The sequence below is a fragment of the Vanellus vanellus genome (assembly GCF_965231255.1).
Source record: "Vanellus vanellus genome assembly, chromosome: 2".
In the NCBI taxonomy this organism is placed as follows: domain Eukaryota; kingdom Metazoa; phylum Chordata; class Aves; order Charadriiformes; family Charadriidae; genus Vanellus; species Vanellus vanellus.
In genome coordinates this window covers 104,548,156-104,836,513 of record NC_138906.1, presented here as the reverse complement: position 1 = coordinate 104,836,513, position 288,358 = coordinate 104,548,156, and the positions used below count along the sequence as shown (strand labels likewise).

General features: G+C 41.8%; 5 protein-coding genes across 6 annotated transcripts; 2 read left to right on the top strand and 3 right to left on the bottom strand.

Moving 5' to 3' along the window:
* Positions 1-152,449: 152,449 nt before the first annotated feature.
* TDP2 (tyrosyl-DNA phosphodiesterase 2) lies at positions 152,450-159,727 on the bottom strand (the record flags this gene model as incomplete). The annotated part of the gene is made up of 8 exons (XM_082499208.1): positions 152,450-152,562; positions 153,067-153,256; positions 154,106-154,276; positions 154,653-154,771; positions 155,240-155,331; positions 156,663-156,830; positions 159,475-159,557; positions 159,644-159,727. 8 exons carry the CDS (start codon positions 159,725-159,727, stop codon positions 152,450-152,452), a joined length of 1,020 nt encoding a protein of 339 aa, XP_082355334.1.
* A 247-nt stretch (positions 159,728-159,974) lies between these two features.
* On the top strand, positions 159,975-166,365 carry ACOT13 (acyl-CoA thioesterase 13). The gene is made up of 3 exons (XM_082479197.1): positions 159,975-160,077; positions 163,243-163,427; positions 165,639-166,365. The coding sequence occupies exons 1-3, from the start codon at positions 159,997-159,999 to the stop codon at positions 165,793-165,795; spliced, it is 423 nt and encodes a 140-aa protein (XP_082335323.1). The 5' UTR covers positions 159,975-159,996; the 3' UTR covers positions 165,796-166,365.
* A 6,880-nt stretch (positions 166,366-173,245) lies between these two features.
* LOC309686787 (uncharacterized protein C6orf62 homolog) lies at positions 173,246-180,479 on the bottom strand. Of its 2 annotated transcripts, none has more exons than XM_082499555.1 (5): positions 179,085-180,479; positions 176,936-177,112; positions 176,230-176,352; positions 175,230-175,364; positions 173,246-174,635 (listed from the first exon to the last, which is right to left on the bottom strand). In XM_082499555.1, the coding sequence occupies exons 1-5, from the start codon at positions 179,211-179,213 to the stop codon at positions 174,510-174,512; spliced, it is 690 nt and encodes a 229-aa protein (XP_082355681.1). In that variant the 5' UTR covers positions 179,214-180,479; the 3' UTR covers positions 173,246-174,509. The 2 variants fall into 2 exon arrangements, with proteins under 2 accessions (XP_082355681.1, XP_082355682.1); XM_082499556.1 differs by having other exon boundaries at positions 176,230-176,331.
* A 13,584-nt stretch (positions 180,480-194,063) lies between these two features.
* Positions 194,064-200,192, top strand: GMNN (geminin DNA replication inhibitor). Its single transcript, XM_082479152.1, has 7 exons — positions 194,064-194,133; positions 194,696-194,759; positions 196,578-196,676; positions 197,036-197,174; positions 197,822-197,904; positions 197,983-198,093; positions 199,705-200,192. Exons 2-7 carry the CDS (start codon positions 194,703-194,705, stop codon positions 199,906-199,908), a joined length of 693 nt encoding a protein of 230 aa, XP_082335278.1. The 5' UTR covers positions 194,064-194,133; positions 194,696-194,702; the 3' UTR covers positions 199,909-200,192.
* A 7,628-nt stretch (positions 200,193-207,820) lies between these two features.
* RIPOR2 (RHO family interacting cell polarization regulator 2) lies at positions 207,821-279,044 on the bottom strand. Its single transcript, XM_082480000.1, has 22 exons — positions 278,906-279,044; positions 244,480-244,606; positions 243,116-243,271; positions 242,440-242,518; positions 242,198-242,221; positions 241,088-241,141; positions 238,145-238,294; positions 237,154-237,217; positions 232,486-232,529; positions 231,007-231,132; positions 228,898-229,046; positions 227,612-227,741; positions 224,878-225,567; positions 221,992-222,176; positions 219,939-220,107; positions 218,318-218,453; positions 217,216-217,377; positions 216,037-216,195; positions 214,782-214,984; positions 213,192-213,275; positions 210,971-211,061; positions 207,821-209,497 (listed from the first exon to the last, which is right to left on the bottom strand). The coding sequence occupies exons 1-22, from the start codon at positions 278,964-278,966 to the stop codon at positions 209,397-209,399; spliced, it is 3,144 nt and encodes a 1,047-aa protein (XP_082336126.1). The 5' UTR covers positions 278,967-279,044; the 3' UTR covers positions 207,821-209,396.
* Positions 279,045-288,358: the final 9,314 nt, after the last annotated feature.

The window sequence follows — 288,358 nt, the reverse complement described above, 5'->3', positions numbered from 1 at the left end:
AAGAAATGGCTCAAAAATCACATCAGAAAAGTCTGATTTCCTAAACACCCACGCTGTGCACTGTACAGCATTTTCCTGCTTTATACGATTTTCTACCGTGTTGCTGAAATTTTGCAGTATATTGTCTCTGTTACAATATCTACAGCAGTGTTTACAGAGCTGTTTTCTGATGCACTGAAGCACGTTTCACGAATTAGAGTGAACTCTTCTATAAAATTGGTTTCAGACAGCTCTTGAATAATGGCTCACAACAAAATCCTGCACTCAAAAACATCCTAACATAGTCCTAACACAGATAAACATCCAGATTTTATTTTTATATTATGACTAACCCTAGACATAGCAAAGATTTAGCTCTATAGTTCATATTAACACATTTGACAGTGTTAACCCGAACATATTCTGCTCTGCTCAAGGTCTGTTGGGGACCAGCTCCCACATAAAGCTTGCAACTTTCTAATGAATTCCAGATGTTATTTTAATGCCTTAGGTTTACAGGCTACATTGATTAAGAAGTCAGTCCCCAACTACAGTTAATAGAATATAACTATTGCTTAAATTTCAACTGAGAATGAAATAAAGTATTATGATCATAAATTTGCAAATCTCTTCATGCGATTGTTTAATCAGAGGGCTACTGGCATTTTTAATCAACTAACAAGCTGAAAATGCAAACTCTGCGGTGGGTCAATGAAATCAGTTTAGAAAAGAGAAAGGAGGCAATTGGACAGAAGAAAAATAAATACCTAATCATATTTTAAAACTTTTTCTTGTTCTGCAGACAATGAGACTCCTGTCACAGATTCTTAGCATAAGAATGGTCAAGCATTTAAAATTCCATTGTAATATTTGAAAAAGCAAATTCTTGGTCTCTGGAAATTATTCTTATATGAAGCTCCTAAGCAATGGTAACACTAGCTCTATCTGAATTTAATAGGGTACTGTGTGTTTCAGAAATGAAGAAAGCTATTTCTATTTTTTCTATTATTCTGTATACTTTGTGCATTTCAAAAAGTTACTGTCAATAATATGTTGCTAATAATATGAAGAAATTACTGAAAAATTCCTGTCTGAGTTTGAAGAAAAAAAAAAAGACTGTGTGATCAGATTTAAATAAAATATCTTAGAAAGGGGGAAAAGAGACATCCATTGACAAGCACTGTTCAAAAAAATCTAAAGACAAAATAAAAAAACCTCTTTATTTAGATACTTGATATTCAGCATTTCTAGAACTTTTTCTAAAGTCAAAAACCAGAGATTAATTAAAATGAAAATATTTTCTTACATGGGAGACAGGTTATTTTTGATTATTCAAAGTCATGTTGTTCCTGGGATATGTGATCTGTCATTTCAAACAACAGTATATTGCATTCCTGCCCATTCATAAGGTAGGTTTTAATTATATTTTTCTTTGTGTTTTTAAAAATAAATATTATAGGTACTAGAGCCATATCATGTGTTATAGCACACTGCAGAAATTTTCGAGTTTTTACACAATACAAATTGATTTATTTTCAGCAAGATTTTTTGCTTTTACGGGGTTACATATCTCTGAAAAATACAGCTATCCTTTTCTTCTTTCAATGTGAAGCAAGTGAAAAGTTTACATCTTAGACAATACTTGTTCTAATGAAAATACTGTATTTTATTTTTAATATATCAAAGTGAAAAATTACAAACAATTAACATCTGTTTTTTATGTGCAATTTGATATAGATCATTAAGGGTTCTGTTTCTGAACACAGTTCAGTTACTTCAGCTGTGTATTCTGCCTGCAGTTCAGACACTTAGACATATAAACATCCATGTAAAATTGTCTTTAGAGATTTGTGGGTGGAAAACATAAACCTAGCTGAGTGCGCAACCTCTTTTATCCCTTTTTGTGTTTCTAGGCCATTTTGTCTCATTTTGTCAGTTTACATAATGCAGCAGACATTGGCAAATATTTGTAATTCTTTTAACAAGTAGCTGTCGCACAGCGCATGAGATTATTCCTGTTGGTAAGGTAATATTGGCCCTAAATGCAGAAGACGTTCTGCTCTGATTCAATTTCCATTGATTTGGGTTGAGATTCTATTTGAGAATAACATAATTAGGATCAGCACATTCCCATCTTTTGCCAGAGGTACCCAAGTGCTTTATTTCAGGCAACGTAGCTATGCCAGTCTTGTATGCTTTGTATGTTTGATAGCTTTGGTGAGCATTTTATCCTTTTACATCAAACTTAATAACTTGGTTAACCCAAAGAAGAATGCTGCCGAGAATGCCTTCAGGATTCAACTGCTGTATCAAGCGAGATTTACTACAAGCAATTGCTGAACGCACATGGGCTACACCTCTGCAATCTGGACTTGTAACCGCTGTATTTTGTAACAACTTGTTGTAGCCTTGGCAACCAATGGTGTGGAAGAAAAATGTCAGCATCCCCTGAGTAACCATGGAAACCAAAACAATGTTTATGGGTAATTGGAAAATCTGACCTACCTATATGACATGAGAGATACTTTATGTTTAATACCTGGAGTTACTATCTTGATGTTAATCATTCGGAACAAGTGGTGTCTTATAACTACAAAGCATGAAGCAAAAAGCTACATAGAAAGCATACGAGAAAAAATAAACAAATTTAATAGAATTTTTATTAGCACTGGTGTGGGGAGATTTTTTATACTGTTTATTCATAGCCAGAGATACTTCCTTTGAGTAATATGGTGAGCTGAATTATCCTTACTGTTTTGCAATATCAGTATTTGGTCATCATATTGAGCAGCTGGAACTGAAGGTAGAGTACTCCAGTTCTAAATAAAACTACTCACAATACCGACATTTAACCTTAGAACTTTGTGGCTGCATCTTCAAATAACCAAAACCCCACCCCTCCTTTCTTTTCATTCTAATTGGCATAATGTTACTCTTTAGTAAAAAGTTCAGAGAATTGCTCAATTTTGATCTGGCCTTGATCTGGCTTCTAAAGAAACTATTTATTCTCTTTGAAATAAACTATTCCCTCTTATGTCGTTCAAGAAAAAAAGCCTCCTGAAGGACCAAGAGGCATCAAATCATGTAAAGTACTCTCATAATGAAAATTCGTGTCTGTTGCTGTTTTGAGCAAGGAGCTCAAGTCCAGAGTTTTGCCTGAGAAATGGGGGAGGAGAGTCTGAGAGCAGAAATGTGAATGTCCCCCAATCCCTCCGGTCTCGACCGCTTGCTCTCGCCAGTGGTCCTTTTCCATTGCTCTGCCGCAGCACTGTGATGTCCCAATACATCACACAGTTGAGAACTGTCTGAGGCTTCATAAGTCCTCGATCAGACGGCTCAGGGAGGATCTGTAAATACGTTTGGTTTTGTTAGAGTCTTCCTACAGTATGCGCCGGAGAAAATACTTTTCCTTTGCTGGGCAGTGGGATGCTCTGCATCTCTGTAATCCTACATAACTCACCCAGTTCTCATATTTTCCTCTGTCTGGAGTCTGGACACGCTGCTCGTCTACCTAGGGAGGGTCTCTGTACAGATGGGGAAGGACAACGCCGGGGTGTAATTTAATACGCTATCAACAGTAAACCATTTGTGAAAACAGGTGATCTTTTAGAAAAGCAAATGTAGTTTTCTTTATGAGTTTTTGCTGACAAGGCTGAAACAAGTAGTGTTCTTCTCAGTATCATTAGCATTTTTTTACCTTTTGCAGTATTACCCTGCTTCTTTGTACTCTGGTTGCTGTTGTACCTGAGAATTACATCCAAGAAGAGAAGCTGCAAATACCGACCTCTCCTGCTTTGTCTCATGTCATGTGAAAATGTTTTAATAGATCTTGAAAGAACCATGTCAAATATTAAACAGATTTTGTTTATAGCTCATTAAATCCGTGTTACATTGCATTGTCTAAGCAAAGCCTGTGCAAAGAGTTAGAATTTTTTATCTGTGCCTTGGAAAGAAAACCGTATTTATCATTTACCTCAGGCATAAAATGGATTTTGGTATGATAAAAGTATTAAAGGACATAATCAGCAGAAAATTCCAACTGTACTCAGGGAACTGCAATGGGAAACGAGTCAGTGAAGTCTCATGAAAGCACACCAGATGAAAGTACCCTATAAAACCAGGTGAAGTAGGAACAAAACCCCGTTTTGGGGGAGAAGCATTTTTCGGAGAAGAGATCTAAGATGTGGTGTGGGAGGCCTGATCCTTTGTTTCTTCACCTGAAATTCTCAGGCTGCATCTTTGTACGGGTCTGGAGCCCTTACTGCTGACCCTGCTGAGAGAACACGTCAAGGGCAAAGCCGAGGGGAGTAGGGGTACTGCAGTGAGATAACGAAATTTGCAAGCGAAGGCTTTGTTAAGGAAAACTGCCTTTGCCTCACGGTGGCCAGAGCTACTGCATCCAAACGGGAAGCGTAAAGTGAATTCATCCCAGTTTACTGCCACAGGCTCACCCAGCACCTCGAGAAGCAGCCCAGAGAGGGGATCTGATGAGGTTTTTTCTATAAATCAGGGAAATGAAAAGAATACAGATGGTATATATTCACTGAGGGAACGCTGGAAGTTAATTACAAGGAAAGAAGAAGGTGTTGGAATAAATGTCAATTATATTTGACATCATCAAGCACGCTACAGGAAAAGTCACCAGTAGAGTTTTAGGGTACAAACATAGCTGCTTTAAGACAAAGAATAGAAAGGTAATTACAGACAGGGACTTTTCCAACAAAATGTCAAATACTGAGATGTCTAAAGTCAAATTAACTGCTAAAAAAAAAAAAAGAGGTTTAATAAAATGGGAGACATTTCAGAAAGCAGCAGTGAAGGTTACTAGCAAGTTGAAAGAAACATCGGAAAAGTGGAAGATAAGAGAGAAATATAGTTTGTCTAAGTTATGATTCACTGAAGACAAAGAAAAGTTTAATTATGCTTAGGATGAGGGTGAGTTTTGTAGGATAGCCTAAGAAAATACATCTAGGAACTTAAAATGCCATTTGAAGACTGGAAAAGCTTAGCCATATGGAAGGATGGCTCTTGACAATGAATTGACTGCTTAGAGAAACAAAACATGTCAGTAGTGAAAGGAACAGAGGAAATAATGCAAGGAGGTAGATCTAAAAGAATTACCGCATCACAGAAGACTGAAACCTGACCTGCTAAGCTATTTAGGATATATTCACTGAGGCTGACATGAGTAAGGTATGGTACATAAACAAACTACTATTAGAAAAGAACGACTGTGAACAGCTGCTCTGCAGTCAGGGTTTGTATGTGACCTTGTAACTTGAGGAAAATGTAAGGTACATCACCTGTCCTTTCTTGGAGCCTTCTTTAATTTACATATATGATGAACTGCACCAAAAGTTATTTTGTGAAACATTCAACTGCTATTTCGTTAGTGATGATTTGAGAGATTTTCTAATTTGGTACTCTGTGGCACTAAAGAGACCTTAAAGTATATAAAAATACTAGAAAAGCTAAGTATTCTCTTCCAGTAAGAGTGAAAAGTAAAAATCTAAAACAACTGCCAGATTTACTTTTGCTTTCAAAGAATCTAAAAGGGTTTTTTAAATACATTCCAGAAGCACCTATGGATTTATGGGCTTTTTTCCCTTCTGTAGCTTTTGTATCATTACAGGTAGATGGAAACACTTACTTTTAAAGCTGGCAATCACTCTCCACTGTAAGACTGTGATTTTGGCAGACTTTGAACATTTGAGCTGCTCTTTTCTGCGCTCTTTCAGAGCTAAGTTACTTTGTAAAAATTATTTTAAAATGGGTCTACTGTTCCTTAGACCCTCTGGTCTTCTCTTGCTTTAAATGAAATGCGGAAGATCAGTCTAACAAACTTCTGCTTTTAGCTGCTCCAATTACCCCTTCCCAAATACTGCTAGCTGTAAATCTTTGGAAATTTTTCTAACACCTTAGAGTTTAGCAGCCGCTTTCTCTGGTCAGTTAATTCTCTGTACTTTCATGGACTTTTTCACTGTCTTTCCAGTGGCACCTCCGAACTGCAGCAGACTGTTCCACATCAAATATCTTATTTGAGAATGAGTTTGCTTTATTTGTGTCCCATGGCCTCGTTCTACATCAGGGCACTGACCAGTTCAAGGTAAGGGAAAAGGAGGCTGTGAAAAAGAGTAGGAAACCCGGGATAAACGAATACTGGACATAACTGTTGGCCGTTCCTGTACCTGTATGATATCTGTGTAAAGCGCTTCTGAATCCATTTGTGTTTGCAACGACAGTGTAAAGATACTGGCACTGTGTAAACATTAAAAATTAACAGTAGCTGAAGTAGCACCAGCTCCTACAGAGCAATCATGTTTTGGCATAGTCTGCAGGGAAAGGCAGCCAATTGGTTAGAAAGGTACATAGCAGTAAGATAGCTGTGGTTTCCTGGGTTCACGTGGTCATAATTACGATTAATCAAGCAGAATGCTCTGAAACACTGGTGAAAATATCTGCCGTGCTAAAACCAAGGGGTTTTAATATGGATGTCAATGGAGTTGGAAGAATGTCATTCATTATTCCTTCAATGAAAGTAATTCATTATTCCACCATTCTGTTTAATCATCAAAGAAGAAAATATTGGGTTTTGTACTTGACAAAGACTCTCCCTTCCTCCCACAAGTGGATATCAACAGATAATGGAAACAAATAATTTGAAATCAGTAGATGGAATGCATTAATTTGTCTATTTGAAAATCACGATCAGATTAGGATGAGATGTGAGGAAAATAACACAGGGAAACAAAACCGGGGTGGAAAGCACTCTTTTCCTGCAACTTCCCAGCTTATGGTAATAAGCTTAGTAATAAACTTTTTAGAAAAGTCCTGAAAACTGAACGTGAACTATTGTAGAGGAGAAAGAGTTATATAAAAGTAAATCTGGTTGTGACTGAGACATCTCACTGCATTTATGTATTTAAAGCAGAGAATAGGTACATTTTTTCCTTTTTTTTCCAGAAATCTCCTCAATTAGTCACAGACTCTTAATCATCCCGAGCATCCTTTGTCAGTCATGCTTTAACAGAACTGCTGAGGATCAGAAACTGTTTAGCAAGGTGAGAGAAATGCTAAAGCAAAAGTAGCAAATACCCTATATCTAATGAACATGGGGTGAAATGAACAGAAAATAACAATCATTTGCATATCACTATTTGTGTTTTTAATCATTAGGTTGTACAGTTTTAAGTAGCGCAGCCAGGGAAATATTCTGGAAACCGCTGAATGTATAATGAGTGTAGACAGACACATATTCCGCATAAGGGCCTTGACATTTGCATTCAGAGCACGACGATAACGAAAAATCTGCTTCTGTAGATCTGTCCCAGGATGACTTAAATATGAATTATTCATGCAGTGGCTTTACATTTTTCGCTACTTTTAAATAGAAAACTAGTGCCAAAAGAAAAAAAAGATGATGTTCTGCCTGAAAACCTCTTTTTTTTAGTTTTTCTATAGGCAAAGGTTGAAATTTACATGTACCATTGCCTGAAAATTTTAGTCTTAGGTCCTCACTTGTTGAAAACCTGGAGAAGAAACAGAATATAATGTTTTATTTGACAAATGCTAAACAATATAGTAAAATAGATCTTTTAAAAACCAAACTGAAAATGAAATTTCTGTACTGTAATGTTTTTTAACTCCCTAGTCACAAGCTGTTAAACCTTCATTCTGATATATTAAAAAATTGTTAAAAAATATGCTTATTTTTTCTAGCAAATATGTAAGAGTAAAGACCACCCCCAAAATGCTGAAAGAAACAGTGCAGAGTTCAAAACAGTTTTTATCATATGCAGTTTCAGTGAAAGAAAGTCGAGTTTATATATTTGCTTACTTTAACCAGGTACCATGAAAAGCTCTGCCTTGCATCACAGTGTGTGACTGTATATCACACACCTCTCAATATAGATGAAAGACGGAAATATTGATACGACCTTAGAGACATAGACCTAATCCTAAATGTGTTAGCCTGAACTATTGCCCTGGTTTGAGTGAAACAGGACTAATTTATCTTCTAATACTTGGGAAGACTGCATTTTTAGAAGACTCTAGTGTCTGAATTGCTGAAAATATTACTTTATAGCCAGCTATGGTGTGTTGGTTTCAAGGTCTCAATGTTTTTGAGCTCGCCAGGTGCAGGGATGAGGAGGAGCGAGACCCAGGCCAAACTGGCCAACAGGATTATTTCATACCATGAACATCACATGCAATACAAATTAGAAAGTTTGCTGAAGAGTTCTCTCTCTCTGCCTTGATGGCTGCCATCCTGAGAACTTCTTGTCCTGGTGCTGGGCCCTCGAGGCCTTCCCTTCCTCCTAAAGCTGTAGCACTCGCAGTGTCCCACATCTGCTGTCCACTGCTGGGAGCGCACAGCTTCCTACTCATATCATTGGCTGAGTATAATCTCTGTATATTTTCTGCTATTAATGTCAATTATCTAATCTTATCCTATTAAATCTATTTATATTTCAACCCCCCCAGGGTTTCCTTGTTTTTCCCAACTCCTCCTTTCTGGGGTGGGGACGGGTCATTGGGTGATAGAATAACTGTCTAGAACAACAATAAATTGTTGTGGGTTTCTCAAACCATAACAACTATGTTTCTGCCAGAACTGGCAAATCTTGTTCTTTTTCTTCTACTGGGCTGAAGTTCAAAAAAGAAAGAAAAAAAAAAAGCTAAGTGCTGCTTTGTGGATGAAGAAAGCATTCTGGACAAGGTTAGCAAAGCTGTCTGATCACCTAATTATTGGTTTAGAAGGCTATTAGTAACCGATGTGATAAGCTATTGCATGCTGTAGAACAATAATAACCCACCACTCAGAGGCTGCATCCCTGGAAGTGTCCAAGGCCAGGTTGGATGGGGCTTTGAGCAACCTGGTCTAGTGAGAGGTGTCCCTGCCTATGGCAGGGGGGTTGGAACTCGATGATCTTTAAGGTCCCCTCCAACTCTAACCATTCTATGATTCTATGATTCTATGTAACGGCTTGTCTGCATGGGAAATGACACGAATTGTTCACATGGAATAATCCTTCCCTGGCCATTTCTTGCAGCGTGCGCGGGCCATCTGAGGTGGCTCCTCACTGACGGGGAAGTTGTCTGAATTCCTTGGTCATTTCTTAGTGTCACAGCATCTGGCAGAGATTTCCTTTATCCAGTGTCTGACCCTGAGCTGCCACACAAGCTCTGTCATCTCCAGCTGTCTTCATGGCAGAAACACACGAAGCAGAGCCTAAATAGCTCTTGTTACCGCTTCTAGATGTACTGACTCACGAAATGTTCTTTTTCAGAAGTTATTAGAGGTAATTTTCCAGTGATGAATTCTTGTTCCTGGAAGGCAATCGGTATGGTTGTTTTGTTTTTTTCCAAAAGAAGCTGAAAAAATTATGTTAAATGAAATATGCCTGTCATTTCCATTGCCAAAATTATTCTTTACTCTTTATTGCTGGAGATGTTGTAAATGGCAGGAAGCTGGATGACCAGTAGGCTGCAATTTATCAAATATTTTGGGATATTTCAGTATGAAAAGCTCTATAAAAATGTGAGATATTAATAACAAACTTGACAGTTCTAGGCTGCTCATATTTAAGGACAAATTCCCATTAGAGGCAAAAATGAAATTCAGATCTGCTCTATTTTTCAGGCCAACATAATTCAAATAACTAATGTTTAAACAAAATTAAGCTCTATCTATTGTCGCAGGCAAAACAGACTCAACTTAAGGAATTTAACTTAATTCCTTGACAATAAATTTAATTACTGATTTGGGTACTGAGGAACAAAGAAGACAAATATTTAAGTACTTGGGAAAATCATCTTCAGAGACATGACCAGCTCCCCTCAACCATGTCCCGTGGTGGGTCCATTGGAGCCAGCTGGAACTGGCTCCGGGCTGCCCTGTCTTCTCCTTGCAGAGGCCACCCTGCAGGTCCCCGCTGCCAGCGCCTGGGCACCTGCATCCAGTACATCTATTTTGTATGTTTTCCTCATTTTCATATGCAGAGTTCATTTTTGTACTGTGTATGTAGACCAGCCCTAATATTTTTTTTTTTTCCCCTGAACATTTGTGACTTCCTAGCTTAACTACCAGCCTGGTGGGTTCCACACCTCAGACCTCTGAAGGTCCCCTCTGAAGTGCTTGTTTCCAAGCACTTCACTCTCTACATTATATCAAAATCAAGTGGCAGATTAAAAGGGATGAAAGTTTTACCTGAAACAAAATGAACCAAGTTTTTGGGGGATTTTTGTTTGTTTGTTTGTTTGTTTTTTCCTGGCGGTTTGTTTAAGTCCTTAAGTTATTTGTTTTGAGAGAGGTTTGCAAAATTAAGAGGTTTTATCCTGTTTTTGCTCTCTGGCGGTTTTGCAGTTCTGGCAGTGCAGCTGTAAAACCCATTTACTCCAGGATGTCTCCAGCTATCCTATTTTCCATTACCTACAGAAAATCTAAAAATTGTTTGCTATGACATTTCTTTTGATATGATATGTCAGAAACATAACCTGTACTAGTCACATAAGGTGAATCTATGTAAATTATGATCACAGAACAATAGAACATCCCAGATTGGAATGGACCTCGGGAGATCATCTAGTCCAAATTTCCGTGGGAAAGGGAGCCTGGAGGAGATGATCTAGCAGCCTGTCCAATTGCATCTTGTAAACCTCCAGTGATGGTGACTCTAGCATCGTCCCTGGGGAGGTTGTTCCATGGATCAATTGTTCTCGCTGTAAAAAAATGTCTGTCTTATGTCAAGATGAAACCTTTCCTGGTGCAATTTGTACCCATTGCCCCTTGTCTTCTCCATGTGGCTCCCTATGAAGAGAGACCCTCCATCCTCTTTGTAGCTGCTCTTTAAGTATTGGAATACTGTGATGAGGTCCCCACTGACCCTTCTTTTCTCAGATGAAAAGACCTAACTCCTCCAGTCTTTCCTCACAGGCCAGGTTCTCCAGCCCTTTGATCATCTCTGTGGCCCTCCTTTGGACCCTGTCCCATCAGTCCATGTCTTTTTTGGACTGTGGGGACCAGAAAAGGACACAGTACTCCGGGTGTGGCCTGACAAGCACTAAGTAGAGTGGGATGATTGCATCTCTATCTCTGCCGGTAATGCCTTTGCGGCTGCAGGCCAGGATCTGAAACAAATGCTGTGCTTTGAGTCAGGAACCAGAAGAAGGAAGTAAACTGATGTTTTCCAGAAAGCAAACAGTGAAAATAATCATTTTAGTATTTGCGTTAAATATTTTTAGATAAGGGCAAATAGTATATGTCAATAACTTTGCAGAACAAAAGGTGTTAACAGGATTGCACATTCTGATTGTAATTAGGTGGGTTCCCTACTGAGGTATAAAATTTCCAAACATTATATCTAATATTAACATTTAGAAAATATGACTTTTTATTTTAATGAGAACAAGCAAAATCTGTGTGAAGGAAACCCTAATCTACAGGGTGTGTAAAAGTAAGCTTCAGTGTATCAAAGTCTTTCCTTTAAACCAAACCACTTGCAACAGATGAAGAGGCATCTAAGTACCATCTTTTACCTATTTTGGTCACGCTTTTCCTTATTTTCACATATAAGCATGGAAGATCGCATGTCTATATTTTTGTGCTATTTTACAGAATAAGTGTTATTTTGAAAGATTGACATTTATTGCCACTTAGGCAATTGACAGTTAGGCAAGCCTTAACTTGTAAAACTTAAATAAACTTCTGGCTTCCACAGTAAATAAATTAATCAGCTTAGATTAAACTAGACATATTTTTTTGGACGGAGGTACATACCCCTCACAATAATATCCAGTATCTCACTTGCAACAGAAATATTTGGAAGTACAAACCAAAACATAGATCAGTGGACTTAAAAAAAAAAAAAAAAGTATGTCAAATCTGCTGCCTTGTTCTGTTGATGGGAAAGAAAATGCTTCAGTTTACATTTCTCACATTCTCTTAAGAGACTTGCTTTTTATGTCATTTCATTTGCTGGAGCATCACCCTTCTTCCTTGCTGTTCCTTCTCCAGCTGACAACGTCCAGAAGTGTTTGAGTCTCCCGTACCTTGTGTCAAAGGTCTAATAGAGACAGATGACATTTAAAAAAGCAGATGATCCATTTGTTGTGCATGGATCCTGAACAGCTTACATAAAATATGGGTTTGTTCCACCAGTACTACACTTAATCTCTGTTGTTCTTCTTGTGGAATGGTATTACGGCTGGGATGGTTTTTTTTCCTCCACCTTTAAAGCAACATTTTAAAATTGTCTTGGCAATCATACCATTTCCATTATATGCAGAAAGGACCATTTTCAAAGGGCTTCTGACAACTCATTGCTTTATGGAATATGGAATGGCATTTTCCCTAGCAGCGGGCTATTTCTCTCTCAGATTTAGAATATCTTACTCTTTCCTTCAAGGTATTCGAGCACCTCAATAATCACTGTACTTTTTTTTATAAAATCTCACTAAAATGCTTGACGTGACCATGTTAAAACCTGCCAGAGATCTTTTCTGAGTGCATATACCAAGACTGGTGTCCCATACTTCTGTCTTCAAAGGCTGGGAGATGACACACGAGAAAATTCTTAACATGATAGTGAAAACACTTAGGCAACATTAAATACCATAGACAGAGCTAAGCATCTGACTATAACAGTTTGTACAAAATCTTTAAAAGCTACCTATTTTTAGCTTTTAAAAATCCTCAGTAGTACTTACATTTGTGTGGAGATGTATGTGTAACCCACTCGACATTTGATCTCAGACGTCTCTTTCAACACAATCGATGTCTTTGGGTCCAATTGTAGAGTTTCCTGCACTTTAAAATAAAGATCCTTACTTAATCTTTAAGGAATTAGTATAAAGATGATTTGCTTCAAATTCAACCTATTTCAGACCTATAATAGAAGAGTGTCAGAGTGGGGTTCTTCTTTTCAAAGGATGTGTTATTACTGTTTAACAGGCACCTGTATTGTTCTTTATGCCTTGCAAGAGGTGTTAGCCAAGCTTTTCCTATAGGACCCAATTCATTAGCTCAGATCGTAGAGGATTTTGTTATAGCAAGTTCTGAGCCAAATATTTTACATATGCTAATTTGGCATCTAAGTTTTTCTTTCCTAACGATGTGATTGAGCCCATTTTGTCTGGACGTGAGTAATGTTCATTCAGCAAGAGAAAATTGTTGAATTCTTTCAGTGAAATACAATAGAAAATTGTTTCTTGCAGAATTATCTAAGTGACAGTCATCTATACCAGATTTCATAGAGTATGACTAATTTTTTTATCATCGTAGCAGCAAAACCATGATCATCATAATAATTCATAATTCATGAAATCATAATTCTTAAGTGGGGGTTAAATAGAGACAGATGATGTTTTACTTATAACATGTCAAGTCACTAGGAGCTCACTCAGTGATGAAAAAAATATTGTGGGTTTTGTTCCTTTCCCTTTGGAACTGGCTGGTGTAGTTAATAGTGTAACATCCACTGAAAGGGGAGTTTCTCAGATTTCTAGCAGGGTTTAGCTCTTCTCTCAGCCAGTGCATATCAGCTTTACCCCATAGATACTTCAGACTCTAAAGTACTTTTTTTTTACTCTGTAAAGGGTATTCTAAAATAAGGTATATTAATCTAGATAAAAGGAATTCAGTATTCCTAAGTATATATTTTCCTTCCCTTCCCCCCCCTTTTTTAACTCTTTAACCATTTCTTTACTCTAGTATTTCATTGTGAAATTCACTCTTAGCTTTGACAATTAGTTCATTGCTTTTCGTTTTTCCAGATGCATAGTGTGGGGAAATCTCGCAATCTGCATAAATGGAAAATTTCAGAGCTTTTAGTCATGAATTTTTAAAGAGTGAAACCAACCTATCTACATACACAAATTAATTCTTTTTGGTGGCCTTAAGTAGTGAAAAGGGATAATGAACTTCCAGCTCACAAAATGAATTTGCTGAGAAAGCATGTTCTACCATTGCAAATTAGAAGAAAAATTTCTCTCTGTCTCACATTCCTCATACAGAATATTTGGAAAGCATCCTATTACATTTAGCCATATATACCATGTGACAGGCTGTAAGTGCCAGAATAGTCCTGTAATAATTTATATAGCTAGTGGTGTTGTGTATAAATGCAGACATAGGCTGAAGATTTTTTTAGTTTAATTGTTTGTTCTAAGCTCATGAATTTTTTTTAGAAAGAGGAGCAATTAGAGTGTAAACATAATCTTTTCTTTTCCTTATAGTTGAATAAGGAAGAACTGGGAAGAAAAACATTAATTTCCATGCCAGTCCTTGTTTTTGGAGCCAGTAGCAGCTGAGTTTTTTCTGTACTGTTTTAAAACTGTCATGTCTTTTACTCTATGTTATAGTAAATGAAGAATAAATAGACTTCTTCTAAAGCAAAGGTACTGATTATGCACAGAAGTAATATCCCCTACAAAGTCATAACTTTTAGAGGGAGAACGTTGTGCTGAACGCAAGATGACAATTGTAATTTCTTTATTAAATCTTGTAATACCATTGATTGTTAAAAATAAATCATTTTACTGTCTGCTTTCTGGTGTTATGCATTCAACATCAGATTTTTTTTCTTGTACATTCACTGTTAGATGTATGAAACTGTAAATGAGTGATTGTGTTTATGAGAAGAACAATGATACGCATGCTGTGGATCATGAACCACTGTATGGATTTTAATCAGAAATTTATGAGCATATAACAGAAAACCCCAAACTAGCAATTTACTAGAGAATTCAATGCACATTAACTCCATTCAATATCATTATTCAAATTGAGGAAGAAAAACTTTTATGGAGAATATCAACAAAAGATTATCAGACCTGACACTGATGAACTATGAATTGCTGCCAAATAAGCAGGGATCTTCTTTTATCACTTCTTTTTATCCACTCAAGGAGTTGTGTATCTGTTATGCTTTCATAAGCATTTCCTACTTCCCCACAACATCCCTTGTGCCTGGAGTGTTTTACGTACCTAGAAGCAGGCGAACCCTTACTGGTGTTCCCCAACATGCTGAAGTAGGTTTTCTGTTTGATAGAAGCATTGCAATCTATTAAAGCAGTTGAGAAAACTATGCTATAAATCTGCCTGCATCTTTAAGCATTAAAAAGAATTATAAATCTGGTCCTGTAAGCCCATTTATCATACAATAAAGTATTGCCTAAAGCAGATGAGACGTAGAAACATTTCCTGATATCGCTGCCTTCTAACAGAGACCTGCCATCTATCTAAATCAGTCTGTAATCTCAGTTTGTAGTCTATTATACATTAAGTTGTATAGCAGAATGAAACGGCTGATATACTCTCATAGCTGACCTCGATAGGGAACTGCAGCCCGTTGGTGCTTGGCAGAGTCCCTTTCAAGACTCGAGAGAGCACATAGCCATAGGGTATGTATTTCCTCAGTATTTCCTTCTGACCATAATGACATAGTATGATGCAAAGTCCCCTCCCCATGCTGGGTCTCTTGGAGGCATACTCACACGAGGTCACTAGAAATGTCCATGCTTTTAACTATTTGCATAATGAGATTACAGATGTGACCAGGGTGGGAGCTGTGCAGATAAACGCACTGCCTGGCTTTAACCCTGATTGACTAAGACTGTAAACTCTGTCGGGTCACCAACCACAGAATGATACCAGAAATAAAAAGAGAAAAACAAAACCCCAGCACTGGTTAGAAGAATGGAGTTTAAATTTCCCTAGGCGTTAATTTCTCCAGAAAGCAAGATCACAGAATCACAGAATTATCAGAGTTGGAAGGGACCTCTAGAGATCATCTAGTCCAACTCCCCTGCCAAAGCAGGATTGCCTAGAGCACGTTACTCAGGACTGCATCCAGGTGGGTCTTGAAAATCTCCAGAGAAGGGGACTCCACAACCTCCCTGGGCAGCCTGTGCCAGTGCTCTGTCACCCTCACCGTAAAGAAGTTTTTCCGTGTATTTGAACAGAACTTCCTGTGTTCTAACTTGTGCCCATTGCCCCTCGTCCTGTTACTTGGAACCATTGAAAAGAGCCTGGCTCCATCCTCCTTCAACCCACCCTTTAGATACTTGTACGCCATAATAAGGTCTCCCCTCAGCCTTCTCTTCTCCAGGCTAAAGAGTCCCAGCTCTCTCAGCCTTTCCTCATAAGGCAGATGCTCCAAGCCCTTAATCATCTTAGTTGCCCTTCGCTGGACTCGCTCCAGCAGTTCCCTGTCCCTCTTGAACTGGGGAGCCCAAAACTGGACACAGTATTCCAGTTATGGCCTCACCAGTGCAGAGTAGAGGGGGAGAATGACCTCCCTCGACCTACTGGCCACACTCTTCCCTATGCAGCCCAGGATTCCATTGGCCTTTTTGGCGACAAGGGCACATTGCTGGGCCATGGATAATTTGCTGTCTACCACGACCCCCAGATCCTTCTCCTCCGAGCTACTTCCCAGCAGGTCCGCCCCTAACCTGTACTGGTGCCTAGCATTCTTCCTCATCCAGGTCATTAATGAATATATTAAACAAAATTGGACCGAGTATTGACCCCTGGGGGACACCACTGGTTACAGGCATCCAACTAGAGTCTGTGCCACTGATCACAACCCTCTGAGTTCTGTCCCGCAGCCAACTCTCAATCCACCTCACTGTCACCTCATCTAGCCCATACTTCCTCTGCTTCCTAATGAGGATGTCATGGGAGACAGTGTCAAAAGCCTTGTTAAAGTCAAGGTAGATGACATCCACGACTTTCCCCTCATCCAGCCAACCAGTTATAACATCATAGAAAGCTATCAGATTGGTCAAGCATGATTTACCCTTGGTAAATCCATGTTGACCACTTCCAATAACTTCCTGTTCCTCAAGGTGTTTGGAGATGACATCTCCAAGATGACTACTCAAATTGTAGCAAGATGACTACCTTCAAATTGTTCTTTATGCTGCATCTGAAACTGAAGAGTGCCAACAAAAAAAGGAAGATGGATTTACTCTACTCATTGATTTCTGTTAACTTGAGTGGACGAGGCTTACCATGAAGCACTACTCCACAGACTAAAGGACACATAACGCATAAGAAATCAATAACTAAAGGAGGCTGAGATAAATTTAATTCATATCAGTCTTCTCTAAGTCATTCTATTACACTTTATTGTCTCCTTCTTTCCCCATTCTGACATCAGTAAAAAGGTATGCACTGAGATCCAGTATTTGACTTATGTCACTTTTTATTTTCACAGAGATAAAATGAATAATGTAAGAAAATTATATTTCAATTCAGCAACGTAACCATGTGCATTTTTAAGCCTAATAACTAATTAAGCCTTAATGATTTTTTTTAAACGCAACCTGTTACGCTAAACTGAGGTCAGAATTTTCTTTGAAGTTAGATATTTATTTTTTACAATGGCATGTACTATGTTAACTAATATGTTAGTAAATTCTTATTATGTCAATCATTATTATTTTCCCCAAAAGTGGTACACCAGAGTAGCAGAAGGAGAACAAGTATTAGAAGCAGAAATGAGCAAAGTCTGTAATATTAAAGAATCCATTTATACAACGCATCATAATTACAGATGTTGTAAAACGAGCATTGCCGCTCACAGGCAACACGGTAGCCTACAACTTGTGGCAGTAAGAATTATAGCATCTGCTTTTATCACCTGTGATATATTTTTGCCATTAAGAAACATAAACAAACCTCATAAGGGCAACAACAGGTGAGATTTCATTCAACAGATTGTAAAGACTGTGAGGACATTTTAGCCTGTTTTTAAACAGCTACTTGATTTTACAAAAGGGATAATCTTAAATATTATTTGAAATTATTGTAGTAAGCAATGAATGGTAAGAAGTCTGTATATCTCTTTGAGTAACTCAGGTACAAATAAAGCAGAAAGAAATCTGGTGAAAGGTACAGTACTGCATCCTGTCCACCATTCTATACACCTATCCATCTTTTCACAACAGTTGCAATTCTCCTAATACCAAGATATCAGAGAATTGTTCTGTAAACGTCATTTTAGGATGTATTCTTTTTTTTCACATGCAGTAACTGGCCTTTTGTATTTGTGTGATTTGGTTGGAATTTGATAGAAAAGCAAGGTCTGGCCAGGTCTTCACTTTGTGTTGAAGTCACTAGAATTGAAAAGAGTGGGGCATCACCTGGAAATAAGACAAATATTTCATCAGTTATGAACAAAATTATCTCTGTCCCAAGATTCACTCGAGGGTAATGGTTTGACTGTTCCAGTGGGATGTAGCTGTCAGGGGAAGAGAAAATAGTTCATAGAAGTAATTGGCAAAATTCTGTGAAGGTATCAAAGACGAAGAGTGAAACATTGCAAGTCATTCGGAATTATTTGGGGAATTAGTAAAGATAATGAAACTCAGACTGGGCATTTCTGATCAGCAGAGCTATATAATTCCCTCATCAATTCTGAATTCTTTAGGAACATACAGATGAATCTTCAGTTTATCAGACAGGCAATTTATTGGACTTTAAACTAAAGTATTTGGTTGTGCCTTATTAGAATAAAGTAGATATTGATATAATTTAATGCTGTCAGTGTTAACTGATCATCCACTTCTGAAACCAACAGAATCGAATGGAGTCATGAAACAGATACCAATCCACTCCAAGCTGGCCTTATAACACACAACGTAGTGTGTTTTCGTACAATTTAAGATGCAACACATGCGGTACTACTTTGATGTTACCAAGCACATAGGGAATTCAGTTTATACTTTTCAGACTCCCATGTCATATCAAGGCAGAAAAGAGGGCATGGAATGTGAATTGGAGAGTAAGGAGCATTCAAAGGATTAACGATCTTGGAACTAAAGAAAACCAGAAAGCTGGTGGAACTTCTAAACTCTAAGGATAAGATGAAAAGAACAAGAGAGCTGGGTATTCTGTTAATGTAGCTTAATGTAACACTCTGCACCGAACAGGCATACACTATTTGTGTATATATGTGTGTGTGTATATATATATGTGTATAAATACACACAGATACACACAGTGGATTGTTCTAATGAATGGGATAGGTTTGCTGATAAACTGTCTTCAGAATATTTCTACAACTCTATTACATAATTCTTTAATATGTAATTTTGACAGTAACACTTCTTACAGCATTTATAATTCTCCCTACTGCTAATTTTCCCAAAGGCTGGACATTGCACAGGAGGGAATAGATTTGTCACAATTTAATAGAACTTCTGTGAAGAAAAGGTCCAAATCCCTTTCTTTGCGTGTATTTTTGTCTATAATTTCGAACATTGCGGTTCTGTTTAAAACCTGTGTAGAGTTGGAGGACCTTGAATCTGGAGGGGGTTGGTTGCTTTCAGAAAACATTTTGAGGCTTCTGTCCTAGTCAAAACCAAGAAGAGAGGGATAGCTCTGGAGGAATAAAACCCAATAAACTACTAACAATCTTATGGAAAATTAAGAAAAAGGACTTAAGATTGGGATGGAGGTTTTTGCTGCTGATTGCTTATCTGAATTAATTTTGCTGTAACTATTCCTATTTCTTGAAGGTTTTTCAACTTGCAAGACTACGTTAGGTAATTCATAGATATAAAGAAAAAAATGTGTCACTTTGTAGAGCTCGAGATCTCATTTTTACGTATAGACAGAGTTAATTACTTGTGAAAGATTGAATGTTTAGATGGTGATTGACTAATAGGTGCTCAGGCTGGATAGGCAACTGTTTGCGGTATTCACTTAATTGTTCCTTTCACAGTTTTGTTAGAAGGGTTTAGGCCAGCTGTGATGTTATGCTTGCATGGGTGGATGTTTATGCAAAGATCAGCCATTCAGGTAAAATGTTATCAGGCTTAGCAATTGCCTTGTGCTTTTCATTAGGTTTGTTGGCACGTAGTATTCTCATCACAGATTTTAGAGCAGATGTTTCTTATATAAATTGTATTCTTCAGTGTAAAAATATTGCATTGTCACATGCCAGTTATATTATTTTCTAGAACAAAATATAATGAAAATGAAAGGAGGAAGATGGTTATGAGGAAGATGCTATGAGCTAGCATTCAGATCAAAGCTTTCCAAAGCTCAGCCATATTAAATTAGGGCTTGGACTGAAGCCCAGATTTTGCTCTAACTTCACTCTGCTCATGAATTAGTGAAGTTTTCCATTCTCATCTAAGAAATTTGCTGCAGAGAAACACAGGCAGAGTCTCTTCCTTCAAGCTCCACTTTCTGTGATTCCTTCCCTGGTAAGCGACAAGAATTATCACCTGTCTTCAGCACTCTTGTTCTAGACAAACGGAGTAGTACCTCTTATTTCCCAGAAACCAAAGATAATCTTGGCCCAAGAGTACATGCCTCCAAAGCAATCCATCCCACCTGTAGTCCTGCTGATACCTGGGGAGCCCTTGAAGAAAAGGTACAGATCACAGGCTGGTCGAGTTGCTCTGGTAAACTACTAACAGTTCAAATTTGATTATTTGCTTCGGTAGACAGTGAGGATTTATACCAATGGTAGTATCTTTGAGTTAGCACAGCAGTGACTGTAAGATCGGGCTCTATATCTCCTTTGTGGGCTAAAAGGATCCCTTTAAGGATCTCTCTGCTTTCTTGGAATCCTAAACAACGACCCTATTTTAAGGGATTTTCTTAACAAAAGTGCAGTCTACAGTTCTGGTCAATGCACTGTTAATGATTTCTGAATCACTTATCAAACAGCCCTTTAATGTATTCTCTCTGATGAAGTAAACATACTCTTTCCCATAAGTGGCTTCAGGCCATTCATCCCTATAGTTCTTGTACAGACAAACATTAAAAAAGGTTGCGTAAGAGTTAATCAAACATAATGCTTGATTGCCAAAAGCACTGACCCATGTCTCACAACTTCACTTAACAAGGGCCTGTTTAGACAAACGAAATATGTGCTGCAATTCCAAACATCATGACACAGAAATTTTAGGCACAGCTAAAGGAAGTCTGAAAATAAGGATCTTTCCATTACCTAATTCTAAAGAACCTGAAGGAACAGAAGATTTCTTCCCAGGCTGTTCCTGCATGTCTATAGCCATCAGTAATTGTCTCTTGGGTGGGATGTGTTACCAGCTCAGTCCTCTTGCAGGCTGGGCTGCTACCCCAGGATTCATTCAGAGCTGGCTGCAAGCTGCCACCGCATTTCGATATGATTTGGACACGATGATTTAGTATTGTCTAGTACTTCATTAAAAGCTGTAACAAACTATAGCTGGCAAGGTTTCCTACAGCCAAAGAAATCTGGATGAGTTTAGACATAATCAATAAAAGCAGAGTAATCTGATTTTTGGTGGTTTTAGAATAAAGTTATCTTATGTTCCCTGATTTGAAAATAAATACCTGTTGACTTTTCATTTTATTTACTTGGATTTCTTGCTCCTTCATCTAGATTACAAGACAGGTCCAGGTGGTAGGCCTAGATAGAAAGCAGTTGCTCTTACGCAGTTCTACAGCATCATGTCCTATCTCCATCCAAACTTTGGTGAAAGCAGGTTACTTATTTTTTTCCCAAGGCTTTGAGTAGCTTAGCTGTATTACAATGATTCAGTTAACCCATTGGTTCTTACTTAATGCTGCCTACTACTTATTTTTTTGGGTTATTGCCTCTTTACTTGCTCCTCTATTTTTCCATCAGTCATTAGTTTCAGGTCTTCACACTCTAGTGTTCTGGGAAAAATGAAATTCTATCTTTTACTAAAACTCTCTCAACACTTTAATGCAAAATAAAAATATGCCGTTACACCTTGGGCGTTTTCTTGGGTATCTTCTATTTTGGCTCCATAATATCTTTCAAAACTTATTTCTCAGTTCAGTAGCAGGTATGAATTGGTTGAAACAATACATATTTCACATATATCCCTTGAAAGACAAATTAAATAAACAACCAAAAAGATGCTAAAGATGCTAGTAGTAGTACTGTTATTTGAGAAATTTTTTTTCATAGCCTCTGTTAAAATGTATTAAAGCCTTAAAGCCATAAATCCCTGTAGCATTTATACACAGCAGGCAAAAAAATATCAAGGTCCTGTGCAAGCCTTTGTCATTTTCTCTCTGTGCAAATCAATGGGGATGTTTCGAATCTAAACCAAACTTGAATGTGAAGGAAAAATGTAGGAAATCAACTACAGAGATGACAATAAAGAGAACAACTGCCTGAGGAAAATCCTGAGGAGGGCCTACAGCGGGTGATACCCTATCATTTTCAGAACTATAATTATTTCTGAGAAATTGATGATGCTTACGAAAAAGAATGTTTCGTCTTCTAAGATATGATACTTTATACTACTGGATCATCTTTATGCAGAAACAGACTTTAGAGCATTAATAACATCCTAGCAATTTTTTTCGTTAATACGTGAACACAGTGCAATTTGACTGCCTTCCAGTAAAACAGTTTCCCAGTAAGACTGTCTGCTAACACTGATGTAACACTTCCGTAGGTCTGTGTGGGTATTTTGATGGCAGAACTCAAAGAGATGATAGAATAAAATGTCATGGAGGGTCACTGATGGCTGTAATTCCAATCCTCGAGTGAAAGCCTTACAAACCTCAAACGCTAAATATTATAGCAAATTCAGTAGGTTTGTTTTTATTATTGCTGTTCCCTTTCATTTACTTTGTTAGGTGTTTAAAATACCTGTAGGTATAACTTTTGGGAAACATTCTGGTGAGAAACCTTGAAGATAATGGGATATTGAGACACTGAAGTAACTGCGTCTTACCTCCCTGAACTGATGGCAGTTATTATTAGATGGTAACTGAGGGTGGTGGTCCTTCGTTCTTCCATCCAGACATCTGATTTTTTGGGGTCAGCTGAAATCTGATCTGGAGAAGCTCAGTGCAGCAGAAACTGCTGTACGAGGTGGTGACCTCCTCGCTCGGTCCTCTGAAGTACAGGACTTTCTACGCCCTGCCTGTGGGAGGTGTGGGGATAACTCCCTCCCTCCCCACTCACACCTGGTTGCACCCCTCTTCCCCCCCCCATCACCGGGAGAGGAGGAGTCCTGCTTTCAGAGGTGGGAGGGACTGTGGCTCGCTTCCAACTCATCTTGTCGCTGTGGAGAACATCAGCTGTACAGGTAGTGTCACGAGCAAGACCCTGCTTTGGGAAGAGAGAGGTGCGGAGGCATACGCAGGGCTGGTGCAACGCAGTAGCGTGCAGGGCTGTTTGTAAACAGGCACAGGACTCGTGTTGCCCTTTTACACTGAGAACTTGGTAGCATGAGCATCCCATCATTTTGGTACCATCTACATTTGAAAGTCTGGTACTGCCATGGGTCTGTTGCTCATATTTACTGGGGTAATACACAAACAGTAAGAGGAACTGCAATATGTCTGCGAATATTTTTGCACAGTGATCATTTTTTATAACATATAATACTGAATTTTCATGCAATAGATATAATCAGCAAAAAATACGTCAAAACATCAAAGAAAGGTCCATGGTTTACTCAAATTCCTCCTAAACATTTCCATTAGAGTCTTGTTATACAGGTGCCTAAAAATTATCACAATGCCATTAAGTGGTGCAATAACAGTGACATTTTAGGCGAGTCATGAGTGACATTTTAGAGAGCACTTTGAGGAGGCAGGGAAGCAGCTACTTGTATGTATTATTATCTGCTATTAATAATATACCACTTTTGAAAGAGGAATATTCATTGCCATAGCAATAAGTGGATTACAATTTTCAAAAACACCCCACTAGCAAAGAAGGTCACAGAGGATTGGCCAGCTATCACCTATGTGCCTTTAAAAATACACTTCTCCAAGTTAAATTAATATAATGCAGCACATAGCAACCATGAGTGCAGCTTTTCAGTTTTGAATGTATCTCGTCAGTGTGACTTTATTTTGTTTTTATCATAGCTGCTCCTGATGAGACAGGAAATGAGGAGGAGATAGTTGTATCAAGGGTGCGCAGCTAAAAGCTATCCAGAAGCGAAGTGTGAGAAGAGAGGAAAATGGAGAGGAGGTTGCTTGCCTCGGTGAAAGAAGGAAAGATCCAAACATAAAGGTGGCTGTGGATAAAAGGGGAAGACCGGGGCAGGATGATGAGCAGTGCACACACCTCCGAAAGCAAAGCTGAGATGTGGCAATGAAGAGCCAAAACAGTGACAGTGCAGACGAGGTTTATAGATTAGAGGTAAGGTGGGGAAAAAAGGTATTTCTACAGCAGTGGTTTTGTTCTTCATCTTGACAATGTGTACGGTCTGCTCTGATGCCAAATTTGCACTTGTACTTGGTGTGTGAGAAGGTCTCAGATACATCAGGTGTATTGTAAGAGGAACCATATTTTAAATGAAAGGCAGTTCCTAACAGCAGAAAAGCAGCAGCTTCTCCAGCAGTAACTAACAGCGGGAGTGCTGTCATACCCCTTCATGCAGAATGCAGCTGATGATAAACCACTCGTGGGTGTGGCTTAACTGTCACCTTGCACATTCCTCCAAGACTCTTGGCCTAAAAAATCAATGTATTTTATTGATATCTGTAAGGAATGTTATTAAAAGGTAGTCATAGAGCTTTTCCCCTTACCTGAATTATTAGTACCGTTTAAAAAAAACGGACAAACAGACAAAAAAAGAAACAACAAAACCGAGTTCGTATTGGATTTTCTTTTTGCTCAAGTCCAAGCTGTGATGTGAAGTAAGCAATTTGACTCCACACTGAAAATGTTGGGAAGCCCTTATGGTCTGAACAATATCAGCCAGACACATACCCACAGGTGACGGGGAAGTAATATATTTTACAAAATGAACTCTTTCTGACTTTTAACTCCCAGCTCCTGCTCTTGTAAGTGAAATTAAAAGTTCTTTCCTGATTTTTGGGGGGGGCAGGCTTGAGTTGCTGCTTGCAGCAAAACTGGCTATAGATGTGCAACTCCAGGTTAACAATTAGATATGTCTTAAGTGTACAGGTGGAATTCTTCAACTTCACTTCTCGGAGTTTGTATCTAACTGCATGTTTAGGCTATTAAATGGTAAGCATGCCAAACAAACTACAAGTCTTTCTGCACATACCTTTTGAAATCTGTAGGTAGGCAGCTACTGGTCTGTCCTGGTGACTAGCTTTAGACGCCCAAATTCTCTGATATTTTGGGTTTCATGAACTTTTTGGACTTAAATGGATCTGTGCCTTTCAACATCCATGCTCTGGCATTCACCTCCCTATAACATCTACACATCACTGAACCCTAATCCTCTGAAGGTCTCAGAAAAATGTTCATGAAATTACTGCCGCTCCTGCTACTTGCCCAGGAGCACTGACATTCTTCTGATATTTTTGTGAAGACCTTCCTATGAAGCATATCACGTTTTCCACAGTGCTCTTCAGCGTATGCTGAGAATGTTCTTCAGACTGCTCTGTCCCCGAGAGCCCTCTGGGTCCGTTCAGTAACGTTTTGCAGCATCTGGGCCTACGGACAGAGTCTTCTCTCTGCCAGCCTTCGCTTTATCCTCTAACAAGTTGCTATGGGAACAGTCAAGCACTTATGATAACTCCTTACAGCAGCAACCGATCTTTTTTTTTAGGTCTACTAACTTGAAAAAGGCTTCAAAGGATTGTTTAGGTTGGGTTTTTTTTTGGTTGAAAAAATTAAAAACCATATATATCAAATACCAGCCACTGTTCTTTAGAACAAAGTACATAACCAGATGGTAACTTACATATATCTGTCGACATAACCTCTGTGAGAGACTGTAGCACAGGAGAACTTAATATAATATTTATCTATGGGAAAGCTCACTTTGTTCAGACAAAGTGTGCTCCGGGTTCCTGCGCACCGCTCTGATGTGTTAGGAAGGACACATTTTAAAGAGAAAGTTTGGCTTCATGGGAAGTCACCGGCAGCATTACTGTAAACAACCAGTTCAGTCACACCTTAGCACAGACAGGGTTCTAACACTGTAAAGAAGGCCAATTTTGTAGCCTCAAGAAAATGTGTGTGCGTGCAGGATAAAGAGTTTTTCCGGCATCTTGGCTGGGGTTTTCTTGGTGGGAGGGGAAGAGAATTTTTATGTGGAACATATTTTTTAGCTAGATTACACAATTTTCTTCTCAGTGAGGCTTTTGGCTGTGTTGATATAACTGGATAAAGCTGGCACACTTAAAACCAAACATTTTGTTTATTATGATACAATCTGTGCGTGATGTGGAGTCATATTGATATGTCTAAAGGAAACCTTTTTATTTGTCTTGATATTCTGTATTTTTAGTAGTCTAAAGAATTTTTATATTCAAAAAACACACAGTAACTGTGAGTTCTTTTCTAGTGCATCCCACTCCAACCTATTCTGAGAACAGAAACAATATTGAACACTAAGAACATAAAGAGTTTCCATTCGCATAAATAAATAAAGTGTATCAAAAAAAGTCAAGAAAAATACAATTAAATCCAATTTCTTACATGGCAACAAACTAAGATTAGCTAACTGAAGATGTAATTTGTAATACTATTACTGTGGGTCCAGTTCCCATCCTTGTAGTTAATTTGCATCAGTTTAGGTTTTGTTGTTGCTGTTCTTGCCACATAAAATTACCCATTCAGATTTGCTCTGGGCTGAAACATGGCTTACAGGCCATGGTTTAGTGCCAGCTATATTTTTTCCTTTTGTCAATAATGAAAGCTTCTTTTTCTCCAGTGTATTGTGTTGTGTGATTGGGGCACATGTAGGAGACAATTGTTTAATTTGCAGCCGACACTGAAAGAACCAACCATTCCAGAATCTTAAAGTAGAGTGCAACAGTGAAATAGTAAGCAAATGTGCCAGAATTGCATGCAACAACCCTTTGAAAAGTGATTTTACAAATCTAGAGTCACAACCATTAATGCTAATGACAAAAAAAATAAAAGTTTGCTGTCTGTTTGCTCTGCATAAGTCTTCTTTACAAGCATAGGAAAAGACACTTCTGTAAGTGAGCAAGAAATAGTCTGAGTAGGCGCTAGGTGCTTAATCCCACCTTTGTAGGTAGAGGCAGTGACAAGATGGAGATAGAAGCAGTAGCCCATATTTCAGCGTGAGTTAACACCAAGTGTGCAGCTGGATCCTCAGTAGATTTGTATTCTGTGCTGAAACCCCATCCATCTGGGTCTTCTTCACATGGCTACCTAGGCTTGCAGGAGGAGAGCTGGTAAGGGCATGGGTAATATGCCCGCGTCTGTAGTCATCATATGCAAACTGGATTCAACCAATAGCCCAGGCTCCCATACAAATGCAACTGGAAGCTCCCCAATTACAGACGCCAGCCAGCAGTGCCCAGAGGAGGTGAAGAGCTGGGTGGCATGGCATGATGAAGGCAATGGCCTACAAGGCGTCATTGCCATGCCCCATGGGAACCCCATAGGCCAGGCTACTACAGGATTGGGTCTTGCTTATGGGAAGTCAAAAGAAGATGTGATAAAATCCATTTCTGCAGGTGGCAAATGTTTTTGCCTTGGGATTATATTTTCTGTGGGTCAGTTGTGAAGGTAAATAGGGAACACTGATACTACATTAATGATACAAGCAGATGGAGCACTTTGTAATTGCTTTCTAAGGCCTGAAACGGGGCCTTGCTTCCACATTTGTGAGCAATCTATTCTTCCTTAGGCTTTTATTCACAAAATTGGAAGTAGCCTGTATTTGGGATTAGTTTGTACATAGGAAAATTGGAATATCTTGTGCACGTCAGTTAGTAACCGGGGAAATCTATCACCTTCACTTTGCTTTTGTCTGTTTCCAGATGTCACCATACCATGAATTAGAGCTGTTCTGCTTTATTTGAATTGGACTTGAAACTTGCTATATTGTACTGCTGCATCCACAGTGTTTCTGTCACCAGTGGTGAATTAACCTACCAGATAAACATGAAAAACAGAGGCACACTGTAAACTAGAGCTGAATCTAACATGCGAGCATTTTGCAATATTGTTACACCTAAAATCTTCTGCAGCCTACCCTAAACACTGGAGACTGCAAACCTCTCCCCAGTCTGGTGTTCCCATAAAACTCAGAGAAATGTCTTAATTTTTACAATATGTTCTCAGTGGTGCTTTGCTCCACATTAAATTTGTGTTACTGAGAAGCCTCTCAATCAAGTTCTCTTTCCATCCTTTGAAATCATTATTTTTCAAGTGTGATATATATATAATTTGATCCCAAGTCTGGGCAAGGAAAAAGCAGCATTGCCATCGTGTGTTCCAGACTAGGGCTTATTTCTCAGTGACAGCTTCATTAAGAACCCTCGGTATTGTCTATGACAGCAGTTCCTCTTGGTCAGTATTCTGTTACCCATTTGGTTTTCCTTATTAGTCTCCCTCAGGTTAACATTTGTAAGGCAAGATTAATATCACAGGTAAGCAGGTGTACATATCATGCAAAATAATGTCTAATACCTAATTTTCCACAGGCGGGTAAGCAAAACCTTCTCTAACAGCAGATTATTCCACATTTACCTACCACTGATTCTTTTTAAACATTTTTTCTCCGAAGCGTCTGTTACTGGCCTCAGGGTATTGTACTAGAGAGTCCATTATTCTGATTTGGTATGGCAATTTCTACGTTCTTAATTGTGCTGACGACAGCACCCCTGAGCTGGAGACAGACTCTAGTTTTGCGAATTCCTCCCCGGGTGTAGAACTGGCAGGGTGGCCTCAAACGTGGTCTCCAACCTGGGGCGAATGCCGGGAAAAGGCTGGAGTGCAGCCCAGTCCTGCCGCTTTCCAGTTATTCTCAATCAGGGAAATGTTCACAAGAGAGATGTTGCAAATGAATGTAAATTAGAACAGACTAAAGTTCCTCTGATAAGAGCCAGGGCTGGAGCAATGAGGCAGGAGGCACACGGCTAACAAAAAAATCAGCTTTGCCTCCTCCATAGCGCGATGATGACCAAAGTTCAGAGGCAAGGAGGCAATAGCACAGAGTGTTGAGTAACCACCAGACATAGCTTTTCAGGTGCCTATTTCCAGATTGCTTTCTATGCAATTGCCGTATCATTTCCCACGCATACCTACTGTTCCATGCAATCAACACTCGGTCGAATTAAAAGCCTTTTTCTGAAACTGTAAGTTATCTTCCTGTCAGTCTCAGCCTTTAGGAAATTCTCTAGGTTAAATCAGGATATTTATCAGACTGCTCCTGAAACTGCAGAGGTAAATCCAACCAGTTCTGCTTCTGTTACAAAATCAGCTGCTCGTTTCTAGTAGTTGTATCCCACCTGGAGGTTTCTCTTTCTCCTGCAAATGTCTGTGTCAGTAAGTCTGAAGTCCTGTTGAGTCGAAAGCAAAGAAACAGTTGAGCTAAGCCAGCCATAACTACTGGGGTAACTTATTTCCCCTGCTCTTTCAAGAGAAATGCATATTTATGCTATTGCTTCATTTAATGAAGAAATAATACACAGCAAAATGGCAAAAGCCCAGGCTCATTAAGCATGACCCCTCTCCAGAGTTAGCCTTACAGCCTTCTCTCTGGAGAAAGAACGGTGCCGTCTACACGTAATAAGATATTGCAATTAAATAGAGAACCTGGTAAATCAGCTTTCAGCAAGCTTTTTCTATAAATAAGTTTGGTAATGGCGGCTTTCATACTGCTAACACAACAAAATGCTTGAAAACGTATTATGACTTCTTCAACAAAGCTGCTTAGAAAAAATAATTTGATGAATGGACTTGCTTCTGTTCATAGGCATTACCATTTGAGAGGGATGCCGGACACCTCTCAGTATAACGACAAAAGAGAGAGACCATGACAAAGGAGACCCTAACAGTGGTGCAATATAATTTTTTTGTCATATGCTGTTTCTCTTACCATATATAATCAATACATGGTATTCACACAGACAGATTTTTTGAAAAACTGAAGTCATTCAACTACATGTCATTCAGCAGGTTCATCTGCACAAATGGGGTGTCAGGACAGCAATATATGTTTTCTCACACAGTTAAAGAGCTGTTTCAAAGGTAAGTGTCATATTCACAATGATATGATCATGAAGACATCAGTAATTTGAAAGTCTGAGGATAGTTTTTGAAATGACTTGGGGAAAAAAGGAAGGATGCCAAGGGACAGGATCTGGCAATGCTGTGGTGTTTTGGAGCGACAGAGGCAGGAGTGGAGTGAGGCTCAGCGTTCAGCTGACTGCTGCTATGTGCAGCTGTGGCCCTGCCACCATCCTGTGGTTGTGTCCCTCTTGGGTGCCTTAAGAGCCTCTCAAAGCCTTTCCTTTGGGGAGGGGGGGGGGGGGGGGCAGAACCAAGGAAGAAAAAATTAAAAAATGCAGGTTTTTTTCTTAGGATCCTTGAGCCAGTCTTGCCAGATTGCTTACTCATCCCAGTACCCACTTGTCTCAGAGTCAGTATCTGTTTGATGCTTGTCCAGATTTCTCCATGCCTTCAAATTATCTTCTCATGAAATCACTTCTGCAGATTGTAATAGCTTGTCTTTAGCAAGCCTTTAGCAAAAGTCTATAGAGTACATAGATTCAGTGTGCGCTGTGCCTTGCTGTGGCACTGGTGTCTACTCTTCAGTCTCAAAATCTCTCTTTGGGTTATTTTAGCTTTGACATAGGTTGGGCTCTGACCACCTTATTAGCTAAATAACAGGTCAGAAATTATTTTGGCAGATGCTAATTTGCTGATAACGTTACCACCATGAAGACTTAAGCATTTCCAAGATGAAACAGGTGTCTGTATCTTTTAAAGGATATGGCAGCGTTTGACTTGTTCACTGAAATACGTGGGAGCTGTAGTAAAGTAAGAGCCTGAACTAATCTTAAAGGTTTATGCCAAGTGCACAAATCTCTACTTTTTTGAGGATTTTATTAGCCAGCAGACATTTCAACAGGATAAGACAGTGCTTTCGAATTGATTTGAGGCAGTGGAGAAATGAAAGCCTGCACTTTTCTGCATGTACCAGAGTGTAGAGAGCGGGGGGTTCTGGAAGCCACAGAACAGGGATTTGTAGCAATGAAAAAACCAGAAGTGTTGATGTGGGAAAAGATTTTATCACAGTGAAATCTAGACAGAGACAGGCACAATAATATGGAGACCAACAGGTAAGCTCACAAGAGAGGAAATGTGGGAAGTGAAAGAAAAGCATAAACTCTGAATGAAGTATAAGAAGAAAGTAAAATGCTATTATTCATAGAAATGATTGACATTGCATAAAGGATAGCAGCAGCTTCAGTGATGTATATGCAGGTATTGCATCTGATCTGTGAAAACTCAAGATACAATTCTTAGAATTTCAGGGACTATATTATTTATATACTCATCATCTGCATTAATAACATCTTAGGGCCAAACTGAAACTTTTAGAAACTTAGAAAGCGGAAGAAGAAAATATTTTTGTTGGATGTTGCTAGTTGGAGTCAACTGAATAGAGATCACTATTTACCCAAAGTTAAACAATTTTAGTTGTCCAAACACGTGGACATTATTCCCTTGCTACTCATTAAAAAAAAAAAAAGGAAAAGAGATATAATTTAATCAGAGAAAGTCTGCATCCCTTCATGTTCATTTGGAATTGATTTTCCTGGCAAAAAGTGGGATTTCTCTCCAGCAAGAATAAACCAATATCTTTAAAGTCAATATTACTAAAACCCCTAGTGCCTCTTATGCTGTTTATTGCTTATTTGATGGTTACCAAACTCCTGCTAAAAAGTGAATTATTTCAATTTTTACGGTGATGTATTGTAGTGTTCTGGACACATGCATCTGAAAGTCTTCATGCTCAAATTCTTGGACAAAATGACATACATCTGGGAAGCAGGATAAACATTGTGATTCAAATCACGTATTCTGGCAAGAGACAACCTGCCTGAGATCAGTAGGGCACCGCATAGCATAATCAAGCTATACTCCCACTACTGGATTGCTCCCTGCATTTTGTTCCGTAGAAAACTTACAACATCTTCTCGGAAAACTCTTTCACGGAAAAAACAGAACTCACCATTACTGTAATTTTTCTTTGTAAGTGAGAGTAAGCTTGCCATTCCTGCACTTTGCAACTGTGTAACTCCAGTTACCTCTGTCTAACACCTTTTCCCCAACTTAACTTATTATTCTCTTTTGTTTACAGGAAGTCCACAAGTGCAAATATCCGTAGAATGTTTGTACGGTGAAGTATGATTAAAAACGTTGATGACTGTCACACCAACTCAGCTGTAGCTGAGCTGTCATGGTACTTCAGCATCTACGGAAGGCAAGCAAGAACTAGGTGTGCTTCTTCTGAACGCAGGGGAACCTTTGCATCTTGACAGCTAGTTTATTCACTGTGGGATGAAGTATTGGCATTCCCTAAATTTAGCCTAACTTCACGGTAGCCTGGTATATCGGGAGGGCTTTCAACAGGTGCCAAAATATTCTCTGAACGTTGCTGATGAATCCTATGAGGGGATTTATCAAATTGGTTGTATTAGGTCATTTCATGTAGTCAAAATCAAAATAAGTGCAGTGTCACAACATAAAATTGCGTAATTGTCAAGTCATTATGTCTGTCTTATACAACACATGATAAATTGAAAATAAGCTGATAAAGTTTGAACAGGAGCAGTAAATTGTATAATCTTTTGTTGAGAATTATTTTTTACTCATTATCTTCCAGGGATGTTGTCTCATTCTGCAACTAATCCTTATTTTATATTTCTGCCAAAGCCAACGGTTAGAGCCTTTAAATGTCAAATGTGTTCTGTATACTGTAAAATAGATTTTGTGTCTTGAAAGTAAAGGATAATAATATTATGCATAAAATGCATGATCAATAACCTCTTTTAGGAGTATTCCTTAATTACGGGCTTTTCAAAGAAATGCATGAGCTCAATCAATTCACCAGAGCTTTTTTGCTAGACACTACCCATGATGTTTTCACTGTGAATATTGTTGGATTGGGATACAGAGGCATATATAATAGGATACATATAGTCTATGAAGCATTCAAGTGAATATTCAAACAGAAATGAAGAACTTATTTCCTTTGTGCTGCTAGATGAACACTAGCCACTTTTTTGACAGTGTATTCTTGTTTATTAAATTCCACTCTATATCTCTATGGAACTAAAAAAGACTTTCTGTCAAAGTCAAAAAAAAAACCCAACTCAAATTCATTTGGAGTGGCAATACAAAACACCCTAAGGATTAGATCCTGACTGAGACAATAAGGGAATATTAATCCTATTGCAGACACCTACTGTGTTCTTCACCATCTTAAGTTCAGAAATGACAACACATATTTCCTTATTTGAATTAGGTGTGCTGGGCTCCCTTCATACCCACAGGAGGAAAAATGGGCTGTTCCACAGCATTCATCTGAATAATTCTAAACATTAACCTTAAGGTTAGATAATTAGTGTCCTAATGTTCCTTTTTCTGTCCTCTCCTATAGAAGGAGCATAAAGTAGATACTTTAGAAGTAGGTGATCATACCTATAGGTAGTGACAACTGGTCAGAGAAATAAAACCCCTTTTTGCCTGATTGTGAACAATACCTGCCACCCACAAATATCTAGATCAATTTTTATTGAACAAAAAAAATAAAAAAAGATACTGCTGGGACAGGAAAAAATATGTCTATGATTATGTAAAATGTTATTAGAGCAGTGCCATTACAGAATGTTACCTTTAATTATTTTTAAATGTTTACAAATGTAAAATGAATGTAAATCATATTTTCTGTCCTCCTTTTCTTTCTCCTGACTGATTAAATGGGTCAGCCAAACTGAATATCACCACTGGAAAGGAAAGGCAAATGGTCATCCTAAGCGATTTGATGAGCGGTAATAATTGCAATATGTTTGTATTAGTCCAATGATACATTTTACTTCAACATTGTTATGCACATAACATCTTTCTTGCCCGTTGCAGGTGATTTGCTATTAAAATACAATTGGATTTTTTTTGCATAGCAGATGATAAAGTGAATGCAATCAAATCTTGTATGCATAAATAACACAAGCTCCTTTTTCTTGAAAGCCTTCTGAAGAAATTGCTCAATAGCCTTTTCACTGTAAAACTATTTTTTTTCTGTGATCCACTTCATGGGCTAAGAGGTGCTCATGGAATAGAACAGATCCCCATGAAACTAATTGTCTCTTTATGACTTTTTCTTGAAGAAGTGTCCATATCTGTCTATTTATCTGTCTCTCTCTCACACTTGTTACAGAAATAAGCTCCTTTCTTAGAAATGTATCCTGGGCATCAAAGATGAACTTGGACAAAACTGGGGCTTTCAGCTTTGTTTCAAGAACAGTGTAAATGCCCGTCTGTGCATGTGTCTGCAGTCTGTACTCTTTCCCTCTATTTTGACTTTATGTTCAGATCCCAAGAAAGTCAAAGTGCTACTTCCCTTAAATAATAAAACCATGGCTTGTGTTAGAAGAGCTACAAGAGAAACACTTAAAATTGGTCAACTCTGTATGCATTTTGCATTATTTTCTGTGGTTAAAAATACTTAGATTAGATAAAACAATGACATGCATGTCAGTCTAAATATTTAAACATTTTCCCAGGCACTTGTAAATGCACTGTGTGTATACAACATGAGGTCATTAAAACTGGAGGGTGACTTTCAATGCTGTTTGTTCCTAAACTAGCAGATACTCTCTAAACTACTATAGCGGGAAAACAGAGCGCGGAAATTGTGTCTAGCATTGCACATACAACACCGTCAGTCTCCCTTGAGGACTAGATTCAGTACAACCGAAATCCTGTCATTGTTTTCCTGCACAGTGATACTTAGTACCCCACAGAAGGCATCGCTGCTGCTGGCAATAACAAGCGTGTAGCCAGGACCATGGCAGGGAATATTTTTCAGGGACAAGTTCCTACCTCTGCACAGTCAGGTGCAACTGCGTCCTGGAGTTCTAAAATTAAGAAGATGGGCTGCTTTCTGCACTGAGTCAGCCTGACGCAGCAGCAGGCTGGTTCTACTTCCATTTTGTTTCTCACTCTTTGGAAAAGTGAAAAATTTCCTTTATTCTCTAGGGAACTAGATCTGGTACCTCCCAGGACTCTTAGAATTGCCTCAATAATGTGACATTATATGAACAGGCAGAAATAAAACAGCAGCAGGAAAAGGCTTCTGTGGCTTTCCACCGAGGAAAATAATCTTTTTCCAACTGCACTGTAGGGGAATCGTTATGAAGTAGAAAAAAGAAAATTCCATGGTAACTGCTGTCAGAGCTGAAAGAGTGAGAAATAGTCTCCAGAATGAACCTCCTTTGCCTCCCTTAGCCTTTCTGAAGGCCTGGTCTTGGTTTCCCAGGCAGGAGCTACTCAGGGGCCATCAATAGTGATGAGGGAGGCAGCACCAGCTTTCAGCCTCTTCGGCCTAAGAGCCCATTCCTCTTCACTTTCTTCATCCTCCTGCCTCACCACCATAAGCCAATTGGCCAACCATATGGTCCATATTTGCTCTGCCTTTATTGAATGAGAACTTTACATCAGAGCTTCATGACTCTGTCTTCAGATGTGTTTACTCTTGACTATCCACCCAAATGTTGAAAGACTGGGCTTTGTCTGCCAAATAAGCCAGTATTTCTTTGGATATGAATATATATGGACATAAAAAACTCCTTAGTTCCTTTGCCTTATTCTTTCAGGGAGCTAGCGGGCTACGGGTTAAAAATATCTCTTTCCTTGAATGGTTTCAAAACCACGTAAACGTTTTTCAGCCATGGAGTATTTACCAGGATCTCTTTTTTCAGGGTTTAATTATTATTATTTTATGGACAGTCATACTTTTTGTTTTTCTTATAAACACAGTGTGGTTCACTTACTGTTATAGGAGTGGCTTTTGGGCAGCTGCAAGCAGTTCAGATTTCTCTTAATTCAATGTTTGCATTTGTCCTGTTTCCAATTACATTTGGAGCTATTTTATTGACTGAAGTGTAATTCCTTTAAAGTGTTTTCTTCTAATTAATATAAATAGAGGGTAAGTAATTCAATAAGTAATTCAATTTTTTAGGGATTTCTTATTTTCACTTGTAGCTGTAAACTGAGCGTTGATGGGAACAGATTCTAATTTTGAAAGTAAAGAGACACAAGACCCCGATTCAGATTTTACTTTTTAATCTAACTGGAACCATAGCTACTAGAAAATCTCAATTTATTAAAGGAAATAGTCTATTTTTTTCCTTATTTATTTTATTTTATTTTATTTTAATTTATTTTATTTTATTTTATTTTATTTTATTTTATTTTATTTTATTTTATTTTATTTTATTTTATTTTATTTTATTTTATGTTTTAATAAGATTAACTCAATTCACTGACTCCTTCTGGTGGTTTGTATCTTTCTCTATGGACAGCCTAAATTCATCCTAGGGTAACCTCCTGATCGAAATGGATTTACAATGGAGATGAATGTAGTCCAATACCTCTCACATGAAATTATTGGTTTAGTGCTGACACCTTTCCAATAAACTCTTGAATATCAGAGTTTCTTGCCTTTAAAAAAAATCCTCAACTTGCCTTCTGATGTATGTAGTCTGTTTTTATTTCTTAGGCAGTGGGAGCAAACCTCATTTTTTGATAGATATCATCAGCTGCATTGAAGAGTGGTCCCACTGCCTGAGTCCCAGCTGTATTCCTTCACACATTAAAAGATGTGGGAATAGTGACTTTTTCTTACAGAGTGCTAATTTTCTTTCCTTCTCTAGTCAACTATGCATACACAACAATTCCTGTAATCTTTGGGGGTCCGTATTTCCATAAGCGTGCCTGATATTTAAGTATGTCAATCACGTAACAAATATTTTTTAAAGTCACTAAACAGGTTACATTCAGTGGGATTTAGGCAGCAGATTTTGACCTCAATGGGATTTAGGGTCCTAATTTTCTGAGAAGAATTTACTGATCCGGAAGGAAATTTTATTTTGAACGAAAAGCCTTTGGGTATCTGATCTTTAATGTCTGTGTGTCTTTTTCTAATGTTTACCCCCTTTCTTCAAGACTTCATCTTACTGATCAAAGTCTTGTGGCTGCTACTGTGGTGCAAGTCAGCCTTTAGATTTTAACACTTTTTGCACCAGAAAACAGCAGTGGTGTTTCTGTGTGAGTCTAGTTTGAGAAAAATATTCATGTTCTAAAAAACCAGAGGATGTTTTGCAGAACCAAAACTTGAATCAGTTGACTACTCAGGACCATAACAGATTCATCATTCCGAAGTGCTCATTACTGAAAATGATCAATGTGATGGCTACGAATGACTTTATATGTCCTTTAGTCTGACTAAATAATTCTGCCATATATTTTCCTTGAAAATATTGCAATTTATTTCCCCATCGAAGTATATATGTATAAAAATATGTATAAATAAAATTATTGTGTTAAATGCAGACATAAGCATGAGTTGGAGTCAAGTCGAGAACCAAAGTTCACTCCTAGTAGTAGTCACTCCCAGAAAGGAATAGCTAACAACCAGCTTGGCAATCAGAGTCAAGTACATGTCTCCTAATATCTAACACAAACATGATGTGTTTCATAAGCATTTTGATCCTCAGAGTCTGAAAAGAAAAGGCTGTATTTAACATGAGAAGTACATGAGTACATGAAGTGCTAAAATATATGACGTACTCAAACTAGTCAGAGGTGTGAGGGTAGGTATGGGTATGGGTGGCTATAAAAAAAAAAAAAAAATCTGCTCCTGTTTCTGGATTCACATTCCTTCTACAAAAAGTAAAAATTACAAGCTGGATAGACTACTGGACCTGTTGACATCCCATATCTTACAGTTATTAAGGCTTTCATCTATGATAATGATTTAAAAATTTATCAGAAACGTAAGTAGAATGGATTTTGAAACTTAGCCAAAAGTCTTCTCTTATATGGCAAAGCTGAGAAGTTTTTGTTTTTTCTTTTCTAAGGAATACATAGATCTGGTGAATCTTAAGCTATATGTTTATACATGAAGTGGAAAACTGAGAAATTATTGTTGTCTCATTAGCATATTTTGAAACTCTAGATTTTTTAAAATTTAAATTCGTACTACAATATAAGCCACTCAAATGTTTATCAGTATCTGTTTTCCACCCAGTATTTTATTTTATATGCAAAGTATTAATGAGTGAGGTTGAAATGGTAGGATATCACTGGGAAAGGAGAGTCACAAATTCTTGCAAACTTTCTTGCCAATATTCTAATCTTTTCAGAATCTTATTTTTCTGATCTTCTTTCAGAACTCCATGTCAGTAAATGAAAAATTACTTTTAAAGTTTCAAAATAATTTAAAAAATGCAATAAAGTATATCTTTTTATGATTGAGACATGTTTAACTCCTTAGAAAATGAAAAATATACTGTGGTCTATTATTCTTTTTGTCAAAACAAAGTGGCTTTACATGAAGTAGTAAATAATACAAGCATAATTATTTAATAATGGCATGACGGTGTTATACATACCAGTAAATAGCCATTAACAATAGGGTAATTATTTTGTTATTGCAGAAGTTATCGGGCAACCTCAGGAAACAGGGATTTGTAATGGGGAAAAATAATTAATTTTATCAGAAGTTAAGGACTTCTGCTGCAAGGGAAACACCATCATTTATAAAATGCATTTTAGAAAAGTGAAATATGAATGAAGAGTACTGTCACTCACTGCTGCATAAATCTCTTCACTAAGCACAACTCATGATTTATTAGATTCAGACTGAAAACTTATCTTAAAAAAGGTCAATTCTTAACTCAAATAATTGCATGTTCATACATGTACCTCACTTATTTGTATTTTGTGACATAACTACAATGACTATATTCCATAAATTGTGCCTACACAAATGAAAGCTATAAGAAAATAACTTTAAAACTGTGTCTGCAGCTAATCCTGTGTGTAGTTCGCCAGTTGCTCACAGTGACAGCTCAGAGGTACACTCTGGCTCTTTTGGTGGGAAACTCAAATGCAGAGAAATGGCTGCTGAGAAGTTGTATTCTGCCACCTGATGGATGCTCATCTACATCAGCCTCTCTCATAGTCCTCTGTAAGTATCCCATCAACTTTTGTAGCTTCCCCTGAAACCGAAACCCAAGTAATCCCTGCTTTGCCATCCCCTATCTAAAAGGCATTTATGTACCTCACCCATTATTTGTATAAATCCTCTACAACGCTGGTGTTCTGGCTGGCTCTTTGCTGAAGAAATCTTATCCGTATGTTTAAAGGGTAGATTAGGGGTAATTTTGTGGTAATGCATGGTTATCTTGCCAGAGATGGCTTCACTGATCTCGGAAAGAAGTTCAAGTCACAGGTGAAAAACTTGATGGTGGCCCACTAGAATTGTAAAATGCTTTGCTAATGTAAAGACTGTAGTGAGATTTATAGAGGCTGTGACCTATGCTCTGGTAATCCGTGACAGTTTCTGGTCAGTATTAGTAGTCTGTCCTCACCCTTTGACATTGTTGTGTTAAGCCTCATTACCCATAGCCTCAGCCAGGGAAAGTTGAGGAAATAAGGGAAGGACTTTTCTCACGGTTCACACCACCGGCAACATGAAAGGCCCACCCTATGCTCTTGTGCAGCTGCCACAATCTCAGGATCCGGTGAAGGGACTTTTTACATCTACTCAAATGCCAGCAACTGCAGGAGCAGAAATCTGTTGGGAACCTGGGAGTCGAGGATTAGGTGTTGGGAGCCCACAAGCTCAGCTTGAGAGGCGCATGGGGAAGGGTAGAGGTGCGTGGGAAGTCCTAGGCACACCCTCTTTCCCTCCTCCCACTCTTTCCCTCTCCCTGAGAGACATGGGAATCTCATCCTGACCATAAACATGGCCAGATATGCTGAGTAGGCACTGCAACAGCCAGATATGTCAGGCTGGAAACGCAGCAGGACAGCAAAGCATATCCCAGCTTGGGCCAGTGCAGTCTGAGCACAGCGCATACGACCTCCTCGCTGCGCGGCCTGCCTGCCTCTTGAAGAAATTACACTTTGACAGATATCTGACACAAGACACCACTCCCAGCCAGAGCCACGCAGACCGGCTGTTGAGGTGGCTATGGTAAAATAAGAGCTGCATCTGAGAATGAACAGAAAAGTGACTGACCTGGGTCGGATATCAAAAGCTGGTCAGTAAAGTATGACTGGAAATGAGATAGAAGGAGATTTAGGATACCTATTAGGAAGAAATTCTTTACTCTGAAGGTGATGAGACACTGGAACGGGTTGCCCAGGGAAGCTGTGGATGCCCCATCCCTGGAAGTGTTCAAGGCCAGGTTGGATGGGGCTTTGAGCAACCTGGTCTAGTGGGAGGTGTCACCCTCCATGGCAGGGGGGGTGGAACTCGATGATCTTTAAGGTCCTTTCCAACTCTACTCATTCTATGGTTCTATGATTCTACAATAAATCCCTATTTCTCTGGGACTTTCTGAAGCATAAGGGGAATCCTTGCATTTTTACAGGATTTGGTTTGGGTTTTTTTTGTTTATTTGTGTTTGGTTGTTGTTGCTTTTTTTAAAAAATTTTAGCTATATGTAAATTCTTCCTATTTCTGTAGCAAAAAATCTGGCTGTTTAATTACAGGTTTTATATATATTGCTACAGGCCGTTCTACTCCATCGTAATTATCCAGCCTCTCAGACAAGCTAGCTAAAATGCCTTATATATTACAGGACTGCAGTAGGGATCAAGGAAACACATGGTCTAGTTGGCCTAAGCAACTCATGGAGGAAATAGGTAGAGCCGGGGCACCTCACTACCTGTAGTCATCACCTCTGAATATACAGCGACACAGGCCTGTTGAGCAGCTTGGTTGCTTAAAGAAGAGGGTGGCAAAATGTAAATGCTGGAATGTTGTTGAACAAGGCTCCTGGGCAGCCAGATGTGTGGGACAGTTAGGATGGTGGTCAACCCAAACCATCCACCCAGGCCCTTGGTGCTGCCGTCTGGTGACAAGTGTGTGTGCTCTTGGCTGTGGCGTCCAGAACGGGCATCCAGAACGTACCTCAGCGCTGCAGCCGTAGAAGCTGGGGGTGGCATTGCAGAGTTTCTCAGGGATATGCGATGCCTTTTTGATATCATCAGATATAGCCTAACTTCTCTGCCTCTTTGTCTTTTCCTTCGTTGCTCATTCTTGTGCTGACATAAAGAAGATTCCAGTCTCTGCTGAAAGTAATGATTATAAGAATGATGTAAAATATCATTAGAAGAAAAGCATGGCTAAGCTGGTCATATCTTCAAAGGCAATTCATGCTCAGCCGATGCAGGCAATTTCCTGTCAACTTGATCTTCAGCAGTATGACTGCCATTAATTATTCTTATAATGAAAATTAACATATGATGGACTTTGATACTAGGGCACTGTCTTCAACATAAAAATCGAAGGGTATGAGTAATTTGCTAGATTTTTAATGTCAGAGTTGTAATTACACCACATTAATTTAATTACTGAAATTTAATCTTTTAGACCTGCTTCTTATCACGTTTTAGTCTGTGTGACTAAACCATGCACCATGAGCATGCTAGAACACTGAAAACACTATGCCATACACTGTAAGTGAAGGAAAATTAAATTTTTGGGAATTATTTGAAAATAAATGACGTGTGGGTGTGTAAAAGTAACTCATTCCTCTGACAACCTGTTATGCAGTAAAATTTACTGCGTTTATCCTTATCACATAGAAAATGTGTTACAGTTATGAAGAAGTAAAATAATGTATTTCAAGATATATATATACAAAATAACCATATTGTAGTATACTTTTCACCTACTTGGGATATTATTTTTGCCCCTTGGATTTTTTTCCCCTCTACTTTCTAGGTTCCTTCCTAGTTACCCCTTCCCAAGTATTTTTTCTCTATTGGGTTTACCCTTTAATTTGCTAGTGTAAATTACAAACCTTTTGTTCTGAGATCACAAAAGATTCAAAACAATGAACATGATTCAAAGATAGATTTTCCATACAAAGTCCTGGTCCCCACAAGGGAAATAAAGAGTAAAATTCACTTGAAAGAGGACACGGTTTCACAGTCGGCTGTTACTGAAAAGACCAAAACCCATTCTTCTCTCACATCCTCTGATCTTTTTTTTTTCAACCCTTTCAATCTCAAGAAGCTTGTAACTGAAAAATAACTGAGCGGACTGTCCTCCTCCCCTGCTCAAAACAGATACATCTTCATTGAGCCAGGTCTCAACAAGCTGGTCTAACCTGGTAGTTGTGTGAAGTTGTCCTGTGAGAAATTGTGCTGGTTTCGGCTGGGGTTGAGTTGATTTTCTTCATAGTAGCTCACATGAGGCTACACTTTGGATTTGTGCTGAAAACAGTGTTGATAACACAGGGATGTTTTGCTTATGGCTGAGCAGTGCTTACATAGAGTCACGGCCTTTTCTGCTCCTCACACCACCCAACCAGTGAGCAGGCTGCGGGAACACAAAAAGTTGGGAGAGGACACATCTGGGACAGCTGACTCCAGCTGACCAGAGACATATTCCATACCATGTGACATTGTGCTCAGTGTACAAAGCTGGGGGAAGAAGAAGGACGGGGGGGACGTTCAGAGTTACTGTGTTTTCTTCCCAAGTAATGGTTACGCATGATGGAGCTTTGCTTTACTGGAGATGGCTGAACACCTGCCTGCCCATGGGAAGCAGTGAATGAATTCCTTGTTTTGCTTTGCTTGTGTGCGTGGATTTTGCTTCACCGGTTAAAATGTCTTTATCTGAACCCACGAGTTTTCTCACTTTTACTCTTCCAATTCTCTTCCCCATCCCACCGGGGGGAAGTGAGCGAGCGCCTATGTGGGACTTAGCTGCCGTCTGGAGTTAAATCACGACAGCAATGGAAGTAGGACTTCTAAAAAAGGTCAAAAAAGAAATCAAAATCTTAATGCCCCCCAAACCTGTTTGTTTACTAAAATATGTAATTAAAGCAAAATTGAGCACGTAGGAAAAAAGTGCTTAATATAATGACAAAAAACATGTGGATAATTATAAAAATGTTTGGTTTTTTTTAACAGACAACCTCTTTGATGAAAACATTCCCTTAAAAAAAAATAATTTAGAATTAATATAGTTTTACCCTATCATTGTCTGATCTTATGAATGAATCCTCCAAGAAGAAAATTAAGGTCTTTCATTCTGACATAGGTCTTCCTCTGGAATGACCACTGTGTATAATTTTTTGAGACATTATAACCTTTTTTTTGAGGGACATTTTATAGAAGTCAGTCCGACAGTTACAGAAAAGAGTTGACTTGGTCTTCCTTGACAACAGTCTAGATTGAATTCAAGTGTATCCCATGATCTTCCTCAGTGCTCTAGGGGATTTCATATCGTTATTCTGTTACTTGCTCTGAAGGTAACTTAATGTAACATAAGGATACTCTAGAGATATTACAAATCCACAATGCATTATCTCTAATTTATTAAAGTTAATCCACTATGGAGATATTCTGCTGAATCTCTCGGTGATTTTCATCAAGGAGAACATTGAAGTTTCTGGGTCTGTAAGTATGCCAGTAAATCATTTGCACGTATGACTATTCAGCCCTTCTTATCCCAGACTAATAGGCTCCTCATTTCAGTGGAAGAGAGCATATGGCTAATGTCAGAAGTTCCATAAGCCTATCAAACAAAATGGATCTCTCTTCTTGTCCTTTCAGTGGATGTCACCCTGTGGAAGGAAGTTACTACCGGTTTCATGAAGAGCAATTATGCCTTTTACAGGGCCTCAGAACTGGTTTGGTTTTGATCTATTTTTTCACAAAAGAACATTTGATTATTTTGGTTGTAATTATGGGAAAATAAATGACCATAAATTTTAAAGATTTTGGAATAATAGATGACCTGTAGAAGTACCTAACTGTTGCCGATTGTACATCTTCCAAGCCAGCCTGATCAATCATGTTAGAAGTAGTTTGAAAATTATTTTTAAAGGGCTATAATGTAATAAGCTTTCATATTACTTTAGATAAGATCTGCTGGATTTACTTTCTTATCAGTTATAAAACTTACCCAGAAGAATCACATCCATAAGAATTGTTTCAAAGCTTTGTGGATAATAATTTTTTAAGCACCGCAGCAATTATGGTTTCAAACGTTTAACATGTTTTATACCCAAAGGAGACAGGCCAACTAATTTCTCTTCAGTACTGATTGTTTTCAAGGATATGAATTTTTCCCACAGTTTCTTCAGGCTTCTTCTATGCATATGAGCTTATTGTGTAGTAACATCCCAAACAGATTTCTCTTGCATTGAATGAACAATGCACCCTGCTAATCTTTTTCTTACAGGCAATAGGCAATATTTATTTTCCTAATGATAATTCAGCATGCACCTAAAATTCTATAAATTTAAAAATATTATATGTATAGTGCTTTTTTTAGTCTTCGGTAAGTCTTCCTTGAGTTTCTTTTTGAGGATGTGGTCAAATGTGACATCCCTTGACAAAACACATGGTAAATACCCAACTCCAGTATGCCTTACTTTTCTAAAATTGTAGCTCAGCATGTGTAAAAGAAAGAGTATATAGCCAATGTCATTAAAGAGGAAATACCAATACCTTTTACACAGAGAAAGCCAACCCCAGCAAGTTAGGGAAGCATAATAAAGGAGTATCCATATCACAGTGAATTGGGGAATTATTTTTTCGATTCCCCAGTGAAAAGCCTTAGATAACCTGAATTTTACCATGAAATGTAAAAATAATTATATAGCTATGTGTAGTAGGCTTGGATGCTGCAAAATCCTTAATTTTGGTGTTAAGTCTTTGTTGCAAAATTGAAGTCAAAAGTCATTTAAGTAAGGAATTGTAACATAACAATTATGTGTAATAACTCTTCTATACATATAGTTTGTAGCACAAAAAATTGCATGCCTCTAAAGGGCATGGTTAACATTAATTTTACTTGTAAAGCAGCTAATTGATTTTTGAAACCAGAAAAACTCATACCAAGCCCTGCACAAGGGTCTGCATGGCATACCCTTTTTCTCCTATTGATTTAGGGGTCTGCCTAGAGAATAGTTAATTGAGAATCGGGGGCCTTAATAAAAAATTAATATGTATAGTGGAAGTTGTGTCTTTCTAAAGGTTATAATGCCTTTACTAACCTGTGAGCAAGCGGTAACAGAAAGATGAGGCAACAGGTGATCTAAGGCATCTTTATAATTTAAAGGCATGTAGAGAGGATGTCTTTGATGATAAAAGCATTTGGATTTTAACATTGTACATTCCCAAATTCTTCATGCTAGAGTGAAAATTTTACAGGGCATTTTCTCTGTTGTTTTTGCCCTTTCATGCACAAGTTTGCTAGAACTCACTTAGATGAGTTCCTCCTTGACCATCTTGGGAAAGACAGACTGACAAACATTTCAGTGCAAGATGTGAACATAGTGTGTTCTACTCCTTAGCTGACACAACTCATAGGAGACACTGCACAACATAAATGAGAACGGTGAGGCTTAGGATAGCCTTAAAATTCAGGTGCCAAATCTAAGATGGGAAATTGAGCCAATATTCATTCACAGGACCACTTGTTTGAGTTCAGTAATAAGGTAATAATTACAGCATTTACAAAATTACATATTGCCGATCCTTAGCATCTTCCAAGCACTACTGAGCCTTAAGAAAATTCATTGGCAAGATCGAACATTTGATATGAAGCTGCTAAGTACTAAAACACAGCAATAGCAAGCTGCACATCTTGACTGTGCTACTTGAAAATAACTCCTGTTATAAAAATGTAAAGCTGTCCCAAACTGGATTAGAGCACGTTTTTTCTAACATGTAAAAGATTGTCAGTGTTCTCTGATGCGTAGGGGACGGCTTATTAACACTGAGTTTATCATTCTAAGCTATTCCTACATCTTTCCTTAAAAAAAAAAAGAAAAAGATAAATGCCTAGTTCCCCTGTTGTCCTGGTTTGAGGTAAAACAGAACCAATTTTGTTCAGTAACTTCGCTTCTTAGCTGGGCCTCTTCTAACTACTGAAATTAACTGCATCTTGTGCAGACAGTGTTCACTCCCTCAGAGTGATAAGACCAATGTTTACAGCTGATGCCCGGGCATGGGATGCAGAGAGGCTCCTGCTTATACTCATTGCTATAACCCCCAAGGCCAACCAACTTTGTTATTTGCCCCGTTGGAGGGTCGGAAGCAGAAAAGCATAGTGGGGTCCCACCTGCGGGGAGGAGCGGAGAGGACAGGCGACCCAAAACTGATCAACAAGGTATTCCATCCCATCTGCCTCATGCTCAGTATAAAAGCTGAGGGATCAAAGGGTCACGGGTTCTTCCTTCAATGGCCGACGTCTGAGGAGGACTCTGTTTGTCTGCCTGTGATCCCGATCCTGAATCCAGATCCAGAATCCAGTTCCCGTCCGTCACTGAGTCCAGCCTGGGACTGCCCCAGTGCCAGCCGGTGACGTGATTGTCATCTCGGGAGCTTGATACGGTTTTGTATATATTTTTCATTATTTATTTTTATTTTAATATTAATATTTCATTAAAGTAGTTTAGTTTCTTCTAAACTCATAAGTCTCTTTTTCCTCCTCTGCCTCTCTCTTTGAAGAGGGGTAGAGGGCAGCATCTGTCGGTCCCGTCTGGGGTCCCTCGGGTCCCCAGTGGTGGATTTGGCCTAAACCACGACACCTGTATACATACAGTAAAATTCCATTATTGTTGTTGCCGTTACAGTTGCTGTTATATAAAGTAAAAAAAATATTTATTTGATTGGATAAAACCAGTATATAAAAAAATGAATAAACTTTCGAGTGTTGTTGATTTATAGTGAGTGACAATTCATGTCCACACATTATTTTAATGCAGCTAAAAATGTTTCACGTTTATTGCAAAGGAGAACTAATGCCGAGTAAAATCTTCCCAGCACAACTGCAATGATGCATGCATTTAGAGATTTCCCAAACTTACCTATTGTTATGATTTTCTGTCTTATTGTTGACTTACCTAAAAACAGCTATGTAAATAATGGCATTGATTAATTCTTTTTTTTTTTTTTTATTCAGGATGTGTGTTGTTTCAGGGGATTATTGCTTTTCCGGATTTGTGATTCATGAGAAATTTTTATGATTAATTTTTGTGCCATAGTATTTACTCACATACTGAGGTGACTATTAAAAAGTGCATCTAACTTAATAGTCTTTATATTTGCTGTAAGAGGAAACTACATCTTTAAATGTGTATCACTCAAAGTTTCCTGAATATCTCTCATGAGAAAACAGCAATTTAAAATGAAGATTGCTGTATGAAATATTTTGGTCTTCCCGAAACAAAATTTGCTTTTGTTTTCATGAGATGACATTGAAAGCAAACTGGATAAATTGGCCGTATTGTCCTCTGTGAGTTGCCTAAGTCAGCCAATGGGAGGCAACGTGTATTTTGTGTGGCAGAGGGCAAGTGTTTGCGTACCATTAGAACAAGACTTCATGTTCTGAAACATTTTGCGCCTTCCTCTTCACTCGCTTCTGGAAGTATGATGCAATAGCAGGAAAAATCATGCCCTTTTTTTGGTGGTGTTTTAGAAATTTAAGTGGCTTGTATTTTCTTATTATTATTCAGAAAATCAGATAAAACAGTTCTTTAGGTGCTTGCCATGTGCTTCTCTGCTAGCAAAGTTGATTAAGTGCTGTTTTGCTAAATGATGCAAAACCCGTTAGTAATGGTGTTCATTTAAACTACTCTTCAATAATTAAATGTAATTTTGTGTCTGCAAAGTGAAATACATAGCTTTTAGATGAATAGCAAAAACTGACCTGATGCATCACCAGCTGTATTAGGATACATATTTCCATGAGGGAAACCATTTGAGAATTAGCAGTACAGTATGTATGTTTTCTCAGGTACAAACAAAATATTTGAAATATTTATTTTGATGACACCTACATGAGAAAGTTTTCCAAAATTTTTCCGCTTCGTCAGGTTTTCTCACCGTAGTTAAAGCATTCTCCAAATCCCATGATTTTTCATAACTGGTGCTCAGTGAGTTATCAAAGGCTATAGATAGATACCTTTTAGTAATGAAGACTGTAACTTAATTTCATGTCCTTAATTGTTTAGCTACACTTGCAGGCTGTATCAACACAGATAGGATAAGTGGTATGTCTGTTTCCCACAAGACGAAAAGCTTCTGTTATGCCAAAGCTTGTACTCGCAGAAGCTGATCTCTGTACAGAACTATTTCCCCGGTGGATTGAAAACACATAAGTCATCATTTGGAAGACTGATTTTTGATCACGCTTCATATTCATTAAAATTGATGGGAAGTAAATGAGTGTAACAGAGAACGTAGTTTGCCCTAAGTGGAAATATTCTGCAGAGACAACTGTAAAACAAATGATAGCACGGTTTCAAATTACTTGAAATTCACCAACGTTACGAAGGCCAGCTATGAGAAATAAGACTATTGAGGAGGAATCGCAAAGTCTTTTTAACTGTCAGACAGCAATTTGATAGGCAATTTACATGGTCCATGACATTTGAAAGTATTAAGCTCTTAAAATAACCACTTGCAATTAAATAGCCATAGTTGTACAACACTTTACAAGACTTGCTAGCATTTCAGTGTTTTCATACTAGAAAATCATTTGCTATATACAGATAAAGACTTTGTCAGAAAATTCAGGTGAAATGGTTTTCATTTTCTTGATGACTCATGAGACAATAACACATTTCAAATAGAAGTTATTGTTGCTTGAATTCAACATTTCATTTCAGGGCAAAAATGTTCTCTTTTATCTTGCTAGGCTTAATTCCCTTCATTTTGTGTCTTGGTGTGTTATTTTCAATTTTCAATACATAGTAAACCTTTCCAGTGTAAACAAGTCAATTAATTAACAAATTAGAGTCTATTCAGTTAAGAAATTCTCTTGACTTGAGTAAAGGGAGAATGATTATTCCAAGCCCCACTGCAGTTGTGGCAAGGAATAAGATAACATCACATAGTAAGTGAAATAACAGAAGAGGAGAATAAGGGAATCTAAGGCAAGGGAAGCCAAAATGGCAGAAATATCTTTTCAGGAAAGAAATCCTACTCTGTAATGTAGTATCTCGGTAATGTAAGAAAACTGTTTGAATATTGTCTTCAAGGAAGATCCAGGAGAAGAAATTGGGTACAACTACACAATTTGTAATGGGTAGACAAGAAATTAATTACACACGATTTTGAAAACTACACATAACATAACTAATTTAATGAGATGAATAAAATGGAGTTTAACATCTGTTATATTTTAATGGAAACATTGTGTGCTCTGTCAGTTAATACACTTGGGGTGACCAAGCAATTATAGTGGCAAGGACTGCAGATGCTGTTCTAAATGAAAAACATTGATGCCCAAAATGTATTTTTGTTTCATTAAAATTGAGATATATGTTTCATGTGTACTTAAAACGTTTTTTGTCTTCAGTTAGTATAATGTATTTTTTTATGATACATGTCTTATAAACACAATGAATGAAAAGAATGTTAAAGCTGCAAACAGATTTAATGGTACCAATCCTCTCTCAGTGCTTGTATGCAAGCTGACATACAAGTCTTTAATTATGTTACTATTTAGTATTTGAATTGTTGCCTTATTCAACATATAGAACAGGTCATAATATTCCATATCTTGGTTTTCTTTTTTTAAAGAATTTTTTTTTTTTTTCATTTTTTTCAAGCTTTATTCTAAAGGGAGATTTATTAACTTCTCCACAGGCATTCCACCTTTTATCAGATGTCTAGGGACAACTTACTTCATGGACATCTTATCCCATAGTATCAAAACTTACAAGTGTTGTGCTAAAGGTCATCTCTAAAAAGGAGGGGTGCTATCTCTTCTCTGTGTGCACTGTAGGGAAAGAGGAACAGTGACAGCTTTAGATTGCAGCAAAACCAATTTAGGTAAGAATCCAGAAGGTTTCTAACTGTCAGGCCCAGAATCTTGCCTAGGGAGCCTGCAGAGTACCCATCATTAACATTTTTTAAGAACAGTCTGTTCCATGTCTGCCAGGGATGGTTCAGATGCAGTGATCCTGCTTTGGGGGCATGGGCTGAAAACCTTAAGCCTGTTTCAGCCCTAATTTCTCTGGTTGCTTTTGTTAAAAAAACTCTGCAAAATGCTTGGGAAGAGATAAGCAGATGTGATCTAATGAAGACCCAGTTGGGAAGACCTCAAGATTTTCAATATTTAGTATTTGCATGTGGTTGAGTTGCACAGACCCATTCTGACTTTGTTCTAGTTTCCTGTTGTGATAGTTAGGTTTTATACCTCCACATGGGGTTTTGTTCCTATTTTCATTTTCAACTCATAAGCTCCTGTCTAAAACTCTCTAGCACTGCCAATCCTGCCCAAAGTCAGTCTCATAACCCAGGTGGTCTCGGTTTTCCCTTGGGTTTGCTTGCTTTTTCTATCTGTTTCCAGTCCATTTTCTCCTCTGGTGCAAAAAATCTTAATCTTGCAACCAGAATCTTTATTTAGGATGGTTTGGGCTGGGAACTTTAAGTGGGAGAGAAACCCAAGTTGTAGTTGTGAGTATTAGACTGAACTGTGGAATTTTTATTGCTCTGCCTCATAATTCCATGGAAAAATAATAATTTTCTTTTATGAGTTACTGGGGCTCCTATCGTGTATGTATTTTAATTACTGAACTAGCTTATTGTCCACTTGCAATACTTTTACTACCCTTGACATTAAGTCATTGTTGGGAAGGGGACAACACTGTCACTCTCAGAGGAAGCACACCAGTCAAAAAAAATAATCAAAACCTTTTTTCATTGCTTCAGCACCTTATTTCAGTCAGCTTTGTAATTTGCAAAGTTTCTTAGTTCAGAGGTTCCCCCTGTATGTAGTGTAGCATCAGTAAAAAGCTGAGATTAATTATTAGGAGTATCAGGTTAGAATAAACACGTGTTCTTCTTCAGAAGTACTGTGGTTTTACCTCTTGTGCTTCAGCTCAACAGACCACACACGAAGCTTAGTCTTGCAGTATGTTAATTCACTCCTGTTATAATACTGACTTTAATTAAAAACAAACAAGGGTATTTCAAGTAGCAAACTACTGTTATTCTCCCCTAAGAGCCTTACTTCTTGTTGTGAGACTGTTGTTTCAGGTTTCACTAATGAAGAAGCCAATTACATTTTTAGCAGGTCGCTCTCACAAGGGAGCTACCAAGGGCGGCTGCTGTCTCTTTTCCATGTTATCCACAGTTATCATTAAACCTTCTATAATGGGCTTGTCTTTTGATAATAAACCATTTTGTACTAGGTAGCAGAGCCTGGTGTTAAGAAACTGTAGGGTATACCTGGGCACCACAGGGATGGTGGCTCCCATGGGGAGGCCCCCCAGCAAGAGCCCATTCCCACTGCTCCAGCCAAGAGCAGGGCAGCTAGGGGCACCAGGTCAGCCACAGCCCCACGCATCAGTCATCTCCTTGGGGATAGGCTGAGGCTGGGCCCATGGCCAGGCAGGGCAGGGCTGTGGGGAGCTGGAGAACAGCCCTGCTGTGGCATCACTGGGGCAGAAGCTGATGGGCCTGGGGGCTGACATGAGGTCCTGGGCTGTGGGCAGGGCAGGAGCAGGAGGTGCGCTCCTGGGAGTCCCTGGGTCTCCCAAAAGAGAGCCCGTTGTCCCCAGCACCTTGCCCAGCCCTGCAAGAGGCAGTTGTGGCTCCAGCACTAGCAGGCGCATCCAGGTTCCTCAGGAGACAGTGCCAAACACAAGCAGGAGCTGCCCCGGGAGCCCAAGGAGCAAACCCCAAAGAAGCCCAAGAGCCTATCAAAGACCTCACAACACTCTGGCAACAGAGGTCAGTGGGTCCCTAGACCAGAGCAAGGGCCACAGAGAGAGAAGAGGAGATGAAGAAGAGATGAGGAAGATGCTCATCTGGAAGAGACAGGGCCTCCAGCCCAGCCCAGGAGGTGGGAGGGAGGCAAATATTTCTTTAGGTGATGCCTGAATTTTCATAAAGCTGTTTTGCCTTGAGAACAAACTGTCACTGTTATTTGTGTGGCCAGGAGTACTTCAAGCAGGGCTGGTGAATTGGGTATAACTGTCAGGGCTATGGTAGTGGGGGTGGCTTGATGGGTGGCCAGTGCCGCAGGAAGGCATAGACTGCCCCATGCTGCCACAGCTGGTTCTGGCAGTGGACAGAACGGACCCACCACGTGCCAAAACTGAATCAATGAGAAGAGCATATGGCACCTCTGAGATAACAGACAGAAAAAAACAACCCAACAACCAGAAAAAAAAAAATAATCCCAGATCACCAGCTGTTGTAATTCTGGAGCCACAAGGACAAAAACATACACGTACACACACACAAGGTCCTGCTCTCTGATCAGCAAATTCAAATGCAGTGAGAGGGAGTGGGCATTTTCAACATTTTCCTTTCAGACGATACTCCTGTTGATCACACCAACATCACTTCAGCTGTTAAGGACACACACCTAACAGAAGTCACTAGCCTGTGCTCCCTGCAACATCAAAGAGCAGGAAGAGGTACCTCCCAGTGGTGTCAGACACCCCTGTCAGAGCCCTGTTTCCCACAGTCCAGGCCCAGACAGTTGGCTTTTATGTTGGAGGATCCCACTCATGGTGATGGCTTGGGAAGGGAATGGGAAGAGGGAGACGGAAATGAGCCTTGCATCCTGCAGGTCTTGTAAGAAACAGCAGACTGCCATAGCCAGGCCTCAGAAAGGCCTCCCCTTTGGCAATGTTCCTCTGCACCTCTGTTAACTATGGGCTCTTGGGAGACGACATGTTGAGAATAAGCCCTGAGTGCACCTACAGTACGACTAACAACAGTAATAAGAATAAAATATTGTATTATACAATATTTTTTTTACCTGAAAACCCTAAATTTTCAATTATGTTTTCAAACCAGCTCCACAAATGTCAATTATTGAGTTGGTTTGCTTTGGCTGCCTCTTTTTTAACGTGCTCACTCCAATTATAGACTCACAGAATCATAGAATCGTCTAGGTTGGAAGGGATCTTTAAGATCATCAAGTCCAACCATTAATATAACACTGCCAAAACCACCATCAAACCATGTCCCTGAGCACAACATCTACCCATCTTTTAAACACATAAATAATTTCAGAATTGTCTGGGATACAGGTACAACATTCTTTTCCAATTGAGGCACAAACTCAACCCTTATGAGCAAATATAAAGCCAAGTGCTAACCTGTTTTGAGGGATGACTGTGTGGATAGTGATCATTTCAGTCGCTAATCGGTCAAAACAATCTGCAGTGTTGCTACCAATTTGCTCTAAAACAATAGCTAATAAACTAATTTCTTTCATGGGAAACATAAGAGCCCCAAATCTTTCATGCTCTCAGATAGCTCGCCTTTTCCACTAATATTTGGCAGGAAGAGTTGACAAATGTCAAATAACTGGGGTTACATGTGACCCAAACCAATCCCATGGGAGCCACGGTTGTGCAAATGTACCACAAGCAAAATAGGCTCCTAAGGAAGTATGTGGAGAAGATGATGTGAACTCACAATTTTGTGAGTTATCAAAGGAACATCAAGTGTTATTCTGACAATTAATGGCTTTGATACAGTTACTGTGCCCCAAGTAGTATGTTCCATTCACTGTCAAGTAACAAATGTTCCCAGGGGCCCCGAGTCTGAGACGGAAGGCAAGAGCTGGAGCTTTGTGCATGTTGGTATCAAATCAACTGGGATCAATTACAATTTATTGTCATCAGGGATAATATTGTATTTCAGCCCTCTGGGGATACCAGCCTGGTCTTTTCGTCAACTAATTACATGCCGTAGGAAGCATGAGGACACCTTCACTAGAGTGAGGAGGTGTATGGGAGCACACACAACAGTTTGAAACATTTAAGTCTTCAGTATAATGGTAGGACAATTGAGGAAAGGTATTTTTATGGCTTATGTGATGATATAATGGCCTTTGACTTTTGGAGAACACGGTATCTTCTTTATGTGTTCTGTTTTGCTGTTCTTGTGTTAACAGTGTGTTACTTGGCCAGAACAAAATGATCCAGACTAGTGCCATTGAAAATAACCAGAGAATGACTAGTCATGCCCATCTTGGAAACCAGGAGTTAAGTCATTTTCTGGAGGGCATAGCAACTTTACTATGGCAGGTTTTCTCTGCTCCGTTTGCTGGAAGATGCTTAATCTTCTATTGGACTCAACTCTTGTTTTTCAAGACTTGGCTGTTTTTTTTTTCTGGATTGGAGTTTTCAGACAGGGCAAAAAGCAGTGGGTTGGAGTTTAATGGAGTCATCAAAGTTTTACAGTGAGAAGCAGATACCCAAGCCGAAAGGCCATGACATTTAATATCTGCATGTGTAGACAGAGAGATTTGAGAGGTCATTTGGTCCTTTCCATCTAGGCTGGACTGCTTTTCTTCTGCCTTTTTTTTTTTTCTTTTGCCTTCCCCCCCCACCAGTAGATGCACCTTGATGTAGACCCAGTCTGCAGGTTCCCAGGAGCCACACAGTCCATAGGCAGGTTCTGGAAAGGCTTCTTTTACCTGTGAGTGTATAGCCCTCAGACATGTTATTAGAGCATCACAATAATTTAACATATCATCATAAATTATATGTAAATTGTATTGATGCAGAGGCTTTGGTGGGGTATTCAGTAACTTTATGGATCTATCCATAAGAATTTCATATGGGGGTTGTCTGTGTTTTTTATTCACAGTGCTCTTTATATGGTAAAATTTCTGGTCATCTAAGGCCATTTTTTTCACAAATTTTGGCTAGTTGAGTTTTTAAATCAGATTTTTTCCTTCCAAAAGCCCTGCTGGACTGTGGATGCTGTGCACAGTCTAAATGCTGTTGGATTGCCCTGGAACAGGACAACAAAAACTAAAACCCTGTGCCTTCTCTTCAAGTGAAATAAAGCCATTATAATTCTGCAGAAAATTATGCAGATGATGCTTTAATGCATGTCAGCTTTACACCTCTAGTGGATTTGCTATTTGTAAGTTTGAATTCTAAATGCAGTCCTTTGTACATTTAATAAATATCTGTTTTTCATGTAACAATTCTCACCTGATTTTACTTTACAAAACTGCTTGAAAATCAACTTTGTCTTTTTCAGATATAAGAGAACGTGAGTGTAGAAGGTGCGAAAATGGTAATTTTACTTTTATAACAAGTATTTATTTGTTAAATGTTTTTAAATATTTGTGTAAAAAACTTTGCTGCAATTACGTGAGAAATCTTCAGCTTTAACGCATTTCCCACACTGTACTAACAGTATGAATGGACTGATATTGGCTCACAGCTTGAATGGAGCTACATCCACTTACATGAAAGATCCTTTTGAACTTATTTCTGGGAAGACTGATAGGAGATAAATTTCATCAAGGAGTATTTGTCTTCTGCTCAAAGCTGCAGAAACTTTACTTTGTGTTAAAACAAGAAACAATCTCATTTTCTTGTCTAGGATGGCTTTCTTCAGGCCAACTTCCTATGATTTTTTTTTTTATCTCGCACTTTATTTTCACCCGTAGAAAAACATTTTCCTTTGCTAGGGCTTAGTCCAGAAAGCCATTCACTTGGGCTTTCTTTATTTTGGCAGGGAAGTTAATTTATTGCTCACTGTATCTGATCTGTCTTACAGGCATGTTTCATTTTTATAAAATTATGAGGGTTTTTTTGCATGAAATAAATACTTAAAAAACACAGCATGCTCATAACTTTAAATGCCACAGGCTAGCATATATATAGTACAATATATCAATATCATTATTTCACTGTACCCTAGAGCTGTGAATTCCATGATCTTTCATAGAAGTTTATGATCTTTCTGCCTCTCAAATATGCTCCTTCATCTGTGCTTAACTTTAAGTGTCTGAGCAGGCAAATTAATTGTTGAATTCAGTAATAGTACCTTGGTGTGCTGAGGTAGTTGTGTGAATCCAGAAAAAAAAAGATTATTTTTCAGAAATGATATCAAAAAATGCAATGAGGAGATGTGAAGTCTGAACTTCATTTATGTTCACTGGGAGTTTGTGTTGGCACAGATTAAATCAATTAAGTTTTATCATTAACTTCAATGGGAAGAGAATTGAACACTGGCAGAAAAGAGAAAATGGGGAAAGGGGCAAAATGGCAAATAAAGAAAATAATTCTAATGCACTAAAGTATTAATTACACTGGGTTTTTCTAGGCTTTGAGTGGCAACAGCAAGGGCCAGCAGGTTCAAATTTTAGGAATCTGTGTAAAACACTTGCTCAGCCAGCTACCTGGGGAACATTGTCCGATCCTCCCAACTCGCAGACACGTTGGTTAGATAAGCAAGGGGGAAAAAGATAAACCTGCAGCGTAGTTAAACGGGCAGTATGAAATCTGTGCACCTGCCACACAGCTCTCAGCTTGGGTGCCTTTGGGAGGCAACAGCCGAGGCAGGTCCCCGCTTCCCTCAGCCTGCAGCAGTGCCCCACTCACAGTTTGGGGTTAACCCACCATGGATGTTTATATGCATCTCCAATGGGCTCTTCGTATAGGAGGTGTTAGAATACTCACTATTTTCAGACGTTCACGGTATGTAATGATACCTCTCGCTTCACAAAGTACAGTAACTTGCATGCAGGGGGTCGAATGTGCGGGCTGAGAAAATGCTTCTGCGATGTCTCTGTTTTCCAGAAGATGTCATGAGGTCTTCCAGCATGAGCGCTTCATTTCACAGAGGACAAAACCAAAATTGGTTTAAGTCCGTTTTCAAGAAGGTGAAAAAAGGACAGCCTGTTTCTTCCTGAAAATTGTAGAGTTTTTGCTTTAATTTGTTCAACGCAATGGATTACTTCATACATGTTGTAGAAGGCTGTGGTAACACAGGAAAATAAATACTATTTAAAAGGCCAAAACAGATATTACAGAAGGTTTACCCTAATGGCCTCTCACTGATACTGGAAGAATCAGAAGCCTAGTGAAGAAAGTTCTTTAACTAAAAAAAGAAAAGAGGTCTCTCATAGTTTCTTGAACATTTTTCCAGCCTTCACCCCTCTGTGGCTAAAGAGAGGCTTTTCCTTACAAAAGTGTCTGTTTAAGGACGTAAAGTGAAAAGATGTTACTTATGTAAGGGAAAAAAACCCACATTTTTGCTTTTGGAGAACTGCAAATGGTAAACAAACAAAAAGTTGTGCAGTTTAGTTCTGGATTTTTGATATTGTATTCCCCGGTCTGAACTGGGGCTAACGGTTTTGTTCAGCTTCGTGCTGCTATCATACCCAGGCAGACATTTCTAGATTACATGCTTAAGTGGTAGTGCTTGACAAAGATTACCTGAGGTTGTGAGATCCTTTTACACTGATTGGAAAAAAAATCTCATAAAAGTAAAGTGGTTCCCTTAAGATTTCTACTCTTTCAATGCACACTTTGTCAAGACTGGGAAAGATATGCAACTCTCAATTTTTTTTTTAAGTCCATGATGCTCTTCTCTCAAAAAAACAGGGCAGAGAAGACAGCACTTCTCCTTCAGAACCATCTATCTATTTATATCTACGTCCAATTATAAATGAAAATTTGTGTCTCTGATTTATATGGATTTTTTCACCTCTATAGTGATTCTTTTCCAAGAAGTGATATTTTAAATTCCTCATATTTAAAACCTATTTCTGTGTTTTACTTTAGCATGAAAACGAAAAGACCATATACACGTATTCAGAACCAAGTAATTAATGTTATCTTACTTCTAAAATGGCAAGTAACACTATTTCTATAGCTTATTTTTTTCCATAATTACACGCCAAAAGATGTATTAGGAAAGAATGTAATTAATTTCTGAGAAAGATCAGTATCAGTGCTGATGTGGAATACAACCTTTCTCAACACTCTAGCTGCCAAAAAAGGTTTTGATTTATTTTTTTTTCTTATTTTGTGGATAGCTGTTTCAAGCCATGTTAGTCTTAAAATTCCTCGTAGGGAAACATGGCTTTTTCAATGTATTTTCATCCAAATCCAATTTAAAAGGCACATATTTAATTTAAAAATACTTTAAAAAAATCCCATTCATTGTTTGATTTAATTCTGTAAAAGTAAACAGGGCCCTCTAAAATTTTACCAAAATTGAGAACTCCAGGAAAAAATGCACCAAGATTACCAAGGGGAAGGTTAATTACTTCTTGAAAGCCTTATTTATGGATTGCATGTTGTACAAAGACTAGAAATGTATAGTTTTGGGAATTGATACCTACATACTATATAATTTGGGGGACAGAGGAGACTCCAGATACTATTTTAAAAGTTGGATTTCCATTTTAATTGTGAATACTGTTGTAGCATAATTCATAACAAGTTAATATCCTGTAAATACCATTGTAGTGAATTAGAACTGCTTATGAGTGCATCTGTTTGCACAAAGATTTGCTTCTTCATGTATTCAATGTTCTGAAAGTCCTGAAAAAAATAATTTCTGGTAATTATGTTAGCACAATTAAAAAAAAATGTTAAATAACATAAGGGATTTGCAGCGGATGAATCCAGAACAAAGACCCTGAGATTTCAAAATTTTGAAGTAATAGCAACTGACACAAATGTTACAAATATACAAAACTCCTTTTTTTAAGAGTGCCCCAAAATTAGAAAGAAGAGAGGAACTTTATTCTTGCAAAGAAAAGGGACTACAAACAGCTCTGATGAGCTAATGCTTACTTGAAAAATGAAGAGACAATCAGAGTTCCAAGAGAAAAATGGCATTGCAGTCTGTGAAAGGAAATGCTAGAGGCAAAACCCAAACATGAGGCATGATGGATGCATGATGTAACAGTATCTGAAATGCATTGGCTTTTGGTTTTCCTTAAAAAAATGCCAAAAACCCTCCAATAAACAAACTCTGTGACATTCCTAGAAAGCCCTTCAACCTCCCTTCCTTCTCCAAAGCCCCAAAACATTAAATGTTACGGACAAAACTTCTTGCAACAAAATATGTTTATGTTGCAAATGATCACCATTGTTATGTTAATTATTTATGCATTTGCCAGGACTGTGTGACTTTATCTGTGTCTGCATAGTCTTTTTGTAGTTTTTCAAACTTTAGCCCAGTCTATTTTGTTGTTTTACTGTATATCACTCTCAACTTATTTTGTGCTGCTTCCAGGTTCTATCTCATGGAATTCGTGCTCTGATTGGAAATAGAGACAAATGAAAATCATAACATAAAATAGATGTAATATATTTTAGAAAACATATCTACAATGTGTTCTGTTGGTAAATACAGTTCCCACATGATTTATCTTTGCAAGATCTTACTGGCAGTTATTGTCAGTCAGAAAAACAGTCAAAAAATGTCGTAGATAAATACGTAAACATCCCTATTTCATTGTGACATAAGCAATGTTCACAGGAGTAGGATAAACAGATGCTAGTAAGTAATGTTCTTGTTTTCATTTTTTTGAAGACAGATCTGATATTTAAAACTCTCTGCCGTTCTGTTAGGGTACCTTTGATGTTACTGAGAAACGGAAATTTTCATAGCAGATCATTCATTCCATGATTCAACTCTATCAAGGTTTCAGAGTGTATAATGTTTCATTTCCCTTGTTCTGTTTCCACTTTCCCTGATGACTGAACTTGTAATTCTCTCAGTAACTCATTTTAGCACCTGAAAATAATAAGTTCACGGAAAACTAGGGTTGTATTCTGAAAGATTATTTACTCAGTAACATCAATTTCAGCCAGCGTCCATATGCCTTGTCTCTTCACTGAGAAACTTCACTGAGAAACGGTTTCAAATGCAACAACTTGCAGGATCAGCATACATGGTCTGTGAATCACTTGTTTTAAATCAATATAAATTGGAATTGCTTGCCTGTTTCTCATCACCATGCCGGGCCAGCATAGCATAATCCAGTGATTTAAGGTGTCAGAACTCTAGTAGTCTTGTGGTTTACCTATTCAGTCAAGTCTTAAGATTTGTTAAGGCTTAGTTGTTTCCCCATTGGTATTGCATTTACTTTCTGATGTTTTATATAAGACCTTTCATCTGGTAGTTCTTTCTGTATTTACTGGAAAATGCTGAAATATTGTATTTTTTTTAAAAAAAGTAAGAAGCATGTGATCTGTATAATTATTTTTTTTATTTGCCATGTTTCTTGCATTTTCAAGTAAAGAAAAATTTTGGCTGTCTACTGAAACTCTTAATTTTGGTTCTGAAAATGAGATGAGTTTTAAAAAATCTCTGTTACATTGCCCAGCTCTGCCAAGCGTTCTCTACTTGAAGAACCCCAAGAATCAAGAACAAAGTTTGTTTCTCTTTTCCTAAGATATATGTTGGCTTCAAATGCATAAATTTTGCTCAGCATGGAAACCTACATCTTGTTAATCCAATGAAAGAAGTATGGAGAGTCATACAAATTAAGTAAGTAGCTGATTTAAAGCATTACTATGTACAATATTGTTACTCTTAAAAGTATTATAAAAATTGCCTGAGGTATTTATTGTAGAGATTAGCACTAATATACTTTGAAAAAGTGTGAAAACGTATGAAGCTTGTTAAAAAATTAAAATAATAATAGTTTTCCTCTGTATCGTTATTACTATCAAATCACATAATTGAATTTAAGAGAATGTATTTCTAAATACATCTGGAGGAGAGACATTGGCTTGCTGGAGCATACACATATTTATCCTGTGACTCAGCCTTAGCATCTCTGTGTTCACTTCATCATGCAGGATAAATATATAAAAAAACCCTGAAATCTAGTTAGTTCAGGCCAATGATTATGAAATTCATGCTCATAGCTTGCCATGACTGGTATGGTATTGATGTAGATAATAAACTAAGAGTGAAAGTCACATAGAATTTTGAAATTAATTTATCTCAGAGTTACCATATTCCATAATAAAGTTCTTAATTAGCAAAGTCCACCTCTTCCTCTGTGGCACACACAGAAGTTTTATGGAGAAGACTTGCCTGTGAGTGGTATCCTAAAAATCAGTGAGCAGCAGGAGTTGGAGCGCAGTGGTGCCAGAGGGACACCGGGCATAGAAAGGGACATTCCTGTTGCAGACTCCTACATATCTCGCAATTTGCATAGCTGTGTTTCTGATCCAACCTGGGCACACATTTGGGAAGAATTAGAGTAAGAGCAGAGACACAAAAAATCCTACTGTTAGTGCAATTGCCTCATGTAATAAGATTCACAACCTTCTTGAAATCCTTTTTAAGAGTGAGGAGGAAATGTGTTTCTCTCATCCTACTGGGAAACTGCTTTAGGACCTCAGTGCATGATGATTGGAAAGTATTTTCTAATCTGTGGCCTAAATTCAGTCACAGCCAGATTCTGCCCATTGTTCTGCTGCTAGCATCATTTTTTATTTTAAACATCCCCATTTCTCTTTGGAAAACATAATGATAAAAAAGCACCAAGATAAAGAAGCAAACCTTTCCTCTGGGTTTGGGAGGGCATCATGAAAATCAACATCGGTGATTTTTAATCTCCCTCCTGTGAAGGGAGAAATCTCCTGAAAACCCTGTTATGAAACTGCAGGTTAGGAAGGAAACGAATATTGGAGTGACTGGACATTAAGGTGCTATAATATCTCACTTTGCTGGGATAGAATTTTGCTGGATCTGGTTATTCTTCCTTTGGAATAAGCTTCTCAATTGCTGTAAGGCTGTACTGCTTTTCTCGAGCTGTGGGCAGAGGCCTTCTGACCAAATATTGTGCTGTGCCTGAGATCCGCAGTGCTCAAATTTAGAAGCAGAAGAGACATCTGTGCTTTTAATTTAATTTTTTTAACCTTAAAAATGTGAACGTGTATATCTCAGTAGACAATTCAGTCAAATACGAGAAACGTTAAATCCCAATGGCAAGACTCAAAAGCTGGTTAAGAGGTTTGGCATCAGCCGGCAAAAAATGCTCATGAGGTTATGGAGAGACTCCAATGAGCCGGCGTTGATTAGGTTGAAACACGGGCGTGGGAGGAGGTGAGCATCCTCTGGGAATAGTCGCCTCTTCAAGTGCACCTGCATCAACAATTTAGTGGGCAGGTAGGTCCCTTTCAGCTCTGCGGTCCTCTTGTGTCTGCACTCGATGTGCTGCGCAGCCCACGACTTTGCGCCACCGATGCTCAGATAAGGGTTTGCATGATTTCTCGTTAGAGCAAATGCTGGTCGGTACGTGCTGAGAGTTTGGTAGAGAGAGGTAACATTTCTAGAAGGTTATAAAGAGCTTGGTTCAAACAAACCTGGATTAATGAGATCCTTCAGTATAAAATCTCCAAACAAGGCAATTAGCCTGAAAAATTTCTTAACTAAAACTCATTAGCCTGCCCAGTCTGCGTTGTCAAGCAGCTGAGCCATGTACTCGCTGCTCCAAAACTACGTATAGCTGGCGGGGGCGGGGGCTGAGGGAGGAATGCTCTGTCTTTTGTTTCAAAATCGCCTCATCAGTGTTTAACTAATTGCATCATATTATCTGCAATTTCAGGCTGTCTAGCCTAAGCTGATTTCACATTGGAGAAGGAAAGCAGGCTCATGAAAATAATGTCTGTGGTGTTGAACTACCTTTTTTTCTAAATTATTAAAAACATCCACCTTATACGTCAAAGTAGAAGATTTGAAGTTAACAATGAATCATAGTGCAGCATAGCATTAAGTTATACTCAAATCATTTCAGGTCTTTTTGTCTATTGGAAACTACCTGACCTCACAGCCTATGCAGTCAACTCTGGTGCTAAAAATTCTCAGTACTATAAAACTTTTCTTAGTGTCTAACCAAAGTATGCCCTCTCCAAATTTAAGTCCGTTATTCTCCCTTTTTCTCTTTGGACATGGGAGTGATTTTTCTAACAAGCAAGCTTTCCACTTAATTGTCAAATCCTGGAGTGCGCCTCAATTTTTTATCTCTGGACTCTCATTTGTGTTTCAGCCTTCTTTTATCGATCCTTCTTATGGAAAAGAATAATTACAATTCTTTTTGCTGTCGTTTTGCAATCTCTTCACTATCAATTACTTGAAATGTACAGCTGGATATAATACACTCTCTCCTTGGTGCTATCTTCTTTATAACAGGAGTCCATTGGACGGCCTCAAGCTCTGCCGGTTCTTCCACGTGGCCGCATGATCAGGGAGGGACATGACGATGCTGTCGCATGTTCAGCTTGCAAGATACTGGAACCACCAACCCCTCTTCCACAAAACATCCCCCTGGCTAGTTGTCCCCTGTTCTGCCTTGGTGCAGGTGATTGTTCCTTCTTAAATGCAGAACCTGTACGTGTCCTAACTCGAAGCAAATTCCTGCAGTTCGTAAGTATCCACTTGATGCTGTTGATTGATGTTGATTGATGTTGTTGATGTTGATTGATGAATGGAACTGCAGCACCTCCCAGTTCAGAGTTTTACACCCACCCTGTATTCCTACCTTCTGGAGGTCTAAAAGCTTCCTCATGAGACTGTCAGAGAAGAACTGATAAATTTTAAATGACCGATTCAGAGTTTGGATATACATATCTACAGTTTCTAGTCCATCCTCAGGTGTTTTATCATATCACAGGGGGAGATTTGGTTGAATCAATGTTGTTAGGAGAGTTTTTTTGTCAAGAACATTCTTTTTCATATTACTTTTCATTTTTCCTTACATATCTTTTAAAATAGTGCATTATGATATTTTTGCAGGTATTGTAGCATAATATATAGCATCTTCTGGATCTCCCTTATTCCCTTTAAAAGACATCCATTATTTTAACCTCTGCAAACCTTATGCTTCACAAATTCTCTGAGATCACTTCAGCCAATTTTCTGAGGTTACTCGCATCGACTTTATCAACTTTATTCTTTACTTCCTTACCATTTTTCCCCTTCTCTGACACATTTTGGTGGGTTTAATTCTCTGCTTATTCCTTTTAGTGAAGAATGAAATTAAAGAAGTGCTGCAGTTATCTCGGTCATTTCTCATGACCCACCACTTCTCAGGTCATTTTCCAGCAGATTTTCTTCTCACAAAATCAGCAGAGTAGGGCTTTCCTTGGTTCTTTCCCTGTCCTAACACGCAGGGAGAACAAATTGTGCCTCCTCAAGTTTGTTGAAGCACAGGGCACAAATCAGTAGTTTTTGGATAATTACAAATCTTCTCAGGGTGAAAATTTTGTTATCGAAGTAATAAGAATTTCTTTGCTGTCTCATCAAGAAGCATTTCTATGTAACAGTGCTAACCAACAATGTTGCAAAGAAAAAAGCTTTCTTCTGTGCCAGCTTTGATAATAAGAACTTTTGAAATTCCATCATGTGAAAGCTAAACAAATTAATTCTCAAAATGAGAAATACTACGATCACTACTAACGTGATTGATTGCTATTCTACATGCTGGAACTGATGAAACCTACTATTCATGTAAAAGATTAGAGGAAAAAGAGACAACTAGTAATTCTAACCAATAACACACATTTAAGAAAAACAAACTAAGCAAATTAATAGGCCAAAAAAAACCCAAACACACAAAGTTGCAGTAGAGTATAAGTGCAATTCACTCTGAATGTTGTACAGTAAAAACATCTTGAATTACAAAAAGTAATGTTTGTAGAGTGTAGAGGGTGTAGGGTGTGAAAACAGCACGACAGTACATAATTGCCAAGAACCCTCTTGGTCCACAGACAAGTGTACCCTCACCGACCAATTGATGTTGTGCCTGTTCACAGGAGCCTGTGAGCTTTACAATATGATTTCACACAACCATTACCACTCATAAGTCACTGTTGTAGGAAACCCGTTCTGCATGACAGTGTCCGTAATACGGTGCAGAACGAGCAAATAGTAGCTTTTTATATGGTGTTGTAGTACGTAGGGGTAAAGTACTTTTAATGCTTTCCTTCCTCTTTTGCTTACTCAGCTCTTTTTTTGGAACACAAATTTCTCTCTGGCAAAATTTTCTTATCGCCTCACAGTTACACATTTTTCTTGGGTGTTCTTCATGGTTTGGTTGTTATTATTAGACTTAGGTGGAAAATGAAACCAAAATCTTACTTCCAAAGAGATGAGAATTTGGGGAAAAGTCCCACTCATGCTTCCCAACTCACACCCATCTGTAAATTCATAAACAATAGCATACTTTCTTCATTTCTCATCTTTCCTACTTTTTGGATGGTATTACAATTCATCTTGTCTCCTTTCTTCAACATTGTCTTCCATTAAGACTGCTCTAATGGGTCCTAAGATTGGTTCCATAACTAGAGCTGAAGCAAGAATTTAAATCTTTTTCTGAAAATTTTAATATTGTAGGACCATCCATTGATTATATCTTATCTGCTACAGAACTTAGACCTATCAGAATATTATTTGGCAAGCTCCACAAGGAGTATTGGAAAATAAGATCAATATTTTTATGTCATCTCATTAATTCTTTATGTTGGCTTCCATGAATCATTATAAATAAATTTACACACAAAGCAACAAAATGGGATTGGGTTGTCAGTGAAACTATGTAAATGCAGATTTCAAATGTGGCCCTCAGATACACAAAGGCTTTGAGCTGCAGTGTAATTTATACCTACATTTTTCAGAACACTGAAGGCTTATTTCAAACCATTTATTTCTGTGCTTTATAATAAATATACATTTACGATGCGTATGTTAAAAATAATACAAATATGCCTAAATTATGATGTGTTGTATATTTTTGTTTATGTTTATTTATTAATGTTTTTACAAAAATCCTTCCCACCACAGCATAGTTCCTATGTATGTACTGTGCAACTGTTTCCTAGAGTATTTTTGTTGCTGCCACTGCAGATTCAGGATAGAATACAGTGAATATAATATCTACATGCATTGTTTTGCATAACAGTGAATAAATTAAAATTAGATTAGCTATGACTTTAAAGAAAGAGGACTATATCTTCGAACCGGAACATTTTTTTCTGATGGGATTATCGTCTCCTTTTATTAATTCTTATGATAATTAAATCATAATGTTCTTGTGCATCAACATTTTTAAATTCTTTTTTAAGACATGAGATGGTTTTCATGAGTAGCTTTTTTCTCTGTTGTGACTTCACTGAGCCAACCAAGGGGACCCGGTTTTAATTGTTGTGTTCTCAAAAGCTATAGAAATACCATCCCTTTTATGTTTAAACACAACTGCACTGTTGTAAAAAACCACCTTGTTACTGACAGCTGTTTTTCAGTATCGCTCAGGGTCTTAGTGAAACATTTGCGAAGTGCTGTGTTAGACAGAGGGCATTCTGTGAAAACAGCGTGGGCCTCTGGTGTTGGTCTCATATTAAATACAGCTGCACTTGGTGGAACACAATCCAAACTATATGCGGTGTATTAGACCATATAGTTAATACCTGGGTTCTCCTCCTGTTTGCTGTTTCAGTCTGGGCACTTGACATCCATGCCAGAAGATGACAGTGACGTGAGTCTGATCGCGTGATCAGTCAGATGTATTTCAGGTCTTCACTGTGAACAACATTGTGTACAGTTACAACTTCATAAAAAAAAAAAACAGAGAATTAGCAGTAAAAAATGTTTTTAAGCAAGAACTGGATTTTTAAACCTAGCTGCGGTGGGAGGTTTTTTTATGTTCTAAAGCAATAAAAAGCATATGGCCAGCAACTCACAGATTTGGGTTGTTTATCCCTGTTTCTGATGTTGAGGCCAACTGCATGATTTGAATCATCCTGTATTAACGAAAAACACAGGCATTTGTAGATCAGGCATTCGTCAGTGAATGCATACAAGTCTTCTCTCAGTCTGGTTTGTTCGAATTCTACTAAAATTCTAATAAAATTCTATGGGTGATTTGCAGTTTGTGTAGAAATACATCAAAAGACATGAGGGAAGAACACATACCTTAGCAAGTGCTCTACAGTATTTTTAGACCATCGTGGGGCAGATCTTAACACAGACTTTCACAAGACTTTCACAAGACTTTCACACCAATTAAAAAATTACTGCACTCTGTGTGACATCTCAGGGCAATTCATTTGCCTTCATATACAATCATGATATAAATTTTGGGAATGTTAGTAGAAGCAGTTACATGATTTCAGGAATCTCTTTCTCAGCAGCAGAAGAATCATAGGATCATAGAATACCAAGTAGGAAGGGACATCAAGGATCTTCTGGTCCAACCTTTCTTGGCAAAAGCACCGTTTAGACAAGGTGGTCCAGCACCCTGTTCAGCCGAATGTTAAAAGTGTCCAATGTTCACAAATGCACCACTTCCCTGGGGACATTATTCCAATGGCTGATTGTTCTCATTGTGAAAAATTTTCCTCTTGTGTCCAGTGGGAATGTCACTTGGAGTAACGTACCTATTACCCCCTGTCTTTTCCATATGACTCCTTGTTAAAAGGGAGTCTCCATCTTCTTCGTAGCCACCTTTTAAATACTGGAATGTGGTGGTAAGGTCTCCCCTAAGTCGCCTTTTCTCAAGGTTCTCTCAGCCTTTCTTCATATGGCAGGCTTCCCAGTCATTTGATCATCTTTGTGGCCCTTCTCTGGACTTTCTCCAGCATGTCCACACCTTTTTTGCTTAGCGGCGACCAAAACTGAACACAGTATTCCAGGTGTGGACTGACAAGCGCTGAGTAGAGTGGGATAATGACTTCTTTATCTCTGCTGATGTTGCCCTTGTTTACACAACCCAACATCCTGCTGGTTTGCTTTGCCACAGCAGCACACTGTTCACTCATATTGAGCTTGTTGTTCACCAGGACCCCCAGGTTCCTTTCCACCAAGCTGCTCCCCAGCCAGGTGGACCCTAGTCTGTGCTACAATCCTAGATTATGTTTTCCCAAGTGCAAGACCTTACACTTGTCCTTGTTGAACTTCATAAGGTTCTTGTTAGCCCACTCTTCCAGCCTATCCATGTCTTCCTGCAGGGTGGCTTTCCCTTCCAAAGTGCCCTTTTCCCCACTCAGTTTTTTATCATTGGCAAACTTTGTCAGGGTACACTTGATCCAATAATCCAAATCACTTATGAAGATATCAACCAGTGTTGGGCCCAGTATCAATCCCTGGGCGATCCCACTTGTGACAGGTTGCCAGTTTGAAAAGGAGTTATTTACTGCCACCCTCTGGCCTCTCAGCCAGTTCCCCACCCATGGCACAGACCATTTGTCTAGACCATAACACATCAATTTCTCCAGGAGGAGGCAGTGGGGAAGGTGTATCAAAAGCCTTAGGAAAATCCAGATAGACAATGTCCAATGCTCACCACACATTGAATGAACAGGTTATTTTGTCATAGAAGGCAATCAGGTTTGTCAAGCACAATTTGCCCTTGGTGAATCCATGCTGGCTTTTCCCAATCATGTGCTTCATTTGACTTGTGATAGCCCCCAGGAGGATTCGTTCCATAACTTTCCTAGGGACTGAAGTAAGATTGATGGGCTTATAATTTCCTGGATCCTTCTTTAACTCCTTCTTGTAGATGGGCGTGACATTAGCCTTCTTCCAGTCTTCTGGGAGGTCCCCCAGTCTCCACGATTTCTCAAAGATTATGGACAGTGGCCTCACAATGATGTCAGCCAGCTCTCTTAACACCCTCCAGAATAAAATGCAAAACTTCCTATTACAAAGTAGTGGCACCTACGCAAAGTTCATTTGCATCATGAGATACCATAGCTTAAATAAATGCAATTATAAAAAAAGAGAAAAAAATAAACGCCCTGGATACATGAAACTGAAGTACTTTGTGTTGAGTGACTAACGATTCTCATTACTGTTTTACATCATACATAGTTGTCATCTTTCAGAAATTATTTTGTCAGCTTTTTTTTTTTTTTGGTGTGTCTTAATTAGTCAATATAATCCCAGTGCTAACTAACTTTTCGGTAACTTTATCTGAATATCCCCTTTTTAATGCAGGGATACGTTAGACAATTTTAAATATATATATTCTACTTGTGATAACTTTCCCTATTAATCATTAACATTTATTCAAATAAGTTTTTATTTGAAAATAAAATGTCAACGTTTTTCTGCCTATAGAAAAATGTAACAGAAATATCTGAGAACAACGTTTTGACGTTAACTGTAAAGAATGTGAAATGAGCAACCCAATAGTGTTGCTATTCACTAAAATGTTATACATGTGCTCTGCTTGCAAGGATTTTTAGCATCTCAGAATTTTAATTTTGTATGTTCACATCTACTGTCAAAACACAGATTGCAATATATGGAAAAAAACTGGAAATCATACAAGTTCTTATTGAGCTGAAATGGTGTTCGGGTGGTTCCAATTCTAATCTTACCCTCAAAAATACTAATCTGTCACTTTTTGTAACATCTGTAGATTTATAAGCATGTCTTTTCTCATCCAGTTTTGCTACAGAGAAAGTACTAGAGAAGAAAGAATGTAGTAAAATTGAGGAAAGAAAAAAAAAAAAAAAACAAACCACCTGACAACATTTATCTTAGTCTGCCTTGCTAACAGAATGTCAAAATTTAAAACTTTTTTTATTTCTAATGAAGATTAAAAATCCATTTTTTTATTGAGAGAAACAAATAATTTGTTTGAAAAACACAGCAAGACATAGATCTGGATAAGTCATACTGGGCCCAGATTTAAGTGTAGATGTACAAATCCGATTAATCTCAGTTGCTTTAGAGACTGAATCTTGGATGCCAGAGTGCCTCAGAGAAGCACTACCCCTGCAGTGTGAGAGTTTCTTTAAATCTCTGCCTTATTCAAACTTCCTTTACTGTATCTTTGGAACAGAATAACAGAATCTTTAGGCGTCTCTCAGCTTCACAAGAGCATATTTAATACAGAAGAGTCCTCAGCTTTATTCTTCTTGTTGGAGTTTTAGGCAGTGAAGGATAAGTATCTCTTTAGGTAGTAGTATATTTTATTTTTCCAGTGGTGCAACAGAAAAGTTTCCACTAACTCTTTTGGCTTAGAAAATAAAATGTTAAAAACCATGGCCCTTTTTCATCAAAGTGGAATACAGTTATATATAAGGTTCATTTCTAAAAAATTGACACAGGGAGAAGATAGTAGAGCTGTCTCTCTCTGTTGTCTTCCATTAATTCTGTGTCATCTGAATTCACTTAAATTTTATATCAATAAATTCTAATTCCTCTCTTTTTGATTTATCAGTATTAGAGCTTTGGAAATTCAATTATTCTCTCAGTTAAGCACATGAATATACACATACACGTGCAGTGTCACTCACCCTTAATAAAATAAGGAACTTATTTTTCTTATCACCATCAGCAGTGTGTGGCTACACAGAGAAGCAAGTCACATGAAAAAAAAAGCATTTTTACACAATTAAACAGTAAATTGAACCTCTTTAGAGATCCAATCCAAAGCTCACTGCAGCCCTTATTCGCTTTACAAGGTTTCAGATCTGACCTAAGAACACAAAGGAGATTACTTTGCCTTTTTTTTTTTTTTATAAAAGAAAACTCTATAACTTGCCTTTTTTATATAATATTTTTTGTGAATGAACTTTTCTCAACTACATTCCTAAACAGATCCAACAAGACTTTCATTAATGATGAATTTGGCAATGTTTATAATACAGATTTTCATAATCTGCTACACTTTGCATATTGTATCTTTTGAAATCTTTAAAATATGCCAACATTCTGAGGTGTTTCACCAATTTTTGAACCTTCTGTGCTGCTATAATAGACATGTTTTATGACACACAGCAAAAAGGACTCTAGAGTTCCAAAGTTTAGTTATGTGAATTTCTCTTAAAACTGGAAAGAGAAAAGGGCATTAAAATTAACATACCCATCAGGTCCTTGCTCTTCAAAAACTCGCTTTTAGGAGTAAGCCATGCATTAGACAGATAACAGGAAACTTTTATTCCTGAAAAATTGGTCATTACATTTAGAAACATGACAGACATAAACACTGCTAAAGGATAATGAAAAGCAAAAGATTTTATGCTGCAGTGTTTTTTGTGATACAGAGGAAGGCTCATTGGTTTTGAAGGGATGAGGATTTGGGCCCAAACAAAAATCAATCAAAACGCCAGTGGATCTCAAAGGGAGAAAATGACAGGCTCTCAAATCAGAAACAAGATGAAAACGCTATTGTCACACCTGCTTCATTCCTGGATATTGCACTGTTTAAATAATTTCTGCCACTTTTTGAAGACTGAGCATACCACAAAAGGAAGGGTGGTACCCCAACGTGTTTGCAGTAGCCAGGTCAAACAGGCTTGGGATTTCATAAGAAGATTCATTTTGTACGGAGCTTCTGCTTGATTAACCCTCCGTTGTTGGTGGACTGAAGTTCCTAAGCTTCGCAGGAGCATGTCAGCTCCCTGAAGAAAGATGTGTTCAAAGGAAAACAAGCTTTTTATTTCCACAAAGAACCAGTAGTGACATCTTTGTCTCTACTTCCAGTGAACCTGCCCATATGAAATTAACTCTGGACAAGCATATTTCTGTGACAGCTTCTGATAGTTATATACAATCTTATGGTTGGGTTTCCACAAAGGACTGAAAAATAACACCTGCAACGTGGTTTTAAGAGCCTCACAATATTAAGAAGACAGACAAGGATGTGGTTTTGGAGGAACGTTCTTCCAAGTCATTAACCCTAAGCGTCTCCTATCCCCCCTGTGTTTGCAGATAGTAATTTCCTGCCTGAGGGATGGTCTTCCTTTGGTCCTTGTACAAAGCTAAGCATGTGGCCAGGCAAAAACATTCTCTTAAATGCATAAAAAAATCCTCTGATGTTAAAACTAAGCTGGGTTTGCGGCCATTAGGTACTTTAAGGAACAAATGGACAACTCGCACTATCTTTTGGGTGAAAAAGATGAAACATTGCAGTTCCTTTAAGGGAAGAAGCTAAAATGGTTTTGCAGTAAAGAAAAACTTGTGCTACTTATGAGGGACAACCAAATTACTAGATATGTATACCAAAGCAAAAATTTGAAGTAAACTTTAGTATTTATATGTGTCTCTTATTACGATCATATCCTTTTTTGCCATCTGTGGTATTGGCAGATAGTTTATTATTCCGATATAATCTGTTGTCAAGAGATTTTGTTGCTAAAAATGATGGAAATACCAGGGTAAATGTTTTTCATTTTATGTCAGTGAGATTCTGCTCTCACTCTTTTTGAAACCAATGCTGAGACAGATGCATCACTGTAACACCTCTCAGAAAAAGTCAGTGGAAACACAGAGGGAAAGATTGAATTCCAGTACTCATTTTCAACTGCATAAATTCCTATAAGCCATGTCTATGGTTCTGTGCAAGTCGTGAGACAATACATTGTTTGAAGTGATACATGACCTTTGCATCCTGCAAGGAAGAGTGTAAAGGCTACGCAAGAATACTTTTCCGTGCTGGTACAAGGCAAGGAATGGGAACAAACATTTTAACCAAGAACTTTTTAGTATCTTTATAGCATTTCATAAAAGGGATAGATCCGAGAGAGAGATGAGAGACTTTTACATTTTCTTGGCTAAACACACACTAAGATAAATTTATATTTAATAGGTGCAATGGTAAGACACAGAATTTACATTAAATGATTTTGAGAGTCTTAGCTCTCAACAACTACTATGTAGTGGATAATTATGGGGACCAAGGTTAAGCATGAAAGACTGCAAATTTAAAATGACAAAATTTGGCAGAGAAAACGATGTTGGTTTTCACCACTATCAGATCTTTCATGAACTTGTGAATGTCAATGGGAAAACAATAATGCACCTTCTACTAATATGTAACTGTATTAGAATACCACCAAGAAGACTAGGAGGAAATATAGATATTCCAGATTAATAATATGTAGCCAGTACTAGTACTCTGCCCTCGTCACACTGCTGATTGAAGAAAGTATAAAGAAATAAGCCTCAACTCAGTGGAGCTGTGCTCGGGATCAGAGCCTGACCTGAATCCTGCTTTGGACTTGCCGGGAGACTCCATGACTTCCAGAGGAGAGCACAAGGCAAGCCCAGGCCACAGGGACCTCTCCGCATTTCTTGTGCCCTGGCAGGTTCCTGTGAGCCCTGTACTGTGCAACCTCACTCTTGCCAAAGAGAGGTCAAACTCAGGCCCATTTTCTGTTGCTTGAGGCTGTTTTTCCTGGGTATTTGGTATTATTACAAACGTTCCATCTGCATGGGCTCCTCTTGTGGTTTGAATTTCTTTTTGTTTTCTTCTCTTCCTAAAACTGGTACTGTGAAGTGGTTGCTTTCCTCTCACTTATCTGAAACTCATTGTTGGATGATATAAAGCATATTTTAGACTTAGATTTCGATTAGAAAATGCATATTTAAATGAAAATTTCTATGTTAATCACAGTACTGATTTCACTGATTTGTCACAGTGCAGCTTACCAGGACAGGTCTTTCCCTCTCGTGATAACTTGTGTTTGATTTGATTTTGGTAGAGACTTCTCTCCTGCCAGGACAGTAGTGAAGATGAGATCTCTGACAACGCAACGCCTGCCCAGCCAAAAACACATTGCAGAAAGTAGAACCAGGCACCTTGAAACAGAGCTTGATTATCAGTGTATGCAAGCAAAGAAACCTGACATTTAAAGGCTGTAGTAGTTACTGGTTAAAATTTAAAATATAGCCGGCAAGATGCTGCTTCCATTTGATTTAAAAGAAATCTAGAAATTTTGACTACTGATGCACCTCTTCTTACTACTTCTGCCTCTTAATCATTCACATTTATTTTAAATAAAGAAATCCATGTTTTGGATTATATGCCATTCTAACAGCTTGCAACGTCTTAATCATAAAAACAATGCGGTTGTGTTCAAGCTGTGATTAATATGAGTGGAACAGTCTCAGTTAAACTTGCTGTTTAGAAAGCAAGAAAATTCTTATACACCCAACTTAAACCCAATGTGCATATTAGAATATACTAGAAGTTCCTTGAAAATATATATTATCGCCTCCTTCAGTATGTCGTTTCTCAATACCTTTCTTACGCTTTTACTTTTTTTATTCTTTTTTTTTTTTCCCCCTTCAGTTCAAAGCATTTCAGAGCATCGGAGGATTCTCTTGTATCACACTAGCTGGAACTCTTACAGCAGGCTGTGCACTGCAAGTTTTGGGGCTAGAGGCTGCCTGGGGGTGCTTGGAGGTGCACAGGTTGCTAGGGTAGTAGTAGAGGGTGCAGTCACATCCACCGTGCTCTAGGTAAGCACTTGCTGCTGTAAACTGTATCTCCAAAGCTGCTTCCAGGCTCTTCTGGAGAGAAAGGTTGTAGGAACATTACAAAACAGAGGCAGGGAGCAAGTGGCATGCGTAACCAAGACCTAGTCCGCATGTTTGTTCCTTGGCCCTCTCTAGTAAGCACAGCATACCCAGTAAGACTTGCGACATAGTGAGTTCAGTCATGCTCTGAAGACTCTAAGACTAAAAGATCACCTTCAAACTTGATACAGCATAATGTCTATGACTCTGTGCGCGTGTGTGTACACAATCTGAGCTAAAAACCAGAAGAAAACATTAATGTCTTGCAACAGGCTCATAAAACACCCGGAAATGGACTAATTTATTCTATCTCTGCTCTTTTCTATACATAGGAGAACATTAGAAAAGCTCGTGATCGAGCCTACGAGGTGAATTCAAGGTATAACACCTCAATTCTTTCATTTAACTAGTTATGTTTGTCTCATAATGGACCACTGGGGACTTTCAGTTACAGGAAATGAATCTGTAGTTTCTTCTGTGCAGCCTGATTTGTGGCAATGTTGCAGAAATACCTACTGATGTTTCAGGATTGCTGTGAGGTCTTGAATACTTCCATACATGCCACTCAGCACTCATGCCACTTTTTTTCTCTCGTTGTGCTACCCCTCAAACACCCGTTTATCACAAAGGTGAATTATCCTGTCTCCAATTTTTGTATAATAGGCCAAGGAAATAACTGGAAATGAACCCCAGGCTGGTATATGTCAGCAGACCAGTGCGTATACATCAGCACAAGCAGAGCAGTGCAGAGGCCACCATGGGACTACGCATCCAAACCTCGTTTCCTGTGCGTGACCAGAATCCGAGCATTCAGAGCCCTGCAGGTCTGCCATCTGCATTAGAAAAGTTATGAGAAACACATTTGTTGCATCCCAAAATGTATTTTGTGGTATGAGAACTTCCTCCCATGCATTTTCTTCCTCTGTCATAATATTGCATGAGATGTGTGCGTGTAATGAATCCACTGGGAGGACAAAAACTTTTTTAAGCTTTGCCAGGTATTTCCTGAGCTCCTTTTTCTCTAATAATTGGCCCTGCTGTGAAACACTCGGGAAGGAATAAAAGAAAAACAAAGAAAAAAAAATCAGATTTTTAGACTACTAGAGAGGTATTTGTACTATGGCAACAAGGGGCACAGCTTTAGTCAACATCTGGAAATTAAAACAAAGTCACCTTGAGACAGCAACACAGATTTTACTACTCTTGACATTAAGTATGTCATTTCATTTTCACTTATTGAGACATTTTGCTGATCTCCTGATGTCTCTTCATCTACCAGTGGCTAATGGTGTTTCTCAAGTAACTTATTGAGTCAGCTTACTTAACTTGTTGCCTTGTACAAAATTCCACTGATACTACATTTCATGATTGCATTTTAAATAAAAATAATATTCTTAACGACTTTTGCTTCTATTTATTTGGTGACAGTGAGAAAAAATATACTAATTTGTATATTTTCCTATATTTCTTTGCTTCAGATCAACAAGGTGTATATAAAGGCATTAAGAATGAAAGGTGAACTTTGGGAAATTCAAACTAGCATGATTTCAGTATTTGAGAATTCCAAGTTATTTATGTTTTTTGTTTGCCTGTTTTTATAACCTTCTAACTGCCTAAAGAGAAAAAAAATCAATTTTTTTATGATTATTATCTATTATATATTATTATAATCTATTATTATTATTTTGTTTTGAATCAAATCTACTTTTCTGCTTTACAATAGTTAGCTGATTAAGTTCTCCATTAATCAAGATGATAACCATTAATGATAGTACAGGGAAAAAAGGCCTATTTCTTGAATATAATTTTTTATTGCTGTTATTAAATCAAAAACAATCAAAACACAGTTTCTGTTACAATATAAAGATTTTTAAACTTTTCATTTACATAATCAAGCTTATCAAGTTTCTGCTACATCTTCCAAGGAAAAATATCCCCAAAAGTAACCAAATTAAAAGGCAGGTGACATCTTTTGAGGAATATGTGACATACACACAGGCAAGAAAATCTCAGTCATCACTGTATAGTAATGTGGAAAAAAATCCTAACAAGTTTACATTTGATGCTGTCCTGAGTAATGTGCTCTAGGCAATCCTGCTTTAGCAGGGGAGTTGGACTAGATGATCTCTAGAGGTCCCTTCCAACTCTGATAATTCTGTGATTCTGTGATTCTGTGATTCTGTTGTCCAGGTTAGTTACACAAGGTAGTTCTTTGAGGCTTTACGATTTTCTAGATATATTACTCTGTATACCAAGAAAAAGAAATAATAGATCTTCCCTAAGAAGAGACTCCGTGCTAACAACAAGATAATATAAATGTGAAAAATAGGCAGTAACACTGAAAAATCACAGTAACAGTCAAATGAAATTGCCATTCATTTCAAGGGCACGGATTTCACTGACTTTTCAGGAAAAATGTTTTTATATTCACAAGTGTCAATGGTGTCTTTTATTCTGACCATGTAGTTCTAAGAGGAATGTTTACGTGCTTTCATCAGAGTACCATAAATGTTCTCAAATCAAGACAGAGCTGTGAGGATCAATAATTTCTTCCATTAGACCAACAAATCGAGCTGGAAAAATCAAAGATCTTCAGAGCACCCAAAACTTAAATCTCAGAAATCAAGCTTAAATCTCAGAAACATTGAAATTTAAAATATTTTTTCTTGGAAAGGGGATCTCCATGTCAATCAAGGCAAAGCCTCTTTGTTCAGAAACAGGCAGAAGACTAAATGGCAGCTATGCAACTTTTACTTACCTGCTGAAATCCAGAGTTTTCTTCCCCTTATTCTGTACTGGTTATGTGCTGGAGTGATCTGTGGCTCACATACAGCCCAAACGCTCAGGTTGCCATGTCATGGAAAGCAAATAGCAAGAGGGCTGCTGGATACCTGAATCTTTCTTCAAGATATTGATTAGACTGAATCATACATCCCGGGTTTTTGTTTTTTTTTTTTTTTCTAAATATGCTGATGAGAACATAACAGGGAGTTCTGCCTGAGTCTGTAAAGTCAGAAGCACTCCCGCATTCACCAGTGTAACTGTGCAGCGTGTGGGAAATCTTACATGAACCAACAGCCCTTCGATTCCCTCATGCAAAATTTCCCTGTAATATTTCACTAGAGATAGGTGATGCGGTGCAATGGCTTCTGGTCCTGGTGTTGCCTGCCTGGGCTTCACTTCAGACATTTTGTGGTTGGTCATTTCATCAAAGGAGAGAACTGAGATTGTTCTCGTACCTTACTGAAGCAGACATAACTCCTGTTGACCTAAATAACCGTTACATTCATTGATGAATGCTAAAATGTAGTATCATGAATTTAATATGTATTTAAAAGATTAGAACCTCGGAGTCAACATATACACATTATATGCCATTAAATAAAAAGAATTATTAAAAAAGGGAACTATTCATTTTCCTTGGTTGTTTGTTGAACAATTTTCCATCACTCTACAACAAGGTGCTTTTAGTTTCAAGTTACAGCAACACAGTTTAAACAATATCTGCCTGACAGCTTAAGCAAAATGCTAAATTTGCAGATAACCTGAAAAAAAGAGACGGACAGATGGACAGAAAACAAGGAATCAAGCAAGCAAGCAAGAAATGTTTGAAAGCACAGTAGAGAATTAAATTTATTTTGCCACATGAAAAATTAAAATCCCATCGGAAAGAAATAAGATAAAATACTCAGACATTTATGAGTTTTCAACAGGCTATATCCATTAGCAAAAACAAATATGGCGTTTACTTTTGACAGCTCAATTAAAAAAAAAAAAAAAAACAAAGAATGAAGCAAACAGAACTGTTTCTTTAAGAAAAGAATAAAAGAAGCATCAAAAAATATTAGAGTGACATATAGATCAAGTCCTTAATTCTCATTGCCTGTTTCCAGAAAGATATCATAAAATTACAAGACGTAGGAAAGGCCGATGTCTAAACACTGTAACAGCTCAATTTTGAGAGAAGAAAGATCTGAGATGGAAATGGCATTAGGTCACTGCAAAGAAGATAAATACATTTCCACATCAGAGCCCGTCTTTGCAGGGCAGTCTTTAGAGAGGATTTGTCTCAACTTCAAGTGACTTACGAAGAGGTTATGGAGCAATTTAACAAAAGCAGTGATAGTAAATTGCCTGTGCCAAACTGGTTTTACCTGGAGTCTGAAGACAACTCAAGGATAGAGAACCTGGATTGCTAATGCAGGTGGCTTATCTTTTGCTCTGAGCTGCCTTGGTTCCTGCAGCCTGAAGGGTGCTCTGTGTACCCTTCTTCGTGGCCGAAACAGCTTCCAGTGCCCATCTAAGGAATTACAATCCCTGATGTCTGTACTGGGAAAAGTAGAAGAATCTATATTGAAGAGTAAGTTTAATAGATACCTGACAAACACAATCCTCTGGAATAGTCTACGTGGGGGTTTCGTTGATATTTGCGTGTGTGGTGTTTTGTTTTGGTTTTTTTTTTTGTAAGCAGTTTATTGGATGTATTTGAAAGTCAGAGTAAAGAAGCATGTGGGTTAAGAGTGAGTTTATTTTCATTAAGATATTTAAAATTAATAAAAACATGAAAATTTAAAATAACACTGCTTACCTACAGTACTCTTTCCTACAAGGTAACTGAGGCTACGTAGCATCATTTTTTCATCTATATTAGACCATTTTACACCCCTACAGCAGTGTAAAAGGGTTTGAAAAGCAGATGTAAATAATATTGGCACACACATTAAGGCACTGTTGGGGGAATGTCAAGTGCCTTCACTGTAAATGAAATATTGGTTTCTGGAACGGCTAATAAATGCATCCAATTACATTAGTCAGTACCACATTAAATGGACAGGAATATAAACTTTCAGACCTCATGGAATAGGCCAATCACTAATTAAGGAGGCTTGCAAAAAAATGTTTTGAGCAATTGCCTGTGTTTTGAAGGCTATACGTTTCTTCTATTTCTATTTTTTATTAGACTTTTAGACAAACTTATTGTTTTTTTCTGGGATACTGGACTAGGTGTAATGATGCAGTAGGGCAATTCTGCAAGTTCTGCGTGGTAGAATTTGGTGATCATTAAGTAGAGCAATATTTTCCAAATTTTGGAGAAGATCATTAACTCATTTTTCCACTTTAGGAAGCCTTTCATAGAATCTTATCTTGCTGCTGGAGAAGGACTTTTACAAGGGCATGTAGTGATAGGACGAGGGGTAACGGCTTCAAACTGGAGGAGGGTAGATTTAGATTGGATATTAGGAAAAAAAAATTCACAATGAAGGTGTTGAGGCACTGGAACAGGTTGCCCAGAGAAGTTGTTCATGCCCCCTCCCTGGAAGTGTTCAAGGCCAGGCTGGACGGGGCTTTGAGCAACCTGGTGTAGTGGGAGGCTTCCCTGCCCATGGCAGGGGGGTTGGAACTCGGTGATCTTTAAGGTCCCTTCCAACCCAAACCATTCTATGATTCTATGTTGACAGATTCTTATCAAGCCATACAGTGAGTAGGAATTAAGTTGTTTCAAACTATTTTTCTGAAAATTTGCTTTCCTCTTTCCTGTAACAAATATTAAGCCACTTAGGAAAAATATCAAGCAGACATTTTACTTGTGAATTAAATTTAGAAGAGTTAAAGCTTTCCAGAATTAATTACTTGCATAAGCAAGTAATTAGAAAATATACTGTTTGTTGATCAATATGCTATTTCAAACAATAATAATATCTGGGTACTCTAGATGAACAAATCACAGCACAATATATAACAGTAAACATAGTACATAGTTAGGCATCCAATGAATTCTTGGTCCCGTACAAGCTGATCAACAAAAATGTATCCATTAATCTTTTTAGTGCTCTAAGCCACTATATTTTTCAACAGGAAACCCCCAAATGCCCCTAGAAGGCAAGAATCCCGCAGCCTGCCCATTTTTTTATAATTGGGAACTGCGGTATTTGGCATCCTGGGTTTACAGAAAGAAATACAGGGGTTTTGGACATAATCCAGATGACTCATTACTACTACATGCCCAATTCTGAATGAGTGCTCCCCTACGTACATATATATTTACACATAAGGGTGCTGCTACTATACTCTATACTGCATATATAGCGCTTGTCTATGGTCAAGGATAGGCAAAATCTCACAGTTTATACGCTCTGACCCATATATTTTTTCTTCTGGTCGAGAAAAGATTGGATCAAGCTATGCCCTTGACATATATAATGGAATATATTTTTTCATTATGGAAGGCACCATACCAGTTCCAGGCAGGAACCATACCAGTTTCCATTGGGTTTTGTTCTCTGGTGTCTATAGCATTTGTTTCCTGTCTTAACTCCTGCCTAGATCCCACAGTCAAAGCAAGGTGTATTGTATATTATAGTTTATGGTAGAGCACTACCGTGCACTCTAGGGTCTTTTTCTCTATTTTTGTATGGAGCTTCTCAGCGTACCTATCAGTGTTAAGGGTACGGGACTGATCTGTAAGACTTCCAGGGTTTATGGACTTCATAAATCACGCTATTAGATTCAAGCCTAAGTTTAACAACTGTTAAGCTAGTAAACCTAAGGTTAGTAGAGGAGGGAAAGGACGTCAGACAACACATCAGTCCATCTTAGGACTCTGACGGTTTTGTCATTAAGCTAAAATAAGCAGACACGTACAATGGACCTGGTTGCAGTGACCCAGTCGGAGCCTTTTGCCCAGATTCATCTCACTAATTTTAGCTATCTAAAAATTAGGTGCCTGATCTAAATGAGCTGTCTAAGCTTCCTTAGTATTCTGCAGAGAGAAAGGCACTTCTTGAGGGTGATTAATGTGGCTTATTTTACAGAAGTGTTTATTACTTGCATATGTTGGTTTAGCTTAATAACCGAGCTGCTAGGGTTTAAATAAGCAACTTTGTAGGAAACATGGCAGGGGGTCATACAAATTCTCACTGCTTTTCATGGCCGATTCACAACGTTGAAAGCAATTACGATCAAATCAAGTAGGAGAAGTAATTTTTGAACAGACTGTGTAGCTTTCATGCATGACTACAGGAGATAAGGAAGCCGAGTTTCCCACGGATCTCTGTCTGAGGATGCACGAATGCTGGCTGCAGCGCTGCTCACAGCTGTGGCAAGTGAAATGCCATGTAGACCTTCTGGGGCAGGAGACTTATGATGGCAGTCACCCCTGCAGTTAGGTTTTCTTGGCTGTTGACATTTCATGACTTTATTGGCAACTTGGGGGTATCTTACCCCTGGTGAACTGAGGAGAAACTCAACTATAGCTTCAACTATTAGTGGGGGTATGGAGGAAGGAAAGCTAGCTGCATACACACACACAAATAAGCGCTTCTCTGATCTCATAGACCTCCTTTTTAGAAGAGCCCATGCCAAAAAAACAAACAATACTTCTTCAAGAAAAAGGAGATGCTCTGAAACCACAATCTAATGTTCAATCTTCTCGCCCCACCAAGCTAATTAAAAATACTTTGACTTTCAACTTCAAGTAAAACTGATGTTAAATAGCAGCTATCATAATCTTATCCATAAGACTGCTAACGCTATTCAAATGGAAAAATTTGTACACTGATACCAAAAGCTGTGAGTTATATGCAGGGAATGATAGAAAATTAGTGAGACCAAAAAAAAAATTACAAATCAGAAACATTAAGACAGTACAAAGAAACTTTCAATAATTAAGAAATAAAAAGCAGTGGACTAGTAGTACTGGCCTGTCATTAGGTAGGTATTGTGGAGATCTTGAGAATAATTCAGAGATGCTCAGATTCTTCAGTGGAGTTTATGTTCTGCATTTGGGAAAAAGCAAAGAAACAGGTGATATATTCCTGTTGAAGAAGGATTATGAATAAATATATGCTGACTAAACTGTCACTCAGAACAGGGTAATCAATAAAGACAGAGGTTTCTCAACCAGCAGTTCTGCAGGGCTTCATCCAGCAGCCGCCCAAGAAGCTCCCTGAGCTGGCAGAAGACTAGCATTGCACCGGTAGTCAACTATATTGAATAAGATTCTGTAAAAGTCGATTAGTCCATCAGCCATGGCATTGATCCTGGACAAAGTGATAGAATGGCTGCTGCAGGAATTGGGAAAGATGGGGCTGAGAGGACTGAGGAGCAGAAACTTCACAAGCTGACTTTGCTGGCAAAGGAAATATGATAAAAGAACAACCTCTATATGTTTTTGCAGTTTTAAAGACATTTTTTTCTCTGTTGCTAGTGGAGTCACTTCTTGATGAGATTGCAAGTTTGGTTGACAAAGATAATATTTTTTGATATAGCAGACTTGTTCCTGTAAGGCACGAGAATTAGAGTTGCATGACATCTTGATCAATTATCCAGCGTGGTACAGTATCAACATGGCACTAATGAATTTAGGACAGATTAAATGACAAGTCCCAATAGTAATTATAAATAAGGAATCATTACCGAGTGATTGTGTTTGTTGTGATACCCTGCAGAGATCAGTTCTTTGGCATCTGATGCCTAATGATTTTATCCATGTTCTGAAAGAAAGTTGAGTGTCGGTGACGAAGCTTGCAGATAAACTGGAAAATTAAGTGTTGAATTAGAGGGGTTTTGGTTATGAAGGGAACATGTATTCACAACAGCTCTCTCTTTCTGCAAGTGCTGTGGAATGCAGTCTATCAACAGCTAAAATCAGATAGAGCAGTGAGTTGCTCTCTGCAGATCTGTAAAGGATGGTTTAAAATTAGATCTCTGGTATGGTTGAGACGAAACTGTGGGTATTTGCTCAAAGCTCTGAAGCTCAGTTCAATTCTTTTTCCACCTCTAAGCATGCAAATCTAGCTACAAAGAATACTGAAGTGTTTTCTGTTCGGTTAATAATCTGATATGGCTGATATGGTTCACTACAGGCTGAGTGCTGGAGCCAGCCTGAAGCGGGCAGGGTGAAAACACGGCAGAGAAAGGGGTTCTGGGATAGGCAGGACTATGGTGACCAAAAACCACAGCAGCTACTGTGAAACTGTCTCTTCCCAGAAGGTTCCTCAAAACCACATCCACAATATAAAACATATAATCTCACAATCCTCTTTTATTTACTCCTGGGAATAAATTAATGCAATAAATGCATGCAGAACGAACCCAGCTCTCTCTTGAAAGCAAAGTCAAGAGCATGGACTCAGTCTGGAGTGCGAGTGCAAAAGTGGCCTCTGACACAGTCTAATAGAGGATGCTAGCAAGGTTTCAAGAGGTGCCTTCAGTGCATAGAAATTTCTGTTTGTTCCCCTGTTTGCAGCTCCGTAGCTGGCGTTGGCATAGGTCAGAGACTTGGCACGTTGAATCACAGGCGCCAGGGTCACAACCTGCTTACATGACATTCCTCAGAGGTTTGTTTTTTTCCCCTGTACTGGGCTACAGCTAAGCATACGGCCTGAGATAATTAAGCTAAAGGAGTTTTATTATGATCCCATTTAGGAGCTAATCTCACTTGATCTGTTAAATTGTTCCATTTTCACACCGCTTCAGCTATATTGGCTTCATTCGAGCTATTCCCTGAGAAAAGAGTCTGTATGAAGGTGGTTCTGTCCATCACTGGTAAGGTAATATGACCTATTAGTCAGAGCTAAGCATGCTTTCTTTGGCAGTAAAGTCATTTTAAGAGATTCCGAATTTCCACGTTGTACCTGCTTCTATACTCTTTTGCTGTCCCTCATTTGCACCAATTCTACTGGTTTTTATACTGAAGACTGGTGAAAAGACCAGGTGAAAATAATACCTCTCCTCTTGAAGACTGATTACTTTAATGGAGATCATCGCGATGACAAAGTGTTCCACAAAAGGTTGTACCAGCATGTCTGATAGGGAAAAGTCTTCTGCAGGAGGTGGGAAAGATGGGGCTGAGAAGACTGAGGAGCAGAAACTTCACAAGCTGACTTTACTGGCAAAGGAAACACAAGAAAAGGACAGTATCTATGTGCTTTCACAGTTTTAAAGATATTTTGTCCATTACTTTCATGACATCTCTGCTTAGTAATAGTGTAATGGGTTTTGCCTGTTAAAATTAATATTTTAGCTGGTGTAAATGATGTGCTTCCTTTTCATATCCTTTTGCTTTAAAGTTGAAACATTACACACTTCAAAGCAGGCACATTACCCGGCTCTCTTTTAGATAAATCACTTGCAAGGTCCTTTCAATATAGAATTAATTTCAGGCTAGATCAGTACACAATAAATCCTTATGTGTGACTTTCAGTCTGAGAATACACAGTTAATTTAGCTCACAGAGACATTTCAAATTAAGCCCCCTCACTGGGATATTTTAATTATACCAATTAGTGAAGTAAAACTTTCGTGTATCAGGATGTCAACATTTCTAAGTGGTAAATAAGTAAGATTGTTATGATCTAACTGGCAAGTATTTCCCTATCTTGAAAATGTATCTAATGTTATGTGATTTCGCAGAGAGGTATGGAAATTTTTTCTCACTGCTTATAAAATGGAAAAATATTTACTTTTTCTGAATGAGAAGGACTGAAAACAAATGGCACATATCTTCTTCAAAGATAAATAACTTTTATTAATAAAGTTGAATCTATCTCAGCAACTAAGAGAAGATGATAATTTCCTTTTTTTCTTCTTGCCACTTGTCCTTTGGACTTGCCTTAGTAACTCTGTAGTGACCGGGAAGATAAGGGATAATCAATATTTAATGTGATAAAAAAATAAAAAGCTTCATAGGAGAGCAATGATTACCAGTTTTCTCTGCTCCCTTTTATAGATATTTATTCACAAAGAAACAACAATATGGATATTGTGTCATCTGGATTTGAAAACAATATTAGAAAGATTGAGCTTACAGACTCTTAAAACATCCTAGATAGGTAACAACGACAAACACATTTTTTGTAACTAAAGCATTAACAGAAATCACAACATTTATATGATCAGACTTTTACTGAATTACAGGCACGCAGGTGGAAGACTTAGGAATCATTATGTATTTCTAGGGAAAGATTCTCACAGTATTAGACCTTTTGATATATTGTTTATTTTTGTTTATTTTGCTTCCATTTTATATTTCGGTTGTGCCAAATACATTGCCAAATGAAACTGTTTTTCTACTCAGAACTGATCCTAAAGGGTGTAGGACAGTCCTTTTAAAGGTAGGAAATATTAACCAGCAGACTTATAGGTTAAAGTCCTGTACTGTGCAACCACATGTCAACCATGAGACAGGCTTGTCCAAGCTTCCAGCTTGTTCATTTTGAAAGACGTGGTTCTGCCTTCTCCTTCTCCTCCTCCTTCTCCTCCTCCTTGTCCTTCTCCTTGTCCTTCTCCTTCTCTTCTCCTCCTCCTCGTCCACATCCTCGTCCTCCTCCTCCTCTTCCTCCTTCTCTTTCTCCTCCTCCTTCCATTTCTCCTTTCCTCTGTTTCTCCATTTCTCCTTTCCTCTCTTTCTCCATTTCTCCCAGGCATGCCATCCCATCCCTCCCTAAAAGGTGCCCAATGGGCAGGGAGCACATCCAACTTGCCACCCTGGCAGGTGTGATCATTTTCTGGCTTACTTGAACTGAGCACAAAACTTCTTGCTTACATTTTATGTTTGAGATGTAAGATGGTATGTGTTCAGCCATGCTTTACAATGTTTTTTTATCTGGTTGGTCTGAATAATCCTTTGATGCTTAATGAGCTAATTTGAAAGAAAGTAATAAGACAATGGAGAAATAGTTTTTCTTAGAGGAATGGTTGCAGAAGTGTGGGACTGTAAATCTCTACCAGATCTCTATAATTTCTGTCTATAATTGAGTCTATAATAATTCATTCTATAATTTCTGATCTTAAAAGTGAAAGCAAAGAACTGAAAGCAAGAACATAATGGTTATACAAGCAGTAAACATGCCCCACTGGGATTACAAATGCCTAGTACAGCCAGCTTGCTCTTTTGCAGTGACAAAAGGGAACTAAAGCTTTAGAATTTGATTTCAAATAACAACACTTTGCGATGACTAATATGTCACTATAACAGAAGTAATTAAACAGCATTTCCAAGCCCAAGCATGTACAAATTACTTTATTATTAATGTAAAAAATGAGTGAGAAATCTCATTAATTTTCATAGAAAACATTAATCGGCATTATTATAGACAAATTATTCAAAGTATGAATCTATGATTTTTTTTGTCACTGGAACAGTGAAAGTTCTCAGTGGTAACCTAATATTTGTTTACTCCTTATTAACTCGCACGGGGATGCTGTGGAGGCCCAATCCCTGGAGGTGTTCAAGGTCAGGCTGGATGGGGCTTCGAGCAACCTGGTCTAGTGGGAGGTGTCCCTGCCCATGGCAGGGGGGGTTGAACTAGATGATCTTTAAGGTCCCTTCTAACCTAAACTATTCTATGATTCTATGAACTTAACTCCTAATGTAACTTTTTACATCCATGTCTCCTTCTCCTACGATTATGCTCAAGCAAACAAAGATACAACTAATAGAAAGCTGCTTTAATTCAAGAACTAGCTACTTGTTAACCTTCAGAGAGGAAATGCTGAACCTGGTCTTGCATTGCTTGCTTCTTTTATCTGTGCATGTGATTGCAGAGATTCTAGCTAGATGTTCTCAGAACTATTAAAATGGCTACACCGAAGGCAAGACTCTCCTGACTCTGTATCAAGTGCCTTCAGACAGACACAAATTCAGAGGTAATCATCCTTGATGCTATTTACCATCTTTGTTTCTTGGTCTGGTGTGTAATCACAAGGATGGCCAATTTCCAAATGTTCCACAAATGTCTATCGGAATGATACTGTAATTCTTCGCCGGTAAACATACAATTACCTACTCTTCCTATAAGCTAACCATACCAACGTTTATGGATGTTGCTGTGTCAGAGATATCTTTTTTTTCCCCCCACTGTAATTTCTGCAGCTCTTAAACTCTGCAAATAAAAAAATATCAGCAGGGATACACTTACTAAAATTGACATAAAATAAACATACTGCTGTTTTTCCCACCCATCAGTAGTTGCATATCTACTGTCCCACTAGTTCCCACTTCCGGCAATAACAGGCCATGCTGGAGAAATCAACATGTATAATATATAACTGAAATATATCATTGCTCTGTGATAACTGCATACTTACGATGTGTTTGTATGAATCAAGTGGACTTTCAGACTCGGCCCCAAAGTTGTCTGTATCTAACTGAGTGATAACAGGGTATCCGGTCATTCGAACTGCAGCCAAAGACAGCCGGAGTTTCTCTTGAGTTGTTAGCTACAAAAGCACCCTTTAAAGCCATCAAACCAATGCCTGGCCTTGGCTCGAAAATGGTGCTTTCTGCAAAAAGGGGGAATGGCAAATTTGAAATTCCCTCCTGGACTTCGCTGCTAACAACTTATTCAGATGCCATGCAAGAGAATAACACATTGTGTTGTTGCAGCTTTCCTAATGCTTTCACGTTTCACATTTTGAATATTGTTCTCTTAGGAGTTTGACACATGAAGAAAAAACCCATAGCAGGAATCAAAATAAAACGTTAGAGAGCAAATTCAATAGTCCGAGCCTTTAAACATCCTAAAACAAAAATATAGAGAACTTACAGCGTGTGGCCAAGAGAACGGCAAGGGCTGTTACCCCGGCCCGGGGATTAGCTGGTGGGGAAGCAGAAAGAAAGGGCTGCTCTAAGGCTGCTTCATTAATGAGAGCTGGGGCAATACAAGAGAATAATGCCAGCTGCCAATTTTCTTCACATCCGTTGGCAGAGATAGGCAAAAGGAGGTGGATGGGGCCAGCTCAGTCCTCAACGTCAATCATACACTCTCCGTAATCAGAAGAAATTCTGGTGAAGTCAGTCAGGAGTCCTGCTGCAACACTCACAGCTCACATGACTCGTCCCAAACAGCCATCTGCACTGAACCCTTCTCTGCTTGCCCTCCAATTTTCACCAATAACACCATTCACGTCTTGTAAGTGTTCATCTAGAAGCAACCACCTGTCATTTCCACAACAGATTAAGCAGGGACAGCCTTTTCCCTGTTCTTTTTGGTCTCCTTTAAGAGGGCATCCAGAGGAGTCCCTTTCCCAATTCTTCTTCATCTCTTTCAGGACAGCATCCAGGGGGGTTCAATGGCTCTGAGGACAGACATGCACAGAGCTTTTAGCTGTAGGTCCTCTGGTTCACAGAAAGTATGTGGTGACCCTCTCCCAAAGGCTATCTGTTTCTCAGCTGGAGTGGGTGGGAATGAACAACACACTTGTCAGGAACAGTCTGGAGAGAATTTACTGGCATTACAGCAGCAGTAACATGGTTTGTCCTCCAAAGATCTGTCAAATTATGTTCTTATGAAAGTCATTTGTCCTGACGTGTGGCGCAGGCGCTGGAGCTGAATGATTGACCCATGGGATTGATTTGTTCTTTATTTTCAACTTGGTTTTACATTTTCTCCATATATTATTGTGGTATTCCTGAGCACAGATTCTTCTAACAGCTGTCTTTGGTTTCCAGTTTCTGCAGTCTTCTGCCACGTTTTCCAGGATAATTTGCACTGCAAAATCAGAACCGCATGAGACTGAATTTCAATTCACAGTCTGTTAAATACTCCTAAACCACGACATAAACCTAAGGTGGTTTCACTGATAAAATCCAGAGGAGAAGAAATTTGAGGAATAGAAGAAATGAAAAGGTAGTTTCACACGGCAAGAAGAAAAGGAATGAAATTTGATGCAGAAAACTGCTGGGAGGAAAAGCAAATCTGTAAAAATTTTTTGAACTAAACACCGGACTTTGAATCTCATTTTAGATCCTTTAAATGTTAGCTGCAGTTGGAAACCATCAGATAGTAACCCTTTTACTAAACAAACCAGAACTGGAGCTAGCAGTCTAGTTCCACTATCCATCCCTTCCAGCCAGTCTAAGGGCATGGTACCACCAAAAGGGGAAAAGGACATGCTGGTGTCCCCACTCACACTTTGGTCCTGTGGTCCCTCACTTACTCTTATATCCATTAAAGAACTCCACCTACCTGTGCAATGACAGGAAGCAAACTATCTATACAAAAAAAAAGGATTTGTGTTCAGTCAGGTTAATAAACTGATCAAACTCATGAGGCGATGCCATCATATGGGAACATACAGTTACGGCCAGGGGGAGTGTGAGATTTTTGGCAGCACCATGGTTTTAGACCAGCTCAGATATTGGCTGAAAAACATGTCTCTCATGCTCATACCCAGAATGTGATACACAGAGGACACAGAAAGAAACTTAAATTTCACAGCGAGGGTGATTTTAATCTGAAAACAAGTATTACAACATTGATTTTCAAAGCACACGACTAATATGCTGCTGGGCAATGTCTCTGCTGGGTCACTGACCATCCTTCTTCTGAACTGCAGTCTGGGAGAGCTGCTTTGGTCACCGAGACTGGGAGGATGAGCCTCCCAGTCCAGAAGCTCACTCTGTACACCAGAACAAGTGAAACTGGTTGGGAGTGAAAACTGTTTTTTTTGCTGAGCCAGGCAACCAGCAAATCTCTATTTCCACGGGATAATAGCGATAGCGAGCAGTGTAAGAACCAAGCCCCTGGCATATAAATTAACTGAGTCTACTTATTTATTCAAAATTTTGTGCAAATAGCTGTTCCCTATTTGCCTCTGTGACTGTCTTCAAAGTGAATAAATCTGGGTCCCTGGGATAATAGACGAACAAGGGCAAATTTCTTATCTCCTCTGTGTATTTTAAAAACTGGTAGTATGAATATTAAATTCAGCAATTCTATATATGGAATATTATTGTCTTTTTTACGTTCGCTATTGAATTGGAATAGTGAAACCAACTTTAGCAATGTGACAGGGTAACAATACCTGTTCCCAGACACGTGTCTCCAAATTTATCAAAAATAAATAAGAAGCTGGAACAAGAAAGACTGAATATGGGGAAAGCCCCAATCCAATGGCTTTATTTTTACTAGAACAAATGCTTTGTTAGAATTAACTCACTCTGACTTATGCATCTCACGGATTAATTTTACGACTAGTTTTTTATTTCATTCTTGTTGGTTATTATTATTAGTTTTGGATGTGTTTTGAGATTTGATATGCTCTAATTCTGTTTTTCTGATTGTTTCAGCGTAGAGACCAAACTCTCCACAAATTAGTTTTCCTTCCTGTTCTTTTTGTGGGTTTGTTATTCAATTTTATGTTACCTTTTAGAGCTCTTTATCCTTTTACGTATCTTTTACTTGTATAAAAATATTTTCCTAGGGCTAGTAGCACCTCATGTTAACTTTCATTGGGTTTGGGGCTCCTTTTTTTAATAACTATACATAGACTTGGTATTTAAGGCCTATGAGGAGAAAGAAACTGTCCAGGAAAGCCCAGGTAAGGAGGAGGATTGTGCTGATGTACAGAGGAGAGGAAATGGAGGGACAAAAGGAGGAGTGCTGTGCTCTGTGCCTTTTCATGTAGGGTGGTATTTCTGTTGAAATGTAGTGAGTGTATCATAGAGGGAATGAGGTGCAGAGTTAGATAGCGTGGGGAAGCCCAGGGAGACAGAGGGGAATGTTAGAACCAAAGGGTCATCCTAAGCTAAGGCAAGAGCTTGCAACCTTGCACAAATCAGGAGCTTAGGAGAGGAAAAGGACAAGACAATTTGTTTAAAATGTTTCATTTAGGCAGCAAGGAGTTTGCATGGTTCTCTATGCTGCAGCCTCTTTCTAAATAACAGAAATTACTATCAGAAAAGAAAGGGCAACCGGAGAGAAGCAGCTATCTATGTGTGAGCTACCAGAGCCAGCTGGGCAACTTTTTTTGCGTAAAACTATTTTGTAGGAGTAGATGGTGGTAGTTCACTCTTCTGTGTCAGAAGATCTTCAGGAGGTCGATCCTCTTGCTTGGTGCCTCACTTCGGACACCTAAATCAGCATTCTCAAACTTAAATTTAGAAGTTAATAGAAAGCACTAGAATTTCAGAAGCACTAAGAAAGAGGAGGGATTTTCAGAGGAGTGGGTTCCCACCACTACTAGTTATTTTTTAAGTTTTGAATGTTGAAAAGAATCAGGCCTTTAGATATTTCTTGGTTGACTCCCAAGAATAAGGAGACTGGAGTGCTGCGGTATGTTGAAAAAAGCAGTGAACCATGAAGACATTTTGAGATTTCAGTCCCGTGCCAGCTGTATCCAGCCAGCAGAACTGCTCTTACCAGAGCTAGTCATCGTGAGGCACCTGGCAATCGGCTCCATGTGAAATTGTTAGGCAAGAGAAACCGTTATTTGCTAAAAAGTGGCGAGCATTAAAAGGCGAGGTTAGCCCGCCAAGGATACTCCCCTGGGATGCTGCTGCAGCCACCGATGCAGACACGAAGGTGGCAGCAGCAGCAGCAGCAGCAGCACCGTTGCCCTGCTAGCCCCATGCAGCATCCTTCCCAGGGGATACTCAACACTAACAGTGACACTGGTAATCTGAAGAGCTTGGCTGGATGAATAGTAACCTGCTGCTACCGTTGTGGAGCCCGCTGCTATCACCGTGACAAGAGATTGCGTGATTTTGCGTATGTGTTTTAGAGCTATAGTTCCTTTTTCTTTCCTCTTGCACCAGCACGATCATTTGCAGCTAGTAAAGCACAAGGCTGTGTTTCAAAATCACATTCCTGCACTGGCTGCTGCCACACTGATGATGTGGTCCCAGAATAATCAGATTAGTGATCTGCACATTACTATTTCCCAGAAATGCTCCACACACTGCTTGGTGAGGGGTAAAATGATGGTCTTTTTCTTTAACAGATTATATTGACTTTAGGCTGCCTGGGGGCTGTAAATTCCTGCTGAGGGTGATATCTCTTAGGAAGAAATTCTTTACTGTGAGGGTGGTGAGACACTGGAACCAGGTTGCCCGGAGAAGTTGTGGATGCTCCATCCCTGGTAGTATTCAAGGCCAGGTTGGATGAGGGTTAGAGTAACCAGGTCTAGTTGGAGGTGTCCCTGCCCATGGCAGGGGGGTTGGAACTAAGTGATCTTGAAGGTCCCTTCCAAGCCAAACCATTCTATGATTCTATCTGTTCGGGAATTTTCAGAGCTCTCAGGCATTGCCCGTATGTCACACATGCCTGTCTCTCTCGGATAGCCAACTGGACTTGCTTCTGCTCTTACTGTGCTTCCTCCCACCCTGCTTACCTCTACTGACAAATTAAATCATAACTAAGGGTGGTCCTTAGTCCCTATATTCACCTGCAGCTTGACTGAAATATTTTTTATCAGGCATGCACTAATAAAAGCAATTATCAGCCTCAAGGGGAGTATAAACTTTTATCATGCGGTGCTTTGCCTATGCCTAAAGTCCTAATATCATCAGTAGTATCCAGAACAAGAATCTTAATCTGTGGTATAGTAAGCACACTAAATAGGGTCAGTTCTCCTCCTATTTTACATTTTTGGTGTTTTTTCTTTCAAGTAGCTACAACTAATTCATTGGATCCTACTGCTTGTTTTAGCAATGAAAATTATGACAATAAGAAGATTACTTGGCTTGGCCTTTCTGTTCCTGGACATTTTTACTCCTGGATGACAGCAACTAACCACTGACAGTTCCAGTTAGATAAGTATTTCATAGCAGCACCTGCTACAGAAAATGAGCATAAACTGAAATGCCACATTTTGTTGCCATACCAGCTGATCAAGCAAATGTAGGCTGTTTATTAGATAGCTGGAGAATGACAGAATGACAGAGATAAAGCTAATCAACCGCCAGTGAGGATCCTGAATATACACCACCATGCTGCTCAAGGGCTATAAAATATCTGTAAATTCTCCTCTGTTACTAATTATACATACATATATACATTGTAATTTATAAATTATCTCCTTCAGTGTCTATAAAAGGACTCCAAAGTTAATTTCCTGGAACTGGGAAAGAAAAATCTGCATGAGGTCCTGACTGATTTGGATCTTCAGTGTTTGGCTCTATAAAGCTAAACAGTGTCAAAGCGCTCTCTGATTTTGCATTCCGGTCCATGGCGCTATCCAGTCCCACAGGTCAGCATTTAGACCCTACACAAGTTACTTCCCATGGTAGCGAAGACCCATTTACGTGTTAACAAGAGAGAGGTACAGCTAAAATATTTTGTTTCCCCTTCCCTCACAGCTTACAAGCTCAAAGGAAGCAGTGAGGAGCACCCAAAATTCAGAATCACTTTGGAGAACACCTTTCTGGTCATGTATTGCTATCACACTCTCTCTGCTGTGGCTTGTTGTGCCTGTGATGCTACCTCACACCCTGACGTGCTGCATCATATCTGAAGCGACCATCTGTGCAATTGCGATTGACCTAACAATACACCAGCAAAACAACCTGAAGACAGTAAGGTCTGGCACTAGAGCTGGGTGTCAAATAAAGACACTGGGTGCCTTTATTTGAATTTTTTTGTCATTGTGATTCTTTCTTCCCCTGTCCGATTGATGCTCAATTTGCATTCATTTCTGCCAAGGCAGGTATTCCCTTTTCCTTTCATTCATTTCTGCCAAGGCGGATATTCCATTTTCTTTTCTCTCTCTGCACAGCTCCAACATTTAAACCAATGCCCATAGGGACACCTGGCACTCTTAAGCGGCGGCATTCTTGTCTCACCTTCCCAATGACGTAATCTTTCCACTCCATCTTTCCTTAACAGTATTATACTTGCAACCATTTATTCAACTAACCCTACTTACCGATGGCACTTAAACAGCAGTAATATAGACATTGTATGCTTGTCCACTGAAATATTAGATACTAACACTTTAATACATATATATTCATTTCTCTGCCTTCTGCATAGCAATTCTGAGGTTACACAACAGATTTAAAGTTACCTGGTTTACGTTTCAAAATGAATAATTCATGTCTGCCTGGAATAGCCAATTGTGAAGGTCCGTTTCAGAAGATTGTTACTAAATGACTTTCTAATACATATTTATTTTTTCAGCATCTTCTGAATGTTAATGCCATCCTGATGGTTGCTGTTGTCATAGCCACTCATTTTAAAAAACTGGACCTGCACTATCCAGAAAAGAATAGCTTGGAAGTTGAAATACTGGTTGAGATGGTCTATATTCAGCCTTTTTGTTTGGCATCATCGGATGGATCATTTGTACCTCAGAAAAATTTGGCTAAAACAAATTGAAAATCATTACTTCATAGCAGGTCAGTGAGGCTTGCAAAATGCTTGGGAATTATAAATACCTGTAGTTTGGCAGTGCTCCCTCCCATTTAAAGAAAGCATCAGGAGGAACGGGAGGGGAGAGACTTCCAGGAGAGAGAAAGGTGGTTAGCAGAAGTAAACATATTGCATATGGTTTTGATTATTTATTTTTCACAGAAAATCCATCCGCTAACCACTAAACTAAAGCAAGCTGTCCTTTTTCCCAACATAGTATTTCTGCTTTAAACCTGCAATAAGAAGGTTGCAACTATTTGCTGGTTTGTTATGAAGCAAGAAGCAGAGGCAGGACTGGCTACAGCTTAGCAGTGCTCAGGCTTTTTCCTCTACCTAAGGGCTGATAATGGCCTGTGAAGTGCAGTAAGAGCACTCTGAAAGGCCTGTCTCACACAGGTGATACCGAAATGTGCTCCGGGCTCAGAAATCATCCTGGAAAATATGAGCTACCTACAGGCTGTTCAGAGGTGCGAGCTATTTGATCATCCCAGAAACGGCTAATGTTTTTTTTTCATATGCTTTGCCTACTTCTTAGTCCCCTGCTTTATTTAATAACCTGTTATCATAGCAAGAAAGAGCAGAGTATTTCACTTCATCTCCAAGAGGTTCCCGCATTCCTGAAAGCCTCTGAGTTTATCTTGCCGATAGAGTTGCGGATGGTGAATAGAATCACAGCAAAATGTTCAATGTCTGACTGTAGTCCCGTCAACAAAAGGTATATCTCACTGCGATGGTAATAGCGAAGCATCCAGCGATGCCGCGAGGCAAACAGTTTACAGGCTTTGCTCTGTCACCTCACAGAGTAGGTTTTGGAGGAGAGCAACGTGCATAGTTGTTTGATGTGAGCATCATGCCTGTTTTCCTCTTGTAGTGATGGAGAAGTCAGACTCCCACCCAGCCGCAGGAGACCACGACTCCCTAACCATCCTCACACAGAGAAGGTCCCTCCGTGCTGCTCCTGCTTCGCTACTGCTTCTCATCAGCGCGAGACACACTCCATTAGCACCTTGGCTGCAGATTAATTTATTGACAAAGTTGCTTCAAAATACTGCTTCATTTCTGATGCAAATTCTAACCCGTGCATCAGAGCCTTTTACACCCTCACCCTGTAGCTGGATGACTGCAGTGGCAGTGACAACGCGTCTCTGCGAAGAAGATCCCAAAGAGCTCCGTATGCTGTATCCTCCAGAAAGGTTTTGCCCAAAGAAGTATCACACTGGTGGTCCCACAGTCCCACTGGTCTCAGCCTGGTCAGGGCAGGGGACCACCAGAGAGGGAGTTCACAGTGAAGGTGCTGGGAAATTTCTGATGTATGAGCTGATTGTCAGGGAAGCTGCGGAGGGATGCTACTTCTGGTGGCAATTTACGCCAGCTGTTTAATTGGCCAGTCCTTAATCAGGTTCGTCTTCCGCAGTGGTCACATGGAACTGGGCAAAATCTTTTCAGGAATTTCTCTACAGTAAAATAGAAAGATACATTTTAACATTCCTTCTTACAACATTGCCGCTATCTGTGAACATTATGGTGATAACATTCTCTTAACAGTTGCACACCATGCTTAGAGTCTATCTGGCTTTGCGGAAAATGGACCAAATGGGCAACAGCTGCTTGCTCTTAGCTGAAGAGCTGTTTCTTTGTCAGAATAAACTTCTCAAAGTCGCCGTTTTTAACCCACAAATCATTCAGTTCACTTATCTATGTACAAAGAACTGGTTTTTACCCAGTGAAACATAGGACATATTTTTTTTGCATTGAAAAAAATTGCACTTAAATCTTCTTTTATAGTGTCATCAAATATTAACTTTGAAGGTACCTTAAATGTCTACAAGGACCCTCAGTATTGAAACAAATTTATTACCCGGTTTGCATGTATTTCAATCCTAACTTGAATACCTGGCAGTGTAATGTTATGTTCTTAACATGAATCATATAAACTTTCTTTTTATATATATCTTACCTATATACATAATATATTGATAGAGACTTGCCTCATTCTTACATCCACAAATTTGAAGACTCTTATATCTGTTATTGCAAACCAACAAGCTAATCCTCTCAAATCCTAAAACCTATTTCCATATCCGTTGTGACAAAAGGCTTTGAAAATGACAGCAAACATCAGAGTATTGCCGCCGGTATTATTTTAACTTCCACGTTGCCTGCACTTTAATAACTGATACGTGACAACTTTAGAAAGTAGAAAAGCCAGAGCTTCTTTCCCAGGGATATGTTAATAAAGATTCTGGCTGCCATTTAAATCCATTCCCGTGCCTATTTGCATGCACCGATGTAATCGGTCTCTACACAGCGTGCAGGCTGAAGCCGTGTTAGTCAACACGCTGCTGGCTGTTGTTGTCATGCCGCGATTAAACATATTCCTCAGGACTGGGGACAAATTGTCATAGCAGCAGGCAGTTAGCATTCACTTGCCTCTGTGCAGTCTTTTGAGACTATAAATTTGAAGTACACCTCCATATTAACTCGCATCTACTTTAAACAGTGAACTTTTCTATTAAAATAAGTGCTAGGAGGAATATATATACACACACCATGAACTAGAAAAAGCAGAGGGGGGGAGCCGGACATTTCAGGCAAATATTATCACAGGCTAAAGGCATCCCACTTTGTGCTGCGAGTGAAACAGGGAACACTGGAGACCTTCCTGATGATGGGAAGACCCACCTTTCTTAGTGTAATTCATGTTTTTTTAAACAGTAGTTTAGTGACAAGATCCAGTGCCTGCTTTCTGGTTTTGTTTTTTTTTCAAATAGACAGCATACACTAAAATTTAAATTACTTGCTGAAAAACTTAAAAATGGAGTAAATATGGCTGCTGCAAGTAGCTGTTATGAAGTGTCAGAAGAAAAGGTGATTTGCCATCAAACCCTTGTGATCTAGAGCTTTTTCAGCTGGACCATGATGTGAACTTGCTCACACACTTGTATATACACAAGCAGAAACATCGAATTTTACTGAAATAGAAGATCAAATTCAGATAGGTACAGCACTGAAAAACAGTTCTAATGAGAAAATGGGAAAAAATCTGGATTTTATTTTGTATACAAGGGGCAAACATAGTTTGAGCCCTTTTTCTTGAAGGGTGCGCTTACAAAACTAACTAACCATAACCAAAGACTCACATTTGTCCCATTCCCTGAAAAAATTGTCTTATAATCCCAGGAGTTACAAAGAGAACAGTAACTTCACTACCACTAAAAATTGGATACCCGTGTAAATAAACATCATGTTAAAGTGAATTAATTGTAGTAAGTCTTATTAACTGGAAATGCACTAGGGAGAAACAAGAACAGTGTCAAATTTTGTTTTCCTGGCAATCTTTCTATTGTGTTTCTGTTCATATTATAAAAATCTATCGGCTGTCGATTAATGCCACTGTAATAAAGTGTAAACAAACTAGGTACTTACAGAGTACACATTCTATTCCATCTATTTAGAATCTGAAAAATGTAATGCGATATAAACTTTTTCAACAAATCATGTATCACCAAATCCTCCCATATTTGCTCTTGACAATACATGCTGAAATTGTTTATCAAGCCCTGTGTTATTTACACATAAAATACCATTTTTGGATTGTCAAGGGACATTGATATTCCCTGGCACGATGGAGTGTAAATGGCAAGTTAATGCTGCCCTCTGCAGTTACTCTGCGTTCAAAATCTCCTTCTACTGCTCATACAGTGCTGGTAGCAATGCTGTGGTTTCTGTGATGGTCTAAGGATATAGGAAAGGTATTTTTTTAATGAAATTATTGCGGCTTGGAAAAACCTCACAGATGAGGGAGGCACAAGTTGTTCCTCTGGTCTAAACCAGAACCAGGAAACGTCACAGAATCACAAATGGTCAGGGTTGGAAGGGACCTCTGGAGATCATCTAGTCCAACCCCCCCGCCAGAGCAGGGTCACCTACAGCAGGTTGCACAGGACGGTGTCCAGGCGGGTTTGGAATGTCTCCAGAGTGGGAGACTCCACAACCTCTCTGGGCAGCCTGTTCCAGTGCTATTTTTCAGGCTGGGAGAAAGGCTGATATGCTGAAAACTCATGCTGAAAACTTTTTCCTCCAACCTTAATGACTAAAATTCATTAAAGATTTCACCACTCCTTACAAACCTTTCCTACCTGAGTAACTGAAAGCAAGCACAGATCATGCTCTGGGTAAATGTGCAAGGACATCAAGCTCTGCTGTGTGGCTTTCTGAGAGAGCCTCTGAGGCCATCTGAACAGCTCATCTAAGATATCTCAATGTGAAAAATGGAAGGGATAGAAAATGTTGTATAACCCCGTGGTCATTTACCCTCACTGCACAAACATACGTCAGAATGGCTGTGCTCCAGCTTCTAGGCTTATCTAACTTCTGTTTTCTCTTAACTGTTGGCCTCCCTTCACCCCAGGGCTGTAGACTTCACCTACAGCGTGAGAAAGCCAGCTGTAGGACAGCAGTTGAAACCCTGCTCACCTCTAGCAGAAAACAAGGTTATTATCCAGGCTGTGTTGTATGCTTTAATCATTTTGTAGCGAGGCGTCCTCACTCCCTTGCTTTCCTACCTTTCCACAGCACTTAATTTTAAGATTTGGGCTAGACCATTACAAACTCACGTTCCCCGCTGAGTTTAAAGATCTGGTTATTACCTTGTAAAATGCCTGTGATAACTTGGAGCCGTTGGTTGTTTCCCCCCGTTGGGTAGGAGGCACTGCAAGGATAAAGAGTGACGCAGTCGTGGAAGACTGAACTCTCTCCTCCAAGAAAAAACTATTATAATGAGGGGGGAAAATAAAGCTTTAAGATCACTTTACAAGGAAGATGTACAAGGGGAGGAAGAAGAAGACAAAGGCAGGCATGTTGATGTTGACGTGGCCACAAAAGGAGTTATCGCTCCCGCTGTGTCACTCACCCAGTTGTTTAGAGCTGCAGCCTTCTACAAATGTAGATTTATAACTATACATCTATTACTGAAATTAAATTTTACACACAATATTTGAAGCAGAAACAGTGTTTTTAGCTGGACTACTAAGAGGCATTGGTACAAAGAAATTTCTGGAGACCACATTGCCTTTATTTTATGTGACTCCTTTCTGAATCTCCTTTATTTTCCACCCCAGTTTCCCAGCACTTCATAAATGGAACCAAACTGCACCTCCCCTTTGCTACTTACTGCGACAGTTTTCTTTCCATTCTGTTTTTCCTATGTCATGACCGTGATTGGGCACATAGAATCTGAATACACATTTCATTACGTCTCTGCTTCCAAATTCTAGTTTTATATTTTGCTTTCCGTGATGCGTTAGAAACCTGGTAACAATTTTCATTCTACTCTGACGACACTACTGGAGCAGTATAGGAGGATGTAACAAGAAAATATTAAAAACAGTAAATGTAGGCATTCTCCAACATAGCGTGAAGGTGTTAAGCCAAATTCTGCTCTGATTAACACTGATAAATCCCTAATAATTCTACTGAAATCACACTTTCTACACTCCCTTGGCCCAGTTAATGAAAGTAGAATTTAGTCTGTTGGTTTTAAAACAGAATAGGAACTTTGACATTGTCTCAAATAAGGGCAGAATTTTACCCAATTTCAGTTTTGTTTCCATAACAATAGGTAGATTCCATTTCTGACATCAAATTCACTTGATTTATTCCTTAATGAATCAAGTCATTCATTTTAATATTCATTTTATTCTTTACCTTTCTTAGAAACAGATGCAAACAACGTTATCATGAAACACCTCATGAAAATAGTTCATGAAACCCATAATGAATTGCAGAATATTTAAGACAAGGGCAATCTAGACTATATTTCACCATTCCAATGCACTGCAGCAATGATATCATCTATCTTGCCATTAAGGAACTGGCATCCTTCATTGTTAAGATGTGGCTTTACTGATACAGCTAGTTGGAGCACTTTCTATCTGATACCATATTCATCCTAACATAATGCCTGACATCTATTACATTAAGGCCAATATTCCTAATTTAGTTAAATAGAAGCATTAAAGTTTCTAAAATCATTATTAGAGAAATTAAAAAAGATAACCATATGATCTAATAAGTTTTGGATTATTTGCAGTATACGATACCAAAAAAATACTCTCTAGACTTAATCTAAGTGAAATATATTCACTCTCCCAGCAAGATTAAAAATGAATGCTTCCCTTGTGCATTTTCTTATTAACATGTGCAGAACACTAAATCATACCTTGCCTCTTCCAAAAACTGCCGCTCTGATTTCTGTTCACAGAATCACAGAATTTCCTAGATTGGAAAAGACCTGTAAGATCAGCTTACGGCTCAGGACAGCTCTAGATAACATTGCTGTCGTCATTGTTTTTATTACTCTATTTTGTTTCTAAGCTGTCAGAAGAAAGTCCTGGCATACCTGCAGCACACCTCATTCTTGAAGAAAAGACTAGGGACACCATTTACTTTACAAAACCCTTAAAGCAGTCCCATGCAGGAACATTTAAGAACATGTTTGTTCTGTGTAAGGCCCCTTGAAATTAAATGCTTTTCCTAGATAGTAGAGTATGTAGTGCAAAACAGTGGGTAAAAGGATTTGTCATTTTTTCAGAACCTTGATCAGGAGATATTGAATCCAAATTTACTCTCTTTCATGCTAATTTTTTGAATATGTGTGGTTCTAGTATCTTAGTGAGTTTGCTGGAACTTATTTTAATGCTTGTAAACACCTTCTCATCTATAATGCTGTAACAGGTAATAGGTGTTAATAATTAATATTTGCTGTTCAAATAATGTATTCACCTGTTTTGCAAAAGTACATCGTATGGGGAGGGCTACCTATCATGAAGCAGATTTAAATTTACTGATGTATAACATATCACGTCACTGTTAATTTTTGGAAATGGATGTATATTTATTCTGTTAACAGTGCAAATTATTAAAAGTGAATTAAAATGTGTAAACAACAAGCTGTTCTCCTTATTTGAACGTTCAGTGACTTCCAAGTTCTTGGGAGGAAACATCCTTTTTAATAAAATGCAGAATAATCAAGAGAGATATTACTAGACATAATTTAAGTCTATAAATATGGTGATATGGCTATTATCCAATTTTTTTGAGTGACTGTCACTTAGAAAATCAAACAAAAAAGAGGCCAGAGAGCGGTGCATACATAAAAATGCTTGAAGTAGAAAAATTATACAGATGCTTTTCTAACATAATGAAAGCCGATGAAGCTCTGAATTCAAGTAACGGTACATGAATTAGTCTAGGCTGGGCTGAAACCTGGCATTTGAGAAAAAGTAATCTTCAAAAAAATTACTTCAAAACTTAAAGCAAAGTATAAAACATTGCTAAGATTTCTCTTACCTCTGTCTGACCTCTTAACTGTCAAGAAAACTATTTTCTTTGTCAAGAAAGCTCTTCCCACGAGCATAAATACTTGTGCAGCAGATATCATTTGACTAGTCTCATGCCCCTACAAACCCACTGATTTGTATCCTACTTTGTCGCTTTTAAATGAGGCTTTCAACTTCGCTTTATATACTGAATAAAATAAATCTAATTTCTCTTCTAATACTGACAATCATCGTATACTAAAATCTACAGAGCTACGATGCCAAACTTTAAGCGAGCCTGAGGGTGCAGGAGCTCTTTGTAAGTAATAATAAATAATCGCTCACTGAAGGCAAGAGCTTAAACCTGGCCTCCTGCTTTTGAGGGGAGCCCAAGCCTCTCAGCTGGGGCTGAGGCTGGGAGCCTCACTCGGTCCTTCAGGACTGAAGAAGCCTCGGCTTGAGGCTGGGCTCTGCCCAAGGTGCCAGACTTTTGGTGGTACATGCCACCAAGCTTCAAATCCCCAGGATGAGTGCGGCATCAGCCTTGTGGGCTGTGACCACGGCAAAATTCAGGGAGGGCCAGAAGGGCTGGTCATCTGCTTTAACTGGGGTTTGCAGTGGTTGGGATGAATTTGATGTGAAGCCCGTGGAGGAAGGACTGGATCTGCAGTGCGCACACGTAGCTCAGCCTCAGCCCACTCGGGGGCTGGTGTGCAGAGCTGCTGACAGTACCCGCTGCCAGGGCACAGCTGAGACATTCGAGGAAACCTTTAAGTGGGAGCGAAGTTAGAAGAATCTTTTTCTGAGCAGCATCCAGTTTTATAACCATACCCTCTCCCCCTTGCCAAACTCCACTGTTTAGTGTACTGGATATAAATTGCTGGGTGCACACAAAATTACCCAAATTTTGCAACCATGTCATAAGCTTTCATCACCTTTTCATATAGTTGACTTATTGTGCTCTAGTTATGGTTCAAAACTTAAAATGAAAGCATCTGTTGCATTCTAATGAGTAGAATTGGAATTTTTATAGTTTGTACTTATAACATTCAAGAGTAGTTATGATAACAACTATAACATTACATTACATTACATATCTTTTATTTTTACCATTTGGTAATAATCTTCGGGTATCACTTTCCTTTTACCTAAGCTCAAGCCAGGCAACACGGGCATTTGGGCCACTTTCTAGCCAGCAATTTTTGCTGCTTACAATCTATTACCGTGGCACTCATAGTGATGTCAAAAGTATTTAAGTGCTTTAGATCTGACAGTATGTAAGAAATGAGCCAGTAAATGCGCACTGAACACTGTGCAAACGTCATCCTTATGTTTGGTCTACCTGTATTTATATACCTTGGAGATACCTGGTTTTCTGTTTTTTATGAGGAATAATGCAATTTTAAGCAAGAAAGGCATTGATGCTGGTGTAAGAATTCACACTGAGGGTCTAGAAAAGAAATGCATGTTTTTTAGGCGCTTCAAATTACACTTCGGTGGTGACACAAAACTTACTGTTGCCTTCCTGCCAATCCACCATGCTGTCACGGTACCCAGCCACGTGGGAAGCAGGATGATGGTGGAGCAGTCATAGGACCAAAGGAGACAAGAGTTTTAAAGCAGAGAACTTAATCTGCGGGATGCAGGCACTCTTCCTTCAGAAACACATCCCACATCTGCACTCCACCTTTCAGGTAGAAGGCAGAGGATTATTTATATTATACCTGATGATCATTTAATTTCTATTTGTTCTGCAAAATTACCATTTCATGAAGTATTTCTGTGTAGTCATGCTCTTCAGTATATCTGCTCTCTTGTGTTTCAGTGAGTGCTGTGTATGTATTTGGGAACGGTGACTGGTTATAAATTTCCAATTAGCGAAGGAATTGCCATAACCGAATACAAAAACCTCTTTTTAGATATACAGAACTCATCAGAACTCCTGATGGCAGTAATCTGGTCTGGCATGTGGTTATAGCAATAGTTTTCAGTTTCTCTGAAATGAAAAATGGACTTGACGGGGGGCGGGGGGTGCGGGGAGGGCTTAAGGTGGTGTTGTTCTGAAGTTGACTGTCCTGTTAGAGTGGGATAATATGGTTCCAAATGCTATGGCACATAAAGAAGCACACAGGAGACAAACCCATTAAGAGGTTTGGATGTAGTTCTTGATAAAAGAGTTTACTTGTCACAATGCAGAGCCAGGCAGAGGTAACAGAGCTATTACAGACTGCCTAGCGTAAGGGTCTGATACACCCTGACTCTCCAACTTATTTCCAAATCTGGGACTTGTCTTCAAGGAAGGCATAAAGACAGATAAGGTGTGGATTGGGTTTTCACTGTGACTTGGGAGCTGAGAACTGCTGCTGGACCTAATTGATCCTAAAATATTTTAAAGTTGTATATGATGTGCAATCTAGCCATTGAGTATTTATTATAAACTCAGAATCTATTTTTACTACAAAACTTTTTTAAACACATGCTTTTGTTGAAGCAACACTTAGCAACTTTTTCAATGTCGTGTTTTTATTCGTCGTAAATGAGTTGTGATGGTTGCACCTAAGGTCAATTAGTGACGAATGAGCAAGATTTGAAATATTAGGTACCACTCTAAAAATACTCAAGCTTCAAAGTCCATGAGCACTAAAAGCAGGATTTTACAGGTTCTCCTTGAAGCTTGAGAATATTGCTGGAGTTGTACCTGGCATACCAACAGCTGCTTGGGTGTCATGACAGTTACACCCACTTAGTGGCTTTCTCTTCTTTTAACTTATTTGAAATAAAGCCCATTTATTTATGAGTAAAAGCATCTTACATCTTACTAGGAAGAAGCATGTTGGGATTACTTTAGGATGCACCTGTGGGATTAGTGGCATGGAAAAGGGGCATGTCTCACATGGGTTTAGTCAGCCTGCTGACTGGGATTGCGTGCTGGGATTGCCTTGGTTTACTTCTGCCTGAGTCAATGGCAGAAGATCTTTCCTTGTCCCAGCTTCATCAAGGAATCTATGTTCATATTGACACATCCATGTAAAAACTGAAACTACTTCTTTTTTTGACTTATTTGAAATCTGTTGTACCGGGAGCTTGCTGTGTCTTATACAGTTTAAAAGTGGTCTCTCTAAAGACTTAACTTGGATCAATTCAAGGGAGAATATTAGCATCACATTGTTGACTTACCCATATCTAGAGAAATTAGAAAAATATTTGTTTCCATATTTGTACATGCCAGTAACATGAAAGACTTTGTTCATTAACAGAAAACAATTGGTATAAAAGAATAAAAATAAAAGCTAATAAAAATGAGTGCGTCTGAGGATTCTGGTTACAAGTCCAGGATTCCCATTTGTGTAACTTGCAAGCCAGGAGATAGTCAGAAGGAGCAGAGCTGATGATAAGCAAAAATGTCTGCTGTTAGCCTGGGTGGGTACCAGGCTCCTACAGTAGCCAGCTCCCACGATTTTCCTGTGTTTTGATAACACTGCTCAGTAACTGTTCTGACCTGAAACTGAAGTGCCATTGCCATAATTCACACAAGTGCATGGTGAAACAGTAGCTTGTAAGCAGTCTCATCAAATCAAAGGCACGACGTCAAATATAGAATGTGTGTCGTCCCTTTCACGTCTTCTCTTGGCTCTATTCTCACTGCATCCTCTCTGTTGTTTGTCACCATAAAGTAGTTCATTCCCATCAGTGGTGACAGCTTCATCAGCTCCTTGCCTTTCTATAAAAATTTACAGAAAAAGTACGTCTTCCTTCTAATAAGCTCCTTCACTTAAAAGAAAATTTACAACCTCTGTAGGTAATGTAGACAGAGTGGGAGAAATGGAGGTGAAATCATTTATGGAGAGCCATGCAGGCAGGTCAGGATTAGAAGGAGATGACAATTCAGGTCTGAAGTCCCATGCCCTGACGTGTTTGCATTGCTTTCACAACAGCTCCGTACTGCAGCAGGCTCGCGTGGCACTTCATGATGTATTCTTTAGGGGACGTTTTGTTTCCCAGTCTGACAAATTCCAAGTATCATTTAATACTTAATTAATACTTACGGTTTTCCTTTGAGCATATTTTATACAGCTAGTATAACCTCATGAGGTTCAGAAAGCATCAATCTACTTTGATGTCACATCTCCACAGAAAAAAGGTATTGCCAGGCTTATTGTGCCAGACCCAGTCCTGCGCCGCGCTTTCTTGAACCACGGATGCAATGCTAAGAAAATTGAAAGCACAGGTGGCATTAAGCTGGCACAAAAAGGAAAGGCTGCCTCAAAATCATTAAATATCCTTTTTTCATGTCCTAGCTGCTCTTTGATAGCTTGCCTTGAGATAATCGCCCTTTTTTCCTCACCTCTAAACCTACTTTTCTGTTTTAATTATGTAGGCAAACGTGGAGAACAAATCCTTTGCTTGGGAGAGTATGGATGATAGGAGTCAGCCTTAATTCATTTTCTTGAGCAGAGTGAATGCAAAGATAAAAATGAAGTGACTGGAGAGAAATATATATCTGCAGCAATTTAGCATGGACTGTGAAAATTGCTTTCAGAACAGGAAAATGGAAATCGTTTTGAAGGACATATGTCAAGGAGTTTCAGACCCACTTGCGTGTACTTTCCTTAATAAAAATCTTCTCCCAGTACAAATGCCCATGTGCCAGTGTGCAAATGGCGGGTTTGGAGTAGCTGTTAAGCAGAAACCTTCAGTCCCTTCAGATTTGTGGCCGATTTGGCTCACTCTGATTTCTACACCCGACACAGCTTCCCGCATAATTTTTGTTTCATTGGTATAAATACGTGCTGTATCTGGGAATGTGAGGGGGAGGATGAGAAAGAAGCATTCCCTCAGCAGTTACTTGTTTATTAAAAACAAAATATTATAATTGTTAACTGCAATATGTATGAAATGTAAAAAAGTTACACTTGCTTATAACCAGAAAATAAGTGTAAATTCAACTCTTATCACCTCATTGTCTTAGTTCACTGCTTTATGAAGGTTAGTCTGTGAGGTCAAAGAAAGAATCCAAGGCAAGATGGGGGAAAACACGGTTATTTAAATGGGGCTTTTTCACCTCTAAATTAACTAGAGATTGCTAAAAGTGAAAGGGGAATAGAGTTTCTCTAACTTTCTGTAACATTGTTGTGAATGTGTTTTAACGGGAACATGTTCTGTCACTTATGACCGATGCCAGCTCATTTAAGGGAAAGAATAGAGTGCTAGGAAGGAAATAACATTGATATGTAGCATTTCTCACATCTAGTATAGAATTTAGGAATTCAGGGTCTCAAAAAAACCCTAGGGGGCTTAAGGGAAGTTATAAAATGAAGGCAGAAGTTGAAAGCACATGTTAAAACCTGTTAGATTTTGATCGGTTGTTTCTTGTTCACATCAAGTTCTGTAAATGAAGCTGAGTCAAAGAAAAATGAGATAAATACCACCAGATTAAAATCCAAATTTCTGGTTTCAGTCCGAAACATGAAGATTGCTGTGTTCAGTGCCTCAAAGTTCAAGCTTTCAAAATCGCTAGTCACACACACAATATCACAACTTGCCTAAAATTGCTGAGATGCCAGAACAGAGCAGAGGTTGCCATTAGCTTTATTTAAACCTTTCTTTGGGACACCTTCAAACCTGTCTCTGTACTTATCTAGGCCATAACCTTCCTTAAGTGATCAAAAGTGTGTTGCTCTAAATATTTGGTCTGCTCGAAGAAAATGTGCAAATCCATTTTTTCACATTAAAAATGTCAGTCATTGCTATCTGACTTCTTCCTAATTGCTTGTGAGTAAGGACTGAGTTTTCAGGTACAGAAATTGCCTGTTTCCACCTTTTTTTTTCACTTTTTTAGTTTCATTTGATTCTTCCAGTGTGCTAGGAGGCTCTCTCCATCCTGAGTCTGTCCCCAGAGCCCTTCAGGGTGGGTTCAAGGCTCCCTATGAATCCAACGAATAGATTTTTAGAAGAGATTCTAGACATGGCCCTGAAATTGATGTAGGAATATGAAATTAGGAGTTGTTGTTCCAGTCTCTAACACTACATTCCTATACAACCCTGGGCTCCACCAATCTCTGTTGTCAGTCTGACCTCTCAGCTAAGCATTTCAGGACACCAGACTGTCACGAGGTTGTGCTTTTCTTCTAGAGCATTCAGTGTGTCCCATTTAGCACTGACAAAATATAAGTAGTGCTAAGACTATCATAATTACTTACAGGTCATACGTGGTATGAACATTTTATTCCTGCTGTCATCATATGAAAAGTGTCATTGTTTTAATATATGTTGAGTGTTAGTCTAAACTATTCCTCCTTCAGGTTAAAAAAAAAAAAAGCTTTGTTTAAACAAAGTACATGCTCTTTCACTGCAAATCTGAGAAAATTATTTCTGTATTAGGAAGATGTTTTCTTTATTTCTGTTTCTCCATAGTTCTCTTAGGACTCTGTTAAGCCTTGATGGAGTAACTGGGGAAACAGGATGTAAATTGCTTAAGATGAACAAATAGCACTAAGGTACCAGCATATGCAAGCGAGAAGATTAGTTTGCCCACGGGAGTTTCACAAAGCCTGCATCAGCCCTCCTCCAGCTTCATGAGCCAAGGCCGTACAAATGCAACCGTTTAACCGAACTGCCACATTTACAAAGCACAACACTGGATTCTTGTAGGCATAAGTGAAGAATTTGATTCGATGTATGCTCAAGTATTTAATAATAGCCATCACCATAAATATCTATAATTTATTCCCAAGTATGTATCACAAAGACTTTGCTTTTGTTTAGGACTGTGCCATTGCATTACTCTTCAGACAGCAGTATGGTGTTTGACTCCGCGTAACATGCACAGTGTGCCCTCCGGTTTGCTGTTGCTGAAAGTATCTCATCTTCATGATGTGCCTCTCTTTCCCCCCATCCTTGTGCTGTGCTCATATCACTGTGTGGGTCTTCACTTTCAAACCTTGAGCTCCTGCTCTGGAGGATGGACTAAGAGTCCTCGTATTGCCATACTGACCAGACCGGTGTAGTCTTGACTGTAGTTGAATTTTCAATAAAAAGAACAAGACCATGATGTTTAACAGAGAATGCTGGAGTTTCTACCTATACAGGGTGTTTAAAAACAGCTGAGAATCTTTTCCTTATTATAAAGCTATATCCAAAGGTAAGCGTTAGCTGTTAATTCCCATAGGGTTTCAAAGTCACCTCTGCTGCACTTCCACAGAATCCATTTATTTCAGATAAAAATGAAATTGCATAGGCATCATACCAAATGCACCTACCTACTGGACTTGCTCCAGTATATCAATATTTCCCTTGGTCCGAGGAGCCTAAACTGGAGACAGTACTTCAGAGGTGGCCTCAAATGCCTAACAGAAGCGAAGAACCACTGCCCCTGTCGGGAAGTGATAGCAAGGGCCAGTAGCAAGATGGCAAGCAGCAAGGACTATGCTCTTGCTGCCACAGCCCAGGACGCAGCTGGCTTTCACTGCTGCTGTCAGCCAGGACCTCTTCTGTGAAATTGCTTTCCAGCCAGCTGCCCCCGGCCTGTTCTGTTGCACGGGATTAGTCTATCCCAGATGCAAAACTTTGCATTAGCTTTGGAGATTTCTCATGAGATTCGCGTCTTCACACGTCGGCCTTGCTCTCCTGCCTGTCAGCTGCTGCCTGCAGTTTGCTATCTGTGAATATGCTGAGGTTGCAGTGCATCCCGTTGTGCAGGTTCTTAATAAAGGTGTTAAAAGTACTGGTGCCAGTATTAACCTCTGAGGGATCCCACTAGGGACTGACTGCTGGTGGAGTTTCATACAACCGGCTGCAACTTTTGGGGCCTGGCAGGCCCCATGCGCCTGTCAAAATCATGTTTCAGCAATTCTGTTGTAAGGTTATTGTGTGAAACTAAAAACCTTGGTATAGTTGAGGTGAGAAAACAGCCACTGCTGTCATCTAGTCAAAGGTTGCTCCGAGTTTGCACCCTGTGCCTATGACAGTCTATAATTACCTTCATTAATTGTCACAGGCACAGGGTGAGAACTCTGAGCAACCTGATTTAGTTGAAGATGGTTTTGCTCATTGCAGGGGGATCGGACTAGATGGTCTTTAAAGGTCCCTTCCAACCCAAACTGTTCTATGTTTCTATGAATCTCTTCTTCCATCAGACTGTTCTCCCCCGTTGATATTAGTTTAGGGACCCGAAGCTTTTAGACTTTTGAAACTGGACTCTCAAAAGGCTGAGTACCAGGCTCCTCATGATTTTGCACAAGTCTAACGCCTGGCATCCTCCTCATTGTAGTTCAGTACTGTTGTAGACATTCAAAAGGATTTGGGGAGGCAAATTGGGCCTTTCAGTCATTTTTCTAATGATAATGAAGATGTATTCAGCTCCTGGCAGCTGAAGTACGGGGGAAGGATTCTGAACACATTTTTTCATTTTCCTTCAGAAACAAGGTCAAGAGAGATTATTGTTGTTTTTTTTTTTTAGATTGTTCTTTAGTCATCCTTGAAGTAGTCTCAAGTCATCCCGATGGGAATTCAACTGAGTTCAGAGAACAGAGAAAGAGGAGGAGAAGCAGTCAAGGAAGAACTTGCTAGGATTTCGCCATGGTAATTTCACAAATGCTGCTTTACAATGCATCTATTGTCCTTAAAATAGCTCTAATGTACTCTACAGTTCACACAACAAGCGGGGGAAAATGTATTAATCACAATGCAATGAACTGCCGGCTCATAGATTAAACAAAGAGAAATTATAGGCTCTGAAAGACACTCGGGGAGAAATTTACCTTCAGAAATACTTAAGATGGTGTTAAGGGAATGTATTACTTTTAATCAAGTAACAGCCAAAAGTCCCGATCAAACTCAAGTCTTTTTTGTGTAAAGCACTGAGAAGATGGACACAAAGAGCTGGCGCATAGCCTCAGTGAAACACACACAGGCAGGTGTCGTTGAAGTTTTGATACAGCAGATAGGATATTTTGAACTTTGTAATGCATATGCAGCTGAGGAACTTCTTAAGTAAGCACGAGGCAGCAGGCAGCGTCTGTTGGAAAGAATCCATCCATGGTCTTGTGCTCGCTCATATGGGATTTCTAGTCATGCTAAACCTCAAGCCACACCAGTGGCCTCCTAAATATGATGCTGCTGCCTACGTAGATGCACAGATACCGTCTTTGTGTTTGTCATCTGGTGTCAAGTCCTGAAGCTTCATATCTTCGGTTTCCTCTGCAATCACCATTTTTAAAAAAAAAAGCTAATGCTTTTACTGTGTTACAATTCCACTTTATGGGGTCTAATAAAATGCTAAATACAAGATTTCTAATGAAACAGAGAATTAGCAACACAAACATGAAAATAGAAAATCTTTCATCCTCTGTACCTAAATTTATGTAAGAGCAGACACAGACAACGTTTGCTCAAATGGTTGTTTCCTCATTGCTCTGGGCTGCAATTAAACTAGTTTTAACTATCATTGTCTTAAAAATGCCTTAGCTCAAGCTTGAATTGACAGCACACATTTCTGCTCTCCAATCTGAGACAGAATAGATTTTAATATCTCCCTAGAGTCAAGTGGAAAATACATAGTATTGCCTGTCTTTTTAGATGGCCTTTAATAAGGCATTTTGATACAAATATTGCTATTTTCATTTTAGTTTAATTTAGAATAATATATATATATATATATATAAACTGTGAATAGGTGCTAAAAAGTTCAGGTACAAACCGTATGTTAGCACCAAAGTAATGCTAATGAATATTTACTCCTTAAGTGGTAAAATAGAGAAAGTTAGCTCAAAAAAAAAAAAAAAAACACAACCAATCTGGACAGGAAACAGCTGCTATATATCCATGAAATACTGTGGGACTACTGCCATCTTCTGGGGCATGAAACAAAGGCATGTCGATATGAAACGAAATACTTTAACTTGCAAGAATGGAAGAAGTTTAGGGTTTGAGATACAAAATGCGTAGACATTCTTGAGGGCTGACTCATGTGCCCGTGGTTTCTTGTACATATCATTGGTTCTTCACCATTTACATATTTGACTCCTAAAAATTAGGTTTCATAAGCACAGCAAAATTATATTCCTTTGATTTAAGTTGTGGGGAAGACAGTTGTAAACACTTGTTGCATCCTACTTCTGGGAAGTTTCTCACAGTGATTGCATGGGAACAGTGCAATTTTCTTAATTTATATCATACTGATTGGGGTGACTTGTCATTGTTCATGATTAGGGCTTACTGAAGTACTGTTATATAGAATCACGGAACCGTAGAACCATAGAATGGTTAGAGCTGGAAGGAACCTTAAAGAAGGTCTAGTTCCAACCCCCCTGCCTTGGGCAGGGACACCTCCTGCTAGACCAGGTAGCTCAAACATATAATTCACTAGAGGTATGTGTGTGTGATGCACTTTATTGTAACTTTATTGCAACTTTATTGCATATTTCAGGCTTTTTCTGCTTTGGGAAGGACTCCAAACAGTGAGAGAATTAGATTATTTTTCTTTTACCCAAGATTGATTGTGCACAGAAAAGTTTGTCATAGGAGCTCAACATTCAGTATATAAGCTATGAGTGGTTTTGTCATGAGTGACAACAAAGAACTGTTTAGTGTTTCATCACGGGAGCATAGTTCATGACCAGGAGGCAAGCAAAAAGAAATGGTGTAGCTCCGGGCTTCTCAGGGACAGGTTAGAATTTAGGACAGGAGAGGACAGGAGAGGACAGGAGAGGACAGGACAGGAGAGGACAGGACAGGAGAGGACAGGAAAGGGAAGGGAAGGGAAAGGAAGGGAAGGGAAGGGAAGGGAAGGGAAGGGAAGGGAAGGGAAGGGAAGGGAAGGGAAGGGAAGGGAAGGGAAGGGAAGGGAAGGGAAGGGAAGGGAAGGGAAGGGAAGGGAAGGGAAGGGAAGGGAAGGGAAGGGAAGGGAAGGGAAGGGAAGGGAAGGGAAGGGAAGGGAAGGGAAGGGAAGGGAAGGGAAGGGAAGGGAAGGGAAGGGAAGGGAAGGGAAGGGAAGGGAAGGGAAGGGAAGGGAAGGGAAGGGAAGGGAAGGGAAGGGAAGGGAAGGGAAGGGAAGGGAAGGGAAGGGAAGGGAAGGGAAGGGAAGGGAAGGGAAGGGAAGGGAAGGGAAGGGAAGGGAAGGGAAGGGAAGGGAAGGAAAAAGAGTGGTAAATCACTCCTTTTTGAAACAAACAGCAACTCGGGCCCAACCTTAAGGTCTTGAACAGCCACCTACTAGAATAGGCTGTCTAATGCATATGCCTGATATGCCTGTGGCATAACTAAACTTGGATGCTTTTATTGTTTTACTGGTTTCTCTCCATTCTCTCTCCGCTCCAGGTTGGATGTCTCCCAGCCTGAAATTACGATTGACACCTCCTGGGATTTTTTTGGCAGGACACAAAGATAAAATGTTTTCCAAGCAAACAAAGACAAAGTGTTACCTGTTCAAAACCTCTGCCCACTGGGGGGGTGCAGCAGGGGGAAGACTGCAGCTGTCTGCCCACAGCCCTGCAAGATACATGGGACCTTGGGTGGCCTTTGGGACAGGGCTACCAAATGCATGTCATGCGAGTTGTATAACACCTGGCACTCTGCCTGGGGGTTATCTTTGCTGTTAATAGCGGCCATCAATCTCGTACCTCCCGAGGCTGACTGCTCCTATAAGAAACTGCTTTACTTCTGCCCACTCATCGCCTCTCCCTTGTAAAAGGCGATTTTATACTCTCGGCGCAGCTCAGCTTATCAGCCTGTTGGCTCAGCAGAAATAACCCCATGCCTTGAAGAAGTCCCCCACTCTTAGGTGACACAGCGGAGGAAAGAGGAAAGATGCTGCAGAGTCTTCAGGTAATCTGGGGGTGAGTTTATGATAATTGGCAAGTGAAATACACCACTTTCTAATAACAATTTTTAAAAAATCAACAATGTGGGACAAGATCTGTGCAACTGTTACTAAGATACTATTCTGTTAAGAATCCCAGTACGTTTCTTTGCTTTATCATGCCAACTAAAATGAGATACAACCCAGCAGTTCTGAGCAAGTTCATTTATTAGTTATGTGATGTAGTTTCTATCATATGAAACTTGTTTTTGTGATATCCCAGGGTTACATCATACTTGATGAGCAGACTTTAAATGTTTATTACTATGACAATCCAGAGAAAACAAAATCTGTGTTCCATGCTTGTCCTTTTGGCACATGATTGAGTAAAAATTTTGTTTAATATTTATAATACTGCATTTAAACTACTTAATCCATTCTTAACTATGTTGAACTGGGATGGTTTAATATGAGAGCCTTGAGAAAAAGAGAAAAAAAATAGTTTCTATCAGTTTTTAAGCTAAGCACTGATTTTGCTAGTAATAAACAGTTTCTTGCAGACCATAGTTTCCATAAAACTATGGAGACAATCTGTCATCTGTCAGTAAGTGTTATCCAAGTTATGTTGCATCCCTAGGAAACATGAAATACAATTTAAATAAGTGTAGCAGTGTAAATTATTTACTAACTTGTTACCTTTGAATTTTATGCAAAACTTTTCTCTATGTTCTAGTATTAATATTTTGAACTGCTACTACTATTTTGGCACCATTGCTGTTTAGAGGCAGGAGGAGGGTTTATTGCTTCAGGCTGTCACAGCACCTTCTCTTGTGTTTGCAAAGCAGTTATTTCTTACTGTGTTTCTGTTTCCGACTGGAAGAGGTACAGTCTATAAGACCATTTAGATAGCACCTTTCGGCTGTTCGTAGGAGTATAGTGCATAGCATAAGTATGCATAGAAACATGCCTACTCCTAGAAAACCTTCTGTGTTCTGAAAATACTGAGATGCACATTTAACGCAGTAGTAGAGAAATGTGTGGTCATTCTTTTATTCAGTTTTGTATAACTGCAAAAGGGTACTGGAACTGGCAAGCCAATTCATTAAAATTTACCGAATAGTTAGGAGCATCCCAGAAGCAGCAAATCCTCAGGCGTGCCACCCTTTGGTTATCTGCTACCCCACAGAAGGAGTTGTAGGGATCATCGAGAGGAATGATCCGGGGGATGGAGCCTGAGCTGCTCTTACAGGATGTTTCCCAACAGAGAACCTCATTGTCGCTAGAGGTTATCCTGCAGCCGAGATGAGTCACGCCCAAGGAATGCTTCAAGGTCTTCTCCTGCTACATATTGAAGGCAGTGTTCTATAAACAACTCCTTCTCTTGGTTTACTTGTTTGAAAGAAAAAAAAAAAAATCAAGGAAAGTGTGGGGAAATTGTTATACATTTTTTTTTCCAGACTTGCATATCTGATAAGTTTTCAACTAAGTTATTTTGAAATAAGCAAAATGTTCCATATAGGTAGTGTAGAATACTTTAACTAAAGTTCTTTTTTATTTTTAATAAATTCAACATAAACTTTTATTTGACTGTAATGTAGTATTTTCTTTTTAAGTGAGGGAATTTCTGATGTCTATTTTGATACTTCTCGAAAATAAACATTAATGAGACATTATATTCATAAGCCATTCTAAATATAAATGTATTCTCTTTTAGGTTATGTGATAAAAGCTTCTGTGCACACCCACAAAGAAGCATGGAGAGACAATGTCAGGTGGGACACCCCAAATAGAACCCTGCCCTGGCTGCTACCAGGCCTGTTGTGTGAGACATCACACACCTCCACAAGCCCAGAGGAGCACAGGGGCACAAGGAAGGCAGGAACCCAAATCAAGGACTCGGAGGATTCACAGGGCTGTCCTAGGAAAACCTCGGCCCCAGAGTCCTGATGTGACACCCAACACTGCAAGTCAAACCTGGAGCACCTTCTGGACTGCGGGGGGATGCTCCCTAGGGGTGTGGGACACTTGATGGGATGCAGGTGAAGAGCATTTTGGAAAAGCACAAGCATAGGACTTAATATGCGATGATTAGGGGAGAAACCAAAGAAAGGGAGAAAGGGAGGATTTAGGTGATTTGGGGAGGAACAAGCGCGGGGAAAACAGAGGGGTAAGGTGGTTAAAAAGGCCGGTTGTGTGTCAATAGTTGGCTGGCCAGTACACTTGTCTGGCCATGTCCTGTGCCAGATCAGTGTCATATGCCCTGTCTTCTCCTTCACTGCTCTCTTCAACATATTAAATGAAAAAGCAGTGATTTGTTTAGAGCACTGACTGATTACCAGATCAGTTAAAAAAACAACAAATTCAGGTTTGTGGTTTCTGAAGAAATTGAAGCCCTGCTGCTCTTTCTCCACTAGAGGCCTCTGCATGGAGGACAGTGAAACGTCTCACTCCAAGAACAAGCCCTTTATCCTTAGCAGAACCTGACTGCACTACTTTTTAATCCTGTTAATTTTTGTGAAGTTACTGGTGACTTGAACGGGATTTAGTGAGGGACCTCTCTTTCTCAGACCTGAGCAACTGCATTTGTTTGGGTGAAGTCTCTGACGTGGCTAGCTGTGCATGACAAATACCTGATGTACACGCTCTGACTTCATGCACATGTGTTTAAATAACTAAGCCTTAATCTCTGCTCAAGAGCATCATGTATAGTCCAATGCGGACGTGAACAGCAACGGGCTCCTGCAAACTCCAGGAAGATCAAATTACCTTTTATTGCAGAACTGAAATTTAATTTCCTATTTATTATTTTATGCAAATATTCAATTTCCGTTTTAATTTCCAGGTCTTCAAATTTACCAAATTCTCTGGTCTGTCTCTCAAATTCAGGACTGCAAAGTAAGCAGCAGAAATGAGCATGTTCTAAATAAGTGGGACAGAGCAGCGCTCTAGGCATAAACAGAGGAAAACGTACTAGAGCAAATTTTCTGAGGGATAAGTCATCTGTAAAAAGGCTACGTTTGAACATGAAGACTGCTGTGTTGACTTTGCACACAGCTAAAACCACTGTATGTGTGAACTGCCCCTCTGACCAGGGGGAAAAGACCTGGGGGTGAAGGGTTTCTGAGAACATACTGGAAATGAGCTATGCTGTTTTACCCCAGGCAAGAATGAAGATAAACACTTCCAAGTGGCCAGACTTCTCTGCTACCGGTTTCAGAGCTTGGAGTTTCAGATTTCAAATCAGTAGGATATTTTGAATTACCACAAAGCACTTATTTTACCATGACAGTTAGTGGGTTCAAGTTGCTTGATGACTTCCGTCCTCCCTTCAGTTTTGTACAGAAGAAATCCATCGTGTTTCACTTGCCAACAAGAACCATAAAAGTGCATGACGTGCTTCATTTCTGCAGTCATGGAAGTCTTACCTTTACCAAATGTCTAAATAAATTATAGAATCATAGAATCATAGAATGGTTTAGGTTGGAAGGGACCTTGAAGATCATCGAGTTCCAACCCCCCTGACATAGGCAGGGACACCTCCCACTAGACCAGGTTGCCCAAGGCCACATCCAGCCTGGCCTTGAACACCTCCAGGGATGGGGCCTCAACAACCTCTCTGGGCAATCTGTTCCAGTGCCTTACCACCCTCAAAGTGAAAAATTTCTTCCTAATGTCTAATCTGAACCTGCCCTCTTCCAGTTTAAAGCCATTCCCACTCGTCCTATCACTACATGTCCTAGTAAAAAGTCTTTCCCCAGCTCTCCTGTAGGCCCCCTTTAGGTACTGGAAGGCCGCAATAAGATCTTCCAGGAGCCTTCTCTTCTCCAGGCCGAACAGCCCCAACTGTCTCAGCCTCTCCTCATAGGAGAGGTGCTCCAGCCCTCAGATCATCCTCGTGGCCCTCCTCTGGACGTGCTCCAACAGGTCCATGTCCTCCTTATGTTGGGGACTCCAGAGCTGGATGCAGTACTCCAGGTGGGGTCTCACGAGAGTGGAGTAGAGGGGCAAAATCATCCCCTTTGACCTGCTGGCCAGTTTAGGTATAATTTCTTCTCACTAGAGTTGGGAAATGTAAATTGGGTCTTGTGCCAGCAAGGCTTTTCGCACACAGGGGAATTAATCCTGAGTGAAAACTCATGTCCCTCAGGGTGTCTGCTGGGTTAAAACAGCTCTATGGAATGTGCAGTTGTAGGGTCCTGGGTGATTCCAGTAACCTCCACTGCATCCCCAGATCAGTCTGACTGGCAAAAGCCTTGGCTGAAGGCTGCGGATAAATCTAAATTTGCCTGAGGTGGGTTCCTCCGATTTTGTTATTCTCATAACTCCAATTGTAATGGTAATTATGAGTATTTTACACTAATCTTCAAGAGAAATCTGACCATCTCTTACTGACAGTACACTTATTCATATATTGCATAAAACAGTAAATGACAACCATTGCTGTCCTCACGAACAAACTGAGCCATGCCGAATCTGACACAATTGCAGAAAGAATTAAAAGTCGTGTTACTATTAAATGATGAAGTGGTTTATGCTCTGATTCAGCAAGATATTTAAACCTAATTCTAACTAAAAGTAGTTGCCTTGCTCTATTGCATACCCACAGATTTAAAGTAAACGTGGCTTAAATTTTATGTTGAAGTGAAGCCGCTGAGCTGTAACTAAGCATTTGAAAATGTTGCCGTTTTTTGCAAATAAGCGCAAATTCCTATGAAGTTATAGAAGCTGTGTTACATCACTATATCTGTTAATTTTGAAATATCTTATTTAAAAGAATTATGCAATATCTGATGCAGAGAAAAAATCCTCCTGTGGCAATATGCAATATTTCTCCATTTTAAATATGTATATTCATATTACCCTTTATATGCACATGCACCACATCTTTCTTCTCATTAATGAAGCTTGACAATTTGTGACAGGACAGAAAGGGAATTCATTATATTTAGTAACAGAAAACCCATTTCTCATTTTTCTAGTCCAAGCAGCTGCAATGAAATCGCCTAAACCACTATATCACTGTTCCTCACCATTGTGGTCCTTCAAGTCAGCCTCAAGGGTCTTAAATTTCCTTATGTTCACAGCTTGGCACCTGGTAATTTTCAGAATCAGAAAATATAAGGAAGCTATATATTTTTATTCTGAGAAGGATTTTTCTTTATTTGAGAAGAAATAAATCGCTCAGATTGAAAATATTAAAAATCAGAAGCTCGACTGTAATAACCGTAGCAATATCAATGCCAATTTTGTTTAGTAAACTTTGGAACGAAAATTTTCTGCATGACAAAGAAACTTGCCCTCTCCCTGAAAGAAATTGTCCATGTGCAGGGGAAATTGAATTTTTATTTCAATAATCAATAGAGTTTAAGAATAAGTTATGGTAATAAGGCTGAAAGGCACCCAGCATTATTTTTCCTTAAAATGTTACTCAGTGTTCTTGCTGCTGCCAACTTCAGTGGGCTATGTTGGCTAAAATGAAAGAAAATTAAGTCATTTTCTCTATATATAAAATGTTCATATGCTTTGTATACAAACATTAATAATGGAGGAAATGTGACAACAGACAATCGTACAAGATTCAACTGAATTCCTTAAGCATTACTTCAGATACTTGCTTTGGGATCTGCAATTACATGAAATAAGGGTTTCATTTTTATCTGAGTTTATTTCCACTAAATATATGTTTCTTAATTCTTTATCAGTATATGACTTCAAATAAAGTTCAACAAATATTTCAGTTCCAGTTATATTTTACTGTTAGTGGAAATAGAAGGTTTCCGTCTATGAAGGCAGGAATTAAAAGCAGTAAAAACAGATATAGAGCATGGTGCAAATCAAACTACTTCATATTTATTCACTTTACTATGCAAACCCTCCACAGTTTGCCGTTTCCGTATGTTCTCATTGAAAAAACTGATTGGTTTTATCAGATGGTAAATGTAGGCAATGCAAACCGATTCACAAATTTGGTTATTACTACTGCCATGGTGTCATAAGAGCATTAGTTCTGTGCTCTCCAGTGTCCTTTCCTGTGCAGCCTAACCAGCTCAGCCCTGCTGGGACTTTTCCACCCCCAAATCCTCTGGCCATGGCTCTGGGTCAGCACCTTCAGAGCCTCAAAGCTCTTGCAAGGGAGGCCAGCAGAGGGTCCCTGCTGCTCCTTCCACCCCGCAGTAACACATTTCAGCAGGGAGAGCAGTGGTTTTACAGAGGAGGTTTCACAAGTTAGGATTACTTCAGTAATCAGGGAGACAGCGAGATAAAAAGGAGAACTGCCTCCAGTAGCTCTTTGTGCGATTATCTGCTGTCATCTGCTGTTACCTTCCCAGAAAAATCATATCTTCTGAGGAATATTTGTATTAATGAGGAAGGTGAGAAGACACCACCTAAAAAGTTCATACAGTAAAACAAGTCTAAAATTATGTAGGGCAGGACTGATCCTTCTGCATCAATTATGGAACGAGACTTTGTGGGGCATGTTAATCATACTGCTAGTACAGTAGGAAGAAAGTATGTTCATGGTGAATCTACAGATTTACTAATGCAGTCAGTTTTAGCCCCCGCATTACAAAACAACAGACAAGTGTATATAAGCAAATGTATGTCTTCTTGGACTTTCTCTATGGCTATGAAAAATACAGGTTGTTTTTAAACCAACGTCTTTGATCATATATTTTCTGTTGTCACTGTTAACTGGTTTATTGTTTTCCCTAATTACTTTAATATTTTAACATCTGTTTTATACTACTTTGGTTTATTTTAAAAAATATGGATGTGATATTTCTGTGTCACTCTGAAAATCGTTTAAACAGAGATGTTAATAGTTTCACGTCTTTGTTACTGATATTTGTATTCATGAAATCTGACATTTTTGTCTTCAAGTAATACGCAGTTCAATAACGATGGCTATTGTGAGTGATGGATCATTACTGTATTTGTCTGAGGGTTTTACAGTTACAAATTTCCTGTGTTTCTATGATAAAACTTAGTTCAGGGGAGTTACAATACTGAATAACTACTCTACTGTCCTTCATTCTAAGGTGTAATGAATCACGCTTTCAGGAGAATTTAAAAAAAAAAAAGAACTATCAAAAAAAGAATTTAAGGAGAACTATCACTGTATTTCAGAGATGCTGCTGCACTGAGCAGTTGTATAGTCGAATGGGAAGATATTGCCATTAGATTTATCAGGATTTTAATGGCTATCCTGCAAGAATTGTGCAGGTGGTCATTAATGGCAGTATAATAGATTGGGGGATGGCATAGCTGTAGATGAGAAGTGTAGCAATAATCATTACATCTTTGCAACATTTAATTTCAAAGACCTTGATCTGATTTTCAGAAAGCTGCGTGGTGTGGTCAACATCCTGGAGGGATGGGATGCCATCCAGAGGGACCTGGACAGGCCCATGCAAACCTCATGAAGTTCAACAAGGCCAAGTGCAAAGTCGTGCCCATGGGTCAGGGCAATCCCAACCACAAATACAGGCTGAGCGGGGAATGGATCGAGAGCAGCCCTGAGGAGAATGACTTCAGGGTGTTGGTTGATAAGAAGCTCAACATGAGCCAGCAATGTGGACTTGCAGACCAGAAAGCCAACCGTATCCTGAATTGTGGCCAGCAGGTCAAGGGAGGAGATTCTGCCCCTCTACTCTGCTCTGGTGAGACCCTATCTGCAGTACTGTGTCCGGCACAGGAAAGCCATGGACCTTTTGGAGTGGGTGCAGACGAGGGCCACGAAGATGACAGAGGGCTGGAGCACCTCTCCTGTGAAGACAGGCTGAGAGAGTTGGGGTTGTTCAGCCTGGAGAAGAGAAGGCTCCGGGGAGACCTTATTGCAACCTTCCAGTACTTAAAGGGGGCCTACAGGAAAGATGGGGACAAACATTTTTAGCAGGGCCTGTTGCGATAGAACAAGGGGTAATGGCTTTAAACCAAAAGAAGGTAGATTTAGGTTAGATATCTGGAAGAAATTCTTTACTCTGAGGATAGTGAAACACTGGACCAGGTTGCCTAGAGAAGTTGTGGATGCCCCATCCCTGGAACTGTTCAAGGTCAGTTTGGATGGGGCTCTGAGCAACCTGGTCTAGTGGAAGCTGTCCCTGCCTACGTGTTACGGTTTGAAGAACCCACAATAATTTCTTGTCTTTTAGACAATTAATCCACCACCTGATGACCCCTCCCCACCCAGGAAGAGGGAGTTAGGAAAAAACAGGGAAAACCAAGGGTTTAAATATTTAATAGAATAAGACTAAATAAATAACATTAATAATACTAAAGAACCAGTGTTGATCCCAATGCCAATATAAAATACTAAGGATTATACTCAGCCAATTATAGCAGTAGGAAGCTGTGCACTGCCAGCAATGGACAGCAAATGTCAGACACTGGAAGTGCTACAGCTTTAGGAGGAAGGGAAGGCCTCGAGGGCCCAGCACCGGGGTAAGAAGTTCCCAGGATCATAGTCATCATAGGAGAGAGAGAACTCCTAATCAAACTTTCTAATTTATATTGAATGTGATGTTCATGGTATGAAATAATCCTGTTGTCCAGCTTGGGTCAAGTGCCCGGGTCTTGCTCGTCCTCATCACTGCACCTGGCTAGCTTGAAAACACTGAGACCTTGAAACCCGCATACTATAGCTGGCTATAAAGTAAATATTTTCACAAATTCAGACACTAGAGTCTTCTAAAAGTGCGGTTTTCGCAAGCATTAGAAGAGACCTTACCGAAAAGTATAATTACTGAAAGAGAAATTAATCCTGTGTCACTCAAACTTGGACAGCATGGCAGGGGGGTTGGAACTAGATGATCTTGAAGGTCCCTTCCAACTCTAAGCACTCTATGATTTTACAATCTGAGATTTAAGTGTTTAAATTGCTTCTGTTGTTTTGGATGTTGTCTTAGCAAAACCCCAAGACTACTACTTTATAGCAAAGTAAACCGCATACCTGCACTCCACTGCTCTTCAAAAAATCCTCTAACTTGCTTGGCGCTGTCTCGTCCATACAAGGAAAGAGCTAAGCATGTAAATACATATCAGATCACTAGATGTCCTCATCCCATAAAATTTCTTCTCATTCTCAGTTAGCAAACTGATAATATTCTCTTAAAAAAAAAAGACCTACAACCATTTAAAGCACTAAAAGATTGCCAGTGCAAATTTCTGTGGTCACAAACAACCTGCACCCATAAAACGGCATCAAGGTAGGTCAGACCTCTGCACTTGTGAAATATTTTTTATTACAGACAGATTAGGCCCTTAAGGGATACAGAGGAATCTTCTGTCACAGCATGTGTTGCAGAAGCAGGGCTCCTGGGCAGTTACCCCCTTGACTTATAAAAACCTGGAGTGCATAGATATCCAAGACTGACAGTATGTAATATTTTTTATTATCTCTGTGGACTGGTTATATGGCAGTTTCCGTGCACAGATGTACAGATTCTCAGGATAATTCCTTATTTTTGTGTTATGTGGCAACTTTCCCTTCTGTTTTTTCATGCTAAGGACATACAGATTTTTTGGTCTATTAAAATTTCCCCAAATGTACTGTCTGAATACAGCCATATTTCTGTAGAATATGAATCCCTGCCACTAGAAATGGGTAAATACTCATAGTCAGCTAATGATAGAAATCTGTAGGGCTTGCTGCAGGCACAGCAGCCGGGACAGCTTTCCTGCTGCAACCCGGCCAGCCCAGTTGGCGCTGGTGGCTGGAGGTGCCTCTGGATAGGGTGTAGGATGGGGAAGGGAGTGACACCTGAGGGAAGCCAGTAGGGAGGAAGGGAGGATGAATATTCATTTTGGTATTCCCAGAACCTGCAACAGTTCCTGACTCTCTTGTCATGAGTCATTGAAGTTACGTGTGCTGCTTGCACACCGTATTACTCAAAAACGGTTTTAGATGCTGGTGGTATTAAAGAGCATCAAAGTAATAATTGTGATATGTGTTATGTGATATGTGCTGGTAGTTGAAAAGTATAGCTTGAGAAATTGAAGTGTACCGCAGAGCCAGAGGAAGAATGATGTTTTAATGGGTTTTTGTTATTTCTGGAATGCTGCTACTTCTGGTACTAAAGGCTGGGACCCTGCGCTGGGGCACCACGTAAACAGCTTTGGCTGAGTTTACAGCTTGGGCTGAGGATCAAGTGAGGTCAAGATGGAAGAAACACAGCTACAGCTTAAAACAGACTGCAGATTTTTTGAGTGTTACTTACAGAAAGACTGAGTAGGGAGATTTTTTTAAGGCAATGAAAAGTCATATAATGATCTAGCTGATTTTTAAGATTTCAGTGAGCTATTGATGTTGTTGTGTTTCCAATAAAAACCACAAGATTTGACAGGGATTTGCTAGGATGTGATTTTCAGATCATTATGTGTAGTTTCATTAAATGTCCTAACATATATCTTCACATAGATGTAGTAAAGATGAGCCATGGAGGTCTATTTAAAAGCACATTGTAATGAATCTATGCACTATCGCAGATTTTTGTTTTGAATCACATTTTTGAGTTTTATGATATTTTTATTTCAATCAATTCAATAGCTGGTATATTACCATGTCCTTCATTGACAGATTTAGGGACTCACATGCTGATGTTTTGTCAACACTGGTCTTCGGTCATTGCTTTGCAGCACTAATCACTCCTTTATTGGTTATAATTAGAGAGAGGAATAAAATCTACAATAAAAAAGTATTTTAGCTTCTTCATCTGTCGTAGTCTTCATCCATTTCTGTCTTTTAAGCCTTTATGAGTAATTAATCACACAGCAGTCATGGTCTTGGCGTGGTCCCTGGTTTCTTTGCGTTTTTCCATAGCTGCCAATTTCTTAGATGCTTTTAATGATCCCTACCAGGTAAAACAAGACTTGGTTTCCATCTGCCTGCTCTTCAAATTTAGGACAAAGTTTGTTATCAGAATGAAATAATTTCTTGCAGCAAAGTCTTTCAACTGTGTCATCTCAGCCACCAGTTCTGAACCAGTCAGGTAATTTTCTTGGCTTCTACTTGTTCCTCTTTAGCAGAATCATGGAGCAAAACTGGAAATATTTTCAACTGAAGTAGAAAATAATGTCCAAACCCTTTGTTTGACTTCTAAATATAACTTTAAAAAATTACATTGAATATCTTTGTTACTAAAATAAGTGAAGGCAGTAAGGCAAAATCAACCAAAGCTTTTCTTATTGGGTTGAATAACATACATTGGCTGACAGACTTTTCTTGCTCCAAAAGGATAAATATTATCTGATAATTGATTTAAATTGACTCCCCCCTTCTTTGTTTTTTGTTTTTGGTTTGGGGTTTTTTTTTTAATAATTTGGTCTACTACACAGGCAGTACTAATTAAGGCTAGATACTGTGTTGTGCTGGGACCTCACAGGAGCCTTGGTGTTGTGTTTCATATTTCAGACTTTACTGGTCTGATCCTCATGCTCTCATTCAGGGGAGAATTCCCTCAGAAGTCAAAAGAGATATTTCTCAAATTAAAGGATTCATGGCAGGTACCAGTCTGACAAAAATGACCTAAAGTTTCCCTAAATGGGAAGGTGGCCAACATAATCTTGTAGCCAAAGAGTGTGCACTGGAATGGAATACAGGTGCTGGTGTAACTCCTGCAGGTAAATGCTTTGTTTTCGGATAAGCATGAGGGAGGTTGCTTCCCTTTAGAGGGATAATATATGTTCTTAGATATAATTCACACGTGGGTACCATACATATGAACTCATTTAACAAAGGGGAGATCCGGTGGATAGTGACTTGCAAATGTAAAATATAATAAATCAAAACAGTATTGATGCAGTGGGAATCCAGAATGTACTTTACATTTCGTGCAAAGCACAACATTCTGATGGGTAAGTAAAGCCTTGTCTTAAATAATTCTGATTTCTAAGATGCATTTCAAAGTTAGATTTTTTTGCTGAATTCAAGCCTCCAAGGTAGCCATGCAGTAATACCATACTGTCTGAGAACAAGCAGATGGTGTTCACCAACCCCTCCAGGCAGACTCGTTTTATCATGCCAGTTTTGTCATCAATTATTTCATTGTGTTAAAACAGGGATGGATCTCATTCGAATGACTAAGGCCTAAGACTGGAATCATCTGTATGCTAGCTATGTGTGTGATGAGAAGTTTTTTGATTGGGAAATGATGAGCAGGTCACAAGCTTCAATGTGGAAAGTGAAGTTACTACAGTCATGAGCCAAAAGCTTACCAAAAGTATCAAGTTGCACCGGCATATAAACAGAGTTCACATGGTCAAAATAATGTGTAGCAGAGCCTTATGACTTTTCCTACCTGGGAAATGATGTGAGACATTATGGTGAGTGAAGTGTTGGCTTTGCCCATAGCTGACTACATACTTCACTTTATTGGCTTGCTGGAAAAAAAGCTGTTGTATGGACAGGCCTGCCCATAATTTTTCCTTCTATCACTCTATCTACTTCAGTGGACGATTGTACCTACGGCAAAATTTGACTCCCTGCTTTGGTTAAAGGGTTTCTTTTAGTAAAATGATGTTAGGGAAAAGAAAAATATGAACTTATGATTGGGATTTTTTTTCTAGAAAGAATGTTTTCCATATTTAAACAACTGAGACATTAACAGATGTTAGATATGTAGACAAAATATTTGAATAAATTTTTATTGTAATTTTGCAAAGGTATGCTTTGCAGAATCCAAGAAACTTTGCAAGACCACAGATACTTCTAGTGCAGGTTTTTCTTCTTATTTCAAGCTAACAGAAATGCAAAATCTCAGATTTTTTTCACCCATCACTATCACCATTTCATTCTAACCATTAGCCAACAAGTAACATTCTGGCTTAAGGACACTGGGAAGATCTTTTGTGGTTTCTGCTGCCACAAGCCACATTATCAGTAAATGCCAAAGACTATCTCTAGGTCAAGGTCAGAGGAGGGAAGTTACTGGGGAAGAAGGTAACTGTCATGTAGTAGTCAGAGTACTCATTTGCATTCTGTTATCAGAGAAATCAAGTTGAAGGAAGGAAACTAAAAAAGCCCCTATAAATTGTAACGACCATCTGTAATGAAGCAGTCCCACTTCTAATAAAGTGGACTTTCTATTAATGCTTAATAATTGGTAAAAGTACAATCCTGTCTTCTTTCCATTCACTGGCAGGTATCTTACACAGCAGGAACACTTGGATGAAATAGCTCCTTTTGCACCGGGCCTTGCATAAGCAGGAGTCATTTCACAAAGCGGATTGCATACGGAGTTTTATAGATGGCATAAAACCTGCTCCGTTTTCACTTCAGAAGACAGCAATTCAGGATGTAATTGTCACTTTGGCATAGTATTCACCCATAAAAAAGCACCATTTGAGATAATACGAGAGGGATCAAGGAACAAAATGACACCAAGTCCATGGTTGTCTTGTCAGTGCACTTCTTCCAGATATTGGTGTCCTGATGTTGACTCCGACCTTGTTCAGTGAGAACAAACGTTGGCGGAGAAAGACAAACAGAAATGTTGCCGTGTCTGTGGAACCACAAGAAACTTAAGCTGGGGGAGTAGGACTTGCAGAGGGGCTATCAGCAAATGACTTGTTGAAAATTTTATTTTCTGAATGTATCATGTGGTTTAGGAGGACAACATATTTTAAAGCAATTCCCCTTCCTTACACCATTTCTTCTGGAAGACAGCACTTCAAGCTCGGGGGCTGCCTTTGTTCTGAATGCTGCTGAGCCTGTGGTTATAAGGATGGCCTTATGAGGACAAGAACCCCTGACAGGAGGAAGATGTACGAAAATTGTAGAAAGATTGTCAGCTAGTAAGGGTAAGAAGAAGCAAAACTGGCTTATAACTAAAAGCACAAATAACGTCAAACTTTACCTCACATATACAAAGTAGGCAGGTATTTTAATATTATATCAGAAATCCTAATTACTGTTTCTACAAAACTGTCGCACAAAGAACAGATGTGGGTCTATATTAATAAACATTACAAAAAAGGAAAGGAAAACCAAAAAAACTCCACGCCCCCTTACACGCTTGTGTGAGTAACAAAATTAACACTTGTGAAAAGTAAGGAGTCAGCGTAGTGAAACTAGAAGTACAGACTTTGTAGCACAGAATAATAGCTCAGGTTTAACCCATGCAAAGGACTTGTGGTTTGGGAAGTAGCCGGGATTTATATCCAGTGGGAACTTCTTGTGTTTAAAATCAACAACGTTCACTGGTGGAACTTGAAATTACGGGTTTCATGATATTCCACTTCCCTGCTAGATATGTGGTTGGTGCCACCAGATATAAACAATTTTTTTTTGCTCATTAGAAACAAGAGTTTTTCTCTCTGTATTTCCCTTTTAAGTCTTTCTTAATTTGTTGTGTTTCCTTTTAATGGAGCTGCTTGTGACAGACACTAGGATTTATGATCAGTGGATACTCATGTGGTTGAGGACTTAGAAGTTGTATGGGAGGATAAGGAAGCAGGTTTATAAAGTCAGTATGATAAACAACCCTGTTTCTTAATGTTGGCAATTATTTCTCCATGAGTAGGGAGAGGAGAGAACGTTATTTACAGAATGTGCAGGTGTATACCAAAACTGAGCAGTTTGGAGCAAGAGTTGTAACGGACAGTACAAATTACAAGTCAGAGAAGTGATGCAGTCTGTTAAGTATTGTCAGACTGGGTATCTTGCGTTTCTTTTAAAATGTATTTTCTTTGCAGTTGCACGTTCTTGTAGGAAATTTTGAAATTAAACTTCTCAGCCCTGTTTGAAGCATGCAAATTTAAACCAAAATGGATCTGAAAGAGCATCAACAGTTAATCCATCATAAAACCAGGGACAACTCAAGATTTAAACTCAAAACTACTCACATTTTGGGAAACCCTTCTACTATGCCCATATCTAAGGTCCTGTTTCATGTGGAACGGACTAAAGGAGTTAACCTGTGAGAGGCAAACTACCCTTGATTTGGTCATGTATACAAATAAAATTTGAATTTTGTTGTCATATCACATCTTTTGTACTAACAAAGTTAAATGTAAGCATTGTCCTTATCGCTTACTACTTCCGCACCTTTTTTTTTTTTCCAAATTAACAGCTTGCCCTTCTTTGCATTCATGTGCAAATCACAATTCGGCATTGTATGTTCTTTAAGTAGCTACTGTGGGAAGACTAATGCTTCAGATATAAGCAGTCAGTTTATGAAACACCTCGCACCTTGATGTTTTTTTCTTATCCTAGCCACTAGAGGGCAAAAGACATAGAAATAACTCGGATGTGATATTCTTTTATATGGTTTTATGCTACGAGTGTTGCAAGCTATGGGAATAAGGTAGAGCTAAAGTAGTGTCTATAGAGATTTTTTCCTACACAGACTTAGAAGGACTTCAGATGTCTTGTATGGGACACAAGTTTGCTATCTTCTCACAAACTGAAAAGAGAAAGAAATAATACATTTTGGGCATACTGAACTACACTTATAGATGATTATGAATTCAACATTTTGGGTGAAAGTGAAGCTGTCATTAACTCAAGAGTAACCTCCTTTAGGGATGCGAACAGGTTTTTCAGACTTTTCTTTGCTTACTGCCGTGTGAGCGGTGTGTGACACCGACCAGCTCCATGCAGCTGCCCTGCAGCCATGAGAAACCTGAAAATGAACCGCAACAATCCCTACTAATTTTGAGCAGTTGATTAGCAAACAGGTTTTGAGTCTAGCTTATCCTGTGATAACACATCAATCTTCTGCAGCTTACCAAATATAGCACAGGAGAATATGGCTTTGAACTCTCCAAGCACTTCAGAAGACTTTTTCATCTGCTAATAGAACCAACTTGATGATGAAACATTTGCTTCCTATGCAGGCTATTATTTATTGTCTTGTAGGCATGCAAACTTCAGGTGACAGCTTTCTTCTCAAGCTTTAAATTGCTCCCCTTGGGTTTTCTCTAATTACTTTGGAGCCTGTGGAAGAGAAAAATCTTGAGATTCTACAGAAAATCTGCATTACAATAACCTGCCCCCTAAGGTCAGGACAGGAGACTCTAGACTTTTTTTTTTTTAGAAGAAGAACTGTGCTTTTTCCGTAATGGTTACTGTGTATCTGCATTATCTCTCAAATTTTATTTTGCTCTCTTTTCAATTCTCTAAACATAACTGAAAGATCAAAGAACCATGAACAGAACTACCCAAATAGAGAAGCCCTTATGTACCTTGCATTCAGTTTAAAATACCACTATAAGATATCGTTCTTACAAAGATATTTCTAACGAATAGGTCTTCTTTCTCTTCTTCTGCCCAGAAAAGAGGACTTTACTTTGTGAACAAAATCATTTTTCTATTAACTATCTAATATATTGTTTAAAAGATTCAGCAATAAAGGTTCATATTTACATTCCTGATTCATAGTGAAAGCTTTCGGAAGTTTCTGTAAGTTTGTGAAAAGCAGAACGTAGATACACACCCTAGAGGCAGCGCTGTGAGGCCCTAGGGAACCTTCTATATCTTGGCAAATGGAGAAGACTAGAGTGCTCTTCACTGTGCAACTCTATTCACTTTGTCCATTATGTGAATGAGATGTGAAAAATAATTTCTTGCACCTCCAGAGCTCTAACCCCTGGAAAAAAGTAGTAGTGATGTTGCCCACCTCCTGACTTTCAGCGTGGCTTGTCCTGGGCCATTGCACTGTAAACACACAGAGGAGACAGAGTAGTTGAATATTAGTAAAAAAATATGTATATATCTATCTTACTGGCAGGCTTTAACATGCCTTTGTTGTATATTACATTTTAAACTCTATCATCTTCTGGTCTTCAAAATTAGAATGACTGATTAGAGGTATGTGAACAGTGTAATTATCTTCTGGCAATAAATTGCAATACATATTCATAGTTGCATGGATTTCATCTTCTCTGAAATGGTCCTTACAAAAACAGTTATAGTTGATATGTTCTTAGAGCATATCAGCAATTAGTGCTCAAAATGACCAATGGAGAGAATGCCCTTTTCTCTCTGTCTCTGGTTTATTCATGTGTTTCCATTAATTGTGCCTAATTTTCTGTTGGCAATTTTCTTCTTAAAGCAATTCAGTTTTAGCATATATTTCCAAAGTCTTATTAGTTGGTAGGATCATTTATACTGTGTAGCACAAATATTTTATAAACCACTAATCTTGACAAAAATGCGATGCCTTACCAACAAAAAAAAATGCATGAGGAGTAATGATTCCCTGCTAATAACTTATTAGGCCAGATCACCCAGTTTGAAGTGTCTATCACAATTTAATTTTATCGAATTTTTTCCTTTGGCAGCAGCTACTCTTTATCTTTTGTTGAGAATATTTTTATCCCAACAACTGGATCCCTTGCCAAAACCAGCTACGCGGTGATAGAACAAACAACGGACACAAGTGGCAGCAAGGGCAATTCCACCTGGATTAAGCTAGAACTTCTCCGTGCTAAGAGTGGTTGCACAGTGGAACAGTTTGCCCAGGGACACTGGAAGCTCGGTCCTATTTAAAACAGCTGGAGAAGGCTCTGAGGAGCCTGACCCAGCTCTGAAGAGAGCCCTGCTCCTGTGGCTGATGACAACCTAAGTTTGCTCAGAAAAAGAGGTGATGCGAAGCAGGTGCGAGGAGATAAGGCTATGATCACAACATGAAAGTACTTTAAGCAAAAGTGTCTAATCCTCCTCCTGCCTTTAACACTGGCATAATACCAGTTCCCCCCTGCGCTTTCCAGTGCACTTACACATAGCCTAGCAAAGAGGAGCTCCAGCTGCGCCCACAGTGGTGTCACGTAATTTGTATGCATTTAATTTTCAAATTTCCAGAGCTTGTGCTAGGGAAGTGGTCGAGTTGCTGTACCTTATGCAGGCAGTGTTTAATCAAATCTAAGAACAAAACAAGCAGTGATCGTAATCAGATGGTGGGAAATTCTTTGGGTTTGCTTTCTGGTTGGAGCAGGTCAGATAAAAACTGATGCGGGCAGACGCTCCTGCTGCATTACAGGTGGAGTAAAAGCCCTTTTTGGTGTTTGCAGCATCAGCAGCTTCAGGCTGATGCATTGCCTTTTCTGTTAAATGGAAGATGTGGTGTAAAAATAGACGCTGGTATTTACTGGAAGCTTAAGCCTGCTGAAGTTTTACAGATTTAGAAAGTTGGCTAATCACTATCAATTAAAAAGGCTGCCTCATTCTTGCATAAATTAATCAGAACGATGCACTCCACTGCGGGAGCTGCTCAAAATATTTATTTTGAAAAAGCATTGCCAGATTTAGTCCAAGAGTGGTACTTATAGTAACAGTCAAGGCTTTTTAACTGCTACAAGCATTTTTCTAAGTATCTTATAGACTCGGTGAGACCATGTTAGCAGTGTCTTAGCATCCGGTAAAATATCGAGCAGGTTCTGAAAGGCAAGAGCAGAAAAGCAATACTTAAAACTTACTTTGAATGCCTGGAAGACTGGAAGCATATGACGCTCCCATAAGACTTTCTTGAATTAAAGATTATGACCGAAAACAAAAGTCTTCGTTCCACATTATTGTGAGAGAGAGTAACACAGCTCTTACCCGGTATCCTGTTCCTGCAAATGCTTGGATGTAAGGAAGATGACCTGGGTTGAATATCTGTCTAGATTCATGCCAACGGCAAGGCTTCTGTTAAGTTATGTATTATCAGGTTTTCATTTATTGCGCTCCTAATGTCCAGAATGTCCCAGAAATTTAGGAAGAGAAGCTGCATGCTTTAGTTCTGTACTGGCGACGGTGGTTTCACACAGAGTTCTATAGAAATGTGTGTAACTCCCTCTTCCAATCTGTAATGTCTGACTTTTGTGGGTTCCCACAACTCGTTGTTGCAAAGGCTTCTTAAAAATTATCAAAGGCGGGGGGGGTCTATGGGCTCATCACGGTGCACCGTGTTAAAGGGGAGACGGTGCGCAAAGACTCACAAGCTGGTTTAGTGAAAGTCAGAAGTGCTTGACTTTTCTTGGAGTTTTATTTAAAGCAATCCTTTGGGGATGGATGTCATGGTGTACCAAAGTGAAAGTGGTGCTACCTTTGCTTACAGCGCTCAGTCGAGCTAGGGAATTTGGGTACTGCTGTTTCCCTGCTCTTCAACTACAAATATCCTGACCCCTCTAAAACGGCTCTTTGAGGGCGAAGAGAATTGGCAGATGCATTCAGCAAAGAAGTTAAAGACTGATGAAGGCTTTCTGTTAGAAAATATTCTGAAATGTACACATAAAGATAAAAAGTTATTTTGATGACACAAAACCACACAAGAAACGAGAATGTTTCAAATATTTTGTTCATAGAAGCTATGATAGAAATATCTTATTATCTCTTGCCTTTCCATACTGTCTTATATCAGGCAATTTCCCCCGAGTAACTAAGAAACTGTTCTTTTCTGTAAAGTACATTTAGCAATATAGTTAGCAAATTTACATATCCTTTAATGAACATAACTTAAAGTTTTCTTACTTGCATCACGAATTCCTTACTTGTGTTGCAAAGGCACAAAGAGTCCTTTGTGGTAACTGTATCTTTAGTGGGAAAGGAAAGTACGAGATGTGAAGCATCAAGTGAAAACATTTCACCATCTCTTTATGTGCTTTGTAATTTGTTTCTGTGAATGCGTGGGATGGGATCAATGTGATCAAATATTCATTTATGATTTCAGAGCTGATTCTCTAGATTTTCTTTAGATCTCTTGTTTTTTTTTCTTCTGATGTGTTCTATTGCATAATTTCTCTAATCCTAATGTAGTTGCCCACAGTCGGTTCAACGATTTTAGAGGGATTTGGCAATCATTGCCTCCAATAGACACAACTTTAGTTTTTTTAAGGCTGAAATCTTTCTGTGAATTCAGGATTAATAAGAGTTACAATACTTAGTGTTGTTTTACAAAGGCTTAAAAAGTTTGATTCAACCTCTCCGTCATTGGTGTGACAAATAAAGAAAATATGACATGCTACTTAAAGTAAGGCATGGCTGATCATGCTGAGACAGATTAAATTAGGAAAAGCTGGCCTGTTAAATGGGGTATGATAATGTTTGATAAGGTTCGTGTTACATATGATCTCATGGGTGCTTGGTATTGAGGGGTGGGCCTGTTATCATGTCTATAACCCTCTGACTCTATTAACCCTATGTTATTGTCAGCATGAAGTTACTGAATGCAAGTTGGATTACAGCGTGTCATGAATTTATCTTCAAAATATGACAACACACTCAAAAAAATAAAAATGCCCTAACCTCAATTTTTTTATCTGTGTTCTGGTTTCTGCAATTGTGGTGCATGTGTTTTAATATTAACAAACTCCTCTCGGCCATCATGAGAGACAGAAATTTTTCTAAATTTCTAAGATCTGAAAGACAAGGTTCCCATGTGTCTGGAGAATGCCACAAGAAAGCACTGAATCTTACTGGATTTATGATAGGCACAATTAGTACCTAGCTGTACCTAGCCTTACGCCTGTGGTCAGGCTCTTCATAACCAAGTACTTACTTGGAGTCCCAATGTGTCAGACTTGGACTCTCCTCTTCCCCACACACTGCCCCCTCCCTGGACCATGCGATGGCAGCATCGGACCGACCAAGGGGAGCTGAGCTGCACCCAAGGGCTTTTCGACCTGAGAATTAAATTATCTCAATTTTTCTTAAAAAAAACCCCAACAAACAGTCGAGAATGAGCTTCAAGGACCTGGAAACACAGCACAAACAGATTTAACCTGGAGTTGTTTTATTCAATTTGAAGTAATACAAAGGAATGAAAATATCTGAGATGCCATGAGTAAAGCACGGGTAAACTCAATATTTTTATTTCATGAAAAATATCTTTCCTACTGATTGTGATAATAAACCACATGTGGTATATGTGAATTACTAACTCAGAATACCAGTGTTAAAACATGTCTTTCACTAACACGCATTTATTAAGTTACAAGTACATTGTTGTCACTGTTGAAATAACCAGTAATTAATCATTACTTGGATAGACTTTAAAGTGGAAGCATCTCAAATCCCTAAGGGCTTCAGCTTTTCTGATATCTTCCAAGTTGTTTTATGGAGCAGACAGTACTGGTAACTTTTGGCACGTGGTAGTGACCAAGCAAGAGCTTCTTAAAAAACATGAAGTTTCAATGCTGTTTTCCTGTAAGTAGTAAAATAAAAAAATATATTTAATAGTTCCAGTTTATGTTTATATTGTGCTTAACATAAATATGCTGGTAAGTCGTGTAAAAATTCCCCTCATTCTCTCAAACTGGCTTTTCTCTCGATGCTCGGAAGAGAGTGTAAAAGTGCTATCAAATCAAACCAGCAATGCTCGCACCCGCACTGCCCTCCTCTGTAGGGAGGGCGATGGAAAATCAGCCCCCAGGCTCGCGAGTGAAAAAGGAAGGGCTGAAACTCTCACTGTGCCTCGATCTTAGCACAATGCGCGTGCAAGGCAAACCTCCTGCTCGCTGACTGTGAGCCTGGAGCTAAGAACCTGCAGTCCTTGGCAGAGAGAGGATTCTTGGGTATCAGTTCCGCAGCCTGGGCTGTCACTTGCTTATGGTTTTAAACAGAGAAAAAGTCTCGCAGGGCTGCACTTAATAGGGCTCTATAGGAAATGATCCAAACACATACAACACCTAAAGTGAAATCTCCATGTTTCTGTAACTATCCCGTTGGTGTATATGCAAATTAAAATCTATTGGAATGACACAAAAATGTATTTTCTATGCGATTGTATGGGATTTGTCTCTGTGAAGGAGGAAGAGGCAGATCCTACCTACTATCCTTGCATTAAAAGCATGACTTTTTTTTTTTTTTTTTGGTTTAAAGAAAAGTTTGGCTTGGAGACACCCTGTCGTGGTTTAACCTCAGCTGACACCTAGGACCACACAGCCACTCAGTCACCTCTCCCCCTCCCTCCCCACAAGGGTAGGGAGAAGAGGAAGAAAAGGAGAGGAAAGGAAAAACAAAACAACTCGTGGGTTGAAATAAAGACAGATTAATAGAACAATAATGGAAAAGAAAAATAACAGTAATAATAATAATAATGGTAAAAGAATATACAGAATAAAGTAATACAACACGAGTTGCTCTCACCAACCGATGATGGGCTGCCCAGCCTGTCCCAAGCAGTGATTGAGGATCCCTGCCCACCCGCCAACCCCCATTTATATACTAAGCATGAAGTCTGTGGCATGGAATATTCCGTTTGCGGGCTTGTTCTGTCTGTGCTCCTTCTCAGCTTCTATGGGAAGCTGAAAAAAGTCCTTGAGTAATATAAACATCACCTGGCAACAACAAAACCAATATGCATTGTCAACATTCCTTTCATACCAAATCCAAAACACAGCAGCCACGAGAAATAAAATTACCTCTGTCCCAGCTGAAACCAGGACACACATGTAGGGGAACATCATGTTTACTGTCAAATGCTTTTATATTCTGTTAAGCTCACAGGTAGCTGATTTACATACTAAAAAAAAGAGGGTTTTTTTCAGTGAGGCTCAAAGAAAGCATGTTATTCTTCCACATTTTTGAAATGTCTTTCCTGAAACCAGTTGGCCACAGTGCATTTAAATTTTTGTCAACAATGCCATAAAACAAGTGTTAACTTTAGCAGTCCTGCCAAATTAGTAGTGAAGAGAAACATTTAGTAATTTTTACCTGAACAATGTAGTATTAAAGTACTTGCACTGGATTTGAGAGCTTTATTCCACACATAAATGAGAATGTGGTCTGCTCTATCGCACTGTATATTGTATTTTATCAAGAGGAACAGAACAAGTAAATACAGGAGATAAGACCACAGCAATTCATTCTTGAGTTACATCAACTTACACCTCTCTGAAATAGAAATATGGGTTACTGATCACATGGTGTTTCGTATCTGCAATGAGATTAATAATTACTGACAGTTGTACTTAATTGAAACTTTGTTCAAAGCTACTAATATGGACTCTCTCACTTGAAATATTACAGCTGGAGTCAGTTGTGTCCTCCAATGGAGTGTAAATTAGAGCATCTCCGTGTGGCTGGAGGCTCCTTCCCAATGATCCTACGACAGAATTGGTCAAGACCATTTTCAAATGGTTGGTCTGAGCTGAAGAGTACTGGATTTGTTAAGAATGATATTCCTCGAATTGTCGCTGTTAATTATCTGAAAAGTCTACCCAGCATAATTTACTCTCTAGAAATCATCCTTCTGTGTATTCTGGTGTCTTAATCTCCCCTTGCTCTCACAATATGGTTCCAGAGACTTCAGCTTTAAATCAAACTCGGCACATTGTGGATGCACAGTATCACTAATAGTAAACTTTCACCATTATACACGAGAGAGGTAATTCTGAAGTTTTCAAATAAACGTTAAAATCATGCCATTACTGTAATCTTGTATAGGCAAATAGAATTAATTAAAAACACTGACATTGTGAGTTGATTAATGAGAAATACATTCATTTATAGGTTTTATGACTCTAAATTTTGTGACTCTTTAGAAATTCACTACAAGCATTGCATGATCCTTTGTATAACGGATTTATGAAGCCTTTCATTCAATACAATATATTAGGTACATACTATTGACAGCTCCTGGCATAAAACAGTGCATACTGGTGCTTTCATTCAATATAACAAACTACATGCCCACTAAGTATAAAAGGGGACAGGTTCTTCCTAGCAAAAGAAGACAGAAACTAATTTATATAGAGAGTAAAGTGTAGTAAATATTTAAATTTCACTATTTTTATTTAGACTGTTCATTTGTAAAGTCAGTGATATAAAAGACACTCATCCTACAAATTATCTGAAGTTTCATGGGCTCATACATATAATGTGTTGAATGAATATAATTATCAAAATAGGTGCTATATTGTTGGTTTATATCTTACTGCAGAAAATAATATTTTAGCACAAATAGTTAGTGAAATGCTACTAAATTCTCCAACCACCTGGAAAATATTTATAAAAGCTGTACTACATTAACTGTATCTTAAAACGATACTCATCTGTGTCTTAGCTGTGCACTGAATATGTCCGTGGCAGTGGTTTAGTATTCTCAAAACTCACAATCCAGTTCTTCTTTTACCATCCACTTTTTCAAAAGTTAATTAATGCATCAGCTATTAGTATAAAAGAAGAAGGACATGCCTTCATTTTTGTAGTCTAATGATAAAGTAACAACCTAGCATTAATTATAAATCATATAGCAAATTATGAAAAACAGCAATGCCCTCAAGTATTTGTACCAGAATAACATCCCACAGAGGTATAATATATTATCTAATCATATCTGGCAGCCCCCCACCCTCATCCCAAACATGTTGCAACCTCTCGACTTCTTGTATCCTCTCGCCTACTTCCTCCTCGCTTTTTTTCAGTGGCCCTTTTTCAAATTCTGACCTTTCGGTTTTTTGGGACTATAAAAGAAACCCCATCTTGTGGCTCTGTTTGTTTATAAGATAAATATATATATATATATATTATAACTTGTTGTAAGTTTATACTTATTTTTACAACAGTGAGCACAAAAACTTCACTTTCTCAGTTCCATCTTTTCTCAAGAATGCATTTTGGTTACCTAAACAGATAATTCTCATTCACTAAAGGTGAAATATTAACTTATTAAAAAAGGCCATCGATGCCTGCTGATTCTCAACATTTTTTTGGTGATTTCAGACATAGTTTTTGATTGTCATATGTTTTCAATTTGTAGTAATTTAAAACCTTGCTCCCTCTTTGCAGCAGAATGAAATTTGGCTTTAGATTGCCTTGCTGTGACTGGTGGCTGCCCAGATTTTAATTTCCAAAAACCAAGCCCTGATGGTGCTTTTTTGTTTGCCCTGCATTTAAACCAATAAAATAAAATTCATCTGAAAGGATCAGACTATAATTATTATTCCATATTTTTTTGAAGTTGATTTGCATATTTCTTGAAAGTTACTCGTTTGCTGGTAAAGCACAATAGCGCTAAAGAGCCAGGAACAGCTTTACTGAATCATCAGGTTGCTTAGAAGTGTTTACAGTATTGTTAAGGTTAAACTCGGAGAAATGAAAAACGTTCCTTTTAAAAAAATCTGAGTATTTGGGGGAAAATATTCTGATTGCTAGAAAAGGTAGACTATGTATCTTCTTTTGCTGGTATGAACACCAAATAGGCCCCAGCGGTCGCCTTACTGAAAAGGGCTGGATAAGCAAGATGGCCGCATCTAATGACACTTTTACAACCATCTTACAGGGGCTGCCAAGAGCAGTATCTGTCTCGTTGTTGCCATAAAGCCGATTGAACAAATCCTTAGGGATTAATCTTAAAGGATTTTTCTATTCAGGGAAGAGAATAGCAAATTCAGAAAACTGTGGTTGTGTGGGAGAGACCATAATATAAAATACAACCTTTTATTTTATTTTTCCTCCTCTGAGAAGGATGAATAAGAAAAATTCTCTAAATGTCACTTTCAGACTTTTTGTGATGTATGTGTGCGTTTTAGAGACAGGCACTAACCCAGATATGTGTGCATTTTCTGGTTTAGTCAGAAAAAAACAACATTGTTTTCCAACTTCCATCATTTTTGATAATACATTTTAAGATTAGGCTAGAACATTTGATGATGTAATTTATGTTATCATTGTATGAAGAAGTGATTTTTTCCTCCTGCTTTAGATTTGTAAGTAGTAACATTTCTATAATCTGTGCTGTGCTTGGAAAACCTTGTCTTCCACCAACCGTGTACCAACTGAGCCAAAATTGCTGTCTTGTGCATACAGATCCTCACCTTGCATTCACTAAGGTAAAGCTATATGACCTACAGAGCGCTGCAGAGAAGTAAAGCTCTGCAGGTCCAGGGTGGGGAAAAAATAGGAGACTGTGTTTTATATATAGTTTGCCATACGTACAAGCTGCCACCTGGAAAGCTAACAGCTCATAGAGAATGTTTGTTTTTCCTTCACAGCCAGCAGTTGTCTTTGTTCAAATAAGTCCAGAAATGCTGGTAATAACACAGAAATACCCTCCAAGAGCTTACTGAAGCGTATGCAGTAAATCTTTTAGTCAAGCTTCAACAACAACAATAATGACAAAAAGTGCTAGCAGATTCTTCTTAAGCAGGAAGAAATAAGTTTTGCTACAGCCCTTTCTTAAAAAATTCTGAGTGAGTAAAGCAGTCTGAAGAGAAAGTTCCGGGTTATGGATTGCCTATAAAAAGAGTAAAAGAGATTAACGTTGAAGGTGTTTCATGGCTATAAACAAATAATTTGTGAGCGCTTTGTGCTCAGAGCACAGACAGAAGCAGGAATTCAAAGCGCCCCTAGCTGACCCGCATATATATATATCTCATTGGTCTGGTGTAATGAAGATAACCCGATAAAGATCAGACTATGGCAGTTTTTCTTTTGCACTGGCTGCTGAAGGGACAGAAACTGTTTTCTGTGGCCAGCCAACTATCGACCCAACTCCTCTCTACTAGTGGTGCAGTTAATAGGAATTCCACAGGCAAACCAATGCTACATTTTGTCTTCATTTTCATCTGAAATACGAGTTGGTCTTTTGTGCTCTAGACTGTCGTTTACTACTCATTTCCCTTTATTGATATTTATGAGCCGAAGCATAAAATGATTCTCAAATGTAGTTTAACTGAGACAACAGTTGACATTGTGACCGTGACTACCGCTGCATCGTCAGCTGCATCATGTCCATGAATCAAGGTTTGCTTTTCATTCGTCTTTGAGGCAGCATACGGTAGAAAGTATCCTTAAAATGCAACTGTGCTGTAGTTGAAGAAATGTATTAATTTGTCTGCACAGGGACTGAGGGGGAAAGAAGTGCCCAGCGTCCTTATCAAACAGCAACAGAGCAGTAAAGTGTTTCTTATTACTTTACATTTACAGGCTTTTAAGCACACCATGTCTTAGAAATAATTTGCAAAATGGTCTTTCTTATACGCTTTATAATAGTTCTCTCCCTTCATTATTAATAACAAAATAAATGGAAGGAAGAGCTGCCATACACAGCAAGAGCACTCAACTCCTTTGTAAAATGGTAAAAGATAATCAATACTGTGGGCAAGTATTTTTTTATATGCAGTTATTAAATCATAAGCTATACTATATCTCATCTCCTTTCAACAACAGCTGATGTCTCCATTTCCCCCTGGAAACGCCTGCAGGTTCCATTATAAGAATCATAAATAATATGTGTTAATGAGATATGCATTGATTATTCTGGAAAAGCTGACATTTTCATCCATCATTCTAAATGATGTTTAACGGTGGATTACCAGTAATTCTTCTGATATGAGATTAAATAAAGCAGCAGGCTGTTTCAGCAGGCTAGTCCAAGGAGATGGCAGTAAATCTGCTCAATTATTGTATTACCAATCCAGTTTTCACTGCTAAGGATATTATTATTTCATTTAGACTTGTTCGTGCATCATAGATTATTTTATTTCAGTCAGTCAATGGGAGAAATTGCGGTATTTTATTCTCAGAGCCGCAAAGAACTGAGCTTTGAGAGAGTACAGTACATGCAGCTCAGTAGGCCTCGAGCAGACAGAAAGAAGTTACCAAGCTCCTATCAGACCAACAATACATTGTGAAATCCACAGTTTAGAATGCAGCTTTCTGTTTTCAACCTAGTTTGTGTTACTTATCTCAAAAGTCTCAACCAAGGGACACGGCCTGAGAAGCTGATCTATTGAAACAGAATTATTGGGTCCTCTACGATGACTGGTACTTCACCTTGGTCCTGTAGTATATTGAGAATTAGGTCATTCAGCCGATTTTTTGGCCTGGCAGATTAGATTGCAAATAACTGTAACAAGAAGGGTCCCCTTTTTTCCCTGCCTCGTGCTCAGGAGGGGAGAAAGCTTGCAAAGTTTAGTAACTAAAGCCTGTCACAGAAGGTTATTTTCTTTGCCAGCCTGACCTTACAGTCCTGATAAACTCCCCTTCCTTGCAATGAAATCAAAAACATTGCACTTCACTCAGTGCCCGTGTTCTCCCCAGAATGTTTTGTAACAGCAGATAATATCACAATATGAAACATCTCTAGCGCCCAGCTGAGCAACCCAGATGTGGGGGAGCCTTTAGACAGGTGGGTAAGTTTTACCCATCTATCCCAGTCTCCAAATCAGTGGAGCAGGTTGTCTGTGCAGAGCACATCGCACATATAGTGTGAATGATCCCTGTTATGGTACCAGTTGCTATTCCGTAGAAGAAGGAAAAATGAGAATAACGGTTCCTCCACGCTCCAAACACCGGGAAGGCGACAGCCTTGCAGTGGCGGGTTGTAATCCATTCCCTGCAGAAGGGAATTTCTCCAACTCTGATCCACAACCTGCTTCCCAGGTTTTCACAGACCTGACCCTTTCCCTCTGCTTATGGGCATCCCCAAAAGGAAGATCTCAATAAGGCAGGATTTTCCTCAAAAGCAGAAGCACAAGATCACTTACACTCTACTTGCGGAAATTCTGTACCTAAGTGCAGCAGCTAGGTAAAGAGGAGAGATGCATGGAATATAGAGATTATTTCTTCCCCAGTTTTATCACTCAGGTGTCAGCCAAGAAGTGAAAGCTGCTGAGGCACCGTAGAAAATTTGCTCCGGTAAAAAGTTCCCTCCCTGACTTGTTCTTGTTTCTCAGCCCATCAGATAAGCTTTTATCTGATAGATGGAGGCAAGGACGTGCTGCAGAATAGTGCCCCCATGGAATCACAAACTAAGTATCTGTGTACTGCTGGACTAACTTAACACTAAAGAAGGCGATATGGGAATCAGTGTGGATAGGTCTTCGAAAAAAAAATGTTTGATTCTCAGCATTAGTCAAAAAGGCAACGAGAATTGTTAAGAGTTATTGGGAGAGGAGTGAAAGTAAAATAAAAAAGTCGTCAAGTTACTGCGTTGACTAACATCGCCCATTCAAAAAGGGTATAGCAGAATTAGAGAGTGCAATGAAATGAAGAGTAGAGACAGGCTCAACCTATTGAATAAATAGTTGAAAAACCTTATCAACATCACAGCCAGATTCCAGCTACTGCGAAAAAACTCATCCTGTTAACAGACCAGCAACTAACTTCTAATTTTAAAAAGACAATAAATACATCACAGACATCTCACTTTAAGGATGCACAGCACTTCAGATTTCCATTTTGGGCACGTTGACAGTGTTTACTCTGTACAGATTTCTAAATGTATTCACGTTATTGATCTCCTGGATGTTGACAGTCAAAAAACACACTCTGAATTCTGAAGGCAAACCCAAAAGCCAGATAACTCCATTAAAGGACAAATTCTACATGCCCTATCCAAAGTCACATACAGAACCCCCACCCACCCCTGAGCGCATTTATGATGAGGATGCTCCCAGGGCACAGAATCCCGAGCCTGCATTTGGCCAGTCTCATGGTTTAAAGTCTCTCTGCAGGCCCTGGCACAAGGAACAAAGCTCCAAAGGACGATGCATCCTGCTGACTACTGTGAAGGCAGGAGGGAACAGGATTTTTGCCATCATGCTCTGTCTTGCTTGTCAAAACAGCTTTGTCTGGAAGCCGCATAATGGAGTACGTCAGCACAGACCTAGGAGCACAGCCATGTAATTTCTATGCCAGAATAAGCAGAGGGTGTGAAAATATTGTAATATATGCAATAAACAGTAGGTATTTCATTACAGTTATTAGCAAAAATGCTTCAAAGATGTTCATATTTTCCTAACCTATAAAATAATATATACCTATATATATTCCAAGTTTTATCGGTACTGCACTCACCAAAGCAGTCCCAAAAGTGGGTTCTGTTGCAATCGCTCTCAGAAGGGGGCCCAGAGTGGGACCAATAAGAGTCTCACTTTGATGAGGAACCTGTCACGGAGTCTGGAGTCAGCCAGGTCCTGCTGAGGGTCCAGTCTGTCTAGGAGATCTCACAGAAAAGGGTTTGTGCACGGGAAGTTCTCAGAAAGACAGGTTCCATTTTTGGTAAAAAAAAAGTAGTTTGTATATTGCAGAGACATAAGGCAGCATATGACATCACAACCTGCAGCAGGCAATGGGTGCTGTTAATTTCCATTTTTCACATGGGACAGCCAATAGATGATGATGGTTTCTATTTTCTTAGACCAATTTTTATTTTTCCAGACTGCTTTCCTTTTCTTCCAGTTAGAACAGCTAATAGCAGTTGCCAATTCCTACCTTCTCATGTTTCCCCCTTTTTCCAGATTATTTTTCACCTTTACAGATGACAAGTTGCTCTTACAGCTCCTTGGCTTATCAACAGTATCTCAGAATGTCTCCAGTTTCTTGGTACTCAATCGCACCTCAAAGATGCCAGCTGTGCTTCCCAGGGATGCTTCTGGTTCTGAAGGTGAGAGGCATTTTCTCTGTCAGTATTCCAGCAGGCATCTTCTGTTTTGTATTTTTCCCTTTATAACCAGGTTGCTTCTATGGCTGCTCCCATCAGTTGCTGAGTTCTGCTTAGTCTTTTATAAATTAACAATGCTTGACTCAGGAAAACGGTAGCAGGTGCTACAGGATGACTGAAAAAAAAAAAAAGGTGTTCTAAAGATGTAAAAATTTCATCTTTTCAGCATACAACTGATTTTACCTGCTCTTTTTACTTTCCTTCTGATTCCCACCTTACCAATCTTTTTAACAAGAGGCTGTATGACATTTCCTGAAGCTACTCCTTTGGTATGAGGAGCCAGTAACTCGTGTACTTGCTCTGTAAAGCAAGGAATTCGACCTCTGAACTGTTCTACTGGATTGCTTGTGGATACATACAAAGGAACCTAAAGAAACTGTCAGATTGCATTTTTTAAGATACTTTTCCACGCTGTGTTGTTATGTCCAGTTTCTGTGATTTCCATGTTTAAGCCAGATTTAATGGAGGCTGAAGTCTGCTTATTTGATGTAAAAACAATTATTCTAGAAGCAACACAAAAGGATCAATGAGAATGTTATATTTTTTCTGATGTTTACTGAGACTACCTGGCTTTGGAGAGGAAGTGTGTGTGGAGAGAGGAAACCTGGCTATCTTTCCTCTGCGAGGCAGCCCCATTTCTCGTGCCTTGCAGCCTTCCTGCCAGCACGGAGGGCTGATTTACAGACCCAGTGGGGGAAGATGATTGTCCTCTCACGCTTTGCACGGCTGTGAGTTCCTAATTTTACTGACTGTAAAAGCACCAGATACGGTTCCACTTTTTTTTTTTTTTTTATTTCTTCCGCAGGAAAGAGTATTCACTTTTATACTTGATGCTAGTGCTTTTTGAACCATCTGTGCAAATATGCAGAAGGCTCCTTAGTGCAGCGCAAGCTACAGGAGATAAGCCCTCATCTTTGTCCTGTCAGAAGGTACCTCCCACCATCTTAGTGAAAGCAAGGAGGAAAAGGATGAAAGGAGCAGCAACTGTCCCTGTTTGCTTTCTCTGCACGGCAGTAGCTGGTCCAGTGCCCATGACTTTCTCGCACGCAGACTCCCTTCTCCATTGAACGCACAGGACACAGCTAGTCCCACGCAAACACAAAGGCATCAGAGCAAATAGCTCCCACTCGAGAAGCCTAGCAGCAGCACCTATTGCCTACTCATAGTCTGCGCACTCCAGAAACGCGATGAAATGGAGGAGCAGGCCAAGAAAACAGGATTACCGCAGATGGCAGAAGCTAAGACGGCATTTTCTTGCTGAGCCAATTCATGCCTTTCATAACAATGATGAGCTAATGGGCTTAACACTGATGAAATAATAGGCTGAGTGTGCTGTAATGCTATCTAAAGATCACTAACGCTTCAAACGCCTACTAGGTAAATATTGATCCGGTTACCGCCAGCCCCTTCCCACAGTACGTGCATTCAGTGGTCAAACAAAAGCCCTGTGATGCTGCCATCAGCCAAGACAGCTAACTCACTGCCAGACATCCAGAGATAGAATCATAGACTCATAGAATGGTTTAGGTTGGAAGGGACCTTAATGATAATCGACTTCCAGCCCTCATGACATAGGCAGGGACACCTCCCACTAGACCAGGTTGCTCAAAGCCCCATCCAGCCTGGCCTTAAACACCTCCAGGAGTGGAGCTTTCACAACTTTTCTGGGCAACCTGTTCCAGTGCCTTACCACCAAAGTGAAAAATTTCTTCCTAATATCTAATCTAAATCTACACTATTCCAGTTTGAAGCTATTCCCCCTCATCCTATCACTACATGCCCTTGTGAAAAATCTTTCCCCTGCTTTCCTGTAGGCCTCCTTTAGGTACTGGAAGGCCGCAATAAGGTTTCCCTGGAGTCTTCTCTTCTCCAGGCTGAACAACCCCAACTCTCTCAGCCTGCCCTCATAGGAGAGGTGCTCCAGCCCTCTGATCATCTTCGTGACCCTCCTGTAGACCTGCTCTAACAGGTCCGTCTTTCCTATGTTGGTCACTCCAGAGCTGGACACAGTACACCAGGGGGGGTGTCTCACCAGAGTAGAGTAGAGGAGAAGACAGTTTGGATGCCTCTGACAAGCGCCCCGCCATCACCACCAAAAGGCCCTTCTGCCACCCACTTGGTGCTGGTGGCAGGGAAGTCCTGACTCAAGGCATGACATCACTGCAGCCTGCAGGGAGGTTCCTCCCATTGCAGAGGGCTTGTGCAGCCCCGCAGGCACCCTGCACCCTCCTCTCCCTCTCCTTCTCACCTAACTTGCTCTCAGCTCAACCAGCTGCTTTGAAGTTTTTCACGTGACACCCATTCCAAAGGAAAGAGGTCTGGGAGATGCACTAGTTTGGTTACCAAACCTTTGTTACCTTGTGCTGTGTTTTTCTGAAAATAACCCTTTTCCCCGCTTCCCATCTTAAATGGGTAAAAAACCTTCATCTGTTTCAGCTCAAGGAAATATCTGCCAAAACTGAAAAAGAGGGTAGTATTCACCTTCAAGGCATCTGAGACAGACTTTTTCTCATTCTTCAATAATTGGGAGAATTTTTGAAAGCCACAACGAGGTGAGTTCCCTTTCTTGGCCAGCATCGTCACTTGTACTCACATGCAATAGCTCCTACCATACCCAGGTAGAGCTTCTGCCTCAAGTGATTTCTGAGTAGGTTTTTGGTAGCTTCTCTGCCCCACCAGTAACAGCGTCAGGAAATCTAATAGTGCATAAGGTTAGAATGACACGGAGTAATCTTTCCTTTCTTTCATTCATTCAAGTATGTTATCCTTCATCAAGGCAGACAAATACTTTTATCCTTTTCCTTGGTCAAAATTGTAAAGCTACAATATCTCCTTGTGTTAGTAAGTCAATTTCTTGTCAGATGTGCATGAATAGATAAATAAATATAACAGTAGTGATTTTACCACCTTGCAGATACAGTATTACTTTAATTTCCATTGTAATTTAGCAACATTTCTGCCCACTGCATCTCCTTTTTAAGCTTCCTATTTTCTCAGCCGTTACCAAAGTGGCAGCATTACACTGATGGCTGCTCAGTCACTGGCAGTCTGTTTTCTCCGAGCTGATGTTACACAACAAACCTTGTCTACAAGAAATAAAAACATACTATTTATGAATCTTAATTAATGAGTCTTCATTATACTCTCATTTAACACAAAATCTGGAAATTTACCCTAATGAAGTTAACCCATGTAACCTCTGTGTGGGGTTTACCTGCACTGGGTATTTCAAGACAGCACCCACATGCAGCACGACGGAGGTGACTCTGCCCCTCTACTCTGCTCTGGTGAGACCCCACCTGGAGTACTGTGTCCAGCTCTGGAGCCCTCAGCACAGGAAAGACGTGAACCCGTTGGAGCAGGTCTAGAGGAGAGCCACAAAAATGATCAGAGGGCTGGAGCACCTCTCCTATGAGGACAGGCTGAGAGAGTTGGGGTTTTTCATCCTGGAGGAGATAAGGCTCCGGGGAGACCTTATTGCGGCATTTCAGTACTTAAAGGGGACCCAAAGGAAAGATGGGGACAAAGTTTTTATCAGGGTCTGTTGTGATAGGACAAGGGGTAATGGTTTTAAACTAAAAGAGGGAAGATTTAGACTAGATAGAATGAAGAAATTTTTTACAATGAGGGTGGTGAGACACTGGGCCCAGTTGCCCAGAGAGGTGGTAGATGCCCCATCCCTGGAAGCATTCAAGGGGAGGTTGGACAGGGTTCTGAGCAATCTGATCTAATTGAATATGTCCTTGCTCATTGCTGGGAGGTTGGACTAGATGACCTTTACAGGTCCCTTCCAACCCAAACTATTCTATCGTGCTATGATTCTGTGATTCCGTGATTCTATGCACTGTGTCATCAGGAGGATTTTGTACTGAATTGCTGCCATGGGGTAAAAGGACACTAAGATACGCAGAAGTGGTAACGCAACCTTTGTGGAGTTTTTCAACTATGCTGAGCTGATACAACTGAAAATCATGCCATCTGCTCATCAAAACACAGCCCATCTGTTTCTGTGTAATCATTCTCATCTTTTATTTTGTACAGCAACCTTAACAATAGGCTCTGCAGGTGTTGCCATAATACAGGTTATCATGTTTGTATTTTGATCTAGTAATTTTGGATATGTCTTGTCTGTTCTTGTATCAAATTGACTTCCAAATCTATATATGATGTGTGATATTTATAGCTTTCATCTTCCGTGCACTTCCTCTTTGTAAAACGAGTTTTTATTAGTTATGGTTTCAGATTACTCCCCACAGCAAAGAGCATACATATTCTTTAGGCGTATACTTTTATTCATGATAACGTAGTCTTCTGCTGTTACTGTGGTTTTGTCTGCTGCCATTTTTTTCAATTGCTTTTTAAATCCATCTATTTATTGTTTGCCCCCCTAGATGTTCAACATTTCTTTATTTTATTTTATGGGTATCTCTTCTCCTCTAGTAAGTTCAAGATCTTTCGATGTAGAAATGTTTAAGACTAGCTGGATCCTCAGAAGAAATTGCTTCTCTTGATACATGAATCAAAATACTAATAAAATAATCCCTCCAATAGTATATGATTTCCACAAGGTCTACTGTTGCTGCTGATTATTAACAGGAAAGAACTATTGCATTTTCTCACATTCATGTGTTTGTATAAGTCCTTTGGGATGTATAGATGCTGTAATATTATGTTAACGAATCAGGAAAACAAATCAAATTACAAGTTGTAGTCCAAGAAATCTTTCGCTTAGTTGAACTTTGTTGTTTCTATCCCTTTAAGTTTTAGTTGCTGTATTCAGCAGATATTTCACCTTTTACATCACTAATTAAATTAAGAGGTAAATTAATTGAAGGGCTCTGACTGCTTTTGATTGTCAGCAATTTGCATGCTCATTAAGTGGTTTAAAGTATATTTAATTAAAGATGTATTGCTTCACATCTAATAGTAAAACATTTAGCAGTTTAGTCTTAAATTTATTTAAGTATTATCACTTTTTCTGCAGTTCAAGAAGAGCTGTATGTATAATTTCCACATTCTGAAAGAATGACTAACCACTAATTGCACTTGCCTATCTTTTATAATTAGAAAAATGAATTGGCCCTTACAAAGTGTTACATCTTTGCTTGTTCCTAATAAAAATATTATATTGCCACCCACTGTCTATTTCAAAGGTTAAGAGACACTGTGCATCAGAGGAGGGAATCAGTTAGTAAATGCTAGAAATGCGTCAGGAGTTTAGGTACTGAGTTGCGCTCTGCTCTGAACCCTTTTTTCTCTCTTCTTTCTTCCCCACATTAAATACCTATCCTAGAACAACAGCAGTCAGCCTTTTTCATATCTTCCAAAGTAGTCCAGAAGATGTAGCCACATAAACAAAACCAGCCATAATACAGGAGGCCACATAAACTGGTGCTTCTTGTGCCAAAGCGTGAGTTTATTGTGCTAATCCCTTCTCCAACATCTTTAGGAAAGTTAAACCATCACTATCCCCCACCTTCACCTTCCCCACAAATCCTTTGGCTGTAGCTACCAAAGTCAAAGCAAACCCCATGACATTTCTTCAAAGGCTCTTGGTGAGGAAGAAGAGAACCTGCAGTGAGTCAGACAGCGTGACTGTGCCAGCCCCGTTTCAAACCCCAAAGGAAAAACCTGGCAGTTGTGGATATTTTTCACCTTTTTACAGAACTATTTATTTGGGGATAGAAAGAAGAGATCATGGGCCTACCACGATTTATAAAAAAAAAAGTGTCAGTGATTTCTCCCTCCTTGCCTTTTAAGATGTTATTATAAAATAATTAGATATATGAAGAGTGGTCAGGATATGAGGATTTGGACATCCTTCTGAAAACAGGCCATCCTCTTTCACGTTTAGTAAAGGGAATTTGGGGTTTGATGTTTAAAAAAGTGAAAGCAGAACTGCGAGATTTCTGCCACTGGTTTCCGTGAAGATGAGTTAACCTCCCGGGGTTTATTTACTTGTTCAGTAAGGTCACCATGGCCTCCTGTTGAATCAACAGAAAACCATGTCTACCTCAGGCCTCCCCGTTGAGGATCCCAACTGTGTCACGGTAGCAATCCACAAATTTGCCTCCCGCTGCCCTGTATCATGCCAAGCCCCACTCGCTGTGTTTTCAGGGTGCAAGACAGAGGCAGGAGGGGCAAGGCTCCTCCTTTCCCGGTGCTTGGCTGGTGGCAGCACGCAAGCAGACATGTTAGGCTAAGCAATAATGGCATCAGTGAAGTTTTCCTTGCTGGGCGGGTAGGGCTGCAGGGGTGTGCCACCGCTGTTTGCCTGGGCGAGAAGCTGTTTTGTTTTTTTTTAAAGTTGCAGTGGGTGCAGGCACCCAGGTGCTGGCAGTGGGGGGCCGCAGGGGCGGCCCCTGTGAGGTGTACCCCACAGCCAAGATGGTGGCACCTTGGGGAAAGCCTGTGTCAGAAATGACAGAAAATGCTGAGCAAGCAAAGGAGGACGGGGTTAAAAAAGTGCGAGAAACAGCAGAGGGAACACCCAGGTCTGAGGAGGTGCTCCACGGCAGAGCACACACTGCCTGAGACCATGGAGGGCCCTCCCTGGAGCAGAGGAGAAGTGGGAGAGGGAAGGCGCAGCTGAGAGGCGTGGCTGTGTGGTGACCCTAACCCCATCCCGTGCTGCTCCGTACCTTGCTGAAGGGACAGAGCATGACTTGTGGTGACAACAAGTGGGAGGAGAGGAGCCTGGCGTGACACTGAGCCGGGATAAGGGGAGAAGAGAGGTGTTTCCCCTGTGTTTCAAAGTTCATCTTCTTGCTTCTCGATATCCAGATCAGTCAATAAATGTATGTATTAATTGGCCATCAATTTATTTCCCCAAACCAAATGTATATTGCCTCTGATGGTAATTGTGTGATCTCTCTGTCTTTATCTCAACCCATGAGCTATCTTGTTTCTGGTTTTCCCCATTTTTTCCTCCCATCTCGCTCGGGAAAGGGGGTACTGAGCAAGAGGCAGGGTGGGAGCTTGACTACCAGCCATGGCTAACCGACCACAGAAGTCCAGCAAAACACAAGTTGTTCGTAAGCTTTGGGCTCAAGACCAAAGACAAATGACAAAAAAAAAAAAAAGAAGTAAATTAATTCAGGCTACCAGTCTCCATGTTTGCTTTGCATCAGTGACATGGGTTGCAGGTGCACTGAACTTCATGTCAGAAAGGAGACTTTCTGTATTAAAACAGCTTAGTACACTGCACATCTATAAAACACCAGCTTCTATGAGACTGATTACAAAGTTCTTTGAGTAAGAAAGGCTGTTCATCTTTTGCAAATTCAGTGAGACCTTGAGCTGCCCAGGCTTTGCACAGCAGTTTATAAGAGCACTGTTTCTAGAAGATCACTGGAAAAATCATAGAATGGTTTAGGTTGGAAGGGACCTTGAAGATCATCGAGTTCCAGCCCTCCTGACATAGGCAGGGACACCTCCCACTAGACCAGGTTGCTCAAAGCCCCATCCAGCCTGGCCTTAACCTCCAGGAATGGAGCTTCCACAACTTTTCTGGGCAACCCGTTCCAATACCTTACCACCCTCAAAGCGAAAAACTTCTTCCTAATGTTCAATCTAAACCTGCCCTCTTCCAGTTTAAAGCCATTCCCCCTCATCCTATCACTACATGCCCTAGTAAAAAGTCCTTCCCCAGCTCTCCTGTAGGCCTCCTTTAGGTACTGGAAGGCTGCAATAAGATCTTTTCCAGGCTGAACAGCCCCAACTCTTTCAGCCTCTCTTCATAGGAGGTACTCTAGCCCTCAGATCATCCCCGTGGCTCTCCTCTGGACAAGCTCCAGCAGGCCCATGTCCTCCTTATGTTGGGGACTCCAGAGCTGGATGCAGTACTCCAGGTGGGGTCTCACGAGAGTGGAATAGAGGGGCAGAATCACCTCCCTTGATCTGCTGGCCACACTTCTGATGCAACCCAGGACACAGTTGGCCTTCTGGGCTGTGATCGCACGTTGCTGCCTCATGTTGAGCTTCTCATCAATCAGCACACCCAAGTCTTTCTCCTCAGGGCTGCTCTCCAGCCATTCCCCGCCAAGCCTGCATTTGTGCTTGGGATTGCCCCGACCCATAGGCAGGACCTTGCACTTGGCCTTGTTGAACTGCATGAGGTTGGCTTGAGCCCGCTTCTGCAGCCTATCCAGGTCCCTCTGGATGGCATCCCTCCCCTCCAGTGTGTCTGCCTCATCACACAGCTTGGTATCATTGGCAAATTTGCTGAGGGTGCACTCGACCCCACTGTCCATTTCACCAACAAAGATGTTGAACAGCACCAGTCCCAGTACCAACCCCTGAGGAACACCGCTCATAACTGGTTTCCACTTGGACATTGAGCCATTGACCGCAACTCTTTGTGTGCAACCGTCCAGCCAGTTCCTTACCCACTGAGTGGTCCATCTGTCGAATACATGTCTCTCCAATTTCGAAACCAGGGTATCGCGTGGGACAGTGTCAAACGCTTTGCACAAATCCAAGTAGATTATATGAGTTGATCTTCCCTTGTCCACTGCCGCTGTAACCCCTTCGTAGAAGGCCACCAAATTTGTCATGCATGACTTGCCCTTGGTGAAGCCATGCTGGCTGCTACCAATCACGTCCTTATTTTCCATGTGCCTTAGCAGAGCTTCCAGGAGGAAAGATAATGTGTTTTAATCTGCAACTCATATCCAGGTTAATAAATCCCAAGTGTATACCTTATATATACACATATATAAGGTGTATATATACACACACACCCCTATACTTCCCTGCATCTGCCTATATCCTTTTCTTATTGAACAGAAAACATACCATTCTTAAATCTGTTCAATATTAGTTTAATTCTTACTCAAGAAACCCTTATTCTGTAAGAATCTGTCATTCTTTCCTCGGCTCCTTTATCGTGTTGCCTGAAGGCATATGTGCATACAACACAAACTTCAAAAGCTAATACAAAACACCCTACAAAAGACAGGGTTGTAAAGGATGACGGAAACGGTTACAAAAGAAACAAAGCAGGCATAATAAAAGTATTCTTAAAATAAAAAAGCAGCATTTATTACAAGATTATAATACATGCCAAAATAAAAGTGCCTTTTAAACCACCACATATGTTTTAATTTTATTTACAGGTTTTTCCTCCCATTTTAAAACCAGAATTTGCTTTTGTATGTGCATACATTGCTCAAAATAGCAATTTAAAAACATGATTCAAGAACAGATGCATACCATGAGGAAAAGGGGACCCTGGCTTGAAGTGAAGCCATTCCAGCAGAAGTCAAAAGCGGACAATGCTTTAGGGTTGAAAATTTAAAATTTTTTAAGAACAAGAACAAAACACTTAAAAACTAACAATGCAAGCCCTTTTTCTTTTTTATAAAATCACGTCAAAGGTACACAGAAGACCCCAGTGATCACTAGGGAATCTGCCACAGTCTAGTTTTTCCAATCCAATTAAGTCCATACTTCGCGGAATAATATTTCCCTCTTGCGCAGCAGGCCGAAAGTATATGCGGTCAAACCTCATCTTGCACTTGTACTTTGCATCCAGGTTGGTATTGGAGTGGGTGTCCCAAGTATAGCGGCAATGTTGAGGTTTATCCAAAAACTCCCAGATATCCACAATGTTGTTAGGTAAATTACCCAGTTTAGTAATCTGAAAGTAGGAAGGGAGAAAAAAATCTACCAGATACTGAATCCAGATTTTACTTTCAAAAACAGAACTGAGTTGTCATTGTATCACTTTTTTCTGCAAAATACGAATTGTTAAAAAAAAAAAGATATTGGAGATATTTCTAAATTGTGGTATTTCTCAGGACACTCTAAAGCATGACCAATTCTGTAGTACTTTCTAAATCTAAAACATCTTACAAAATAAACATTCAGCTCTGAGATTTTGAGGTATGGGGGTCAACACAATGTTCTCTGAAACAATGTCATTCCAGTTCACTGCAATGGAATTTCACAACAGAGAAAGACAAAACACTGACCTTTTAGTAATAACGCATAAATTTCACTTTTAATATCAGCAGCTAAAAACGACATCTAATTTTGAATGTCTTGATGATGGGGGATTAATTTTAAACTCCCGAGACCTCTTTCTCCAGAGCAACCTCTTCTCTCATTTATTCTACAAGCACTAGCCCTCTGAGAATTGGAGAGTTGAGCGAGTGAAGATCAGGTTCTCAAAAAGAGACGATGCTTTTGAAGTCGAAACTTGATCGACTATGCCTGCATCTTCACAGACACAAATATTGCCAATAAAGCATTTTTTTATTGGAGACCGGGAAAGCTCTTCATATACATCACCGAAGTTATAACAATGCCACCGAAGTTATAGCAATGCCACAGCTTCTACTTAGTCACGCTTCCACTTTTTAAGAATAAACGTTGCCTGTCTCTGTTCTGCCTAAGCAGGTCATTTCTCATAAAGACAACAAAAAAGCCTGAGAAGATTTTGTCAGAATATCTTCTCAAAATAACAAGGTTGCTTATTTCTATTTACCTCACTGTCTCTGAGGTTTGTATCCCCTCCAAATATAACAGTGGTGGACTCAGACTCCTTCTGCATTTTGTCTAACACTATTTGCAGCTGTTTCACACGCTCCTTAGAGTGATCTTTAGTGCTCTCCAGATGAGAGGTCATAAGACAAAGTTCATTACCAGATATGCTCACCTGTGCATGAAACAAAGAGGCAATGTTACTATCCACACCATAAGAAGTTCAAAGACAAAAATCTAATCACAAGGTAAATTACTGAATGACAGAGCTCTGGTTAATATTAGTTTTACATTGCAGACAAGTGGCTTACAGGAGGATGTCAAGCTTTTAGTTTTGTTTTCAGAGGTTATGCGACTTGAAAATGAAGTATGGCCAGTAACTTCCACAAAAGATTTAAGTTTGCTAGTACCAAACGCAACTGGGTTTCTATGTTTGGAGATGTTTTTCTGCTGTTTGCGACTATCATAGAGTAAAGCTAGTCCAGCCTTTTCTGGGATTTTTTATTTTGAAGTCAGAACCACAGCAGTTTAGTACATAATGACTCACTCACATGCACAACCAAAAGGTTCCTCATCATGGAGGTTGTTGGAAAAGGTATTATCTCATGTTTCAGTAGCTTCACTCTTGATTTTTTCAACATTACGACAGTGAAATAGCCATCTATGTTACCTACAGAGGAACAGGGAAAGAAATGGTTGAGGATATCTTCCACCATGCCATAAAGAAGGTTCTGAAAGAGACCTTTTTACCATGATCTGGGAGAATCACGTTAATTTGTAAGAGGTACAAAGTCATTAGTTAAAAGTTTCATAATAGTAGTGTGACCTTTTCAGACTTTTTAAATGCAAATATTCAAGAAATTACTTTTCTATGGCACTTTTTGGCTACCCTGCAATCAGTCTTTCAAAATGCAGAAAAAATACAAAGGAAACCACCAGGCAAGCAAGTTAATCACATGCATTACTTGCATCAAACTACAGCCTGATACCAAAACACAGAAATTAATTTAAGTGCTTCCTTCTTCACTTTACTCTTTTCTTTCCTAGAAATGGTCAGAGATTTTGGCAAGACAAATAGAATACGACCAAACTTAGTTTTTCCCATTTCTGTCTTTAGGAACCGAGGGTTATTTCTGACCTGGAATAATAGTGTAACTGCCTGCTCTCATCTGTAGAAGACAGAGGTGTGGTGGGATGACCTCTTGTAAAAACACGACATCTGGACTGTATCTGAAACAGGCAAGACAAGATTTTAAATTAACTACTGAAAGGTAGCACCGTGACATTCTGAGGCTAAATGGAGCAGGATCAGAGATTTCAGCTGCATCTTGTCCTTGTCTTCCCCAATATTGTAGGAATCTGTTTTTTTTAAAAAAAAAAAAAAACAAAAAATTCTCTCCATCCTATTTAGTAGCATGTAGACACATCACCATTGTTAAAAGGGAAAACCAATTATTATTATCGACATGGAACTGACATGATAATAAAATGCATGACTTCTTTACCTTGATCTTGCAAACATTTGCACAGGTTTCAGATACTAAATACACAAGGAAATCAACTTAAGCAGCTGCAGAGCAGCTTTGGAACATGTTCTGCAACATCTAAGTTCTCCAGGAAATTCCAACCGCCACCTCATTCCCTTACAACAGATCCCCTTAGGTAACCTGCCATTAATTTTCTCCAATCTGATCGATGCTAAGCTCTTTTATTTCTTAGAGCTGTGCAATCAGTAACAGTTCATGTGGGGCAGAAGACCTGAAAATGCTTTTTTAGACATGACTTTACAGCTGTCCCTATTTTTGCTACCCTGCTGAATAGCTCTGCTCAAAGTAGATGAAAGATAAACCTAAGGCCTTGATTACAGCAGGAGAATACTGTCACCCCAGGTTAATAAAATCACATGAAAACTGATTTAGTTAAGGGGTTTCTGCTGTTTTAAGAGGAACTTGAATTATCACTTGTTTAAATAAGTTAATTTACACTGATAAGTTACTGTATTAAGATAAACCAATGTATGTAATTGCTGAATTATTATATGGAACTATAGAAGGTAATTACAGACTCTATTGCTTTTATCTTACTTTGCACATTTTCTTTTTTGATAGACAAGTAACAGTAATGGCAAGAGAGACACTTTTCACATAGCAAAAAAGATTTTTAGTGAAGTTTCAAAAAGTTTGCTCTAGCATGAAGTTATTCATACTATTGGAATGAGAGAAACAAGTTTCTTGCAGTTTTACCCTTCTCTCATGTACAGGATGGAGGTATGAAGTATGCTCTAGATGTACGACTGCAACTTCAACAATACTGTTCATTATAAAAAAACTTTTTAACGTAGCCATTGCAAAATATTTAACCTTTGGGATGCTGTATAGGTTCACACCTCTTTCAATCACTATATCAGCTATTTAGGATTTATAAAGTGATTGTATTGTTGCATCTAATGTTAAGATAATTTGGGCAGGAAGATTTTGTACATAGCTAAAACAAGAAGCTTGCTTTCTCCTTTAAAGCAGGGTACATGACAAGACAAAGATGGGTATTATCTCAATACTTACAGTGCCAGGTAAGAACAGATTCCTCTAGCTCGTTCTTTTAGATTTCCTAGATCCAGCCCATCAATGTTCCAGGTTATCAGCGAGAAGCTGCTGTCATCTTCTTGTTGCTTTGAGTCTGCACTATTGACACTGGCATTACTAGTAGTTGCATCTGCTGTGAGGTCAATACTAAAGAGAGAATTTACTTGTTTGTCAACATGCATAATACTATTCTTTCTGCAATTACCTCCCTTGTCATCTAAAGGAAAATGTTTTAGACCCATCACAAGTTACAGGTGGTCATCTAAAACTTTCCCAACAAATAAGTTAGCATGTATTGATCTCAACATAATTTAAAAGCACAGTAGCTAAAAAATACAGACCTCAGTCATACAGAGCCTTAGTAAACAGGTGAAGTAAGTAGGTTTTCCTCCTGGTTATAGACACAAGATAACATTTACTGTTCTGATTTAAGTTAATCAGACTGCGACCAATGTAACTCAAAGCACTTGAGTAATTCAAGTCTTGTAATTCAGCCCATGCTAGAGGCAGGCTGTGTGTATTAGTTTTGAAACACTTCGCAGCATATTAGAAACAAAGAACTAATGCTTTTATGTGCCTGTCTTTGTAGTACAGCTGAGATTCTTCCAATTGCCTAATCCCCTGGGGCGGTACATGTGCAAATTCACTCTGTGACAAACTGATAGTCCTTTCCTTGGGAAATATTCCCCCCAAATCGCACCTCAAAAACACAGGCCCTGTCTACCCTGTTAATTTCATAAAGGCTAAACACCACTGTCAAAAGTCTGAGTGCTCAGTCTGGGCAGATTGTGCTGCTAAAGAGAACCAGACTCTACCTGCTAAAACATAGTTGTCCTGGTTTGGTCTGGAATAGAGTTAATTTTCTTCATAGCAGCACATACGGTGCTGCATTTTGGACTTGTGACCAAAACAGTGTTGGTAACACAGGGATGTGTTGGCTGTTGTGAGCAGTGCTTACACAGCGTCAAGGCCTTCTCTGCTTCTCCTGCTGCCCCACCAGTGAGTGGGCTTGGGGTGGGCAAGAGGTTGGGTGGCAACACAGCCAGGACAGGTGACCCCAACTGACCAAGGGGATATCCCATACCATATGACATTGTACTTCGCAATAAAAACTGGGGCGGGGGCAGGAAGAAGAGGGAAAGCTCAGGGTTGCAGCATTTGTCGTCCCGAGTAACCATTACACATGACGGAGCCCTGCTTTCCTGGAGATGGCTGAACACCTGCCTGCCCATGGGAAGTAGTGAATGAATTCCTTGTTTGCTTTGCTTGTGTGTGCAGCTTTTGCTTTACCTATTAAAATGTCTTTATCTCAATCCACAAGTTTTCACACTTTTACCCTTCTGATCTCTCCCCCATCTCACTGGGGAGAAGTCAATAAGTGGCTGTGTGGGACTGAGCTGCCAACCAGGGTTAAACCACAACACTGATCCAATGTAAAGTTGTTGAGTAAAGGGAAAGTCTGTAATAAAATACATTAAATGTTATAGCTAAGACTAGGCAAACTGTATTTTGGAAAAGTTGGAGTGCTAGGGTTTTGTTTTTAAACACAGAATTTGTATGCACACATGAAAATAAGGCCTGGAACCAAAAAAAATTATTCCCTGGAACTTCGTACTGGTCTTGTATTTGGTGCTGCACAAACAATGTAAGATCCTGCTACCATGCATATATAATCTAAACGGAACAGAAAAAGAAAAGCAAGCAATGGAGAAGCAGCTAAGGGATATTTAAGTAGGTAAGTAATGTGGTATATGCCTCCAATACTTCCATTATGACTTTATACATTTATACCGTAAACTGAAGGACTATGAGGTGAAATATGAAAGTCTGTGTGGTCTGCAGTGTTCCTCCCGATAGTCCTCCCTCCCAACACATCCTGCATACAACAAGTCAAGACAGAACACACAGTGCAAAGACGGAAAGAGGCTGGAAAAGAAAAAGGTGCTGCCAATTTGATGCAGATATATTCTGACTCATCATGGACTACCTAGAAACCAGTGCTAATGTTCAGTGGGCTTACATTTTTTCATACATACATATCAATCAAAACCAGGTATACTGTTATGAAATACAACTTATTCATAACTATAAAGATCACAAGGGCACTGCTATATAACATGCAAGCCTGTGACAAATAAATGTATAGGAAAAAAGCTTCCCTCAGGGCTGTGTATGGCAGGGATCTGTAAAGGCTCACATCCAGTTCAATACCCTCAGTATGCCCGATGGGTATGCTCCAAGTGCATCAGCATGCGTGAGACACAAATTCTGACTTCCACAAGTACGTTTAGCAAGGTGTGCATGTATGTGTCAACTTTATTTATAGAAATATAAACATGTATACACCTAGCAGATGATATACGCGCACTGTTTACACGTATACAAATCTGCATGTGTACAGTAAAATCTGCATACACATTACTCCACAAGACAAAGCCACGAAGAGAAAATAACCTCGTCACTTCTCCGAAAGGCTCACCATCTACTAGCCCAGAGTAAAGTGGCGAAAGCACCCACAGGTGGAAAACGCAGCCTGCAAGTCTGACAGCCTCTCAAGAGGAGCTGGCTGCTCCCCTCCAAGGGGGAAGCCCTGGGAAACGAGAACTGGTGTGGAAACATAAATACAAGGAACAGCAGCCACCTGCCCCACCACGCGTCAGCAGAAACACGAAGTCAGGCAGGGAGAGAACCGCTGCTCCCCAGGGGGGATACCACGACCCGCCAGACAGACAGACAGACAGACACACACACACACACGCCCAACCCCGCCACCGCCCCGGGGGTCACCTACCAGCTGCCGGGCCCCGCGCCGGCCGGCGGCACCGCCGCCTCATCCTTCTCCAGCGGCGGCTCGAAATAGGCATTCAGGGCCCTCTGAAACACAAAAGCAGATGTCAGGGAAGGGGCCGCCGCCTCTGCCGGGGCAGCCCCGCGTCCTGCCCGCCGCCCCCGGGGCCTACCTGAATCTGCCAGTCGTTGTCGGCCAAGAAGCGGCGTGCCACAGCCGCGTCGCTGCTGGTGATGGCGGCGAACTCGGAGCACATCACTTTCCTCCGTTTGGCGAGGTGTAACGCCTCCTCTTCATCTCCTTCCTCCTCCTCCTCCTCCTCCTTCTTCTCCTCCTCCTCCTCCTCCTGCCCCGCCTGCGGGCACCGGTCCTCCTCGTTGTTGTCCTCCTCCCGCTGCCTCTCTGCCGCCTCCATGGCTTCCCCGCGGCGGGGCGCTGCGGGCGGAAGGCGGAGGGAAGCCCCGCCCGCCAGGGTTGGCGTTCCGGGGCGCTGGGCGGAGGGCGGCCGTCGGCCAGGCAGGCAGCATGGGGTTCACGGTGGAGAGCCTGCGGGAGGCCATGAAGTATATGGTGGAGTCGCAGGGCTTCGACCGGGTGCTCCGCAAGGTACGGGCGGGCCGCGGGGCGAGGGCGGCGCGGCCGCCGGGAGGGCCTCCCGCCGGCGGCTGGCCGTTAACGGCAGCCTCTGAGTGGAGAGGCGGCGGCCCGCTCCGGGAGGAGCTGCACGCTTAAAAAGCCAATTTTCCCCCCCATTTTTTGGCTGAACCGAGATGAGGTATGTTTCCTCAGCGGGCCAGGCCGAGGCCCGCCCCTGCTGCTGGTTCCCCCGGAGCCAGGGTTTCCCAACAAGGGTGTGGGGCCCTGGTGGTAACACACGGTGGAAAAAACCACAGTTATTATTCCAGTAACCCTTTCTTTTTAAATGCTGGGGCTGCCTTCCAGTATCCTGAAGACAAGGATTGTGCTGAATAGCTTTCCATGAGTTACTTAGTAACTGGTATTCATTCCTTGTACTTGCGGCTCGGCTAACGTTCAGCACTGTGAAATCATGAAATGAGCACTTCCCAGTTTAAAAATAAAGGAAATAGCTTATTATAACATCTGACATTTCACCTTGAGGTCAGATGGAAAACACAAGCACTTAAATGCTCTGTGAGCCTTTAGCAAGGCTCAGTATAAATAAATGTATTTGACTGGTGTGGCTCTAATGTAATGCTACTTTATGATCAAAAAAAGCTGAAATGATGTTACGATGTTTTCTTAAATTTTGTAGCACGCAATAGCATAGCTGATGTGTTCTTGAGCTCCTGTGTAGAGTGGTCCTGTGAAGCAGTTTCAGTGTTCTCATTCAATTTTGCAACACTAGAATTCTGTATTTGATTTCTATTTATTTGTGTAACTATGACATGGAGAGAAGCAGTAAATACATCTAAGAAAACCAACCATTTAAAAATTGACGTGGTTTGCATTGTAGAAGACAAGTGGTGCTTTCATTGACAGCTCCATGATACAGTACATTTAATAGAAAGTAACTGTTTGCAAAACAACTCTTATTATTTTGTTTCCCCAAGACATTTTGGTCTTGTATATGAAAAGTATAAAGCTTGGAGTTTATGATGTTCATTTATTTATAAAGAGTCCAGTTAGTTCTTCGTCACCTCTTTAGTGTGATAACTTAAAAATCCTACCTTAAAATCCTACTAAGTGGAGAACAAATGCAGTATTTCATAGAATCATAGAATGGTTTAGGTTGGAAGGGACCTTGAAGATCATAGAGTTCCAACCCCCCTGCCATAGGCAGGAACATATTTCATCTCATAAAGGTAAAGGTAACAGGCTGGAAGTGAGCCTTGGGAGACAAGCTTCCTACTTTGCTCTGGAATAGTTTTTGACTTTTTTTGCAGTCTCCTTCTAGAAGTATGATGCTATGAACATAATCATAATAACAATAAAAGTACGTTTTTGTTTGAAAATAAAGAATCTGTTGCCTTTCTGGGAGATACCTGAAGCCTTTCTTACAGTCACTAAATATGACTCAAGACTTTCTCTGTTCTGGAGAACACAAATTTTAGTCTGAAACTTTTCAGCTCTAGCATCAGACTTAGTTTCTGGTTTAATTCCAATGTGATATCTATGTAGGGTTTAACGACTGTGGGTTTTAGAGTCCTTTATCCAAAGAAGTAGTGCATTGTAGCAGTGGCTGGAAGCTGAAGCAGCATAACTGTTCACTGAGACAGAAGCATGGGAGGACAAGCACAGAAGGGCTGTGAGAGGAGAAGTACAAACGAGCAGCTCTGGCTGTGTAAGTCCTGGAAGCGTTCAAATACTGAACTATTTTTGTCAAGGAGAGCAGGCAGCTAGTGCCAGATCAGAGCAATGACAAGTGAAACCAGATGCTTTCCTTGCCGATGGATTGGAGCACTTCCTGACGGTACTGGAAGCCATCTACTCTCAGTGTCAAGCATCAGTAAAGTCCTCATTAGAAGTTCTGTCAGAAACCTAAACCTCCAGTCAGTGCAGTGCAGCATGCCTGATTTAGGACTTGGGATTTTCATTGATCAAGGTGCTATTTCTGTATTAGGACACTGAAATCATTAGTGATTTCCCCCTCTGCTTAATTCCAGCTTTTTCCATTTGTAGTTGAACTGAACATCACCATTTATCTTAGTCTCATTTCTCTGCAAAATTGGGATAAACTTTGGCCTATCAGAAAGGGACATTGGCTGAAATTGAGCTTTTACCCTGCATTATAAATACGCAATAGTGAAACTGGAGCCATTTCAATTTTAATTTCTTTTGAGATTAAAAGACTTAAGTCAACTAAATGTTTCCAATACCATATCAGCTGAGTTAAAAAGAATTTTGTAAAAAAAAAAAAAAAAATAAAAAAATTAGTAGGAATTATAATAAATATTATGCCCACATTTCATTTGTGATGGTCTAAAGGTACTTCAAAGTATTAGTTGTAGGTGTAAATACATATGTTGAACTTATCCCAGCTATGCATTTGCTTTTAGATTTTGAATATAGTGGTACTAACTGAAGAAATTTGAAAAAAAAAATACTGAAATGTAGTAACTTCTTGGTCTCAAAAATCCAGCTTCTTGTGTTAGTTACAGGGGGAAGCACAGTACTGTAAATGTACTGTAATTTTCTATTTAACACCTATGGGCTGGAATAAAAGCATATATGCATGTCACAATGCTGTAATACAGTGTGATACAGCCTTGGATACTTCTACCCAGGAGTATGAATTTCAGTTCAGGAAAGCCAATCTGATTAGCATTTCCAGTGCTTGTTTCGAAATACTGATTTTTACTGTGGTTACTCTAACATAATGATAATGAACTACTGGCAGTCTCATTTCCATTTTGTCAGCTAACAAATACACCTTCACAACTATAATACACACAGATAGAGCAGTTCTGTGTTCCCTCTAATCTGGCTTTTTAGTCACAGATTAAAACAAAAGGAAAATTGAAGAATGTCATCTCCTCAGCAATTCCTGAGAGCATAGCAAATATTGAAATTTTGTTAAACTTGGTTTAAATATTTATCTGCACTAGAAATACAATTTTTTCTAAGGCAACAATCTTCTACTCAAAATCTACAGGAATACTTAATGTGACAGTTGAATTACTATATTTTCCATCTTCTAATTTGTGTGATGAGTCCAGAATTAAACAAGATTTACCTTCAATTTGATTCAAGGCAGTATCAGGCATTGGTACTGTTGTCAGTAAGCTTTTTATTCCTTTTTTGGTTGTACAGATGAAACTTCTTTCTGCAACTCCTGGAAAAATTGTTTGTGAAATGAAAGTAGAGGAGGAGCATACAAACAGAGGTGGCACCTTACATGGAGGCCTGACAGCCACACTTGTGGATGTGGTGTCAACAACAGCATTGCTGTATACAGAAAGAGGAATGCCTGGGGTCAGTGTGGACATGAATATCACGTAGGTATCATCCACCATGTTTACCAGAACATACTAACTTTTCTTCCCCTAACGCAGTATTGACTCCATTGTACTTCATTTCTGTGCTGTAGTACTCGCTTAAAAAAAGTGTTTTCTTTTTCAGAAGTCTTGTTTTGATAAATTAAGGGGGTGATTGCATTTGAGGATGCTGCCGTTTGGTTGCAAAATTCGAGTTGGACTTTCTTAAGCCTTTATTTGTGATATACATTTAAGAGACAGTACCCATTCAGTAAATGGATATTGATGCATTAAATTTTAGTCTTATGATATTGGCTCTTTGCTTGCGAAGATTTTTAGATGTGTCCTCAAACACCAAAATCTAGGGTAAGCAGCTTTCTATAAACCCTTTTTTAGTACTAGTCCATAAAATGTTAACAATAAAAATACTAAAACAGAAAACTGTTTAGTTCTGTTGTATGTTCACATACAGGGTGAATTACAGATTGAATCAGAATTTCTCACTGGAAGAAGATTCCTTTGGTCTAGGTCATTTAAAGGCAGTTTTATACTGAGAATAGTTCTTACTATAATGCAAGTGTAAAGTACAGTGTCTTTAAACAAACAAAAAAAAAGGTTCTGAGACAATCTTTGATCACGCTATTATAGCTTGTCAGCTTTGCTTCATTACATTTAATGAAGAGATTATGACTGGTTGGAACTAAAGTAATAAGTAATCCTTCTTGGAATAACTCACACAGAGCATTAAAAATCTTGGAAAACTGGCTTTTTGGAGAAAAAAAAAAAAAAAAAAAGCGCAGCTTTAAAAGTGTGTGGTGAGTGATCTGTATCTTTACCAAATTTCCCCTTTACCCCCCAGCACCTTCCAATTTCTCTACTGGGTGGGTGGGACTGGAGCATCTAATTTAAGCTTTATAATACCACTGTGATGACCAGGACATTACTGGAAGTGAAAACCTGAAATTCTCATATGATTATGTTTTTTCCCCTACAGTAGTATAACAAGAGGTCAACATCTGAATTATTTACACTATCAAGTATGCCTACCTAATTACATAAGGGCTAAAATCTGAAGAAAGTGCTGCCTCTGGAGGTGACACAAAATGATTGAGTAGCATAACCTATAAAACTTGTTATCTGAAGCAATATTAATAGCTTTGTTTAACCCAGACTACTGCTTTCATTGAACAAGTGATGTTGAATATTGCTATAATACAACTTCTTCCTTTTTGGGAAGGAGCTTTTTAAAAAGTTGTCACGAGAAAGCTATTTCAGTAATGGAAAGAACAGAAAGGAACAAACTTTTTTTTTTTTATCACAAGGGGCTCAGCAGCAGCCTCTGAGAATGAACGAAGATGGAAACCCTGCCCCCTGTCAACTAATGGGGCTTGTGCTACATCAGCATTAGGCGTGACTGACATACTTTTGACATAGTGTCATGTATAAAAATGGACTGGTTGATGAAATTTATCTCAGTAAGATTTATATCCAGCAATTATACATTCGCCTCTAATTCCTACATTTGAATATTGTTCCCTTACCTCAGAGCACAGTTGGATCATGTTCCTCCTAATTCTTTCCAGGCATCTGGTGGGGGGAATTTCTTCCAATTCCATGGAGAGTGCGTTTTAAAAGCACACCCTCCTACTCATGTAAATAAAACCAAAGAGTTATCTAATGAGTGGAAACAGCATTAAACCTGGGAATTTTGAAGGCCTCCCAGATTTCCATGACTTTCTCTGACCAGGGTATGGGAAAGCAGTTAACCTATGCTTAGGCTCCATACAGAAATGACCTTCCAGAGCCTTTGTTGCAGAGACATTTTGCAGCTGAACCAGCCAGACTGGTTTAGAAAGGCTGTAGGGAGCCAGCAGTGGCTGGAGTAGGACTTGGAGCTGAACTTTTAACTGAGATCTTTGATACCTGATTGTTTCTGTTCCAAAGTGGAACATAACTTAGTTCCCAAGAAGCAAGCCAATGGGTGTCTTTCTATCCTCCATTTTCTCAGAGAACTTTTATACCGAATTACCACTACAGTACTTAGAGGAACTCGAGGACTTCTAAGAAGCAGGGATTTGCAAGCAGGCAGGCAGAGAGATCTGGGTTTTTTTTTTGGTTTTTTTTTTTTTTTTCCCCTGCTAATTCCCTTCATGATAATCTAAAATGCAGGAATATTCTTGGCTTTGTGCTCTGTACAGTCTCTTACCCTGTTCATTTTGTTCTTCATTGAAGATACACTTCTGCTGCTAAGATTGGAGAAGAGATACTGATTACAGCTCAGATTTTGAAGCAAGGAAGAAATATTGCATTTGCCACCGTGGATTTAACAGATAAGGCAACAGGGAAGTTAATTGCACAAGGTAGACATACAAAGTATATAGGAAATTAATATAAGAAAGTAATTTAGAAAATAGTGTTGGGCTTAAGAATCCCGTATAGAGTGATGTTCTCACTTATGCAATAATACATCATCTGCACAAAGTTGTGATAGTCTATATAAAGCGAACTATCTCACTCCTGTGATAAATGAACAAATTTCTTGATTACCATCAAAATTGCTACAAGCCTGAAACTGGTGCCTATTTTGGGATGAACAACAAAGTGTGACAGCATGGGGATGCATCTATTTACATGTTTTTTTGGTTAAGACAGCAGAAGGAAAGAGCCTTTGGACCAGCCATATGGTTTAACAGCATGACTGTTTTAAGAGACCTCTGTTTTCTTTGCCTGCGGTGTCATTGTGTGACAAAGCAACCCTGCTGTCAGGTCCGTCACCATCACATTCAAACAATACAATAAACGCTTACAAACTAAACCGCTTGTTCTGTAAGATGGTAGTAGAGAGTTCCTATAACATACTGTGAAACCGGTTTGAGAATGTACAGCAGGCTAATACAGAATGTAATTTACTGATGCTGTAACAAATTCAAAAGTATTCAATAAAGCTTTCTGAAACTACCTTTTTAAAGGTTATTTTAGAGTTTTGTAATCTCTTTGCACTGAGTATTAGCTTGCCAGCATGGAGTGGTTGAGTGTACAGGGTACACAAATTCACCTGAGTTTTCATCGTCATCTTCTTTTGATTCCTGAATGTGGAAATGCAGTTACATCAGGGTTTTTTACCTCTACCTACCTGAAGTTCTGGCTATATTTGTTTAAAAACTATCAGCTGACAGTCGAGAGATGCTCACCAAATTTATTTTTATACCTTTCATCAGGTGAAGGGTGTAGGTTATTCAACTTGGGAATGAATGTGGTAGAATTAAGCTGCTATTCATCAGCTGAAGACTTGTCTCCTCATGTGCTGTTGTGGACAGGTTTAACTGCTTTCTTCAAACTGATGACACGATCCTTGGCACAGCTATCACATATGCAGTGCAAGTTTACAAAAGCCATCACCTTAGCTTTTCTTCCCTAGCAGGAGATTTGAAAAAGTTAATCTACTCTAGTAAAGGGCACACATAGTTCTTTTTGTCATGGAAGTTGACTCATCATAGTGATTTGAATTTTGTGATTAAATGTGCAAGTTTGGGCGTTTTTTGTGCATTCCTAAACCTAAAGAAATAATTCCCAATGAATTAAGTGACCTGTTCATGCAGACTGATTTTCAATATGAAGTTGACCAAATTTCTAATATATCAGAAATCTTTCCAAAATTACTTTCAAATAAGCCATACAGCTGATAACTTACCCTTCAATGGAAAAAAATACCTACAGCAGGCTCCAGCTATCAGCATGGGTTTTTTTCTGCAAGTTTAGAACGGTTGTTCATGGTGTATATATTCCGAACAAAAGCTTCTTCTCTAAGGCTGTCTCAGAAGCATACATGGCTTACATGCCTGTGGCTAGTAGAACTTTTAATAATAACATCCTCTCTTCAGCAGTACATTTGTAATGATTTTTTTCCCCAGTATTTGCACTTATGCTCAGAATCATCCCTGAATCCCATTGTTAGAAACCCAATGTTTAGCTCAAGCAGTTCTGTGAAGACACTTCTTACAGGAGCAACCTTTTTTGTTTAAAGTCTTTGCTCAGCAGACCTATATGCTTCACTTAAACTGTTTCTCACTTTACAGCTTCCTCTGCCTGGACATCAATTATGGGTCTTAAGCATCTCCAGCTCCCCTACAATTACTAGGACGAGCAGACAGAGGGGATCTATTATAGCATGTGGACACACCCAGTGGGTTTAGCAGTTCCTGTTCTGGTCACCTTATTAACATGCTCTTGCATTGCCAGTCATCTTTTTTCTCATTCTTAAATTCACCGGTTTTATTCCATGTTATCCATGTAGTAGAGTGCAAGAGGTGAAGGAAATAGAAGTGCGGATTAAAAATGCTCTCCCAACTACTATAAACCCAGCCCCCTCACCAAACACAAGAGTAATTTTGACTACTATCTGAAATAAAAAGCAGAGGACAACAAGGAAGGAGGTGCTGAATTCAATACACACCAAAAGATTCAGAACACTCTCAGGTCTGCGTGCTGGGACAACTCTGTCCTTGTGCAGCTGTCCCACTGCAACTTAACATGCCTTCCCGCATCAAAGCTGGCTGCTTCAGGAACCTGCCATAGTTAAGTGGTCTCATTCTATCACTTAGCATTCATCATATCTGCATAATTACAGCTGAAAAGTGCCCAGGCAAATTAAGAGTGGCAAACCTCAATATGGAAACAACAGTATCCTCCTGTTCTCATTGGAGTCTGGCAAGGACTGTCGCAGGCTGAGAGGGAAACAAAAAACCCTTCCTGAAGTAACAAAGTGAATTCTCCCTTATAACAGACTACTCAACACAGTATTTTAGTGCTGCCTAATTAATAAGGAAGAGGGACATCTAAAATAACTGGCCTGCATATTAATGAAGTGGTTCGTTAACTTGATCATTTTAAGACATCCTTGTCTGTATCCCTCCACCAGCAGCAGCATGCTGACCTCTATTTCACAACTTAACTTAGGCTTGGAGATCATCTTAGAAGGAATTGTTACCATTGAGCTTGCTTAGCTTTGGGAGTAAACCGTCAAACATCAGACTTAATATTTGGAAGTGTTTTTTTACTGATTTCACCCTAACCGACACATTGAAAAAAATCTGTATCTTACCTTAGCTGAGTCTGATAGGAAGTAACAGAAAATAATCACCATAATGAGGACAAATGGCACATGGTTCCACCTGGCATCAGAACAAACAGATCTCCTGTGGGACTGACCTGGTTCCATCACTGCAGATTTAGGCATAATTCCCTTACAAGCAAGCAAGAGTGACTTGATGAGATCACCTTGTGAGTCTTAGCATACCAGATTACATACCCAGTAACTGACAGACATCTGTAAGGTTTGTATCTTACAGCTGCACATGAGGCTGTCTATCCCACATTGTGTTAGTTCATCTGTTGGTTTGGGGTTTTTTTTAATTTTTTTTTTTTTTAAACACTCTAGACACCTACACCACACTCCTTGATGTCTAGAGGTCTGTCCTTACAGAGGGCCACACTTTTCACATAGTGTAATGTGACACATTGTGGAACAGTTTGTCTTTATAAGTGACAATCACCGCAGGTTTCCACTTCATGCAATGTATTGTTCAGCCAAGTGTTTTGTGCTGGTTTCACATCACTACTATTGCACAACTGCATTCGGACTGACAGCCAGGTATTTGCACCATGGTGGAACTGCGCATTACAGATCCCTTGAGAAAATGAGGAATTGGAACAGAATCCCACTGGCATTTAAAACCAAGAATCTAGATACTGATCAGGGCACAGACCGATCGCAGATTCAGGTTCTGTGAGAAGGGATTTAGTCATTCAGGATTCCAACTCTCGGGAAGAAGCAACTTGTCAGTGATGAACTGGGGAGAGGAGAGGGTATGGAAGGACATCACTTCTGAAAGAAGAGTTAAAACTATCAGGACTCCTTGTTTGTCTTTCAGGTTGAGCTACCTGTCAACAGGAGCCTCATGGCTGAGCTGCTCCACCTAGGTTACTCTGCCAATTTAATTACGAGCTAGTTGCTTTAAAATTCTCAAATTGGCAAGCGTTACCACCTAAAGGGGAGGGAGGGCGGTGGGGAGGCGGGCAAGAATTGGGCTGTTAAGTAACTGTTCTGGGGAACAGTTCAGTTCTGTTCAGCTTCAGTGACTGGCTTCCAGCCACTGCCAGGCCATACGGAAGAATTTCCAACTGTGTTTTTATCACTAACCACTTTAGAATTCTTTATCTGCAGAAACCATTTAGCTAGTAGAAAGAAACCCCAAAACCTCTCCCTCGCCTCACTGTCAATGGGAATGAAGAAAAAAAGCACTTTGATTCCTGTTTTGCTACTTAAGAGGTCAGAGACAACACAGTGACAGTTATTACCTTTGTGATTCTGTAATGCATTCACTGAATGACTGCTGTTAGCAGATCCCCAGGTCCCAAGCTGCCATGGTTGTAGGACACTGCAGCTTATACAGTTCTCACCTAAACCACAGCAAATAACCTGCAAGCTCTAATCAAACAAGACACATCGGCTATCCTCCAGAAAAAACAACCACCAAACCTAGTTTTGTTCAACAATACAGTACCCAGGGCTGTACCACTGTAGTAAGATTCTGGATCTTTGATTTCTTTGGCTAAAAAGCAGTAGCTGCTTGAATAGATTTCAAACGTCCAGAAAAGCAGCTTGTAGAGTGGGTGCTCTAGCATACAGTAATTGTGCTCAAATTAAAAGACCTTTCCATATGTAAATCCTTTCCAAGCAGAACTAGGTCATAGACATCTTCAGCCCTAAAAAGCATGTCAGCCATACAGAAGAGAAATTATGCTTGCTTATCACTTAGCTTGCTTCAGTTAACCTGCAGAGCTGATGCCCCCCTCCGCAGCACCAGTGCTGTAGTCAGGCTTGTGAACTCCCAGTTGCGACGCACAGGTCAGAAAGGAGTACCCATTACCGTCAATGGAACTGCGGTCTCCTTCTTAGCATTCCTGACAGCAGAGAGTTCATCTGTACTCCAAGAACACCACAATAAGGTAGATTTAAACACCAAACTAATACAAAGCATGCAGCCCCTGTGCACTGCAGCAGGGGAAGAATTGAAGGAACTTCCAGTTCTAATGTAGAGGCTCTCTGTGGCTAAGCCTTCTACCTCACAGTCGTGCCGAACTCCTGCAGCAAAGCCAAGCAGCCTGGCAGGTACATAAGACACCTACAGGCAAAGGCCTTACTCTCACACCACCATCACGGCATCCAGCAGTACAGGTGCAAACAAAGGCCAAAACTCACAGAGCAATGTCCTTTTTGTGTGCTAATGATACTAATGGACAAGTAATAACATTGGCCTTACAGTCTGGGAAAAAGGGGTTTGTATGTAAAGGTTACTAAAATGAAAAAGTACATTTATTCCACAAAAGGAATTGTAAAATAAACAACTCAGGCTAGTGCCATGCCTCAAACATCCATGATAAGCTTCCTTCCTTTAGTAAAACACTATTAAAGCCCTTTATTTCATTACTTCATTCCAGAAAGCTGTCCTAGAACCTGTAGGCTTACACAGCTGCTGAATTTGCTGCTGCAATAAATGCAAAACTAAAAATGGGAGAAGCTTTTCCAGGCTAATAAAAGAAAATATCAATTAAGTCAACTCACACCACATGTCTATCTGCTTAGTGGATATAAATGTAGTCTAGTGATTCTTAACTTTAAAAGTATCATACTAGTGGTAGGAACCTTAATGCAATCTTAAATGACGCCTCTAACAGTCCATTAGAATAATCTTACACTTAAGGAACAGAAAACCTTGAAGTGACCACTATCACTGTTCAACTGCCAGAAATCTAGATTTAACATGAGATGGCGTTCATTAATTGCAAATAACCTAATGACTCAGACGTGACAAGTAGAAAAAAACACAGTGTTCTTCCAGCAGCAAAACAGAAGTGGGCAGGGGAGGACACCTGCAGAACTCACAAGCTGCAAGTACATACAAGGAGCAGGAATTTATGGCACTTGTCTCGGGTTTTAAAATTATTTTAAAACTAATACTTTATGCCTTAATGCATCAACAAAAAGATGTGGTCATTCACAAGTACCAAAGCACCTACCTGTAGTGATTGATCCTCTGCTTGTTTTGTATTTTGTAAATACAGATTAAGTAGGTCTTTCAAAATTATTTTTTTTTAGTCTAGAAAAGTGAACCTGGCAAAATTACCATGTTTCCACCAGCTTTGTTTCTAATAGGCTTAACATTTTGCTGTGAAAAAAAATCAGCTTGTAGCAAGATACCAGTAGCTTGGTCTAAAGCTTCCAAATGCTCAAAGATTGGTTCTAGTTGTTCTAGTTTGAATAACCTCCCCCCCCCCCCAAGAGAAACACTGAATAATCCAAATGTGTTTCTAGTACCTTATGTATCACTTGACAGGGCCATTATAGCGTAACGAAATAGCTTTTGAGAAGCAATTTATGCTTTGAGACAGATAAGACAAAGGGCATCAACTGCAAACTACCTACAGGCCTATTACATTTGTGCAATGCTTGTATAAGCAGTTCAGTCCATCTTACCATATTTTTGGTAACATTTGTGCAATGGAAGAATCTTGAAAAGTGAAGGAAAACTATACAGCCATGTACAGGCTATGACATTTAAGAAGTTTCTCCTTGCCATCTAGGAAACACCTGACAAGCTTCCCTTCACCAGACACTTCACTTAGATGCAAGAGATTTAATGGGCCTCTGTCTACTTCATTTTGCTGCCTCCATGTTTATCCCTGGCCCATTCGCACTCGCCGAGTTTACATGACAAATCCTCAAGCAATAGCCTGGTAAAACTCCCATATTAAGGTGAGATATTGAGTATATTTCAATACATTTCTCATATGCTCCCTGGGATTCTCAAGCTCTGAAGCCTGTTGTTCTCCTTTATCTTCCCCTCCCCCCAACTTACACAATGCAGATGGCTATCAACTCAATCTGATTACACACCAAAAGCATAACATTCATTAGCAGGGTAGAATAGACCACATTTAACAAAATTAGTACTACACAACTATTTTCTTCCAAGAAAGCACAGTATTATTTAACTCTGGGATCACTGGTCACAAATAACAAACGAGTAGCTTGTGTGTCTTTATGCATCCCATGCAAAACTTAAAGTGATTAAACTGAACAGGTTGCTCCCTGTAATACAGAGAATTGAAGTTAAGGCTCGTACCATTGCCAACACCTAAGCAGCATTGTACGCAGCCACTCAGGCCAACATCTTGGGGCTTCTTTAAAGAGACCGGAACGAAGAAAAGCAAAATTCTTAACACAAGAACTACCAAGCCATTTGCTTTGCTGACCAAGGTAACTATGGCCATATTCTCACTACTGTGAGATGATGTTTAAAATGACAAATTATGAAGAAACAAAGGGATTGCACTTAGGAAGCAAAATCCAAACTCAAAAAACTTGGACAGTCCAGACCCTAACAAAATCTATCTCAAGCTTCACATGGACACTTGGTATTGTGTCTTGCAGGCCATTCACAAAGGGACACAAATTTAGCTGGGAAATTTTAAGTACTATTAGCAGGTATGGTGGTTACTGAATATTCTAGAAAGTCTTTGCATTCTGTAGAGCAGCTTTTTCAAGATATTTCTTTGTAACTTAAGGCATTTATTAATGTGAAGTTGCAGCTTTCAAGTGGTTTGTCTAGGGTGCTCCAGTTTAACCTGTAGGACCTTATGACCAAGGAACTAAAAATATCCATATACCAATATAATTAGTATGCTAGTAATTCGATTATTTCTGACAAATACTTTTCAAAACAAACATACTGCCTGCACATGTGAGAACACCTTTGCCACTAATCTGTTAACCTTAATATACCATTTTACAGTCTGTACATTTTCAGTGTTTGCAATGGGTCACACTGCAAGATGTAAGGCTACTAAAATTCAATTCACAGGATTTCCATAAATAAAGCCAGTCATCTTTCACCTAATTTATTTAAGTTCCAATTTTTTCCAATTCCAAACAAAAGCTAAATACAAGTTTTAAACAGGTAAGCACTACTTTTATCCAAAGGGAGCAGGCTTATGCAGTTTTACTCCAGTAAAGTACTCAACCCTTAAGCAGAGCCTTCTTTGTCATCAAAACTATACAGTAGTCTTTCTTTTATCATTGCACAATCTTAAAATGTTCTGTCAGAACCAACTTTTGACACTCCAAACACTATTTTACATTGTTTTATAATGTCTATTCCAAAAGAAAAAAAAAAACCTCAATAGGTTTTCTGTAAGAAATGTTTTAGAAACCAGTATTTCCTGCACAGTTCACCTGCAAGTTTACAAGTCTCAACTCTCAAGAAAAAATAATCCTCTACCAACATTGTTTCTGCAGCTATTATTTTACTTTATTTTTAGCTGCTTTAGCGACTTCAGACTCCAGGTCTGCCTCATCTGCATAAATGCATCCAACTCAAAAGAATATTTTCATACAGTTATACAGCAACTTGGGGAAAGAGATCCAAAACAAAAGTGCCAGTAAACTTAGACATGGCCCAGCAAAATAAAAGAGGCAAAAAATGCCTACACATTAAATGAGATGCTTTTTTTTTTAAAGAAAGATTTCTTTCCCGCATTTACTTCCTATTGTAATAGCCACTTTTCTGTTCATTAAAATGAATGATAGTGCTCTTTGATACAATCATTAACAGCAAAGCTATAAGGCTTTTATACCCGTTACATTCACTTCTCACCCTCCAAATACTGATGTTTAACATTATAGATGTTAGGGGGCATGACCAGCACAAATGGGAACACCACCACAAATGATCACCTTGTGCTTTCGGATACATTTGTTTCAGTGTACAGTCCCTTCATTTCACATTTTAGTAAGATGCTGATGCAGTGCAGAAGCTTGCAGAGCATCCTCTCTTTCACAAGGTCCATGCAGAAAACATCTAAAAAAAATTGTAAAGTTCTGAGATACAAATGATAAAAAAATCCAGGATGATCAAGTTTCACAATGTATAGTGTTCTGAACATGAGTCCATTTTCTTCTAAATTCTGAAAGAATAAAGTGGTGAGGAAAGTGAAAATCCACTGCTGCATTCTGTGATCTTCCCCATTTTGCTGGCCAGTACCTTACTCTGGCATGTAAGGACGGAGGTGATCCTCTATGGTACCAACCGTCCAGTGAGTGAGCTGCTCCTGTGGCAGGTACAGGCAGATGCTGCATAACTTGAAGATGGTAGCTTTATTTTTTGGAGTCTAGAGGCAAAGAAAATCCAGAAAAAAAACAACTATTAAACATGAAAGTTAACTCAAGACTAACAGGCAGACCTCCAGCAGATCCAGCCCAATTATTAGCTTGCTGCTGGTTGTGGAGGAACAACGTACACTTTTAAAAGCCACTGTTTCATCCATATCAAGAGCCTGAACTCAAAATTAGCATGCGACCTACAATGCCTAACATATCTTCATTATCCTATTCATTCTTCACTTGAATAATTTCCCAAATTAAGACAATGTTTTCATTTTTCCAAAACACTATTTTAACTCAATTTTTAATACAAGAACACCTAGTTGGAACCAGATGATTTTTAAGGTCCCTTCCAACCTAAATTGTTCTATGATTCTATTATTAAATTAATTCTATGTGAATACATATGTGACTTATGGCTGGTTTTTTACATGTGAGAATCCTATTTATAGCATGTTTCCTTTGAAACTGCTGAAATGCAAGCATGAATGCATGACTAATTCTTCTATTCCGGTATTTTGCAATAAAATCACCAATGTTCTTAAGAAAAACCATTTTATGATTAAAACACACTTGTTAAAAGAGGGACGAAATAAGCTTACCTGCAAGTGCTGTCTGTCAATGAAGAGAAACACTGACTGGTTAGGGTTGTTGACAACAATTCCAGTCTTGTCCTTTCGGCTCAGAACATGCAGAAACTGTTTTTCATAATCACCGTGATGAAATTCAAACTTGGCCTGCATTGTGTGAGGGAGAGGAATAAAATATTAAGCTAAAGCTCACATTTAACCAATTAATTTCCTTCAATCCGGGGCTTTACAACCACTTTTGTTTCTTTCCTTCTCATCTATGAAAAGCAGAAACTGGAGACCACAGCAACAACACCACACTTGAGTCTTGCACAGTTTAAAGAATTCCCTACTTTCGTTCTCCCAACACTGACATTAGTCATTGCAATGACATATTAACAATTCAAGGTTACAACTTTAACTGCATATATAAAACCAGTTTTAGCTTGTTCTGTCAGAACATCCCTGTTTTTCAACAATGCAGCACATTTCTTCCAATAACTTAATATGACTGGAGAACCAGCACAGAAAATATATATAACATTGTTCAAAAAATCTGAATGTAAACAGCTAAAGCGGTCTAAAATAGTCTCAGATGTTTGTAATTTATTTCAAGGTAAAATAATAATGCAAAAATTTCATCCATCTCAGACCCTCTTTCACCTTAACAAAATACAGCAATTTGGGATACTCACGGAACCTTAATGACACCATCATACTGAGACAAAGATCCAATTGTACTAAGAGCCACATCTAATACAATTCTACAAATACTAACATGATATATGTATTTATACATACATGACATTTCCAAAGGTCCTTCAGATGTTTAAATTTGGAAGTGCTAATATAACAGTGCATAAAGACAGGAAGCAGAATTTGGCACTGAAAACACTGACTGCTTTATAAATAAAGTGAACTTTCTACCATCCACAGAAGTCCCATGCCTTATCAGCTTATAGGTTAAGAGAGAGTACTTATCCTCCCCTCCAGGTGTGAATTACTTATTGACATTAAAAAAAAATAAAAATACCTGAACAGGCCTAAAGGGTTCATCAGATCCCTTCCACCGAGAAAACAGGAGACAGACTATCTTCTCAATATCATTACGAGGCCAAAGAATGAAGTCCATCTCCTGGGTACAGCCGATCACATCCTGTAAGTAGTGAAGTTCTGTACTTACGTTCCTTCCATTAGTCAAAGATACAGACAAGCAACTTATCTATACAGGCATGTCATTTAAAGGTGGTACTTATTACTGTGTTTGTGTAATTTTCCATTTTCATTACACACAGCACAACTAAAGTCCTCCTTGCATTCCACTGAGTTTTAATATCATTATCCAGTTACTACAAATTCCATCTTTAAGAAAAGAATAGCAAAGACTCTCTATTTTCCAATATTCATAAAGCAAAACCACTTAGTTGTACAGCAAGAGTTCTTGCAAGAGTTAACACACGCCTACTAAAGGACAAGGATGGCAAGAAGATGTAATTCCCAAGGCATATTTAAATGAGACAGATGAAAGGAAAAGCTTGAGCGCAACATATCTAAACAATTTCAGAATACGTATGCTGTTACCCTTCAAACTAGATCCCATAAATACATGCCCTCAGAACACTTGTGCAGCAGAAGAAGAGTTGAGGAAAATAAAACCAGCAGGATTAGCCTTAACATTAATGAAGAAAAGCACGAGTGTAGAAAAACTAAAATTCAACAAGTGTATAGAGTAACTTTACCCTGCGCATAGACTGGTAGCGGGGTGCATGAAGCTGTACTACATCCTTCTGCAGAAGCTCTAAGGAACTTTCCAAAGAATAGCTGGAATCCCGCACACCTTTCAGGATATTTTCTTCATAATTATTGGTCATGACTGGTATCACTTCAGACACTTCAAAAAGCGCTGACTTTTTCTTCTAAAAAAAAGCACAAGTTACATTAAGCTTACAATCTTTTCTAGGCAATTATAAATAACAGTTTACTTCAGAATTTGTGATTTTCTGTTAGCATTCATGTATAAAGTGCACATCACATAAGTTAGGACTTTGATGCAAACCACACACATTGACATGCAAAATTTTATAAATTAAACAGAATCAGCCCAACTACTTTTTATAAAAAGAAGTTGAACATGGTTTTGTACTCTACAAAGATACAAATTTACATGCAAATCTTGCAAACATTAAAGCTGTATCTAAACATTAACAGAACTGCCCTTTTATCAGTACGACTTTGCGCTCACCAAGAGCCCTCAGCAAGCTCCTCTTTCCTAATCCAGTAACACTTTTTCTCCCCTTCACAATACTTTAAAGTTGGCTTTTTATGAAACATGAAGTTGTTCAATGCCACATTTGGTAGCACTGGATGATCGAGATCCAATCTGAAGTTAGCCACAAGTCATAACCTCCTCAAAGGACTATTTTAATTTGCTAAACAAAACTTTCATACTCAATACAAGGTATTTCAGTATCTCTCCAGCAAGGACAAAACATCATGGGGAATTTGGAAGAGCAGTTTTTGCTGTACATAAAATCGCTTAAAGTTGTCTGTCTGCTTCTAACAGCTTTCTTATAGCTCATGAAAAGTCTTGATCTATTTAAGAGCTACATGACAGACAAAGCATATTTTATCAAATAACCTTCCACACCCACAGCCAGAACAAACATAGCAGGCAACTATTTGCTGAGCAAGCTAGGCTAGGCTAAGCTAAACTCCTACTTTAAGCAAACTGGTACTGGCTGGACATCTTCACTGTGATAGAAACAAAGGATAGGATTTAAAACAGGCATTTGCAATGAATTTCTATAAAACAACCAAAAAGTAGTGTGAATGCTCCAACTAAAAACCACTAAAGTCATAATCTAAGAAAATCTAATTGTTATCACTGCTTAAACATTCCTATTTCTCTTTATTACTATTAGACAGTACCAAGAAATTACTCCCACTATATCAATCTGTTTGCAATAGAACTGATGAACAAAAAGCAAATTGAACTCAAGAACTTCAAGGAAATTTTTCAATTAAAAATGTTCAAAGAACAGAGACTTCACTAAAAAACATAACTATTACAGCAATGCAAAACTACACATCTGAGGGGATTAATCAATTTCAGTGTTCACCTACATGCATTTTCTGTGTTATGTACTCTGTTGCCATTTGCTTCTATCTTCACTTACTCATCATTTGTTCAGCACATTCACCTACCATAAGCACCTACTTTACTCCACCTTCCGTGGACAGAAACTCTCCTACAATTCCAGGTCTACAGTCAGCTTTAGGAATACCACCAGGCTCCCCAACCCTGGCCCAGATGCACAGCATCCAGCAGCAGCAGACAAGGCAAGCAAGCCAACGAAGACTTTCTCCATCCCCTTTCTGCTCCCTTTCAAAATGGTAGCAGCAGTTTCACATATGCCTGTGTGCTTGGGCCATTTCAATATTGCATTTTGTGACTCCTCCCTTCAACTGCCCTTCCCTTCTGCTTTAACCAGATAAACACAGTAACTTTAGCAATTGCTCCAGCCAGGTCTCCCTTTTCAACTCAACTGTTCATAGCCAACAATTATGCAATTCAGACTTCAATTAGGCTTAACAAATTACAGTATTAGCTTCTAAAAATATTTACCCAATACAGAAGTTACCCAGTCATCATTTAATGAGGCACTGGCACCCTCTGCATTACAAAACCATTAGCATACAAAAAGCCAAAATGACAAACATTAACTAAGTAAACATTATCGCAATTCACAATTAAAAAAAAAAGTTTAAAAGTCAATGAAATCTACTAAGGATAAATCATAAGATGCAATCAGGCAGCAAGATTTTGCACAGCACAGTTAACATGCATTGCAACAGACAACGCACCAAGAAACATTAAAACCAAGTTACCTTGTCTTTGAACACAAAGGCAATGTACATCTTGAAGTCAAACTGGTCAGCTAAAGATTCTTTTTTCTTTCTAAGCTGAGCACGAAGTCTGTTCAGAGCTTGTTTCTTCCGGGAGTTTGGGTCCCCCATTTTGTAATACAGGTGGTACTAAAGCCTTTGGAAACTGTCGCTAAACTATGGGCACCTTTTCGTAAGACTCAAGTACAACAGAAACAAGTCGTTTTATTCCTGCTAATACGACTGAATAGATAAAACGCGAATGTAACCCAAAACCACACTTCAGGCAATATTTTACGAGAATGTCGTATTGGATGGGTCAAGAAACAAAGTAAGTAGTTGTCCAGCCATGGCTGGACAAGAGATTTTACAATAAACCCAGAGAAAAAAAACAAACTAAGAATTTTGAAGAAAAAAAAATTGAACTGTTTAGCCGCAGGAATAAGTGGGTAAGAATGAAAAAAAAAAAAACCCAAAACAAATCTTATCACAATTTATGTGTACAATAAAAAGCAGCTGGCACAAGCCCAATCCATGGGGGGGTATTTTTGCTCTGCTTACAAAAAAAAAAAAGAAGCTGAAATTACAAATTGCGTTTTACCCCAGCCAGATTCATGACTCTACTGATTATTATTCTCAGCTTTCCACTATTGCTATGTTGCCCGTCTTTTTTTTTTTTTTTCTTTAGAATTATTACACTTGGTGGAGGGCAGAGAAAAGGGTGCAAAGGAGGAGTGCACATCCTGGGAGATAGATTTCTCTGCCAACAACAAAATCAACTACAGACAACACAGTGCTGGTTTGCAGGGGAGCAAAGAGAAAAAACAGCAGAGTCATTTCTAACTTCATCCTGCTCATCATCAGGCACATCATTGCCCTGAGGCTACCGCTGCCCAAGAGAAGAGGGATCATGATGGCCACAGACGAGGGGCGGGCAGGGGTTCAACGGACAGTATTATCTCACCTCGAGACTAAAACCCAAACCAGTGCCCCAAACCCGGGCTCCTTAACAGTGGGAGAGCCCTACATCCCCCAACACCTCACACGCTCCCTGGGCTGCTGATCCCCCGGGGATCCTTCTCTCTCTGCTGCTGCTGCGCTCCGCAGCGAGCACGGTTAGCCGAGGCCGTGCATGGCCAGTGCTTTTCGCTTCTCCTTAGGCCTCTCTCTACGCGAGATGGCAGAGGCTGCAGCGGGCGGCCTGTGCCCAGGGCAGCGGGACGGACACCCGCAGTCGCACGGCGTCTCCCCTCTCACTTCATGGTCACAACTTGGAAAACATGGAGACCTTTGCTCCTGCTCTTCCCCCAAAACAGATTTTCGGTGTCAAAAAAATTTTGAGAGGTTTTTTTTTTTTTAATTGCAAGTCTAGGTTGCAATTTTAAATCTCTAACACACCCTTTCCCCCTCCCCCCCCCAAAAAGCAAATCCCCAATTATCAGGTTATTTTCTTCCTCTCTCCAGACATTTTTCCCCCCCCAGGTGTTTGATTAGCCGGGGTTAAAAAGTTTTTAGGTTAGCAAATTCGTCGGATCAGGCTGAGAAGAGGGGAAAAAGTATTCCCCCTTCCTCTCCTGACAAAAAAAAAAAAAAAGAGAGAAAAAAAAGGGAAACAAAATTAAAAAAAAAAAAAAACCAAAAAACAAAAAACCAAACAGAACCCCTCCCAAAACTTTCCCCCCCCCAACTTAAGCAAGAGACTGAGAGACTCAGGCAAGAGGCCGAGACCGTGGCCCGCTCGCTACCCGCAGCCGGCGGGCGCAGGAGGAGCAGTGGAGGCGGCGGCGCTGCTAGCAGCACGGAGAGGAGCCATGTCAAGATAAAGCCACGAAGCCGCGGAGCCCCCCCATCCCTGCCGCAGTGGACACGGTGACCGGGCCGCCCGCTCTGCCGCTGCTCGGCCCCAACCTGGTCCCCATAGTCTAGCTCAGCGCCCCGGTGCCGGGGAGTGGGGAAATGGTGGCGGAGAGAGGAAGAGGAGAAGGAGGAAGAGGCGACGGCGGTGGCAGCAGCGGAAGGAGGAGGAGGAGACGGCGGCGGGTTCCTGCGCTAGTGGCTCCTACGGAGGGCGGCGGGCATAGAGATCCCGGAGCGGCGGCGGAGACGGATAGGGACGGCTGGGAGAAGGATGAAAGGGCTGAGGAGCGCCTCTCTTCGCCCAGGCGGTGCCGGGACGTCCTCGAAGGCGCGGGCCGGAGCGAGCGGAAGCGCCTCGGGTCTGCGCCTGTGCCTCAGCAGGGAGCGAGCGCGGAGAGGAACTGCGCCGCCAGCACCCACCACTCAAAATGGCAGCGCCTGAGTCACACAGGCGCCGCCCGGCCCGCACCGCGCATGCGCGCTCTGCCGGCGCGTACCAAGTGCTCGGGTCCCCGGGGGAGGAGAACATCATCTTGTGCTCCAGGCTGGAAGGTTCAGCGATAACTTCGCTAGACACAGACGCTTCCTTTTTAACGAGACACCCAGGGGAGGGCAACAGCGGCGGAGCCTCCCTGAGCCCCCACTACGCCGAGAATTAGGGTCGTACTTCCCTGCTCCTTCCCCCCGCACTCCCCCACTGCCACGCCCCGTGTCACCGCCCTCATGCCCCACGTGATTCTGAGTGGGGCGCAGCCCGCGGGACAAGGACCCGGATGGAGTTGCTCAACGTAGTTCTCGGGGGGGGAGGGGGGATAGGGCAGGAAGGCAAAGGGGAAGGAGGGGAAGGCACACACACCACCCCCCGGCAAACAGCTCTGCCCCAGAGTGGGTCAGTCGTTTACAGTTGGCAGACTTCAACTGGTTTCAACCTCAAGTGTTGTGATGGTGTTGGTAAACAACAGCTTTTAAGTCTTGTAGTGGTGCATTTTGTTTAATTTCGTCTGTTGGGGTTTGTGTTCAGCCAGTCATATGTATGTGAAGTGAACTGTAAATAAAAAAAATAAACCACAAAATTCCAACATTTACTAAAAGGTGACATGGCGATGGTCTGTCTCCAGTACTGATCTTGCACACCCCGTGGGTGACAACACGCCTCCCTCTGTGGTTCTGGTGGCACTTCCTGAGGGGGCCGGCTGGTTTTTACAGAGAAGTAATGGCTGCCCCAGAGCAGCAAACCTACTCTTTGGAGCAAAGTAAGCATTTTTGTTGCTATACCACAAGGAAAGGCTTATGCCTCCCTCCTCTGGCCTTCCCTGCGATGACAGAGAAGCGAGCGCGCAGCTCACTTTTACCTGGGCTCTGTATACCAGCAGGCCTGAGGCCTGCAGGAAGAGCTGCCATCTGCAGCATTTGGTGGCCCCACCCCCTGTCTCTCCCCTCAGGAGTGCCAGGGAGAGCCTCGCCATCCAAAACCACCCAGACTGGAGGTACTTCCAAAGTGCCCAGCAGCGAGGGGTTCACTCTGTGCCACACCAGAGCACGCTGAGGGGATGGTGACTCACTGGACACAGGCCGCCGGGATGGGTGAGGGCTTCTCTCCCACCTTCCCCCTGGAAGCTGGTGCCTGTGACTCACCAGAACAGCAACAATATTTAAAAGATTACAAGGAGAAGACAAGTGCGGGCACCATCTATCTCATTGCCGCATGGCGCTGGCACTCTCCAGTAAACTTCAGTAGATTTCAGTGTATTTTTCCTCTGGTCTCTGCTCTTCATAGAATCATAGAACCGTAGAATGGTTTGGCTTGGAAGGGACCTTGAAGGTCATCTAGTTCCAACCCCCCTGCCACTAGGGCAAGTAACTTTCCACTAGATCAAGTTGCTCAAAGCCCCATCCAGCCTGGCCTCGAACATCTCCAGGGAGGTCCCTGGGCATCCTGTTCCAGTGTCTCACCACCCTCACAGTGAAGAGATCATACTTGTCTCTGCTGGTTTGCTCTGTTCTCTCCTGACCAGTTATTTCCCTTTGGCACACCTTTCCTTTACACACTTTCCCTTGGACACCTTGTTGACTTTCCTCCTGCCTGTCTTGTAGGCAGCTGCCGTGTCACAGCTCTTAGACCTCATTGTCTTCACCCAGCTTTAGTCAGGCCCTCCGATGCTAACACTTCACCTTGCCTTCCCTGTCACAGGCATTACCCAGAACACTTGTTCGAACAGGAACAGAGCAGAAACAGGTAATTATTACCCACTGAAAAGACTACTGTTCACTTTTAATGGCAATGCCTGTTGAAAATAACCCTGTCTTTGGAGGCAAAAAGCAAGATATCTAAACAGGAGTATTACATTAGCTCTGGGATGATTTCAAAATTCCGTAATTTTTTAACTGTAATATCAGTCTGGCCTTAACGAGGGCTGTGTTGAGATACCCGCTTTTTCAGTCAAAGCGGTTTTGTTTGCTTGTTTGCCGAGCTGCCCTGTACGGCATTTTGTGCGGCAGTCTGAAATTCCCTCTCGCGCCTGCTGCTATTTTAAGCCGTGACTCACACTTGGCCTCTGACCTTCTTTGTGCCGGCACAGCCCGATGCAGTGCTGCTGCCTGACGCGGGGATTGCCCCGGCACAGAAGGCCCTCCCAGGGAACTGGCGCTTTGCCTGCCTGCGGAGGAGAAAGGAAGGAGATTTCTTCCAGCCCAGTAACTCCAGCTGCCCTCTCTAGTGCAGGGATGCAGCCACAGCCACTGCCCTTTGTCACAAAGGGTCGGGCAGCTGCCCAGCCCCTGGTTGAGGAATGCATCCAAAAACTGTTGTCAAATGTAGTGCTGGCACAAAACCAGTTTTTCTTCTGGATGACTTTCTAGAAGAGTTATGAGGAGAGGAATATATATATATGTATAAATACACTTAGAGGAAATGGGAGATCGGGCACAGAGTATTACGTGTCAGCAGCCACCAGCTGTCTTCTGCAAACTCAGGCTGCTCAAATCCTTTCACAACATGTCAGAAGGGGATGGGGAACTGAAATCACTCCAGGTTCCTTGCGTATAGATTGCTGCTCCTCCTTATATAGGCAACTACCTCCCTTACCAAACTCAGAGAAGATTTTTTTTTACTTTTTGCTCATTGGCTAGTAAAGATGTCCTGACAACATTTAAACCAATAAGTACATCAACCAACCAAAGTATGTTTATTATACATATATGTGCAGAAATATCTGCACTATTAAAATCGTGAGCCTTGTCCTGCTTTTATACAGTTGTGCCGCTTTTCCTCCATGGTGCACAGTGACAAAGCTCATATAGTAGAAAAATAACAGTATCTTAGTTAAAATATGTATTATTAAGTAACGTCTCTTATTGAATAGATAGTTAAGACTTAGCAAAATAAATATTTATATGCTATTGATCCATAATTCTCTTAACCAAGTAATTGTATATTGTTGTTTTGATTCTTCCTGGTTATGCAATGTTGTATTGTTTATAAGAGAGGCTTGTGTGCCTGGAAGCTGGTGCGTGTTTTGCAATTATAACACTTGGTCGAACCATGGACTGCCTCTCTTCAAATCTAGTTTAAAACGATATAAGCTTTATCATTAAGAAGAGAAATGTGTGTGGTATACAAAACAAACCCAACAAGTAGGTTGTGGCAGTATATGCAAAATACGTAATAGTTCTTTTTTTAGGCTTCAATCCCATTAGCACAGCAAAAAATGTGTTTCTTGTGCATGTTAAATCCAGGCTGAGCAAAACAGTCAGTAGAGTGGGTCAGCTCCTGCTTGGGTAACACAGCACAGACGCATAAGCTGGTGGCCTTTAGTCTTTCTCCCACTCAAAGTAAGGAGAACTTTGTACATTACCGTGTAGCTGCGGTCCTGTAATCTTTGGGGAATCAAATGCATGCACATCCCTAGGAACTTCAGTCTCTGTGGCAGGAAGGGGGGGTGGGGGGGAGGGGGTGTGACACGGTTCAGCCATCACCCTGGAGAAACACAGAACCAGGCAGCGTAGGCAATAGCCCGTGTGAAAGTACCTCATCACAAGAATATATTCCGTGGGACAGAAACTGTTTTAGTAATGAAGTTTTGAGAAGCACCACAAGTTTGGAATGTCTGGCTGCTTGTATATTTTCTTCTTTTCTGCTCTGGAAAACTTGTATTTTCTATTCACCATTTTATTGTTTCCTTGCTGTTTTCAGTGAAATTAAGCACTGTAGATTTTTTTTTTTTTCACATTTCAGTTGCATAATAAGTTGTGGGTTTTTTTTCCATAAATTAAAAAGGATTGATAGCTTTATAGAAACACCTTGTTTGGGTTTTTTTCCCCAAATTTATGTGATTTCAGAGTCTAACTCCTGTTTTCAGAATTGAATGTTTACTCATAAGCATGTAGGCAAGATTGTACCCTAATGCCTCTGTTCTTAATTTCCAGCTTAATAATTAGCTACTTAAAACTTAATAATTTCTAGTTAATAATTAGTCTTTAACAGATTGACATATGTGTTACAGACATAGTTAGGAAGAGATGAGATGGATTCTATTATCTTTCTGTTTATACTTTTCATGCATACTGTGTGTGTTAGAAGTAGTATCAGCCCTGAAGCTACTTGCTTCAAAAACAGAACTATGATTAATTCAGTGCCAAATGTTTATGCATCAGACAAAAATAAATTCGTATTCTTTCTAAATTCAAACGAGACAAATTAGGTGGCAATTAAAGCTCTTCCATATATTTCAGAATATACTGTGATTCATTCTTTTCTGCCTTTAGAGAAAACATTAGTTTCTAAGACATAACAGGAATGCTTTTGTGCAGGGAAATGACAGTATTTAATGTGTATAACATTCCTGACATCATGCTGTGGACAACTATATATCCAACGTACAGCTACTGCTGCAATATTAAGCTTCATTCATCACTTCTCTATGTCCTGCCTTCTAGTTGTAGGGCTGTGGTCATAAAATGGGCCATACATCCTTAGGCATGTGGGGTATTGATCCTACACTTTGGCTGAACTGTACTTACTGTCTTGCTGTGTTTTTTCCATCTTAATAATTATGTGTGTGTATATATATACACTTGATTATGTGTGTTCTCATTTTCTGCTTGTCCAATATGTGTTTACCTGACTCATTTAGGAATGCTGAGTATGTGTATTTAAGTGTATATATGTTGCGCATATGTTTGATCTATCAAAATGAAAGATAGTGATTTTCCAATGTAGGTTTTGTGTTTGCTTAGCAGGTGCTTGCAAGAATAAGGGTAAAATTTGAAAAAACTTGTTTTATTTTTCAGTCTGTATATAATATTCTAAATACTTGTAGCCAACAGAATTAGAATTATCTTTAGACTAATAATTCTGAGCCTTTATAGAGAATGTTTCATTTTAAAGTCTTAAAGCACTACATAAATGATGTTTTTTTCAAGGTAAATCCATAGCTGAGAAGGTTAGAACGCAACAGTGTTTTAAGGGATGTCTTGGTCACAGTACTTAACTAGGGGAAAATTCAGAAGGGAAGATGTAGATTTTTCTTTTAACCTTTCACCTCTGAAGCGCTACAGATTACTATTCACAGGACAATCTTTTATTCTAATACATGAAAATTGCAGACTCTGTGGAGAGATTTAATTAATAGCAGGGGTCATCATTGAAAACCGGCTTGCATTCTGAATTATACCTGGATTGTGCTGTGCATATAATCCTTTCTTTGTCAGAGTTTCATTAGCATGCAGCCTTCCGTGCTGAATAACCTAGGGAAAAGAAGGCAAATCATGCACTTCTTGTCGGTTAGACACGATGTACAACGTAATACCCCAGAAACAACGACACTGACGGAGGAGAAGCGTTAGACAACGTAATGCCACGCTGCCACCTAGTGTCACCCGGCGGATTGCGGGGAGCCGTTTTATCCCTTAAATTAATTGATGGGTCTTTTCATTGGACAGAAGGGCCAAAAGAACAGCCGAAGGGGACTCTGAGAGCCGCAGTTCCTGTTCACTGACTCAGAGATCCCAAACCTAGCCTCGGGGCTTCCTTCCCGGGACCCTTTTGCAGGGCTTGCACCCAGAGCAGACCTGAGGTAAGACACTCACGCGATTCAGAGGTGCAACACCGCACTGAGTTGCTTGACCCTGCCCACAGTAGTTCTTTGCATCTAAAACAGTTACAGTAGTTGCTTAGATTAAATACTAATAAATATGAAAACATTTATGATGTTTATGTAATAATGTAATTTACAAAATAAAAAATTACAATGTAATTTACCTGCACTTAATGTAGCAGGTAGAAATAAAGAGTCCTTAGCACCCCAGAGCTAGATAATTATCTGTGGATTACAATAAAGGCCTTGACAAAAGGCACAATGTGACTGTCAAGTAGAAATATTGTTTTGCCAGTACTGGATTCAGAAAGCCAAGTCCAAACGCTTTCTGTATCATGCGTAGGAACTTTCCACACACAGTAGTCTAAGCAAGACTGGACCCCAGAGTCACTGAAGACTGGGTAGGGCCTTCCCACCTATTCCCATGTTCCCAGGCACATGAAGTCTGACATGACATCCGCTGGAAAAGTAGCACGGTGAGCTGTTGGCAATCCAGGAGACTCCTGGAGTGCATTGAAGAGAACTTCTTAGGCCAGGTAATAGGCAGCCCCACCAGAGGGGATGTGATACTGGACCTGTTGGTTACCAACGCAAGTAAGCTAATTGGTGACATCAAGATTGGAGGCAGCCTGGGCTGCAGTGATCATGCAATGGTGGAGTTCACAGTCCTGAGGGATATGGAGCAGGCAGTAAAGTCACGACCCTGAATTTTAGGAAAGCAAACTTCCAGTTCTTCAAGGAGTTAGTCAATAGGACTCCCTGAGAAGCTGCCCTCAGGAGCAAGGGAGCAGGACAGAGCTGGCAGATCTTTACGGACACTTTCCACAGAGTGCAAGAGCTCTTGATCCCCAGGTGTAAGAAATCAGGAACAGAAGGCAAGAGACCGGCATGGCTGAGTCAAAACCTGCTGGTCAAACTAGAGGGCAAGAAGGAAACACACAGGCAGTGGAATCGGGGACAGGTATCCTGGCAAGTGTATAGGGACACTGCCCGGTTGTGTAGGGATGGGGTCAGGAAGAACAAGGCACAGCTGGAGCTGAACTTGGCAAGGGACGCAAAGAACAGTAAGAAGGGCTTCTGCAGGTATGTCAGCCAGGAGGGTCAAAGAAAGCGTACCTTCCCTGATGAGCAAGACTGGCAAACTGGTAACAATGGATGAGGAGAAAGCTGAGGTACTCAAAAAATATTTTGCCTCAGTCTTCACTGGCAACCTGTCTCCCCACATCTCTTGAGTGGATGGACAGCAAGGCAAGGACTGGAGGAACAAAGTCCCTCCCACTGTAAGAGAAGATGAAGTTTGTGACCACCTGAGGAACCGGAACATACAGAAGTCTGTGGGACTTGATCAGATGCATCCCGGAGTCCTGAGGGAATTGGCTGATGTAGTTGCCAAGCCACTCTCCGTGATATTTGAAAAGTCATGGCAGTCAGGTGAAGTCCCCAGTGACTGGTAAAAGGGAAATATTGCACCCATTTTTAAAAAGGGTAGAAAGGAGGACCCTGGGAACTACCGACCTGTCAGCCTCACCTCTGCCTGGGAAGATCATGGAACAGATCCTAGAAGCTATGCTAAGGCACATGGAGGACAGGGAGGTGATTTGAGACAGCCAGCATGGCTTCACCAAGGGCAAGTCCTGCCTGACCAACCTAGTGGCCTTCTACGATGGAGCAACTACATCAGTGGACAAGGGAAGAGCTATGGATGTTGTCTATCTGGACTTCTGTAAGGCCTTTGATACGGTCCACCACAACATCCTTCTCTCTAAATTGGAGAGATACAGATTTGATGGGTGGACAGTTTGGTGGATGAGGAATTGGCTGGATGGTCGCATCAAGAGGGTAGTGTTCAATGGCTCAATGTCCAGACGGAGATCGGTGACAAGTGGTGTCCCTCAGGGTTCTGTATTGGGAAGTTCAACAAGGTCAAGTGCAGGGTCCTGCAGCTGGGTCAAGGCAACCCCCGGTATCAATACAGGCTGCAAGATGAAGCCCTGAGAGCAGCCCTGCCAAGGAGGACTTCGTGGTAATGGTGGATGAAAAGCTGGACATGAGCCAACAATGTGCTCTCGCAGACCAGAAAGCCAACCATATCCTGGGCTGCATCAAAAGAAGTGTGATCAGTTGGTCAAGGGAGGTGATTCTGCCCCTCTACTCCGCGCTGGTGAGACCCCACCTGGAGTACTGTGTCCAGCTCTGGAGTCCTCAGCACAGAAAAGACATGGACTTGTTGGAGCGGGTCCAGAGGAGGGCCACAAAAATGGTCAGAGGGCTGGAGCACGTCTCCTATGAGGACAGACTGAGAGAGTTCGGGCTGTTCAGCCAAGAGATGAGAAGGCTCCAGGAAGACCTTGTTGTGGCATTTCAGTACTTAAAGGGGGCTTGTAAGAAAGATTGGGACAAACTCTTTTATCAGGGCCTGTTGCAATAGGACAAGGGGAAATGATTTTAAACTAAAAGAGGGAAGATTTAGACTGGGTGTAATGAAGATATTTTCTAGCATGAGGGTGGTGAGACACTGGACCAGGTTGCCCAGAGAGGTGGTAGATGCCCCATCCCTGGAAACATTCAAGGTCAGTCAGGTTGGACGGTGCTCTGAGCCATCTGATCTAGTTGAATATGTCCCTGCTTATCGGAGGGGGCTTGGACTAAATAATCTTTAAAGGTCCCTTCAAACCCAAACTATTCTATGAGTCTATGAAATCCACCAAGAAGTTTTTTTTTTCTGCTGTAAAAGCTGATAACATTTATCAATAGCAGTGGAGTATAAAAGCTCTAAAAAGTACACATTGTCTACTGCCATGAATAATCTAACAAATTGGCTGAGCTCTATGGGAAACCACAGCATGTTTGCTTAGGCTCACTTGAAGTGCAAATAGTCATAAGTATTATTTTTTATGAAACAAACAATCTGAAATGCAATATATTGCACTCAATCTGAAGATACAGATTCTGCTAGTAGTGGACTAACAGATTTTTACATGTAAAAATGCTATAACCACTAATTTTAATTTAACCTCCAGCCACAAAAATGGGAATTATTACAGTAACCTGAAACCTTTTAGAGATTTTTTTATAATTGTACTGATTTGCCACGATTAAGACTATGAATAAGCTTCTGATAATAAGCTCTCAGTGTTCTTTATAACACAGTGAAGGGATTCTTTACAAACCTCTCGAACTGAAGAAACTGAACTGAAGGAAAACTCTGAGACACACGGATTCATAAAAGGACAAGTTCTTCAGATGGATAAATTGAAGTAGTGGCACCTTTGTAATAAACTCCAGATCGTATGCCTCCAGCAAGGAACAAATTAAAAGGAAAATCAAACAGAACTGTCACATCAGAACCATCTCCCATTACCTCGGGCCCTTTCCAATTATCAACATTTCCAAAAGCAGTTGTTCCACTTCTGAACTATAAATCTACTGGAAAACTTTTTATAAATTAAAGCTGAATTTTTGAAAGGTAATCTTTGAGAAAGTTTCACTTGAAAACGTCAGTATTACAAAAATTTTATCACAGCCATAAAATACACATGTTGCCTATTTTATGTATATAAATCTATGCATGCGTACAATTTAAATGTTTTGTATAATGTATTTTATATTGCATATGTATATTGCTATATTGCTGACAAATTTGGTGGCCTTCTACGAAGGGGTTACAGTGGCAGTGGACAAGGGAAGAGCAACCGATGTCATCTACCTGGACTTATGCAAAGTGTTTGACACTGTCCCACACGATACCCTGGTCTCTAAATTGGAGACACATGGATTTACAAATGGACCACTCAGTGGATAAAGAACTGGCTGTACGGTCACACTCAAAGAGTTGCAGTCAATGGCTCAATGTCCAAGTGGAGAGCAGTGATGAGTGGCATGCTTCAGGGGTCGGTACTGGGACCTGGACTGTTCAACATCTTTGTTGGCGACATGGACAGTGGGGTTGAGTGCACCCTCAGCAAGTTTGCTGATGATACCAAGCTGTTTGGCGAGGTAGACACGCTGGAGGGGAGGGATGCCATCCAGAGGGACCTGGACAGGCTGGAAAGGTGGGCCCAAGCCAACATCATGCAGTTCAACAAAGCCAAGTGCAAGATCTTACATCTGGGTCAAGGAAATCCCAAGCCCAAATACAGGCTCAGCAGGGAGTGGCTGGAAAGCAGCCCTGGGGAGAAGGACCTGGGGGTGCTGATTGACGAGAAGCTCAACATGAGCCAGCAATGTGCGATTGCAGCCCAGAAGGCCAACCGTATCCTGGGCTGCATCAGAAGAAGTGTGGCCAGCAGGTCAAAGGAGGTGATTCTGCCCCTCTACTCCACTCTTGTGAGACCCCACCTGGAGTACTGCATCCAGCTCTGGAGTCCCCAACATAAGAAGGACATGGACCTGTTGGAGCGGGTCCAGAGGAGGGCTACAAAAATGATCAGAGGGTTGGAGCACGTCTCCTATGAGGACAGGCTGAGAGAGTTGGGGCTGTTCAGCCTGGAAAAGAGAAGGCTCTGGGGAGACCTTATTGTGGCCTTCCAGTACCTAAAGGGGACCTACAGGAGAGCTGGGGAAGGACTTTTTACTAGGGCATGTAGTGATAGGACGAGCAGGAATAGCTTTAAACTGGAAGAGGGCAGGTTTAGATTAAACATTAGGAAGAAGTTTTTCACTTTGTGGGTGGTAAGGCACTGGAACAGGTTGCCCAGAGAGGTTGTTGAGGCCCCATCCCTGGAGGTGTTCAAGGCCAGGCTGGACGTGGCCTTGGGCAACCTGGTCTAGTGGGAGGTGTCCCTGCCTATGTCAGGGGGGTTGGAACTAGATGATCTTCAAGATCCCTTCCAACCTAAACCATTCTATGATTCTATACAACAATACATAAAACATAAAAATAGGAATGTTTTGATATTCTGTTTATGTACACATTACCTGTACCCAGATCTTTCTGAAAGGAGATTTAACACTGGTAAGATTTATGTGTGTGTTTGATCAGAGTTTAGCATATCTGCTAGTGTTTTGGAATATGGACATGTCAAATGTTCTTCTAGAATCAACAAGAATTAAATTAACTTAAAAGCATGAACACTTTTTTTTACTAATGTAACCGAACAATAGTAATTTAGATAGACATTTCTGCCTTTGTTATTTTTGTTTTCTTGATAGAAGACAAAGCTTATTGAGGTGACAGCTTGCTGATGAGACAGTATTATTCAAAATAATGGGAACAGAGCTGACTGAAAAACTTCAGAAGGGCATTATGGAATTGAGTAATTGGTGAGTACAGCAGTCAATGAAATTCAATATAGATAAATACAAAAGAACATACATAGGATAAAAATCTTTATTTCACATATCAAGTAACAGACTTTGAACTGACCATCATTCAAGAACAAGATCAAAGTTATGATCAAAACATTTTGTTTCCACAAAAATGTTAGCCAGCCCGATGCTCAGCAGTGGTTACAAAGGCAAATTAAATGGCATATAGTTAACAAAAGAGCAGAAAGGTGCAACAGCTTTCATGTAAGGGATGGCTAAGTAGACCTGGGAGGGAGAACTGGAGGAGAATCTGTGTAACAATGGCCTAGATGAAGACCAATTGTTTGTTGTCTGTTCCAGTACAGGGCCTTGGGACATCAAATGAAGCGATAGGAATCGAGTTCAAAAGAAAAAAAAAAGAGAGTGTTCTTCAGACAATGGGTATTTGTGCTCTGGAACTACTTGCCGAAGGATGTTGTGGACAATGAACGTTTAAATGGGTCAATGGGAGACTGAACAAGTTTATGCAAGAGAGATCAGCTTTATTTCCTTATCCTTGTTTAACGATTTCCTAATTCATCATTTTTCATGTTCTGCCTTTCTTTCTTTCGTCAGACCATGACATTCCTCTTAAGATATTCTCTTAAGTGCCAGACAGTTTATTTCCAAACAGAAGATTGACAGAGTGGCATGCTAGATAAATACTTTTCTCTGTAATTATCCTAATTTCTAATAGCTCCATCATATTCCCTGGAAAAAATGTTGATAGTTGCTCTGGGCTAGCTATGAGACCTTGATTGCAAGGAATGTGTCCTTATCTCTAAAAACATTTATGCGCAAGTCAGCAGAACATGCTATTTCGCATAAATAAGATAAATGTGCAAATAGTTGCAAGAACATAATTGTAAAGTGGCCTCTAACAAACTTAACAGCATACCTTATGCATAATTGAGACTTGTAGTCTATATTGTATGTAAAATTATTGTAAATCCGTTGTTTTGGCTTAACCATGTTGATTTTCTTCCCCGGTTTTGCAGATTGTACTGTATTTAGATAGAAGTGGTGACAATAAAGTGGACACATCATTTGTCCAGAGAAGTTGTGGAGGCCCCATCCCTGGAGGTGTTTAAGGCCAGGCTGGATGGGGCTTTGAGCAACCTGGTCTAGTGGGAGGTGTCCCTGCCTATGGCAGGGGAGTTGGAAGTTGATGATCTTCAAGGTCCCTTCCAACCCAAACCATTCTATGAGTCTATGATTTAAATTTGTTTTGGTACAATGTCTTTATAAAATACAACAAGTTATGGGAGAGAGGAAGCAGTCAGAGGGACTTTGTATCTAGTTTTGAGCTACAGAGAGATTTTGAATACGGAAGCAGTTGACTTCCTACATAAGGTGTTAATAGCCATTTCCTTCAGCTTCAGCTCATGTACCCCAGCCTGGGGGCAGATTGCACCAGACAGGCCCGTGTGCCCCCCAGAGCCACTGGCCAGGGACAGGATAGCTGAGGTGCTGTACTCTCGGTTTTCTTCTCACCTTCCTCAAGGTGAAAAACCTCTCCCCGCACCACTGCCACAGGCACTCGCTCCGCCCTACCTCCTGCGGGCCTCGGCCCCCCTCAAGCCCCCTCAGGCCGCCCACCTCACCCCTCCCCTCCATCCTCCCGCCAGCGGCCTGCGGGGCGTGGCTCCGCCGGCGGCATGGCCGAGCGCGGCCTCCCATTGGCTTGGGAGAGCGGCCGGTGGACCACGTGACTGTGGGCCCCGGCCCTCCTTATAGGTGCGCGGCGGGAACGAGGGGGTGGTCGGGTGCGCGCGCTGAGGGGAGCAGAGCAGAGCAGAGCGGGAGCGACTGTGGTGAGCGGGGCCGGCGGCGGCGTGCGCTAGGCTTGGGCGGGCCGGGGGCTTTCATATCATAGCCGTGTTTTTGGGTCTTGGCGGGCTTCTGCCTACCTTCCCCATTGGCCGCGCCGGCGAGCGGGGGAAGGACGCTGCGGGCTCGGCTGGCGGGAGTGGGTGGGTATCATCCCCCTCCCCTCTCCCACCCCCGCCATCTTGAGTGTGTGTCTGTGACACCCCCACGCGGTCCCCTGTGGAAAGGCTTAATGGGGCTGTAGTGTGTGGTGGGCCAGCGTGGCCGCGACACGAGGTGTCTCCTCAAGGCGTTGTGTTTTTTTTAGCCCCACCGCGCACTTGCAGCTCGTATCTCGGGCGGGAGGGGGAGAGGAGAGCAAGGGGGGCACCGAACCCCTCCAGGGGCTCTGGAAGAGCCTGCTGACCGTCGTTTCACGACTGAATTTTTAATGCTGTCGTAGAAGTTGACAAAGTGGAACTGTAATCTTCTGTAACTAGTGTCCCTGAACTTCCGTTGCAAGCAGGTATTACTACGGTTTTACTTTTTTTTTTTTTTTTTTTCTAGGCGTTCGATGAATTCCAAAATGAAACAGAAACCGAACGTGGAACAATCATCAGGATCTTTGCAGGTATAGGCTTTAAATTCTTTAAGCTAGAAAATGGGAGCACGTAAGGGATAGAAAATGGAAGGTTACATTTATCAAGAGTGTCTTTAACACAGAATTTGCTTTGTTCAGAGGTTTGCATTCAGTTCTCTGGGAAATGGTCCCTCTGTCTGACACAAGTTTTATATCCACGGAAGGAATACAAAGGGATCTGTTGCAATGTGCGCCTACCTGGCTTATGTCCTCTTGGCTTGAGTAACCTCCTGGCAGTCAGTGTGGCTTGGGAACACTCTGTCCTGCTTGAGCAGATATGTTTATGACTGCTTCTTTCTTATTGCTCAGCAAGTCCTTTTTAGTTTGGTACTGAACTTGCCGTCTTTCCCTATGTGTTTTTTTTTTGTTTTGTTTTTAGGTGCTGTCAGGCTTAGTTTGGTTAATGAATCAATCTGGCTGCTCAGGGGTTGTAGAGTAGGTTCTGTAGCCTGTCCTTTATACGACTGAACTTTAGAGTTAAGTCTGTCTTGACTTGAGTATGCTTCAGCTGAAGTATTCATGCATGTAGATCTGTTTCTAAAGTCATGCTCATGAACCATGGTTGCCTTGGAATTAGTGGAAGTGCTCAAAGGATTCGGGTTTTTAAGAAGTAACTGATAAGAAGTTACTAAAGCTGATACCTATTCCACTGTTAGAAAACACTTTTGTTAAACCTTTTAATGTAGGCCCTACTTGAAATTGTACAAATACTGTATGAAATATATCCCTCTGTCAGGAGGGATAGAGTGATTGTAATGAACACTTCTGGTATTAATGAATTGCTAATTGACAAGTCTGATTTGGACACATGGTAATCTTGTCCTGTAGTGGCTCCAGGGTATAAATTCCTCAGTGGAGCTTTTTGCACTTTCAATGGGTTAACTCAAGTATTAGTCAATAATTTCTTGGCGGAGTATACTTAGCTCTAACCTTCAATAGCAGCAAGCAGTGTCTGACACAGTGTGATTCTTGTTCCCACAGCAGTTAGTGTTTGTCCTTGAGTTCAACAGTAGGATAATTGGTGGCAGAAACTACCGTGGGAAAGGTGAACACTTACCGATTCACACTGTACTTTGTATGACAACTTTCTCACGCTGGTGTGGCATTATATTCTGGCTATTCTTGCTTGGTTGTCTGCCATTGTTTGCTGTCCCATGGTGGCAATGTAACCAACCCAATCAGAAGGCTTAAATGAAGGAAATGGGTATTTATGCATGACAGGAAAAGTGATAAACATACAGTTTATACAAAACAATAGCCTGTCTGTATTGAAGCAAGAAAGCTTTAGATCCATTTTGATGGATAATTTGAAGTAACACATCTATTTAAGTGAACACCACTGGAAGGTGTGCTTACAGGTAACAAAAATAGGTACTGCCTAAAGTGATGTGTATGAATTTGCCAAGTAAACTTGCAATTGCATCACTTTTGTCTTTCCACTGGAGTCTGATACTGCTGTTGTCAAATACAAGTTTGGGAGCTTCAGTTTAAGTTTATATGTGTCACTGCATGGTAGCTAGCTTTGAAATCTTGTCAGAATACTTCTGCTGTAAGACCTGTTCAAGTCCCTTTATGAAGGGAATGGGTTTTCTAAGAGGCAGGAACTGAGCATAGCTTCATGTGATAAAGGTCTGTCTCTGCTACAGATAATTATATCCCCTTCTTTGCACAAGCCTATACTAAAGTATCATCTTTTTTGTCTTGACAAGATGAACCATGGGTTACCTTAATGGAAGCATGACAAATCTCTAAGTTTCTCTTGACATAGAGAAGAGTGGCAACTATCTGAAGTTATATTTGTCTTTTTAGAAGTACCTCACAGACACTACATGCAGTGCTGCCCCAAGACAAACTCTTAAAATGATTCAGCCTTCAGCAGCAGGTTGCCTGGTTGGCAGACGTAATGAGGTATGAATTAGAAGATAACCTGTAGATGTGTAATTATTTCTACTCATAGTGAAATGCTTCTGAGCTTTTAACTCAAAACTAATATATTTGAAAAAAAAATCTGCTGACTTGTGTGACACAACTTCAGCTTACTGTTATTTTAGTAATAAACTATTAAAAACTAGCAGTTTGTGTTAAAGCTATGGGTGTCAAGGATGATGTCTGTAAATCAGAACTATAATGTGAAGAAACTGGGGCTTTTAAAGACTTATTTGCAGTCATTGGTGAGCAGACTTGCAAGTTTGTATTTAAAAAAAAAAAAAAAAAAACACCAACTTGAAATGTTGCTCTGAAGTTAAACCTGCCTGTGTTTTCTGCAGAAGAAATCTTCAGTCAAAAGGAAACTCTGGAATAACAAGTTCACCTCAAAGGCTTGTAAAGCTGAGGTGTCTGTGGACAAAGAGCAAGAAAATGAGAATGTGAATGATGTCATTCAAGCTGAAGATCTCATGATAAAAGGTATGTGGTAATTTCTGAAATGTTTTTTTGCACTTAAAAATGTTATGCTCCCATTGGAATATAGCTTGAAACATGGTTCCTTTGTCAGTTAGATAAGGGCTTTGTGTTTTTATGTAATGCCTAGCAGGAATTAATGATACTTATCCTCTATGGTATAGTAAATGCAGTATAGATACTTAATGTTTAAGAGAGTAACCAGTAGCTGAGAAACATTGTGTGCTGCAGTACTAAGAAGTCCTGTAGTTTGTTACTTTTGGCTTGGCTACGAGCTCTGAAGTGACTAGTTTGTACAGTATCTCAGAACCATTAAGCCCAATATGGACAGTGACTTGCAAGTAAGACTTCTGTCTTCCACAAAGTACACATTAAGACTGACACTTGCAAATGTGACCATCTTGCAAAGCCTGCTGCCATGCTTGAGGCAGCCTCTTGAAGACTCTGCTTGTGTAGTTGTTAATACAGCGTGGGATCTCTGTTTTCTGTAAGCTTATGTCTCTAGTTGTAAATTTACAATTAGTGTCTGGGAAAACCCTTTATGGAGAGAATTCTTATCACAGTTTATACAACACTTGTATACAAGTTAGATACCTTAAGGTGATCTCAAGAATTCAGCCTTAGCACAGACTTACTGTAGCTTCTTACTTCAGGAAGCCCTTCATCTCAATACTGGAAAGAAGTGGCTGAAGAAAGGAGGAAGGCTCTGTATGAAGTGCTTCAGGAAAATGAAAAGGTAGCTAGTGAAAGATAACTAACTTCTTGATTACTGGATATTGCCTTCCTGTTTTAACATCTTGTTATCTGAACTTAGCTGCACAAAGAAATTGAACAGAAAGATGGTGAAATTGCCCGCCTAAAAGAAGAAAATGAAGAGCTAATGTCACTTGCTGAACATGTGCATTATATGACCAGCATGATTGAGGTACTTGAATTTTCAGTTAACATTGTGGAATGAAAAACAAGCAGATTTCTTTTTTTTATGAATCGTGACTTCTGTTCTGTGTGTTCACATAACATCATTTTAAATTACTATTTAACTTGTTTCCTGTGGGATTGTTCTAGTTCAGAGGCATAAAGCCCCTTCTAGGGCTTTTTCCAGCTTGGTCCATAGGAGTAATGAGAAAGTACTGAGGTGTGTTTTCAGAGGGGAAGATTCAACCCTTTGTCTTAACAGAACAGGCTTTGCATGTTAGAGGTGATGAAAAGGGAAGGAAAGGTTCATTTTCACTTTTCTGGGATGACTTAAGTTTGGGTGCTTATTAGCTTGTGTGAGGCTTCTGGCTAAACAAAGTGTTTTTACTGGCCATTTTCTTTGAGGAACTAAACTTGAAACAGCAGGAACACAAAGTGGAGCAGCGAGAGGGAGAACGGAGCACTTATGCTCTTTAAAGTCAAGGTTTCACTGAGGAATTGCTAGTTCTATGACCCAAAAAGGGCTAATGCACAAAGTCAGTCGGGTTCATAAACTTGTAAATTTCAAAACAGCTGCCTCTGACAATTCTTGGGGACAGGCAGTTGGGTCACCGATTCCATGAATACTTTACCAGGAGCAGATTGTCTGTGACAGCCTCTGAAGGTGTTATAAATATATAACTGCGTAACCTTGATACTAAAATTATCAGCTACATTGTTTTTGTAGGGATTGAGCTCTCAACTGGGATACAAAGCTGGCTGCCTGACAAATATTTTGATCCTCCGATTAAACTGAGGAGATGGAAACAAAATGGAAGATTATTGTGAGAAACTCAATTAATCAAGAAGTAAATTTGATCAAGTTAACCTTCAGTTCGTGCAATTATTTAGATGAGTCTTTCAAGACTCCACTAATTTGTTAAACTTATATTTCTTTGGTATTTGTTGAGTGCTGCTTTTCAGTGATAAACCCACAGGCAGAAATTAAATTACTTAAGGACTTAAAGAACTAATGTAGTTGGAAACTTCTCTGCAGTTCCTCAACTGTTAAATTCACTTAGTGGTTGTAAGCTGCTCACTTCTGAGGCTTTAATGAGCTTTAAGTGATATATCGAACAACCGGAAGACTCAAAAGCAGCCTCTTACAGTCCTGTTTTTCCTTCCTTAGATCAGGTTAAGTGAGGAACTTTTAGTTTAAGTGCTAGAAACTGGGTCTTCTAGTTCATCTAGACTTGATGTAGCTTCATTATCTCTGATTAAAAATTATGAACTTAATCTGTTGAATAGTAATTTTTCTGAAATTAAACCTATATAGTACTATAGTAATATGTAACTTGGGAAGATATTTCCCATATTTTAGGTTGTGCAAGATAAAACCTGTCCTGAAGAGCCTAAGGAAGACTTAACAGTCAACAAAGCAGATGTGGTCTGTGCATTAGAGGTAGCAATTTGAGTTGAACTCAAGTGTCCAAGACTTTTGTGACTGAGGAATGTTTTAATTATATCAATGATCTCCGAACCAAGATAATTAGTTTGCTTAATACGTTTTCTACTTAATAAGAGCCAGCAAGATAAAACTGCACATGGTGAATTAAGTTCACTGTCTCCTCTTTCTTTCTAGAGGCTAACTGGGCAAGCACCTGACAATCCTGAGACACTGAAGAGTCTGGCTCTAGAGGAATCCAAACAAGAAAATGAAGAGCTTAATTGTGGAGATGATGCAGACAACGCTTCTGAAGAAGGGCCATCAGAAGTATCATGTGGCTTAAGGGAGAGTCCATCAGATCTTGCTTCAAAGGAAGCATGTCATTTGCAACTGGAATGACAACCTTTAAATAGGCTTATGTATGTGGCTTTTAATTGCAGACTTCCTCTTGAAAGGATATACTAAAACTTCTCAGGTATAGAAACTGTTGTGGGATCATTGCAGGTGTTGGTTTTTAACTGGAATTATGTAGCAGTGGGAGTATCCGGATACTGCATAGAAGACCTTACAGGCTGCACTTAGTTGCTTGTATAAAATGCAAATACTGTGTATTTCAAACTTGTGTAAATATCTTTATCAGTTGGTATGACATGATACATGAAAATTGATAAATAAATCTTTGCCTTTCCAAAACAGCCTCTTATTTGAGTGGGGAATGGCTTGTTCTAGGTTTGTAAGTCAGTTGTGACAACTGTAGATGAAAGCTTTGAAGTTTACGGGGAGTGCCTGGGCAGTCTTTAACTCCTTAGATTTGCAGAATTCCAGAGAACAGAGTGGTTTTGGTGGATATGGCAAGCAAAATAAAATGTGTGCTTCAGGAAGTCAAGAATGGGTAATAAGAGTCAAGATGTAAAGTTTAGTTAGACTTATGCTTTTCAGGGTTTTTAAAATAACTGTCTGTCTTTTAAGGGAGCCTTTTCCAAGATGTGTAGATGAGAGCTGAAGTAAGTATTAGACAGTCTATTTTAGAAATACACTTATTGGCTTGTAAAGAAAAGGTGGTGTGTTCTTGCTCCTAATAGCAGCTGTACTGAAAATTAGATGGAGACAAGGCTGCCTACATTTCAGAGCTACTCTGAAAGGACACTCAATGTCTGAATTTTTTTTTTTTATTGCTCTGGTATTTACTGAGACATGAGGCACCTTTTTACCAAGATAGTAATGTTCTGAAGGGTTTACAGGAATAAAAAGCACTCTTTAAAACTTTGAGCATCTTATCTGGCATCCATATTGGGGGAAGAATGTCTGCAGTTGAATATAGGCTTTCCAGTCCTGAGTGAATTTTGCAGTTGTTCTGGAAGTAACAAGCTCTTCCAAGGATAGGCTTTAAAAGATAGTGGCCATGGCAATATTTTGTGAAGAGCTTAAAGCTGAATGGCTTTCAGGAGGCAGAGATAATCAGAGGGTTTCTGTTTTATGGATCTTTTGGGCCTTGCCAAAACAGGTGCTTCAGGAGATGTGTGAACAGACCTGTGGCACTATCAGATTGACACCTTTAGTTTCCTTCCATATCTTATTCTCTCCCTGTAGATGTCAGTAAGTTAGATGTGTCAAAACTGTTTTCAGCTGTGACATTCAGAATGTCAGAACTGTTGTAGAAAGTAATATTCTTTCTGGCTTCCATTTCACCTTGAATCTGGTAACCACAAGGTGAGGTATCCTATTTTCCTGGGAACTTTGTAAACAAAATGTTACACCTTCCAATTTGTGCTTTAGAGGGTGCTTAGGTGTGATCCTTTCTATCACAGTGCAGAAATGGTGACAAAGGTGTGTCCTTTAACTTTCACTGACATTGTGTTTAAGAAAAAAATGGATGCTGGATACCTGCTTTGTGGAGAAACCTTGGTGTTCTGTTCAAAACGTAATACTGTGGAGTGACTTAAAATGTCTCCTCTCGGATTCTAAGCAATTTTCGTGTCAAAGTAGTTCTTCAACAATAGTAAATGAGGAAACACATAAAACTTGTAACAGTCTTTATGCAGTGGGATTTAGTTTGTTATTCATAGTTAACAGTCATTCTTCAGAGGTGTCTTTATTTTTGAACATCAGGAGTATTTTGCATTTGTGGAGACTGCAGAAGGGAAGAAAGTGCTGTTGCATTATTAGCTGGCCAGGCAGACTGATCCAAGTGAGACAGCGAGTACGACTTCTTCGCCACCATTTCACCTCCTGCTCTGTGAACTGCTGTAACACAGGTGCTGCTGTTAGAACAAAGACCTGCTAGACAGTAACAAATCCAGAATTTGGATGCATTATCCGCATCTGTCTCTTCCTTCTTTTCATCAAGATGGTCAAGAAGAATGCTTATTAGATTTAAATCTTGTGCTTTTTTTTCTTAATTTATTTTAAATAACAAAGACAAGACAGTGCCTTGAGTAGCTGGATCCTTGCTTCTGTTGAAATGGATTGTGTACAAAATAAATTGCAAGTTCTTCATGTGGGCTGATGTGTGTTGCAGCATTTGGCCCACCTGTAATAGAAAAACTTCTTACATCAAAAAGACATGGGCCACATAATAATAGACACATTTGCACCAGAAGTCTTCAAGCTACTATGGTTTTACTGACTTGAATTCATTAGCGGAGAGAATAGTTTGCTATATAAACTCCTGAAAAAGAAAAAAATTCTGCAGGAGAAGACTGGGTATGAGAGCTGAATTGTGGCATCGGAATAAAACCCATATACATGCCCTATCTCTGTCACAGATGTATTGCTCCTTGATGAAATAATCTCCCTGTGCCTATTATAGCAGAAATATTAATGTGTGAAAGTGTTTTCAGAAGTTTTGTGATGCTGCATTAATTGCTACTTAAAAATGTTCTGGAAGGGTCAAGTTTCACTTACTGTCCTGAAAATTCCAGAGTTGTTTTTTTTTTTTTTAAATGTGTATGCAGTAGAACGATCTTATAGTAAGTACAGGAACTCTGTGTCTATGTGAGAAAGACTTGTCAAATGTGTAGAGATTTGTGTAATTAGTTCTGCTTCAACCATCTCTGACCTTTTAGTTTTATTTAAGTATGCAGGGAAACTCTTTTACCACTGAAACATAGCTATGTAATGGCTGGAAACTAACATCACTAAAGACAAAGATATTTCATATCCAGCTAAATTACAGAGAACATTCTTTCTAGCAGAATAAAATTGCCAGTTCTGGAACCTAACTGCAGAATGTGATTCCAAGAAGTCATAAATGCCTTTGTGCACCAGCTTGGCCAGTGTGCTGACTCCTTTTCCTTGCAGAGGCTGTGGACACAATCTCGTCTTTCACTGAATTATCCTAAGGCCACTCAGAAGAGGGATGCATCTACTGCATCCTAGCACTTCTCGTATAAAATGTGCATGTCCTAACGGGAAAGAATTCCAGATGTGCAAGACTAAAGTGTGGGGACACAGGCTGTTTGCAGGTGCTGAATGCTTCAAGGAGGAAGAGCTGTGCAGGCACTAGCAGAGTCAAGCAAACCATGGGCTGGGTGGATGGTTTGTGTGAGGGAGAACTTCTAATTGGTTTAGCAAAAAAATAACAATTTTAGTTTCAACACCCATTGTATTTAAGACAATGCATAGAGAAGTGAATTAGAGCCATAATAACTACTTGGCTGGGCAACTGAAACTCACTTGGTGTTTGGCGTTGTGTTGCTTACGTGAGGGCCTACAGCGTTGTCATGTGTTGCAGTCTGTGCATAAGTAACAAAGTTGGTCGTTCATTTTCACGAGGACTTATGATGCATATTCATTTACTTTACCTTAAGGGCCATATGAGGTGGTTTTCTTTCCAGAACTAGATGTGAGATTTGTTTTGATCAGAAGGTTTGCAAATCTGCTAAGGCTGTGTGTTTCCAGTGCTCTGTTGTTCTCCAGACTGAATTGCATTATCATCATCAACACTTTCTTCAGCAGAAAATGTTTACTGTATATTGTTAATTTCTTTTCATTCTTGTAGTAACACAAAGTAGTGCAGCAAGTGATAATGGTGTTCTAAGAGACTTCAATTTGCTGCTGCTTTGTTGATCTGCCAACAACTGCCTGTAATGAAATGTGGTCAGCTGTGTTCAAGGTCAAACTCTTGGGTATGATGATACCTCTGTCATACCCTCGGGGGCACTGTGGCCATTTGAAAGGGGGTGCTGTGGATCCTATCGTCAGAAGAATTTTGTTGCAAAGCAGAGGCGTATAGTTTAAATACGCAGTCTGGCAGTGCTATTGATTCCTAGTTTTGAATGCTTAAAGTCAGCAACAATCAGTATATAGCAGACTGCAGCATAGGGTAAAGCTATAGTAAACACAGTCCCCCACAGCATCCTTTCTAAATTGGAGAGATATGGATTTGATGGGTGGACAGTTTTGTGGGTGAGGAATTGGCTGGATGGTTGCATCCAGAGAGTAGTGGTCAATGGCTCAATAGCCAGATGGAGATTGGTGACAAGTGGTGTCCTTCAGGCACCTCTACTGAGACCAATACTGTTCAATATCTTCATCAATAAAACAGTGGTATAGAGTGCACCCACAGCAAGTTTGCAGATAATGCCAAACTGAGTGGTGCAGTTGAGACACCTGAGGGACAGAATGCCATCCAGAGGGACCTGGACAGGCTTTAGAAGTGGGCCTGTGTGAACCTCAGAAGGTTCAACAAGGCCAAGTGCGTGGTCCTGCACCCAGGGTGGGGGTGTAACCCCTGGTATCAATATGGGCGGGAAGATGAAGCCCCGAGAGCAGCCCTGCCGAGAAGGACTTTGTGGTAATGATGGATGAAAAGCTGGACATGAGCCAACAGTGTGCTCTTGCATCCCAGAAAGCCAACCATATCCTGGGCTGCATCAAAAGAAGTGTGATCAGCCAGTCAAGGTAGGTGATTCTTCCCCTCTACTCCACTCTGGCAAGACTCCATCTGGAGTACTGTGTCCAGCTCTGGAGTCCTCAGCACAGAAAAGACATGGACCTGTTGGAGCAGGTCCAGAGGAGGGCCACAAAAATGATCAGAGGGGTGGAGCACGTCTCCTAGGAGGACAGGCTGAGAGAGTTGGGGCTGTTCAGCCTGGAGACAAGAAGGCTCCAGGGAGACCTTATTGTGACATTTCAGTACTTAAAGGGGGCTTGTAAGAAAGACTGGGACAAACTTTTTATCAGGGCCTGTTGTGATAGGACAAGGGGTAATGGATTTAAACTAACAGGGGGAAGATTTAGACTGGATGTAATGAAGAAATTTTCTAGCATGAGGGTGGTGAGACACTGGACCAGGTTGCCCAGAGAGGTGGTAGATGCCCCATCCCTGGAAACGCTCAAGGTCAGGTTGGATGGGGCTTTGAGCAACCTGATCTAGTTGAAGATGTCCCTGGTCATTGGAGGGGGCTTGGACTAGATGACCTTTATGGGGTCCCTTTCAACCCAAACTATTCTGTCCTTCCATACCTCTTCTGAAGGTATACTGGGTACAAGAGGAGTCTACCAATAGCAGTGTGAAATTCTGGGCAACTTAACCAAAGTTGCTGCTGTAGCTGGAGCTGTATAGTGGCACTATGGGTTCCTATCTACCTGGTGGAATGCAGAGAGACAACAACAGCATGGCAGAGGTAGTGAAAACCACTGTAATTCATGAAAAGCGTGCGGTAAGGGTAAGTCATACTACTGCTGAGTTATTTTGCTACAGGAACTTCTTCCTAACGTACTTTTCTGTGCTGGCCCAGACCTTTAAATTTGTTTGAGTCCACCTGCTGCAGCCCTAAGAAAAAGGTTTTATAATTAGTGCTTGCCAGGTCCTTCTTTGCTTGTCCGTAAGTGTCTGTCTTGTTACATGCAACTGGTTTTTCCTACTCCACAAAGGAGAACTCTTGCATTAACATGGTAGGAAAGGGCAGCTTCATCAGCTCTCTGAGCGTAAAAACATGTAAGTTAGGTGACAAATACGTAGTTTGTTCCTTTTTATTCACCTTCTGGTTTTGGAAGCTCTAAGGTTTGTTCACTTTCTCAAGGGTTTGTTATCCTGAGGGCAGAAACTTACAGAATTTTGTTTGGTTTTGTTCTTAATCTAAGAGTGATTTTTTTTTTTTTTTTTTCATGTGTTATCATGAATCGCGTTAGGATGTGATTCTTTGTTTTAGTTACTTTTCTAAAATAGTATTAACGCTCAGTGAAATTTAGCCTTTATGCATCTCTATGCCACTAAAATTGCTGTGAATTTCCTCATTGACTTTATTGAGAGTAGGATGTGCTCCCATTTGGAGCTATATGTGAGCTGTGTATGTGTTTTTTAATGGTTATAACGGTGTAGCAGATCAGCTTTAGGTTAATAAACTTCTCAAAGGCTGGATTCAAACTACGAGATGAAAGTAGATATAAGCTCCATTTGATATGGTGCCTGTAGATGCGAGCAGCGCTTTGCTCTCCGCAGCATTGGAGCTCTGCTCCAATGGGCAGTTCTGCGTTCCCCAGGTCTGCGCCACAAGCCGGAATGTTTGTAAGAGGAAAAGGAGCGTCTTCTGTCGGAGACGAGCCTGCCTTCGCAGGGGGGAAGAAGTAATCAGCAAAAGTCGGGTAACAGTCCTGCAGCCTCTTCAGCATATTTGCTGCTAGTCCTCATGGAGCCTTTCTTGAGAAGTATCTTGACCGACACACAAAGCTGGTTTGCTATGAACTGAAACCAGGAGAAGCTGGAAACGTAGGGTGCTAGTGCTTGCTTGAAAGTAAACTCATCTCACGCGTTCCCAAGCGACAGTTCAGAACGTAGCACCTGCAACCCTGATGACTTCATCATAGCTTTTGCTTTAACAAAAACACGTTACACGCTGTGACACACAAAATACAAGCAAGCTTTTGACATACAGTATGTATTACAGGTAGGAGTTTTTGACAGATGTGGAAATATAAGAATATTCTTATCTTTCTAAATAGTGCATGCATCTTACTGATGCCTTGGGACAGGAGCAAGGGCCTAAACATGCACATTGAAGCAACCAGAAATGGAAGACTGAGAGGGCACAGTCCTCCCCTTGCCTCCAAAATATCAATGGGAGGCTGAGGGAGGTCATCCTCCCCTTCTACTCTGCCCTGGTGAGGCTGCATCTGGAGTACTGTGTCCAGTTCTGGGCTCCCTCGTTCAAGAAGGACAGGGAACTGCTGGAGAGGGTCCAGCAAAGGGCTGCAAAGATGATGGAGCATCTTTCTTATGAGGAAAGGCTGAGGGACTTGGGTCTTTTTAGTCTAGAGAAAAGAAGACTTGGGGGGAGGATCTTATCAATGCTTATAAATACTTAAAGGGAGGGTGCCAGGGGGATGGGAACAGTCTTTTTTTCAGTGGTGCCCAGTGACAGAACAAGAGGTAACGGGCACAAACTTGAGCGTAGGAAGTTCCACCTGAACATGGGGAGGAACTTCTTTACTTTGAGGGTGTCAGAGCACTGGGATAGGCTGCCCAGAGAAGTGGTGGAGTCTCTCACTCTGGAGACATTCAAAACCTGCCTGGACACTGTCCTGTGCAACTTGCTCTAGGTGACCCTGCTCGGGCAGGGGGGTGGACTAGATGATCTACAGAGGTCCCTTCCAACCCTGACCATTCTGTGATTTTTAGTTTAAAACCGACTTTTTTAAAATGTGCTTTGCTTCACCGCACAGAGGTACAACGAAGAGCAGTCGTTTTCACTGTAGCTTCATCTCTTCTTTACTTTTCTTACTTTTGTGGGTTGTGTTTATTTCAATTACTAAAATAGTTTGCCGCTTGCCCCCCTGCTTGGCCAGCAGAAAGATGAAAACGCGAGAGTTGTGCATGTTAAAACACAAGTCAATATTACACCATTTCTCCTGCTGCACAAGAAGTTGCAGTTCTCTGTCCACTCTGAGGCAGTAGTCCTTGCTATGTGTATTGCTCACTTGCTCGAATTGAGATGTTTTTGTAAGATCTTAGTGTTCTTCTAAGCCTTAGCCAAGTTGATAAGGTATGAAACACAAATTATTTCTACGCTGTAAGAAATCTAGCAGGTGACTTCATATAATTTAGCTAAACTTTTTGAGATATAGTCATAAAGTCTTGTCCTGGTGACCAGGCTTGAAAAGACAAATATTCCCCACAAGTCTTCTCCCTTAATATGATTAAACAACTCCCTAATGGTTTGCCCCAAATCCAGCTGCAAGTAGGTGGGTCTTACTGAGTCACTTATTGTACTGGGAGCTGACCTGCATGATGTTTGAAGGTTGTATGAGCCTCACAGTGGAGAGGCTGCTGACAGAAAGAGTGACTGTACATACGGGCTGATGTGCTTAGTAATTAAAAAATAATCTTTATTATAACTTAAATGTGATCGGAAATATGGTGAGTACAAATGCCACAAAACCAAAAGCAAAAAAAAAAAGGAAAAAATTTAAAAATAAAAAAAAAAAAAGCAGAAGTCGGTACAAAAGGACACCTTGGAAGAATTCAGCTGATGGGACTGGCATGGTATAAAAACCATAACATGGTTATTTCACCTTCTGCAAAAAGAGGCTATATCCCTCGGTAAACAAGTAAGCATTTTGAACTGTACAAAATGTAATTTTTTAATTAAAGGAAGAATATATATATTTATAAATATACAGATATGTACATTGTTGTCACATTGACAGTAAAAAAAAAAAAAAAAAGAACAAATCAAAACGACCTCTGCCTGCCAATGTGCTTGGCTCAGGAGGCTTCCTTTCGATGTGAATTGTTTGCAATCTTTTCTACGTAGTCTATGCAAATTTGGATACTTTAATTGACATCTAAACAGCATTTCATGCATAATGAACACAGTACAGGAACACTCTTCTGTTAAATTCTATTCACCTCCTCTGTTAACTTAAGGCTCGTAATCAACTATTTGAAGCACTCGCTGCCTTTCATCCTTGGGGGGGGTGGGGAAGGAGGAGGGAACGCATTCACTTCACCCTCTGTTTATTACTGCCTCCGAGGTCCACTTTAGTTTGTTCTAGTTCTTTATATTGAAATCACTCTATAGAAGCTATGATCCACTAATTAGAGTGCATGAAATCCAATCCTGCCTGCAACTTACAGAACCAAATGGCTTTGAGGACTTGTGCAATTAGCTGTATTCACTCCTCCTTCTTGGAATAAATAAATGCACTTTACCTTTTCATTTAGTTTTCAGAAACCTACATGATTGTTTGATCCCCCTCACAAATCTCTGTATTAATGATGGCTCGTTGCTGGAGGGCGAGAGAAAGGAAATAAAAGACCAGCAGAGGCATTTAGAGTGAGTCACCAAAGTGACACCTCCCAGGGTTTACATCATGCTGCTTCTGGAGGCAAAACTTGAAGAAACTTGCTCTGTATTTCATTACTGAGACAAAGCTGAGAAAGCCGAGCGGTGTTCCCTGCCGCTGGAGTGTTGCTGGGGACACTGCCCAGCAGCAGAGGCTTAGCTCGGGGTTGAAGAGAAGGCTTCTTTGCAGTCCTGCTCAGGTGGCCCCCTACTTGTCCTTGTTAGATACAGTATCACATGTCTCAAGCTTTCACGACAACTTCAAGGAAGTAAATGTAATACTCGGTAAAATATATGAAGATCCCAAAGTCTAAAAACTCACAGAAGTTTGTTGAGGCTGAATAACTGCAATTACATTAATTGTTACAAATCAAAGTATTGTTCCTCAGCATCCAACCGTTCCATCATGAGCTGCAAAGTGGAGCCAATAGGAACTCTTTAGCTGGATTTTAGATTTTGCTTTTCCTTAAAAAGTTTGCAAATTGCTACATTTTGGGACGTTCTCATAGAATTCTTCAAAGTCTTCCTTCTGCTCCCTACACTGAAGTACAGCTCCGTTCTACTTTAATGGCCATTAAATGTAGGCAGGTTCTTTTCCACCTAAAAAGCTGTGGCAGCTTCAGTTCCACGGCGGCTTCCAACTTTAACAAATTCCCGAGGAAATTTGTCCAGCTGTTCGTATGCCAGTCTCCCATCTTCACCTGAATGCAAAATGTTAAAGCATAATAATGTATTATATCATTGCCCTACAACACTTAAAATACTGGATTCTCTGCTGTTAGAAAATGCTGATCTGCCGGTAACTTCTTGCTCTTAAAATTTATCTTGCTGAAAGCAACTTCAGAAATTACCTGGAAAAATTAAGTGTGCTCTGAATGTTCAAATTTTATTATTTTCTTCTCATGTAATTTGCTGCTTTTATCTAGAGCAAAACAGAAGCAGACGTGGCTTGTATGATTAGATGACAGTATCTGTACACTTGTCTTACTAAATGACCTGTGGTGCTTGTCAAGATCTCAGCTGCAGCTGTGATACGCTTCAGGCAGATGACGTTTATCCATTTCTACTTTGGACAATATAAAGCTTACCCACTTCTCGCCTCCTGGCACTTTACAGAAGTGAGTCAAGCCACAGCTTTACTTACATACTGCTGAAAAAGAAGCAGCAGCATGTTCGCTAAATTTAATTTGCATCTCAAACCCTTTTCTCTTAGGTAGTGTCATCTATATGCACCTGAAGACAGCATTGAGCCCAGTGTGTTGAACTGGCCATTAGGAACCAAAGTGGCCTCTGTATGTCATCTAGAAGAATGGCGCTACAATCTCCCAGCGTTTTCAAAAGTGTCCCCAGGCTTGTTGTTTTATGACCTGAGCCATAACATGTCCCAGAGCAGAGTGAATTCCTGCTGAACTGGTGAATGAAAGAGAGTAAATTTGACGAGTTTGGGTAACTAAAATCACAGACAGACCCCTGGAGTAGAAATTCGTGCCTAGCCTAAAGGCCAGAAAAAGAAAATGTTTCTGTGCCACTGAAGTACTGGTGCCCTGAAACTCTGCAGCCACACTTGCGGTCATGCGCTGCTGCGCAGCCAGATTGCAGGTTAATGAACAGGGGTATCTCTGGGCTCAAGGACAAATGAGGGTCAACGCAAGGTGCCTGAGGTACAGCGCGAGGGAGGACTTGCAGGCTAGGGTCTGTCCAAATAAGCATATAAAGATAAATTAGATTCAGTGAACACTTGGCAGTGCTAATGGCACTTGAGTGTGGTAATGGCACTACAGGGGGATAGGAGGGGATCCCCAAGAGGAGGGTGTATGAGATGCAGCAGGCAGTGTGCCAGTCCTGCCCCCTCAAGGCCGCTTGGTTTTCAAATTCATTACATATCGTTTCTGTTTGTCAACTTCTCCTTTGCTTTTTTGCCTTTCCTACTTCCCCCTCCACTCCAGACCCTCATACAATTCAGTTTCTCTTTAGTCCATTTTCATAATTTTAAAATGAATATATATTCTTATATATATATTCATATATATGAATATATATTTTCTAACGTGTTTGAGTCTCTAGGTGTAAAGTTTTGTTTCAGTTAAGAGTCTCACATTTGTATAGCTCAGGTGTCTTACATGCTGCTCTGTTCAAAAAGAAGATTAAATACTGCTTTAAAATAGGCAACTCACCAAGTGAGAGCAGGGTTTCGGACGCCACTTTTCTGATCTCTTCGTTGTCAGACTGGCAGAGCGTGACCAGCATTTTAATACTCTCAGCAGCCTGGGAAGGGCAAAAAGAACCGCGTGAACATGGCACAGTACACTCTGGTTGTATTTCACGGCCTTGTGTGGGAATAGCGACCATCCTCTGCATTGCCCTTCCTACTCCAAGGAGAGGGCCTTGGTGGGGACACGGGGAATGGGGTTCCCCTGAGGGGGGGCATCTAGGAGAAGGCGTATTTTCTGCTGTCAGTGTGGACCCTTTCTAATTTTCCTACCTTATGTGCTGCATGCACAAATCTGGCTGACTGGCTACGTCTGCCACTTCTGAGTTTAGTCTGGGTGATGGGCCATGGGTTGAGGCCATAAAAGTGCCAAGGGAAGGGTACGGCAGGGAGACGAATGGGAGACAGGCGTCAGGGGAATGAGTTCCACACTGAGCATGTCAAACCTGCTAGGTCCAAGAAGGCTGTTCCCACCAGCCTGACTGTGTCTCTGGGGGCACGCTGGCTGGCCAGCCCACCCACTTCACCGCAGGCTCCTCACCGACACCTGCGCTCACCAACATTTTTGCCTTGCCCGTCCTAGTTTGGGAAGAAAGCAAGGAATAATCCTGCTCTGATCTGCTCCAAAAACGTCAGGCCTTTGGGGACAGCAGCTGTCATAGTGTCTCTGGCAGGCTATTTAATACAACTGGGGAGACGAGTGACAGAAAGGGCAGGTAGTACCCCAGTGTGATGCATGGAAGAGGCGCTGAGCCACAGAGTCAGTATTTGTATTGAGCCCCGTCAATCTGAGGGGCACAGGTCAGGTCTACGATGCTCTGAAGGAGGGCTTAGCTACCAGAGCCATTAAATCTCACCACCCATCTTCAACATGGTTGCTTGTGCTTGACTCAGGGCAAGTCTGCGGCCGTTAAATCTCACCACCCATCTTCAACATGGTTGCTTGTGCTTGACTCAGGGCAAGTCTGCGCTGGGTGCATGATGGTGACTACATCTCGAATGCTTATGCGTGATGGGGCCACAGCAACACCGAGCACGCTGCGATCTTCAAAACCTCTCAGAGATTCACAGTGGGACCTTGTGTGGTCAGTGTGGTTTGATGTGGATGAGACTGCCATTGGGTTAGCTCATCCACAGCCACCTATCCATTCTAGCATTCTCGTCTCTGAAATACTATCTTCCAGAAAGGCTTCAGCTTTTTCTTTGAAGATCCCAAATGATGACAATTACCCCCAGTATTTTTCTGCCCCAGCAATTGACATTCTCACTATTCAAGATGCATCAGAGCCACGCTGCTCAAGTTAAATGTGTCTAGCTCCAGTTTCCACCACTGGTTCCTAGTTCGCCTTTGTTCGAGAGATCAAAAACCCCACTGCACACCGCGTGCAGCAGAGGTGTAACGCCCCTTACCGTTGCCTCTCAGGGATGCCTGCTAGCATCTCATTTAAGGGAAAACAGTTTTTTTTTTATATTTAAGCAATGTTGGATTATGTATTGGATGGCATCAGTTCTGTCTGGGATGAAGTTACGTTTTGGAGCTGCCTTCTTCAGGGGACAGTTTTGAGGCAGAAATAGTCCACGGTGGGTCTGTCTCACAGAACATGTTTTTTGACCCAGTGTCCCGTACAAGTCAGGCTTGGGCGGCTGCTGGTTCCCATGGCTCTATACAGCCAAAACAAAAGTGCATTTTTCCCTTCTGTCATGGGAGGGAATGCAGAAATGTTACCATATGCTAGTTGAAGTGCCCAGATGTACCAGCTATTTGTCACAAAACCAGCTGTGACCTGTCTCTCCCTTTCCCTTCTACTGCAGCAACCCACATGCATTACAGCTAATTTTATCCTGGGAAAGGATGTTCTTTTTCCCCTCTCAGTCAGTACTCTATGGATTAGCATTTGTTTTCTCTGTGATGTAGAAGTAAATCTCCTAAAGTCAATATGAGAGGGAGGAAAAGATGGTATGCAAAAGATAAACTTTGTCATTGTCGCGGAACCTGGCTGTTCTTGCAGTGAAGCTTCTAACCCATTCCCAAACAGCACAGTATCTGTAAAAGGATACCGTGCAGCAATGCAAAACAAAAACACCACTGCTGCTGCTATTGTAATTTCTGTTTTATTCTTTGTACCTATCAGATGTCCTTTCTTTAAAGTAAAGCCAAGTCCCGCTGTGAATTCTGTGTCTCTTACCTTGAGGTATCTTAGAGCCAAGCAAGCTGCTTTCTGCAGCTGGAGGTTGGGCTGGGTTAGTGCTTCACAGTAATAAATCAAGGCCTGAAAACAGATAAAGAAGAGCAGCGATGAAAATGCCGGCGTCTGTGTGGAGCAGAAGGGTGGAGCGTGGAGGCACTGCTACCCTGCTAAAGGGAGAGGGATTGCAGCCCACCTCCCGGACAGAGAGCGTGTGGGATGGAGAGGCGCAGCCCCTGCTACAGGTAACGTGGTGGGATAATTCCCTACAGCAGATCCAGGCCAGGCCACTAGTTATAGCTTAGTAGTCCCAGGCCAGCTTTTGGTGAGGAAAAGTTCACATTAAGGTGAGAAGCAGAATCTGGCAGCCTTAAGGGCCTTTCTGCATAAATCGCCAAAAGGTTTTAAATGGGCCTTGGAGTCTAAAATAGCTCAAGAGCTGACCCTTGAGATGGTCTCTCTGATGGAGGGATAGTAACGAACAGCCTGTGAGGGACCCCAGGGGGACTGCAAATAACTATTACAAGGTTAGCATGAGCTGCTAGATCAGTTTACTGCTTGGCTCTAGAAATTAGTAGCTACTGTGTGAGCAGCACATCTCAGTGGCAGTCGGCTGTACAATGAACTCATCTGCAGCATAAAGCTGCATAACGCCTTCATACAAGGCAGCCCGTGGTCCTTCCTGCAGGCAGCCAACCAGGTATCAGTGACGCAGGCCTGTTCCAGGAGGTGCTTATATTTTCCCTGAGATGCTGCCTCCATGAAGCTGGGGATGGAGAAGAATGGTATGAGATACCACGAGGCTGCAAAAATGGAAGGTGAAGTGGGAGGGCAAGCAAAGAGGGGACTGGACCGACAGAGAAGAGCAGCAAAGAGTGCTCCTCTTTCTCCTCCCTCTGCCTTCCTTCTGCCACTCTTCCTCTTCCAACTGCTTCTTCTTTTGCTCTCTTCTGACAGGCAACAAGAAGGATAGTAGGGAAAGGTCTGCCACGAAAGGGTAGAAGCCAACCCCTAATTTCTTCTTCTTCCTCTTCTCCCTTCTCTTCAATCTCTATGTTTAATCTGGCCCTGCTTGTTGCCTTTGGCATCTGTGATAGAGTCCAATCTTAGATCTCACAGCCAAGCTGTGTTTGCCCAAAGCAGTCCGTCCCCTCTAGAAATAGTGGGAGGTCCCACAGATGCCAGCCTCCTCTGGGAAAAAAAAATAAAATCAAAATCTCAGACCTATGTCTTTGCGTGTTGGTGATGCTGGGGACTGTTGCCTTGAAGCCTTGGACTGAAGCCAAGTCTGAGACAGGCCAGCAGAAATGCTGAAGTGTGGAAAACAGCTGGAGAGCACAGCACTCAGTAAGTATTTGCAGAATTTTGGTTAGTACCTGTTTCGTGTAATGACAGGTAGAAGCAGACTGGCATAACGACAGGAACAGCCCTGCAGATTTGCAGGAAAATTAGACAGTAAATCCCTCTGGATCAGTTTATATCAAGCTCGGAGCAATTGTTTTATACACATAGACATTTGAGACACTCAGGCAGAAAAAATGTCATGATGATACGGGTCTCTTATGCGATAGGTGATTTTCTGCCACTTACCTTCTCCCTGAAGTGCCTGTTTTCTGCAGTAGCTGTCAGAAGCGATGCCACAGTCTCAGAGACTTCATTTTTATTTTCATTGAGAAGTAAAGCCAAAGCTCTCAAAACTTCTTGCTGTGGTGGAAGGTTATTGGAGTTTATTTTGGCCACATTTTGCTGCAGTTTTCCATCTTTTACTGACTGCAGCACCTGAACCACAGAGGCTGTAAGCACAAGAGGAAGGTCCTCATTACTTATCTTATCCTCTCGACATTTCAGATTGCTCCTTTCCCTGCTAGCAATCCTCAATTTTTACTATGCACATAACGGACACGAAAAATCCCCATCTGAGCGATTGCTATCGATCCGTATTGTGGTGTGTCTGCATGGGGAATTGTCTGGGCTTTAAGCTGGGCCAGTTTCTCAGATGTTCTTCCAAAGGAAGAGGTAAGTAGATGGGCTACGTGCGGCACTGCAGCACTTATGCCTACCCCAAGTTAAGGGCCTACCTGTCAAATCTTCACTTTCTGCTGGAAGATGTAAATCCTCCCTATAACAAGTGAAACCCAATATTGTCAGTGTATTGCCTTCCAGGGCATTTTTGTGAGAGCTTGTCCTAGGCAGACTGATGTCTGCCACCCAGAGCCAGGGCTAATGTGCCTCAGAGGTGGGCTGAAATGCCTTTTTCCTTCCGGGCTTTTGAGCAAAAGCTCCCCAGTATGTCCAAATAAAAATGAAAACTAGGCAAGGTTCCTCAAACGCCCTCTCAAATAGAGAAGAAGGCTTGCCAGGGGTTGCCATCTAGCACCCTCTGTGGAGCGTCTGCTTCACTCTTTAGCTCTCGGTGGCAGAGCCTGCCAAACACTGAGGTGCTGTGATCTCTTGGCTCCTGAGAAAAGCTCAGCACTTCAGAAGATCTCTCCGTAGAGGGTGATAAAAGACTGGAAAGCCATCCAAGCTGCGGGCATGGAAAACTTCCCAGACCTTGGGCCCAGCCCACCACCATCAGCCACTTCCTAAAAACTAACTCTTTCAACATACTTTTTTCCCATTTGAAAATGGAAATAGAAACGACTGGGCGTCCAACTGCATTAACTCCTTTCCCTTGATATGTACAACTGTTCAGGTGCATTCAGACTTAGTATTGAAGGCACTTCTTTGTCTCCTTTCCCCCCTTCTTTTGCAAAATCAGCCTCAGGGCTGAACTGTTTTGTGCTGAGGTCAGAAGGACACCTGATATACTCCCCTGTTAGTTGCAGGAATTTATATACCCTACCTTCTTTTGCGAGCTGCAGCAAATAGCTTCCAAGGTCATTAACGTTGTGGCTGGCAAAATAGTTGTAATACTGAAAGATGGTAATGATCTCGGAGGACATGCTGGAGTAGAGGACAGGCTCTGTGCGGTCCAGGATCTGAGACACCAGGATTCTGAAGACTGCAGGCAGCCACGAACAAAGGGACACGTTAGTGAGAGCAAAAGCTGCTGATAAACTGCCACAGTTCACTTCAAAGCCAGAAAGAACCGCTTTTGCAAAGCCAGGTACTTCCCAACATTTTTAATCTCAACTGTGGTTAGGTTAGAAGCCAGACAGACCTTCTGCCTGTCTAGCTCTCATCACCAGCAGACATATTTCTAAGAATGAACCTCTGCAAGTTGTTGGATGGCTAATGCAGTCTCCTGTCCACTACAGCATCCTTTCTACCCAAATGATATCCTGCATGACTAACCACATATGTGCATGCACTGCCAGTTACATCTCCGCAATGCCACTGAAGTATGGGAGATGCGCACAGAGGCAGGATTTGGCTTTGCTCGTCTTTATATTCCTGTGTGAGCGTGTGGCATGCAGAAAGCTAGTCTGAGGCACTGTCTGTGAGAGCTGTAGCATGGAGCAGGAAGGACAAACACTGCCCTGGGTAGGCATCTACTGTGCAGGTGCCCACACCTGAGCAAGTCACCCTACATCCCCGTTCTGCCCCAGGGAGAGCTAGCCAGTGTAGCTGGAGTTTGAGATGCGGTACGTCCCACTCCAAATGGGAACCTGTGTTCAGACAGACTCACTTGAATGTGTATGAATTCCATCCCAGCGCACTGTAATGGGGCATGGACATTATACAGACATGTAAAATTAAGTGCAAGGCTTCCTGCTTCACTGAATCACTTATAAACCTGTATTTGGGAATAGACTTACTTTCTGATTAGCTCATAAACCTTAAAACAGTATTTTCTTTTCTACTGGCCTCACCTTAATTCTCCTATTCTGATCTGATTATTTTGGGCCAAAACTGTTTCAAGAGTTGTAGCATAAGTTTTCAAATGAGATCTTAGAGCTGTGGCCAAACAGACCTTCAAGGGGTTGGAAAACAAAGCAATGAAGGCTGAGTAAAGCCCAGTAGACAACTGTTCTCCATTTCATGACCGATACATTTTTTTTTTTGCAGCAGCAGTTGGTACCTGTTTCTGCAAGTCCTGGACACTCCTCATTCACAGTGGTGGCAAAATTGATATCCAACTGCTTCATCATCTTGTCTGCAGATGTGTGATACACTCCTGAAGGGCCAGTACACTTCATCCAGAAAGCCAGCAGCGACAGCTTCTTGTGGAACTCTGGAATTGCTGGAGGAGAAGACAAAATAAACAATGAAACACAGCCGTGCTGGAAGCATCATCTTCCAGAAGAGAAAAGATGGCAAGAGTGGAGGAAATCTCACCCCAGCCCACTGATAGACAGTTACTCTTTGGTGGGTCACCCTGTGCCGCTACCTTCACAGAGCATGATCATGTGCTCACCTCAAGTTTGTAACATGTTTTTTTCTGTTTCCCATGGTAGGATGTGAGAAAATTTGCTCCTGAACCAGTTCTGGGCACTGATGTGTCATCCTTTTAAATACCACGAAATACTAGGTGAGCACCACAAATGGTCTGCACAAGACTGGTCCCTGTCCTAGCACTGCTCTGTGGCCTTGGGCGAGTCCTCAATTTTGCCTCACTTTTCTGATAAATAAAGTAAATACACCATGTTGTATTTACCTATCCTGCCAGAGTGCTCGTAAGGGTAAGTAACTACGTGTTTGTCAAACTCTTCCAAGGTATTAAAATAGATGCAACAACAAGAAAAATAACTAAATAATTCTCCACAGAGGTGACTAAAACTAAAGTGGATAAAATGTTCGAGGAGTTGTATTATGCCTCTGATAGTATAAGGCAGATCCTGCCTTTCCACAGGAAAGAGAGGTGGAGGAAGAATTTGGCTCTTCAGAGGTGGCAGCATCCCCACCCCACCGCAGCAATGACCTCTGTCCATATTTTGCACATCAAGCAGGATAAGAAGTTCTTTCTCTTCTCACCTGCTTATTTCTGGAAACCAGCGCTGAAGATAGAATAAGGCCCCTGCCCCGCTGTTGTGACTTCAGCATCTGCTGGTAACCATGATTTGGCCCCTACTATGGTGGCATCTCCTGCAGTGACAGGTGAGCTCTGCACAGCAATTATTTCAGCAGGAAGGCATGCCCAAAAGAACACTTTTCAGAAGGAAATCCTCTAACTTGTCTCTTACCATCAGTAAGGGAGGTGATGTTTCCCAAGTTCTCAGTGCTGATCTCTGCGATAGTCTCCATCACGAGGATCTGCCTGGACAGCTTATCCAGGAGGTCTCTTGCCACGAATGGTGTTTTACTGGAGAACACAATTTGCTGGTGAAGACAAATGGGAAGAGAAGAAAAGGAGACATTGAACCAAAAAAAAAAAACCTCAGAAGAAAACAAAAAACTCCAAAGTACCTGGCACCTGAAGAAGTGCTATGGGAAATTCATTGCCTGGAACTATGGGCTCTCCTTAACTTCAAAAGTTTTTTGTCTCTGGGATATTTTATGGTCCTGGTTGATAGGCATTGCTGCTTATATCTTTAACATCTACATCCAGACCCAGGCACTTGAGTATCCAAGCAGCCATTTGCATGAGTAATTTCTGATTTATATGCTCTGTGAAGTTAAAGGAATCCATCATCATAAGCCTTAAAGGTGGAAAACAATATTAGCCTGACTTAGGCGTAACATAGGCCATGGACCTTCAGGATCTACCTGCCTGGAGGCAGACCACAGGTCACTCTTCCTCTACTCCATTTCAGCTCTGATTAACTACCCAGGTGCCTTTATTAATTTGATGCTTTTGCTTTGCCTTGCTTTTGCCAGCTGCTGCTGACATCTGCATTTTCTTCAGCAGTCCACGTAAATATTGTTCATTTCAAATCTGGTCTGTGTGTGGATATAGTTCAATCTCGCCTTCCCAAACTGCATATTTACCATGTACTCTTTTATTTAAGCCAAAAAAGCTCCTTTTTTCTCATATGTGTGAGTCAGCAGAGTGTCCAGCTCAGCACTCAGGGTGCTGGAATAGGGCTCACTCTGTATTGCTTCACTGGGCCTTTGGGGAAATAAAGCTAATTATATCTAAGATGGAAGAATCAAACAATTGTAAAGAGGAAGCTGCAGTATGGATTCTTCAGGTAGACCCTGATGCCCTCCCTTGCTTGCTGGTGTGGCTTGCTGGAGGTTTAAAACCACATTTGCTGTGCTTGGCTTCTGAAAAAAAAACCCCTCCAAAATATTGTGCTAGTTACTCGTGAGTACGAACAGACAATTTTGATGTCCCAGGAGGGCTGTCAGACGCTGCCTTCACCATGAGTGTCGCAGACAATCTCTGCACCTCACATGCAGAAATTAATTTCTGCTCTTGAACAGGGCAGCCTTGTCTGGGGTACGGTTAAACAGTGGGGTGATGGGCTTCTGTTTTACCTCTGAAGACATGGGCTGCCTTAGCTGAGGAATGATCTCAGTGGGGACCTCCTGGCAAAGCCAGTGGACATTTGTAACCCAGAGCAGGGGCTACCCCTGTCATCTGCTGCGCCACCTGTCAGTCCTGCTGCAAAGCACCCCGCGGTTTGTGCATCGGGTCTGCTCCGAGGTGGGGCCAGGAACGAAAACGATGGAGGCTTTTCTGCTCGGGGGCGAAGGGTGTTACCTTCACCCCAGCGTGGCGGCTGTCCCAGCCCTGCGCTCCCACTGACTCCCAGGAGCAGCGCTGACCTTGCCAGCCTGCTCGTACCCCATGTTTCGGGCGCACCGGTGCCCGCAGGGAAAATTTTAAAATATATGCCCCAAAAGAGCTGGGCCTGGTACCTGGATGAGCTGCGTGCAATACTGCAAGTGCTTAACTATGGTTATATCCAGGCTGTCGTTCCCTGTGGTGAGGGGCAGAGGGCTGCCGGCCACGCTGGTGCCCACACCCGTGTCCTCGGTGAGAGCTTCGCTCAGGTGGCCTCTGGCTTCTGGGTGCTCCGACCTGTAACTGGGGAGGGATGAGGGAGGGAGGTCAGTGCAGGGCTGACCGCTGCCGCCATGGCAGACACACACACACACACACAGGGCTCACTCAGGGTGACGAGCAACGAGCACGGCAGAAGAGCTGGAAGCAGCCAGAAACCTCACGATGAAGACATCATATCGCAAAGGAGCAGTGCTGCCCTGGCCGGCCGCGGAAGGGCTGTCCCACCGAGGGGACAGGTCTCTGTCCCCTGACTGGTTTGCCTGGAGCGATGGTCTCACCAGCAAGCCTTTCTAACCCGCGGTCACTGTCGCTTGCTGGTGACAGTTTTCTCCCATCTGTTGGTGAATCATCTCCCCAGTTGCTCTGGATTGAGCACCATGACAATTTGTGTCATCCCGAGCACTGAGCTGCTAAGAACAGCTCTGCGCCTTTGGTGTCCTCCTGCTGCCAAATGTAATGCTCGTTGCAGAAGGAAAGGAAACCCACTCCACTGCTGAAGTAAGAGACATGATGTTTTCATACGCTGTTTCAGGCACAATGTGTACAGCTTGCTTTGCCAATTGTTTCTGCAAGAGCGTAAAGCTAGTCTCACTGTGTTTTAAATCATTATTTCCAACATTGCCTTGTTGTACAAATGGTCCTCCCCGTGTTTAAACGCGAAGCCCGAGGTCAGTCCCCAGATGGCAAGTGTGTTTGGCTGCAAGTTCAGAAGTTTCAACACTTGCAATCTTTACACCGAGTCACACACTTACACATCTAAAAATGGAAGCGGGAATCTACACTGTCCGGGGATGAGCCAGAGGGGAAAAAAATGAAATTTTAACTTCTACTTTAACTTAAAAGATTTTAGTTGCTTTCTAAGTTAGCTTATAACCAACTTAATTTTTGCTGCTTAAGTTAAATTTATGCCAAAGTGCTTGGTTAAAGCCAGACCCTTAAATCAATGCAGACTGAACTGAGCTCAGAGTGTCAGTTTAGCAAGCAACACATTTTTCTGAGTTTTTTTTTCCCCACCAAGTCTTATTCTGGAAAGAGGATACGCAGTCACATTTTGAAGAACTGAATGGTCGTTGCTTGTTGGTACTCAAAATTGTTTTAAACGGGTCATGATAAGCTGCGAGAAGTATAGCACCCTGGTCGGAAAGCATGGGGTCCTAGGGAACCATGTTCTTTTCTTTTTTTCCTAGGGAACCATGTTCTTTTCTTTTTTCGCAGCTCCTGTGCCACTTATGTGCCTGCTGGGCATTGTGTCAGCTCTGAGGATGCAAACACGCTTTTAGGATCTAATGATTGAAACACAGCATCTTAAGGTCACACGACAATGGCAGACCACGCCACAAACACCACAGCTTTTTTTTTTTTTTTTTCCTTGTTTTTTTTTCTCAGAAAGACCAAAAGTGATGAAAGAAGGGCAGGTAACACGCAGGGCCATGAACAGAGTACCAGTCATCACTCTTAGATTCCAAAGGAAACCTACACCATGCTGCTTAAATCTGGCCCTGTGTTACTGTTACTGACAAGCTTAATCCACTGCAAAGACTCATTCGGCTAGAGAGAAAAGACAAAGGGAGGGGGGAAAAACCACAGAGGAATTAGTAATTACATCCAAGGAAAGCCAGGTCCAAACCTATGTCAAGGAAGAGGCTCTGCCAGTATTGATGTCAGCTTAATTTAATTTACCCTTCTCCTTTGGAGGACAGATTGCGTATATTTGAGCAGGAAAAAAATGATCCTGGAAGCTAAGCTTTTGTATGCAGCAGCCACGGGGAACCCTCTGACCCTATAAACTCATCGAGGATTAGTCAGTCTTCCTTGAATAATGTGTGCACCGGGATCCCCTGTTAGCGACAAAGAGCTAGGGTATCAGTTTGGCGTAAGCACAGCTGGCAGTTACTACAAACTTACCTATTCTTCTCAATCTCAGTATCTGAAAATACCGAGTCTGCACCTCCTCCACCATTACAAACCTCCACACCACCACCATCCTCATCATCAAAGTCAGAGGTGTTCAGGAAATCAAAGCTTTCTAAAGCACTTTCAACTGTTAGACTTAAACTGGAGGACCTGCTTCGGCTTACTGCTGGCTTGCACTGCAAAGGCAGAACGAACCAATGAAAACCCCAGATATTAGCTACTACTGAAAGAAAAGAAAAAAAAGGATAAAGCTTAAAACTTTCAAATTCTTCATTTTATTTTTAAAATGTCATTTTATTGGGTGTTTCATTTCAAACCTTCATATTCATAGCATATACAATCAAAGCCTGAGAACTGGAAAAACCCTTCCATTGCTCCTCCCCTCCCCATCCTACCCCCTCTCTTCCCCAAAGGAAAACCCTCAAAGGCAAAATTCGATGCGTTTTATAGAAACAAGAAGTACATCTTGAATCCAAGTGACGCAGCTTTCAGCAAAAGGGGAGACAGCAATTAACGCACTGGAAGTTGAAAGGGGAAGGCACATTCCGTAATTGCTGTTCTAGCTGCAGAAGCCAATTTAAACATATCCAATGGCACTATCAGATTTATTCCAGATGTAACTCCAACAGACCTTAACCAGGAATGAATTTGGTCCCATATCTGCAGATTTATTCATGGGATGAGAGGACTTTTGTGGCCTTTGAAACCACTTGGCTTATCAAGGAAAAGCCATTGGATTCCTAGGTGACAGAGAAAGGCAGAATTGTAACTCAGAAATTCCCATCTCATCACTGGGAAGAAATGCGACGGAATGGTTGTTGAGGCCAGGCTGGACATGGCCTTGGGCAACCTGGTTTAGTGAGAGATGTCCCTGCCTATGGCAGGGGGGTTGGAACTCGATGATCTTCAAGGTCCTTTCCAACCTAAACCATTCTATGATTCTATAAAACCTTGCTGTTGTCGTAGGAAATATCAAAGGCCCTGGTCCCGTGTGGTGATTCATCCAGACATGCCCATAGAGTTGCTACCAGGGTCACCTTGCAGGATCAGACGTAACTTGAGGGATCACCTCTGTCAGTTTGTGCAATGACTTCAAGACCTTTAGCACTATGTGATTATTTGATCAGAAACAGCCAGGAGCCACCGGTGCCGTTACACAAGCTGCGTCTTGCAGTCCCAGGCAGGAGCCAGGACTTTGTCTCAGTTTGTAGAAAGAAATGCATTGCCCTCCAAGTTCAGACTCAGCACCAGCTCCTCTAGAGCTGAGGGGAACCGGAGTTTTGTATCCTATACATTACCACTTACAATGCTTGACTCCTTAAACTGACCGCAGTGTCATTAGCTGATCAAACCAACACTTCCCAACACATCTGCGGCACAGGTGGGAGCTGGATCCCGCTTCCTCTGCGGCACCGACGGTTTTAGCGACCATTTCCTTCAGGGCTGGTAGTGCAGCCTCTTCGGGCAAGGGCAGACAGCAACATGTGGGCTTCTCCTTTTCTCTGCCCATCTAATATGGCCAAGAGAGATTTCTTCAGCCACAGCTGGATTCCAGCTCAACCTTTTCGCATGGGGAGCCCGGCACTGCTGCTGGCGATGCCGAGTGTCGTCGGTCTGCGAGCCGATCAACAGGCGACATGCAGACATACGCAGATCTGGAAGAGGCCTCCGCCTCGAGCGTGCAGGAATCCTGTCTGCACATGTCCGTCCTCTCTCCTGCCCATCCCATGTCTGTCCCTTTGTAACTTCTGATAAAAGGCGTGTAAATAAACGGTCTCCATTGTCCCTCTGCTGTGTGGATAGTTTAACTCTTTGTACAAAAAATAATATAATTAAAATAATGTAATTAAAAAATAATAGTAATGGTAGCTTTGCCTGCTTGAACCTCCTGGAGGAAACAGGGGCTGCAGGCTGTCAAAAAAGCACTTAACTCGGGAAAGTACCACGCAGCTGCAAACACCAACGGAAACAAGGATGTTAACAAAGTTTCTTCATAAAAAGATAATGCCAAAGGATAAATGCTTCCCTCCTTCCTCCTCAGCCGTGTTTTTGAATGATGAGGCTGAAATGACTAGCAGACCAACTTGCATATGAATATGAAGCATTTTGAAATGATTGTTTCCCGTATAATACTCTTTGCACAGTAATGCGTCATGAGTTATTATCCATGGGGGAGATACGAGTCACAGTGATCAGCAGTGAACGTATTAACAACACACATGCAAAACCCTTTTATTCTTTCTAATTTTCGACATTTTCTGTCCATCCTGATGTAATGACAGGATGTCTCTCATTTTAAAAATGGATGGGGGAAAAAGGAAAAGGCTTGGAAAAATCCTAGGCGATATGGGATTGGCAGCCTTCAGTCAGACCTGTGCTTTTAAATCCCTTTGGCAATTTAGAAAATTCAGCTTCTATAGCTACAAGGCCTGATCCTCAGCTGGTGTAGTTTTGCATAGCTCCATGGAGTTCAGGGGTAGTATGCTAAAATGCACCCACTGAGGATGCGACCCGTACAATTCAAAGGCAGAAGGTTGGCTACAATCTGACCTCCAGTATGGCACAAGCAATGGGTTCACAAGTGGCTTCTGCAGAGAAGGGCATAATTTAATTACCCCTCTGCCATGGCACCTTTTTCTCTTTCCCCCAGGTTTCAAGCAGATTAAAAGATCCATTGCTTGAGGATACAAGGCTACAGTAAGCACATTGCTGACAAAAGTTTAAAAATGCAACACTGTGAAAGGATGCTCCAAGCAGGAGCAAATGTACTGCTACTGATGAATTTTACTGATCTCCAAAACCCTACTTTGATGTTTGGGAGGAGATTCTACCCGCTCAGATTTTCGCTAGGGTAGTATTTTCTGAAAACGTACTCACTTTTAGGATGTCATCTAGATGCATAACTTCTTGGTCCAGGTCCTGAAACTCTTTATACTGCTCTTTATGTGGCTCAAGAGCTAAGAGAAGCCCTTGCAAGGCTTCTTCAATGCTTCCATCGAGATAAGACTTATATCCTTCTGATTCCCCACTAATCGATCCCTCACACGGCAGCCTCTCTGGGGTCATGGGTACCTCTGCTGATGTAAGCCTTTTTACCAGCTGCTTCGTGATGTTGCCCTCATAGGTATCCAGCTCCACAGGCTTGAGCTCTGAACCTTCATCCGTGTCCTGCAGGAGAGACACGGGGACGCTTGTTTCTATAAAGACGTGATCGCTCCCAGCATCAGAGGTTTTTTGGCAAACTTCAGGAGCTGGCCTTGGGGTGGCCTTGCTCTCAACCACTGCTCCCTCTGCCTGGGATGGGAGGTCCTTCGGCTCAGCGACAGAGTCTTTGCGGGAGTCACTGCTGCTACAGTCCAGGCTTGAGCTGTTGGAGGACTTGAGAGCTCGGTGCTGGGTGGGGGTCGCAGTGATGTCAGGGCTGGAGCTGACGTGAGCAGAAGCGGACTCTGCTGAGTTAGCGGGGGGCACGTGGTCTTCGTAAGGCAGGTCACCAAAAGTGAAAGAAAGAGGCCGCTTCTCGGTGGTTGTCGTTCCATTTTCAAAGACGTCATCTGGCAAATTCGACTGAAAAGATAATAGAGAAAGAGAGAAAATGTTTTTCATGCAGCACTGGGAAGAGAAAAAAAAAATACAGTGTATGCCTGGGAAAGAAAAATGCAAGGAAAGAAATTAAAGAAGCATTCAAGACTTGAGAGATGGGAAAAATATTTCAAATCCAACTTCTGCTTTCATCTGGCACGGCTCCTGATTTTGGCAGGAAAACTGCTGGAAAACTTGGGCTCAGCATCTCTCTGGCAAGCTGAGAGCTCCAGGAAGCGAGTGCCCAGAACAGAGACCTGAATTCTGCTCGTCCAGATCGTACCAGATTCCCTCATACAGCATTTCCAGTGCATTGTTCTAGTTCCTGCAGCATGTCTCTTTTTAATAGGGTTGTACTTAAGCCACCTTGGCTGAATTTTTGTACCCATTGTAGATTCCCATTGTGTTTATTTTCTGACTTCTAAAGTAGCAATCCCTAAAATTTAACACAGTTTGCTCCAAAAGTTTCTCTAGTGCCATGGCATTTTAATGGTGATATTACTATGCTATTTCTTTTCTGTTGAAAGTATGTTCTGCATGTGGCATGGATATCTCAAATAATTATTGAACATGAGTTACACAGGAGTCCTGTTCAACATGATTTTCTGCCACAATGACAAAGAATTTGCGTGGTGGTGTATCGACCAGGACATGGATCATTTAGGAAGCAAAACCAGCATATACAGACCCCAAAATGATCACAGCACATACAAACGTTCGTCTCTCTGACTGATCTAAGGGGAGCAATCACTGCAGGAATCACAACCTGCCTATCTGACCTACAAATTTTGCTGTGTTATGTGGCAAACTCGCACAAACGCACAGCACAGATGAAAGGCAACTACTATTTTGCTGACGATTTGCTGGAAAGAACACATTGTTAAGGTGCACAAGGTTAAAGTGTCCAAAACTTGCATCTTTTTCCCAGCACTATTAGCAGCTATTTTCCTTAAACATAATTACACTCAAAGGTTCATTTCTTCTTTCCCCTGAAACGGGTATGCTTTAGCATCTGAAAGTCAAGTTATTAGGCAAATGTATAACATCAGTCAGTGTAGCAGCCCATTTTTAACAATACCATGTTGGCTTGTATTCCTGCCCCGCTCTCTACCCACAGATAGTTGGCTTCTGATCATTATCCCTGTAGAAACCAAGAGGAATTTTGATTTAACACGAGCAGCATGGGCTCACAGTCATGTTCTCCCCTCTAATCAGTCAGCAAAATGAGCGAGTTGCAACAGAGAGCAACACGTGAAGCATGCGTGGGAATGGAGAGGCCACATGGGGACCGAAAAAATCCTTCACCAAACGAAAACCAGGACTCACATATAGCTCTAGCCCTGCTTTTGGGCTTAGCCTGAGCGATGGCAGGTCACTAAAAGAGCGACTGCGACGAAGCTTGTCAAAGAAAGTGTCTTGCAGAGCATCTAAGATTGTCAACTTTGGCCTGTCTTGCAGGGGATGCAGCCATTTCTTCAACAGTTAAAGCAAAGAGGGTGTGAGGAAGGGCAAGTTAAATGAATGCTGTGTAGCAGAGTACTAAATTACAGGCATGGAATGCAGCATTTGTAAAATTCATATCTGTACAGATGGCCTATTCAGTTTATACACAGTTCCGATTAAGCATTCAGAATTTGATTCATGCAAAATGTGATTCATGCACCCTGTGAATACCTTCGGTACAGGGGCAAATTTTGTCATGGATACATTAAAAATACTAGTGTTATAGTGGTTGTTACTGTCACAAAATGAACACGTATCTTATAAAAATTATTCAAGTACTCTAACAGTAAGGCAAGAAGAATAAGTATGCAATAATGGGCCACACAGTTTTAAAGACGCCAGGATCACAGTCACCTTCTTTTAGGATTAGCAGCCAGGAATGCACTTGCTTTGTAAGTCTTTGTAAGGGTAACCTGCTGGAACCAGGGGGAAAAAAGCTTAGACGTGTAAAGCAATGAAGCATTTGCAGCGTTTGAACTGCTCTAGGGCTTCTCACTACATAAACATGAGGCCAAAGGGAGCTTACAAAGAATGAGTGGTCCTTGAAGGTTGGTGTTTCGGGGGTGCCTTGGCTGTACATGGACATTCTCCTCTGCAGAGCAGATGCCTTGCTCACATTTCCAGTGGACGGGGTCAAGTCTTCAACATCAAAGGGGCTACGGACACACAAGCAGGCAAAAAAACAGTTGTTAGGCTGAGTGAGGAGGAATGTCAGGTCCATGGAAAGGACTTTTGAAAAGGTGGTTTATTAGCACATCAAAACCCAGAGGTAGCAGGGTTTTTTAACAGAAGTGTTAAAAAGAAAACATTGTTAATTAGACAGCAGGCTCAGAAGTGTGGTTTTCGGTTCTGATGAAAGTGTTCTACTCTCAGAAATCATTTATGTAGCATAGCCCGATGTTATTCTTCTCACATGAAAAGTATTCTTGGATTTGAGTTGACAAGTGTCACACATACTAATGAGAAAGGTGCTCTACTATTAATAGAGCGGTTGCATTATAAAGGAAGCCAGTGGCTGTTATTGCTGGCTTCGTGTTTATTGCATTACAAGAAACAGCATACGTGGCTGTAAAAGCTAAAAGCATCAGTGCTTCTTTAGAAATGACACTTACCAATTTTATTAAAGTACCGTGAAAATTCGGTTTGAATCCTAACACCATCAGCTCACCTGTGCTGACCAATGCAGACAGAATAATAGACTCATATAAGTTGGAAAAGACACTTCAGATCCTCAAGTCCAACCACAAACCTAAACGCTGCCAAGTTCACCACTACACCATGTCCCTAAGCACCACATCTGCAATGGCCAATGCCAGATTTCCCACCACTCATGGTGTACAAAGACCTTAAAAGCCAGCTTTTAAAGATGGGCCAACTTCTGAACTTGGCTATGCTAATGTAAATCCAGAACAACCTCACTGAACTTTACACTAACATTAAAAATTTTTGATGAATATACGAGGACTCGGTTATGCCTCTTTCTTCAGCTTGGGGAAGAAGTATACACTTTAGGCAATTCCATGATCTCTCATCACTATCTGTTTCACATGGCTCGTAATGTCAGTACTCACCACACCTATGGCAACAGCTGAAACTCAGCACAACTAAGAACCCAGGCACAAACCCATTTGTCGCTGGTAACCTGTGGCTGACCATGAACTATTTCTCCTCTCCCAAACTCGGGCCACAGTTCATTCCCCATCTGCCTCAGCAGGGAGCAAAAAGGAGAGAAGACACCATACAGACATTTTCTTTTTTGGTTGAATTTTTACAGCTGCTTCACCCAGTGACCGACCAGCCAGCTCTACTTACTACCAGGTGATTTCAAGGTTCAGCTTTATTGTGCCGAGGTCGTTAATGTCTACTGCAACCACCTGAGGCCGAGCTGCAAACAGGTCTTTTGTTTCACAGGTAACACTTCCCACAAGGATGTGAGTAGCAAGTCCTTTAACTTCTGTGACCTGTAAGAGAAAAGAACAAGGTATCTAAGGCCACACAAGGCACTGCAGTCCTTAATTACACAGCAATGGTTTTGATTTTCTGGCCTGGACCCCTTGCTAAAAGGCTTCAAAAATATGACTGTGTTTGTTGCATCTTCATTACTTAAGGGAAAAATCAGATTTATTTTTTTTAATAAGTGTGTAGTTGCGTATGATCATGCTTCTATGTTTTCTTTATGGTTTTTTGGGTGGCAGGAGAGAACAACCGTACTGGCTCAGCTCAAGGGGCTATCTAGCCTCGGTACTCGCTCTTTTGCAGTGATCATAAGCAGAGCGCAGGAGAAGAGTAAGAACAGGGAGAGCAGACTGGATGTTTTCCCGTCTAATACTCTCTCAGCAATAGACAATTTTCATGACAGGCAATCTCCTGATGTAGCTGGCCTACTTAGCGATTCCTGAGGGAGTGCTCTTCTATGTATTTGCCTCCTGTAATTCTGAAGCCATGTAGTTTGCATCTACAATGGCCTTTGGTGAGGACTTCCACAGTCTTATTGGTGAGGAACTACCTCCGTATGTTTTTATAGTAAGAGTAGAGTACGGCACTATTTAGACTTAAATATATATCTGCCTGAAAATTCAGAGGGAGAGTTATATATACAGGTCTGATACACAAAGAAACCTTTGGCTATTTGCTTGAAAGTCAGTTCTTGAGCCTTTTATGTGAAAGTCTTTGGAGAGAGCCCAAAAAGTGTAAAAATATATACATTAACCTTAATAGTACTGGGACTGTCTTTTGTAGCTCTCGTGTACTACAAGAAAGGGTTCTCTCCTAAACTTCCACCTTAAAACTGTCTTGTTAGATTGGGAAGAGTGATTCACCTTGTGTCACAACTTGACTGTGTATGAAAACTTAGCGTCTCACACATTTGGGGTTATTTTGTTGGTGGTTTTGTAATTGCTTGCATTTTTTTTTTTTTCATAAAGGTTTTGTAGTGTCTAAATGGGACGTTTCCCGTGAGACTTGCAAGACACTCCCCTGTTTAAGCTGCCTAAGCGGGGACACCTGCCGTAATTATTAGCAGCAATTTCTAGGCGGGGGTCAGGGAATGGGTATCTCTGGGTTGGAGGTTTGTTGGAAGGAAAGCACATCTGCACGTGGACTTTCAGCCAGCGGAAAACGGTGTGGGGAGGCCGAGGGCAACGAAGGGATGAAGCAGTGGTGGAAAGATTCTGGTTTGGGAGGAAAAGTTGCGGCTGACAGCTAGGAGTTGCAAAAGTTGCTCTTTCCCTGGGGAATGGGGCACAGAGTCAGAGGAAAGCAAAGGCTCGCAGGCATTAAGAAATCTGGGGGACTGCTGTGCTCTAGGAAGCTGCCAAAAAGTCGGAATGTTTTTTCTACAGGCCCCCATCTCACTGTGAGCAGAAACCTCACAGCGCTGCTGTTCTGCGCAGAGTGGCGGGACTGGACCTCAGGACTGTTCCAGCTTATGCACAGCTGGCCCTTATGTGCGTTGCAATGAGAGAACTGTGTATTTCTCCAGATCAACAGATGCTGCTCTCTTATCTGAGCAGTATCACCAAACTCAGCAGAAGGGGGATTTTGGGGGGTTTGGGGTTTTTTTTGCGGTTGTTTTCCTGAATGCTGTTAGCAAACAGGTTTCCAGTGTTCCTTTGCTTTGGTGCAAACGGTCTGAGCTGCTGGAGAGCGATGTGAGGCAAGAGTCGTGTTAGTATGGCTATGCCACCAGTCTGGGGAGAGTTAGGACAACCTCTCCCACAGGACTCCCGAAGTGATTAGTCTTGTAGCATCTAGATTGGACAATACTATAGCACTCCACTCGAGCAGGTGTGTTGGAAATACTAATGATGGCTCATTTCCAAAGAGTTTACTGATCTGCTGCTGCATTTTTGCTGGTGGTGCATGAGAAGGCAGCATCTTGACTCCTGCCTTGCTTGCAGGCAAAGAGGTTAGCGTGCGCACCTTAATGGAGATCAGTCCAACAATGAGAGGGAGGAAAACCATTTCTTCTCCGTCCCAGCTTTGCTTGCCATTCACTTCTATTTTGCCTTTCAGTTTCCACCGCTGGCGACCGTAACGCATGAAAATCTGAAAAAGAAAAACCCTCTTACTATCTTGAGAAATCCACTCTCCTGATGCACAAATATCAGAAACAGAATGGGGGAAAGGGTCTAAAGTAGGTTGGAAAAGTTAGTGGTGTAGGTGCTGCCCTTCCGCTTCCCATAAAGCCAGAAGGAAAAGGACTATCCTGCAGGATTTCTGCCTCTCAGCTCTCCTAATCACTCCTTTCAGCAAGGCACCCCTCACCCCAGCTTTCACCTTCATATAGCTAGATGACTCCTAACAAAGAAGCGACGGGAGTTTTAACACTATAACAGGGAAAGCGGCGGGGGCGGGGAAAGATTTGGGAGGGCAGGACGAAAGCCCCTGTGGCCTTTCCTAAGACCTGCAGCTTGTTGGATCCGCTGCCTTCCCAGGCAGCGGAAAGGGTAGGTGAGCTTTTGGCCATCCCCCGTTAGAGGCCCCCCCAGCTGCGAGACTTTGGCTGGCTGGTGATGGAAACGAATGAGACCCCACAGTGCAACAACACAGTTTGGAGCGGTAAGAGCAGCAGGCCCGTTCTGGGCTGCAGGGATGACTGGGAGAGAGACCTGCACCAACTCCTCGTCCCCGTGGAGGAAACACGTGCTGCTTGCAGGCGTGAGAGGGCCAGGAGAGATTTGTCACAGGGAACAAGAGCAGGAACACATGAGTCGATGATCAGGACATCTGGGAAGTACAGGCTGGGGGGAATCCATAATCAATTTATGAATTTCTTGCAGGGTAAGCTCTGTTCTGGATAGAGCTGGAGGCTTTTATTTTAATCCATCTCTAATTAACCTGCTTTTGATGTTCACCACTGGAACACCGCAGTGACCGGAGATCCTGACACAGCCTCACAGCAGGTAACATCTGGGTCTCAAGAAATGTATCTTTTTTCTACTCTGCTTTATGAAGTAAAGTCTAAACATTCCGTAAAGGATGCTTGCAAGGACTTGCTACATTTGCTCTGCATGCATGTGATGGGGCATATGCTTTTTTCCAGGGGAATTAGAAATGTTTGTCATGAATAAGACCTCACTCTGGGAGACACTTAAAAAATAAGGAAGGTTTGCTTGTGGGTTTGTTTGATTGTTTTTAATTTAGATTTAAAAAAAAAAAAACCAAACAAACACAAAACTTGTAGTTCTTCAAATCAAATACTTTTCAGGGCTTCTGACAGTTGTCCAGACCCAGCAGACATAAAGAGAACTGCAAGGTTTTTCAGAGCATATACTGGAAAAATAATAGCTGTTTCTTGGGGTGCTGATGTGAAAAGGCTTTCTTCATCGCGATGTAAAAAGCAGCACAAATCTGCCATTCTTTTGCTATTAAACAAACCATAAACCAGCGCAGACATACCTCATATTGATCTCCCGGGCACAGCCGAGCGAAGCCAGCCAGACCTGAGAAGGAAAGACATGGAGGGGCTGTTGGAGGGCCCGGGGTACCCCGGGGTGCAGCAGTGGGGTGTCCTGGGGGTGTCCCGGGGGTGCTGCTGCCGCGCTTGGACGGGAGAGGGCGGCAGCCCCCAGCAGCCGCTCTGCCGGGAGGTGTTTTTAACCCCCACCTTACTGCTGCTTCAGAGCCCTCCAAACCAACACTAACACCATCCCCCCATATTAATTCTCTTTCTCTTCTTTTTTTTTTTTTCTTTGTATACAAGTCATTGGGTTGTGGTTTCTTGCATATCGAAGATACGCACCTTTTTTTCCTACAACAGCTCACATTATTCTATAATAATTACAGAAAAAGAAGAAACAGCTTCCTGATGTCATCTGGCTTCAGAAACCGAGCTTAGCACCCTTACTATCATGATGCGTAGGCGAGCTGATGATTACCATGTAGTGCTTGCTGCTGCTTGCTGCTTAACACTAATCAGGCTGAGCTATACATTTTAACATGGATTCATTTTTAGTACATAGAATCATAGAATGGTTTAGGTTGGAAAGGACCTTGAAGATCATCAACTTACAACCCCCCTGACATAGGCAGCGACACCTCCCACTAGACCAGGTTGCCCAAGGCCACGTCCAGCCTGGCCTTGAACACCTCCAGGGATGGGGCCTCAACAACCTCTCTGGGCAACCTGTTCCAGTGCCTTACCACCCTCAAAGTGAAAAACTTCTTCCTAATGTTCAATCTAAACCTGCCCTCTTCCAGTTTAAAGCCATTCCCCCTCATCCTATCACTACATGCCCTAGTAAAAAGTACTTCCCCAGCTCTCCTGTAGGCCCCCTTTAGGGACTGGAAGGCCGCAATAAGATCTCCCTGGAGCCTTCTTTTCTCCAGGCTGAACAGCGCCAACTCTTTCAGCTTCTCCTCATAGAAGAGGTGCTCTAGCCCTCGGATCATCCTCGTGGCTCTCCTCTGGACATCTTAATAGAAACACAAGAGGGGCTCCTTCTGTTTGGTTTTTCGATAACATTATCATTCCCATACAATCTGAGTATCTTTCAATAAATAGTATGTACATCAAGAAATACGACTGACATCTGTAATACGAGATTTATTCCATCTTTCCCCAGAGGGGGAGGAGTAGTGCAGCAAAACACCTGTGGTATACATTTGCTCAATTTTTTTAAATTATTTTTTAAAGGTAGGACATGATGATGCTATTTCTATATTGACACTGTGCATATGAACAGGAAAGTTTCCTGAAGTTTGCGACCATCTTGAAATCCCAATGACGTTACCATCCCCCTCCTGGCCTTGTGACCTGTTCTTCTACCAGATGCAACTGGTTGGGTTCTATTAATCTAATTATCTGACTCCACATAGGGAACCTCTCCTTTCTCTCAGATCTCCTCAGTAGTTAGCTATCGCACTTGTTTTGGTATAAAAATTTACCCAGCTTCCCCTGGGTAAACCTAAAACTATGCCTCTAGTGTTGCAATGCCCAAGGAAACCAGCTTGAGGACACATACAAAGTCTGTGGCAGAGAAAGGCATGAAAACAAAATTTCCAGGGCTTGGGGGCTGTATTTATCCTAAAATGCCGTGGCTTAAAATACATGGGTATGTTAAAATCAAGGCAAGTATAATGAACCCTAGTGTTGGCTTTATTTATCGGGCTGAATTAGTCCTGCTAGCTGGACTGTAGGAGCAACTAGACCCCTGCATGCAGTCATGGCCTGTCCCCGCAATCTGCTCATCCTCCTCTCCCACTTCTTTGACCAGAAATGAGTTTTCTTCACTTACTGTGTAGCAGGACAGAGAGGCCCTTGCTTAGAGCTCATATTACTAATTCCTTTCTAATTTATTTACTGTTTATAAATAATTTAATCTTACTAGCACTCCACTGCTGCTCCTCTCCCCAGGCACGCTTTTATAAGTGAATTTGATCTCTGCTGGGACATCACTGAAAGTATCTGAGGAAAAGAAAAGGTTTTTTCTTTGCTCAGTGGATAGGGTGGGCAGGGAAGCGCATCTTAAAACTCCGCATGGATGTTGTCCAGCATCGAGGTCTTTGAGTGGTGACTGGCTCAACCAGGCTGGTCAAGTGTCTTCAGCCTGATGAAGAGGGGGCTAAGCGCTGACTTGATTACAGGGGATGAGTACTTTCATAGGACACAACTTTTTGGTAACTGAATGGCTCTTGGGGGACCAAACACACAGCAGGACCCAATGGCTCTATTGTACCATTTCAAACATCACGCCTTTGTAAAAGCACCGTCCTGGGTTCGTAACGCAGGTCAGACGGGAGGTTGCTCCTGGGGTGTCAGCATAAGTAATTAGGGGGTAGGGTCATTATGTGGCTGTGGTATGGTGGCAAGACACTAGTGTCCTTCATTGGCAGGGCCACCTGAAGTTCACGCAGCATGTACGCCTCTGCTCGTGTGCAGGATGCTGGACACACGGACTGTAGATGCTGGTGCTGGGTTCAGTGTTGCAGAGCCCCCGGTGCGTCAGGAGAGTGTATGGCTCTCCCTGAGTGATACAGCTGAGTGTTTTACCTCCTGCTGTCCTGGCACTTCCAAAAGGTATAGGGGCACTCCCCTATACATCATAACAGGACATGCAGATTCCATGCAGGAACTTCTAAATTTCCACTCTGTGTTTCCCTGTCTAATTTCAACAGCTGATTAATCCTAAGCAGTAATCAAAGCCTGCTGGCAAGTTTATTACCTCTATTTTGAAAAATGATTAGGCTTTTTTGTAAAAAAAAAAAAAAAAAAAAAATCAATCATAAAAACACAGTGTGGGTCCCCTGCTTCCTGACAGTACTGTGTAGGTTGGCTTGCTTTCAGCTTAAGTGACAGAGGGCACAAAATAAAAATAACTTTCACTGGAATGGCTAGGAACAGATAAGCTTTGGGGAGAGGAATGCTTTGATTTTAAATTAGATCCTAAAGTTAGCTGGATATGCTGCAGTATAGCATAAGGGGGAAGCTTGCCATGTGATCTACAGGCTTTTGCGCTAGAGCTGTTGCGAGCTTTAGCAATAGCAACGGCTGGATTGTCCCATTGGATTCCCATTCCTAGGGAAAACTATCTAGGTAGAAATCCTAGCTGTCCTAATTAGAGAATACTTAATGACACACCATTTCTCATTCCAATTTTCTAATTTGGGCTTCTTTATGTTATGAACTGTGTTCAGAAGTAGCTGTTGTTTGTGATTTGTGCTCTGCTCCTGCATGTGAGTGCAGCACAGGGCTCCTCGAGAGCCCCTCAGCTGTGCTGGAGGATTTGGGCACACAAAAGAGAAGGGGTCAGACCTTTTCAGCCCAGTCATTTGGGATGCCATGACATCTTCTGCAACGTGTCCTGCTGTCAGGAACTGTACATCGCACTGCATTTACGGCAAGTTAAGGAAAGGCTCCGAGAGACCTGGCCTGATGCAATTCCCTTTGTACACTGCGTGACCTCGTGTTTCCTTCGGCGTGTCCATGCTGCAGTTCTGCTGTGGGGTTTTGTATAGAAATATCTGGCTCAGGCTCAGTGTGTCTACCTTGTAACTTTACATCTATGCATCTTTGACTGCCTTTGCAGTACCTAAGAGCGGGGGCTTTAAAAGCTGATGTTTGGTGCTGTGGGACGGAGCTAGGAGAACTATAATAGCTGCTGCACTTGTTTTCTCTAGTATGGAAGCCTGGAGTAACTATTTTAACTTGCTCTAAGCTAGATAATGTGTCATGCACTGCAGCCCCTGGACACAACTAACTTACAGCTGTGACTGGGGAGGCAAAAGCCTGCGTGAGATTTGTGTACTCTAAAAATCTCCACCAGCAACACCGTGCGTTTTTTAACTGGGCAAGATTTCAAGTGAAGAATTAAGAGTGCACAAATATTTAGATGCTAATTTTGTTTTATAGAACTATCTTCATGCCAGTGATTGAAGATCCAAAAAAGATATCCCCCTCTTCGAGACATTTAGTCTTAAAGCGATAACAGCATTAACAATACCTAGTGATTCACTGAGGCTTCAGGCAAAACTGATTCTATTGTATTCAAACCCATAAAGTCCCCTGTCATAAAGACAAGGAATAAAACTGCAAGATGAATGCCACCGCTGAGTTATCTAGGTGTTTAAATGGTAAACTACCCCCAGGTCCTTGCTTTTTTGCATTTGTTCAAAAATACTGGCAGTCAGAATCAGCAGAAGTAAGGGACATAGAAACAGCTGATGTCAAATTAAGAAAGCATTTAGAACTTCAGCTCCATGGGCATTCATACGATTTCCCAGTCATCTTCTCAAAGGATTATGAAAATAGAGACAAAAGGTACAGCAGCCTTCAAAATTGAATTGCTTTGGCTGTCAGGAGTGTTTGTGGGAGGCAATTAGCCTTGAAAACACAAAGCAGCATCTCAGAAAGTCTCTCTGTAAGCTTTGATGTTCCCGGCTCCGTGATCCTTTCCACTGGGCAGAGGTCTAAGTTGGGGGTTTGAAGGCTCAGCAACGAGTGCGGTGCGGAAAAAACATAGCTATCATAAATACATGTCACAAAAGCATGTCTCAATGCCCTCACTAATGCACGCAGAGACTGCTACCATTCAGGGGGAAAGAAGGGAAAGGTGAAAAGGCAATTACCTTTCATCTTGATGCAAAACTCCCCCAATAGGTTTTCCAGCTCTGCTTCTATGGTACACATGTTCTGTGTTGGAAAAGAGAACAGTGAGGTCAGACAAACCCTATCTGCCTTTTTTTTTTTTAAAGGTCTATTTGGAAAAAGAAGTTTCTGCTAGACAGCCGAAAGATATTTTGCAATAAAGTCAATCTGCCAGAGCCATCCTTGCTGTTTAGCTAGGTCTGGCCCTAAAAATGGCAGCTATGCCTGCTCGCCCGAAGCTGAATGTAACCCTGTGCTCTTCTCCTGTTGCACTCTAATCCTCCTGTTGGCAGAGGGCACTTGTGGCCCTTGAAGCATAACCTGGTCACTGTCCCAGTCCTGTCCAGCCAGGACATGTGCCAGCAGCAGCTCCACGCCAGAGTGGCTCCCAGCATGTTTTTAATCTCCCAGAAACGAGGTCTACATTAAGAAAAAAAAAAGACTGTGGGAGATGGGTACCAGACCCTCTCCAATTCTTCCTTCAGATTTCAGAATGCTGTCACAGCTCATGTGCTGGGATGTTTGTGACACTATTAGACTCTTCTGCATCTACTGCCTGTTTAATAAAATACATGCTGATCACAGCAAGTAAAACAGGATTGGATGCAACAGATGTCTTGTGTACACATGGGCTCCAGCCAACCTGCCATCCCAAAATCTGCAGGGTGGGAAGGACGAAGTTAGCATATATGTAGGTTTGGAGCAAATTTATGTTTTTTTCCTGTGCAGCAATTCCTGAGTATAACCTTGCTCTCATAGAGAACAAACATTATTATTTCAAGGAACTCTTTGGGCCCACGTCCCCCATCTCTGTAAGTCAGCAGGTATTCATCTGAAGATGAACAATAATTCCTCTTTGCTGATTTTGCTTTTAATTCTTTATCTGGATGAAATTCTCCCTGAAATCAGTGGCAAAGTTCCCATGGCCTTCAAACAGTGCGAAAGCAAAAGACTAAACGGATGTGGATGTACCTCTGTGTACTCCTTGTAACTCCTGTTGATTTCGGTTAAACTCTCTCGAGCTGCTTTGCTGGCAGGAGACATCGCAAAGGCTTGCTTCATTTTGCTGGCACCATCACAGAGACGTCTTTGGATACAATAGGCTTCATAAAGCTCATCCACCTAGTGGGAACAATGAGGGTGTATTGAAAAAAACCTGAGAAAACCCAACAAAATAAAACCAACAAACAATGAAGTAATTTGCATTACAAGGAAACTCAGCCAAACTGTTAGATCCATTAGAAAGGGTGAGCAAATGAAGCCGTATACTGTTACAGTCTACGAAAAAGAAATACAAGATAAAAATAACTTCCACTGTAAAAATCTCATTACATCAACACTAGATGCTGCCAGCAATTCACCTGCTTGCCCTGCATGCCTTTAACCTGTCTGGACTATGTACAATCATACTGGTAGGGCAGGCATGCAGCAAGCTTCTCAGATATATTGGTGTGGAAGAGCTCTTTCAAAGCCAACTGCAATGTCCACACTGCCAAAGCGGACTGGATGCATTAAATGGCACATTTAATAGGGCCAGCAATGTCTTCTGTGTTGCTAACGCCAGCCGCGGATCGAGACCGTTGCAATATTTGACTAATAGGTAATTATGGAAGCAGGCGGTGATTTTTTTTTTTAATTCTCACTGCCCATCCTCCAGAAACTTGGAGTCAGAATCCGAATCAGCACAAGTAAAAGGCTTAGAAACAGCTAATGTCAAATTAAGTAAGTATTTTAAAGTTCAGCCCCCAAGCACTCATATAATTTCCTAGTCATCTTCTTAAAGTCCTCTGGCATGATTTAGGCACCCAGTGTTTAGTAAGCAGCCTGGAAGTTTTGCAAAATCTACTCACCCTGGAAGTTTGGCAAAACCTATTCACACACTGTTTAAAGTCTCACCTGGGTCTAGCTTCAGAGTGCAAAGGATTTACACGTCCCATGCTTTGGTTTCCCTTTTCCCTCTATATATTACATATTTCTATAAACTTAATCTGCCAGACAGAGGAGATGCAGGTTTTCTAACCTGACTCTATCAGGGTGACGAGAAGGAAATGAATAGAGAAAGCTGTCTCTTCTTTCTGCTTTTAATGTCCCTGCTAAGATGGGGCAGTATTTGTTTTTTACCTAGAATAAGGTTTTTCCTTTGTTATCTCTAACATCGAGCGATCATCCTGTGCCCTGTGGTGCTTGTTGCTTAGTAGTGAATTTTCACAGCAGAGTTCCTCCCTATGAAAGCATCCAGCGCCTTGACTTCCTCAGTCTACGACTCTGTGTGGCTGCATCAGAGATGAGCCTGATGTGACGATCCAGGCATGTTCCAAATCCCATTTTCCAAGCCTGCTTAACTTCTAACAAAAAGTGCTGGAGCTTATTTGTTTGGAGCGGGACTGTTCTTCCTGACAGCTTCAAAGCCTTAGGTTGACTTTCACAAGGCTAGCTTGGATACCCGGTGGCCAAAGCCCCTGACTTGAGGGATCTCTGACTAAAACAGGGACTGCTTTGCAAAGTGAAAGAGTTCAGCCAAGGGCAATGGAGGCACAGGTAGCATTTTGCCATTTCAAAGTCACAAAAAAAGCTTCTTGGAGTCATATCTGCTCCTATTTCTCTTGCAAGTCAGCCAGCTAAAGACAGCCACTATAAATAGCTGGCACTTGGTATTTACTTCTGCCGTCGGGGTGCAGCGCTAACCCGGGGCTGATGTCCTGCCCCGGCCCACGCGAGCGCCGCTACAGCACGCTCATCTGCCCCCCTAAACATGTAGGGTCTGCTGCTGCGCATCCCGTTTTCCTCGCTTCCCTTCCCATACGGAGCGGCAGCACGTAGACGGCAGAAGGCATCGCTGCGGCCCTGATTCAGTACAGCTGAAAAAGACCTTCTCTATCATTAGAAACAAAGATGTTTCTTTACCTGCCCAAGCTCGTAAGCTTTAACGCAGCACAGCTCTGTTGCTGTGGGTTACGGAAAGTGAACTAATGTACTCGGCAAGCTTGAGTAACGCTGACCGGTGTTACCTCTTGCGTTTGGGGCTTTTAAGTCCTATTATAAGCTCAGAAACCATTAGCTCTGAGCAGGCTGAAGTGGGAAGAACTTGAATGGAAATGTTCTTTAAGCACTAATTTTGCCATTCATGTTGCCAGCAAGAGAGAAGGCGGTTTGGGGAACAAAATTTCAGTCTATCGCCTGATGATTTATATTTTTTTTTTCAGCTCCAAGAGTAAAAGACGACTGAAATTAAAAGGTTTGGATGGGTTGTCATAATTGGAGCACTTCAAGCTGTGCGAACACTTTTCAAATGACTCTCAAAAGACATTTCATCCATCAAAAATAATTCATTCTTTTGTCAGGCTCAGAAAAGCAACTAATAGCTAGCAGATATGTTTATAAGTAAGAGAATACACACCATGGATTTTGTCCAGCTCTAAAATGTATTAGTATAAATCACAAGTACCTCTACTGACTATTCTCACCGATGTAATCAAGTGGATGTGGGCCCCAAACCACGCAGCAAAAGCATTAGCAGTGAAATCCAGGAACAAATCCAACCTAGCTGCTGTGTACAGTAGAGACAACTGCTAAATTAAATTACTTTCAGATGCAACTCTCTTTCTACCTATAGTTTAACAATAAGCATGCGGTGAGATGGATTTTTCCCAGCAAGTGTCTGACCCTATGTTCTCTCTGTACCTAAAAGCGGGTGGTAGTGTCAATGGGGCACGGGTGGACCTCGGGGGCTGCAAACCATGTGGGAACTCTTTCTTTGGCTTCCGCCACCAGCCCCTCACAGTAAAAATACCGAATTTGGGAGAGGCTTCGTCAAGGCGGCCTCCTCGGAGCGGAGGGGTAGCGGGAGGCCAAGGGTTTGTTTTCCTAATAACATAGGAGCAGATGCAGAAGAAAGATGATAGGAGCGCTCGTTACCTTGCTAATGTGGAACTCCAGCCTTCTCATGTATCTTTCGACCGCTTTGATTTGCTGAAGGAAAGGAAGAGGCAGAGGGTGAGGCACATTTAAATAAATCAGTAAGACATTGCCAGGCGAGTTCTGCTTGGGTCTTCAAGTCCCCATGAGGCTGAGAAACTCCTCCTTAAAACACTCAGGGTTTCGTTGCCCATGAATCTGGAATCAGCTGTCCCACCTTACTAGCATTAATCTGCTGCTGAATATGGAGCTCACTGACTTCTGCACCTAATGTATTTTTGAACAAAAAAGAGGGTTTTTTTGATGGGATTTCCCTAGTTTTTTGAATTCTTAAAAAAAAAAGATCAGAGCTTTTTTAGCGCAAAATATAATATTTTGAGTACTTTGAAAACCTGTATTAAAATTGTTCAGGTTTTGCATTTCAAAATCCGTTCCCTTCCTCAGCAAACTGTTTTTGACAGCAAAACCACTGCATTTTGACATTTTCACCGAAAAAAACCCCAAAACACTAGGCTTGTTCAGGAAACATTTTCGAAAGCTTTCCTTTTGTTTCACCCAAAATTTTCCTGCGGGGAAAAATATTTTCAATCTTTCCTTCCCCAGAACTGGCAGGAGCAGGGATGAGCTGGGGTTTGACCCGACTCCCACAGCCACCCCTGCCGTGCCCCCACCAGGCTCCCACCCGCCTGGAGCCGGCAGGACGAAGTGGGATGAGGCAATGGATTTAATGGCTGGCAGCTGACAGAGATAGGAGGTCTCACTCCTCCGCCTCCCTCTTTCCCTGGCACGGGTCTGCTTCCTTCCCTGTGCCCGTCCCAGAGCCAGTTTAACAAGACAGACTCCGGAGAAGGACTGATGGGGTAAGTTTGATGACGGGTTAATGAGCACAGCCGGCTGGCGGAGGCACCGGGCAATACCAGAGCCCCCAGTAAGAGGAGGGGAGTGGGACTTCTTCCTTTGCAAGACCATATCGACAGGTAATTTCTCCCTCGGTGGTGTTGGCCTGACTAGTAGATCCGGCTGAGAGAGGTTTCCCATGCCGGCTACGTGAACCATAGGATATGGTACATATGCTTCCTTGCAAAACCTGTGTCAAAAGGGGTAACGTACCTTATCTAAATCGTACAGGACTCCCTGCAACAGAGAAGATGAAACTGTGATTAATTTTGCAACGTGACAGCACCACGAGAAAGTGATATTTGTCAGTCAATAGAAATCACAAACAAGACCAGGGCTGGAAGGAAAGAAGAGCATCAATGCCAATTCCCTACGTCCCGCTCCCACCCCCTGGCTGCTCCAGCACCTCCAGGAGGTTATTGCACATCCACACGATGAAAAAGCGTGACACGTACCAGGCGTGAGTTTCTTTTCATGTCTTTTAACTGAGCAGTCAACTTATCCAGCTCTGTCTGGTGAACTTCCAGATACTCGCTGTAAACACAAAGCAGAGAAGGGATGCGTGAGCCCTGCAGCACATACCACGCTGGCTGCCGACCATCCTGAAAGAAAAGCTGCGCAACAAATGGCTTTCCTCACTGGATCCGTTTTCAGACAAAAAATCACTTACGTTGATCTGCCCTAAAAGCAGCTCCCCTGCTGCCTTTTTGGGAATAAATAGCAGCCACTTACTTAGCTGTGTGTTAAGAGCTCGGTGTTTCAAGTAAGCTAATCTGCTGCTTAGTTTACGGGCTGGTGCCTTCCGATCGCTGCTCTTGTATCCGGCTGGTAAAAGCCCCGTTATCATCTGGGATGTTATCTTAAGGGCAATACAAGCCTCTGATAGGACTCTAGGAAATTCGGAGGAAAAAATGTTGAAATCCTAGCTTTTGCGAGCTTTCCTAGCAATTGGAGTGGAAATGGGATTCTGCCCTGCTTCCCATACAAATATGTCCCGTCCTAAGTGTTACAGGCCTGAAGAGGTATATTTTCCTCTCCTATGATTAAGTATCCCTGTTCCTGTGATATGTTTCTCTAGGCTCTCAAATGTCACAGAAAGCTTCAATCAACAAGCAGAATAAAGGCTCTTACTCCAGGCCATTCTTCAGGGCTCGGTAGACCTCTTCCATCCTCTTAGGCTGGGGCTCTTTGGGCGTGGTGCTGTTCTTATGGCCCAAATTATGCATTTTCTTCACCTTTGCTTGGGGCTTCTTAAGTGCAGAGGAATTTTCAATAAAGGAGTTACACCTGCAAAATGAACATTAAAGAGGAGGAAACCCCTATAAATCATAACGATCTCAAAAGAGTGCAGCATGAAAAAATGTTCTGATATTACCTCTGCTAGCAGAAACAAACCTGCTTCTGTGCCTGCTAGTTAAAGGACTGCATTTGTTTACAGGTTAAGAGGTCTGAGCAGACTGGGACACATGCTGTCAGCTTTTGATGTGCCAGTTGCCTGGCCGAGATCTGAGTGCTGGTCTGGAAATGCTGGGCTGAGTCTGAGGCTCATCACGTTGATGTGATGAGCCTCACGTTGCTCAGCCACAGTCACAAAAGGGCTGAGCTACATCCAGGTGCTAAAGACAAAGGGGAGCCCAGATAATCTCAGGCGTAAAGCCTGGTGGCTCCTAAGGAAGATTGAGGCTCAAAGAGCGTATCTGGAGGACAGCATCATCTCGCTGGTCTTGAGCATGGACTGTAGGTAGCTCCGTATGGCAAAGGGAGGATAGTTGTGCTGCGTATAGGTGCCTCTTTGGTGACTCTGCTGGGGGGTTGTCAGCATCTAACAATCATCACTGAAGAGCTGATGATGGGAGATGACCCTTTGCCTGCCATTTCTCCTCAATTGCTAACTGGTGGTCTGGCACTGGGAGACTTTACACAAGTTAAAATTAATTGTAAAGTAGCTTCTGGGGGCATCAGGGACCGGTTGACTTGGTAGGTACCTGACTCAAAGCCCTAAGCCCTAGCTAAAGGGTGGTGCAAGGAAAAGCTCTGCAGCCAAGTTCTGCCCTGTTTCCAGCAGGACCTGAAGGCAGCCCCGCAAAGGAAACAGAGTTGTTTCGAATTCATAGCAGCATGGCAATGAGAAAACCGTCTTTTGGGTATCAACAGTCTTAAATTGGGGGTGGTGGGAAATGTACCATGTTCCTGCACATTTCACATGTTGAAAAGGTCACTGCATAAGTTAGTAAATTAAAATGATTCTCTGAAATTCTCTCACAGCTCTGAAACATGTGAGGAAGCCCTGCATTAATGGAGGAGAGACAAACAGGCATTTGGTAGCTAAGGCAGAGGGCAACAGCTTAATTATACAAACAATAGAGAAAGAGATTTTAGCCTAGAAGATTTTCTTTTGCAATCAGAGAGAGGGCAGTTCTCTTTCGCCTCTTTTCCACCTTCACCCTCCCTTAGAGCCTGATTTGGAAATTCCCCTTAGAGACCAGAGCACTTGCCTGGACCGTCTCTCCTGAAGCCCGCTGAAGCCAGCGAAGGACTGGCTTCTAATAATCCCATTAGGACCTCCTGGAGAGAATGAATGCGATCCTATTGACATGATTTCAGGGAGCCTGGAAGATATTCCTGAAAAAGAACAGAAAGCAGGTCAGTGACGATGGTGGGTAAGAGGCAGGCGGCGAGGCAGGGACTGCCTGGTGTCCATCAGGCACGGTAAGGGGTAACCAAACCCCACAGGGGGCCGCGAGCCAGGGTACAAATCTGTTTGCATTGCCAAATTGTCCCACCTCAAAAATAAAATGGTCCTATTTTCACTTCTGACTTATGTCGCAGGGTCTACTGAAAACAGACATCCAGACACAAAGAGGGTCGGGATGTGGGACTAGAAACCAGATGCTTCATCGTGCTAATCCCAACGCCATCCTCAATTTCTGCCGTGCCTGGCATGCTTCTCCCCCAGCCCTGCTGTCCCCATCTGCTACATCGAGGTGTCCCAGAGATTATTTTGGGAGTGTGCAGAGCTCTTGAGGGGCACTCACCATCACCACGAAGTGTTATTACATATATTAAAATAAAAAGAAGAGGGTTCATTCAGCATGAACCAAGTCCTGCAGCTCCCCTTTGAGCCTTGCTTGCTTTTCTCGTGGCTGTTCCCGCCTGGCTGCTGAGAAGGAAGATGCGGTGGGTGTACGTGCAGCCACGGCATGTCGTGATGAGAGAGGGATGCTCCCTACCACAACAAGCTCCAGGCACCATATGCTCTGCATTTCATGTGTCCAGGGTGGGAGGGGTGCTCAGCACCCCGAAAGGGAGCCCTTGCTCTGTGTACATGTTCATTTTCAATGCCAAGCTCACCTTCTGCACCCAACTAAGGTGATTTCAATCCACCTGCAAGGAAATAGCAAACCAGTGCAGTGGTTCACAGCAGCTCCATCAGCTTGCTGCTGCCACGAGGGGAGAGGGGGATGATTCCCTTTTCCTCTCCTCCTTGATCCTCTGCTTTCCTTGTCTCAGTCCCGGTGCTTGCTGCCCTCGGCAAACAATGAAACAGATTTTTCTGCTGCCTTGTTTTTGTGCTGCTCTGGTAAGGTGAAATGCTCCCACAGAGCTGTCTGAGGAGCTTTACGGCCAGCTGAGGCCACGCAGGAGGGCAGGGGGCAGGAGGGGAAGAGGGATGCTGGGGAAGAGGGCACTGGTCCTCAGGTGCTGCCAGGGACCGGCTCCTCCATCCTGCAAGACCCGTCCTCTCACCGCCTTCTTCCTTCCCAGGGTGCCAGCACGGCTGCTAACGCCCTTGCACCGTGCAACGGATTGAGAAACTAGGCCAGCTTAAAAATAACCTGACAAAAAAATGAAAAAGAGGTTTTTTTAATAAACTTTTTTTTTTCCCCATTTATTTTTAAAAATCTAGACCTGGCACGCCCCATGCCCCCAGTTCATTTCGCTCCAACAGCTGGGCTGAGGGGTGAGCTTGGTGCGGAGGCAGGACGGCGTGGCAGCGGCTGGAGCTGATGCTCTGTGAAACCACAACCTCAGGGCCGAGGGGGTGGCAGCGAGTCTAAACCACCCTCTCATCCCCACAGATGAGGAACGATCACGAGCGCCCAAAAAAGCAGCCACTTGTGAAGGCCACAGGTTTGCGACGTAAGCCTTCGCAACCGAACGTATCTATTAAAGATAAGCACCAGAGCTACACGATGCCTGCATGGCAAACACTCACTGCAGAAAGCAAATACATGGGCAAACATTGTGTGCTGTCCAGTTATGTTTAATTTGTAGCACCAAGCTGGGCAAATACTCATTGAGCTGACATTAGGCGTCGTGGTGAGCTACTGCTTCTCCGTGGAGAGGACTGCGTGGCCTGAGGAGCTGCTTTGTCAGGAATATTTCTGCAAGAGTTCCACCAGAAATATTTCTCCCAGTCCCAGCACTGCCGGCGCTACTGGTAATGTGAAGTTTTCTCTATTGCACAACCAAAACAGCGTAAATCTTTCCATTTCAGAAGCAAGAGCTGCCCCCTGTGACTGGACAGCCCTCAGAGACACCAGCTGGGATGCAATTAAGGCCGGTTTTCTCCTCCACTGTGGCCAGCAGATAACGGTGCTCCACCGTTCACGTCCCTGGCTGAGGCGAGACGCAGCGCGTCCAGCTCAGAGCCGTGCCAGCTTATCTACAGCGAGGATAAACCCGTGGGATAAAGAAGTTTCTCTCAGGCAGACCAGTGCCATGAGCACCTACGCTGGGCAGAAACCCGCGGCCAGGAGAGATGGAGGGAAGGGAGAGGGTGGGAGCAGCTGCTCCTCGCAGGCCCAGGAGAAACTGGAGTGAGGACAGGCTTTGGCTAACTCGCACAGCGATAAACATGCTCCAGCCACAGCCGGAGGTACTTGAGGCTTCAGGCAATGAGAGCCCAAATTCGGCCCTAAACTCATCCCTATCTCCTCAAAGCTCTCAGCTCACCTCTGCAGGGCTGAGCTCTGCTCAGGCTTCCCGATACCCAGCACTTGGCAGGAGCCACTTTGCAGCTTCCAGGGTCGAATCTCGCATCCCTGCAGACAGTACAACGCCTACCCGTGCCAGCTGATGTCCAACAGTTCAAACCCCGCCGGGAACCAGCTCCCGCAAGACAAAGCAGAAACCCCTCGACCGCAGTACTCTTGGGGGGTGGTGGTGGTGGTGGTGCAGCAAATTCCCTTTGGTTTTGCAAATAACCTGAAGACAGTTACGCTGCATGCTGTATGCTCACATTTGCTTACAAGGATTCACATTAAAAGTTGGGTCCAGAGTGCCAAGGAGCAGAAAATCCCTTGCAAGTGTTCAGCACTTGCCCTGTTTGACAGGATGATTAACACTCCCCCAGGACAGCATCTGGAGACCGGTGAGGGTAGAAGCTAAACAACACCGGCAGTCAGAGGAGATTTAACTGCATAAACATGAGCTGTTCCTCAGAAAATAAGGGGAATAAAACCGAACTTGAAGTTGGGGCCTAGTCATGACCACATTGGCAATAAAAATGTAATTACTTTAGATTCAAAACTCCTGCCAAAACACTAACACCTTCCACTCGATGAATATCTTCTGTATGAATGTGGATGAAAGATGCACAGGTTTTGCTCCGAACAAAATCTTTGTGTCCATATGTGACCATGCACACACGTACTGGAAGTGTTTAGGTTTTCTTTTGCTTTGGGGAAACTTAAAAAAAATAATAATTTCGGAAAAGGAATTTATTTACTTATTTTATTTATTTTGCTCAAGCTTTGGCTTTGCAATGCTTTAGTAGCTAAGACTTTCCTCAAGATACCAGAAGGAAGTGTGGAAGAAAAGCAATTGAAATGCAAATTGAAGACCTGCCTGAAGCTACTTCTGCTTTACTTTTGCATAAAATGGTCAGAACTCAGAGCCCAGATAGGCTTGTGCTCTCTATATTATATATAATCTTGGTGATCAATGGATGTTTAATTTCTGTACAGAAGAAAACTGTGATAAAAGAAGGTAACAGAGTCAGAACTGATGAAGTCTCCCAGTTCAGCCACTTTTTGGTTTTTCAGGTTAGAGGTTCACTCTATTGTACAAACACAATCTGTTCTTAAGAGTTAAACTTATACTGCTGACATCTCAGATATTTCCAGCTGACCTCACAAAATCACACCGGCTCCGCCTAGCAGCCGTAGCCCCTTAGCCCAAGATTCACACAGACAGCGGCTGCGTACACGCACCACGTTGATGGATTATTTATGATACCTACATCTAGCAAATACATTTTGAGTGATGAGTATTTGTCACGCTGTTGTAATATAAGGTGCAGAGGGGCATTCAGTTTCCTACCTTTTAAACCATTCATGGGCTTCTGTGCTATCGACTAAATAAACTTACCTCTGAATTTAATAATAGAGTTGGATTCTGATAACACACATAGATGTAGTCACTAGTACAATTTCAATAAGGCTCAGCCCACAAGGACTTACTCAGGTCTCTCGTTGACCTGACCAGTATCCCTATAGATGAACACTACCAAGGGGATTTTGGTGCTACTCCAATGAAGTGACCAACTTTCTAAGTCTGCATTTAGTAGTTACCTGATATAATCCTACTGTCTTCTAGATACAGTATGCATTTTGCTCTCAATATAAAGCATATTACACATCTAAAACGCTATTCAATGCTTTTGAGATTTGAGAGATCCACCTCAGGAGTGGATGCAATGAGTACGCTTACATTTTTAGATCTATATATCTAATGAACTAGTGATGTTTCCTTTTAAAAAGTCACCAGTCTGCTTAATGCTAATAGAAGCATGTGTGTGTAGGAGCATAATTAATATAATTAGTATTGCCCGCGCTAAGTGCACAGCAGATGAATGATGAGCCCATCAGCAGAGTCGAAGGATAAGGTGAAATCCTATCAGCACTCTTTCTCTGCCCTATTCACTGTCAGCTTGCAGCAGGGGATGGCAGATAATTGATGATGTCTCTGTCCCTGAGGAAATAAAAGTCCCTTCTCCCAGCTCTCCTTTCACTCTGGAAATGGGAAAACAGCTGAGCCTGAGCTAATGAGAAGGGAAGGGAACCTTCGAGCCCATTACTTTCACAGGGCTGCCCCCTCTTCATCACCCGCAGCATAGACCTCCAATCTCCCATAGTGCTGAAAGATTTGATAAAGTGTGTGGACTTCAATCTAAGCTGAGCGAGGGGAAATTCAGTCAGAAACACATTTGCTAAATCTAGTCTGACTTTTTCACAGTCCCTTTTTGTTGGTTTATTTTTTTCCCCATGACCAATCTGGAGGTGATATTTTTTGTTCACCACATGATGAGGGGAAGTTGGTTTTGCTACACGTGTGCTAGCGATCGTGTAAAGCTGCAATAAATATACCAGTGATTCCTCCTGTTCTCTCCTTGTAGCAGCTACAGTTATGGCTTCGGGTCTAGGGTTTGCTGCAGGGTGTTAGGGAGCCCTCTGCAGCTGAGGGTTCATGGAATAGAGGCTTCGAGGATACTTTGGGATTATGTATAATCCTTGATTAAATGGGAATGGGGGGTAAGACTCAATGACTGAAGAGATCCTTGATAGTCCTTTGTTTCTATCTTATTTTTTTTTTTGTGTGACATGTTTCAAGGCCCATTCTCCTTCTAAAGAGCTGCAATCCCTACAGTGAGATGGTTTGAGACAGTTTGTATGTTGTTCCCTTTGCTGAGCTGTGGTCTGCAGGCTGTCCTTTAAAACTTGGTGATAATTATTTAGGGTAAGGTAAGACACGGTGGTCCACTAAACTGATGAGAGTGGATTGCTACAGAAGTCAACTGATTCTGTTTTGCATACTAGGAACATTTCCTACCTGCAAACCTGGGGTATGTCCAACAAATGAACCGGTATCTTCTTGAATAATGAAAGAAGTGAATATGTTCCTCTCTCATCTGTGTCAAGGTCTATGTTCTGCTTGTCAGACTAGCTGGCCAGCTTACAAAGTTAAAAATTTTAATTGCAATAAGATCCCTTTTAAGAGCATGTATCTTCAAAAGAATAAATCCAATATAGGAAGAAACTAATTATACCCTAGAAGTCACGTCCTCCTCCCAGCCAGCCAACTCTTTCTGCTCTGCACTCATAAACCCAAAGAGCACAATTCAATTTGAAACTTACTCGGGCTCAGTTCAATGCTAAGCTCATTCAGTATGCCTTCAGCTGGTGTTACTTGCTTTTGTTGCCTAAAGTGTAGTCATTTTTAATATTCATTTTCCAACTTCTTCCATCTGACTTAATTGAATCACTCTGGCAATATGAGGCCAGCATGGCCAGTAGCCCAAATAACCACCTGGAATTTATGGTTTCCATGTTCCCTAGACTCCTAGAAGGCACAGAGGTATGCATCTTGGATGATAATGCAGACATTCTTGTGGATGTTTTTTTAATATAAAATTTTGACAATAATATATGGGTAAGAGCTCTCAGGAGCATTTAATTCTTTCAGGAAATTTAATTCTTTCATATGAGCTTTTATACTTTTAGGACAAAAACTCTTAGGTATTAGTGCACAAGCTCATAAGTACTGAATGTACCAGGAACATTTCCGTGGGATGGTATCTCCTGGAAGCACCTGTAGAAAGGTGTCTTCTATTGGTGACTGGATTACATGGATTAAGACTTTCATGGCACATTTTATGCTCCCAGTGACTGGGTTGCTATTTCCTTGTGCCGGGTAGCATTTGTCAGAGTTGTACACACATGTGAGCTCCATCTGAAGAACTATTCTCGGTTGCCAGAACAAAATCATGTGCATTTTTTCCATCAAAGTCCAAGGCTGTGAGATATTCCTAAATAGCAGCATATGGCTATACTGACAAGCACACTTCCCAAGCCTACATCAGCCGGAGAAAGGCCAGCAGATCTGTGAGCTTCAAACGTTAATTTTAGCGTTCAGAAAAAGAGCCACATGGGCTTACCACCATGGCTGCGGAGAGCAGTACTGCACACAGACAGAGCTATAGCCGAGACGACTGCCTCTCCTTCAAATGGGAGAGGTGGGAGCACCCGGGTCATGCTTGGGTAGGCATCAAAGCTGTTGGTAGCCACATATTCCCGGCCGCAGCACAAGAAGGCAAACTTCCGCTCCAGCTCTTGCAGCAAAAAGAATCTTACTTTAACCCTCCACAGCTCCTCCTGCCCTCACTGGCAGCCTGAGGCGGGTCTCTTCCCCCACCACGGACACCCAAGCCTTGCCTCTCGTGCTGTCACCTACCCAGCGGGATCTCTCTGAAGGCTCGTGTTCCCTTTTCACTTGACTGCTTTATCTGCGCTCGTGACGCCTGCAGTGATTCTTTCTTTTATTAGTTGTATTTCAGTACCTTCAGTTTGGGTGGATTCAGTTTTTACAATGCACAAAGAAGTGTTTATGTAACTCATGCATTTTTTATAGCTCTACTTAAAGCCCATAGCTGCGAGCTTTACTTTGTCATGCCAAAATCCCTGCGAGCGAGTACAAGCCACCGTTACCTGTTCCTAATAAGCTAAAACATTATCCTTGCGTACTTCGGTATCAAATTTTAGCTTTTGTTTCAAACAATATTTTCCCAAGACTTGATCCTAATAGCAAGACTTGTACTTTACGGTCTCATTTCCGTAAGAACATATTTTATGTGGTACGTAAGGACATTTTCAACTCAAATACTACAGTATTTGCTAGCTCATCACTAGACACCCTGAGCAGAAACACAAGTTGTCTACCATCTGGAATAGCTCACGCTGTTGGTTCTGCTCCTCCTACCCAAATTGGATGAAGTACATAAACCAAAAAGCAATAAGAATAGTAATAAGAAGGAAACTAACAATCCAGGTCAATAGCAAAATGGTAAGGAATTTCTGGCTGTAAATGTATAGGACTTGATACTTGATGCTCCCACAGCAATATAGCTCCATAAATTCAGTAAGCACTGGTCGTCTTTCACACCAGCCAAAGTCAAGGTGGAGACTTTTAACTTCATCTTTTATTTTTACTGTAAAATGTGCCTTTGGCTCAAACTCTCATCACCTCACTAGCACAGAAATACCAACTGATGGTGGCTAAGGCTTCTGTCTTGTACCACGATTAGCTTTCTTCCTGCCCTTTTTGTAGCTGGTTTTTCACTAGAGCTCTTGGTACACGCACTGGGGAGTCACAAACTGCCCTTTCCTCTGCTTAAGCCCCTCTCAGAGAAACACCTACGGCACCGCTCCTTACCCTTGGTACAGCACGTGCCGAAAACATAAGGAGAGGGAAATGCAAATGAGTTATTTCGCTGTAATAAACCCAAGGAAAATAAATTTGATCCGAAACGGCTCCCGCGCACGACAGATGGGTTCGTGGTGGCTGACCTCATTTTTTGCAGCTCCAACATTTGTTCGGCGCTGGCAGCTGGAGTGAGTGTGCGCACGAACCCCAAGCGGTGCCCTCCCTAATGCCGTTCCCTTACAGCAGCACTAGGAACACGGAGCCATCATATTCAGCCAGCATTTGTGTCGATAAGCAAAATTTGGTCTGTAACAGTATGTATGAGTGTGGCTGAGGGGTCAGAATCCAGCCGCCTAATTGGATTTGACGTTCATTCATTTCAAACCCAAGCCGGTATGCAGAATTGTCTTTGATTAGAAGTCAACTCCAATCCTACTCATCATTGATTATTGTTTATGTCAATTAAAGATTTAATTAAAAACAAAGCCCCCCTGCCATTCAAGTGCCGGCAAATAATCTAAAGAAAAAGCATTTCTGAAAATCAACTGAGAATGATCTTCTCATGCTTTAAACCCACCCAGCAGCAAACCCGTAACAGCGGTTCAGCGCAAGTGACCTGTGTACATAAGGGATCATGCTGTCATTTTGGCAGCACTACACAGTAGTAAAGATGGAAGGCTTTATGCTACTCTGTTGTCTATCCCTACATTAAGAGATAAACTACAAGGAGTCACCTTGTGAGAAGTAGTAAGACTAGCAGGATGCAAGACGGGCTGTGGGAATCACTCTGTCGAGCAGCAGCCTGGCTACTTCTCTACCTCTTCGGCATATGCCACTGAATACTGCCCCGTTGACCACACGCGTTGGGGGGAATTTCAATTTCTCTGCTCAGTTCACAAAAAGCAAACCACCTATTCTGCACTGTTGGAAACATTAGCAGTAGGGGAGGTCTCGGAAACCATGAGTGGTGCTGGTGGTCTCCCTTGTCCCTTACTGACCATCAGTAAAATTTGGACAAGCCCATGAGTAAGACCTGAGAACGAGTTGGGTAAGCCAGCCCTGATGTCAATAGCTGTGACTCCAGTGGGTCTTTTGGCAAAATCCATGATGACTCTGAGCAGTGACCTAAATTTGTGTGTCAAGTGTACGCAGTAGAGTGGCTTCACTTTCTCAGACTGTGTAAACAACAAACATAAAAACCTTCTCACTGGCAGGAGAGAAAAGCAATGACCTAGCAGTGTTTAATACAAAATCATCCTCAAGAGTGCTGTGTTCTTTTAGTACTTTGCACCAGTATTTCTGCTGGTTACAACACTCATTTAGCGCAGATGGCAGCAGCACGGGCAAGGACAGCAAGCCAGGGCTACTGCCTCTTTGCATCTGCAGGAAAGTAAATGCATCAAGCAAATACACGTGGGACGGTTTAGGTCACCAGTGGGCTGCTCTAGAGATTATTTGTTTTGCTTCAGGCAAGACAGACAAGCTGTAGCTGTACTCAGTATCCATTCCAGGTACGCTCTAATATAAGCAAGAGTGAGCTAAATTAAACAGATAGGATAGGCTTTTCATCCCTGAAAGGAAAGTAAAACATCATTGTTGTCAAATCCTTTCAGTCCCTAATGAGATACCAACGCTTTGCTGCTCCTCTTTAAATACGCAGGATTAGGGTGACTTAAAACGACTTGGATGTTTATATGATTGTTCTATTTCAAGGGGTGTCTTAATGGCACATGGCTCACTAAAATATTGTTGAAGATACATCGCTACACGTTTTAGGACAGATCTTTCAAGCTGGATGTTCTTGTCCCAGATACGAGCATTGCAGCAATGGATTTATTTAATCTTTTCGACACCTCACAAGTGTGGCCATTTCAAGAGCATTGCCATAAAAGTCCTGTGTTACTTCATTTATATTTGGCTATAGCATGTGTCTGAAGCTCTCTTCTAGTACCTCAAGTAGTTGAACACTGTCCATGCACCACAAAGAGAGGCTGTGTGCTCTGATGTAACTCATCTCTTGGCTTCAGTTCATTTAACTTCAAAACTTGAATCTTGTGCTAGAGAAGATCATACGTATCTTTCAGATATGTAAGACTTTTAGAAGTTTTCTAAATTTAATTTAAATTTAAATTTTTTTAAATTTATGGCTGAAGTTATGATTCCTCTGGCTAAAGCATTTTAATCTTTAAAAACTCTCAAAGGTGTAGGAGACAACAGTGCATATCCAGTACCACCAAACAGCCTAAACTTCCCCCCAAACCACCACCTTCTTCTCTAGCCAGGATCATTAAAGGAGCTGAAAGAGATTTGATGCAGGACAAAGGGGGGAGAGGAGTCTGTGCTAGGTAGAGAGTCTCTCTTGGAAAAGGTTGTATTAATGATGCTGGTACTGGAAAAGAGATCTGACAACCAATAGGGCAGCTGAGCAAAACTGGGAAGGTGATTGCTGCTATGTGCAGCTACCAGAAAGCAGAGGTACCTCAGCTCCCTGTCTGACACTGCTGTCTTACACCGAGCAGTTTCAGCCCACCAGCACAAAAAAGCAGGACAGCTTTATAGATACACAAGTGTTTACAGGAACCGCTTGAAAAAATACCTAGAATTTCATGGAGAACTGCTCTCCTCGCCACTGCTTTCTGAAATACCTTTCATTTCAGTAGCTATCAAGTTGAGTTGGCAATGTGCGCTCGCAGCCCAGAAGGCCAACCATATCCTGGGCTGCGTCAAAAGAAGCGTGGCCAGCAGGTCAAGGGAGGTGGTTCTGCCCCTCTACTCTGCTCTGGTGAGACCCCACCCGGAGTACTGCGCCCAGCTCAGGAGCCCTCAGCACAGGAAAGACATCGACCTGTTGGAGCGGGTCCAGAGGAGGGCCACAAAAATGAGCAGAGGGCTGGAGCACCTCTCCTAGGAGGACAGGCTGACAGAGTTGGGGTTGTTCAGCCTGGAGAAGAGAAGGCTCCGGGGAGACCTTATTGTGGCCTTTCACTACTTAAAGGGGGCCTACAGGAAAGATGGGGACAGACTTTTCAGCAGGGCCTATTGCAATATGTCAAGGGGTAATGGCTTTAAACTGAAAGAGAGAAGATTTAGACTAGGTATAAGGAAGAAATTTTTTACAATGAGGGGGGGTGAGACAGTGGCACAGATTGCCCAGAGAGGAGGCAGATGCCCCATCCCTGGAAACACTCAAGGTCAGGTTGGACGGGGCTCTGAGCAACCTGATCTAGTCAAAGATGTCCCTGCTCATGGCAGGGAGGTTGGACTAGGTGACCTTTAAAGGTCCCTTCCTATCCAAACTATTCTATGATTCTAAGTTTCTCTGTACAGACAAGCTGTTCCCTCTTGAATCTGCAAGGGCTTTCTGCTCCTTGGGGCAAAGGAGGTTACACTGTTTGAGCAATCGCTGGCACAGATTTGGCTCGGGCCAATTAGCACTCTCCCACACACCTCCTGGGGATGGTTTAGGAAGTGGCATGGGCCGAGGACCATTCCCAAAGCAGTCTTCATGTGCTTCCCTCTTTTGGAGGACAGTGGAGTTTAATAACACAGTTACAGGCTGGCCTGTGCCTGTTGCCATTAGTGCCTGAGAACAACCCCAAATGCCTGCAGTTTACTGTCACAGACACATCCAATGCAAACCTGATGAAACCCTTCAATATATGGTAAGTAGATCTAGTCAGGTTAAATTGGTAAATTTAATCTGTAGTGAACATCATTAAAATAGAAATCTTGATTTTAAAACGTCATACGCTCCAGCCATGCTATAGGATTAGTTACCATTTGAGTCTTTAGATACAGAGACATTAAGGATAAACCGAGCATGGATTAAACAGATCTGACAGCATTTATTGTTGCTGAACTACAAGGTAATTATCTTGCGTAACTTTTCATTGCACAAATTAAGGCTGCACGCATCTCGGCACAGCCCTGCTTTTCCACAGTCTGCCATTTAAAAGAAAAACCCAGCGGGGCCATCGCAGGCTAATGAACAACTTATAGGGATGACCCCGACAGTTTGTCCTCCACTGCCCTCCCGCTCTTTTCTCCTTTGCTTCTCTGTTGAGGTTTCTGCATTTTCCAATTCACATAATAGTAATGGACCATCTTTCCGGGTGTACGAAAAGGAGGACATAATGGTTTTATATGATGATGGAAAACTATTTTGTCCTTTTGCCAAGGGAAGCAATTGCCTTCCTCACCTGGTGGCAGAACATCATGCTCCCAGGAAACACAGTGGCTGGAGAAACCATGCACACAGCATTCGGCTTGTGCTCGCATAGAAGCTGTTATCCACCGGTGCCACCTTCTCTACCGGGAAGAAGGAGGATTATTTTCTTTCTAAGGGTAGAGCCAGGAAAGAATGGGGAAAAAGCAACCCCTTGTTGGATAACTGCAGATGAAAAGCCATCTGACCTTCAGGGAGCTTCTGCGCTCAGCGTACAACATGGAAATCAAATATATTGCAAGCTCTTCCAGTCCAGCACCTGCGCGCGTGGAGACAAGGCTTCGTGGTCCAGCTGCCATCTGGGGAGATGATGGCAACGTCTCCATCTAATTTCAAAGAACCCAAAACCTTGGTATATGCAGACGGTGTTTTAAGCTGATTATTCCAGCCTCAGCTGAAGTCTCGGCATTTTTAATATGGCTTTGGTTTGGCTTTGTGTAGCACAGATGACTTTGTGAGCATTTCCAGCCCTTGGTTTTATTAACCTGAACATCTAATAAACTAAACATGCATCTCTGTTTACTTTAGCGGATGTCTATCCTTATTAATAAGATTTTGTGTATATCTGAGTAGATGTGGCCTGTGGGTGTTACACTGAATTCGGGAAAATGCCTCATGGTTCAAAGAGCGCCTCACAGCAAATCGCTTCCTATCCCGCAATCATCCCTGTGCAAAACCCAAAGTCCTGCTTTGAACTAACAAAGGTGGTATTTTGCGGATGTACCGAATGAGACAAGGAAAGGACAGTCAGTCATGCAGGACATGGCACATTATACACTTAATTGAGCAGTGGCATTTTTTCAACAGCATCATCACCCACAGACGTGCCTGTATGGTTGGGAAAGTGCGCAAGGATAGCTGTTGCTGCCATAATCCAGCGATGCTCGCAGGGATGAGGAGAGAAAAAGGTGTTTCCATACCCGGGGAGACTCCCGGTCCAAAGACTACTCGCAGGGATGTTACTGCACAAAGACATACCATACGTCCCTACTTCTGTTCCACGATTAAAGTTTTAAAACCAAACGTTTTTAAATTAAATACCAACGGAGGATGTCAAGTTGCTTAATAATGGAAAAGGCCCCTTCCCCTCATGTTATACGATTAGAAAATGCCCCTCGGGCTTTGAACACAGAGCTACATCGACCGTCCCACCTGCCTGCCTGAGGCAGTCCCATGGACCAGCGCCCCCATCTCAGCCCCAAGCGCAAGCCCTGCTCCCCCAGACTTCAGAGGCATCTTCCAGGGGTGCATTCACTACAAACTGCGGGGGTTTTTTTCCCCCCTGTTTCGCCACAGTCTTCTAGCAGATGCGAGATAAATTCGACAAAGATGACACCTCATTGAGGGACAAATCAAGCTCAGACAGCAAGATGATAATTCGGGGAAAGAGAAAGGAAGCTGCGGTGCTCAGCCTTGCCCTGTCTGTTGAAACACAAACCTCCCGCAGCTATTTGCAGGTGCTTATTTGCCTGTCTGTCTCCAACAGATTTTGCTGTAAATGAGTTCCTTCCTTTGGTCAGCTCAAATAGAAAGGTTTAAATAGTAATAAATAGGGTTGGTCTAGCCTGGTCTTTTGTAGACATGAAGGCACAAGCTAAATCCAGAACCTCAATGACAACTAGATAGATTTTCTCTGCTGCAACTACTTTTTGGAGTTGACGGATGGCTTGAAGTTTTCCTGTTGGCGATGCCTTCAGGAAAAAAATCACGTCTGACAAATCTCTGGGTGTTGCAGCTAAATGTTATTTTTGAATTTAAAAAAAAAAAACGGTTTCTTACAGAAGGGATTATTTGAAAGAGATGTGGGTTACCAGCAGGCTGCCTGACCTGGGAAGCTCTCGCTGCCGCCGCTAATCGGGCTGTGTGAGGGCCGGGATAGAGGGTGGCTGTGAGCAGTGGGACAGCAGTAATGAGGTGGCCGGCTCTGCCAGCCAAGGTCAGCTTACTGGAGGCATCAGAGACCGGAGAGCTTCTGATGCTTTAAAAGGGCTGGAAGATAAAATGTATTATTGTGACTACTTCATGTATTGCGCTGGTTCCAGGGAACTGTCAGCTCCAATTTGTTCCTCCCATTGAAAAGAAGAAAGATGCTCACATACTTCTGTGCTAATCCCTCATTTCTTTTGTGCTGGTTGGGGGGTAAAAATTACAGGATACCCTTGTAACATAAAAACACAGCAGAAACAGACAACTTCAGGAAAAAAAAACAGTTAGTCCTTGCGTCACGCTTAGAGGACTTGCTTCTTATTGAGGCCACCGGGTGCAGAGCCTGGATGCAAAGACCAAGGCAAGGTCTGTGCTTGTAGCTGCAAAAAAGCAACTCAAGAGCGCCAAGGAACCTGCTCTTCTCTGTGCCTCCCAGTGAGCGGGGCAGGGCATACTGGGACCTGCTTTTTGATCACAGCTGGGATACAGCCTGTTCCTGGAGCTTCACTGCCACTTCCTAATTAACTTGGACCTGGTCAGAGAGGGGGGTCCTCTTTCTTCCCAGTAGCACAAGACCCAGCAGCAAAGATACGTCAAAGTTAGAACTGGAGAGACAAGACTCAGGGGATTGAATCCACATCCCTTGGATGCAGGCCTGTAGCGATAGGACAAGGGGTAATGGCTTCCAACTGAAAGAGGGAAGATTTAGACTAGGTATAAGGAAGAAATTTTTTACAATAAGGGGGGTGAGACACTGGCACAGATTGCCCAGAGAGGAGGCAGATGCCCCATCCCTGGATACACTCAAGGTCAGGTTGGACGGGGCTCTGAGCAACCTGATCTAGTCAAAGATGTCCCTGCTCATTGCAAGGAGGTGGGACTAGATGACCTTTAAAGGTCCCTTCCAACCCAAACCATTCTATGATTCTATGAAAGCTGAGATAAAACTGCTGCCTACTTGCAATGAAACAAGAGGACAAGGTGCTCCAGGGAGCAAACAAGCCGTGCTTGCCCTCAGGAGGATGCTCAACCAGGTTTTCGCATGGCAGCTGTCTCTCGGTTGCCAAATGGGGGTAAAACCAGCTCCAGGAGAGGATTATCCGGTACCTACTGCTTTCTTTCTCCAGAAGCAGCAACAAGAGACACAGTTTTGTGGAACAGGAGCTTAGCCGGGCTGGGCTAAGTGAGGGTAAGAGCAACGTTTTCACCAAGGAGCAGACATAAAGCTGCTGAGCAGCTGTGGCCAGGAAAATACGCAGTTCCTGCTTTCCTTTGGGGTATGCAGGGAAGGACGGTCGTGGGGCTCAAAGTGAGCTGGCTGCCCAGCCTTAGCTCAGCCATTCCTGACATTAGGCAGAGATATATAACATGATCCGGTTTATTGCATCCAGGGTTGGCTCCCGCTGCCGCTCTCCTCCCAGCCCTCTCACGGGGAGTCGGCAAAGCCCATCCCACCATTCCTTCTCTGGCTGCCCGGCTCTTCTGCGCACAGACTGCCTTCCTGCTTTGCTCTGGTAAAACTAAATTGTCTGAAGGACAGTGAGGGAAATGAAGATGTTGGCAACTCAGCTACAGGGAGGAAATTAAATTCTACTTTACAGCGTTGCAAATCCAAAGCGGAGCCACCACGGTTTGTGGAATCCCCCCCCCCCAGCAAAATTACTTCTGGTGTCAAAAAGACTTTAAATTTGATTTTCAGTTCACAGTAATTCTTTCTCTCAACTTTCTAAAGGGCAAGCACACCTTGGAGTCAGTGACACATAGATCTTGGGGTGGGGGTGGGGGGGGTGGAACTAGTCAGTGCGTGCTCTTGGTCATTATTGTTTGGAAAAATCTCTTATCGAGAAAGTTCTCTAACACAAACACACACACACATACACACACACACGCACACATCGCCAGAAGAGCAGTGAGCACTGGAAGTTGAGTGAACAAAACAGTGGCCTCCGAGCTCCTGCTAAGTGGGAAAATAACCAGCTTTCTTAACATTTTGGTAATAGAGTCATCCAGGAACCACATAGCTTGGAATGTGACAGGCCCCTGTCTGATACTAATTCACGTCCTGGTCCTCACTAATGAGCCTGTGCCAGGAGCGTGTGTTCAGGCATCGCCCTCCTCACTTCCTTCCCTCTCTGCTTTCAGCTGATGCTCTGTGCTGGTTGAACGGCCACAGACACAAGCCGCCTATCTCCCCGCTGCTCGCAGCTCGGCTTGACTGATGAAAACTACTCCAGTGAGCGGGTTGTCCGTGAGCAGCTTGTCACGGCCACATGTATAGCGTGAGGAGGAAAAAAAAAAAAAAAAAAAAAAAAAAAAGTCAGACCAGCCATCCCTTTTTTGGAAAAAGCCAATGCTGCCTTTAGTTCTCACTCCCAGTTCTTCCCAGCAGGGAAGCAAGGCGGTTTCCCCCAGAACCAGACCTTTCCTGGAAGCATGCTTTGTCTGGAAGTTACCTTTCTGCTCGCTCAGGTTTAAAAATATCAAAGAGTGAAAGGTAACCCTGTGTGGCGTGTGAACGTGCTGCTGTGAGTTTTGAGGCCGTGCTTTGTACCGCTCTTACCCCGAGTGTTTGTTCTGTGATACAGGTGAACAAAATGGTCATGTGCCTTCAGACCACAAGAAGGTAAAGGAACTTTCTCACTTAGGGATGGTCCTTCACAAACCACAGACTTCTCCCCTTACACATTCCCAAGTGTTTAAGAAATATTAATTCTGCTACAGAAAAACCTCTAAGATGTAACTGTACTGTCATTCCAGAGAGGAGTAGAGACACGGAAAAGCTAATTGCTCTGTTCCTTAGGCAAAATCCTGGAAAGAAATTCAACCTGTTGCTTCCTAAAAAGAAAAACAAAGAAACAAACAAAAAAAAACACCCAAAGCCCACACCCTGTGAAGGAAGTGCTGCTTGGATGCCAAAAGTTAAACCAGCATCAGGTTATGGGTGCTGGGATTTTAAAAGTCCCCATTGCACACGTGCTTAACTGCACTTGCAAGCAACACAGACACCATCTTAAGTAACCGTCCTAGTGATTTAGTTACTGGCTGATAAAATGCTGAATTTACGGAAGAAAAGAGATTTTGCTGCCTTTAGACTCTCATGGTGTAATATATACCCACCCATACTTATTTAAGTGTGCAGCAATCTGTCATGTTTGCCCATTACGGTTATAAAGCAGAGCTTCTAACCCATCCCAGGGGATACCTTCCTTGAACGTGGCCACAATAAACCAGATCCCATTCTATCTCTTTCTGGTGCGTAAAGATCCCAGAGCCGGCTGGGCAGCGAGCACAGAAATCTTCCAGGAGAGACACCTTCCTCTTGCCTCCTTCCTCAAGCCCCCCGTTTGGGTATGCTTCCACTTTTTGTTTGTTCAGAAGGAGAGGGATGCTTGTGAAACCTAATTAGCCACTGGAGAAGATGAAGATAATGTTTCTGTTTGGGAGTGTGCTCCCTGCCCCGGGCTCCAGCTGCGTGACAGCAGCTCAAACACGGTAATTAAGATGAGCGTGGCAGAATGCACGGCCAGATTAATGAATGCAGAAATTAACGCTAAAAATACATTCAGCTCTTCCCAGCGAGACGCATGAAAGGGTGCAGAGACAGAATGGCCACACGCACACAAACGCACACCCACAGTTTCCAGAAAGCTTTTAGAAACTTTGAATGAGAGAGAGCAAAATGCTCAGTTAATACAGCAACAGAAAGACCAGTCACAGGATTAGGATGACCTTTTGTAACCAGGGCATTCAAAGGTAAACTGAAGTGCAATGCCTGTGTGTAATATGTTTACATCAGTTTTTGGGAATGAGCCAGTGACTGAAAGGAAAACTTAAGAGGGTCTAAGCTTTCCTCCAACCAGTAATACCATAAAAGCTCACTGGAAATAGAAAGACAAGACCTAACGAAACTCCGAGATTTTTTTTTTTTTATGGAAACAAGGCAAACGCTTCCACGCGCTCTGAGAAACTGAGAAAACATTAAACCAGTTCCCCCGCACAGCTTTTCGTATCCCTCCACGAACACCCACAACAACCAAGATTTTCCTCACATTCCCAGCCTGTAAACCATCCACCAGCAGCCCCACAGAACTCCCTTTTCCCTCCTCAAAAACCCGTCTCCCCCGAAAGCCCCCGGGGCGGAGGAGCGGGGACGGGACCCTCTCCCGCGACAAGCGGCTCTTCAGCCCCGCAACCCTCGGGCTCCTCTCGGCCACGTCCCGCCTCGGGAGCGGGATCCCCCTCCACCCCTTCCTCCCACTTCCCACGCGGGTTTCTGCCCACCCACCCCCAGCCCGAGCCCGAGCCCTGTCGGGTACCTGTCGCTGCCGCCGCGGCTCACAGCCCGCCCCGGCGCGCCGCTCGCCCGCCGCCGCCCAGCGCCCCTCGGGCACCGCCGAGCCCCATCCCCGGCGGCAGGCAGCGCTCGCAGCCGCAAAACTAATAATAAATAAATAAATAAATAAAATCTTTTTGTCAAAATTAAAATAAAAAGGCGGAGGAGGGGGAGAGGGGGCAGCCCATCGCCGGTCGCAGCGCACCGCCGCTCTGGCAGCGAGCGCAGCGGCTGCCGGCTTTTCCTTGCGGAGCTGCGGGAGGGGGGAGGAGGAGGAGGAGAAGGAGGAGGAGGAGGAGGATGAGGAAGAAGAAGAGGGAGGAGGAGGAGCAGGAGCAGGAGGTGCTGCTACTGCGCGGCGCTGCGCGGCCGCGGCCCGCCCCCGCGGGCGGTGCGGAGGGGTGCGGAGCCCCCCGCGGGCGGTGTTAAGGGGTGCGGCGGGACGCGGACAGCCCTGCGGGCGGTCCTGAGGGGTCCGGACCCCCCTCAGGGGCGGTGCGGGGGGGTGCGGACCCCGCCACGGGCGGTGCTGAGGGGTGCGGATCCCCCCGCGGGCGGTGCTGAGGGGTGCGGAATCCCCCGCGGGCGATGCGGAGGGGCGCGGATCCCCCCGCGGGCTCCCCCCGCCCCCCCCGGCTCGTCCCGGCGGTGGCTCCGCACCTTTTTTGGGAGCGGCGGCAGCGGTCGCGGCGGGACTCTTCCCTTTTTTCATTCGGCGCTTGTTGGCTTTGGGGCGATTTGGGCAAAGGATGGAACATCCGCAAAAATACCCGTGGTCCGTCCCCGGGGAATGGTGCCGGGAACGGGCTGCTGCCGCTTCCCTTTCCCCCCGTGGCCGGTGGGCTACTACTCCCTCGGTTGCCTTCAGTAGTGTGTACGAAAGCAGGCTCTAAATTTGGATATTGGGAGGGCTGAAGGCAGCAGCTAAAGGTGAACAGGAATGAAAGAACATTGCAATGGATGGAGGTTACATTTCTTTCTCTGAGCATCTGTCCTGTATTACCTCGAGAAAGAAAAAAAGGCAGGAACCTGTATTTTCCCAGAGATTGTGGGATATTTTCTTCAAATTCAGTCTTCCTTCCAAAATGTATAGTCCTATTTACTATAAATATATCTCTCCATAGAGGTAAGGATTCTACATATATTTCTTGCTGTCCTTAAGACTTCTTCATTTCTCTTCTGCAGCTTTTTTTCATACTGGACTTTACATCAACCAACAGAAGTACCAAACACCCATGTCATATTTTCGGTATGATTTGCTATTCCTCTTCCAGCATTTTTGCAGAGTCCTTCAACAAGCTCTCCCTTCTGCCTCTTAAACACCTGGAAGGGCTTCTTTTTTTGGGGGGGGGGGGTAGGGGAGGCAGCAGAGGGAATCCCTGGCAAGTCCTTGGGGTTGGTAAATAGAGACAATTTGGAAGGTGGCTTGAGAAGGCAATACTGATACTCTCCCTATATGCCTGTGTCTTTCCCCATTTGGGTCAGGATAGGTAGACTCACCGTTTCAAATGCATATGTTGTCCATGGAGCGCACAGACCTGTCACACAGAGGATGATACCGTATGGAGAAGTTTAGGAAATGACAACAAAGAAAAAGAGTTGGGGTTTCACAGAGCATTGTGCATGGAAAAAAAAAACCAAAAACCTCACTGAAGAAAAAATCCAAGCTGCCAATTCCTGCTGACCTATCATCTTAAGTAATTTTCAGTAGTAATAATGAACATGTGTTATTTACATTGTATACTGAAAATAAACAGCACTTTGTAGCCTTAAGAAGTAGAAACGAGAGGAAACTACTCCAGATTCTGTAAAAGCAGAAATGGATGCTCTTCACACTGGCGTGCAGACCTCTGGGGCCTGCGGGCTGTTTCCAAGGTTTCTGAGTTCAGATGGGCTCCGCAGCTATCGCAGCGGTAGCGTTTCCAGAGGCACCCGCTTCTCCAGTGGAAAAAGCATAGGGGCCACTGCCGACACAGTGCTACCGCTGTAGCTGCAAGGCGAAATTTTTCGGGTGACCTTTCTATGTCTCTGACTGAATCGGCTACGCCCCCGTTTCATGTGTTTCACATAGGACGTGAACTATGAGGCCAAGGCGGAGAAGTTGCTTTCTGGAAAAAGCAGCTGTGCGCTTCGGGCTGTGGAATGCCAGGGGAAGAGGAGAGGGGAATATTTGTGGCAATGCTGAAAGCTATAAATGTCTCATCATGCATACTTAATATGCTTTTGACTCCATTTCAGCCTTTTAGGGGGTGGCAGCTCGCACTGTGGAAGCCTGGTTAATTTGTTAAAGAATTGCAGCATCTTACTTCAACCTTGAGCCTCCTACAGTAGTTCTTGGCAATTACTCTATGTGTAACCCGTGTTAGAAATTCCCTCTGGCCCTTTTGGTCTTATCTTGCAGAAGATTTTTTGAACTTAAGGTTGCAGATGCAAATACCTCATTCATTTGCAGCCTCCTCTTTCAAGGAAATATTTTCTATCCTATGCAAATACATGTGCTAGGGATGTATGAGCTGTTTCTCTTGGTTTCTCAACACAGTTTTGCATAGCAAACGCAGAAAGCTGATTTCCTCCTCTCCATCACCCCCAACCCGACACACATTCCCACTTCTCTGTTCCCAGTGCTGTAGCTTGCCGGAACTCCTAGGAGACTGAGTAGGTTTACGGATGCTCTAGATAAAATCTTTGCCCCACTTAGTCCTCCTGGACATGTATTCGTCCTGACACACATGCTTTTGAAATGCTCGGGTCAGTCATTCCACGTGTGACTTGTTTTGCTAATTCACTGGAAAATGCCAGAGAGCTCTGCCTCCCTCCATAATTAGGCAGGAACCAAAGCTGCCGCTGTTTTGTGCCTGTGATCATGCTACTACTCCTATAAATTATTCACTCTGTTGCAGTGTAATCTGCTGTTATGTTCAAAATAGGTCAGCATGAATGTCCCCAGTGAAATTTCTAAGTGACAACAGCTGATTCAAGCTTTGTCTCTAGAAAACAGTGACCTCTCCAAACCAGTAATCGCCAATTATGCTCCACTTCCATCTCCCTGCAGGCTCCAGTGCACCTTCACAAACGCTAATTCTCAGCAACGGTAAACCCCACACTATACTTGAGAGAACTAAGCCAGAGTTCCTAAATTACCTGCTGGGCTTTGCTGGAGTACTTTGCTTTCTATTAGCCTTTGCTCCCAGGCCAAAGGGTAAATCAGGATTATCAGAGAAGAGATTATAGTCTGAGAATACCTAAATGCTCTGCTCTTCCCAGGCACCCGGAAGGCTTCTTGCAAGGGCTGAGCAGGATTTTCTGGCTGATATGCATCAGTTACACACCGGCCTGGGGGGTGGATACAATGAGAAGAACTTTGGTTTTCCCATCGCCCACGGGTTCCAGCCCACTGAATCCCCTGAACCAGCAGAGCAGGAGGACCCCCTGGCTTTCAGGTCCATTGCAGACATGTCATCTAGAGAAATCTGGAAAGGGAGAGAGGGACCCAGTAGTCCCGATAGCGGTCTGAGAGGAACCCTCTTTCCCCGTACATAAATTTTGAGGGAGGACTCTGTGAGGACTGCCATGAAAATGTGGGATATTGCTGCAATTTCCCTGCTTACTGTGGGAATATATGTCTGTTACGCAGACACAAAGACTCAGCCTGGTCCTAGGTGACTCCATCACCTGAAAGCAAAGGTTGGTGGTGGGTGGCAACGCTCAAGAGACTGTGCAGATAGCAATTCTCATGGCGGTCTCTTGTTATCACATTAAATAAGCAAGAGACCAAAGGAGGCGGGGGGATGGGTGGGCAGACCATGGCTTTGAGCTTTGCAAGTCTGAGGTGGATCAGGCCTGCCCCAGCCTTTGAGGAAGACAATTCGTCTATGGGCTTTTTCTGTTGTAGCTCCTCATTGCTGTGTAACTCCCTTGCTCAGAAGGGAGTGCCTGGAAGCATGTGGCATCTTCAGATTGCTGACACACGCCCCACAGGATGTCTCCAGCAGGTATGACACCCAGGCAAGCCTCCTGTGGGAACACAGGCAGCAGACCTGACTGCTCTTACCGGAGAACCTGGTCCAAAAAAAGAGGTGATTGATCAGATTTGAGAGCGGGGACCACAGCAGGTGCTAGAACCACCACTTGGAAAGGCTTTCAGGGGAGAGGTAAAAGACAAGAGCCTGACCCCTGCCATGAGCAATCTGGGCAAGACATGAGCTTTAACTTGCTGAGCGTACACAAGTTCACCATTACTCTTTCCAGCTATACACATTAAAGTGTTGCCATAACTCTCCTATTCTCTGTACTATGCCCATGCTGCTCTTTGGGTTGCCTCTGTTCCCATATTTATACCTTCTCTGTCAGCTGAGCCTGCCCAGTACATCTGGCTTGTGCTTATCATCACCCTGCAACACTTCTTGCTCTCCTAAAAGGGTTTTGAGACCCACTTGTTTTTCACTGCTGACATCCTCTAACCGCTGTGCAACCATTTCCCCCGTTTTACTTTTCATCGCTGTGTTGCTGCCCCACCCTCAAGTTCCTCATTTCTCTTGATGTTGTTTTTGCAAAGCTTTCCACCTGCAGCTCTCGGGGCACTTTGTGGGAAAAAGTTACTTGCGCTGATCTTCTGCAGTGATTCAGGAACAGATTCAAGCTTCTGGGACTTCTGACCAGATGCTCAGCACAGCTGGATCTTTGGGAATGACTGAAATACAACGCAGTGGTTGTGCCCTGTGGTGCAGCGGTCAGGACACGCTTGGTGTACCAGGGGACAGCTATGGGTGCAGAGGAAGAGAGCTAGGGACAGAAAGGGGAGTTGCCTTTAGCTTTTAATGCACCGCAAGAGATAATGCTTTGCATAGGTAATCCTTCTTTTACCTCTTCTTTGTCTCACCTTGCTGCGTTTGTGGTGGTCTGAGATAGCTTCAGAGCAAGAACATTTCCCACCGATGTCTGTGCCTCTGCCACCATTTGAAGGGAGCAAGTTATCTTCAGGGGCATATGCACAAACGTACACCCCGCCTGCCCTCACGTATATAACTTGGGGGAGCAGGACAAAGGAGCCACCGATTGCGTTTTTTTTTCCCCCAGAACTGTCTCCCTATCAAAATCATCCCCCGATGCCTCTTCTGGGCAGGTTTTTGGTGGCAATGGGGAGGCATTCATGGAGAGGGTTGGAGAGAGCAGCACATTCCAGTTTCTCAGACTGCTTAGCAACCAGGGCCGGCTGAGCCGCTCTTAAGTGCACGCCAAGTGTGTGGATGGCATGTCTAGTACTGCAGCTCTAGCCTTATTTTTTTTCCCCTCTTGTTTTTGAAAAGCATTCCTTGTTTTCTAATTAAGGCGCACGAAAAACTGCTTGAAACTTATTTTTGCTTTCCTGGACAGCTGGAAGTCAGATACACAGTGCGATGATCAAAGCTATGGTAGTGATCAGAGATCTGAAGCGACAGGTATGGTGATGTCGGTCTGCTTTTTGGGAGCATGGCTGTCAGACAACCTCTTCCATGCTACTGGTGATGGGCTGGTTTGAAGTCCTGCTGCTGGACAGCCTTGAAACCCTCTCTCCCACCTTGCCCGGAGGAGTGCAGAGAGTGGGACAGAGTGTTTCCCACGGGTCTGCAGCACGTGGAATACCTGCTCGGGGCTGCCTTTCCCAGTACTACCAACATGTATAAGATCAAGAAGGCCCTGTTAGACCATCTCCAGGAAAGGATTCAGCTTTGTAGACAGAAAGTCAATCTGATCCCAGCTTCCTCATTGGGATCCTCTTGAATCTTGGCTCTTTCCTGTTTCTTGGCTCTCATGTGCCCAGACCTGGCTCCCTGCCACAAACTTCATCCTCTGTCGCGACAGCGAGCTGAGCTACCCGCTGCGTTTGGGGGTCTCTTAGGGATTGATGCCATCTCTACCCATGTTACCAGGCAGTAATGGATGCTGCTGAAACTGGCTGGCTACACCATGACTGGAGTTAAAATGTGGACCTAGACCATGTTCAACTCCGGACTTGTCCTGCTGCCTCAGCTGCACTTGAGAGGCAAACTTTGGGCAAGCTCAGAAGCACAGGGGAAGAGAAAAACTTTCTTTGGTCATGCCCAAGCACACTCTGGCTAACAGTCCCAGGCATGGCTGGGCCAGCCCCATCCTCGTTCACCCCATGCTATGTAGCAGGCAATTGGCCTGGAAGGAGCAAGGATCACAAAGGATAGTTGTTACATGGGACGAGACACTGTGGGACTTGTTAGCAATCACCAAAGGTATTCTGGGTCCATGACTGAAAGAGCGGGTCGGGAGCACCCAGGGCTTTGGCTTGCCTTGCTGTGCCCTCCGGGAGAAGCATAGAGACAGCCTCTGCCTTCCTCCTGCTCAGCGTGTCCCACAGGTCATGGCAAAAAGGAAGGGAGCTGCAGGGATGAAGAACATGGTCTGGGGAAAATGATGGTCATATAGGAGAAGGATGCAAATGCCAGGGGTGGAGGGAAAGGAGCGAATAATGCCAGACGAGTTTCAAAATCAAATGCCATCTACGAACCCTTCAGTGCTGCACACCTGCACTCCTGCATGTTCCTAACGTGGCGGTTTCAGACTAGAAACCCAGGAAGAGTCCTCTGGGGCAAAGACTCCAAGCAATTTCCATCCTCAGTTCCTCTACTATGAAACCAGAGTTGCCCTGGAATCATTTCCAGATGGAGAGCAGTATGGGTGACCCAGCCGGGTCCTCAGTGCGGCCAGCGGCCCGAGCTGATCACGCTCCTCTTTCCTTCTCCTGGGCCACAGTTCTGCACAGAGGATTCCAGCTTTGAGAAATGATTTTCATTTCCTTCCTGCCTCCAAGACACCGCCACAGCCCTCTTTTCCTCATCAGCGCATATTTCTGTGGCTTAAATATAGCAAATATTAAACAAGTGCAGCGCACACGAAATGCCATTCGGGGGAGCGCAATGAACATGTTGCCGCTGTAATGTAATTAGCTCCAAGCGCATCTGCCAAATATTTGGACCGAGATTCCAAACGAGAGGGGGGGTCCACAGCATGGAGGAGCTCACAACCAAACCTTCAGGCCAGTAGCCCTATGCATCTTTTGGGAGGATGCAGGTTTCCTGTTGGTCCGGCCTGCCTTTCGCTTGGAGGTGCTTAACCACTCGCAGCATTTGTTTCCTCTAGGAAAGGTGAAGAGCAGCTTTTCGTGCCACGTCACTAAAGCTGTGACTGGATTTGAATTGAAAAATCACAAATAATATGTAATGTAAAGCAAAGAAATAGTGTTTCTTTAGGGGTGTGGCCTGGCTTTGTGGCTGAGGTTAAATGACACCAGTTAAACCACGCCAGTTTTTGAACATCTGACCCTGGGTACTATTTTCAGTGCAGTGATTTTTGAAGTGACTAATGACAACAGCTTGGCACTAATCAGTGGCTGGTGTTGCTGATTAAGCTAACTCTTCCTTGGCTCACAACAGGCATCAGGAATAGAAAGGGCAGGAAGCTCCCCAGAGCGACAGAAGAGGCAGAGCAGATCAGGACCTCCCAAACTGCCTGCTTTTCCATGGGAAAATTAAAAAAAAAAAAAAAAAGAAAAAGGCTATAGCCATCCGACTCCAGAGCTGAGCTCAGCAGTGCTGGAGGGCTCTGCTCCTCCTGTAGCTTCGTTTCGCTTTGAGCGTGTTTTTATATGGACCCTTTTCAAAATTCCCACCCCCTATAAAAAGTGGGCTTCACTTGTTAAATGTATGTGAGCATTGCTAGTGGGGTACTCCTCGCTTGAGTTTGTAGGCGGATCTCAGAGACACTATTTAGCTTCAAATCTAGCTACATCTATAAAATCTCTCCTTTCTCCAAGACGTTCAAGAGAAGGAAATCTGTTAGTTCAGTGTAAAGGCTGCACATTATGACCTGATCCATCAGTCCTGATGTAATCCAAACTCCCCAAATCATTCCATTTATAAATCAGACCGATTGTCCAGATGCCACCCCATAATTCAAGGAATCCCTAGGGGAAGCAGGCTGTGTTCTCTCCGCTCTTTACATCATCTCCATTAAGAAACTGCGGTGACCTCTGGTCTGCTGGTGATGTTTGAGACAGAAAAAGGTCCCATCTGCTCGGTGCTAGTTCTCTTAGCTCCGTGACATTACCTGGACCCTGACCTATCTTTTGCTTTTTCCTTCTTGAGCGAGAAAACCCAGCGAGTGGGACTCCGAGACTTACAGGGAGCTCTCAGTTGGCACACTACACAGTCACAACCACCCTGCTAAAAAGAACACGGTGCTGCCTTGTGGGTCACAACCACGTTCACAGCAGAGCTCTTCCACTGCCCCGAGCTACCACAAAGTGAGAAGGATGTGAAGGAAGCCTCATTTATGCCGTGGAGCCTGAACACTGGCCAGGCTTGTTAGCCACCGGCATCTTAATCGCAAACTTTGGAGACCCACAGGGGAAAGATGTGAGATTTTATAAGCTCATCTCCAAGAGGGTTCTACGGGAGTCCTTAAAAACTTAATGTCTATGGTAATGACAATATATTCACAGAGCTTTCAGCCAACCCATGGAGCCTCAGAGAGACTGTCCCCCTCTCTTCTGCCGCAGGTGGCTCTGACACCCCTCCAGGGAAGCTCCCAGATCATGCCCAGCTGCCACCATTCCCAAACCATAGGCGTGCTCCTCAGGGCAGCCCAGGGGGGGCTTTTTACTCTGGTATTGCACAGCATGAAGAGAGGATCAAAAAAATGCAAGTGGGTTGGGCAGGAAGGCAGGGCTGGCCCTGAGAGGAGCCTGGCATGATGAAAGGGGAGGTGTTGCAAGCCCTCCTGTGTGATGCTACACATTCCTCAGACGGTTTTGTTTGAGTTTTTGGGGCAGGTTGGGGTTTTGCTTGCCAGGGCGGTCTTTTCACCTGGGTCAGGAAGGGGATTGTAGGCTTGCGTATTTGTGGGGCTGGGGTATTTTCAGTGTCTCTTCTTCTCTGTGGGATGGCTCGTTATTAATTATAGACAGGCTCATGCGATGCCGTGACATGGGTAGTAAAGACCAGATGTTGCCCTGGCACGGGTCTGGTGAGTGGTGCTGCAGGAGCAAGCAACCTGGGCGCTGAGCTCCCGCACCACAGTGAATAGGGCAGCACTAAGCGTAAGCAGTTTTTCCAGCACTAACAGTGGAGCAAAACTAAAAGCCCTGCTGTACACTAACCCTGGACCTGTGTAGGCAGTACCCGCACTATTGAGTCCCATTTAGAGGCAAAGTACAAGTAGACCATCACTTTACTGGTAAGTGGTTGCTGCAGGGCTTCCTAGCTGGGACTCACTATCACAAAAATGAGGCTATCTGGCTCCTGCAGTGGATCTGCCTCCCATCTCACCGCCTGGGGACCAGCCACCCCTGTGGATGTGCATGCTGGGTCACAAGGCGGCTTTCCCCAAAATCCCACTTTATTTTCTCACTCTCTCTCTCTGTTGCTTCCTTTCTTGCCGCTTCACTTTTCGTCTTTCCATCTTTTTACCAGATATTTAAATTCTAGGCATCATATCCAAGTGCTGGGTCTCTGAACTTTCCAATTCCCAGACTACTTGCAATTAAACAAGAATAAGCCAACGTCAGCCATCGTAAGTTATGCAGCATTAAGCCTATTGTGCTCAGGATTTCTGTAGCAGTTTTGCTTCACCTGTTATCCAGTTGCCAAAGACACAGGAATATCAGTGGCTCTTCACAGCGTAAATGTTTTCCTGCACCCTCCCCACCCAATCTTTTTTGGGGTGTGCAAATGCACACACACGCACACCCCCACACCCCTTGGCAGAAGGTCTGTAGGTCAAGCTGTGAATTTCGGCAGCGAGGAAGGACTGCGTAGGTGGCAGCCGCAGTGGGACCCCTCTTCAAACCATTTCCCTGCTCTTAGATGCCAGATCAAGGCAATATGGCTTAAAATTCTGTGGGGCCTGACAACACCCCTCACCCTCCAAGTGATGCTGAGATATAGGAGAAATCCTGCTGTCGGCAAATCATCCCGCCATCGACTTTTTAGTGCCTCTGTGACATTGTCAAGTGCTTGACTACTCTCCCCTCTCTCTCCAATTCATGTTCTCAGACTGTTTTCACTCCTCGCCTTTTAACTCTGCACTTCCTGACCCGGTTGTTTTGTGACTGTCACACCCTTGGTACACCGACCACAAGGCTTTGGTTTTAGCATCCAGGCGGGCGGAAGCTCATTTCAGAGGCAGCTGAGCTGTGCCTCGAATTGTTAAAGGGGAGAAGTTGTTTACGCCACCAGCTCACGCTAGCCAAGCCACATTTATTTTGTGATTTTAATGGTGGGACTGGGCGACAAAAAGCTTGTGTTTCACGGAGCTTTGTAAAGGCGCTATATTAAAACAGGAGGGAAAACATGGGTGAAAATGAAGGCAATTTCACTTCAGCCTTTGGTGAGACACTTGTTTTGCAAGCTTAGAAGGTGGCCGGAGCACACCTAATCAGTGCTTTCTCTGTGGCTTGTACATACCTCTTTTTCTGAGGGCTGGTTAAATGCCACTTGTATATTCGAGCTGGTTTTTTCCCCTTACTGTTGTTATTATTAGTGATCTAGAAATACTGTCGACAAATACAAACCAAACAAGTTGCCTTCAAGACACGGAGAAAGAAAAAACAAAAAGATCAAAGATCTTTAATTAAAAAATAGGGAGACAACAAAGCAGAGAGTGTCTCTCATTTCACTCTTTTTTTAAATTTTGGGCCTCATGGACTCAGTTGTTTCTTCTTCAGATACGGAGCATGATGCCCTGTTAAAAATAGCCCTCCAGCTGCCCAGGACAGCTGGAAGCGCCGAGGGACTGGAGCACCGCGGGTGGGTGGGTGTGGGGGCGCCCGGGGTGGGGATGGGCATCTCGCACTGCCTCCTCCGACCACAAAGAGCTCTCTCACCCGTCTGCATAACTCTGTATCTGCCTGTGGACCACAACCAAAAAGCAGCAGCTGTGAGAAACAGGTGAGCAGAGCATTTAGCGTAAACAGGAATAAGCAAAAACGCTGCATGAGAGCACACCCTCTTTTCCACGCCATCCTTGTCCTGCACGCTAAGTGGGTCTGCCCATGCTCTTGGAGAAAGGTGCTTCAAGCTGAGTTTATAGGCCAAACATCTCTTACTACGATCTATCTGGTTGAAGCAGACACTGTTGCCTTGGTGATGAAGTGATGGGACTTCTCTCCCTCTGGGCTGCAGTGAGTACGGCACACGCGTTCTCCGTCTCCGGGAACGTGAGATAAGCCGAAAGGACAGGTAGGGCTGGTGGGACCTATAAACTTTTTCAGGACAATGATCCGTAGTCTCCGAGCCATCAAGGAGGAGAAGCTCCCATGCTTAATACATTGCAAGGCTGCTCGTCTCTACTACAACCTTCTCAGATAACAGGCACTCGTCTGCTGGACAAAATAGACATGTCAAACCCTGTTTGGGGTGAAAACACAGGAAAAACGGTACCTCTGTAGATCTCTGAGGTAGACACCTGCTAGAATACCGTGTTGATATGTACACGTGAATATCCTTAGAAGACATAATTTGCCTAAAGTTGCATCAGTCCGATGCGCTCCTTGGGGAGGGGACGTACCTGAGCTGGCTGTCACCAGAGTGGGGCTGGCGGTGGCGGGTGAATGGCTGGCTAGCTACAGCATGGGAAGAAGCCTGGCCCAGTGGGTCATGGACAAGTTCTGACATTGATCTCCCCGCAGGACTTTTCGACAAGTCACTCAGCTGTATGTCCGAGGAGAGCATAGTGTCTTGTATTGCTTTAGGGGAAGAGAAGAGTTGCTTAACGTGAACTGTTGCTGAATAAAGAGCGTGTGTCAACTTTAAGTTGACATCCAAGACTTTACCCTCATTTTTCTCTAACATCAGCAGCGATGTTACAATACACCAGGCGGTGCGCATAACCATGAACAGCAGCTACCTTTCGTTTCAGCTAAGCCTCAAAGCTGATCCCAAACCCCAGAGCTAAAACTTTTCTCTCTTGAAAAGGGCAGGCAGGCTTTACAAGGACCTAAAGGCATTTGGTACATTTTTTGAAGCATACCTTAAAAGTTTGATGCAGTCACTGCTCTGCTGGGAGCCTTGATGGGCAGCAGTGCTGGAGCATGTCTGTGCGCCATAGCAGCACGTCAGTCCTGGGACTCTGACACCGTGCAGCGCACCATCTAAAGTGGGGCTCTGGTCTACTGAACTGGAGCATGCACTTACTGTGAAAAAGACAGCTTTGCATTTTTTCCCCACAGTTTGGAAACCGGGATGGGATTTTGTGTGGGCTCTGGCCTGAGGGGACGGTCGTGGTTGCTGCGGGTACAACCAGAGGGCACACACAGGAGGTAGGATGTGGAGATGTGAGGAGAGGTTGGCGTGGAGCAGCTGTATGGAAAGATCTGCAATAAATCACAGTCTAATTTCTGTTTCTCCAGTGCATTCTCAGTTTGGATAAGTTGATCGCTGCTCACAAAACACCTGGACCCACACGCTTGCCGTGTTTGCCGAGTGCTTGCAGACCCTGTGCATGGATGCGTTGGCACCGATTGAGGGGCTCCTGCTGTGCCAAGCCCCTGTCCCCTGTCTGAGGCTGCGCTGGGGTGGTGGCGTCGTGCCTCAGTGTGAGCACTCAGCTCTCCTCCCGGGGGAAACCAGGGTCTGCCAAGAGAGCTGACTCGTGCCCAAATCTCCCTCCCTCCCTGGGCCTGGGAGCCGCAGGAGCCTTCCTGGCTCCTCAGCTTAGACAGACCCAAGGAAAACCCACGCCTGTTTGGCTGCAGTGATGCAGGGAAGCCTTGTGTTAGTGGAAGTGATTTCTTTTTAATGAAATATAGTTTCAGAATCTCAGGCACTTAGAGTCACTGAAAATTAAGAAGCATTTTCCCCAAAGAAGGTGACTGTATGTGAGACTAGCTGAATTCACTTGCCTTGAATCAACACAGTGCGTAAGGCCATAAAAGACATGACACATATCACTGCCTGTACTTTCAAGAGGCTAAAATAGTTCCTTCTCGAAACTTGTGTATACTACAGCTGTGCCCTGTTAAACGATGGCCGTGTTGCAGAGGAGAAGGAGTTGCTCTTCACTGAACCTAAGCACAGTCATTCGCAAAGTCTCTGCTGACGCTTTGAAGGAGACAGCACAATGTAAGTGCAAGGTTGTTATTAGAAAACAAGAAAATCAGCTAACAGATTTTCTTTGAGGATGAACATTTTCAAGCTTTGAATATCTATTGCAAGAGACAGCCTGTTTTTTTGTGAAGATGTGCATACATATACATATCACACCCAGAGCTTGTCACTTGGGTGTGCTCTGTGACTTGGGTTTTCAATGTACAATAAGGAAAAATGATGCTACTGGAGCATAAGTAGATGAAAATGGCATAATTATCAATTATCAATTATCAAACTGCAGAAAAGACGGAAGTTTGCGACAGATATTTTTGTTTGCATGTGCCATCTTATGGTCTGTATCAATGGGAAAATATTTTTCCCGTTATCTTTCCCAAAGGAGGATTTTAAACTGTGGCTTTGAAAAGAGCTATCCAAGGAAGTCTCTGCTGATTTTTTCAAAAAACTGGAAACACCAGAGGTTTTCCAGAGAGCTATGAGTTAATGTTGTGTCACTAATGATGTGACAGCCTGGCAGTGGTCCTGGCCTCGTTACAGAATAGCTGATGTAGGAGTCATATAAGCAAAATTAAAGAAGATGGAAAACAATCAGCAACACTTATTAGTTTTACAGAAAATAACTGTATTGATAGCATACTTAGACTTTTGTAAGACATAAGACTTGGTACTGCATGAAATCTTGACTGAGACACTTGAAATAGAGTAGATCAATTCGAGACATGCTGAATGGATCTGAAACAAGTATGAGTGACAGATGTAACCCAGCTGAGGAATCATCAGGGATGCCAGTTTCTAGCGAGGACCTGCACAGACTGGTTCCGTCCCTATGGGATTTAACTCTTTTTATGTCAGTGACCTAAAAGGGAACTTTAAACAGTGACTGACCTGTGGATAGTTGTATGACACATTTATATGTACAAGCAATAGTGAGTTCTTTGGTCTCCTGGACAAGAGGGCAACAAACTCCCAAAAACTAGACAAATCAACACTAGAAGAAATAAGATGCAGCTATTTTTAACTGTGACCATAGCTAAGCACTGGGACAAGCTGAAAAGGTGGACAGGAGATCTGCCATCACCGCTTTCCACATCAAGCCGGATGTGGAAAATACAAAAAAAATAAAAAATAGCCCACATCCTGAGAGCTGTGGTCTGTGCTGAGCTGGGAGCCGGAGATCAGCACCTGACAAACGCCTCCATCTGGCCTGAAAATCTGCCACTAAGTTTTGGCTGGCGCCTCGGGCTCTGCAGCGTGAGCGGGGTGGGGGCTGCCCTGTGACCGAAACAGGCGCCCGCTCCTCCCCACTGGGATCCCACCCAGCCCCGGGGAGCGCGCTGGGTTGTCCAGGGTCAACGGCGCTCCAGAAATAGCAGCCAAAAAGTTAACGTTTCCCTGCTAAGCCGTGCAAGGGAGAGGAGAGGAGAGGGGGCTGAAGGGGAAGGCTAGCGCTGTGCCTGTGTTGTTTGGGCTTTCCAGCTGGCAGGTTTGGGAGCCAACAGACCCTCTGGCCGGGAGAGCAGCTGGGGTAGATTTGTTCCCAGTTACATGCAGATGAATTAAAGAGGCTGTCACCAACTCATGGGCTTGTAGGATAACTCAGGTGGGAAGGGACCTCAGGAGGTCATCTAGTCCAACCTCCTGCTCCAAGCAGGGTCATGGAGAGGTTTTTAAAACGTTCCTGCCTTTGAAAAGCCAGCCTCCTCTAGCTGTTGCTGGATCAGCCCTGCCAGAAACAACTTAGCTGAGAGGCTGGAAAGGATTTCTTAAGCACTGTATCTTTTCCTTCAGATAATGCAATATAAATGTCAAATAACCTGCACACATTCCTCGCCTTCCCTCCCACGTTTCTGATTAAGGACATAGGCGAGAGGCTTCAGAAACAGCAATGAAGCCTAAATTGCGCTGGCTTTTCAGAGCACTCGAAAATGTCCATATCGAGTCAGAGCACACGTCTGGTTGTTCTGGGAAGCAGCATCTACCTGTGTAAGAGCAGGATGCAGGGAATGCAACAGGGTACTTTCAATGCCAGGTGATTTACCCAGTGATATCAGGTCTTCCCTGGACAATCAGGATTTTTTCCTGAACACAAAAGCTCTGACTTCTCCTTTCTGCAAATCCATTGCCCTTCTGAGCCTGGACTGGGACACAGGGTGAGGAGTGGGGGCATATATACGTGAGAAATGTATTTGAGTACAGACAGTACATCATTGAAACTGCTTTCTTTTCTGTGTTGATGCCTTTCACTGGGGCTCAGATAACTTGATTTGGCGCTATTCACTGCTAAGTTTTCCATACCAACCGCAGCTGAGCTTTGTTTAAATGAGGTTTGCTGAAGCTGTGCTGAAAGTGAGTTTAAAGGTTCACAGTCTTTGGAGTGGATCCAGGCAGCTCTTTGTGCCTTCAACTCCCTTGGAAACTGCGGAGGGCTGGGGGCCGGGAGAAGATTTGCATGAGCAAAAGTTCTCCCTCTGGCCCCTGCTCGAGTGCAAAGGGGAGCAGTGAGCAGCGGCAGAAAACAGACACTGGGGGCCAGATTATTCCTTCTCCTCTGGGTCATCTCCTCTGCCCCTCTGCTATTTTGACCTGGTAGCACCCGGTACACACGTAAATGGCGGCACAGGACGCAAGCAGTGAGGAATTGAGCTCCGGCAGAAAGTTTTAGGGGTAAGAAGCTATGACACTGCCCCTGTGCCCTGGGTTGTGGTAGTCAGAGAGGAGGAGGCTAATTTTGCTCAGATAATTTAAGTAGCAAGTCGCCTTTAGCCCCTGTAAAGAGCCCCTACTACTTTAATGACAGCTGCACCTGCGGTGTTGAATGCCGAATGTGCTACTTTGCATAGTGCCGCCACTGTAGAAAACACACTCGGTGTCCCCCCAGCTTTCTTCTTCTGCAGTAACCTCCTTGCTGAGGAAGCAAGCTGCTGAGCCAGTGTGAAAGTTATTTTTATTGTATCTGGGGTGCTTTTGTTCTCCATTCTCTTAGGAGAAAAAGAAAGTCTGGTCACCCTATGACCTTGGAGCCCACAGAAAACTTCAGATCTACCCAAGAAATACCACCCAAGCTAGAAACCAGTGTCTAGTCTGAGTAGGAGAAGGATTAGTTTAATAAAAGATGACTTTACCTTCCCCAAAGGCATCATCTTCTTCTCCGGGTGCAGTCGGATCTTCTTGGGCGTGCTGCATCGTGGCGAGGACGCAGCTCAGGGAGCAGCCAGAGCCGAGTGCTTGAACTGGTTCCTACGCTACCGCTCGACTATTTCCTTTCACCGGTTTCCTAAACATTTTGGTGGTAACAGCTTCCGCATCTGCACTTACGAAAATAGCCTCATTCATATGAATAACACTTCTTGTTTTTACGGACAGCCTTTGAGATGGGTTTTGAGGTGGGGTGTCCTTACCGCTGAGAGAGAAGTTGATTTTGAGAGCAGAGGCAGGCAGGACGGGCTCAAAGCGCGCCCTGCCCCGCCGCCGCCAATGCCGCTGCGCGGGCAGCTCTGTCAGCCCAGGGTGTAGGGGTTTTGCATATGAATGTGAATCCTTTCTGGTGGCAGGGGTAGAGCCAGGGAACAACTTGCCCTGCTGGGTCTGCAGAGCAGCTCGCTTTCACCCCAGGGACAGTTTGACCAGGGTAACCTCCCCCAGGGCTCTCTCAGTGCCATGCGTTCACGGGATTTTATTTTTTTATTTAGCACGGCAGCAGTGACAGCACGTTCTCACCCACACTGGGGTGACCCACAGCAATGGGCGTGTGGACAAGCTGGAGAACCATAGGTGACACCAGTTGTCTCATGGGCAGATGCACTGGCAGGGACACGATTCTTGCAGTTAGGCCTTCCCGAGTCACCATCTTTGGGGCGTTACCAAACCTAAGGACCTTCCTGACAATCAGGTGAACAACAGAAGAACATCAAAGTCAAACTTGCTTTCTGTCAATAGTAGGCATATTATTTGAGCATCCCTGTCACTACTAATTCTGCATCACACTGGTCCCTTCAGGGGAGGCATTTTCTGAATCTGATAAAGCAAGCTGACTCCCTCCTGCCAGGTGTCTCAGTTTATGAGAGGACCATGCCTACAGACTAACTTACTCTAGACTTCCACCAAAATACATTTGGGCTTCAGGTAATGTCTAAGCCTTGCATAGTCCTGCTGACTTCACCGGACCACTCAGGGATATTCACGTGCATGTGTGTGCACCTACAGGTGTGGGGCCTGACACAGGTAGTCCCTCACATCTCTGCTACCAGAAGTTAGTGTGTAATGACAGTAAAGCTGTACCAAGTGTTGATTACTCAGTCTAGTAATTGGATGTGTCACCACACCCTGGAAAGCGAGAATCCCAGCACAGCAGCAGTGTTCGCTACGGCTTCCGGTAGATGAGTCATAAGCAGGTATAATGAGCTCATCTCCAATTATTATGGCTTTTTTTTTTTTTTTTTCAGAGTGGGTTTCTGCAGGGCTGAAAATGGAGACAGCTGGTCTCCTAGGCAGTGAGAAAATTCACAACTTGAACTAGTCCAGATGGAGAAGACAAGACAGAGGACGGGACAGGTCCATTTGGAGCACCTGACCTAACTCTAGCCCAGGCCTTAGGGCCATGTTCGTCAGCTCCTCTAGCAAATCCTGTGGCATCACTTCAGTCATTGTAGGAAGGTGAAAATCCCCTTCCCAGCTCAAGCACAGCCTTCCCCTGGATGCAGGGTAAGGTGCCTCCCGGTCCCCGGAAAGTGGTGCTGGATCCTGTGAAGCTCACGCCTCTCCCTTGCTGTCACGTTGGGCATCTCAGTCGAGCTCTCCCAGGGGGCTGCTGCCTCGCCGAGGGTGGGAAGATGTGTTTTCCCAGCTGCTTGTGCCCCAAGCCAAGAGCCTCCTAGGGCTGTTTTTTGGTGGGGCGGTGGGGTTTTACTGCCTGGCTGTTTCCTTTGCTGCAGCAGAGAGCCTCCTTGAGGAACTCCATTCATAGGAGGCCCCTTCTGTGCTTTGCTTTGCTTTAAAATCACACTTGTTTAAGTCCTTGCGAAGAAAAGACAAAAGTTTGGCCCAACAGGTGAGAGGGAGGACTTGTTTCTGGCCCCACTGGACAGGCTTGGGGAAGTCACTTCTCTGTCCTGGTTTGAGGTAGAACAGAACCAATTTTGTTGAGTAACTTCGCTTCTTAGCTGGGCTTCTCTAACTACTGAAATTAACTGTGTATGATGCAGACAATATTCACTTAGGTTAGACATCCTCTCATCCTTTTTCCTGCCCTGCTTACTTGAAGTAATTTCTTCAAGCGAGGACCATCTCTGATTAGCTGGTAGCTGCACCCTTTTGTGCTCAACAGGAGACTCCCTGTGCCTCAGCAAGGTCCTCCTGCCATGGTGGTGAGTAGATAAAGACAGTGGTAAAAGGAGAGAAACATCATTACCGGGTGATGAAGGGAAACGGAGCAGAAGCAGGGGTCAGTGAGAAAAAAAGAGAGAGGTGTGAGAAGGGGAATAAAAAGATGGAGATGTGAAAGCTGCAGAGGAAAAGCATCGATCTGGGGAGGCCGACGCAGGGGGATGGCACCTCTCCGGGTGCTGCCTCCCAAGGTCAGAGATGGAAACTTCTGAGCTTGCAGAGCCTGGCAGGGCCAACACGTGAGAAGATTGCCGGGGGTGAGGGAAAGGAGAAGTGCTGAAGCAAAGGCAGTCACAGGGTGTACCTTGCCTGAAAACTTCCTGGCAAGAGCCTCTCCCAGCAATGGGCAGCCGCTGCAGTATCGTTTCCTTGAAACAGCAGGAGGTGGGTAGGAGAAATCTTGACCCCCTATAAAGTCAATGGCTAAACTGCCTCAGGGTGCTGTGGAGCAAGTCAGTCTCTGAGGAACGTCATGGGCCAGAAGAGGCTTCGCTGAGGAGGGATTTTGGGCTTGATTCGAGTAAGTTGCAAGATGAGCGATGCTACACATACAGATGTGACTGACTCAAAACAGCCAGCCAGCCTAGCAGGAAGAAACCCAGAGAAAACACCCTACAATAGCAATGCTAACTTTCCTGTGTTGCCCTGCAATGGGAGCTCATTTGTAAATCGAGCATGGGAAGTTTTAGCCTTTTACCACTTCCTTCAGAAACATGAAGGAGCAAGCCACACTGTCCTGGTTATTGTGGCAGCTCCCTTTTGTGCTGCATTTCCCTGGGACTTAAAGTTATTTCCTCACCCACTGTTTTCAGTCAGCCTCTCCGGATGCCTGTTACCTTGACAGCCCTTTTTTCTTTTATTTTCCGGAATTAAAAGGCATCAAAAGCTGTCCTCTCTCCCGAAAACAACTGTCACCAGAATGAACACACCAGCCGGGCTGGTGATGAATGGTAATGACTCAGCCTTCATTGCAGATACACATAGAGGAGTCGCTTTGATTCGTTCCCGTTTGCCACATCGTCCCTTGATGGCAGCCTCACCTACATCGCCTGTAGGATGTGATGTTCCTCCAGAAACCTGTCCCCTAGGGGACTATGGTGCTCTTTCCCTCGAGACGGAACAAGTTAACATGGACAAAACCAGCCCACCTTGCATGGATGCCTGAGCCCTCCTACTCCCCCATCCATCTTTGCTTTTGGGGCAGCATAATTTTGCCCTGCCAGTTTGCATGGCAATATCTTTGTTGTTTAATGATCTCAACCATCCAGCCTAACAAAGTGGCTTCCTCCCTGCTTTATTTTGTAGCATCTTGGATTTTTTTTTCCCTTCTGTACCCACAAGAAGTACTTTTATCTCGTTCTTGTTGACCTGTTCCAAAACATGGTAACTTTTCTTTTCACTTGTTGGCGAATGAAGCCCGACTTCACACCGTAAAAAAAAAAAAAAAAAAAAATCAATTTTACAGTCACTGCAAAGCTCTCACGTGTGTGTTTTTCATGTAACTACATCTGATGCTGATCTTAGAAAGAGCCACCACCCATCCTCTAAGAACCTGTCAACAAAAAGCAGGGGAGACTGGGGAAATGTCAAAAACAAGGGCAGATCAAGCAAAAGGAGGCAGCTTTTAGAAAAGCTCCTTTAAATCACCCCAAGTGCAAGTTCCCCTGCAACTAATTTGATTAGAAGTTCTGACCCAGATGAAAAATCAAGTGTTCTGATGTTTTAACTTCAGATAGAGGACTAAAAGCCAAGACGTTCTTAATGTCAAAGAAGTGTAAAAAAAATGTGCTAAATGAGCTAAATGAGCTGTGTTGGGTGGGTTTGTTTTAATTCATCCTTACCTTAAATTACCAACACCTCCACAAGCAGCAGGAGAGACGAGCTGGCCATTTTCTGCCCTGCTATGCTGGTGCAGAAGGGAGGTGTCTTAAACAGCTTCTGCTCCATTCACATCTCCTCCTGCTCCAGTGCAAGGAGGATTCCCAAGATACAGAAAGTTGTGTGTCAGAGGGTTAGTTAGTGCCCTGCTTTGTGCTGGGGCAATTTTGGGGGTGAAGATTGCATTTGGGGGGGATAACCTATGTGGAAAATGAGGAGGAAAGAAAAAGAGATAAAGGAAGGGCAGATCACCATAAGGTGGAGACAGTATGAAGGAGGACATAAGAAAAAGTGGTTGACACCAGTTACTGGTCAGTTTGGGAAAGGGAGTGTCCACATGGATTTAGAGTACTTGTAAAGTATTGCTGCAGCTTCAGTTCTCCCAGTAAACATCCTCCTCAGAAACCTGAAGAATGGAGTTACAGTAACTTGTCTAGTTCTTAACTCATTTGCAAGTTACAGGGACTCCAGGGACTTAAATTATGTTTAGTATGTTTAAACAGACTGTGTCAGTGACTGACTGAGCTTAGCATAATTATTTTTTTTGCCAACTCTTGAAACTTTTTGCACTTTTTTTCCCCAAAAGCTAAGCTGCTTTTTTTTTTTTTTTTTCCCCCAATATGGGTATTCATTTCCAGGGAAAACTTGAGAGAAATTCTCCCTCTTACTATGTGGTAGGAAAGCCAGCAGGCCAGAACGGTAGAAGACATGACTCACTCCACACAACTTCACAGACCTTAGGAGCCCTGTGCACAAATCTTCATGAGGCTGTAAAATACACACCATGTGTTTTGGAGAGCTGAAAAAAGGAACCATTCACCCAGCAGAGAGGACAGTGGTTCCTGAGGACCCCCTTACTGCGTTAGATGGTGGAGATGAGGCAGGTGTAAGAGCTGGCCTCTGGGAAAACTGCTCTCTTGTGCCAGGGAGGTTATGGTGCTAGTTTGGGATGTAGCTCAACACACTTGAGCCACGCAAAAGCCATAGTGGCTGAAGAACCACAGGCTGGCTCCCCTAGCCCAGCTGGTGTCTACGCCCATCTTGGGCACCTCAGTTTGGGGGCTTGAGGGGAGGTGTGTGCGCAGCCTTGTACTTAGTGACCCAGCGGGCATGCACATCACAGTGAGCAGGAACCATGACACACATGTTGCTGGTGCTCTGCTGTCTCTTTTTATGTCCCCTGCCATGTTGTGAACAGTGAACCCACCACATGTCCTGGAGGTGAGTTGTATGTGTGTCCATTCAGGCGTGTCACTGCAGTCCACAACACCTAGCACATCCCACCAGGCCCATCAAAGGTGACTTTGGCTTTCTTCTTCTGCTAAGAGAGCCGCTTTTCATCCCAGTATCACTTGGCCTATGAAAGTAAATCATTACCTTCTCGTGGCAAAATACTATTTCAGTTCAAACGGAGGAAGCAAACCATCCTGGATGAAACCCCTACAGAATGACTATAATCTTGAAAATTATACTTAGTAAGTAGTTCACAGTGGTTCATCATCAAAAGAGAAGAAAATGGTCAAGTGTGATTTTGCAGGTCTCAGCCTTGGATCTGGTCTTATGCAATATATCCTTTAATATCCTAGATGACAAAATGGATATGATCACACTCATTACAGTTGCAGATACTGGGCTGCCCAGGAGGGTACGTACACTGGAGGAGCTATTCAAGCTAATTCAAGCTAATATTGACAAACTATAGAAGTGGTCTGGAAAAAATTAAATGCAAGAGAGAGAACTGTGAAGTACTATGCTTAAGCAAGAATAATCAACCTCATAAATGCAGGCTGAGGGATGGCTACTTAAGCAGCACAAGAGGCTGGAGGCAGCCGAATGGCATTCAGCAATAACACCTGAAAACAGCAGAGAAGGTCCCATTAGGCTTGATCAAAAGCAGAGACATGAAGTAATTTGGTCACTGTGGTTGGGGTTAGCGAGGCCTCTGCCAAGGCAGGACACAGCTCTCAGGCATCTCAGTTCAATGAGGATAGGGACCCTTTGGTGATGGTCCTGAAGGGAGTGACCAGACTGCTCAGAGGGCTAGAAAACGGGAAATTAAGGAAAAGATAGGAGGAACTGGAGCCACTTCATTTGAGGGAGAGAAGATGAATACAGGAGATAAAAGCAGTCCTCAAGCCCTGTTCTCCACCTCTGTTGTGCCCAAGGAGTCATGGAATCGGACTGCAGAATGGAGGAAGCAAATTGGACGCTGTCCTGTGTGACCTGTTGTAGGTGGCCCTGCTCTGGCAGGGGGTTGGACTAGATGGTCTCCAGAGGTCCCTTCCAACCCTGACTATTCTGTGATTCTGTGAAGCAAATTAGGTAGCAAACTAGCAGAAACTAGGAAGAAGCAAGTTAGGAAAAAAAACCTTTCCAACAGCCAAAACAGTGAAGCCCCAAAAGCGAGTGCTTGGATGAGTCAGTGCTGAGTGAATCAGTGCTGCTTTAACTTACAAAGCATCCGTAGAGCTTTTGAAGAACAAAGTAGACAAGTAGCTACTGGGAATAATATAAGAATGGTTGGTTCTGCCTTAAGGAAGGGCAGTGGGAGTAGGGGATCTCTCGAGGTTAGGCTCAATGCGGTTTTGCTAGAGCAGCTATTGAGTAATGCTGCATTTCTACTTGTTAGATTTATTTCTCAGTGACACTTAGCCGGGTGCGAAGTTGCTCCACTGCTTGAGGGGTTCAGCACATTCCAGTGGCTCTTGGCTGGGATGGGAATTTCTTTGCTGTTCCAACCAGTTTAAGTATCCGTACTATCTTTCTCCTTCTGTAAGAAATCTTCACGTCTGGTTGCTTTTGCCTTCATTCTTCCTTCCTAGCTCTTTTCACACCTATTCCTCTGCGATCCAGTGAGGTCATTGTCATCAACAAAGAATAGATGATGGATTTTTCATCCTTTGATGATTAAACCCCATGGGTTTCTCTCCAAAGTATTCCAGATTGTCTCCATAAATTGTTAAAGAGAAGCAGTCTGCATACCATAAAAACATGCAAACTGGCTGATGCTGTCCCCAGCATAACCAACAAATATGCTCAACCCCATTAAGCATCAAAACCTTATGTCTTAATAAGGGTTACGCATCGATTATACAATCTTTTTACCAACTTGAACATATTCTAAAATTGACCAGAGAGGTCTATACCATGTTCTAATGCTTATGCCCAAGCCACAGGACCGTCCCAATTTTCTTTAGCATGGCATTTGTTAATCAAACAATTTTTTCCCCAATTCTAATTTTCTTGGGTGTTGGAGGTAATACAGAGGAGAAACTCCTCTATATTCAGCTGTATGTCTTCATATAACAACTTGCAAAGTACATTGCAAGTTGAGTCACAGCACTATTTTGCTAATATTTCCATAAAAACAGGAGTTCCCTTTCTTTCCCTCAAGGTAGATTATTAGAAATGGAGTGAAAGCTCTGGATCATATATTTTAAATTCCCAGGCCACATTGTCAAACAAACGGTGCCTGTAGATGAACACCTCTCCTTCACACTAAACTAATTCTGCTGCTTGTAGACTATTCAGTTTTGGGGTCTTTATTGCTCTTCATTGTGTACACTGTGTTTCCAGTTTCTCCAGCTGCTGGAAGGAGTTCAGGAGTTGGCATTCACCCCTAGTCTTCTCTCCTTTTTCCAGCTCCAACCAGCACAATGTTTGTTCTGCTGCTGTGCGACGGTTCTTGACAGTATTGACCCCAGGCATTTTGCAAGACAATATTTGGGTTTTTTTTTCTGCTGAAGGAATTTTTGAAGACATTCTCCCGTATTCCCACAAACTGTGGGTAAGATGGGCAGCTTCAGTTGTGGGATGGCTCAGACCCTGCCTGGGGCAGCTGCAAAAGGAGCAAGCGCGCATTTCTCTAAGGCAGTCTGACTTAGCTGCTTCCATACTGGGACACTGTCAGGTCAGCATTTCCCCCTCACCCACAATGTATTCTCTCCATCGGACCCTTAAAATCCTATAAATTACCATTTAGCACGATTCTGCAGCTCTCTTGCAGAGCACCACTTAGCAGGGCCTAGCAGACATAAGGAATTGCTGCTGCAAATAATGTTGCAGGCAGAAGTACGAAACTCAGACCATGCCTTTGCCTTCCAAACCATGTTACAGAGAAGGTTCAAACACCACAGGTCCTCTCTTGCAGCGTTTCCTCTGCCAGACTCCAGCAAGAGCTGGGACAGCCTTAAACCTTGAACCTCCTCTATTTTGTAGGATGGCATCACTTCAGTCTAGCTCACACAGGTAGCTGCAAAGTTGGTGTGACACCAGCTTCACCACAGGCTGGAGACACCAGTGAGGAAGTTTGGTTTCTAGCCCAGTCTGGTTTTTGTGAAACCTCCTGACTTAGGTGCTGTCGCTCAGGTTACCTGTCACTCACACCTGGTACCAAGGTCCCAGGGGGTTCTGAGCATTTAAGCCCAAACTTAGTGGCAGTACCAACACTCAAGCTGTTGATCCTTCCCCGGTTGCTTGTTCCAACCCATGCACTGCACGTGACCATGGCACAGTTATTAATGGAGTTGTATTAAAAGCGGAGCATCTTGGTTTCAGAAAAATAAACAAACAGTTGGCTGCAAAGATTGGAAAAGCTCTCTTCTATTGCCTGTTTTGCATGTGATAGCAGAAGAGAACTTTTTTTGTTCAGGATGCCGAGCTGAGATGGGCCTATTCTGTTCTGGCTTTCAGGCAACTTTTTGAGAACCTTTTCTGAAAAATGTCCCCGCTTTGTATTTGCAACCTCTTGGTACATTGGTGCCACTCTGGGATCAAGTTCTCCGAATAATTGCAACAGCAGGATTTACTTCTCTTTTTTCTGAAGCCCTAGAATAAAAGCATAGCTGAGAACGGAACCTGTGGTAAAGGAAATCTCACCGCAAGGGATCCCCGCCCTGCTTGCCTTCCTCCTTGAGCAAGTGGTACAGGGCATGCGTGGGGGCTGGATGTGCACAGGGCTGGTAATAGCTCTCCCGGAGGGATTGCTTCATTTTTACTCCTATGAAGTAGGGCAGAAAAGAGGATTTTTTAAATTTTTTTTTTTGAGCACAGTGTCTCACTTTTTGCAATTTGTTGAAGTGATTAGCAGCTCAGAAACGGTTTCATGACTATAGAAGAATGATTTGGCATTTGTGTTTTTGGTTGCTTTTAACTGAAGAGTAACACTTCTCCCTTCCCTGCAAAGCCTTGACAGAGGGTCAAAAGAAGGGATGTGGATTTGGGGCCCATCAAAAGAAAGAAGTGAAGAGCCACATCCATATCTTCCAGGAATAAATTCTAACAGCTGGGTGGACAAACAATGATAATATTCATAG

What these genes read in the sequence shown, in the direction of transcription:
- RIPOR2 (XM_082480000.1), bottom strand. Translation starts at nt 278,966, where the DNA reads ATGCAGCACGCCCAAGAAGATCCGACTGCACCCGGAGAAGAAGATGAT. An exon ending in GTTACAAGGAGTACACAGAG is followed by an intron (nt 237,218 to 238,144) that starts GTACATCCACAT and finishes TTTCCAACACAG; the next exon opens with AACATGTGTACCATAGAAGC. An exon ending in TTGGACTGATCTCCATTAAG is followed by an intron (nt 229,047 to 231,006) that starts GTGCGCACGCTA and finishes TTTCTCTTACAG; the next exon opens with GTCACAGAAGTTAAAGGACT.
- GMNN (XM_082479152.1), top strand. Translation starts at nt 194,703, where the DNA reads ATGAATTCCAAAATGAAACAGAAACCGAACGTGGAACAATCATCAGGA. An exon ending in TGAAGATCTCATGATAAAAG is followed by an intron (nt 197,175 to 197,821) that starts GTATGTGGTAAT and finishes TTCTTACTTCAG; the next exon opens with GAAGCCCTTCATCTCAATAC. An exon ending in ATATGACCAGCATGATTGAG is followed by an intron (nt 198,094 to 199,704) that starts GTACTTGAATTT and finishes CTTTCTTTCTAG; the next exon opens with AGGCTAACTGGGCAAGCACC.
- ACOT13 (XM_082479197.1), top strand. Translation starts at nt 159,997, where the DNA reads ATGGGGTTCACGGTGGAGAGCCTGCGGGAGGCCATGAAGTATATGGTG. An exon ending in TCGACCGGGTGCTCCGCAAG is followed by an intron (nt 160,078 to 163,242) that starts GTACGGGCGGGC and finishes TTGGTTGTACAG; the next exon opens with ATGAAACTTCTTTCTGCAAC. An exon ending in AGTGTGGACATGAATATCAC is followed by an intron (nt 163,428 to 165,638) that starts GTAGGTATCATC and finishes TCTTCATTGAAG; the next exon opens with ATACACTTCTGCTGCTAAGA.
- LOC309686787 (XM_082499555.1), bottom strand. Translation starts at nt 179,213, where the DNA reads ATGGGGGACCCAAACTCCCGGAAGAAACAAGCTCTGAACAGACTTCGT. An exon ending in GCTACCAGTCTATGCGCAGG is followed by an intron (nt 176,353 to 176,935) that starts GTAAAGTTACTC and finishes CACTACTTACAG; the next exon opens with GATGTGATCGGCTGTACCCA. An exon ending in AACCCTTTAGGCCTGTTCAG is followed by an intron (nt 175,365 to 176,229) that starts GTATTTTTATTT and finishes CACACAATGCAG; the next exon opens with GCCAAGTTTGAATTTCATCA.